This window comes from Anser anser, assembly GCF_964211835.1.
Source record: "Anser anser genome assembly, chromosome: W".
Taxonomy (NCBI): domain Eukaryota; kingdom Metazoa; phylum Chordata; class Aves; order Anseriformes; family Anatidae; genus Anser; species Anser anser.
The window spans coordinates 14,143,028-14,431,385 of NC_139731.1; the positions used below are offsets into that span (position 1 = coordinate 14,143,028).

Consider the following 288,358-nt stretch of genomic DNA (forward strand, 5'->3'; position numbering starts at 1 on the left):
GTCAAGTCCACAGCAGCATGTCCGGAAGAGATGGGGATTAAGGGTTCCAAGAGTCAGCAGGGTGGGGGTGGAGACCCCGGGACTGAGCCTAAAGATAGTCCTTTGGAGAGAATGATAAGGATTTGGAAAAACAACCCAAAAACTTGGGGAAAAGATTAAAAAAAATAATAATTATGGTTAGATATTGTGTAATTGTCTGGCCTAAAAAGCCAATAAAAGGAACTTCACTATTTTGGCCAAAATACGGGTCTGATAAAAATTCGGGCTTTAAATTAATAAATAAACAATAAGACTCCTTTTTCAGAGGAGGAATCAAGTTATGCTCCCTATAATCCTAGTATTGCACCAGAGGCAGCAGCAGCTGCTCCAGGAGGGGAGACAGGGACTGCAATTGATGCTGTCCCTGGAGAAGGAGCGCACTCTAGGCTCTGGCAAGAATTAGAACAATGTAGAAGAGAGATTGAGAGTTTCGCCTTCCCTGATACTAACAGTACTAACACTAACTGTGTATCCTCTTAGAGAGGTTCCAGGGGGACAAGGACAAATACTTTATGTGAACTCCCCCCTTACCAGCAGAGAGGTTAGGAGTTTTAAGAAGGAAATGGAAGTCTTTAATTGAGGGCCTAGCAGAACAGTCAAATCCATTTCTAAGGCCTAATTTGTATTCCGGGGGGGCGGGGGGGGGGGGGGGGGGAGGGGGATGTGAAGGGATGAAAGACACAGACTCCTGATGGCTCTTGAACAGGAGACCTTTATTGCCATTTTTCACCACTACATATACTTTCCCCGTAGCCCCATGAGCTGTCCACGCACCCAAATCTGTCATACAATGGGTTAGAGACCCTCAGACACGCGCCTTGAGCCAGCCAGCAATTGGCCACTGCCCAAAGCCCATCTTTAACACTGCAGCCAATTTACTTTATCTCGACCTTGCTCAAGTTTTTGTTTCTACCGCTTGTTTCCTCATTATCTCTAATTCAGGGACTTGTGAAACAGCGCAAAGCCACCTACGAATTCCTTTCCCACGGGGGGAATGTCAATCTTGAGTATGTTATTCCCTGGAGAAGAATGTTTAGGAGGGGAATGATTCAGCAGGCAGCTATGCAAGAATGGGAAAGAACTAACACCCTCCCCCCCCTCCAGACCGAGAGTAATTCCGATAGAGCAGAAATATCTGCTTATCCAACTGGGGTAATAACAACCCACAACACAGAAATCATATGAGAGACTCAGGTCCAAAATGAGAAAGTACTCGGGGATGAATCCTGAGGACCCGGTAGCCCAAGGGCTCTTGAAAGTTCATTTTGTGATTAAAGCCTGGCCAGATATGCAGAAAAAGCTCCAGAAGGTGGGGGGATGGAGTGAACAGTGTGGGTAGTATGAAGGTGCACGCCAGGAGGGGAGATGAGAAGGAAAAGTACAGAGCGAAACAAATGGTATTCACAGCGTATTGGGTAGTGAGGCAGAGGGTTGGAGATAGAGGGACTTTCGGGAGGCGTCGTGCCCAGGATGGAAAGGAGAGGAAGAGAGATGAAGGAATGGCAGGCAAGGAAAACTACCTGTGTTGCAGCCTAAATCCTAGCACGGACAGGCTTTGAGAAGATGTTTTAAGTGTGGCCAGACCAGCCACTTCAAATAGGAGTATCTGGAGTGGAAGAAGGAGGAGAGATTGCTGTTATAATCGGGGCTTCTCAGAAAGCTAGTTCCCTGATAAATGAAAAAGTGTACCTCAAGGGTTCCTCAAGTGTACCTCAATAGGGATCACTCTACAATTATTGCTGCGGGCAAAACAGACTTAGCATAGGAAGATTAATAAAATTTATTGCCTATTGTTGACGGGCTGGAGCGATGAGAAACAAAGAAACAAGCTGGGGGCACCTTCCCCCATCCACTCTCTTCCACCTCTTCCCTGCTCTGAATGGCACGGGGGAGGGCCGGGAGTGGGGGCTGCCGTCAGTCCGTGGTGCTTTGTTTCCTCCTTCACAGTCACTCTCTCCCCTGCTCTGGTGTGGGGTCCCCCCTGTGGGGTGCCAACCTTCCTGGGCTGGTCCTGTGTGGGTTTGTGGTGGTTTTACCGTGCTAGGCAGCTGAAGACCACAACTGCTCTCTCACTCCCCCTCCTTAGATGAGGAGGGGAAGAAGTAAAGGAAAGAACAGCTCACGGGTTGAGATAAGGATGATTTAATTAAAGGAAAAAAAAATATATTAAAAATATATTAAATGTTAAAAATATATTATTATTAATTAAACAATTTAACTAAACAATTTAATTAAACAATTAACAGTTTAACTAAAGGGGGAAAAAAAAGGAAAGGGGAAAAGGGAGGGGGAAAGGGAAAACTAAACAAAAGAAGTAAAGGCTATGTGGAAGTGCAGAGGAGAGAAATTACTCTCTATTTCCCACAAATGAGCGATGCTTGACCACGTCCTTGAAGCAGGGCCTCAACGCACGTAGCCGGTGTTCGGGAGGAGGACAGACGTTTTCCCAACGAGAGCCCACCCCTCCCCTCTTCCTCCTTTTTCCACCTTTTATTGCTGAGTGTGACATCATATGGTATGGAATATCCCTTTGGTTGGTTTAGGTCAGCTGCCCTGGTGATGTTTCTTTTCTCACATCTTTGCCCACCCCTAGGGGAGTTAGGGAGAGTCCTGATGCTGTGCCAGCACTGCTCAGCAGCAGACACAACACTGGTGTGATACCACTGCTGTTTTAGCTATGAGTGCAGAGCACAGCACTGTATGGGCTGCTGCAGGGAAAGTTAACATCCCAGCCCGACCCAGTGCATGGTTTTTCCATGGGCAGCGGCTCTTTGGGAGCTGTTCCAGGTGTGGGTCTGTGTCGTGGGGTTTATTTTTCAGGACAGGTTGGTCCGGCTTGGGATCCCCTGGGCCCCTCCCTGATCACGTGGTCCTGCATGGGCTCCTCTCCAGGGGCTGGGGCTGCAGCGTGGAGACGTGCTCCCCCGTGGTACACCATGAGCTGTGGGGAGGGGGAGTCAGCCTGCTCCACCAGAGGCCTCTCTGTGGGCCGCAGGGGGGCTTCAGCTCCGGCACTTGGAGCGCCTCCTCCCCCTCCCTCTGCACTGACCTTGGTGTCTGCAGGGAGGTTTCTCACTCCTCACTCTCCCAGCTGCTGTTGTGCAGCAGTTTTTTTCCTTTTCTTGGATGTGCTCTCATAGAGATTTAAACTGCATTGCTCATGGCTTGGCTCTGGGCAGCGGTGGGCCCCTTTGGAGCTGGCTGAAACTGGCCCTTATTTAACTAACATGGGGCAGCTGCTGGATTCTTCTCACAGGGGCTACCACTGCAGCCCCCTCCACTACCAGAACCTTGCCATGTGAACCCAATACACTGAGGCAGCTAGGTCATTACTGGTCTGTAAAGTATCAGGGATTAAATTAACTAATGAAACCCTAACAAGTGATGGGGGTAGAAGGGACTGGGATAACAGTGCCACTTTTTTGGGACACCAAGCTGAGACTAGGGATAGAATGATCACTGGGCAATTATTTTATGCACCCGAGGCAGGGACTAACTTGTTGGGAAAGGATTTGATAATGAAATTGGGCATTCAAATAGTAAATTGTTAGGCTGGAATAACAGTGTTATTAATGGAGTGCTCTCAGGCCCTGAGAGCAAAGATATATTTGCCTTTGAGTGGAAAGACTCTGAAATGGGGGTGGAAGCAGCAATACAGATGGACAGTTTTACCTCAGGGGTTCACAGGGCCACCAATTTATTTGGGCAAGTTCTAGAACAGATTTTGGAGCAATTCCAACCTCCAGAGGAGGTGTTACTGTTACAATATGTGGATGATCCTTTATTGTCAGGACAGGAGAAAACAGTTGTGAAGGAAGCCACTAACAAGCTATTCGGCTTTCTGGGAAAACAGGGCATGAAAGTATTGGAAAATAAATTAAAATTCGTAGAAAGAGGAGTCAAGTATTTAGGGCATCTGGTGTCTGAGGGGGAATGAAGACTAAATCCAGAGAGGATTCAGGGAATTTTTGAGCTACCCCTACCCAAAACCAAAAAGAACTAAAATATTTTAAGAGAAAGAGGTTTTTAAGGAATTAGGAGTCATGAAGCCCCTGAAAAAACAGAAGCCCCTGAAAAAACAGATACTCCCCGAGGGGAGAGAAATGCTGAATAAAGTGCTAATGAGGCAAATATTAACTGTTTTACATCAAGAGGGTCATTGGGGAATTCAAGCATCGTGTGACGCTGTGCTATGGAAATATGTATGTGTAGGAATATATATATATACTCTGGCTGAACAAGTATGCAGGAGTTGTGTAGTATGTCAAAAGGTAAATAGGAAAATTATCTGCAGTCAGCCCAAAGGAGGGCGAGAACCAGGAATTCAACACTTCCAAAATGTACAGGTAGATTTTACAGAACTCCTTAGAGTAGGTAGATTTAAATACTTGTTAGTCTTGGTCGATCATTTGTCAGGGTGGGTGGAAGCTTTCCCTTCAGTATCTGCTACTGCGAACATAGTAACTAAAGTAATTCTAGAACAAATAACTCCCAGGTATGGAATTGTTGAAAATATTGACTCTGATCAAGGAAATCACTTTATGTCAGAAATATTGCAAGGGCTAATGTGGGCTCTAGGAATTAAGTGGAAATTTCACACTCCTTGGCATCCTTCCTCCTCTGGAAGGGTGGAGAGGATCAGACAGTAAAGAAGCAATTGACTAAGTTCTGGACACTCAGCTTCCCCAAACGAAGTGCTTACCTTTGGCACCTCTCCGAATTCAAACTGCACCAAGAAAAGATGTGGGAGTTTCACCATATGAAATATTATTTGGGTTGCTGTACATGGACAAAGGGAATGAATTACCTCAATTTGAGACAAAAGATGCTTTTCTTAAGAACTGTCGTCCTCTTTGTCATCTCTCAGGACCTGTGGATCATTAGCTCAAACCCCACCCTTGGAAGCCCTGATCCATCCATTCTGTGAGAAACACTCCATAGCCAATAACTCAGGCTCAGGCGAGGATCTCAGTGAAGTAGTAATTTATTCGCGATTGCAATGGCGGGCGTCCCACAAGCAGGAGCGCACCTACTAGTCACACAGTACTGTTTATATACTTTATTTCTCGATGACCGGGACCCTCCCCTGTTTCCCCACTGAGTGGGTAATCCAGGTTCACAATCTATCTGATGCTTCACAGACAATACATGGCTTTCAGTTGCCGGCCTGTTAAATTTCAAATTTCTTTTGACTTTTTTACTGTTTGAAGTGGTAATGTTTCTTCACTTACCTGACTTGACACCGTGATTTTCACCTAATTGTTCTAAGGAGTCTGGCTGTCTGCATTTTACAAGGTCGCCTGCTAAGTTTTCTCATCACTGCAAGCATATCTCAATACCCCATTCCTTACCTATAAACAATGTAACTCTGTGCAAAACCAACATTTTTATTCCCACAATTCCCCCCTTTTCTTTTTTTATAAATTGTTGATTTTTGCAAAACTTTTCTCTAAGGTGTAATTTGGTAGATATCTTCCTCTTCTTCACCTTTTTTGCTTTCCATCTCCTCTATCACCTTATCTAATTAAGGTGGTGGCTCCATGGTCATTTGTTTCAATAGTGCAGTTTCAATTAACCACTGTACTAGTCCTCTTACACAGGGGATAATGCAACAACCAACGGCTGTCAAAACTCCTGCTACTACAATCAAGGATGTAAACATGGACACTACCATCCCTTTCCATTTACCAAACCAAGATTGCAACCCTCCGGTGGTGGAAGTGTCTGTTCCTAAGTTTTCTGCCAATTCACTGGCAAGGGTGGTAAGCCCTTGCAATGCTCTAGTTACTATGCCATCCGGGGCAGTATTGTTGGGTATAAAAGTGCAACAATGGTTGCCCAGTACAACAGACACACACCTCCTTTCTCCGCAAACATCTGTTCTATTTTCCCTATTCTGTTTTCCCAAGCCATTTTGCTGGTGGCATCTAGTTGTTCAGCGATTCTTCTTATCGCATCCTTTATATAATTTATGAATCTCTGCTGATTATAATAAATACAATTAATCCAATCCACATTCTTATTGATTGTTACCCACCAGAACAGTGACTCAAACCCTGCAGCAATTTGATTCCTGGCTTCCTGTTCATCGGGAACTCCTCTAGGCACCCCAATAGAATCTATGTACGCTCTATCATCAAATGATACTCCTAAGCTTCCTTTACTTCTTCTGAGTATTTGTGATGTTTCTCTTTCAAATGCCAGGGTGAAGGGTATAGCTAATTGAACAAGTGCACAAGTGCCTCCCCAGTTAGATGGCAGGGTGGACCGTAAGATCTTCCCTGCACAGTACCACCAGAGATCTGCCCTGGGGATCTCAAGTCTTGAGCAGTTTCCCATCAAGTCCTTGGTAGCATTCAAGGTCCTCGTGCACAAGGCAAATTCTCCCAGATGCTGGGTAGCACTCACACCCTGCCGTGAGAGGCAAGCTGTATGGTTACCTATAGCTGTGGAGAATGCAGGGGGAACCCTGATATTGCTATCACGCAAGGAAGGGAATAGCAAAGAGAGAGACTTACAGGCCTCATTTCCCCAGGCAGTCTTCTCTTGGTACAATGCAATCATACATCGCATCCCTCGGGAGTCCTCGGTCCACCCCAATGGGAAGGGCACTATCTGGGCAATCAGTCATCCCGAGGCACAAGCATGGCAATTGCTATGGTTGAGGCTCTGGACAGTATATTTGACCCATTCTATCCAGGCATTCACATCCCCATACCCTGTTTCAATCTCAAATGTTTGAACTGCCGCATTTCAAAGAGGGCCTCCTGTTTTCTCACCTGTTTTCTCCCTTTCTCTGATGGAAATAGAGGATCGTTTCCATACAGCTATTCTCAATCTGGCTGTTGGGTCTCTCCCAGTTATTTGTTCTCTCTGCTCAGCTGTCGTTGGGCATTTAAATCTCCACAAGCTAACACCTCACAAGCATCAAACATGACAGATTGTGGTACATAACCCTCTGTCACATTCACCCATATTTTTACGGGGTATTCCATCTTACTATTATCTGGTCATGCCTTTTCCAAGTTGCCAATTGACCAAGGCCTTCTCTGAGGCCTACAATCACTAGAAACAAAATTAATAGTTGATTTTTCCCTGTCATTATTTTTAAACCTTAGGTTTCCAAATAATTATCAATACAAAGAATAAGATGTACACTACTACTATAACAACCCCCCTTGGGAGCACTTCAATTCGCTATAGGTCTGTCCTTTCTCTCAATCACAAGTCACACTCATTAGTTACCTGTGAAAATAAAAGGTTAGTTTACAATTGCAAGCTTTTATCCCGCTCAGAGTCCACTATGAGATTTTTCTCTTCGATTTCAGCTTCCAACAAGTCTTCTGTAGGAACAGCTTCCCAGGTACTAGGGTCGATGGATGCCTTCAGTCGAGTATAGTGAGTCCAACCTTTTTCCGCAGTTCCTATGGCTGTTCCAGTGGTTAGTAGTACTTGGAAGTGTCCTTCCCATTCAGGCCGGAGTTTTGATTCTTTCCAGGTCTGAATCAGGGCCCAATTTCCCACGGGTCCCGAGAGATGACAAAGAAGAGGACAACCCCAGAACACAGTTCTTAAGAAAACTCTCTTGTTTCGAATTGTGGTATCTCATCCCTTCTGCCCAGATAGGGTAATCCGAACAGCATCTCATACGGTGAAATTCCTATATCGTTTCTTGGTGCTGTTTGAACCTGGAGGAGTGCTAAAGGTAAGCATTTTACCCAAGGAAGTTGGCTTTCTAACACTAATTTAGTTAATTGCTTCTTTAATGTCTGGTTCATTCACTCTACCTTCCCAGAAGAGGAGGGGTGCCAGGGGGTGTAAAAATCCCACTCAATCTCTAAGGCCTGCATTAACCCTTGCAGTACTTGTGAAGTGAAATGACTTCCTTGATCTGAATCAATGTTTTCAGCTATCCCATATCTAGGGACTATTTGCTCCAGTGATACCTTAGCCACCGTGTTCGCAGTGGCAGATACCAAGGGGAAAGCTTACACACACCCAGTCACGTGGTCAATTAGGACAAACAAGTACTTAAGTCTCCCTGCTTTAGGTAACTCAGTAAAGTCTACCTGTATACTTTGGAAAGGTCAAATCCCTGGCTCCTGTCCCCCTCTAGGTTAGTTACAAATGACCTTTTTATTTGCCTTTTGACATATGGTACATCCTCTGCATATTTGCTTCACTAAAGTGTATATTCCTACACAGACATACTGTCTTAGCACAACATCACACATTGCTTGCACCTCCCAATGACTCTCTTGATGTAAAACAGCTAATATTTGCCTCATTGGTGCTTTATTCAGCATTTCTCTCCCATCAGGGAGTATCCATTTTCCCTCCGACTTCGTGGCTTCCTTAAAAAAATCTTTCTCTTAAAACATTTTAGTTCTTTCTTAGTTTTCAACAATTCCCTGAATCCTCTCTGGATTTATTCTCCGTTTTCCCTCAGACATTAGATGCCTTATACACTTGACTTTTTTTCCTACATATTGTAATTTATTTTTCAATACTCCCAAGCCCTGCTTTCCCAGAAAGCTGAATAGCTTGTTAGTAGCTTCCTTCACAACTGTTTTCTCCTGTCCTGACAATAAACGATCATCCACATATTGTAACAGTAATTCCTCCTTGGGAGGTTGGAATTGCTCCAAAATCTGTTCCAGAACTTTGCCCAAATTAATCGGAGGCCCTGTAAACCCCTGAGGTAAAACTGTCCATCTGTATTGTTGCTTCCGCCCCCATTTCAGAGACTTTCCAGTCAGAGGTGAATATATCTTTGCTCTCAGGGCCTGAGAGCACTCCATTAATACCACTGTTATTCCGGTCTACCAATTTACTATTTGAATGCCCAATTTCATCATCAAATCCCTTCCCAACAAGTTAGTCCCTGCCTTGGGTACATACAATAATTGCCCAGAGATCATTTTATCCCCTAGTCTCAGCTTGGTACCCCCCAAAGGTGGCACTGTTACCCCAGCCCCTTCTACCCCCATCACTTGTTAGGGTTTCATTAGTTAATTTAAGCCCTGATACTTTACAGGCCAGTAATGACCTAGCTGCCCCTGTGTATTGTGTTTGATGGCAAGGTTCGGGAGGGGGCTGCAGTGGCAGCCCCCACGAGGAGAATCCAGAAACCTCCCCGTGGCAGATAAGGGACAATTTCGTCCGGCCCCAGAGGGGCCCACCGCTGCCCAGAGCCAAGCCATGAGCAACACAGTCCGTGCCTCTGTGAGAGCACATCCACGAAAACGAACAAACAAACAAAAAACCTGCTGCTCAACAGCAGCTGGGAGAGCGAGGAGCGAGAAACCTCCCCGGAGACACCAAAGTCAGCACAGAAGGAGGGGGTGGAGGCGCTCCAGGCGCCGGAGCCGAAGCCCCCTGCGGCCTGTGGAGAGGCCCCTGGTGGAGCAGGCTGCCCCCCCTGCCCCCCCCCTTCTTGATACTTGGGAACCTGACCAAACACCACAGCAAATATACCAAAACTTCTAGACTGTTACTTAGATAATGCCTACATCCTCTTGCCCTGCTCATTCAACTTCAAACAGCTCTGTCAAACACTACTTACCACACCTTTACTACCTTCAATAACCCTTTTTAACGCTTTTTATCTTTCTCCAGCCTGTACTTTCACCAAAGGCTCAGTCATTGGCCAACTTAATTCCATACCTTTCTCCCTCCAGGATGCTGAAACAGCATATCAGTATAGCATATTTCATCCCATTTTCCTTCTCTCCTCCTTCTTCCACTCCGGATATTCCTACCTGAAGTGGCCAGCCTGGCCACACTTCGAAGCCTGTCCCTGAGCTTTCCTTGCCTGCCATTCCTTCATCTCTCTTCCTCTCCTTTCCATCCTGGCCCTGACTCCCCCTGAAGATTTTCTTCCTCTTTCTCCAACCCTCTGCCTCACTACCTGGTACACTGTCAATACCATTAGTTTTGCTCTCTGCTTTTCCTTCTCATCTCCCCTCCTGACATACACCTTCAGGGCCTCCTGCAGGAGGGCCCCCCCCAGTGACTGTTCACTATATCCTCCCACCCTCCGGAGCCCCCCCCCCATGTATCTGATCAGGCTCCAACCACAAAAAGAACTTTCAAGAGCCCCCGGGACACCGGGTCCCCAGGACTCACCCCGAGCACTCCCCCACCCCGACCCCAAGTCTCCCACATGACCCCTGTGCTGCGCACTATCACCACTCCAGCCAGGATCGGCAAGTGGGCACCCCTGCTCTGCCGGTATTACCCCCAGTCCCGGAGGATGAGCTCTTTCCCACTCTTGTATAGCAGCTCTCCTCCTGATCATTCTCATTTCTTCCCCTGTAAACAACATACTTAGTAGAGACATCATATCCCCCAAGAGTATAAGTTAGGTCCTAGGAACTGGTCTAATTGTTCAGCTAGCCTGATGGGGTCCTCAGTTAAAGACTTCATCTCCTTAAAACCCCTAACACCTCTCTGCCGGTAAGGAGAGGGGGGAGTTCACCTAAGAGGACACACAGTTAGTGTTAGTACTGTTAGTATCAGGGAAGGCAAAATTCTCAATCTCTCTTCTACCTTGTTCTAATTCTTACCAGAGCCTAGAGTACGCTCTTCTCTAGGGACGGTGTTAATTGCAGTCCCTGTCTCCTTTCCTGGAGCGACTGCTGCTGCCACCGGTGCAATATTAGGATTATAGGGAGCATAACTTGGCTCCTTCTCTGAAAAAGGAATCTTATTGTTTACACATAAATTTAAAGCTTGAATTTTCATCAGACCCATATTTTGGCCAAAATACTGCTGTTTCCTTAATTGGTTCTTTTGTCCAGATTGATACACAATATTTAACCATTTTCTTCTTTTATCATCTCCTCTAATTTTGAGATTATTTTTCCAATTTCTCATAATTCTTCAGGAAGAACTGTCAGAAGGCACTCCCCCAGGGATATCTCCCTGTCCCCTGGAACACATATTTTCCCATTTCTCCTAGCCCTTGTCAGTGTGCTGCTACAGAAATTTCCCTCCTGCAGGGTACCACACACTAACATTCCGATTCTGGAAAATGGGGGTGTACTCCCAAGCACTTCACCGTGCAAGGACTACCGTACACCAAATTTCCCGAGACTCTTCCTTTCTCTCTCTCATCTCACGCTTCGTCCGTCTCCGGCCGCGCCCCTCGCGGAGCTAGGGAACCGCGGATCAGGACTCCACACTCGCTTCGTACAAAAGTACGTCTCAATCACATGTCACACATCACACAGAGTCTCACCCGACCCCCAAGGCAATACTTAATATTTCTTACCTTGGTCTGTGCACAGAGTTACTGGATCAATTCTTAAACCCGGAGTGCCTACCTTCTTCCCTTCCCCACTACTTCACGGATCCTGCCTCTTTCATCAGTCTCGGGCCCTCTGTCAGCTCACCGCAGAACCGCCACCGCCGATGCACAGGACCCTGAAATCAGCGGGGCATGCCTTCCTGCTGCTGCGGCGGTGGGGCTCCCCGGTAGGTGACTGGATCCCGGACGAGCCCCCAAATTGTGAGAAACACTCCGTAGCCAATGACTTAGGCTCAGGCGAGGATCTCAGTGAAGTAGCATTTTTATTTGCGATTGCAATGGCAGGCATCCCTCGAGCAGGAGCACACCTACTAGTTCCATAACACAGTTTATATAATTTTTTGTTTCTCGACGACCGGGACCCTCCCCTGTTTTCCCATTGACTGGGTAATCCAGGTTCACAACCTATCTGATGCTTCACAGACAATACATGGCTTTCAGTTGCCGGCCTGTTAAATTTCAAATTTCTTTTGACTTTTTTACTGTTTGAAGTGGTAATGTTTCCTCACTTATCTGATTTGACTTGACAGTGTGATTTTCGCCTAATTGCTCTAAGGAGTCTGGCTGTCTGCATTTTACAAGGTCATATGTTAAGCTTTCTTAGCACTGCAAGCACAATCTCAATACCACATTCCTTCCCTTTAAACAATGTAACTGTGCAAAAAACAACATTTTTGTTCCCACAGCAAGGTGCCCCAGGCCTTGGAGATGTTTCTAAAGGATGATTAAGTGAGGAACTGCTAATCAGGAAGACCATTATATTGACGTTCTTGACATATTGACAATCCTGACATATTTCCTTGAATATATCACCAATCAAAGTAATGTGAATACTTGGCTGAAAAACAAAAATTAGGAGTATTCTAATATGGACTATCCTTATTACAATAGTAAAAATCAGAGGTCTAGGCTGGGAGACTCTGGCCCAACAAGGGACCCTTCCTCTCTGAGGATGCACAGAATGATTCTGTCATGTCAGCAGTGTGATAATTATGTAACCAATCAGAGGCGAGGGGACTGTACAAACATGTATTAATAAGGGACTGTATAAAGAGTGGTGTAGAAAATCCTTAGGTGTATCAGCTTTGTGGGAAACCACCTGGTACCCAGACTTGCGCAACTCTGAAATAAACAATATCTCGACCTAGTGTGTGGTTTGGTTTATTGCACACCAGGTAACGAACCCGAACTTTTTTATCGGACATCTGGGGCTGACTGAGGAAGTATAGCGCTCACACATCCACGGCCCCAGGACCGCCGCGAGAGAGAGGACAAGGCCCCTCTGGGGCGGACTGGATCCCCCTCGGCGAGGCAGTGGCCTCTCGACTCCACCTCATCTCGCTTCAGCCGCCACTGTGCTCCTCCTGCTGGCGAGGCGGAGGGAGGGAGGAAAGGCCGGATGGAGTGGGGAGGGGGGTGCTGGCTGCGGCAGCGATTCCGCAGGCTTCTCGCGAGAGCGGGCGAGGTTTCCGGTGTTGTGACTGTGGGGCCATAAACATGGCGGTGAGTCTCCGCTCATGCTCTTTGAGGCACCTTCCTATTCGAGGTAAGGGGCCTGGGAAGGCTGGGTAGGCTCCCTCTGCTTTGCTGCCGGCTTCCCCTTCCTTCCCCTAGCGGCCCCCGTTCCCTGTCAGTGCCAAACCGTCCCCTCCGCTCCCTCGTTCTCCCCCCGCCGCCAGCCTAACGCGCTCTCCGCTTCTGTCTCCCGTTCATGCAGGTCGGAACGACAGCGGTGAGGAGAACGTCCCCCTCGATCTCAACCGAGGTATGGGGCGGTGGGGCGGGGGTCGTTGCCTGCCACCTCGCTGCGTGCCAGCCGAGAGGGAACCGTCGGTGGCCAGCGGCCTGGTGCTGGTTGTGGGGGCCTGGCACTACTGGGCCGAGGGGCTTGGGGAGCGGGTTGGGGAGAGAAGGGCCTGGGGGCTGTGGATGCTCGGGGCCGGTAGGCTGCTCGGCAGCCTCTGGTGAACAGGCTTTCCCGTAGGTGGAAGCCTTTCCCCAGCCCCCGCTACCTGAGGAGCGAGCGGGGCAGCGCGGGCACCCCTGGGGCCCCGCAACATCGAGCGGGGCTGGAGTGGGGGGCGCCTCGGTCGCGTCTGGGGCTGGTTTTAGGTTGTTGTTCGCTGGCGGTCGGTCCGCGGACGGGGCTGCCCGGACCGCGCCGCGGTGGGTTGGGCCGAATGCCTCTGAGGAGCGCCGCTGCAGTCGCGTCTGGTCCCACATACATCCCTGGTCCTACGTACTTGTATGCATATCTTATTTACAAACGTACTTTAGTTCTTAGGAGAAGCTCAGAATTTTTTCAATTTAAAGCAACAACCTCTTATGTCTTCTCTATCTCACCCCATCTCCAAACAGATATGATTGCTTGAAAATAAATTAAAACAGTCTTGAAAATAAAAACAAGTGAAACTTTTGTCAATGAAATGCAGGATAAAAGCCTTAACAGTTCAAATGCGTGACGTTTACTACTGTAAGTAGTGTTATATGTGTATGAAATCTACAGAATCAGGATTTTAATGAATGCGTTCAGTAACTTTTTCACGTTGTGTAATTGAATTATTCGATGTGAAAGAACAGTGGACGAAGTTTAAATGCTGGAGTGGTGATTTTTAGATGTTGTCTGTTTGAAATCTTTTACTGAGAATTCAAAAGGCAACTGTCATGATGATATTTTTTTTGTTTGTTTGTTTTTTTGGCATGAGGTGTTTTAAGCCATCTACTGATCCCATGAGACCTGTAGTGGTAGCAGTGTAATTACCTCATTTGTATCATCTTGTAAAAAAGGCTCTCAATTAAGATGTATATTCATTGTATTAAGATTACACAGTATCACAGATTTCTAGGTTGGAAGAGACCTCAAGATCATCGAGTCCAACCTCCGACCTAACACTAAGTCCTCCACTAAACCATATCGCTAAGCTCTACATCTAAACGTCTTTTAAAGACCTCCAGGGATGGTGACTCCACCACCTCCCTGGGCAGTCCGTTCCAATGCTTAATAACCCTTTTGGTAAAGAAGTTCTTCCTAACATCCAACCTAAAACTCCCCTGTCGCAACTTTAGCCCATTCCCCCTCATCCTGTCACCAGGCACGTGGGAGAACAGACCAACCCCCACCTTGCTACAGCCTCCTTTAAGGTACCTATAGAGAGCGATAAGGTCGCCCCTGAGCCTCCTCTTCTCCAGGCTGAACAATCCCAGCTCCCTCAGCCGCTCCTCGTAAGACTTGTTCTCCAGACCCCTCACCAGCTTGGTCGCCCTTCTCTGGACTTGCTCGAGCACCTCCATGTCCTTCCTGTAGCGAGGGGCCCAAAACTGAACACAGTACTCGAGGTGCGGCCTCACCAGAGCCGAGTACAGGGGGACAATCACTTCCCTAGACCTGCTGGCCACGCTGCTTCTGATACAAGCCAGGATGCTGTTGGCCTTCTTGGCCACCTGGGCACACTGCTGGCTCATATTCAGCCGACTACCAACCAGTACTCCCACGTCCTTCTCTGCCAGGCAGCTTTCCAGCCACTCATCTCCCAGCCTGTAGCTCTGCTTGGGGTTGTTGCGCCCCAGGTGCAGGACCCGGCACTTGGCCTTGTTGAACTTCATACAGTTGGCCTCAGCCCATCGCTCCAGCCTATCCAGATCCTCCTGCAGAGCCTTCCTGCCCTCGAGCAGATCGACAAACGCACTTAGCTTGGTGTCATCTGCAAACTTACTGAGGGTGCACTCGATCCCCTCATCCAGGTCATCGATAAAGATATTAAAGAGGGCCGGCCCCAGTACCGAGCCCTGGGGGACACCACTAGTGACCGGCCTCCAACTGGATTTGACTCCATTCACCACAACTCTTTGGGCCCGGCCATCCAGCCAGTTTCTAACCCAGCAAAGCGTACGCCAGTCCAAGCCCCGAGCAGCCAGTTTCATGAGGAGAATGTTGTGGGAAACGGTGTCAAAAGCCTTACTGAGGTCAAGGTAAACCACATCCACAGCCTTCCCCTCATCCACCAAGCGCGTCACTTGGTCATAGAAGGAGATCAGGTTCGTCAAGCAGGACCTGCCTTTCATAAACCCATGGTGACTGGGCCTGATCGCCTGCTTGTCCTGCAAGTGCCGCGTGATGACCCTCAAGATAATCTGCTCCATGAGCTTTCCTGGCACTGAGGTCAAACTGACAGGCCTATAGTTCCCCGGGTCTGCCCTCCGGCCCTTCTTGTAGATGGGCGTCACATTGGCTAGCCGCCAGTCAACTGGGACCTCCCCCGATAGCCAGGACTGCTGATAAATGATGGAAAGCGGCTCGGCCAGCTCCTCCGCCAGTTCTTTCAGTACCCTCGGGTGCATCCCATCCGGCCCCATCGACTTGCGCACATCCAAGCTCCGTAGCAGGTCGCCAACCATTTCCTCATGGATAGCGAAGGCCACGTCCTGCTCCCCATCCCCTTCCACCAGCTCATGGCACTGGGTATCCAGAGAACAACCGGTATTGTCGCTAAAGACTGAGGCAAAGGCGGCATTAAGAACCTCAGCCTTTTCCTCATCCCTTGTAACTAAGTTTCCCCTCGCATCCAGTAAAGGATGGAGATTCTCCTTAGTCCTCCGTTTCGCGTTGATATATTTGTAAAAGGATTTTTTGTTGTCTTTAACGGCAGTAGCCAGGTTGAGCTCCAGATGAGCTTTGGCCTTTCTAATTTTCTCCCTGCACAGCCTCGCTACATCCTTGTAGTCCTCCTCAGTGGCCCGCCCTTCTTTCCAAAGATTATAAACCCTCTTTTTTCTGCTAAGCACAAGCCGCAACTCTCTGTTGAGCCAGGCCGGTCTTCTTCCACGCCGGCTCGTCTTTGGACACGTGGGGACGGACCGCTCCTGTGCCATCACGATTTCCTTCTTGAGGAGCGCCCAGCCTTCCTGGACTCCTCTGCCCTTCAGAACCGCCTCCCAAGGGACTCGGCCAACCAGCGTCCTGAGCAGCTCAAAGTCAGCCCTCCGGAAGTCCAAGACAGCAGTTTTACTGGTCCCCTTCCTGGCCTCGCCAAGAATAGAGAACTCTACCATTTCGTGGTCACTCTGCCCAAGACAGCTTCCGACCACCACATCTCCCACCAGTCCTTCTCTGTTTGTGAAGAGAAGGTCTAGCGGGGCACCACCCCTGGTAGGTTCACTGACCAGCTGCGTCAGGAAGCTATCTCCCACGCTCTCCAGAAACCTCCTAGACTGCTTTCTCTGTGCCGTGTTGTGTTTCCAGGATATGTCCGGGAAGTTGAAGTCCCCCACGAGGACAAGCGCCGACGATTTTGCAACGTCTGTCAGTTGCCTGTAGAACTCCTCATCCGTCTCCTCATCCTGGTTCGGCGGTCTATAACAGACCCCGACCAGGATGGTAGCCTTGTTGGCCTTCCCGTGGATCCTAACCCACAGGGATTCAACCTTATCATTCCCAGCCTGGAGTTCCACAACATCAAAAGATTCTCTAATGTAGAGAGCCACGCCACCACCCCCTCTGTGCTGCCTGTCCCTCCTGAAGAGCCTATAGCCAGACATTGCAGCACTCCAGTCGTGGGAGCGGTCCCACCACGTCTCCGTGATGGCAACCAAGTCGTAGCCTGCCTGCAGCACGATGGCTTCCAGCTCCTCCTGTTTGTTACCCATGCTGCGTGCATTAGTGTAGATGCACTTCAGCTGGGCCATCGCCTTCTTCCCCGGCTTTGCCATTGTTTCCCCCTGGCACAGCTCCAACAAGCCTTGTTTGAGCCCCGTCCCCCTTCTTACCTAGTTTAAAGCGCTCTCTATGAGCCCCACCAGCTCCTGGCCTAGGATCCGTTTTCTCCTTGGAGATAGGGACCCGTCTGGGGCCATCAGGCCGGGTGCCGAGTAAAGCTCCCCATGGTGAAAAAACCCAAAATTTCTGTGCTGGCACCAGCCTCTGAGCCACCTATTAACCACGTGAGCTTTCCGTGTCCTCTCCGTGCCTCTCCCTTCCCCCGTAGGGATAGACGAAAACACCACCTGCACTCCCGCTCCCTCCACCAATCGTCCCAGCCCCCTATAGTCCTGTTTGATAGCCTTGAGGCTTCTCTTTTCAACGTCGTCACTGCCAGCCTGGACTATCAGAAGCGGGTAATAGTCAGAGGGGCGAACCAGGTTTGGAAGCTTCCTGGTAATGTCTCTGACCCTGGCCCCAGGGAGGCAGCAGACTTCCCTATGTGTGGGGTCAGGCCGACAAATAGGGCCCTCCCTTCCCCTGAGGAGGGAGTCGCCCACAACAATCACCCTTCTTTCTTTCTTGGTGGAGGCAGTCCTGAGGCGTGGAGTCAACTTCCTCACCTCAGGCATCCTCCCGGGTAGGCTTCCTACCTCATCCTCACCCACCGGTCTCTCAAGCTCCAGGGCCTCAAACCTATTGTTCAAGGGCACCTGGGAAGGCGGCACCGGAAGGGGAGGGCATCTCCTGCGAGGTCGAGCAGGGACCTGTCTCCATTCCTCCTCAACTCGCAGGTCCCCTCCCTCTGCCCGATGGCGACAGGGCAGGGGGTCCACCCCCCTTTGGAGCGTCTCACCCTGGTCCCTCTCCCTCCGGTCCTGCAGGGAGTCGCTCCACCAGTCTATCTCCCGCTCGCACTCCCTGATATCCCTCAACCTCTGCACCTCCTCCTTGAGTTCTGCCACCATGCGGACCAGGTCATCCACCTGCTCGCACCTCACGCAAGCAGTCTCTCTGCCTCCCGCCGATGGCAGCAAGAGGCTCAGACACTCCCCGCATCCGGAGACCTGAACTGCCGCATGTTTGGACGGGCAGTCGGTCTGGGTGTGTACTGACTTCCTAGAGAAAGCACCGTGCCTGGTGGAGACCATCGCAGCCCAGCTGACGGGAGAGTGCCATTAGAGGAGTTGTCCCTATGGGCGGGTGTGAGCGCTCTGCCCTTCCTGCCCACGCTAACTGCCTCGCTAACTCCCCCCCCCCCCCCGCTTTACAATTACTTTGTAATTGTCCTCCCGCTGGGTGACCAGGACCCAGAAAGAAGGAGGAGAATGGGATAGGTGAATGACTGGCTGAGGGGGTGGTGTCTGGACCAAGGATTTGGGTATTTCGATCTTGGGCAGTCCTTTGAGAAGCCAGGTATGTGGGCTGCTGACCGACTCCAACTCAGCAAGTGGGGCACAAGTGTGTTGGGGAGCAAGCTCTCTGGGCTGATTACCAGGGCTTTAAACTAGGATTGATGGGGGAAGGGAGGGGAGCTAAAAGTGACAGAGCAGGGCTAGGGGAAGTTGTCACTGCTGTCACTGTTGAAGATAGTAGGGAAAAACCTCTGAGTTGTCCCACAGGATTGTCTGAGGGCTCCTCAGAGAAGGTAATGATCCAGATACCCCATCCAGAATCTTCTTCTTGCATCCCTCCAGGGGTAACTGCGCCTGCTGCTTCCCTAAAGTGCCTGTATACCAATGCGCAGAGCATGGGAAATAAACAGGATGAGCTCGAGATCTGTGTTCGGTCGCAGGGCCACATCTCGTTGCGATCACAGAGATGTGGTGGGACAGCTCTCGTGACTGGAATGCTGTCAGGGAGGGCTATGTCCTTTCTAGGAAAGACAGGCTGGGGAAGCGAGGGGGTGGGGTTGCCCTTTATGTGAGGGAGCAACTAGAGTGTACCCAGCTCCACGTGGGAGAGGGTGAAGGACAAGTGGAGAGCTTGTGGGTGAGAATTAAGGGGTGGGCTGGTATGGGGGACACTGTTGTGGGGGTATACTACAGGTCACCAGATCAGGAGTAGGTCGATGAGGCCTTCTACAAGCAGCTGGTAGTAGCCTCACGATCACGGGTGCTGGTTCTCATGGGGGACTTCAATTATCCAGACATCTGTTGGGTAAGCAACTCGGCCAGGCACGCGCAGTCCAAACTGTTCCTACAATGCGTTGAAGACAATTTTCTGACGCAGGTGGTGGAGGAGCCGACGAGGCGGGGGGTGCTTCTGGACCTTGTCCTTACCAACAGGGATGGGCTTGTTAGGGATGTCAAGGTTGGGGGCAGCTTGGGATGCAGCGACCATGGGATGGTGGAGTTCAAGATGGAACTTGGTGGAAGAAGTAAGGCTAAAAGCAGGATTGCTACCCTGGACTTTCGAAGAGCCAACTTCGACCTCTTCTGGGACCTGCCTGGGGGTATCTCCTGGGCTAGGTTGCTAGAAGGCAAGAGTGCTTGTGAAAGCTGGGCAACATTTAAACAGCACTTCTTCCAAGCTCAGGATCGGTGCATCCCTAAGAGTAGGAAATTGGGGAAGGGGGGCAGGAAACATGCGTGGATGAGCAAGGAGCTCATCGATAAGATCAAAAGGAAGAGGAAGGTCTATGAAATGTGGAAAAAGGACCTGTCCTCTTGGGAGGAGTATCAAAGTGTTGTCAGGGCCTGCAGGGACGCGACGAGGAAGGCTAAAGCCCACCTAGAGATGAGGCTTGCAAAAGAGATAAAGGATAATAAGAAGGGTTTTTAAAGTATGTAAACAGTAAAAGGAAGACTAGGGATAATGTAGGTCCCTTGCTGAACGAGGGGGGTGTCCTGGTAATGGGAGACGCCGAGAAGGCGGAGATACTGAATGCTTTCTTTGCTTCAGTCTTTGCTTCAAGGACTCCCCCCCGGGACTCCTCGACCCTGGCAGGAGGAGAAAGGGGCTGGGAAATGGAGGGCTCCTACCTGGTTGATGATGGAGTGGTTTGGGAGCGCCTGAGTGGGCTCAACGCACACAAATCCATGGGTCCCGATGGTATGCATCCACGTGTGCTAAGGGAGTTGGCAGAGGTGATCGCCGAACTGCTCTCTATCATCTTTGAAAGGTCCTGGAGAACAGGAGAGGTGCCTGAAGATTGGAGGATAGCCAATGTCACTCCAGTCTTCAAGAAGGGCAATAAGGAGGATCCGGGAAACTGCAGGCCAGTCAGTCTCACCTCTGTCCCTGGCAAGGTGTTGGAACAGCTTGTTCTGGATGCCATCTCCAAGCAATGGGAAGAGAAGAAGGTTATGAGGAGTAGTCAGCATGGATTCACCAAGGGGAAGTCGTGCTCGACCAACCTCGTTGCCTTCTCTGATGGCATCACCAGCTGGGTAGATGGGGGGAGAGCAGTGGATGTCATCTACCTTGACTTCAGCAAGGCTTTCAATACTGTCTCCCATGACATCCTGATAGCAAAGCTGAGAAAGTGTGGGATAGAGGAGTGGACAGTAAGGTGGGTTGAGAACTGGCTGACTGGCCGAGCTCAGAGGGTGGTGATTGGCAGCGCAGAGTCCGGCTGGAGCCCTGTGACTAGCGGTGTTCCCCAGGGGTCGGTGCTGGGTCCGGTCTTGTTCAACATCTTCATCGACGACCTTGATGAGGGAATAGTGTCTGCCCTCAGCAAGTACGCCGATGACACAAAGCTGGGAGGAGTGGCTGACACGCCAGAAGGCTGTGCTGCCATTCAGCGAGACCTGGACCGCCTGGAGAGCTGAGCAGGAAGAAACCAAATGAGGTTTAACAAGAGCAAGTGCAGAGTCCTGCACCTGGGAAGGAACAACCGGATGTACCAGTACAGGCTGGGGGATGACCTGCTGGAGAGGAGCTCTGAGGAGAAGGACCTGGGGGTCCTGGTGGACGACAGGTTGGCCATGAGCCAGCAGTGTGCCCTCATGGCCAAGAGGGCCAATGGGATCCTGGCGTGCATTAAAAGGAGCGTGGCCAGCAGGTCAAGGGAGGTGATCCTCCCCCTCTACTCTGCCCTGGTCAGGCCTCACCTGGAGTACTGTGTCCAGTTCTGGGCTCCCCGGTACAAAAAAGACAGGGATCTCCTGGAAAGAGTCCAGCGGAGGGCCACAAAGATGATACGGGGCCTGGAGCATCTTCCCTATGAGGAAAGGCTGCGAGACCTGGGTCTGTTCAGCCTGGAGAAGAGAAGACTGAGAGGGGATCTCATCAGTGTGTATAAATACCTGAGGTGTGGGAGACAGAGGGATTTGGCCAACCTCTTCTCAGTGGTTTGTGGGGACAGGACAAGGGGTAATGGCCACAAGATGGAGCCCAGGAAGTTTCACACCAACATGCAAAAGAACTTCACGGTGAGAGTGATGGAGCACTGGAACAGGCTGCCCAGGGAGGTTGTGGAGTCTCCTTCTCTGGAGATATTCAAGGCCCGTCTGGACGCCTACCTGGGCAGCCTGCTCTAAGGAGCCTGTTTTGGCAGGGGGGTTGGACCCGATGATCTTTCGATGTCCCTTCCAACCCATACAATTCTGTGAAAAAAACACAGGCATTTTGCATTGTGAGTATAGCCCTGTTAAAAATAAATTAAAAAAAAAAATCATTACTCTGATGGTTGCAGTTGAGTAAGGGACAGGTCTGAATTTAGTTGTACACCCTTTGTCAAAATTTTTTTTTCTGTTGGAGAAACTGCAGCTGACAGATCAGTAATCGTATAGGTATCCATGGTAGGTGTTAATTTTATCTTTGCAATCAAGTTTAAAAATGAAAACGTCTCAGCACACCATTAACTAAGCTAGTTGATAACTTGATTTCCCCACTGAATACATGATGTTTATTTTTTCCAACTGTTAGAATAGTTACATAAGTGTTTAGCTGAAATATTTTAAATTAATACAGTTTTAATTCACTGTGTTGTTCTGGGCACCACAGTACAAAAAGGACGTGAAACTATTGGAGAGTGTCCAGAGAAGGGCTACAAAGATGGTGAAGGGCCTAGAGGGGAAGACATACGAGGAGCGACTGAGGTCACTTGGCCTGTTCAGCCTGGAGAAGAGAAGGCTGAGGGGGGACCTCATCACGGTCTATAGGTTCCTCGCGAGGGGGAGTGGAGGGGAAGGCACCGAGCTATTCTCCTTAATCACCAGTGATAGGACCCGAGGGAATGGAGTCAAGCTGCGACAGGGGAGGTTCAGGTTGGATATCAGGAAGAGGTTCTTCACCGAGAGGGTGATCGCACACTGGAACAGGCTCCCCAGGGACGTAGTCATGGCACCAAGCCTGTCTGAATTTAAGAAGCGTTTGGACTATGCTCTCAGACACGTGGTCTGAATTTTTGGGTAGACCTTTGTGGTGCCAGGAGTTGGACTTGATGATCCTTATGGGTCCCTTCCAACTCGGGATATTCTATGATTCTATGAAATTGAAGTTTCCTTTATTTTGTCTCCATTTCTGACAGTCAAAAGTAACTACATGCCTGTTTCCAGAACTCCTGTATTTTTTGTACAGACATTGGTAAATTGGTCCTGAGGCTCAGTATTGCTGGTAGAAAAACCTAAGATCTATTATTTAATATGATTTTCTGTTCTTTCAATTTAATCTTCTGATTTAGGAAAGGAAGCTTAGAAAATCTAGTTACTTTACACAAATTTTACTTAAATTTTTCATTTTGTTTTCTTAAATAGAACTGACTTTCAGTGATAGAGCCAAACATTTTTTTAAGTAGTATATTTTTGTGAATGCATATTTTGCTGTAATTTATCATCTGATCTCTATCTAAACTATTGTATTGTTTTATGATAATAGACATCACTTAAGAGTTCTTTGTATTTTAAAATGCAAGTCTTAAAAGGCTATACAAATACTAGTGTTCCTTTTTATAGGAAAAAGCTTGCAGAAAGATCTGCTAATCCAAACACAATTAGATATTGATAAGAAAAATAAAAATGTTATTTTTAGCAAACAAGTAAAGAAAAATAGCACCATAAGAAGCAAAATGCCAAAAAAGGCTTCTCAATAATAATAGAAAGATAGCTAACAGGTAAATGATCTTGGTTAGTGATGTTACTTGGGTCAGTCCAATGATCCCTCTGTATATGTAAATGGGAAGCGATTTTTATATGCATATATGCACACATACAAACACATGTACAAAGGCAGCCCCTAGGGAGTGCGGTGAACAGGGCAAGCAAACAGGGTGTGGCATGTGTCCTGGTTCCAGTTAGGACAGAGTTAAGTAGCTTATAGTAGCTGGTAGGGTGCTATGTTTTGGATTAGGATGAGAAGAGCGCTGATAACATGCTGATGTTTTAATTGTTGCAGAGCAGTGTTTACACCAGGCCAAGGACTTTTCGGCTTCTCGCTCTGTCCTGCCAGCGAGCAGGCTGGGGGTGCAGCGGGAGCTGGGAGGGGACAGACCCAGGACAGCTGACCCAAACTGGCCAAAGGGGTATTCCATACCATCTGACGTCATGCTGAACAATATATAGGGGTGGCTGGCCGGGGTGGGGGGGGCCGGCTGCTCGAGGATAGGCTGGGCATCGGTCAACGGGTGGTGAGCAATTGCATTGTGCATCAATTGTTTCTTACACATTATTATTATTAATACTATTATCATTATCACTATTATTATTATTATTGTTATTCTTATATTCCTTATATTATTATATTCCTGTCTTAATAAACTGTCTTTATCTCAACTCACCGGCTTCACTTTCCCGTTTCTCTCCCCCATCCCAGAGAGGGAGGGGGGAGGGTGAGCGAACGGCTGTGTGGTGTTTAGCTGACGGCCGGGTTAAACCACAACAGTCCTTTTGGCGCCCAACGTGGGGCACGAAGGGTTGAGATATCGACAGATTTGACCAGAGTGTGTTAAACTAAAATTGGTATAAGTATTGGACCTGCTTAATAGTTGCTAGTCACGATGTTGATTGCCTTAATCTCCAGTCTGCTGTGCGTGTATTCCAAATTGAGTTTTATGGTGCGTTACTTTCTGTATGTGCTCCCTGTTGCACTGTTTATCCTTTCCGGGCCCTGGTTTAAGATTGTTATGGTACTGTGCGGTGTAACAATGGCTTATGAAATGATGAAATATCTGGTCACGACTCTAACCTGGTATTTGTACTCAGCACTGACGTCGACTCTATACTTTGGAACCCATATCTCGGAAACTATTAGCAATTACACCTATTGCCTGTTTTCGTTAGGGAGCCAATCTGTGAAGGGGACAGGGGAAGACATGTTTCCCTACCTGTTCACTCTCCCTTTCTCCTTCACCACCACCCTCTTATCCCCCGAGCTAGTTACGGTGGTTCTCCGAGATGTTGAATATCCTTGGGATACTCAGACCAGCCTGCTCTTGTTGTTATGTCTCCTGAATGCGCTTCAGGTTTTGTTGAGGGTTAAACAACTACTTAGGAATCTCATCCGGAGATCTGTCTTGAGGCGGGATAGTTGCGAGTGGCAGGGAGTGTGGGAGGATATGGGCAGGTTTCTAGAGCAGTGGTCACCTCCAGTGTTTTGGACATTCACCCCTGAACAACTGCAAAATCCTAAAAAGCTGGCAGAATGCTTGAAAAAAAGGTGTCATGACTCTGGCAGTTCCAAAGTGACACAAATCACTGTAGCGTGCTGGGGTCTGGCTTGTGCCTATCGATCTGCAATTGATGCTACTAGCAACCTAGCTCCCGCTCCTGCAGCCGCTCCAGCTCCTGCAGCCGCTCCAGCCCCTGCAGCAGCTCCGGCTCCTGTGTCTGGGTCAGAGAAACGAGCTGTAGCAGTGCAAGTTGCCCCTGTAGACAAGGTGAAGAAATGGTATAGAGGCTCAGGTCGTTTAGAACGCAGACAGTCTTCTGCTAAGTCTGGGCATAGTGAAGACGAGGCTGGGCCATCAAAGGTGCAGGAGACTGAAGATGAGGATGAGGATGTCGAAAAATCAACAGTAACTACCCGGACTCTACACCAGCCATCAAAGGTGCAGGAGACTGAAGATGAGGATGAGGGTGTCGAAAAATCAACAGTAACTACCCGGACTCTATACCAGCGTGAGCTACGAGATGTGCGAAAAGATTTTGGTCGCTGTATAGGTGAGCAGCTTGTCACCTGGCTGCTCTGGTGCTGGGACGCTGGAGCCAACTATGTGGAATTAGAGGGCAAGGAAGCCAGGCGGCTGGGATCCCTTGCTAGGGACGCATGCATTGACAAAGCAATTGGAGATGGAGCACGATCTCGCAGCCTCTGGAGGCGTCTCCTGTCAGCTGTGCAGGAAAGGTATCCCTTCAAGGAAGAACTTGTATGTCTACCAGGCAAATGGACCACCATGGAGAAGGGAATTCAGTACCTGAGGGAATTGGCCGTACGGGAAGTAATTTATAAGGACCTAGACGACGCACAAACATCCGCAGATCCAGATGCAGTCCAGTGTACACCACCTATGTGGCGGAAGTTTGTACGGAGTGCACCATCATCATATGCCAGCTCATTGGCAATAATAGCCTGGAAAGCGGAGGAGAATCCCCCAGTGAATGAAGTGGCTAAATTACTCCGGCAGTACGAAGGAAATCTCTCCTCTTCCCTACAGGCCTGTGTCTCGGCTGTGGAGAAACTCTCTGAAGAGGTCCACCAACTTAAAGAGAATTTATCTTCCCCTCCACCTGAACGAACCACTGTCCACCAGCTAAAAGAGAATGCTTTGGAGAAACTTTCTGAAAAGATCCACCGACTTGAAGAAAGATTATCTTCCCCTCCACCTGAACGAAACAGTGTCCACCAGCTAAAATAGAATACTTTGGAGAAACTTTCTGAAAAGATCCACCAACTTGAAGAGAGATTATTTTCCTCCCCACCTGTACAAACCAGTGTCTCAGCTATTAGGGGTAAACGTTCATCTATGCAAGGAAGACGATATGGTGGGCACACACACCGCGCCACCTTGTGGTTTTACCTACGTGACCATGGAGAGGACATGAGAAAATGGGATGGAAAATCTACTGCGACCCTAGAGGCACGGGTACGTGAATTGCAAAGGAAAACAAGTGGGAAAAAGGAGTTCTCTGAAAAGTTTGCTGCTCCAACTTCCAGCAGGCAGTCCTTTAGACACAGAAACGAAGATTCTGACCAGGACTAGAGGGGCCCTGCCTCCAGCCAGGGGGGGGAAAGGGACAATCGAGTTTATTGGACTGTGTGGATTCGATGGCCTGGCACGTCAGACGCACAGAAGTATAAGGCTTTGGTAGACACCGGTGCACAGTGTACTCTAATGCCATCAAGCTATAAAGGGCCAGAGCCCATCTGTATCCATGGGGTGACGGGGGGATCCCAGCAGTTAACTGTATTGGAGGCTGACGTGAGTCTAACTGGAATTGAGTGGCAAAAGCACCGTATTGTGACTGGCCCGGATGCTCCGTGCATCCTTGGCATAGACTATCTTAGAAGAGGATATTTCAAGGACCCAAAAGGGTTCCGCTTGGCTTTTGGCATAGCTGCCTTGGAGACAGAGGACATTAAATAGTTGTCTACCTTGCCCGGTCTCTCAGAGGACCCTTCTGTTGTGGGGTTGCTGAGGGTTGAAGAACAGCAAGTGCCGATCGCTACCACAACTGTGCATCGGCGGCAATATCGCACCAACCGAGACTCCCTGAGTCCCATCCATAAGCTAATTCGTCAACTGGAGAGCCAAGGAGTGATCAGCAAGACTCATTCACCTTTTAATAGTCCCATATGGCCAGTGCGAAAGTCTAATGGTGAGTGGAGACTAACAGTGGACTATCGTGGCCTGAACGAAGTCACGCCACCGCTGAGTGCTGCAGTGCCGGACATGCTAGAACTCCAGTATGAACTGGAGTCAAAGGCAGCCAAGTGGTACGCCACAATTGATATCGCTAATGCATTTTTCTCCATCCCTCTAGCAGCACAGTGCAGGCCACAGTTTGCTTTCACTTGGAGGGGAGTCCAATATACTTGGAATCGGCTGCCCCAGGGGTGGAAACACAGCCCTAGCATTTGCCATGGACTGGTCCAGTCTGCGCTGGAGCAGGGGGAAGCTCCTGAACACCTGCAGTACATCGATGGCATCATTGTGTGGGGTGACACTGCAGAAGAAGTTTTCGAGAAAGGGAAGAAAATAGTCCAAATCCTTCTGAAGGCCGGTTTTGCCATAAAACAGAATAAAGTTAAAGGACCTGCACGAGAGATCCAGTTTTTAGGAATAAAATGGCAAGATGGACGTCATCAAATCCCAATGGATGTGATCAACAAAATAACAGCTATGTCTCCACCAACTAGCAAAAAAGAAACACAAACTTTCCTAGGTGTCGTGGGGTTTTGGAGAATGCATATTCCAAATTACAGTCTGATTGTAAACCCGCTCTACCAAGTAACCCGTAAGAAGAATGCTTTTGAATGGGGCCCTGAGCAACGACAAGCCTTTGAACAAATTAAGCAGGAAATAGTTCATGCAGTAGCCCTCGGGCCAGTCCGAACAGGACCAGATGTAAAGAATGTGCTCTACACCGCAGCCGGGGAGAATGGTCCCACCTGGAGCCTCTGGCAGAAAGAACCTGGGGAAACTCGAGGTCGACCCCTGGGGTTTTGGAGTCGGGGATACAGAGGATCTGAGGCCCGCTATACTCCAACTGAAAAGGAGATATTGGCAGCATATGAAGGAGTTCGATCTGCTTCGGAAGTGGTCGGTACTGAAGCGCAGCTCCTCCTGGCACCCCGACTGCCGGTACTGGGCTGGATGTTCAAAGGAAGGGTCCCCTCTACGCATCATGCAACTGATGCTACATGGAGCAAGTGGGTTGCACTGATTACTCAGCGAGCTCGAATAGGAAACCCCAGTCGCCCAGGAATCTTGGAGGTGATTATGGACTGGCCAGAAGGCAAATACTTTGGGATATCATCAGAGGAGGAGGTGGTTCGTGCTGAAGAAGCCCCACTGTACAACAAGCTACCGGAAAATGAGAAGAAATATGCCGTGTTCACTGACGGGTCCTGTCGTATTGTGGGAAAGCATCGGAGATGGAAAGCTGCTGTATGGAGTCCTACACGACGAGTTGCAGAAGCTGCTGAGGGAGAAGGTGAATCGAGTCAGTTTGCAGAAGTGAAAGCCATTCAGCTGGCTTTAGATATTGCTGAACGAGAAAAGTGGCCAGTTCTCTATCTCTATACTGATTCATGGATGGTAGCAAATGCCCTGTGGGGGTGGTTACAGCAATGGAAGCAGAACAACTGGCAGCGCAGGGGCAAACCCATCTGGGCTGCTGCATTGTGGCAAGATATTGCTGCCCGGGTAGAGAACCTGGTTGTAAAGGTACGCCACGTAGATGCTCATGTGCCCAAGAATCGGGCTACTGAAGAACATCAAAACAACCAGCAGGTGGATCAGGCTGCTAAGATTGAAGTGGCTCAGGTGGACCTGGACTGGCAACATAAAGGTGAATTATTTATAGCCCGATGGGCCCATGACACCTCAGGCCATCAAGGTAGAGATGCAACCTACAGATGGGCTCGTGATCGAGGGGTGGACCTGACCATGGACACTATAGCACAGGTTATTCATGACTGTGAAACATGTGCTGCAATCAAGCAAGCCAAACGGTCAAAGCCTCTTTGGTATGGAGGACGATGGCTGAAATATAAATATGGAGAGGCCTGGCAGATTGATTACATCACACTCCCTCAAACCCGCAACGGCAAGCGCCACGTACTTACAATGGTGGAAGCAACCACCGGATGGCTGGAAACATATCCTGTGCCCCATGCCACCGCCCGGAACACTATCCTGGGCCTTGAAAAGCAAGTCTTATGGCGACATGGCACCCCAGAGAGAATTGAGTCAGACAACGGGACTCATTTCCGAAACAACCTTATAGACACTTGGGCCAAAGTAACATGGTATTGAGTGGGTGTATCACATCCCCTATCATGCACCAGCCTCCGGGAAAGTTGAACGATACAATGGACTGTTGAAGACTACACTGAAAGCAATGGGTGCTGGGACATTCAAAAATTGGGATACACATTTGGCAAAGGCCACCTGGTTAGTCAATACCAGGGGATCTGCCAACCGAGCTGGACCTGCCCAATCAAACCTGTTACGCACTGTAGAAGGGGATAAAGTTCCTGTAGCGCACGTAAGAAACATGCTGGGTAAAACAGTCTGGGCTACTCCTGCCTCAGGAAAAGGCAAACCCATTCGTGGGATTGCTTTTGCTCAGGGACCTGGATGCACTTGGTGGGTAATGCAAAAGAATGGGGAGGTCCAGTGTGTACCTCAAGGGGATTTGATACTGGGTGAGAATAGCCCATGAGTTGAATTGTAGTATGTTAATTATTATATAATAATGTATGTCATCACTACCATGATTGCTATATATCATAGATGAAAATGGTGATTAATTAGAATGTATTGGACAGAGTGTAACCTGAGCATGACATAAATGGTATGGAATAAGGGGTGGATATCTGTCCTGGTTCCAGTTAGGACAGAGTTAAGTAGCTTATAGTAGCTGGTAGGGTGCTATGTTTTGGATTAGGATGAGAAGAGCGCTGATAACATGCTGATGTTTTAATTGTTGCAGAGCAGTGTTTACACCAGGCCAAGGACTTTTCAGCTTCTCGCTCTGTCCTGCCAGCGAGCAGGCTGGGGGTGCAGCAGGAGCTGGGAGGGGACAGACCCAGGACAGCTGACCCAAACTGGCCAAAGGGGTATTCCATACCATCTGATGTCATGCTAAACAATATATAGGGGTGGCTGGCCGGGGTGGGGGGGCGGCTGCTCAGGGATAGGCTGGGCATCGGTCAGCGGGTGGTGAGCAATTGCATTGTGCATCACTTGTTTTCTTACACATTATTATTGTTAATACTATTATCATTATCACTATTATTATTATTATTGTTATTATTATATTCCTTATATTCCTTATATTATTATATTCCTGTCTTAATAAACTGTCTTTATCTCAACTCACCGGCTTCACTTTCCCGTTTCTCTCCCCCATCCCAGAGAGGGAGGGGGGAGGGTGAGCGAACGGCTGTGTGGTGTTTAGCTGCCAGCCGGGTTAAACCACAACAGCATGTCAGTTAGGGTGTGGTGTTGCAGTTTGTGCATCAGTTTGTGTGGGAGGGTGCAGGGAGGGCGCTGAAGCTTGACTACCTTGACCAGGGAACAATGGTATCCACCCAGCAGTAGACCACAGCCTCTTGGAGCTTGTCACCCACTATAACTGATGCAGCTTCCCAGACAGAGCTCGGGGGGGGGGGGGTGATGGACAGATGAACATGCTGCTACCTACAGGGTGTGCCCTACTCTCATACCAGCACAGGATGCCAGTAGTGAGCACACCTGTGAGAGGTGCGCTCCGGTAGAGGCACTCCTCTGGTTAGTGGCAGAGCTCTGGGAGGAGGTGAGTAGGTTGAGGAGTATCAGGGAGTCAGAGATGGAGATAGACTACTGGAATCACTCCCTGACTTCCCCGAGACAGGCCCAGAAGGCAGAAGGGATACACAAGATGGAGGATTCCTTATCCTCTCTCCACCTGGCTGCACACAGTGGCCTAATGGGTAAGGGGCAATAGCAACAAGTTCCTGCCCAGCGCAGCAGGCCTATCTCCTCAGTGACTACCCCACCTTCCCAGGTGCCTTTGTGCAATAGGTATGAGGCTCTGCAAGTGGAAGCAAACAATACTGAGGAATAAGGTTCGCCTGGCTTGGAGATGTCACCAAGGTCAAGTCGGCCTATGCCCTGCATCAAAACAATTCCCACCAAAAAAAAAAAAGCAGACAAGTTGCTGTCATTGGAGACTCCCTTCTCAAGGGATCAGAAGGCCCAATATACAGACCGGACCCACTTCATAGGGAAGTTTGCTGCCTCCCTGGGGCCCAGGTTAGAGATGTGAAGAGAAAGCTTCCTTCCCTGGTGCGTCCCTCAGATTATTACCCATTATTGATTTTTCAGATAGGCAGCGATGAAGTTTCAACAAGAAGTCCAAGGGCAATCAGGAGAGACTTCAGGGCCTTGAGACAACTGGTTAAGGGATCAGGAGCACAGGTGGTGTTTTCCTCTAACCCTCCAGTTACAGAGAATGATGACAGCAGAAACAGAAAGAGGGGGGAGGAGGTGGAAGAGGGAGGATGGGGGGAAGGCGTTTTTGGTTTCTTTCCTTTGTTTCTCACTTCTCTAGCTTGTTAGTAATAGGCAATAAATCTTACTATCTCCCTATGCTGAGTGTGTTTTGCCCGTCACGATAATTGTTGAGCGATCTCCCCGTCCTTATCTCAACCCTTGAGCCCTTTGTATCATATTCTCTCCCCCTTTCCCTTTGAGGAGGGGGAGTGAGAGAGCGGTTGTGGTGGAACTCAGCTGCCCACCTGAGTAAAACCACCACACCTTTACAACCAGGTTCTCTACCCAGGTGGCAATATCTTGCCACAGTGCAGCAGCCCAGATGGGTTTCCCTCTGCGTTGCCAGCTCTGCTTCCATTGCTCTAACCACCCCAACGGGGGAGGGGGGGGTGTATAGAGAATGAATAGTATGAGTACAGTATAGAGATAGAGAACTGGCCATTTTTCTTGTTCAGCAATACCTAAAGCCAGACGGATGGCTTTCACTTCTGTAAACTGACCCGATTCACCTTCTCCCTCAGCAGCTTCTGCAACTCGTCGTGTAGGACTCCATACAGCAGCTTTCCATCTCCGATGCTTTCCCACAATACGACAGGACCCATCAGTGAACAGGGCATATTTCTTCTCATTTTCTGGTACAGCTGGGCTTCTTCAGCACACGTCACCTCCTCCTCTGGTGATATTCTGAAATCCCTACCCTCTGGCCAGTCCATGATCATTCCAAGATTCTTGGGCGACTGGGGTTTCCCATTCGAGCCCGCTGTGTGATCAGTGCGACCCACTTACTCGACATAGCATCAGTTGCATGATGTGTAGAGGGGACCCTTCCTTTGAACATCCAGCCCAGCACCAGCAGTCAGGGTGCCAGAAGGAGCTGTGCTGCAGTGCCGACCACTTCCGAAGCAGATCAAACTCCCTCATATGCTGCCAATATCTCCTTTTCGGTTGGAGCGTGGCAAGCCTCGGATCCTCTGTATCCAAGACTCCAAAACCCTAGGGGTCGACCTCGAGTTTCCCAGGGCTCTTTCTGCCAGAGGCTTTGGGGGGCCATTCTCCCTGGCTGCGGCGCAGAGCACGTTTTACATCTTGTCCGTCCCGGACTGGCCCAAGGGCTACTGCATGAACTGATGAACTGATGAACTGATCTCCTGTTTAATTTGTTCAAAGGCTTGTCATTGCTCGGGGCCCCGTTTGAAATTGTTCTTCTTCCAGGTCACTTGATAGAGCGTGCTTACAATCAGACTGTAATTTGGAATGTGCATTCTCCGTAACCCCATGACGCCTGGAAAAGTTTGTTTCCTTTTTGCTAGTTGGTGGAGACATAGCTGTTATTTTGTTGATCACATCCATTGGGATTTGACGACGTCCATCTTGCCATTTTATTCCTAAAAACTGGATCTATTGTGCAGGTCCTTTATTTTGTTTTATGGCAAAACCAGCCTTCAGAAGGATTTGGACTATTTTCTTCCCTTTCTCGAAAACTTCTTCTGCAGTGTCACCCCACACAATGATGTCATCGATGTACTGCAGGTGTTCAGGAGCTTCCCCCTGCTCCAGCGCAGACTGGATCCGTCCATGGCAAATGCTAGGGCTGTGTTTCCACCCCTGGGGCAGCCGATTCCAAGTGTACTGGATACCCTTCCAAGTGAAAGCAAACTGTGGCCTGCACTGTGCTGCTAGAGGGATGGAGAAAAATGCATTAGCGATATCAGTTGTGGCATACCACTTGGCTGCCTTTGACTCTAGTTTGTTTTGGATTTCTAGCATGTCGGCACTACAGCAGTCAGCGGTGGCGTGACTTCGTTCAGGCCCCGATAGTCCACTGTTAGTCTCCACTCACCATTAGACTTTCGCACTGGCCATATGGGACTATTAAAAGGTGAATGAGTCTTGCTGATCACTCCTTGGCTCTCCAGTTGACGAATTAGCTTATGGATGGGACTCAGGGAGTCTCGGTTGGTGCGATATTGCCGCCGGTGCACAGATGTGGTAGCGATCGGCACTTGCTGTTCTTCAACCCTCAGCAACCCCACAACAGAAGGGTCCTCTGAGAGACCGGGCAAGGTAGACAACTGTTTAACGTCCTCTGTCTCTAAGGCAGCTATGCCAAAAGCCCACCAGAGCCCTTTTGGGTCCTTGAAATATCCTCTCCTAAGATAGTCTGGTCACTGCGAGGACAGTGTGAGAAGCTGAAAAGTCCTTGGCTTAGTGTAAGCACTGCTCTGCAACAATTAAAACATCAGGGTGTTATCAACATTCTTCTCATCCTAAATCCAAAACACAGTACACTACCAGCTACTAGGAGGAAAACTAACACTGTCCTAGCTGAAACTAGGACACTTGAAAATTATTTTCAGGACTGATATTTCAGGAAACTTACGCAGGGCGGTAGCTTGTATGCTACTATAAAGCATCTAAAGCATCCCCTTTCAGAAGGGATAGGCCAAGAAGGAGAGGCAGTGGGGTAGCCCTGTATGTTGGAGAGTATTTTGATTGTCTCAAGCTAACAACTGGTTAAGGGATCAGGAGCACAGGTGGTGTTTTCCTCTAACCCTCCAGTTACAGGGAATGATGACAGGAGAAGCAGAAAGAGCCAGGAGATCAATACCTGGGAAAGGCTTTTCCTCCAACTTTTTATCTGCTTTTGAATGTAAGAGCAATTCTACTGGATCACCCCAGCCTTGTATCCTGCCTTTGACAGCAGCTGATAACTGATGCACAGGAGAGAGTATGCTTGTGTTAGAGCAAATCATGCAGAGTAATTTAAAAGAATATTCTATTGTTTTTTCACTTTCTCTGTCAACTTAACATAAACAGTGCCTCAGCCATATGCTTCTAGTTGCAATGGTCTCTGTTATGAATATGTGAAATTAGATTAGTATCGCCTTGTTTTAAGCAGTTGACTTGACATAAATGATTTAGCATACAAGTCTGACTTTTGATAGTCTAGCTGTGGACTGTGTAAGAAGCCAGTGCCATTATTAAGTATTTCAGAACTAATCATAGGTGTAGGGAGAATGCTAGCTTTCTTTGTACTGCTTTTCGTCCTACTTCTTCCTGTCTTTTTGTGCGGTAAAGACTCTGGGCATGTCTTGTGGCATGTAGAGTTGATCTACCTTTCTCTGCCTTTTTTTTCCTTCTCTTCTCTGCTGCTGTAGTTTGAGGGTTGCCCATGTTTTCCCAGAACACACCTTGCTGTTCTCTTATGTATTTTTACCATGCCTGGTATAGTACGATTTTACTCTTAAGAGCATTTTAGTGTTCTGCATTTTCAAAATGATGTAATAATGTTTATGAAGGGTATTTTATATTATGGTGCAGCGTGTGTAAGAACTCTCTATGTACAAGATTAGCTTGGTTAAAGGTATTAATGTAAAGTTTGTGTGTTGTTGTTTCTGTTTTTTGTTTGTTTTTGAAACCTTTGGGCTACTCAGCACAGGCTGTACCCCATATTTTAAGACAACTCTGATAAATCTTATTTTGGGACAACAATTTTCTTTTTTCCTAAGAAATCAGTTTGCTGTAAATATGATGAGCTTGAAAAATTGTCTCCAGCACAAACAAGGTTGGGCATAATGTTGGTACAGTAAGAAAAAAAAGTGAAGGTACAGGTTACTGGTTGCTTTTGACTGTTTAAGGCTATGTATTGTATCTTCTGTTGGTTACAAAATTATTAATTGGGATTCATAGTACTCAGATTTTGGCCTTTTGTTACGTTACCTGCTCAGAATAGAACAGAAGAGGAAAAAGAGGACAGATTCACCACCAGTGCAACTCCCATTGCAGTCATATGGAAGGAATTAGCAATAGGAGGTGAGGCAGACTGGTTTAATTAGACTATTGAAATCAAGATCATGACTTCTAAAGGCCGGAGAGGACAATTGGAGCGATTGACCAGATTATCGCATTTGGTAGGAATTCTTGCTTAGAGTCTAGTCCTGGTTGTGTGTATAACTGTGCTGCAAGCATTACGTGCTCTTAGCATAATTCATCTTAGTTTCTGACTATTTTGCAGGGACTCCAAGCTGAACTGCAGAAGCTTAAGTAGAAGTGGCTATTGGAAACTTTACTAAGTTAATTTATTTACTGAACTGTTTGAGAGATACAAGGACGCAAATAGAACTGCTGACCATGGCTGAGGCCAAGTGCTGTTCGTACCTATGTCTCAGTTTCTTCATTTTTGAGGGTAACAGTCTTTGCTCTTTGATATTATTGAAATGTACCTATCTCCAACATTGATACTTTCATTTATTATAAATAAATTTCATGGAATCTGTGAAATTTATTTATAATAAATGAAAGTATCAGTGTTGGGGATAGGTACACTTCAAATAATTCAACATGCATTACAAGATACTTTGATTTAGCAGCTTTTCTTGTACAGCCAATTCTCTCTGTCCTGCAAGTGTTGAATCTCTTAGTTACAACAGGAGATAAAGCTAATTCTCAGCTATTTTATTCATATTTTTTTCTCCTCAAGACTGAGTTTCACAAATTGGCTAAGTGTTATCTGAAAAAAAATACAATTTTCCTTTTTTCCTTCTTTTTACATCATTTCCTTCTAACACAGGTAAAAATAAGACACACAAGTTCTGATTAACTTCACAAAATCTGAGCTGTATTGCTTTTCTTATAGTGCTTACATCATTTTAAACTGTCGTATTTGATTCCACATGGCAAATCAAAATGCATTGCATGTAGGGCAAATGTTTCAGAAAGCTATTGGCAGTTTACAGCCCACAAAATCTTGGGAATTTTCAAGGGTTGTTTGAGGGGTAGTCAAAGAAGGCTTGGATGAATTTTGTTTTCAAATTCAGGTTGAGATTTGGTGACCAAATCTCTTCACTGTTTCCAACTTCCTTCATCAGTAAAGCAGCAGCAGGGAGGAATGCTGCACATCTGTCTAATGATGAGAGCTCAAGTAGTTGTGTGTGGGGGGGAAAGCTTTTGGAGTTTTTGCAACAAGACAGTAAGGAAGATGTAGAGATGCTAGCTGGTGTATGCTTTCTTGGTGACTCAAAAGCAGTCTTCCATACTAATGGCAAGACTGTAACAGAAAGACTTCTTCGCATGCTTCGTTGGGTTAGAAACTGGCTGGGTAGCCGGGCCCAAAGAGTCGTAGTGAATGGAGTTAAATCCAGTTGGAGGCCGGTCACTAGTGGTGTCCCCCAGGGCTCAGTGCTGGGGCCAGTCCTCTTCAATATCTTTATCGATGACCTGGATGAGGGGATCGAGTGCACCCTCAGTAAGTTTGCAGATGACACCAAGTTAGGTGCGTGTGTCGATCTGCTCGAGGGCAGGAAGGCTCTGCAGGAGGATCTGGATAGGCTGGACCGATGGGCTGAGGCCAACTGTATGAAGTTCAACAAGGCCAAGTGCCGGGTCCTGCACCTGGGGCGCAACAACCCCAAGCAGAGCTACAGGCTGGGAGATGAGTGGTTGGAAAGCTGCCTGGCAGAGAAGGACCTGGGAGTACTGGTTGATAGTCGGCTGAATATGAGCCAGCAGTGTGCTCAGGTGGCCAAGAAGGCCAACAGCATCCTGGCTTGTATCAGAAGCAGCGTGGCCACCAGGTCTAGGGAAGTGATTGTGCCCCTGTACTCGGCTCTGGTGAGGCCGCGCCTCGAGTACTGTGTTCAGTTTTGGGCCCCTCGCTACAGGAAGGACATGGAGGTGCTCGAGTGTGTCCAGAGAAGGGCGACCAAGCTGGTGAGGGGTCTGGAGAACAAGGCTTACGAGGAGCGGCTGAGGGAGCTGGGCTTGTTCAGCCTGGAGAAGAGGAGGCTCAGGGGCGACCTTATCGCTCTCTATAGGTACCTCAAAGGAGGCTGTAGCGAGGTGGGGGTTGGTCTGTTCTCCCACGTGCCTGGTGACAGGACGAGGGGGAATGGGCGAAAGTTGCGCCAGGGGAGGTTTAGGTTGGATGTTAGGAAGTACTTCTTTACCGAAAGGGTTGTTAGGCGTTGCAATGGGCTGCCCGGGGAAGTGGTTGAGTCGCCATCCCTGGAGGTCTTTAAGAGACGTTTAGATGTTGAGCTTAGTGATATGGTTTAGTGGAGGACTTGTTAGTGTTAGGTCAGAGGTTGGACTGGGTGATCTTGGAGGTCTCTTCCAACCTAGGTGGTTCTGTGATACTCCTGTGATATGTAATTTGGCTTGAAAATATGGAGAAGTGGGTATCCTCTCCACCTTAAAAACATTACTTTAAAATAAATGAAATGTGTGGGCATGTTTAACCCTTGCTTCACAGTATGCTGTCATTGTGATGGTGAACTGTAACAGGATGCTTGTGTTAGAGCAAATCATGCAGAGCACGCTGTTTTTTTGCTTCCTTTTTTGTGAAAGAAATAATCATCATCGTGTTTTAGGAGTCTCCTGGATCTGTTTGTTTCAGCTGTGTGATTTTTCCCAGTTAAGGTCTGGCAAGTTGAAGTCCCCCATAAGGACAAGGGCAGCTGATCTGGGGGTATCTCTTCGTTCCCTAAAGAATAATTCATTGGTGTTGTCATCCTGGCTGGGTAGTCTACTATAGACTCCAGTAATGACATCCCCTTTATTTGCTTGTCCCTTAATCCCTACCCAGAGGCTCTTAACCGTGTCTTCGCCAATTGCAAGCTCTGTACAGTCCAGTGCCTCTGTTACATAGGGTGCCGCCTGCCCATGCCTATCCCTTCTGAGGAGCCTGTAAAATGTCCATCGCAACACACCAGTCACAGGCCTCTTCCCACCAGGTTTTGCTTATGCCAATGGTGTTGTAGTTCTGGGGCTGGGCCACCATAGCATAAAGGTTTCTTGCTGTTGTTAGTACTGTTTGTGAATTACCTGCCATTTGCAGTTGTGTGTACCTTTATTAATGTTTGGATTTGAAGATGTTATTACTTTGCTCTTTTCCCAATTTGCCAAATTGCCATTCATGTCTTTATCAGCAGGCTTGGTGATCCTACATCTGCTAACGGAGCTAGGCTATTGCTTCTTACGTGACAGACTATGTAACAGGATTTTCTAGGGACAGTGGCTAATTACTGACAGCTTGCAGTTTGTCAGTAAGGCCAATTTAGCTGGATAGCATTTATGGTTTTGGGTTCTTGAACAAATGAAAATGATGCAGGGAATAATCAAAATGCTTATTGGGAAAATGTTCTTAGATATGATCATATTCTTCTGTGGGAGTGTGGCCGTGCGGGTCGACAAGCTCCGTGGTTGGTGATAACATCGGACTCTTAACGATGAGGCCATCAGGAATGTAAAGAGTTTAGAGGGAACAAAGAAGGGTGATTCAGGAGACGCCTTGCTGTCTCGGGTTGCCTGTTCTCCAGCCGTTAAGGCATGGAAGTTGCTGGGGGTTCACAGTTGCCAGGCAAAGTTGTTGACCAATGAATAGTTAGTGGAAAAGTACTGCTGTGGGGCGAATGGTATAAGAAGGGAGCCTGTCCTCAATAGGGAGTGGAAGCTATGCCCTCAATAAAGAAGTAGAAGTTATGGATCCTTAAAGAACCCTGGCCTCCGTGTGGTCCTTACGCCACATTCTTCCCTTTCAGAAATGTTTTTCTAATATCAGTGATAATAGTATTAACTTGCTTGTCAGTTCGATAATATTCAAAGAAATGCATGATCAGATGTTATTTTTTTGAGTAGTTTTTGAAAGGAGGTTTCCCTGATACACAAAGCAAACGGTAGTTGCATGATGTGAAATGATCAATGTATATGATTTGTTTAAAGCAAATAGAAATTGTGACCGGCCTGAATTTTCTGTTTAGAATTGTTGGCAAGAAAGAAGAAAATGAGTGGAAGGAATCAAGGATACTTTTCTGAACCATTACAGTAAACTTATATTGCCCATTCAAATTCGTATTTGGTGTTTTGGAAAGTACTAATTTGATTTCTGATTTGATACCTGTAACATAACCAACGTTACAGATCTGGGAAAGGCTTGTCCTCCAACTTTTTATCTGCTTTTGAATGTAAGAGCAGTTCTACTGGGTCACCCCAGCCTTGTATCCTGCCTTTGACAGCAGCTGATAACTGATGCACAGGAGAGAGTAGAACAACAGGATAAGCGTGTATCCCCAGCCTCCATCAGTTTGTGGCTCAGTTTGCGTTTTTTCCTACATTTTATTTCTTTTTTCTTAATATGTAAACTTCTGTGTGTGTGCTTGTGTGTTAGAACAAGTTCTTCTATGGTTTAAATGTATAGTAAAACATACAGATGTGAGAAACACTCCGTAGCCAATAACTTAGGCTCAGGCGAGGATCTCAGTGAAGTAGTAATTTATTCGCGATTGCAATGGCGGGCGCCCCACAAGCAGGAGAGCGCACCCACTAGTTCCAAAACACAGTTTATATACTTTTTGATGACAGGACCCTCCCCTGTTTCCCCATTGACTGGGTAATCCAGGTTCACAATCTATCTGATGCTTCACAGACAATGCCTGGCCTTCAGTTGCCGGCCTGTTAAATTTCAAGCTTCTTTTGACTTTTTTACTGTCTGAAGTGGTAATGTTTCATCACTTATCTGATTTGACTTGACACCGTGATCTTCACCTAATTGCTCTAAGGAGTCCGGCTGTCTGCATTTTACAAGGTTTTCTGTTAAGCTTTCTTATCACTGTAAGCATATCTCAATACCACATTCCTTCCTTCTATACAATGTAACACTGCAAAAACAACATTTCCATTCCCACAATTCCCCCCTTTTCTCTTTTTATAATTTGTTGATTTTTGCAAAATTTTGCTCTAAGGTGTAATTTGGTAGATGTCTTCCTCTTCTTCACTTTCTTTGCTTTCCATTTCCTCTAATATCATCATCTTATCTGAGTAGGGTGGTGGATCCATGGTCATTTGTTTCGAAAGTGCAGTTTCAGTTAACCGTTGGACAAGTCCCCTTACACAGGGGATAATGCAACAACCAATGGCTGTCAAAACTCCTGCTACTACAATCAAGGATGTAAATATGGACACTACCATCCCTTTCCATTTACCAAACCAAGATTCCAACCATCCTGTGATGGAAGTGTCTGTTCCTGAGTTTTCTGCCAATTCATTGGCAAGGGTGGTAAGCCCTTGCAATGCTCTAGTTACTGTGCCATCCGGGGCAGTATTGTTAGGGATAAAAGTACAACAACGGTTGCCCAGCATCACGCACACACCACCTTTCTCCGCAAGAATCATATCTAATGCTATTCTGTTTTCCCAAGCCATTTTGCTGGTGACATCTAGTTGTTCAGCGATTCCTCTTATCGCATCTCTTGTATAGTTTATGAATCTCTGCTGATTATAATAGATATAATTAATCCAATCCACATTTTTATTAATTGTTACCCACCAGAACAGTGACTCAAACCCTGCAGCAATTTGATTCCTGGCTTTATGTTCATCAGGAACTCCTCTAGGCACCCCTATAGAATCTATGTATACTCTATCATCAAATGATATTCCTAAGCCTCTTTTACTTCTTCTGGGTATTTGTGATGTTTCTCTTTCAAATGCCAGGGTGAAGGGTATAGCTAATTGAACAAGTGCACAAGTGCCTCCCCAGTTAGATGGCAGGGTGGACCGTAAGATCTTCCCTCCACAGTACCACCAGAGATCTGCCCTAGGGATCTCAAGTCTTGAATAGTTTCCCATCAAGTCCTCGGTAGCATTCAAGGTCCTCGTGCACGAGGCAAATTCTCCCAGATGCCGGGTAGCACTCACACCCTGCCGTGAGAGGCAAGCTGTATGCTTACCTATAGCTGTGGAGAATACAGGGGGAACCCTGATATTGCTATCATGCGAGGAAGGGAATAGCAAAGAGAGAGACTTACAGGCCTCATTTCCCCAGGCAGTCTTTTCTTGGTACAATGCAATCATACATCGCATCCCCTGGGAATCCTCGGTCCACCCCAATGGGCAGGGCACTATCTGGGCAATCGGTCATCCCGAGGCACAAGCATGGCAATTGCTATGGTTGAGGCTCTGGACAGTATATTTGACCCATTCTATCCAGGCATTCGCATCCCCGTACCCTGTTTCAATCTCAAATGTTTGAACTGCCGCATTTCAAAGAGGGCCTCCTGTTTTCTCTCCTGTTTTCTCCTTGAGTTTCTCCCTTTCTCTGATGGCAATAGAGGATCGTTTCCATACAGCTATTCTCAATCTGGCTGTTGGGTCTCTCCCAGTTATTTGTTCTCTCTGCTCAGCTGTAGTTGGGCATTTAAATCTCCACAAGCTAACACCTCACAAGCATCAAACATGACAGATTGTGGTACATAACCCTCTGTCACATTCACCCATATTTTTATGGGGTATCCCATCTTACTATTATCTGGTCATGCCTTTTCCAAGTTGCCAATTGACCAAGGCTTTCTCTGAGGCCTATAATCACTAAAAACAAGATTAATAATTGATTTTTCCCTGTCATTATTTTTAAACCTTAGGTTTCCAAATAATTATCAATACAAAGAATAAGATATACACTACTACCATAACAAACCCCCCTTGGGAACACTTCAATTCACTATAGGTCTGTCCTTTCTGTCAATCACAAGTCACACTCATTAGTTACCTGTGAAAATAAAAGGTTAGTTTACAATCGCAAGCTCTTATCCCGCTCAGAGTCCACTATGAGATTTTTCTCTTCGATTTCAGCTTCCAACAAGTCTTCTGTAGGAACAGCTTCCCAGGTACTAGGGTCGACGGATGCCTTCACTCGAGTATAGTGAGTCCAACCTTTTTCCGCAGTTCCTATGGCTGTTCCAGTGGTTAGTAGTACTTGGAAGTGTCCTTCCCATTCAGGCCGGAGTTGATCCTTTCCAGGTCTGAATCAGGACCCAATTTCCCACGGGTCCTGAGAAATGACAAAGAAGAGGACAACCCCAGAACACAGTTCTCGTGTTCGAAACTCTCGTTTCGAATTGTGGTATCTCATCCCTTCTGCCCAGATAGGGTAATCCGAACAGCATCTCATACGGTGAAATTCCTATATCGTTTCTTGGTGCTGTTTGAACCTGGAGGAGTGCTAAAAGTAAACATTTTACCCAAGGAAGTTGGGTTTTTAACACTAATTTAGTTAATTGCTTCTTTAATGTCTGGTTCATTCGCTTTGCCTTCCCAGAAGAGGAGGGGTGCCAGGGGGTGTAAAAATCCCACTCAATCTCTAAGGCCTGCATTAACCCTTGCAGTACTTGTGAAGTGAAATGACTTCCTTGATCTGAATCAATGTTTTCAGCTATCCCATATCTAGGGACTATTTGCTCCGGTGATACCTTAGCCACCGTGTTCGCAGTGGCAGATACCAAGGGGAAAGCTTACACACACCCAGTCACGTGGTCAATTAGGACAAACAAGTACTTAAATCTCCCTCCTTTAGGTAACTCAGTAAAGTCTACCTGTATACTTTGGAAAGGTCAAATCCCTGGCTCCCGTCCCCCTCTAGGTTAGTTACAAATGACCTTTTTATTTGCCTTTTGACATATGGTACATCCTCTGCATATTTGCTTCACTAAAGTGTATATTCCTACACAGACATACTTTCTTAGCACAACATCACACATTGCTTGCATCTCCAAATGACTCTCTTAATGTAAAACGATTAATATTTGCCTCATTGGTGCTTTATTCAGCATTTCTCTCCCATCAGGGAGTATCCATTTTCCCTCAGGCTTCGTGGCTCCTGATTCCTTAAAGAAATCTCTCTTAAAAACTTTTTAGTTCTTTCTTAGTTTTCAACAATTCCCTGAATCCTCTCTGGATTTATTCTCAGTTTTCCCTCAGACATTAGATGCCTTAAATACCTGACTTCTCTTTCTACGTATTGTAATTTATTTTTCAATACTCCCAAGCCCTGCTTTCCCAGAAAGTTGAATAGCTTGTTAGTAGCTTCCTTCACAACTGTTTTCTCCTGTCCTGACAATAAACGATCATACACATTTTGTAACAGAAATTCCTCCTTGGGAGGTTGGAATTGCTCCAAAATCTGTTCCAGAACTTTGCCCAAATAAATCGGTGGCCCTGTAAACCCCTGAGGTAAAACTGTCCATCTGTATTGTTGCTTCCGCCCCCCACTTCAGAGTCTTTCCAGCCAGAGGTGAATATATCTTTGCTCTCAGGGCCTGAGAGCACTCCATTAATACCACTGTTATTCCGGTCTACCAATTTACTATTTGAATGCCCAATTTCATCATCAAATCCCTTCCCAACAAGTTAGTCCCTGCCTTGGGTACATACAATAATTGCCCAGAGATCATTTTATCCCCTAGTCTCAGCTTGGTACCCCCCAAAGGTGGCACTGTTACCCCAGCCCCTTCTACCCCCATCACTTGTTAGGGTTTCATTAGTTAATTTAAGCCCTGATACTTTACAGGCCAGTAATGACCTAGCTGCCCCTGTGTATTGTGTTTGATGGCAAGGTTCGGGGGGGGCTGCAGTGGCAGCCCCCACGAGGAGAATCCAGAAACCTCCCCGTGGCAGATAAGGGACAATTTCGTCCGGCCCCAGAGGGGCCCACCGCTGCCCAGAGCCAAGCCATGAGCAACACAGTCCGTGCCTCTGTGAGAGCACATCCACGAAAACGAACAAACAAACAAAAAACCTGCTGCTCAACAGCAGCTGGGAGAGCGAGGAGTGAGAAACCTCCCCGGAGACACCAAAGTCAGCACAGAAGGAGGGGGTGGAGGCGCTCCAGGCGCCGGGGCCAAAGCCCCCTGTGGCCTGTGGAGAGGCCCCTGGTGGAGCAGGCTGCCCCCCCTGCCCCCCCCCTTCTCGATACTTGGGAACCTGACCAAACACCACAGCAAATATACCAAAACTTCTAGACTGTTACTTAGATAATGCCTACATCCTCTTTCCCTGCTCATTCAACTTTCCCAACTCATTCAAAAAAACAGCTCTGTCAAACATTACATACCACACCTTTAACACCTTCAATAACTCTTTTTAACACTTCTTCCTACCTTTTCCAGCCTGTACTTTCTCCAAAGTCTCAGTCATTAGCCAACTTAATTCCATACCTTTCTCCCTCATCCCATTTTCCTTCTCTCCTCCTTCTTCCACTCCGGATATTCCTACCTGAAGTGGCCAGCCTGCCCACACTTAAAACATCCCATCAAAGCCTGTCCCTGCTGAGATTCAGGCCACAACACGGGTAGCTTTCCTTGCCTGCCATTCCTTCATCTCTCTTCCCCTCCTTTCCATCCTGGCCCTGACTCCCCCTGAAGATTTTCTTCCTCTTTCTCCAACCCTCTGCCTGACTACCTGCTACACTGTCAATACCATTAGTTTCGCTCTCTGCTTTTCCTTCTCATCTCCCCTCCTGACATACACGTTCAGGGCCTCCCACAGGAGGGCCCCCCAGTGACTGGTCACTACATCCCCCCCCACCTTCTGGAGCATTTTCTGTGCATCTTGCCAGGCTTCAATCACAAAATGAACTTTCAAGAGCCCTTGGGATACCGGGTCCTCAGGATTCATCCCCAAGTACTTTCTCATTCTGACCCCAAGTCTCTCATATGATTTCTGTGTTGCACACTATTATTCTTCCAGCCAGGATCGGCAAGTGGTTATTTCTGCCCTGCCGGTATTACCCCTGGTCCTGGAGGATGAGCTCTTTCCCATTTTTGTATTGCAGCTCTCCTCCTGATCATTCCCATTTCTTTCCCTGTAAACAACATATTTATATACATAATTCCCCCTCCCCAAGGGTATAAGTTAGGTCCTAGGAAACTCCTAACCTCTCTGCTGGTAAGGAGGGGGGGAAGTTCACTTAAGAGGATACACAGTTAGTGTTAGTGCTGTTAGTATCAGGGAAGGCAAAATTCTCAGTACCTCTTCTACCTTGTTCTAATTCTTTTACCAGTTTGGGGTACCTCCTGTTCCCAGAGCTAATGTTATCTATAGTTCCTGTCTCTTCTTTCGGAGGAACTGCTACAGCAGCCGCTGCTGCTGCAGCAACTTGGGGGTTATAAGGAGGAGGTAAGTTATCCAGAAGGTCCCATTTATCACTTGTCTCTTCCTTTTTCTTTCCCTCTTTATTCTGATTTTGCTCAAAACCAAATTTATTCCTTGTATCCAACAAGCCGCATACTCAGATTCTTCTTCCGAAAATGGAAATTTGTTATTAACATAAAAATTTAAGGCCTGACATACCCAATCTTTGTCAGACCCGTATTTTGGCCAAAATACTGCAGCTCCTTTAATTGGTTCTTTCGTCCAGACTGATACACAATATTTAACCATTTTCTTCCTATCTTTTTCCTTAGTTTTGGGGTTATTCTTCCAATTTCTCAACATCCTTCCTAAAGGACAGTCGGGAGGCACTCCCCCAGGGATATCTCCCTGTCCCCTGGAACTCATATTTCCCATTTTTCCTATCCTGGAAAATGGGGGTGTACTGCCAAGCACTTCCCCGTGCAAGGGCTACCGCACACCTATGAGTTTACCAGATTCCCTGGTGTACTTCCGAGCACTACCCCATGCAAGGCTTACCGCACACCAAATTTCCCTGGTGTACTGCCAAGCACTACCCCGTGCAAGGCTTACCACACACCAAATTTCCCTGGTGTACTGCCAAGCACTACCCTGTGCAAGGCTTACCGCACACCAAAATTCCCTGGTGTACTCCGAGCACTACCCCGTGCAAGGCTTACCGCACACCAAAATTCCCTGGTGTACTCCGAGCACTACCCCGTGCAAGGATTACCGCACACCAAATTTCCCGAGACTCTTCCTTTCTCTCCCTTATCTCACGCTTCGTCCGTCTCCGGCCGCGCCCCTCGCGGAGCTAGGGAACCGCGGATCAGGACTCCACACTCGCTTCGTACAAAAGTACGTCTCAATCACACGTCACACAGAGTCTCACCCGACCCCCAAGGCAATACTTAATATTTCTTACCTTGGTCTGTGCACAGAGTTACCGGATCAATTCTTAAACCCGGAGTGCCTACCTTCTTCCCTTCCCCACTACTTCACGGATCCTGCCTCTTTCATCAGTCTCGGGCCCTCTGTCAGCTCACCGCAGAACCGCCACCGCCGATGCACAGGACCCTGAAATCAGCGGGGCATGCCTTCCTGCTGCTGCGGCGGTGGGGCTCCCCGGTAGGTGACTGGATCCCGGACGAGCCCCCAAATTGTGAGAAACACTCCGTAGTCAGTAACTTAGGCTCAGGCGAGGATCTCAGTGAAGTAGTAATTTATTCGCGATTGCAATGGCAGGCGCCCCACAAGCAGGAGAGCGCACCCACTAGTTCCAAAACACAGTTTATATACTTTTTGATGACAGGACCCTCCCCTGTTTCCCCATTGACTGGGTAATCCAGGTTCACAATCTATCTGATGCTTCACAGACAATGCCTGGCCTTCAGTTGCTGGCCTGTTAAATTTCAAGCTTCTTTTGACTTTTTTACTGTTTGAAGTGGTAATGTTTCATCACTTATCTGATTTGACTTGACACCGTGATCTTCACCTAATTGCTCTAAGGAGTCCGGCTGTCTGCATTTTACAAGGTTTTCTGTTAAGCTTTCTTATCACTGTAAGCATATCTCAATACCACATTCCTTCCTTCTATACAATGTAACACTGCAAAAACAACATTTCCATTCCCACACAGATACTTTATTCTACAATAAAGTGGTAATGACAGGAATTTTATCAGGAGACTAATTTCAGCTTGGTTTTAATCATTAAATTGTGCAGTAGTTACTGTTGTATCTAATACTTTTCCCCCATGAAAAATATATATTTATTGTAGAAAGATGGAATTAGGTAAGGCCGTATATACCAACGATGATTGCTAAGGTTCTTGTCATTAATATTGCGTCTTCCTGATACATGAGGACTAAAGCAAATGTTCATTCTCACCACAGACAAGATACTTAAATATTTTTTTAAACCTTGAAATCTTGATAACTTATGTAGTCCTAACTTGAAAATTATTTTCAGGATTGGTATTTGAGGAAACTTATGCAGGGCGGTAGCTTGTATGCTACTAATGTTGTGGTTTAACCTGGCCAGCAGCTCAGCACCACACAGCCGTTCGCTCACCCTCCCCCCTCCCTCTCTGGGATGGGGGAGAGAAACAGGAAAGTGAAGCCTGTGGGTAGAGATAAAGACAGTTTATTAGGGCAGGAAAGAAAGGAAAATAATAATAATAATGATACTACTACTACTAATGTGTACAAACAAGTGATGCACAATGCAATTGCTCACCACCCGCTGACCGATGCCCAGCCTATCCCCGAGCAGCCGGCCCCCCACTCCGGCCAGCCACCCCTATATATTGTTTAGCATGACGTCAGATGGTATGGAATACCCCTTTGGCCAGTTTGGGTCAGCTGTCCTGGGTCTGTCCCCTCCCAGCTCCTGCTGCACCCCCAGCCTGCTCGCTGGCAGGACAGAGCGAGAAGCTGAAAAGTCCTTGGCTTGGTGTAAGCACTGCTCTGCAGCAATTAAACATCAGGGTGTTATCAACATTCTTCTCATCCTAAATCCCAAACACAGCACCCTACCAGCTACTAGGAGGAAAATTAACTCTATCCTAGCTGAAACCATGACAAGCATCTAAAGCATCCCCTTTCAGAAGGGATAGGCTAGGAAGGAGAGGCGGTGGGGTAGCCCTGTATGTTAGTATTTTAATTGTCTCGAGCTTAATAATGGTGACAACAAGGTTGAGTGATTATGGGTAAGAATCAGGGGGAAGGCCAGTGAGGCAAATGTCCTGGTTGGCGTCTGTTATAGACCACCCAACCAGGATGAAGAGGCAGATGAAATGTTCTATAAGCAGCTGGGAGAAGTCTCACAACCGCTAGCCCTTGTTCTCGTGGGGGACTTCACCTTACCAGATGTCTGCTGGAAATACAGTGCAGCAGAGAAGAAACAGTCTAGGAGGCTTCTGGGGTGTGTGGAAGATAACTTCCTGACACAGCTGGTGAGTGAGCCAACTAGGGAAGGTGCTCTGCTGGACCTTTTGCTTGTGAACGGAGAAGGACCTGTGGGCAATGTGAAGGTTGGAGGCCATCTTGGGCATAGCAATTGTGAATTAATAGAGTTTTTGATTCTTGGAAAAGTAAGGGGGGGGGGTTAGTAGAACTGCTACCCTGGACTTCTGGAGGGGCAGCCTTTGGCCTGTTAAAGGAGACTGGTTGGCAGAGTCCCTTGGGAGGCAGTCCTGAAGGGCAAAGGAGTCCAGGAAGGCTGGACTCCTTCCAAGAAGGAAATCCTAAAGGCACAGGAGCAGGCAGTCCCCATGTGCCAAAAGACAAGCTGGCAGGGAAGAAGACCAGCCTGGCTGAACAGGGAGCTTTGGCTAGAGCTCAGGAAGAAAAAGAGTTTATGAACTTTGGAAGAAGGGGCTGGCCACTCAGGAGGACTACAAAGGTGTCGTGAGGCTATGCAGGGAGAAAATTAGAAGGGCCAAAGCCCAACTGGAGCTCAACCTGGCTACTGCTGTTAAAGACAATAAAAAATGTTTTTATAAATACATGAACAACAAAAGGAGGACTAAGGAGAATCTCCATCCTGTATTGGATGTGGGGAGGAAACAGTGACAAGAGATGAGGAAAAGGCTGAGGTGCTTAATGCCTTCTTTGCCTCAGTCTTTAGTAGTTGGACCAGTTGTTCTTCGGATACCCAGCCCCCTGAGCTGGTAGATAGGGACGGGGAGCAGAATGAAGCCCTCATAATCCAGGAGGAAATGATTGGTGACCTGCTGCACCACTTAGACGTATGCAGATCTATGGGGCCAGATGGGATCCACCCGAGGGTACTGAGGGAGTTGGTGGAAGCGCTCACCAAGTTGATTTCCATTATTTATCAGCAATCCTGGCTTTCAGGGGAGGTCCCAGTTGACTGGCGGCTAGCAAATGTGATGCCCATGTACAAGAAAGGCCGGAAGGAGGATCCAGGGAGCTACAGGCCTGTCGGTCTGACTTTGGTGCTGGGGAAGCTCATGGAGCAGATCATCTTGAGTGCCATCACGCGGCACTTAGAGGACAGCCAGGCGATCAGGCCCAGTCAGCGTGGGTTTATGAAAGGCAGGTCCTGCTTGACGAACCTGATCTCCTTCTACGACAAGGTGACGGGTTCAGTGGATGAGGGAGAGGCTGTGGATGCGGTCTACCTAGACTTCGGTAAGGCTTTTGACACCGTTTCCCACAGCATTCTCCTGGAGAAGCTGGCTGCTCAAGGCTTGTATGGGTGTATGCTTTGCTGGGTTAAAAACTGTATGCGTGGCTGGGCCCAAAGAGTTGTGGTGAATGGAGTTAAATCCAGTTGGAGGCCGGTCACTAGTGGTGTCCCCCAGGGCTCAGTATTGGGGCCAGTTCTCTTCAATATCTTTATCAGCGATCTGGATGAGGGGCTCGAATGCACCCTCAGATCATGAGATCATCTGGTCCAACCCCCCTGCCAAGCAGGGTCACCTAGCAAAGGTTGCACAGGATTGCATCTGGGTGGGTTTTGAATATCTCCAAAGAAGGGGACTCCACAGCCTCTCTGGGTAACCTGTTCCAGTGCTCTGTGTGGTGGTTTTACCTTGCTAGGCAGCTGAACTCCACCACAACCGCTCTCTCGCTCCCCCGTCTCAGAAGAGGAGGGGAAGAAGAAAAGGAAAGAAGCAACTCATGGGTTGGGATAAAGATAGTAAATCAAAGGAAAAAAAATAATTATTAAGGGAAAATTATTATAAATTAAATAATTTAACTTAAAGGAAAAGTGGAAAAGGGAAAACCAATGATTTAATTAAAGGAAAAAAATTATTAAGGAAAGATTATTATTAATTAAACAATTTAACTAAACAATTTAACTAAAGGGGAAAAAAGGAAAGGGGAAAAGGGAGGGGGAAAGGGAAAACTAAACAAAAGAAGTAAAGGCTATGTGGAAGTGCAGAGGAGAGAAATTACTCTCTATTTCCCACAAATGAGCGATGCTTGACCACGTCCTTGAAGCAGGGCCTCAACGCACGTAGCCGGTGTTCGGGAGGAGGACAGACGTTTTCCCAACGAGAGCCCACCCCTCCCCTCTTCCTCCTTTTTCCACCTTTTATTGCTGAGTGTGACATCATATGGTATGGAATATCCCTTTGGTTGGTTTAGGTCAGCTGCCCTGGTGATGTTCCTTCCTCACCTCTTGCCCACTCCCAGCCTGCTGGCTGGGGGAGGGGGGGGGGGGAGGGTAGAGGGAGTCCTGATGCTGTGCCAGCACTGCTCAGCAGCAGACACAACACTGGTGTGATACCACTGCTGTTTTAGCTACAAGTGCAGAGCACAGCACTGTATGGGCTGCTGCAGGGAAAGTTAACTCCATCCCAGCCAGACCCAGCACAACCTCCACCCCTTATTCCATAACATTTGTGTCACACTCAGGTCCCAGATACTTTAGCGTATAAGTATTATCATCGCCACTGTTCCTTATCCTTTAACAGATTGATAGGTCTGTACTTCTTTTCATTCTATAGGCCTTTCTCAAAAAACGTTCATAAGAACTGGTGATGATTTAGTCTTCATCTGCCAAAGTGGTCACTCAGGGCAGGCGGAATTGGATGTCTGGACGCCAGCACCAGTTTAGCTCGAGTCGTTGCTGCACTTGCCTGGTTCCTTGCGAAGTTCACCTGTCATTGGTTCTGCAGTGTCTTCCTACAACACGCAGTTTAGATTGAAGATTAGTTTTCTCCCAAGGTTAAATGTCCTTGAGGCATGCAGCTGATATCCCCATTCTTTTGCATGACCCACCAGGTATACTCCGGTCCTTGGGCGAAGACAATCCCACGAGTGGATTTGCCTTTTCCTGAGGCAGGAACAACCCACACCGCCTTCCCCATCCACTTCCCTACATGCACTACAGGGACTTTAGCTCCTTTCACTGTGTGTAGGGGTTTTGTTTCAGCAGGACCAGGATGGTTGTCGGACCCTCTGTTGTTAACTAGCCAAGTGGCTTCTGGTAGATTTATGTCCCATTGTTTCCATGTCCCAGCACCCAATGCTCGTAAGTCTTTAACAGTCCATTATACCTCTCAACCTTCCCAGAGGCTTGTGGGTGATAAGGGATGTGATACACCCACTCAGTGCCATGCCTTTTGGCCCAGGAGGTGACAAGATTGTTTCGGAAAATGACTCCCATTGTTGGACTCAATTCTCTCTGGTGTGCCACAGCACTTGCCTTTCCAGGCCCAAGATAGTGTTTCGGGCTGTGGCCTGGTTTATGGGGTATGTTTCCAGCCACCCAGTAGTTGCTTCTACCATGGTGAGTATGTACCGTTTGCCTTGGCGGGTTTGTGGGAGTGGTCCGATATAGTCAATTTGACAGGCCTCACCATATCGAAACCCTAGCCACCTCCCCCTGTTCCAGGGAGATTTTACTCTCATGGCTTGCTTGATTACAGCACAGGTTTCACACTCATGGGTGACCTGTGTGATGGCCTCAGTGGTCAGGTCCACCCCTCGATCACGAGCCCATCTGTATGTGGCATCCCTCCCCAGATGTCCTGATGTTTCATGGGCCCATCGAGCTACAGACAGCTCACCCTTATGTCCCCAGTCCAGGTCCACCTGAGCCACTTCACTTTTTGAAGCTCAGTCCACCTCTTCGTTGTTCTGATGTTCTTCAGTAGCGCAACTCTTGGGCATGTGGGCATCTACATGACGTACCTTTACAGCCAGGTTTTCTACCCGGGCAGCAATATCTTGCCACAGTGTAGCAGCCCAGATAGGTTTACCTCTGCGCTGCCAGTTGCTCTGTTTCCTTTGCTGTAACCACCCCCACAGGGCATTTGCCACCATCCATGAGTCAGTGTAGAGATACAGTACTGGCCATTTTTTCGTTCAGCAATTTCTAGGGCCAATTGTATGGCTTTCACTTCTGCATACTGACTCGACTCGCCTTCCCCTTCCATGGCCTCCACGACTCGTTGTGTGGGACTCCACACAGCAGCTTTCCATTTCCGATGGCCCCCTACCATGTGGCAGGATCCGTCAGTGAACAACACATACTGCTTTCTGTCTTCTGGCAACTCATTATATGGTGGTGCCTCTTCAGCACGGGTTACCTCTTCTGTTGGTACTCCGAAATCCCTGCCCTCCGGCCAGTCCATGATCTCTTCCAGGATTCCTGGGCGGTTGGGTTTTCCCATTCGAGCCCGCTGTGTAATTAACGCTACCCACTTACTCCATGTAGCGTCGGTTGCATGGTGTGTAGTGGGGATTTTCCCTTTGAACATCCAATGTAACACAGGTAGCTGTGGTGCCAAGAGGAGCTGTGCTTCTGTACCAACAACAACTGAAGTGGCTCAAACCTCCTCATATGCTGTTAGTATCTCCTTTTCAGTTGGGGTGTAATTGGCTTCTGATCCTCGATAGCCCCGACTCCAGAACCCCAGAGGTCGACCTCGAGTTTCTCCTGGGGTTTTCTGCCAGAGGCTCCAGGTGAGGCCATGCTCCCCAGCTGCAGTGTAAAGCATGTTTTGCACAGCTGGTCCGGTACGGACAGGCCCAAGGGCTACTGCACGAGCTATTTCTTGTTTGATTTGTTCAAAGGCCTGTTGTTGCTCGGGGCCCCACTCAAAATAGTTCCTCTTTCGAGTCACTTGATATAGAGGACTCACAAGCTGACTGTAGCCTGGAAGATGCATTCTTCAGAATCCCACAAGGCCTAGGAAAGCGTGTGTTTCTTTTTTGCTAGTTGGCGGAGACATAGCAGTTATTTTGTTGATCACATCCATTGGAATATGGCGACGTCCATCCTGCCATTTTACCCCCAAGAACTGGATTTCCTGTGCGGGTCCCTTGACCTTACTTTGTTTAATGGCAAAACCAGCTTTCAGGAGAATTTGGATTATTTTCTTCCCTTTCTCAAAAACGTCTTCTGCTGTGTTGCCGCACATGAGGATGCCATCCATTTGGTTTAACCCGGCTGGCAGCTAAACACCACACAGCCGTTCGCTCACCCTCCCCCCTCCCTCTCTGGGATGGGGGAGAGAAACGGGAAAGTGAAGCCGGTGAGTTGAGATAAAGACAGTTTATTAAGACAGGAATATAATAATAACAATAATAATAATAATAATAATAGTGATAATGATAATAGTATTAATAATAATAATGTGTAAGAAAACAAGTGATGCACAATGCAATTGCTCACCACCCGCTGACCGATGCCCAGCCTATCCCCGAGCAGCCGGCCCCCCACCCCGGCCAGCCACCCCTATATATTGTTTAGCATGACGTCAGATGGTATGGAATACCCCTTTGGCCAGTTTGGGTCAGCTGTCCTGGGTCTGTCCCCTCCCAGCTCCTGCTGCACCCCCAGCCTGCCCACTGGCAGGACAGAGCGAGAAGCTGAAAAGTCCTTGGCTTGGTGTAAACACTGCTCTGCAACAATTAAAACATCAGCGTGTTATCAGCGCTCTTCTCATCCTAATCCCAAACACAGCACCCTACCAGCTACTATGAGGAAAAATTAACTCTGTCCTAACTGGAACCAGGACAGATATCCACCCCTTATTCCATACCATTTATGTCATGCTCAGGTTACACTCTGTCCAATACATTCTAATTAATCACCATTTTCATCTATGATATATAGCAATCATGGTAGTGATGACATACAGTATTATATAATAATTAACATACTACAATTCAACTCATGGGCTATTCTCACCCAGTATCAAATCCCCTTGAGGTACACACCGGACCTCCCCATTCTTTTGCATTACCCACCAAGTGCATCCAGGTCCCTGAGCAAAAGCAATCCCACGAATGGGTTTGCCTTTTCCTGAGGCAGGAGTAGCCCAGACTGTTTTACCCAGCATGTTTCTTACATGCGCTACAGGAACTTTATCCCCTTCTACAGTGCGTAACAGGTTTGATTGGGCAGGTCCAGCTCGGTTGGCAGATCCCCTAGTATTGACTAACCAGGTGGCCTTTGCCAAATGCGTATCCCAATTTTTGAATGTCCCAGCACCCATTGCTTTCAGTGTAGTCTTCAACAGTCCATTGTATCGTTCAACTTTTTCAGAGGCTGGTGCATGATAGGGGATGTGATACACCCACTCAATACCATGTTCTTTGGCCCAAGTGTCTATAAGGTTGTTTCGGAAATGAGTCCCGTTGTCTGACTCAATTCTCTCTGGGGTGCCATGTCGCCATAGGACTTGCTTTTCAAGGCCCAGGATAGTGTTCCGGGCGGTGGCATGGGGCACAGGATATGTTTCCAGCCATCCGGTGGTTGCTTCCACCATTGTAAGTACGTGGCGCTTGCCGTTGCGGGTTTGAGGGAGTGTGATGTAATCAATCTGCCAGGCCTCTCCATATTTATATTTCAGCCATCGTCCTCCATACCAAAGAGGCTTTGACCGTTTGGCTTGCTTGATTGCAGCACATGTTTCACAGTCATGAATAACCTGTGCTATAGTGTCCATGGTCAGGTCCACCCCTCGATCATGAGCCCATCTGTATGTTGCATCTCTACCTTGATGGCCTGAGGTGTCATGGGCCCATCGGGCTATAAATAATTCACCTTTATGTTGCCAGTCCAGGTCCACCTGAGCCACTTCAATCTTAGCAGCCTGATCCACCTGCTGGTTGTTTTGATGTTCTTCAGTAGCCCGATTCTTGGGCACATGAGCATCTACGTGGCGTACCTTTACAACCAGGTTCTCTACCCGGGCAGCAATATCTTGCCACAATGCCGCAGCCCAGACGGGTTTGCCCCTGCGCTGCCAGTTGTTCTGCTTCCACTGCTGTAACCACCCCCACAGGGCATTTGCTACCATCCATGTATCAGTATAGAGATAGAGAACTGACCACTTTTCTCGTTCAGCAATATCTAAAGCCAGCTGAATGGCTTTCACTTCTGCAAACTGACTCGATTCACCTTCTCCCTCAGCAGCTTCTGCAACTCGTCGTGTAGGACTCCATACAGCAGCTTTCCATCTCCGATGCTTTCCCACAATACGACAGGACCCATCAGTGAACAGGGCATATTTCTTCTCATTTTCCGGTAGCTTGTTGTACAGTGGGGCTTCTTCAGCACGGACCACCTCCTCCTCTGATGATATCCCAAAGTATTTGCCTTCTGGCCAGTCCATAATCACCTCCAAGATTCCTGGGCGACTGGGGTTTCCTATTCGAGCTCGCTGAGTAATCAGTGCAACCCACTTGCTCCATGTAGCATCAGTTGCATGATGTGTAGAGGGGACCCTTCCTTTGAACATCCAGCCTAGTACCGGCAGTCGGGGTGCCAGGAGGAGCTGCGCTTCAGTATGGACCACCTCCGAAGCAGATCGAACTCCTTCATATGCTGCCAATATCTCCTTTTCAGTTGGAGTATAGCGGGCCTCAGATCCTCTGTATCCCCGACTCCAAAACCCCAGGGGTCGACCTCGAGTTTCCCCAGGTTCTTTCTGCCAGAGGCTCCAGGTGGGGCCATTCTCCCCGGCTGCGGTGTAGAGCACATTCTTTACATCTGGTCCTGTTCGGACTGGCCCGAGGGCTACTGCATGAACTATTTCCTGCTTAATTTGTTCAAAGGCTTGTCGTTGCTCAGGGCCCCATTCAAAAGCATTCTTCTTACGGGTTACTTGGTAGAGCGGGTTTACAATCAGACTGTAATTTGGAATATGCATTCTCCAAAACCCCACGACACCTAGGAAAGTTTGTGTTTCTTTTTTGCTAGTTGGTGGAGACATAGCTGTTATTTTGTTGATCACATCCATTGGGATTTGATGACGTCCATCTTGCCATTTTATTCCTAAAAGCTGGATCTCTCGTGCAGGTCCTTTAACTTTATTCTGTTTTATGGGAAAACCAGCCTTTAGAAGGATTTGGACTATTTTCTTCCCTTTCTCAAAAACTTCCTCTGCTGTCACCCCACACAATGATGCCATCGATGTACTGCAGGTGTTCAGGAGCTTCCCCCTGCTCCAGCGCAGACTGGATCAGTCCATGGCAAATGCTAGGGCTGTGTTTCCACCCCTGGGGCAGCCGATTCCAGGTGTATTGGACTCCCCTCCAAGTGAAAGCAAACTGTGGCCTGCATGCTGCTGCCAAAGGGATGGAGAAAAATGCATTAGTAATATAAATTATGGTGTACCACTTGGCTGCCTTTGACTCTAGTTCGTTTTGGAGGTCTAGCATGTCCGGCACTGCAGCACTCAGCGGTGGCGTGACTTCGTTCAGGCCCCGATAGTCCACCGTTAGCCTGCACTCGCCATTAGACTTTCGCACTGGCCATATGGGACTATTAAAGGGTGAGTGAGTCTTGCTGATCACTCCTTGGTTCTAAAGTTGATGAATTAGCTTATGGATGGGAATCAGGGAGTCTCGGTTGGTGCGATATTGCTGCCGGTGCACTGTTGCGGTAGCGATTGGTACCTGCTGTTCTTCAATCCTCAGCAATCCTACAACAGAAGGGTCTTCTGAAAGACCAGGCATGGTAGACAGCTGCCTAATCTTCTCTGTGCTCAAAGCAGCTATGCCAAAAGCCCACCGGTACCCTTTTGGATTCTTGAAGTACCCTCTCTTGAGGTAGTCTATGCCAAGGATGCACGGAGCCTCGGGGCCAGTCACGATGAGGTGCTTTCGCCACTCATTCCCAGTTGGACTCGCTTCAGGTTCCAATACAGTTAGCTGTTGGGATCCACCTGTTACTCCAGAGATACAGATGAGTTCTGTCCCTTGGTAGCCTGATGGCATTAGGGTACACTGTGTGCCTGTGTCCACTAGAGCTTTGTGTTCTTGTGGTTCCGATGTGCCAGGCCGTTGGATCCACATAGTCCAATAAATCTAGCTATCCCTCTCCTCTACCTGGCCAGGGGCAGGGCCCCTCTAGTCCTGGTTCTCCATCTCCAGCACAGCTAATTCCCGCAGGTGCTGGAGACATTTCTCCGTGGTGGTCCACTTGCATAATTGATATACAATATCTTCCTTGTGGGGATACCTTTCTTTCACAGCTGCCAGGAGTCGCGTCCAGAGGCTGAGAACCTGTGCCTCTCTCCCAATTACTCTGTCTATGAGCCTTTCTCTAGAGAGGGATCCCAGCTGCTTGGCTTCATTGCCCTCTAGTTCCTGGCTACTGGCCCCAGTTTCCCAGCATCGAAGCAGCCAGGTGAGGACGTGCTTGCTCACCTGGGTGTTGACTGAAATCCTTTCGTATTTCTCACAATTCACTCAGGGATAGGGATCGGGTAGTTTCTGATTCATTTATGATTTCCGTCTCTTCTCCCTGATGTTGTTGTGATGACGCTGCTTTAGAGCTGCCTGCCTTTTCCCTCCTTCTTAGGAGGAGCTTCTTCCCCTACTAAACGAGCTGACTTCCATTTCCATTGTTTTGTCTTGACTATGGGGGCAACTGATACCATGGATGGTTGGTCCTCTGGGTTAGCCACAGTGTGTGTTATCTGGTCATCAGATTCAGAGACCTCCCTCCCTTGAGGGTGCTGGGTAGAGTTAAATACTGTTTGATATGTGTAAGCCAGGACCCAGCACAGGGCTGCAAGCTGTTCTCCAGCATTGTCAGGGTCAGGGCATATGACTGTCAAACATTCTGTCAGGTTTTTAGGATTTCGTACTTGTTCAGGGGTGAAGTTCAAAACTATTGGAGGAGACAACCGTGACAGGTACCTGCCTATATCCTCCCACACACCTTGCCACCCACCACCAGACTGTCTCGGGGCAAATTCCTGGGTAAGATTTCCAAACAATTGATTAGAGAGAAGAGGAAACACGTTATTCAGAGTTAGCAATAGGAGTATATTGGTTACACGTGGATATTCAAAGTATTCAAAAACTGTTGTAATTAGCCCACTGTGAAAGAAGGAGGAGGTCCTGATATTATTCATAAATTGACTTCCAGATGAGGAAGGGAAGGCAGTGTAATTCTGAATATTCTCTAAAAGACAGTTTCCATGAGACCCAAGCGATAACAGTGCAGGGCCTGACTGCCAGATTAAACTCAAGGCCAGTGCTTGACAGCACAGCGAATTTAAAAAAATGAACAGATTTTAGCACGCACTGGTTGGATATAGAGGAGAAGGGAGAACGTGGCACGGATTACATGACACATGATCAAACAAGCCAATATTAACAGGACACTGAACATGGTGACTAGCAAGTAAGTGTGTTAGTTGTAAGAGTTTTAATCAATTCTATTGTCATCTCAACCCTTCGAACCCGACGTTGGGCGCCAAAAAGGACTGTGGTGGTTTTACCTTGCTAGGCAGCTGAACTCCACCACAATCGCTCTCTCACTCCCTCTCCTCAGAAGAGGGTGGGAAGAAGAAAAGCAAAGAAACAACTCATGGGTTGGGATAAGGATAATTTAATCAAAGGAAAAAATAATTATTAAGGGAAAATTATTATTAATTAATTTAACTAAAAGGAAAACGGAAAAGGGGAAAAGGAAAAAAAAAACAACACAAAACAACAAAAAGCCAAAGCCAAGCAAAGGCTGTGTGGAAGTGCAGAGGAAAGAAATTACTCTCTGCTTCCCACAAATGAGCGATGCTTGACCACGTCCTTGAAGCAGGGCCTCAACGCACATAGCCGGTGTTCGGGAGGAGGACAGACGTTTTCCCAACGAGAGCCCACCCCTCCCCTCTTCCTCCTTTTTCCACCTTTTATTGCTGAGTGTGACATCATATGGTATGGAATATCCCTTTGGTTGGTTTAGGTCAGCTGCCCTGGTGATGTTCCTTCCTCACCTCTTGCCCACCCCCAGCCTGCTGGCTCTGGGGGGAGGGATTAGAGGGAGTCCTGATGCTGTGCCAGCACTGCTCAGCAGCAGACACAACACTGGTGTGATACCACTGCTGTTTTAGCTACGAGTGCAGAGCACAGCACTGTATGGGCTGCTGCAGGGAAAGTTCCGTCCCAGCCAGACCTAGTACAGCCTGTCACCCTTACAGTAAAGAAATGTTTCCTCACATTCAGCTGGATCTTCCTGTGTTTCAGTTTGTGCATGTTGCCTCTTGTCCTGTCGCTGGGCACCACTGAAGAGTCCGGCCCCATCCTCTTGACACCCTTCCATCAGATATTCATATACATTGATAAGGTCCCCTCTCAGTCTTCTCCAAGCTAAACAGGCCCAGCTCTCTCAACCTGACCTCGTACAACAGGTGCTCCAGTCCCCTGATCATCTTCGTAGTCCTCCTCTGGACTCGCTTCAGGAGCTCCATGTCCGTCTTGTACTGGGGAGCCCAGAACTGGACACAGTACTCCAGGTGTGGCCTCACCAGGGCTGAGCAGAGGGGGAGGATCACCTCCCTCGACCTGCTGGCAACACTCTTCCAAATGCAGCCCAGGATACCGTTGGCCTTCTTGGCCATAAGGGCACATTGCTGACTCATGGTTAACCTGCTGTCCACCAGGACTCCCAGGTCGTTTTCCGCAGGGCTGCTTTCCAGCAGGTCAGTTCCCAACCTGTACTGGTGCATGGGGTTATTCCTCCCTAGGTGCAGGACCCTGCCTTTGCCTTTGTTGAACTTCATGAGGTTCCTCACCGCCCAACCCTCCAGCCTGTCCAGGTCCCTCTGAATGGCAGCACAGCCCTCTGATGTATTGGCCACTCCTCCCAGTTTTGTGTCATCCAAATACCTCAAAGGATGTTGTAGCTGGTTGGGGGTTGGTCTTGTCTCTCAAGCAAGAAGTGATGGGACAAGAGGAAATGGCCTCAAGTTGCGCCAGGGGAGGTTTAGGTTGGTTATTAGGAAAAATTTCTTCACTGAAAGGGTTGTAAGACATTGGAACAGGCTGCCCAGAGAAGTGGTTGAGTCACCATCCCTGGAAGTATTCAAAAGGCAGGTAGAAGTGGTGCTTAGTGACATGGTTTAGGGGTAGACTTAGCAGTGCTATGGTAACGGTTGGACTTGATGATCTTGGAGGTCATTTCCAACCTAAGTGATTCTATGATACTATGCAGATTATTCTGCTTATCGTCATCATTTCCAAGCTCAAGGCTACAACCCAAATGCTCGAATATTAACCACCGTATTTGTGTTGACTGGTGGTTCTTTAGAAATATTTATAGAATTGATTGTTCTTATGCAACATATATAATATAAACCTTTGGAGATAATACATAAGTTGGTAACTTGCTCTGCTGTTATTCTCAACATTATCTTGTATTTCCATATGCAAATCTTTTCGTAGTACAGAATACAATTATTTTTTCTCTGAAAATGAGAAAGTTATTTGGATGCAAGAAATACTGTGTGCGTTTCTGCATTTGTGCAGTATGAGTGATTAATTTTAAAGCGCTAAACTAGAAGGGAATCAATGATTTCAAGAAAAATTATTGATTTCCTGTAAAGTTTTGAGTTTTGGAGTCAGTAATCTGGATAGAACATTTACCCAAACTAAGACAGTTGTAGTCTGCATTTGTCTGAAATAGTGGTCTGCAGTAAATGCAATTACACTTGAGTTAAAAGATCGATATAATAGTGATGTATTTTCTTGTCATACCCAGTAGAGATGGGTCTTGCCGGTTCCCAGAGCACCATACCATTGACACCTGAGAGGAAGCCTTGAGCTGTGAAGAAAATGGAAAGTCAGTAGGCCTCAGAAACTTTTGAGGTCTTTAAAGTAATGTGCCAAGAGGCTTTGGCCATGCAAAGCTCACAATATATACAATTACACGATTCGTTATTGTTAAATATCAAATTGTCAAAACAATTGTTATCTTACTGCGGTGAGTAGGTGAGATGCTATCCTGGTTTTTTTTGGGAGTTAATTTTCTTCCTAGCAGCTGGTATTGTGATGTGGTTGGTAGCATCCCAACAGTTGTCTGTATTGGAGGCCGAAGTGACCCTAACTAGGAACGAGTGGCAAAAGCATCCCATTGTGACTGGTCCGGAGGCTCCGTGCATCCTTGGCATTGACTGCCTCAGGAAAGGGTACCGGTGGGCTTTTGGCATAGCTGCCTTGGAGATGAAGGACATAAAAAAGTTGTCTGCCTTGCCCGGTCTCTCAGAGGACCCTTCTGTTGTGGGGTTGCTGAGGGTTGAAGAACAGCAAGTGCTGATCGCTACCACGATAGTGCAGTGGCAGCAGTATCGCACCAACCGAGACGCCCTAATTCCCATCCATGAGCTGGCTCATCAACTGGAGAACCAAGGAGTGATCAGCAAGACTCGCTCACCCTTTAATAGTCCCATATGGCCAGTGCAAAAGTCTAATGGAGCGTGGAGACTTAACAGTGGACTATCGGGGCCTGAATGAAGTCACGCCAACGTCATGTGCTGCCGTGCTGGACATGCTAGAACTTCAATATGAACTGGAGTCAAAGGCAGCCAAGTGGTATGCCAGAACTGATATCGCTAATGCATTTTTCTTGATCCCTTTGGCAGCAGCGTGCAAGCCACAGTTTGCTTTCACTTGGAGGGGCATCCAATACACCTGGAATCGACTGCCCCAGGGGTGGAAACACAGCCCTAGCATTTGCCATGGACTGATCCAGTCTGCGCTGGAGCAGGGGGAAGCTCCTGAACTCCTGCAGTACATCGATGGCATCATTGTGTGGGGTGACACTGCAGAGGAACTATCTGACAGAGTAAAGAAAATGGTCTAAATTCTACTGAAGGCTGGTTTTGCAAATAAAAGTAGGAAAAAGAATATACAAGTTTTCTTAGGCGTCGTGGGTTTTTGGAGAATGCACATTCCAAATTACAGTCTGATTGTAAGCACGCTCTATCAAGTGACCTGGAAGAAGAATGATTTCAAACGGGGCCCTGAGCAATGACGAGCCTTTGAACAAATTAAACAGGAGATAGTTCATGCAGTAGCCCTTGGGCCAGTCCGGGACGGACAAGATGTAAAACGTGCTCTGCGCCGCAGCCAGGGAGAATGGCCCCCCAAAGCCTCTGGCAGAAAGAGCCCTGGGAAACTCGAGGTCGACCCCTAGGGTTTTGGAGTCTTGGATACAGAGGATCCGAGGCTTGCCACGCTCCAACCGAAAAGGAGATATTGGCAGCATATGAGGGAGTTTGATCTGCTTCGGAAGTGGTCGGCACTGCAGCACAGCTCCTTCTGGCACCCCGACTGCTGGTGCTGGGCTGGATGTTCAAAGGAAGGGTCCCCTCTACACATCATGCAACTGATGCTATGTCGAGTAAGTGGGTTGCACTGATCACACAGCGGGCTCGAATGGGAAACCCCAGTCGCCCAAGAATCTTGGAATGATCATGGACTGGCCAGAGGGTAGGGATTTCAGAATATCACCAGAGGAGGAGGTGACGTGTGCTGAAGAAGCCCAGCTGTACCAGAAAATGAGAAGAAATATGCCTTGTTCACTGATGGGTCCTGTCGTATTGTGGGAAAGCATCGGAGATGGAAAGCTGCTGTATGGAGTCCTACACGACGAGTTGCAGAAGCTGCTGAGGGAGAAGGTGAATCGAGTCAGTTTGCAGAAGTAAAAGCCATTCAGCTGGCTTTAGATATTGCTGAACGAGAAAAGTGGCCAGTTCGCTATCTCTATACTGATACATGGATGGTAGCAAATGCCCTGTGGGGGTGGTTACAGCAGTGGAAGCAGAACAACTGGCAGCGCAGGGGCAAACCCATCTGGGCTGCTACACTGTGGCAAGATATTGCTGCCCGGGTAGAAAACCTGTCTGTAAAGGTACGTCATGTAGATGCCCACATGCCCAAGAGTTGCGCTACTAAAGAACATCAAATCAACCAGCAGGTGGGTCAGGCTGCTAAGATTGAAGTGGCTCATGCGGATCTGGACTGACAGCGTAAAGATGAGTTATTTATAGCCCGATGTGTCCATGACACCTCGGGTCATCAAGGAAGAGATGCAACATATAGGTGGGCTGATGAGGGAGGGGTGGACTGGACTTAGGTTATCCATGCTTGTGAAACATGCTTGAAAGGGAAACAAGCTGCTGGTATGTAAGGAACTCAGGTAGCTTTTGTTTGATATTAGTCAAGTAAATTTGGTGAAGCCTTAGGCCACAGTATGAGCTCCGCTTCACCTGAACCCGGTATGTAGTGGTGATTGAGCAACAGTGAGTGGCACCGTTTGGGGGCCTGGGTGGCGCCGATGCAGAAGGGGGGATGTGCTGTCCAAGGAAGGCATCAGATCAGAGCCTGCCCCAGGAGATAACAGAAGCCATTCGGCCCTGCAACAAAGAACCACCAATCTGAAGGAACATAACGTATATGCGTTGAGAACTGATTGGACTATAGCGGACAAATAAAAGATTGTACGGGTATAAAGGAACCCAGGGAATGTTTTGAGAGTGGTCCCTCCTTGGAGGCACCCAGCTTGAGCTCATATATGGGTACCTCTAAATACTTGATGCAATAAAATAAGAGTTGACTTGCTGAGCGAATTCTGGATGCCTGGGGAGACCTATTCTGCTAGGGGAAACAATGGGATTCCCTAACATGTTGCAGTGAAGCAAACCAAGTGGTTAAAGTCTCTCTGGCGTGGAGGACGGAGGCTGAAATATAAATACGAGGAGGCCTGGAAGACCGATGATATCACACTCCCACAAACCCTCCAAGGCAAGTGCCACGTGTTTACAATGATGGCAGCAACCTCCAGATGGCTGGAAATATATCCCGTGCCCCATGCCACCGCCCAGAACGCTATCCTGAGCCTTGAAAAGCAAGTCTTATGGCGACATGGCACCCCAGAGAGAATTGAGTCAGACAGCGGGACTCATTTCCGTAACAACCTCATGGATACCTGGGCCAAAGAGCATGGCATTGAATGGGTGTATCACATCCCCTATCATGCACCAGCCTCCGGGAAAATTGAACGATACAATGGACTGTTAAAGACTACAGTGAGAGCAATGGGTGCTGGGACGTTAATATCAGGATACACAGTGAGCAAAAGCCACCTTTTTAGTGAACTCTAGGGGAGGATCTGCCAACTGAGCTGGCCCTGCCCAGCTCGACTGGGGTAGAGCTAATTTTCTGCCTAGTAGTTGGTATGGTGCTGTGTTTTGGATTTAGGATGAGAATAAAGCTGATAATATGCTGATGTTGTTTCAGAGCAGTGCTTACGCTAAGTCAAGGATTTTTCAGCTTATGCTGCCCAGACAGCAAGGAGGCTGGGGATGCGCAAGAAACTGGGAGGGGACAGACCCAGGACAGCTGACCCAAACTGGCCAAAGGGATGTTCCTTACCATATGATGTCACACTGAGCGATAAAACTGGGGGGTTGGCCAGGGAGGCTGTTGTTGCTTGGGGACTGGCTGGGCATCAGTTGGCTGGTGGTGAGCGATTGTGTCACTCATCATTTTCTTAGTTTATTTTTTATTTTTATTTTATTTTATTTTTCTGTTTAAACTGTCCTTTTCTCAACCCATGAGTTTTTGTTCTTTTCATTTTTCTCCCCATCCCCCTTGGAGGGTGAGTGAGCAGATGGCTGTGTGGTGTTTAGCTGTCTGCTGAGTTAAACTGCAACACGTGCTTTAGAAGAAAAGTGTAAGAATAAACCCATAGTAGGTAATGAATATTCTTTGTAGTTCCATCCTTTGTTAGTTCTTCCAGATTTCTTTTTTATCAGTTGTCCTGGTTTTGGCTAGGATAGAGTTACTTTTCCTCCTAGTAGCTGGTAGGGTGCTATGTTTTGGATTAGGATGAGAAGAGCGCTGATAACATGCTGATGTTTTAATTGCTGCAGAGCAGTGCTTACAGCAAGCCAAGGACTTGTCAGCTTCTCGCTCTGTCCTGCCAGCGAGCAGGCTGGGGGTGCAGCAGGAGCTGGGAGGGGACAGACCCAGGACAGCTGACCCAAACTGGCCAAAGGGGTATTCCATACCATCTGACGTCATGCTAAACAATATATAGGGGTGGCTGGCCGGGGTGGGGGGCCGGCTGCTCGGGGATAGGCTGGGCATCGGTCAGCGGGTGGTGAGCAATTGCATTGTGCATCACTTGTTTGTACACATTATTATTATCATTATTATTATTATTATTATTATTATTATTATTATTATCCTTTCTTTCCTGTCCTAATAAACTGTCTTTATCTCAACCCACAGGCTTTCATTTCGTTCTAATTCTCTCCCCCATCCCAGAGAGGGAGGGGGGAGGGTGAGCGAACAGCTGTGTGGTGCTGAGCTGCTGGCTGGGTTAAACCTTAACATCAGTATTAAAGTTTATTGGCTTTAATGCTGTCTTAGGAGGCTTTCCATTTCTGTAGTGACACTTAAAATTAGTATAGTGCTTAGTTTTTTTCTTGCACCATCGTAATGTCTTTTCAGCTTTTAGCCACAGATGCACATGGAGCGTGCAGAGAAAAATCATTTTCTTGATCCGATTGCTTCTTTAGAATCCTGTAGTATGGCTTTATAACGGTTTTTGTCTTTATGTGCATTAAACCAAATTTAACAATCTTTAGTTTGGTTAGTCTTGTTACTTGTGCATACAGATTATTTTTAAGTTCCCTTCAAGTTTCTAACCCATCCTATTTCATTAACATAAATAACATATTTTGTACCCCCCTCCCCCGTTCTTTTTTTTTTTTTTTCAAATTATCAATTATATGTTGGATACTCTGTACTGAAGGAGATTGTGAACCTGGTACTTAATTGCATAAAATTCAGGATACATTTTTTTAAGGATAAAAATCTTCCATTCATTCATCTCTACTCTTTGCATTTATCTTTTCAGATTTTGATGTGTGTAACTTGATTTGTATAACTTTTTTATATCTGTTGATACAATCTTTAGCAATACCTTACGTGAAAGTTTTGGTTTGCTAAGTTGGGAAAATGTTGTGGTTTTTTTTTTAATATACTTTTCTAATAACTCCTTTTAAGTCTTGTAAAAGATTACCATAATACAGTTTGTGTAAACTATTTTGTTTGCTTTATGGGGTTAGCCAGTTTTATTTTAAGGATATCTGATGAACAGTCATCTGGATGAGCTTTGGAATCCTTTTTGTGTAGACCTGTTTATTACCTTTTCTCCATTGTGGCCACTACTGTTTTATAACAGTGCTAGCAAACATATGTAGATAGTTCGTGTTAATGTTCTTTTCTAACGCTTAGTTGTGAAGCTTGATGGGTCAGTGGTAATACTTACTAATGAATTTCCTCCAATTCTTCCATCATTTTTACTTTTTTGTCAAACTAATGTTTAGTATAATTAAAATGACTTTAGGATGCTTTGTTCCTTCTCCCCTTCCTTTTTGGTTATTCAGTAGATCTGATTTATTTTTTCAAGTTTTCTGCTTGTAGTGTGCCTGAGAAGTCAGAGCACGCAGAGCACGCAGAGCACGCGATCGGCTCCGTGTAGACGCGTTCTGCAGCGGAGCGGGGGATCGAGGCGGGCAGGGCTTTTTTTCTGGCATGGAGGCCACTTGAGGCAGTGGAGGGAGCCGCCAGGACCCGGCAGCCTTCGCGAGGGAGGCTGACGAGGCGCAGGCGGATCTGGCAGCACCCCTTCCCCGGCCGTACAAAGGCAGCCCCTAGGGAGCGCGGTGACCAGGATGGGCAAACAGGGCATGGTGTGGCAGTCAAGTCGTGGCGCGGCAGTTTGCACGGCAGTGCGCGCAGGCAGGGCGAGCAGGGAGGGCGCCCTCACTGCTCTTTTCCAACGGTCTTTTCCAACGGCGGTTGTAACCTGCTTGTGAAGAGCCCAGCCATGGTATCCACCAGGCAGAAAACCATGGCCTCCGCATCTCTTGCGGGCTCTCTCTTGTGGGCTGAGACCAAAACCCAGACGGAGGGGCCACAACCCCCCATGGCAGATGTCTACATGCAGACAGAGCCCCTGAGGACCAAAAGAGCTTTCCAGACCCCCAGTTGTGGGGAACTCCAGAATCCTGAAGTCCCCCTAGGGCCCAATGGCAGAATTGGGTGTCGTGGGTGCAAGTGTGCCCAGCTGGATGAGCTTTTTGAGCAAGTTGCTGTCTTGCGAGAGGAGCTCAACAGGCTGCAAAGCATCCAGGAATCAGCGAAAGATTGATGTGTGGTATCAAGCACTGGCACAGGCTGAGCAACAGCCCTGCCTTAAGTCCTCACAAGGGACTGGTAAAGGAGCCTCCAACCCTGAATTGGCACAACTGATGGACTCGCAAGACAAGGGAAGCTGGACCCTCATCTCTGCTCGGAGCAGAAGAAGGGATCTCCCCCTTGCCCCTGAAGTGCCCCTACGCAATAGATATGATGCTCTGGAGCTCAGAAAAGGAGAGGATAATAAAAACAAAAATGGTAATGGTCAAGCCCCAGGAAAGGGCAACAGTATAAACGTGGACCAGCAAACCACGTGTATAAGAACCAGTGCCACAAAAAAGCACGAAGGGTGTTGGTAATTGGAGATTCCTCTCTGAGAGGCACTGAAGCGCCCATTTGCTGCCCAGACAATCTCTCTCGAGAGGTTTGCTGCCTGCCTGGGGCCTGCATCCGCGACATCACAAAGAGGCTACCAAGCTTGGTTAAGCCACATGACTATCACCCATTCCTACTCTTTCATGTAGGGATGAATGAGGTCGCAATAAGGAAACTACGAAACATCAAAAGGGACTTTATGTCCCTTGGAAAGATGTTGAAGGGATTGGGAGCGCAAGTAGTGTTCTCAGTCCTCCCAGTTGGAGGCTGGGACCCAAGGAGGAGGCAACATACAAATCAGGTGAATGATTGGCTACGTAGCTGGTGCCATGCTCAGGGTTTTAGGTTCTACGATCTCAGACATTTTTCTGAGAGACCAGGAATGCTGACACCAGATGGGGCATGCCTGATGAAGTGGGGCAAGAGCATCCTGGGCAGCAAGCTGGCTGGACTCATTAGTAGGGCTTTAAACTAGACTCGGTGGGGGAAGGGGATGTACCTGTAAGAGACGCAAAAGAACCAGTGGATGCCAGTACACTAGAAAACAACGGGGAGACACCTGTGAATCATCCCATAGGAATTGGGAATGACTCCTCTAAAAAGGCAATGTGGCCCATAGCCCAGCTGAAGTGCCTCTACACCAATGCATGCAGCATGGGGAATAAGCAGGAGGAGTTGGAAGCCATGGTGCAATTAGAAAACTCTGATCTAATTGCTATCACAGAAACGTGGTGGGACAAATCACACAACTGGAACACTGGAATGGAGGGCTACAAGCTTTACAGGAGAGATAGGCAGGGAAGGAAGGGTGGGGGTGTTGCCCTCTATGTTAAGAAGTGGATAGATTGTGAAGAATTGCCGCTAAGAAACAGCCATGAGCAGGTTGAGAGCCTGTGGGTAAAAATTAAGCATCAGACCAATAAAGGGCACCTTGTGGTTGGGGTCTACTACAGGCCGCCCGATCAAGGGGAGCCTTTTGATGAAGCCTTCTTGCTCCAACTACAAGAAGCATCGTGCTCACGGGCTCTCATCCTGATGGGGGATTTCAATCACCCAGATGTCTGCTGGGAAAGCTACATGGCAGGCAGCAAGCAATCCAGGAGACTCCTGGAGTGCATTGAGGACAACTTCCTCGTCCAGATGTTAGACAAGCCAACCAGAGGAGAAGCGTTTCTGGACCTGGTGCTCACCAGTGTGAATGACCTCATTAAAGAGGTTAAGATTGGAGGCAGTCTGGGTTGCAGTGACCATGGCCTGGTTGAGTTTGTGATCTCGAGGGATGTGGGCCTGGCAAAGAGCAAAGTCAGGATCCTCGACTTTAGAAGAGCAAACTTACAGTTACTCAAAGAATTAGTGGAAGAGATTCCGTGGGACACTGTCCTTAGGGAAAGAGGATCTGATCAGAGCTGGCAACTCTTTAAGGATATTTTTCTTAGAGTGCAAGAGTTCTCCATCCCCATGTGCAATAAATCAAGCAGGGAAGGTAGGAAACCGGTATGGCTGAGCAATGACCTTCTGGTCAAACTTAGGCAAAAGAAGGGACTGCACAGGCAGTGGAAACAGGGCCGTGTGCCCTGGGAAGAGTACAGAAACGCTGTCCGGACGTGCAGGGATGGGATCAGGAAAGCCAAGGCACTGACAGAGCTAAACTTGGCGAGGGATGCAAAAAATAACAAGAAGGGATTCTACAGGTACATTGGCCAGAAAAGAAAGACTAAGGAGAATGTACCCCCTCTGAAAAATGTAGATGGAGGACTGGTAACAACAGACGTGGAGAAGGCTGAGGTACTCAACAACTTCTTTGCCTCAGTCTTCACTGGCCGTCAGGCTTCCCACATCTCTCGAGTCTCCGAACCTCTAGGTGGGGGCTGGGGGAGCAGAGTCCCTCCCACTGTAAGCGAAGAGCGGGTTCGGGACCTCCTGATGCAACTGAACAGCTACAAGTCCATGGGGCCTGATGACATCCATCCCAGGGTTCTGAGGGAATTGGCTGATGTAGCTGCCAAGCCACTCTCCATCATATTTGAAAAGTCATGGTAGTCAGGTGAAGTCCCCCGTGACTGGAAAAAGGGAAACATCACTCCCATTTTTAAAAAGGGTAGAAAGGAAGACCCGGAGAACTACAGACCGGTGAGCCTCACCTCTGTGCCTGGCAAGATCATGGAACAGATCCTCCTGGAAGCAATGTTAAGGCACATGCAAGACCAGGAGGTGATCCGAGACAGCCAGCATGGCTTCCCCAAGGGCAAATCATGCCTGACCAATCTGGTGGCCTTCTATGACAGCATCAGTTGGCAAAGGAAGACCGACTGATGTCATCTACTTGGACTTCTGTAAGGCTTTTGACACAGTCCCACATGACATCCTGATTTCTAAATTGGAGAGAGATGGATTTGAAGGGTGGACCATTTGGTGGATAAGGAATTGGCTTGATGGCTGCACCCAGAGAGTAGTGGTCAATGGCTCTCTGTCCAGGTAGAGGCCGGTGACAAGCGGTGTCCCTCAGGGGTCTGTCTTGGGACCGGTGCTTTTCAATATCTTCATCAGTGACCTAGATGATGGGATTGAGTGCACCCTCAGCAAGTTTGCAGATGACACCAAGCTGAGTGGTGCAGTTGATACAACAGAAGGAAGAGATGCCATCCAAAGGGACCTGGATAAGCTTGAGAAGTGGGCCCACGTGAACCGAATGAGGTTCAACAAGTCCAAGTGCAGGGTGCTGCACCTGGGACGGGGCAATCCCAGGCACGAGTACAGACTGGGAGAAGAACCTATTGAGAGCAGCCCTGTGGAGAGGGATTTGGGGGTTCTGGTAGATGAGAAGCTCAACGTGAGCCAGCAGTGTGCGCTTGCAGCCCAGAAGGCCAACCGTATCCTGGGCTGCATCAAGAGAGGCGGGGCCAGCAGGTCAAGGGAGGTGATTGTCCCCGTCTACTCTGTCCTTGTGAGGCCCCGCTTGGAGTACTGCGTCCAGGTCTGGGGCCCCCAGTACAAGAAAGATGTGGACCTGTTAGAACGGGTCCAGAGGAGGGCCACAAAGATGATCAAGGGGCTGGAGCACCTCTCCTATGAAGAAAGACTGAAAGAGCTGGGGATGTTCAGCCTGGAGAAGAGAAGGCTCCGGGGAGACCTCGTTGCGGCCTTTCAATACTTAAAGGGTTCTTATAAAAAGGATGGAGAGGGACTCTTTACTCGTGTAGATAATGATGGGACAAGGGGGAATGGTTTTAAACTGAAAGAGGGGAGATTTAGATTGGATGTTAGGAAGAAGCTCTTTACTCAGAGGCTGGTGAGGCACTGGAACAGGTTTCCCAGAGAAGCTGTGGATGCCCCATCCCTGGAAGTGTTCAAGGCCAGGCTGGATGGGGCCCTGGCAAACCTGATCTAGTGGGTGGCATCCCTGCCTATGGCAGGGGGTTGGAACTAGATGGTCTTTAAGGTCCCTTCCAACCAAGCCATTTTGTGTGTGTACACACATGCATACACATACGCACACGTGTTTAGGTTGTGTCCCCAACACTCCTCACACACAGTTTTCCCTCGTACGTTTGTTTTTTCTTCTTGCTGTAGCATATATTCATTAACTTTAAAAAGTCAGATTTCTCTTTTAGCTCATAGTATTTTCTCTTAGATTTTGTAGTTCAGTTGTTGATTGATGTTTTGTTTGTTTGTTTGTTTGTTTTCAAGTGAGAGGTTTTTTTCAGTCTTGTAGTTTTCTATACGTCATTGCTTTCATTGGACCTTTATGGATTTTTATGGCCTTTACTTTAGAGGTATGTGTTTCTAGCTAACAGTATATTTTTATTACATTCTCATTATTTAAAAATAGTGACACATCCCTGTTTGGTACTTTTGGATGTTGGTTCACTTGATATTGTCCTTTTTAGTGGTTTCACAGTTGCAGATTTTTAAATTGACTCCATTCTCCAAATTAAGAATATCCTTCTCTTGTGAGTTGTTGAACAAACTTTCAGAGTATTATTGCTTTTGAGAAAATATTTGTCTTATGATTGTTTTATTCTGCAGTTCAATACATTTTTTTCCTCTCAAATATAAAAGTAAAGATACTTCTCTCAATGGAGGGGAAAAAAAAATCCAAATTCAGTATTTGGCTGTCCTAATAAGAAATGTAATAGATAGCAACAGCATTGTTTTCATGAGAAACGAGTACTTTCTGTTTTAGAAGGAAACTCATCTGAGGTATCTTAATCTGGAATATCCAAAAGAAATAGAAAAACATCATTTAGAAGAAGTGAGTCTCATGTGCTCATTGTTCAGACTTCTTTCTCTACAAATCTGCAACACTAGAAACAAAGCATGATTCATGATGTAAAGAATACCTATTATCTGCTCAACACAGTTGATAGTTGCTTGTCTTTCCTTCTGTCTGCTCTTCTTGAATGACTTGGAAATAACTTCAGTTAACTTCTAGTTCAGCTTTTGTACAGAAAGAATTTATCTTAACCTCACAGTATGAAAAATCTCTTTCTTATTTTCTACTAGTTCAGCTTAAAGTCAATAAAGACTATTAGTGGCACTCATTTTTATGTGAATAATCATATTTGATATTACAGCAGTGATGGTCTTTCAGAAGTAGGATCATAGAATCCTTAAGGTTGGAAAAGACCTCTGAGATCATCTGTCCAACCATCCCCCTACCACCAATATCACCCGCTAAACCCTGTCCCTAAGCACCATGTCCAACCTTTCCTTAAACACCCCCAGGGACGGTGACGCCACCACCTCCCTGGGCAACCCGTTCCAACGCCTGAATACCCTTTCTGAGAAGAAATGTCTCCTAATTTCCAAACTAAACCTCCCCTGGCACAACTTGAGGCCATTCCCTCTAGTCCTATTGTCAGTTATCTGTGAGAAGAGGCTGACCCCCAGCTCCCCACAACTCCCTTTCAGGTAGCTGTAGGTCTCCCCTGGGTCTCCCCAATAAGGTCTGCCCTGAGCCTCCTCCTCTTCTCCAGACTAAACAACCCCAGGTCCCTCAGCTGCTCCTCATAAGACTTTATAAGTCTGCCCTTGAGCATTTTTTCTTTCACTTGAGATTGTCTCAAAGATGTATAAGCAGCCTCCTGCTCATATTACTCAATTTTTTATTTTCATGTTCATTTTATTTTCATAAGACTAACCCAAGCCATTCTTTGATTCTATGAGTCTATGATATCCTTTCAGGATGAACAGGAAAGTAAAAATCTCTTATTTATACTCCAAAGCTTCAGATATATCTGTTCGTACTACAGTAGGAAGCAAGTTTCTTTGACTGAAAGTATGTGGCACCACATACACAACCCTTCCTTTTGCAGCTTTCCAGATGTCCAGTGTTTGGACTCTTCTCCTGGCTTTTTCTAAAGACTTTATTTCATGCAATGCTTTTTATTTTTTTCTTTTTTGGTAACAATACTTTTCATCTGTTTATGTCTCCAATGTAGCCTTGGCATTTTATTTCAAACTACAGTTCTGTTGACAGTGTTGTTGTAGCACGTATCACATAATGATGTCTAGTACAAGACTCCACAACAATCCTGGCAATCAAACATCTCTTTGAAAACTGTTCTACTGCAATACCACCGTGTACAGAGCTTACTGCAGTTTCTGTTACAGTAGGTCTGCTTGCATCGCTGTGCCCAGCCCCACTTTGTGTTGCTTTTGTACTCTGCCTGTATTGTACCAGCCTTATTCCCAGAGACAGGATGATATCGTCTTCTCTATTTGGTAGTCCTTTTCCATTTCCCAGCAAAATGTAGGTTCATAAACTGGTATCTGAATCCTTTGGGGCTGCTTTTTTTTGTTGGTTTGGAGAGTACATGGACATGTCGAATTGTGTATCCTTAGGAAGAAGGTGAGGATAAAAAGTTCCCAGTCACCTTGCTTACCTTGTAGTTCACTTCTCATATCACTGGAAATTCCCAGCCCTCTCGTAAATTTAGGGTGATTGTGGACAGAGGTTAATATGGAAAGCAGAAGTCCTACCGACCCTTTGTTTGGGGAGGGGAAAAAAATAATCATGTAGTGTGGTAGTTAAGTGCTGTCTTTTTACTTCTGTCTTTGTTTACTATTTGTCTTTAAATTACAGGGGAATTAAGAATAAGGCTGTTCAGTTATGAGATGCTAAGACTGGAGTTTGAATCATTAAATCGATATTTTTGTCGATTGTAAATCTAATATATTGGTTAAAATCTCCTTTAAAATAGAAATCTCTCTCCTCCATGTGATTTAGCACTTACTTGAGAGAACTCAGGTATATCTGGCTTTGGTTCTAGATGTAAATCCAATTGATATTTCTTGAAGGAAAATTATCTGTATCCTTAATTACGATCAGCAAAATACCTGTTATGCTTTGGAAACTACATGTTGAATGCATGTTTAGATTTCTAATTTTTTAATTGTCTACTAATAACTTTTTTTTTTTTTTTCAGAACCCTGTGATAATATGAGAGAGATTCTCCAAAATGTGGCCAAATTACAAGGCATTTCAAATATGAGAAAACTAGGTCACTTGAATAATTTTACTAAGGTAGGTACTCAAATGGTGTCAGAACAAGTGATCATATGGATAAAATATTTTATATATACTATATCAGATGTACAGGAGATTCATAAAACAGTCTAGTATCATGGAACAGTGCATGGAAATCTATATACTGTCGGAGAGGAAAGGAGCAAATAAGGACAAGCAAATATGTGAATGCAAAATTATGCTGAAACTTGTTTGTGTCCCTTACTGGCTGAATTTTTGTAGTGTTGTAGTGTTTAGAAGTCTGAATTATCTTCTAATTCAGGGGTTAAGTTGTACAAATAGAGCTAAAGGATTGGTTCCTGATCCACAAGGCTGAATCAAAAATGTGAAATGACAGATTTCTGGATGTAAACTGGCAAAGTATGGTGAGGTGGAGGACTATGTCAATGAGCATGATAGGCAGTGGCTTGGGCACTGATAGACTAGAAACTGTCAACTTCCATTGCGGGTTTGATAGTGAAAATAAATTAAAGGGTCAATTTCTAAAAATGGTCTGTATTGCTGATTTTTGAGGTGCTTTTACCAATTGTAAGATTACAAATCATTGGAATGTGAAAGATACTTGCCTGAAAGTTTGATAGATGTGTTGGGAGCTGGCAGAAGGCAAGAATTAATAACTTACTGCAGAATGAGAGATGATAGGCTGAGGGAAGAGACCATGAAAGGCCCTTCAGAATGAGAGCAAGTACCATTTTTTGGTAGATGAAGAACTGGTGGAGAGGAGCAGAGAGGACTGATGAGAGGTGAGTAGTGAGTTAGAAAAAGGGTGTTGTAGCATAGTGAATAGTTGGGGGTTGGACCAGTGTTCCAGCTGGGCAAGGGAAAAGTACATTGCATTAGGTGAGGTAGGATACATAAGAGCTTCAGTGTACCTGTTACCTCAACAGATGTACTGATACACAGAAGGAGTTGGTAAATTCTACACCTTTCTGATAGGGTTACAGATAGGGCTACATGCCTGAAGATGAAACACAAGTTTCAGTGACACAGGATGGATTTTGCAATCGGCAATAGCCAGGAAAGAAGGTAGCAGTGGAAACTTTGGTGGGAAAAGTATGGTTGAAATTATTGTTGTTGTACACGAAAATAAAAAATTGAGTAATATGAGCAGGAGGCTGCTTATACATTTTTGAGACAATCTCAAGTGAAAGAAAAAATGCTCAAGGGCAGATTTGGGGGACCAAATTACATGAGAAGGACAAACACATCATAATCTTTGAAGCAGGTGTGTGTGGAGAATAGTCAGACTTCTTAGTGTCACTGATAAGCACTGGCCTTGGGCAAAGGGAATTAAGCAGCTTGCTCCTGCTTCTCTCTTATACAACCTTTTTGTGGATGGAGGTCTGTAGGCTTAGTATGAGAGGTTGCTGAAGGCGGGAGTCTTGTGGTGGGGGGACAGCCCTGTTTTGGCAGCAGAACAGAATCTTGAAGGCCATGGTGCCTGGAGTAAAACCTTTTGCTTCGTTATGTGTAAAATAAATATTGAAGTTAACACCCCCAAATATGATAATGACCTTAATGAAGTACATGCTAAACATATATGACTATAGTACTCAAATCTCCACCCATATCATGCTAAACATCACCCAAGGGGGTGGAACAGATAAGGTTAGGATATGAAAGAGTTAGTGTTAGGGGGAAAAAAAAAAAGTTAGAAAAAAGAAGAGAGATAGGGGTGTGCGGGTGGCGGGAGGGAGAAGAAATTGGAGACCTAGAAGAGGCAATCGATGAGCTGTGCTCCTTTCTCCTCCTCCAAGATAGGGACGCCCTCTTGGTAAGCTCTGTGTCTTTGCCCTTTGGTGAGGAATACCTGGGATAGCATTTTGCTGGCACTAATATCATTTATTAGCACTATTGCGGTAAGTGTATTTATCAATGGCAATTCTGAATCTGTTATATCTGTCACCTTATTAAATATGTTCAGCTAACCTCCTAATTCTTCCAACCCAACACGAGTTGTACTAGCCAGTGCTTCAGTCTGTCCAGTGAGGTTATACAACATCCTTCGGTTCTGGAGTGCTGTAACTTAAGGCGTGAAAATTTATTCCAGGGTCCATTCAACTACAGTCCCTGTCTTGAGGTATTGCCAATGATCTTTCAGTTCCCTTTTGGTCCATCCCCATAGAGCTGGTGAAAGAGGTTTTCTCCAGAGGAGGCAAAGTGTTAACAGTCCCAATGCGTGTTGGCATTGCTGACCTTCCTTAGAGGATATGCCTCCTGAATCAGAAATGGTTGGCTTGGTGAGGTTTGGAATAGTAAGGTAATGTTTATATCTTTCTGCAATTTAGATACCTTAATGTTGCCTTCCTTAATAGGCATAATTTCATTGATACTGTCCAGATAGGTATACCATTTACAGACTGTGGGTTTCTGGGCAATTCCTGCAGGTGGTACCATACCCTTGCAAACTATATCTAGGAGATGGAAAGGACCCTAGATAATCACACTCTGTTCTCTCCTTATCTGTTCCACCCATTTCACCACTTGCACTAGAGACAGTAAGCCTTTTTCAAGATCCTAATATCTTGTTACGGTGTCATTGAAGAGTGGGAGCTAAACTCTAGTGGTCTCTCTGGTCCTTCTGGTCCCTTTTGCCAGAGATTACAGTGGGAACCATGTTCACTGAATCCCCATTCTACACAAATAGGGTTGGTTGTGTGTAAGGGACCTAGCTGTTGAAATAACCTCAGTTCTTTTATTAATAATTCTAATGCATCCTTGTGCTGTTTAGTCCAGTCCCATGATTTCCCTTTTCTAAGAAGATTGTATAAGGGACAGGTAATGATAGAAAAAACAGGGATATCCTTATGCCAGTAAGTAATATCCCAGAATTTGCTGTAAGTTCTTTGTACTAGAGGGACTCTGCCCATTATCTATTTTCTCCAAGGTGTATGGAGGAATAGAAGTGTCTCCTTTAATCTACCAGACTCCCAGGAACTTAACCTCTTGCACGGCCACCTGACATTTTGATGGAGGAATGTCTAATTCCAAAGCTCTCAATTTTTCTCATGCAGCTTCCATGGCATGTCTGACTCCCTCTGCATTTTTCCCTCCTATCACTATGTCATTGATGTACTGATATACTACAATGCCTGGTGGGCTGGGGATTTCTGCTAAAACCTTTGCCAAGGCATTGTGAGCAACAGTAGGGGAGTGTTGATATCCTTAAGACAGCCTATTAAAGGTAAACTGTATCCCTTTCCAAGGAAAAGCAAATTGAGCCTTATCATGTTCCTGCAACGGAATCATGAAAAACATATCTTTAGTGTCTAAAGTTGCCATCCATGGGTGTGATGCTTCCTGAATTTGAGTTACCATTTCCACAATATTTGGCGCAGCGGCAGTTAAAAGGTGCGGTATTGGCATTCAGTCACCTATAATCAATTGTAAGTCACAATCCATTCGGCTTTTTCACTGTCCAGACAGGAGAAGTGTAAGGGGAATGAATGCGAGTGATAATACCTCCTTTTTCCAAGTCCGATACCACCCCATCAATGCCCAAATGCACAGCTGCTAGCAGACAGTACTGCCTTAACACATCCCTCTCATCCATCGCTTGTATGCAGGCTGCTTTTTTGCACAGACTTTGGGGGAGGGAATCGAAAAAAATATTAAAATGAAAGCTTGTGGGTTGAGATAGAGGCAGTTTATTAGGATAGAAAAGAAAGGAAAATAATAATAATAACGATAATGGTACTACTACTAATAATGTGTACAAACAAGTGATGCACAATGCAATTGCTCACCACCCGCTGACCGATGCCCAACCTATCCCCGAGCAGCCGCCCCCCCACCCCGGCCAGCCACCCCTATATATTGTTCAGCATGACGTCAGATGGTATGGAATACCCCTTTGGCCAGTTTGGGTCAGCTGTCCTGGGTCTGTCCCCTCCCAGCTCCTGCTGCACCCCCAGCCTGCCCGCTGGCAGGACAGAGCAAGAAGCCGAAAAGTCCTTGGCCTGGTGTAAACACTGCTCTGCAACAATTAAAACATCAGCATGTTATCAGCGCTCTTCTCATCCTAATCCAAAACATAGCACCCTACCAGCTACTAGGAGGAAAATTAACTCTATCCTAGCCAAAACTAGGACAGTGCCTTTGGCTTCAGTGAGGTGGCTCACTCACCTTTCGTTTATATGGTCAGCCAGATAAGGCAAGCACCTTGAGGTTTCCCAAATTTTTCTGATTAATACTAAAACATCATTATTTCTTTGGTGTCATGTTACACCCCCCCCCCCCCATTAGAAGTAGTAAGAGAGAAATTGCTTTAACCAGAAGGAACTGTACAATTGCATTTATGTAGTGGAAAATATCTTTTGGATTTGATTTATTCATTTGGAAGTCTGTATTATAGAAGGTTTATTCCACTGTTTGTGTCTGAGAGATCGTTTATACTTTTTAAAACTAAAAGCGTATTTAAATAATGAACAGAAAAAAACATACACAGATTTTTTTTAAGGACAAAATGAGGCAATTATTTTTAGCTTGACCGTAGCAGTTGAATAGCATCAGTGGTATGAAAAATAGTATTTTCAGTCTGTTTAGATCTAATTCCATCATTATTTAATGAGGTTCTACTGCCCTGCTTAGTTTACCTGTTAGCTTTTCACTATACAGCTGAAGTTTGCTAGGATGTGGATTGAGTTTGGGGCTACAGAGGCTTTCATAGAGTCTCTCTCTGATTGGTAATCCCTTGCACTGTTTCGTGCTCAGCTTCTGTTGTCATTTTAGGGTCTTCTCCATGTACTGGGTCGGGCTGGGATGTTAACTTTCCCTGCAGCAGCCTATACAGCGCTGTGCTTTGCACTCGTGGCTAAAACAGCAGTGGTATCACACCAGTGTTGTGTCTGCTGCTGAGCAGTGCTGGCACAGCATCAGGACTCTCCCTAACTCCCCTAGGGGTGGGCAAAGATGTGAGAAAAGAAACATCACCAGGGCAGCTGACCTAAACCAACCAAAGGGATATTCCATACCATATGATGTCACACTCAGCAATAAAAGGTGGAAAAAGGAGGAAGAGGGGAGGGGTGGGCTCTCGTTGGGAAAACGTCTGTCCTCCTCCCGAACACCGGCTACGTGCGTTGAGGCCCTGTTTCAAGGACGTGGTCAAGCATCGCTCATTTGTGGGACGTAGAGAATAATTTCTTTCCTCTGCACTTCCACATAGCCTTTACTTCTTTTGTTTAGTTTTCCCTTTCCCCCTCCCTTTTCCCCTTTCCTTTTTTTTCCCCCTTTAGTTAAATTGTTAATTGTTTAGTTAAATTGTTTAGTTAAATTGTTTAATTAATAATAATCTTTCCTTAATAATTATTTTTTTTTTCCTTTAATTAAATCATCCTTATCTCAACCCGTGAGCTGTTCTTTCCTTTACTTCTTCCCCTCCTCATCTAAGGAGGGGGAGTGAGAGAGCGGTTGTGGTGTTCAGCTGCCTAGCACGGTAAAACCACCACACTCCGTTGTCCTGGTTTTGGCTAGGACAGAGTTAATTTTCCTCCTAGTAGCTGGTAGGGTGCTATGTTTTGGATTAGGATGAGAAGAGCGCTGATAACATGCTGATGTTTTAATTGTTGCAGAGCAGTGTTTACACCAAGCCAAGGACTTTTCGGCTTCTTGCTCTGTCCTGCCAGCGAGCAGGCTGGGGGTGCAGCGGGAGCTGGGAGGGGACAGACCCAGGACAGCTGACCCAAACTGGCCAAAGGGGTATTCCATACCATCCGGCGTCATGCTAAACAATATATAGGGGTGGCTGGCCGGGGTGGGGGGGCGGCTGCTCGGGGATAGGCTGGGCATCGGTCAGCGGGTGGTGAGCAATTGCATTGTGCATCACTTGTTTTGTACACATTAGTAGTAGTAGTACTATTATTATTATTATTATTTTCCTGTCTTAATAAACTGTCTTTATCTCAACTCACCGGCTTCACTTTCCCGTTTCTCTCCCCCATCCCAGAGAGGGAGGGGGGAGGGTGAGCGAACGGCTGTGTGGTGTTTAGCTGACGGCCGGGTTAAACCACAACAGTCCTTTTGGCGCCCAACGTGGGGCTTGAAGGGTTGAGATATCGACAGATTTGACCTGAGTGTGTTAAACTAAAATTGGTATAAGTATTGGACCTGCTTAATAGTTGCCAGTCACAATGTTGATTGCTTTGATCTCAAGTCTGCTGTGCCTGTTTTCCAAATTGAGTTATATTGCACATTACTTTCTGTATGTGTTTCCTGTCGTGCTGTTTATCCTTTCTGGGCCCTGGTTTAAGATCATTATTTTACTGTGCGGTGTAACACTGGCATATGGTATGATAAAGTTGCTGGTCATCAGACTAACCTGGTATGTGTACTCAGCACTGTCGCCGACTCCATACTTTGGAAACCATATCTCAGAAACTATTAATAATTACACCTATATTACCTTTTTTCTTCAGGGAGCCAATCTGTGGAGGGGACAGGGAGAGATATTTTTTCCTACTTATTCACTCTCTCTTTCTCCTTCACCCCCCTCTTATCCTCCGGACTAGTTACGATAGTTCTTAAAGATTTTGAATATCCTTGGGATACTCAGACCAGCCTGCTCTTGTTGTTATGTCTCCTGAATGCGCTTCAGGTTTTGTTGAGGGTTAAACAACTACTTAGGAATCTCATCCGGATATCTGTCTTGAGGCGGGATAGTTGCGAGTGGCAGGGAGTGTGGGAGGATATGGGCAGGTTTCTAGAGCAGTGGGCACATCCAGTGCTTTGGAAATTCACCCCTGAACGACTACAAAATCCTAAAAAACTGCTAGAATGCTTGAAAAAGGGGTGTCATCACTCTGGCAATTCCAAAGTGACACAAATCACTGCAACGTGCTGGGGTCTGGCCTGTGCCTATCGAGCTGCAATCGATGCCACTATAACCCTAGTGACAGACCCTGTGGACACTCCTTTCTTGGTCTATCAGAAATATTTTATTAATTAAGTAAGCAGGCACAAGCAAAACAGCGCTGGGCGGCTGGGGAGTCTCCGCTCCACCACAGCACGCAACTTTCCCTTTTCAGTGTCGCCATTTTATAGCATCCAAGTTTCGGCTTGTCAGGACTTGTTGGACCTTCTGAAGCTGCGCAGTTCGTTGTTGGGGGTCGTTGTTTTTCTTTCAATGATCATGCCTTGTGCTCGTGTTCAAGGGGGAGGGTAGTGAAGCGGGAAACAGTATTTCACAGAGTCTTTGTTTTACCAAGGATGTTTATCCAACACCCCCTCCCCACTATGTACTTGCTTAGTCTTCCCCCTTAACAAGGTCGTAAATTGCAAAACCTTATCTTCTCAGAAGATCCTCTGAATTCCTTTTAAAGACAATGAACAAACACCCGCTAATTTATCACAATCAAGTCCTGTGACAGGCCCAAGGGCCACTCCAAACCCTACAACGCACCCTGCGGCCACTCCAGCCCCTGCGGCCTCTCCAACCCCTGTGACAGGCCCAGCGGTTGTTCCAGCCCCTGTGGCGGGCCCTATGTCTGTACCAACCCCTGTGGCAGGCCCTGTGTCTGGGTCAGAGAAACGAGCTGTAGCAGTGCAAGTTGCCCCTGTAACCAAGATGAAAAAATGGTATAGAGAGTCAGATTGTTTAGAACGCAGAGAAACTTCTGCTAAGACTAAGTATAGAGAAGACGATGCCGGGCCATCAGAGGAACAGGAGGATGAAGATGAAGATGTCGCAAAAACAACAACTACCCGAAACCTATACCAGCGTGAGCTACGAGATGTGCGAAAAGATTTTGGTCGCTGTCTAGGTGAGCAGCTTGTCACCTGGCAGCTCCGGTGCTGGGACACCGGGGCCGATTGTGTGGAATTAGAGGGCAGGGAAGCCAGGCGGCTGGGATCCCTTGCTAGGGACGCATGCATTGACAAAGCAATTGGAGATGGAGCACGATCTCGCAGTCTCTGGAGGCGTCTCCTGTCAGCTGTGCAGGAAAGGTATCCCTTCAAGGAAGAACTTGTATGTCTACCAGGCAAGTGGACCACTATGGAGAAGGGAATCCAGTACCTGAGGGAATTAGCCGTACGGGAGGTGATTTATAAGGACCTAGACGACGCACAAACATCCACAGATCCAGATGAAGTCAAGTGTTCACAACCCACGTGGCGGAAGTTTGTACGGAGTGCACCATCATCATATGCCAGCTCATTGGCAGTAATGGCCTGGAAAGCGGATGAGGAACCCACAGTGAATGAAGTGGCTAAACAACTCCATCAGTACGAAGAAAGTCTCTCCTCTTCCCTACAGGCCTGCGTCTCGGCTGTGGAGAAACTTTCTGAAGAGGTCCACCAACTTGAAGAGAATTTATCTTCCCCCCCACCTGTAAAAACCAGTGTCTCAGCTATCAGGAGTAAGCATCCATCCATGCAAGGAAGATATAGTGGCTATACACCCCATGCCACCCTGTAGTTTTACCTACGTGACCATGGAGAGGACAGGAGAAAGTGGGATGGAAAATCTGCCTCGACCCTAGAGGCACGGGTACGTGAGTTGCAAAGGAAAACAATCGGAAAAAGGGGGTCTCTGGGAAGTTTGCTGTTCCAACTTCCAGCAGGCAGTCCTCCAGAAACAGAAATGAAGATTCTGACCAGGACTAGAGGGGCCCTGCCTCCAGCCAGGGGGAGGAAAGGGACAATCGAGTTTATTGGACTGTGTGGATTCGGTGGCCTGGCACGTCAGACACACAGAAGTATAAGGTTTTAGTAGACACCGGTGCACAGCGTACTATAATGCCATCAAGCTATAAAGGGCCAGAACCCATCTGTATTTATGGGGTGACGGGGGGATCCCAGCAGTTAACTGTATTGGAGGCTGAAGTGAGTCTAACCGGTAATGAGTGGCAAAAGCACCGTATTGTGACTGGCCCGGATGCTCCGTGCATCCTTGGCATAGACTTAGTAGCTGGTAGTGTACTGTGTTTTGGATTTAGGATGAGAAGAATGTTGATAACACCCTGATGTTTTAATTGTTGCAGAGCAGTGCTTACACTAAGCCAAGGACTTTTCATCTTCTCACACTGTCCTCGCAGTGACCAGACTATCATAGGAGAGGATATTTCAAGGACCCAAAAGGGCTCTGGTGGGCTTTTGGCATAGCTGCTTTGGAGACAGAGGACATTAAATAGTTGTCTACCTTGCCCGGTCTCTCAGAGGACCCTTCTGTTGTGGGGTTGCTGAGGGTCGAGGAACAGCAGGTGCCAATCGCTACTACATCTGTGCACCGGCAGCAATATCGCACCAACCGAGACTCCCTGAGTCCCATCCATAAGCTAATTCGTCAACTGGAGAGCCAAGGAGTGATCAGCAAGACTCATTTACCTTTTAATAGTCCCATATGGCCAGTGCGAAAGTCTAATGGTGAGTGGAGACTAACAGTGGACTATCGTGGCCTGAACGAAGTCACGCCACCGCTGAGTGCTGCAGTGCCGGACATGCTAGAACTCCAGTACGAACTGGAATCAAAGGCAGCCAAGTGGTATGCCACAATTGATATCGCTAATGCATTTTTCTCCATCCCTCTAGCAGCACAGTGCAGGCCACAGTTTGCTTTCACTTGGAGGGGTATCCAGTACACTTGGAATCGGCTGCCCCAGGGGTGGAAACACAGCCCTACCATTTGCCATGGACGGATCCAGTCTGCGCTGGAGCAGGGGGAAGCTCCTGAACACCTGCAGTACATCGATGGCATCATTGTGTGGGGTGACACTGCAGAGGAAGTTTTCGAGAAATGGAAGAAAATAGTCCAAATCCTTCTGAAGGGTGGTTTTGCCATAAAACAAAATAAAGGACCTGCATGAGAGATCCATTTTTTAGGAATAAAATGGCAAGATGGACGTCGTCAAATCCCAATGGATGTGATCAACAAAATAACAGCTATGTCTCCACCAACTAGCAAAAAAGAAACACAAACTTTCCTAGGTGTCATGGGGTTATGGACAATGAACATTCCAAATTACAGCCTGCTTGTAAACCTGCTCTACCAAGTAACCCGTAAGAAGAATGATTTCAAATGGGGCCCTGAGCAACGACAAGCCTTTGAACAAATTAAGCAGGAAATAGTTCATGCAGTAGCCCTCGGGCCAGTCCGAACAGGACCAGATGTAAAGAATGTGCTCTACACCGCATCCAGGGAGAATGGTCCCACCTGGAGCCTCTGGCAGAAAGAGCCTGGGGAAACTCGAGGTCGACCCCTGGGGTTTTGGAGTCGGGGATACAGAGGATCTGAGGCCCGCTATACTCCAACTGAAAAGGAGATATTGGCAGCATATGAAGGAGTTCGATCTGCTTCGGAAGTGGTCGGCACTGCAGCACAGCTCCTCCTGGCACCCCGACTGCTGGTACTAGGCTGGATGTTCAAAGGAAGGGTCCCCTCTACACATCATGCAACTGATGCTACATGGAGCAAGTGGGTTGCACCGAATACTCAGCGGGCTTGAATAGGAAACCCGTGTTGTGGTTTAACCCGGCTGGCAGCTAAACACCACACAGCCGTTCGCTCTCCCTCCCCCCTCCCTCTCTGGGATGGGGGAGAGAAACGGGAAAGTGAAGCCTGTGAGTTGAGATAAAGACAGTTTATTAAGACAGGAATATAATAATAACAATAATAATAATAATAGTGATAATGATAATAGTATTAATAATAATAATGTGTACGAAACAAGTGATGCACAATGCAATTGCTCACCACCCGCTGACCGATGCCCAGCCTATCCCCGAGCAGCCGGCCCCCCACCCCGGCCAGCCACCCCTATATATTGTTTAGCATGACGTCAGATGGTATGGAATACCCCTTTGGCCAGTTTGGGTCAGCTGTCCTGGGTCTGTCCCCTCCCAGCTCCTGCTGCACCCCTAGCCTGCTCGCTGGCAGGACAGAGCGAGAAGCTGACAAGTCCTTGGCTTGGTGTAATCGCTGCTCTGCAACAATTAAAACATCAGCATGTTATCAGCGCTCTTCTCATCCTAATCCAAAACATAGCACCCTACCAGCTACTAGGAGGAATATTAACTCTGTCCTAACTGGAACGAGGACACCCAGTCACCCAGTAGCCTTGGAAGTGATTATGGACTGGCCAGAATGCAAATATTTTGGGATATCTCTGGAGGAGGATCATAGAATCATAGAATATCCCGAGTTGGAAGGGACCCAGAAGGATCATTGAGTCCAACTTCTGGCACCACAAAGGTCTACCCAAAAGTTTAGACCATGTGACTAAGTGCACAGTCCAAACGCTTCTTAAATTCAGACAGGCTTGGTGCAGTGACTGCTTCCCTGGGGAGCCTGTTCCAGTGTGCGATCACCCTCTCGGTGAAGAACCTCTTCCTGATGTCTAGCCTAAACCTCCCCTGCCTCAGCTTGACACCATTCCCGTGGGTCCTATCACTGGTGATTAAGGAGAATAGCTCGGTGCCTTCCCCTCCACTCCCCCTCGCGAGGAACCTATAGACCGTGATGAGGTCTCCCCTCAGCCCCTCCTCTTCTCCAGGCTGAGGAGGTGGCCCGTGCTGAAGAAGCCCCACTGTACAACAAGCTACCGGAAAATGAGAAGAAATATGCCCTGTTCACTGATGGGTCCTGTCGTATTGTGGGAAAGCATCGGAGATGGAAAGCTGCTGTATGGAGTCCTACACGACAAGTTGCAGAAGCTGCTGAGGGAGAAGGTGAATGGAGTCAGTTTGCAGAAGTGAAAGCCATCCAGCTGGCTTTAGATATTGCTGAACGAGAAAAGTGGCCAGTTCTCTATCTCTATACTGATTCATGGATGGTAGCAAATGCCCTGTGGGGGTGGTTACAGCAATGGAAGCAGAACAACTGGCAGCGCAGGGGCAAACCCATCTGGGCTGCTGCATTGTGGCAAGATATTGCTGCCCGGGTAGAGAACCTGGTTGTAAAGGTACGCCATGTAGATGCTCATGTGCCCAAGAATCGGGCTACTGAAGAACATCAAAACAACCAGCAGGTGGATCAGGCTGCTAAGATTGAAGTGGCTCAGGTGGACCTGGACTGGCAACATAAAGGTGAATTATTTATAGCCCGATGGGCCCATGACACCTCAGGCCATCAAGGTAGAGATGCAACCTACAGATGGGCTCGTGATCGAGGGGTGGACCTGACCATGGACACTATAGCACAGGTTATTCATGACTGTGAAACATGTGCTGCAATCAAGCAAGCCAAACGGTCAAAACCTCTTTGGTATGGAGGACGATGGCTGAAATATAAATATGGAGAGGCCTGGCAGATTGATTACATCACACTCCCTCAAACCCGCAACGGCAAGCGCCACGTACTTACAATGGTGGAAGCAACCACCGGATGGCTGGAAACATATCCTGTGCCCCATGCCACCGCCCGGAACACTATCCTGGGCCTTGAAAAGCAAGTCCTATGGCGACATGGCACCCCAGAGAGAATTGAGTCAGACAACGGGACTCATTTCCGAAACAACCTTATAGATGCTTGGGCCAAAGAACATGGTATTGAGTGGGTGTATCACATCCCCTATCATGCACCAGCCTCCGGGAAAGTTGAACGATACAATGGACTGTTGAAGACTACACTGAAAGCAATGGGTGCTGGGACATTCAAACATTGGGATACGCATTTGGCAAAGGCCACCTGGTTAGTCAATACTAGGGGATCTGCCAACCGAGCTGGACCTGCCCAGTCAAACCAGTTACGCACTGTAGAAGGGGATAAAGTTCCTGTAGTGCACGTAAGAAACATGCTGGGTAAAACAGTCTGGGCTACTCCTGCCTCAGGAAAAGGCAAACCCATTCGTGGGATTGCTTTTGCTCAGGGACCTGGATGCACTTGGTGGGTAATGCAAAAGAATGGGGAGGTCCGGTGTGTACCTCAAGGGGATTTAATACTGGGTGAGAATAGCCCATGAGTTGAATTGTAGTATGTTAATTATTATATAATACTGTATGTCATCACTACCATGATTGCTGAATGTCAACATCCTGTTAACGGTATCACAGTAACAGCCACGCAGATAATAACGAATGAATTTTGATAGAAATGGCCAAGCACAGAGATGTGATGGAACGAGAATGGGCTTCAACGTGTGACAATCCAACATCACACACCATCTCTTCTGCCCTGAAAGACTGCTGTGACAGATGGAGCCCGAAGTCAGTCACGGACTATGCAAACTCAGTGGACATTCTATATACCATAGATGAAAATGGTGATTAATTGGAATGTATTGGAAAGGGTGTAATCTGAGCGTGATATAAATGGTATGGAATAAGGGGTGGATATATGTCCTGGTTTTAGCTAGGATAGAGTTAATTTTCTTCCTAGTAGCTGGTAGGGTGCTGTGTTTGGGATTTAGGATGAGAAGAATGTTGAAAACACCATGATGGTTTAATTGTTGCAGAGCAGTGCTTACACCAAGCCAAGGACTTTTCAGCTTCTCGCTCTGTCCTGCCAGCGAGCAGGCTGGGGGTGCAGCAGGAGCTGGGAGGGGACAGACCCAGGACAGCTGACCCAAACTGGCCAAAGGGGTATTCCATACCATCTGACGTCATGGTGAACAATTAATACGGGGTGGCTGGCTGGGGTGGGAGGACTGGCTGCTCGGGGATAGGCTGGGCATCGGTCAGCGGGTGGTGAGCAATTGCATTGTGCATCACTTGTTTGTACACAGTATGATTAGTAGTACCATTATCATTATTATTATTATTTTTCCTGCCCTAATAAACTGTCTCTATCTCAACCCACAGGCTTCATTTTCCTGATTCTTTCCCCCATCCCAGAGAGGGAGGGGGGAGGGTGAGCGAACGGCTGTGTGGTGCTTAGCTGCCAGCTGGGTTAAACCACAACATCCATCCTTTGGAAAACCACAGTAGCTTAGAATCTGAATACAGTATTGACTGACTAATATTGATCCCAGTACCTGTAACAATATGGTTAAAACTCGATGCCTCTTGATGAAATATGTAGCAAATGGGAACAGAACATGTGCTTAGGGGCATTCAGCTGTGGAACAAGCTTAGAGAGCAAATGGGTCTAAATCCAGAGTCTAGAGTTTCAGTAAAGGCTTCTCTTGAGACTAGAATCTACTGAGTAATTCCCTCATAAGTATTACCAATGGCTATTCAAACTGTATTTCTAAAATTACAGTGTAATAATTGCATTTTAGTCATATAAGTAATTTGATATTCCATTAATTGCTGTGACCGTTCTATCTAGTATAAATTTGAACAGTCTGTCTGCATTTATTTTGTGACTCCTGTGGTTTTGTTGTTTTGAGCTACTCTTTCTAAGACATGTTGATGTGTTACTTATATTGGTATGATTCATCCAAGCAGCATGAAAAACTCAGCTGACAGTAAACATGCAAAAAAAACCTTAAAAGTTAGTCACTGTCTGGCTTAGAATAAGTATCATTTTGTGCTAATGTTAAATCATATGGTCAAAGATTCTGTGTTATCCCTGTTCATTTAACATTGTATCAAAAACTTTTGGGCTCGAAGACTTATAGTAAATGGTGTTACATCAGGCTGGCAGCCAGTCAGTAGTAGGGTTCCCTAGGGCTCCATTTTAGAGCCAGTTCTTTTCAATGTTTTCATAAATCACTAAAAGGTGTTTTGAGTGAGTTTGCAGATGATACTAAATTGGGAGGAGCTGTTGACTTCATTGAGGGTGGAGAGGCCTTGCAGAGAGATCTTGACACATTAGAGAGCTGGGCAATCACCAACAATATGAAGTTCAAGAAGAGCAAGTGCCAGATACTGCACCTGGGAAGGGGCAGCCCTGGGTATATGTACAGACTGGGGGATGAGAGGCTGGAGAGCAGCCCCACAGAAAGGGAACTGGGGATTTTGGTTTACGTCAATTTGAACATGAATAAACAGTGTGCCCTGGCAGCCAAATGACCCAACCGTATCCTGGGGTGCATAAAGCACGGCACTGCTAGCCGGTTGAGGGAAGTGATTGTCCCACTCCACTCCGTGCTCAGTGAGGTGCAGCTTCAACTCGAGTACTGTGTGCAGTTCTGGGCACCACAGTACAAAGAGGACGTGAAACTATTGGAGAGTGTCCAGAGAAGGGCTACAAAGATGGTGAAGGGCCTAGAGGGGAAGACATACGAGGAGCAACTGAGGTCACTTGGCCTGTTCAGCCTGGAGAAGAGGAGGCTGAGGGGAGACCTCATCACGGTCTATAGGTTCCTCCTTAAAAACTTAAAGCTAAACTAAGGAAGCTTAGTTTAGAACTTAGGTTCCTCCTGTTTTAACCTAAATATAGTTTGAATTTGAACCATCATGCTAATAAAATGGGTTTAATAATAAATGGGTATAGTGTTTGATATATTTAAATAATTTCAGAACAGTGGTATTCACTAATTGCACACTTGCTGAGCTGGTTTAACCCGGCCAGCAGCTAAACACCACACAGCCGTTCGCTCACCCTCCCCCCTCCCTCTCTGGGATGGGGGAGAGAAACGGGAAAGTGAAGCCTGTGGGTAGAGATAAAGAAAGTTTATTAGGGCAGGAAAGAAAGGAAAATAATAATCATAATGATACTACTACTACTACTACTAATGTGTACAAACAAGTGATGCACAATGCAATTGCTCACCACCCGCTGACCGATGCCCAGCCTATCCCCGAGCAGCCGGCCCCCCCACCCCGGCCAGCCACCCCTATATATTGTTTAGCATGACGCCAGATGGTATGGAATACCCCTTTGGCCAGTTTGGGTCAGCTGTCCTGGGTCTGTCCCCTCCCAGCTCCTGCTGCACCCCCAGCCTGCTCGCTGGCAGGACAGAGCGAGAAGCCGACAAGTCCTTGGCCTGGTGTAAACACTGCTCTGCAACAATTAAAACATCAGCATGTTATCAGCGCTCTTCTCATCCTAATCCAAAACATAGCACCCTACCAGCTACTAGGAGGAATATTAACTCTGTCCTAACTGGAACCAGGACAAGAGGTTAAAACATTTGCATGCACTAGACTGTTGTTTTTGAGAATGGTTTTGGACTTAAAAACTGTACTTGTAAATCCTCAGTCTTGTGCTCAAAACTGACAGATGAGGTTGAAATGTTCAGAAGTTGCTACAGTTTATGGGTGTAAATTCAACCTTTGCACTGATTTTCTGTGGTACAATAAAAAGAAAAACACAAATCCTGTTGAATCAATGGCAGGTCAGGCTGAATGTCAGCTGTGGGTCACTTACCATTTGCAATTCCTTCTCATTTTTTTCTGTGCCTCAGCTGTCATGGTGAAATGTGACAGTGGACCACTAGTGGACCTTTGCTTCAAAACTCTTACACAAGCTGTCTTTTTGAATGCACATGTTTTACATGCTTTGACTTGACTCTTTTTCATCTCTGCTCAGGTACCAGTTGCCCAACTAGTGCTTCTTCCAACAAGATCCTAAAGGCAGCAAGAGGAGCAATCTGAAGCATAGCTTTTGAAAGTAGAGTTGAAAAATCAGTCACTAGGCAGCTTAAACAGTTGTGTAAGCTTTTCTCTACTAAGAGAGGCCAAAGGCTTGTGTGTCTGGTGTATATGAGAATGGAATACCAGCAGCAAACATTTTCAGGAAAGTCTGAAGTTCGCACATTTTCCCTTTCAATGAATGAAATTCCTTGTGTTACTTTGAAAGCATTACCAAGTATCTTAAGTTTTAAATAGTCATTTTTAAAGAGTTATAAGTAATAGATGCTTTTATTATTATTATTATTTTTTTTATTTTCAGCTTCTTTGTAATACTGGCCATGCTGAAGAAATTCTAGGTTTTACGTATGACAGCATCATAATATGGTAAGTAGTAAGGAACATTAGAGTAATACTACAGTACTTTCATTGTTCTAGGTGCAATTAAATCAACTTTATTTGTACTTTTGGAACTAGTATTTTTTAGTTGCAATGTGTTTAAAATGTCATAATGTAAATGTATACCTTACTAATATTTTAATGAGTAAAATCAGAAATACATTATACACTTTCAGGTAAAGGGGGGAAAAACTCCAAGTTAGTGTGGATTTCTTTATTATATTTTCTCAGAAATGTAACAATACCTCTAAATATCTCAGTATTTGCAGAAAGGACTTGTACAAAAAATGCACTCTTAAAGAATTTGAAACATACTCTTAATGTAGAACTAAGATTTAAAGATGAACTTATGTTCATTTGTTATGTTTATACATATACTTTGTAGTGCCACTTTCCTTGGTGCTAAAATAAAACACTGTATATATTTTAAAATCACCCATCTAGTCGATCGGGGAAGCCAGTTGATGTAATCTTTTTGGATTTCAGTAAAGCTTTCAGTACAGTTTCTCATATGATACTACTGGACAAAATGTCCAGCATACAGCTAGATAAAACCATCATACGATGGGTGAGCAATTGGCTGACAGGCAGGGCTCAAAGGGTTGTGGTAAATGGTGCTACATCAGGCTGGCGGCCAGTCACCAGTGGGGTCCCCCAAGGCTCCATTTTAGGGCCAGCCCTCTTCAGTGTTTTCATAAACGATTTGGATGTAGGACTAGAAGGTGTTTTGAGCAAATTTGCTGACGATACTAAACTGGGAGGAGTTGTGGACTCTGTTGAGGGTGGAAAGGCCTTGCAGAATGATCTGGACAGATTGGAGAGCTGGGCAATCACCAACAATATGAAGTTTAACAAAAGCAAGTGTCGGGTCCTGCACCTGGGACAGGGCAACCCTGGCTATACGCACAGACTGGGTGACGAGACGCTGGAGAGCAGCCCCACAGAGAGGGATCTGGGGGTTGTGGTTGACAGCAAGTTGAATATGAGCCAGCAGTGTGCCCTGGCAGCCAGGAGGGCCAACCGTGTCCTGGGGTGCATCAAGCACGGCATTGCTAGTCGGTCGAGGGGAGTGATTGTCCCGCTCTACTGTGTGCTGGTGCGGCCTCACCTCGAGTACTGTGTGCAGTTCTGGGCACCACAGTACAAAAAGGACATGAAACTGTTGGAGAGTGTCCAGAGGAGGGCGACGAAGATGGTGAAGGGCCTAGAGGGGAAGACATACGAGGAGCGACTGAGGTCACTTGGCCTGTTCAGCCTGGAGAAGAGGAGGCTGAGGGGAGACCTCATCACGGTCTATAGGTTCCTCGCGAGGGGGAGTGGAGGGGAAGGCACCGAGCTATTCTCCTTAATCACCAGTGATAGGACCCGAGGGAATGGAGTCAAGCTGCGACAGGGGAGGTTCAGGTTGGATATCAGGAAGAGGTTCTTCACCGAGAGGGTGATCGCACACTGGAACAGGCTCCCCAGTGAAGTAGTCACTGCACCAAGCCTGTCTGATTTTAAGAAGCGTTTGGACTGTGCACTTAGTCACATGGTCTAAACTTTTGGGCAGACCTGTGCGGTGCCAGGAGTTGGACTTGATGATCCTTATGGGTCCCTTCCAACTCGGGATATTCTATGATTCTATGAAATTGAAGTTTCCTTTATTTTGTCTCCATTTCTGACAGTCAAAAGTAACTACATGCCTGTTTCCAGAACTCCTGTATTTTTTGTACAGACATTGGTAAATTGGTCCTGAGGCTCAGTATTGCTGGTAGAAAAACCTAAGATCTATTATTTAATATGATTTTCTGTTCTTTCAATTTAATCTTCTGATTTAGGAAAGGAAGCTTAGAAAATCTAGTTACTTTACACAAATTTTACTTAAATTTTTCATTTTGTTTTCTTAAATAGAACTGACTTTCAGTGATAGAGCCAAACATTTTTTTAAGTAGTATATTTTTGTGAATGCATATTTTGCTGTAATTTATCATCTGATCTCTATCTAAACTATTGTATTGTTTTATGATAATAGACATCACTTAAGAGTTCTTTGTATTTTAAAATGCAAGTCTTAAAAGGCTATACAAATACTAGTGTTCCTTTTTATAGGAAAAAGCTTGCAGAAAGATCTGCTAATCCAAACACAATTAGATATTGATAAGAAAAATAAAAATGTTATTTTTAGCAAACAAGTAAAGAAAAATAGCACCATAAGAAGCAAAATGCCAAAAAAGGCTTCTCAATAATAATAGAAAGATAGCTAACAGGTAAATGATCTTGGTTAGTGATGTTACTTGGGTCAGTCCAATGATCCCTCTGTATATGTAAATGGGAAGCGATTTTTATATGCATATATGCACACATACAAACACATGTACAAAGGCAGCCCCTAGGGAGTGCGGTGAACAGGGCAAGCAAACAGGGTGTGGCATGTGTCCTGGTTCCAGTTAGGACAGAGTTAAGTAGCTTATAGTAGCTGGTAGGGTGCTATGTTTTGGATTAGGATGAGAAGAACGCTGATAACATGCTGATGTTTTAATTGTTGCAGAGCAGTGTTTACACCAGGCCAAGGACTTTTCGGCTTCTCGCTCTGTCCTGCCAGCGAGCAGGCTGGGGGTGCAGCGGGAGCTGGGAGGGGACAGACCCAGGACAGCTGACCCAAACTGGCCAAAGGGGTATTCCATACCATCTGACGTCATGCTGAACAATATATAGGGGTGGCTGGCCGGGGTGGGGGGGGCCGGCTGCTCGAGGATAGGCTGGGCATCGGTCAACGGGTGGTGAGCAATTGCATTGTGCATCAATTGTTTCTTACACATTATTATTATTAATACTATTATCATTATCACTATTATTATTATTATTGTTATTCTTATATTCCTTATATTATTATATTCCTGTCTTAATAAACTGTCTTTATCTCAACTCACCGGCTTCACTTTCCCGTTTCTCTCCCCCATCCCAGAGAGGGAGGGGGGAGGGTGAGCGAACGGCTGTGTGGTGTTTAGCTGCTGGCCGGGTTAAACCACAACAGTCCTTTTGGCGCCCAACGTGGGGCACGAAGGGTTGAGATATCGACAGATTTGACCAGAGTGTGTTAAACTAAAATTGGTATAAGTATTGGACCTGCTTAATAGTTGCTAGTCACGATGTTGATTGCCTTAATCTCCAGTCTGCTGTACCTGTATTCCAAATTGAGTTTTATGGTGCGTTACTTTCTGTATGTGCTCCCTGTTGCACTGTTTATCCTTTCCGGGCCCTGGTTTAAGATTGTTATGGTACTGTGCGGTGTAACAATGGCTTATGAAATGATGAAATATCTGGTCACGACTCTAACCTGGTATTTGTACTCAGCACTGACGTCGACTCTGTACTTTGGAAACCATATCTCGGAAACTATTAGCAATTACACCTATTGCCTGTTTTCGTTAGGGAGCCAATCTGTGGAGGGGACAGGGGAAGACATGTTTCCCTACCTGTTCACTCTCCCTTTCTCCTTCACCACCACCCTCTTATCCCCCGAGCTAGTTACGGTGGTTCTCCGAGATGTTGAATATCCTTGGGATACTCAGACCAGCCTGCTCTTGTTGTTATGTCTCCTGAATGCGCTTCAGGTTTTGTTGAGGGTTAAACAACTACTTAGGAATCTCATCCGGAGATCTGTCTTGAGGCGGGATAGTTGCGAGTGGCAGGGAGTGTGGGAGGATATGGGCAGGTTTCTAGAGCAGTGGTCACCTCCAGTGTTTTGGACATTCACCCCTGAACAACTGCAAAATCCTAAAAAGCTGGCAGAATGCTTGAAAAAAAGGTGTCATGACTCTGGCAGTTCCAAAGTGACACAAATCACTGTAGCGTGCTGGGGTCTGGCTTGTGCCTATCGATCTGCAATTGATGCTACTAGCAACCTAGTGACAGACCCCGCAGCCGCTCCAGCTCCTGCAGCCGCTCCAGCTCCAGCTCCTGCAGCCGCTCCAGCCCCTGCAGCAGCTCCGGCTCCTGTGTCTGGGTCAGAGAAACGAGCTGTAGCAGTGCAAGTTGCCCCTGTAGACAAGGTGAAGAAATGGTATAGAGGCTCAGGTCATTTAGAACGCAGACAGTCTTCTGCTAGGTCTGGGCATAGTGAAGACGAGGCTGGGCCATCAAAGGTGCAGGAGACTGAAGATGAGGATGAGGATGTCGAAAAATCAACAGTAACTACCCGGACTCTACACCAGCCATCAAAGGTGCAGGAGACTGAAGATGAGGATGAGGGTGTCGAAAAATCAACAGTAACTACCCGGACTCTATACCAGCGTGAGCTACGAGATGTGCGAAAAGATTTTGGTCACTGTATAGGTGAGCAGCTTGTCACCTGGCTGCTCCGGTGCTGGGACGCTGGAGCCAACTATGTGGAATTAGAGGGCAAGGAAGCCAGGCGGCTGGGATCCCTTGCTAGGGACGCATGCATTGACAAAGCAATTGGAGATGGAGCACGATCTCGCAGCCTCTGGAGGCGTCTCCTGTCAGCTGTGCAGGAAAGGTATCCCTTCAAGGAAGAACTTGTATGTCTACCAGGCAAATGGACCACCATGGAGAAGGGAATTCAGTACCTGAGGGAATTAGCCGTACGGGAGGTGATTTATAAGGACCTAGACGACGCACAAACATCCGCAGATCCAGATGCAGTCCAGTGTACACCACCTATGTGGCGGAAGTTTGTACGGAGTGCACCATCATCATATGCCAGCTCATTGGCAATAATAGCCTGGAAAGCGGAGGAGAATCCCACAGTGAATGAAGTGGCTAAATTACTCCGGCAGTACGAAGGAAATCTCTCCTCTTCCCTACAGGCCTGTGTCTCGGCTGTGGAGAAACTCTCTGAAGAGGTCCACCAACTTAAAGAGAATTTATCTTCCCCTCCACCTGAACGAACCACTGTCCACCAGCTAAAAGAGAATGCTTTGGAGAAACTTTCTGAAAAGATCCACCGACTTGAAGAAAGATTATCTTCCCCTCCACCTGAACGAAACAGTGTCCACCAGCTAAAAGAGAATGCTTTGGAGAAACTTTCTGAAAAGATCCACCAACTTGAAGAGAGATTATTTTCCTCCCCACCTGTACAAACCAGTGTCTCAGCTATTAGGGGTAAACGTTCATCTATGCAAGGAAGACGATATGGTGGGCACACACACCGCGCCACCTTGTGGTTTTACCTACGTGACCATGGAGAGGACATGAGAAAATGGGATGGAAAATCTACTGCGACCCTAGAGGCACGGGTACGTAAATTGCAAAGGAAAACAAGTGGGAAAAAGGAATTCTCTGAAAAGTTTGCTGCTCCAACTTCCAGCAGGCAGTCCTTTAGACACAGAAACGAAGATTCTGACCAGGACTAGAGGGGCCCTGCCTCCAGCCGGGGGGGGAAAGGGACAATCGAGTTTATTGGACTGTGTGGATTCGATGGCCTGGCACGTCAGACGCACAGAAGTATAAGGCTTTGGTAGACACCGGTGCACAGTGTACTCTAATGCCATCAAGCTATAAAGGGCCAGAGCCCATCTGTATTTATGGGGTGACGGGGGGATCCCAGCAGTTAACTGTATTGGAGGCTGACGTGAGTATAACTGGAATTGAGTGGCAAAAGCACCGTATTGTGACTGGCCCGGATGCTCCGTGCATCCTTGGCATAGACTATCTTAGAAGAGGATATTTCAAGGACCCAAAAGGGTTCCGCTTGGCTTTTGGCATAGCTGCCTTGGAGACAGAGGACATTAAATAGTTGTCTACCTTGCCCGGTCTCTCAGAGGACCCTTCTGTTGTGGGGTTGCTGAGGGTTGAAGAACAGCAAGTGCCGATCGCTACCACAACTGTGCACCGGCGGCAATATCGCACCAACCGAGACTCCCTGAGTCCCATCCATAAGCTAATTCGTCAACTGGAGAGCCAAGGAGTGATCAGCAAGACTCATTCACCTTTTAATAGTCCCATATGGCCAGTGCGAAAGTCTAATGGTGAGTGGAGACTAACAGTGGACTATCGTGGCCTGAACGAAGTCACGCCACCGCTGAGTGCTGCAGTGCCGGACATGCTAGAACTCCAGTATGAACTGGAGTCAAAGGCAGCCAAGTGGTACGCCACAATTGATATCGCTAATGCATTTTTCTCCATCCCTCTAGCAGCACAGTGCAGGCCACAGTTTGCTTTCACTTGGAGGGGAGTCCAATATACTTGGAATCGGCTGCCCCAGGGGTGGAAACACAGCCCTAGCATTTGCCATGGACTGGTCCAGTCTGCGCTGGAGCAGGGGGAAGCTCCTGAACACCTGCAGTACATCGATGGCATCATTGTGTGGGGTGACACTGCAGAAGAAGTTTTTGAGAAAGGGAAGAAAATAGTCCAAATCCTTCTGAAGGCCGGTTTTGCCATAAAACAGAATAAAGTTAAAGGACCTGCACGAGAGATCCAGTTTTTAGGAATAAAATGGCAAGATGGACGTCATCAAATCCCAATGGATGTGATCAACAAAATAACAGCTATGTCTCCACCAACTAGCAAAAAAGAAACACAAACTTTCCTAGGTGTCGTGGGGTTTTGGAGAATGCATATTCCAAATTACAGTCTGATTGTAAACCCGCTCTACCAAGTAACCCGTAAGAAGAATGCTTTTGAATGGGGCCCTGAGCAACGACAAGCCTTTGAACAAATTAAGCAGGAAATAGTTCATGCAGTAGCCCTCGGGCCAGTCCGAACAGGACCAGATGTAAAGAATGTGCTCTACACCGCAGCCGGAGAGAATGGTCCCACCTGGAGCCTCTGGCAGAAAGAACCTGGGGAAACTCGAGGTCGACCCCTGGGGTTTTGGAGTCGGGGATACAGAGGATCTGAGGCCCGCTATACTCCAACTGAAAAGGAGATATTGGCAGCATATGAAGGAGTTCGATCTGCTTCGGAAGTGGTCGGTACTGAAGCGCAGCTCCTCCTGGCACCCCGACTGCCGGTACTAGGCTGGATGTTCAAAGGAAGGGTCCCCTCTACACATCATGCAACTGATGCTACATGGAGCAAGTGGGTTGCACTGATTACTCAGCGAGCTCGAATAGGAAACCCCAGTCGCCCAGGAATCTTGGAGGTGATTATGGACTGGCCAGAAGGCAAATACTTTGGGATATCATCAGAGGAGGAGGTGGTCCGTGCTGAAGAAGCCCCACTGTACAACAAGCTACCGGAAAATGAGAAGAAATATGCCTTGTTCACTGACGGGTCCTGTCGTATTGTGGGAAAGCATCGGAGATGGAAAGCTGCTGTATGGAGTCCTACACGACGAGTTGCAGAAGCTGCTGAGGGAGAAGGTGAATCGAGTCAGTTTGCAGAAGTGAAAGCTATTCAGCTGGCTTTAGATATTGCTGAACGAGAAAAGTGGCCAGTTCTCTATCTCTATACTGATTCATGGATGGTAGCAAATGCCCTGTGGGGGTGGTTACAGCAATGGAAGCAGAACAACTGGCAGCGCAGGGGCAAACCCATCTGGGCTGCTGCATTGTGGCAAGATATTGCTGCCCGGGTAGAGAACCTGGTTGTAAAGGTACGCCACGTAGATGCTCATGTGCCCAAGAATCGGGCTACTGAAGAACATCAAAACAACCAGCAGGTGGATCAGGCTGCTAAGATTGAAGTGGCTCAGGTGGACCTGGACTGGCAACATAAAGGTGAATTATTTATAGCCCGATGGGCCCATGACACCTCAGGCCATCAAGGTAGAGATGCAACCTACAGATGGGCTCGTGATCGAGGGGTGGACCTGACCATGGACACTATAGCACAGGTTATTCATGACTGTGAAACATGTGCTGCAATCAAGCAAGCCAAACGGTCAAAGCCTCTTTGGTATGGAGGACGATGGCTGAAATATAAATATGGAGAGGCCTGGCAGATTGATTACATCACACTCCCTCAAACCCGCAACGGCAAGCGCCACGTACTTACAATGGTGGAAGCAACCACCGGATGGCTGGAAACATATCCTGTGCCCCATGCCACCGCCCGGAACACTATCCTGGGCCTTGAAAAGCAAGTCCTATGGCGACATGGCACCCCAGAGAGAATTGAGTCAGACAATGGGACTCATTTCCGAAACAACCTTATAGACACTTGGGCCAAAGAACACGGTATTGAGTGGGTGTATCACATCCCCTATCATGCACCAGCCTCCGGGAAAGTTGAACGATACAATGGACTGTTAAAGACTACACTGAAAGCAATGGGTGCTGGGACATTCAAAAATTGGGATACACATTTGGCAAAGGCCACCTGGTTAGTCAATACCAGGGGATCTGCCAACCGAGCTGGACCTGCCCAATCAAACCTGTTACGCACTGTAGAAGGGGATAAAGTTCCTGTAGTGCACGAAAGAAACATGCTGGGTAAAACAGTCTGGGCTACTCCTGCCTCAGGAAAAGGCAAACCCATTCGTGGGATTGCTTTTGCTCAGGGACCTGGATGCACTTGGTGGGTAATGCAAAAGAATGGGGAGGTCCAGTGTGTACCTCAAGGGGATTTGATACTGGGTGAGAATAACCCATGAGTTGAATTGTATTATGTTAATTATTATATAATAATGTATGTCATCACTACCATGATTGCTATATATCATAGATGAAAATGGTGATTAATTAGAATGTATTGGACAGAGTGTAACCTGAGCATGACATAAATGGTATGGAATAAGGGGTGGATATCTGTCCTGGTTCCAGTTAGGACAGAGTTAAGTAGCTTATAGTAGCTGGTAGGGTGCTATGTTTTGGATTAGGATGAGAAGAGCGCTGATAACATGCTGATGTTTTAATTGTTGCAGAGCAGTGTTTACACCAGGCCAAGGACTTTTCGGCTTCTCGCTCTGTCCTGCCAGCGAGCAGGCTGGGGGTGCAGCAGGAGCTGGGAGGGGACAGACCCAGGACAGCTGACCCAAACTGGCCAAAGGGGTATTCCATACCATCTGACGTCATGCTGAACAATATATAGGGGTGGCTGGCCGGGGTGGGGGGGCGGCTGCTCAGGGATAGGCTGGGCATCGGTCAGCGGGTGGTGAGCAATTGCATTGTGCATCACTTGTTTTCTTACACATTATTATTGTTAATACTATTATCATTATCACTATTATTATTATTATTGTTATTATTATATTCCTTATATTCCTTATATTATTATATTCCTGTCTTAATAAACTGTCTTTATCTCAACTCACCGGCTTCACTTTCCCGTTTCTCTCCCCCATCCCAGAGAGGGAGGGGGGAGGGTGAGCGAACGGCTGTGTGGTGTTTAGCTGCCAGCCGGGTTAAACCACAACAGCATGTCAGTTAGGGTGTGGTGTTGCAGTTTGTGCATCAGTTTGTGTGGGAGGGTGCAGGGAGGGCGCTGAAGCTTGACTACCTTGACCAGGGAACAATGGTATCCACCCAGCAGTAGACCACAGCCTCTTGGAGCTTGTCACCCACTATAACTGATGCAGCTTCCCAGACAGAGCTCGGGGGGGGGGGGGTGATGGACAGATGAACATGCTGCTACCTACAGGGTGTGCCCTACTCTCATACCAGCACAGGATGCCAGTAGTGAGCACACCTGTGAGAGGTGCGCTCCGGTAGAGGCACTCCTCTGGTTAGTGGCAGAGCTCTGGGAGGAGGTGAGTAGGTTGAGGAGTATCAGGGAGTCAGAGATGGAGATAGACTACTGGAATCACTCCCTGACTTCCCCGAGACAGGCCCAGAAGGCAGAAGGGATACACAAGATGGAGGATTCCTTATCCTCTCTCCACCTGGCTGCACACAGTGGCCTAATGGGTAAGGGGCAATAGCAACAAGTTCCTGCCCAGCGCAGCAGGCCTATCTCCTCAGTGACTACCCCACCTTCCCAGGTGCCTTTGTGCAATAGGTATGAGGCTCTGCAAGTGGAAGCAAACAATACTGAGGAATAAGGTTCGCCTGGCTTGGAGATGTCACCAAGGTCAAGTCGGCCTATGCCCTGCATCAAAACAATTCCCACCAAAAAAAAAAAAGCAGACAAGTTGCTGTCATTGGAGACTCCCTTCTCAAGGGATCAGAAGGCCCAATATACAGACCGGACCCACTTCATAGGGAAGTTTGCTGCCTCCCTGGGGCCCAGGTTAGAGATGTGAAGAGAAAGCTTCCTTCCCTGGTGCGTCCCTCAGATTATTACCCATTATTGATTTTTCAGATAGGCAGCGATGAAGTTTCAACAAGAAGTCCAAGGGCAATCAGGAGAGACTTCAGGGCCTTGAGACAACTGGTTAAGGGATCAGGAGCACAGGTGGTGTTTTCCTCTAACCCTCCAGTTACAGAGAATGATGACAGCAGAAACAGAAAGAGGGGGGAGGAGGTGGAAGAGGGAGGATGGGGGGAAGGCGTTTTTGGTTTCTTTCCTTTGTTTCTCACTTCTCTAGCTTGTTAGTAATAGGCAATAAATCTTACTATCTCCCTATGCTGAGTGTGTTTTGCCCGTCACGATAATTGTTGAGCGATCTCCCCGTCCTTATCTCAACCCTTGAGCCCTTTGTATCATATTCTCTCCCCCTTTCCCTTTGAGGAGGGGGAGTGAGAGAGCGGTTGTGGTGGAACTCAGCTGCCCACCTGAGTAAAACCACCACACCTTTACAACCAGGTTCTCTACCCAGGTGGCAATATCTTGCCACAGTGCAGCAGCCCAGATGGGTTTCCCTCTGCGTTGCCAGCTCTGCTTCCATTGCTCTAACCACCCCAACGGGGGAGGGGGGGGTGTATAGAGAATGAATAGTATGAGTACAGTATAGAGATAGAGAACTGGCCATTTTTCTTGTTCAGCAATACCTAAAGCCAGACGGATGGCTTTCACTTCTGTAAACTGACCCGATTCACCTTCTCCCTCAGCAGCTTCTGCAACTCGTCGTGTAGGACTCCATACAGCAGCTTTCCATCTCCGATGCTTTCCCACAATACGACAGGACCCATCAGTGAACAGGGCATATTTCTTCTCATTTTCTGGTACAGCTGGGCTTCTTCAGCACACGTCACCTCCTCCTCTGGTGATATTCTGAAATCCCTACCCTCTGGCCAGTCCATGATCATTCCAAGATTCTTGGGCGACTGGGGTTTCCCATTCGAGCCCGCTGTGTGATCAGTGCGACCCACTTACTCGACATAGCATCAGTTGCATGATGTGTAGAGGGGACCCTTCCTTTGAACATCCAGCCCAGCACCAGCAGTCAGGGTGCCAGAAGGAGCTGTGCTGCAGTGCCGACCACTTCCGAAGCAGATCAAACTCCCTCATATGCTGCCAATATCTCCTTTTCGGTTGGAGCGTGGCAAGCCTCGGATCCTCTGTATCCAAGACTCCAAAACCCTAGGGGTCGACCTCGAGTTTCCCAGGGCTCTTTCTGCCAGAGGCTTTGGGGGGCCATTCTCCCTGGCTGCGGCGCAGAGCACGTTTTACATCTTGTCCGTCCCGGACTGGCCCAAGGGCTACTGCATGAACTGATGAACTGATGAACTGATCTCCCGTTTAATTTGTTCAAAGGCTTGTCATTGCTCGGGGCCCCGTTTGAAATTGTTCTTCTTCCAGGTCACTTGATAGAGCGTGCTTACAATCAGACTGTAATTTGGAATGTGCATTCTCCGTAACCCCATGACGCCTGGAAAAGTTTGTTTCCTTTTTGCTAGTTGGTGGAGACATAGCTGTTATTTTGTTGATCACATCCATTGGGATTTGACGACGTCCATCTTGCCATTTTATTCCTAAAAACTGGATCTATTGTGCAGGTCCTTTATTTTGTTTTATGGCAAAACCAGCCTTCAGAAGGATTTGGACTATTTTCTTCCCTTTCTCGAAAACTTCTTCTGCAGTGTCACCCCACACAATGATGCCATCGATGTACTGCAGGTGTTCAGGAGCTTCCCCCTGCTCCAGCGCAGACTGGATCAGTCCATGGCAAATGGTAGGGCTGTGTTTCCACCCCTGGGGCAGCCGATTCCAAGTGTACTGGATACCCTTCCAAGTGAAAGCAAACTGTGGCCTGCACTGTGCTGCTAGAGGGATGGAGAAAAATGCATTAGCGATATCAGTTGTGGCATACCACTTGGCTGCCTTTGACTCTAGTTTGTTTTGGATTTCTAGCATGTCGGCACTACAGCAGTCAGCGGTGGCGTGACTTCGTTCAGGCCCCGATAGTCCACTGTTAGTCTCCACTCACCATTAGACTTTCGCACTGGCCATATGGGACTATTAAAAGGTGAATGAGTCTTGCTGATCACTCCTTGGCTCTCCAGTTGACGAATTAGCTTATGGATGGGACTCAGGGAGTCTCGGTTGGTGCGATATTGCCGCCGGTGCACAGATGTGGTAGCGATCGGCACTTGCTGTTCTTCAACCCTCAGCAACCCCACAACAGAAGGGTCCTCTGAGAGACCGGGCAAGGTAGACAACTGTTTAACGTCCTCTGTCTCTAAGGCAGCTATGCCAAAAGCCCACCAGAGCCCTTTTGGGTCCTTGAAATATCCTCTCCTAAGATAGTCTGGTCACTGCGAGGACAGTGTGAGAAGCTGAAAAGTCCTTGGCTTAGTGTAAGCACTGCTCTGCAACAATTAAAACATCAGGGTGTTATCAACATTCTTCTCATCCTAAATCCAAAACACAGTACACTACCAGCTACTAGGAGGAAAACTAACACTGTCCTAGCTGAAACTAGGACACTTGAAAATTATTTTCAGGACTGATATTTCAGGAAACTTACGCAGGGCGGTAGCTTGTATGCTACTATAAAGCATCTAAAGCATCCCCTTTCAGAAGGGATAGGCCAAGAAGGAGAGGCAGTGGGGTAGCCCTGTATGTTGGAGAGTATTTTGATTGTCTCAAGCTAACAACTGGTTAAGGGATCAGGAGCACAGGTGGTGTTTTCCTCTAACCCTCCAGTTACAGGGAATGATGACAGGAGAAGCAGAAAGAGCCAGGAGATCAATACCTGGGAAAGGCTTTTCCTCCAACTTTTTATCTGCTTTTGAATGTAAGAGCAATTCTACTGGATCACCCCAGCCTTGTATCCTGCCTTTGACAGCAGCTGATAACTGATGCACAGGAGAGAGTATGCTTGTGTTAGAGCAAATCATGCAGAGTAATTTAAAAGAATATTCTATTGTTTTTTCACTTTCTCTGTCAACTTAACATAAACAGTGCCTCAGCCATATGCTTCTAGTTGCAATGGTCTCTGTTATGAATATGTGAAATTAGATTAGTATCGCCTTGTTTTAAGCAGTTGACTTGACATAAATGATTTAGCATACAAGTCTGACTTTTGATAGTCTAGCTGTGGACTGTGTAAGAAGCCAGTGCCATTATTAAGTATTTCAGAACTAATCATAGGTGTAGGGAGAATGCTAGCTTTCTTTGTACTGCTTTTCGTCCTACTTCTTCCTGTCTTTTTGTGCGGTAAAGACTCTGGGCATGTCTTGTGGCATGTAGAGTTGATCTACCTTTCTCTGCCTTTTTTTTCCTTCTCTTCTCTGCTGCTGTAGTTTGAGGGTTGCCCATGTTTTCCCAGAACACACCTTGCTGTTCTCTTATGTATTTTTACCATGCCTGGTATAGTACGATTTTACTCTTAAGAGCATTTTAGTGTTCTGCATTTTCAAAATGATGTAATAATGTTTATGAAGGGTATTTTATATTATGGTGCAGCGTGTGTAAGAACTCTCTATGTACAAGATTAGCTTGGTTAAAGGTATTAATGTAAAGTTTGTGTGTTGTTGTTTCTGTTTTTTGTTTGTTTTTGAAACCTTTGGGCTACTCAGCACAGGCTGTACCCCATATTTTAAGACAACTCTGATAAATCTTATTTTGGGACAACAATTTTCTTTTTTCCTAAGAAATCAGTTTGCTGTAAATATGATGAGCTTGAAAAATTGTCTCCAGCACAAACAAGGTTGGGCATAATGTTGGTACAGTAAGAAAAAAAAGTGAAGGTACAGGTTACTGGTTGCTTTTGACTGTTTAAGGCTATGTATTGTATCTTCTGTTGGTTACAAAATTATTAATTGGGATTCATAGTACTCAGATTTTGGCCTTTTGTTACGTTACCTGCTCAGAATAGAACAGAAGAGGAAAAAGAGGACAGATTCACCACCAGTGCAACTCCCATTGCAGTCATATGGAAGGAATTAGCAATAGGAGGTGAGGCAGACTGGTTTAATTAGACTATTGAAATCAAGATCATGACTTCTAAAGGCCGGAGAGGACAATTGGAGCGATTGACCAGATTATCGCATTTGGTAGGAATTCTTGCTTAGAGTCTAGTCCTGGTTGTGTGTATAACTGTGCTGCAAGCATTACGTGCTCTTAGCATAATTCATCTTAGTTTCTGACTATTTTGCAGGGACTCCAAGCTGAACTGCAGAAGCTTAAGTAGAAGTGGCTATTGGAAACTTTACTAAGTTAATTTATTTACTGAACTGTTTGAGAGATACAAGGACGCAAATAGAACTGCTGACCATGGCTGAGGCCAAGTGCTGTTCGTACCTATGTCTCAGTTTCTTCATTTTTGAGGGTAACAGTCTTTGCTCTTTGATATTATTGAAATGTACCTATCTCCAACATTGATACTTTCATTTATTATAAATAAATTTCATGGAATCTGTGAAATTTATTTATAATAAATGAAAGTATCAGTGTTGGGGATAGGTACACTTCAAATAATTCAACATGCATTACAAGATACTTTGATTTAGCAGCTTTTCTTGTACAGCCAATTCTCTCTGTCCTGCAAGTGTTGAATCTCTTAGTTACAACAGGAGATAAAGCTAATTCTCAGCTATTTTATTCATATTTTTTTCTCCTCAAGACTGAGTTTCACAAATTGGCTAAGTGTTATCTGAAAAAAAATACAATTTTCCTTTTTTCCTTCTTTTTACATCATTTCCTTCTAACACAGGTAAAAATAAGACACACAAGTTCTGATTAACTTCACAAAATCTGAGCTGTATTGCTTTTCTTATAGTGCTTACATCATTTTAAACTGTCGTATTTGATTCCACATGGCAAATCAAAATGCATTGCATGTAGGGCAAATGTTTCAGAAAGCTATTGGCAGTTTACAGCCCACAAAATCTTGGGAATTTTCAAGGGTTGTTTGAGGGGTAGTCAAAGAAGGCTTGGATGAATTTTGTTTTCAAATTCAGGTTGAGATTTGGTGACCAAATCTCTTCACTGTTTCCAACTTCCTTCATCAGTAAAGCAGCAGCAGGGAGGAATGCTGCACATCTGTCTAATGATGAGAGCTCAAGTAGTTGTGTGTGGGGGGGAAAGCTTTTGGAGTTTTTGCAACAAGACAGTAAGGAAGATGTAGAGATGCTAGCTGGTGTATGCTTTCTTGGTGACTCAAAAGCAGTCTTCCATACTAATGGCAAGACTGTAACAGAAAGACTTCTTCGCATGCTTCGTTGGGTTAGAAACTGGCTGGGTAGCCGGGCCCAAAGAGTCGTAGTGAATGGAGTTAAATCCAGTTGGAGGCCGGTCACTAGTGGTGTCCCCCAGGGCTCAGTGCTGGGGCCAGTCCTCTTCAATATCTTTATCGATGACCTGGATGAGGGGATCGAGTGCACCCTCAGTAAGTTTGCAGATGACACCAAGTTAGGTGCGTGTGTCGATCTGCTCGAGGGCAGGAAGGCTCTGCAGGAGGATCTGGATAGGCTGGACCGATGGGCTGAGGCCAACTGTATGAAGTTCAACAAGGCCAAGTGCCGGGTCCTGCACCTGGGGCGCAACAACCCCAAGCAGAGCTACAGGCTGGGAGATGAGTGGTTGGAAAGCTGCCTGGCAGAGAAGGACCTGGGAGTACTGGTTGATAGTCGGCTGAATATGAGCCAGCAGTGTGCTCAGGTGGCCAAGAAGGCCAACAGCATCCTGGCTTGTATCAGAAGCAGCGTGGCCACCAGGTCTAGGGAAGTGATTGTGCCCCTGTACTCGGCTCTGGTGAGGCCGCGCCTCGAGTACTGTGTTCAGTTTTGGGCCCCTCGCTACAGGAAGGACATGGAGGTGCTCGAGTGTGTCCAGAGAAGGGCGACCAAGCTGGTGAGGGGTCTGGAGAACAAGGCTTACGAGGAGCGGCTGAGGGAGCTGGGCTTGTTCAGCCTGGAGAAGAGGAGGCTCAGGGGCGACCTTATCGCTCTCTATAGGTACCTCAAAGGAGGCTGTAGCGAGGTGGGGGTTGGTCTGTTCTCCCACGTGCCTGGTGACAGGACGAGGGGGAATGGGCGAAAGTTGCGCCAGGGGAGGTTTAGGTTGGATGTTAGGAAGTACTTCTTTACCGAAAGGGTTGTTAGGCGTTGCAATGGGCTGCCCGGGGAAGTGGTTGAGTCGCCATCCCTGGAGGTCTTTAAGAGACGTTTAGATGTTGAGCTTAGTGATATGGTTTAGTGGAGGACTTGTTAGCGTTAGGTCAGAGGTTGGACTGGGTGATCTTGGAGGTCTCTTCCAACCTAGGTGGTTCTGTGATACTCCTGTGATATGTAATTTGGCTTGAAAATATGGAGAAGTGGGTATCCTCTCCACCTTAAAAACATTACTTTAAAATAAATGAAATGTGTGGGCATGTTTAACCCTTGCTTCACAGTATGCTGTCATTGTGATGGTGAACTGTAACAGGATGCTTGTGTTAGAGCAAATCATGCAGAGCACGCTGTTTTTTTGCTTCCTTTTTTGTGAAAGAAATAATCATCATCGTGTTTTAGGAGTCTCCTGGATCTGTTTGTTTCAGCTGTGTGATTTTTCCCAGTTAAGGTCTGGCAAGTTGAAGTCCCCCATAAGGACAAGGGCAGCTGATCTGGGGGTATCTCTTCGTTCCCTAAAGAATAATTCATTGGTGTTGTCATCCTGGCTGGGTAGTCTACTATAGACTCCAGTAATGACATCCCCTTTATTTGCTTGTCCCTTAATCCCTACCCAGAGGCTCTTAACCGTGTCTTCGCCAATTGCAAGCTCTGTACAGTCCAGTGCCTCTGTTACATAGGGTGCCGCCTGCCCATGCCTATCCCTTCTGAGGAGCCTGTAAAATGTCCATCGCAACACACCAGTCACAGGCCTCTTCCCACCAGGTTTTGCTTATGCCAATGGTGTTGTAGTTCTGGGGCTGGGCCACCATAGCATAAAGGTTTCTTGCTGTTGTTAGTACTGTTTGTGAATTACCTGCCATTTGCAGTTGTGTGTACCTTTATTAATGTTTGGATTTGAAGATGTTATTACTTTGCTCTTTTCCCAATTTGCCAAATTGCCATTCATGTCTTTATCAGCAGGCTTGGTGATCCTACATCTGCTAACGGAGCTAGGCTATTGCTTCTTACGTGACAGACTATGTAACAGGATTTTCTAGGGACAGTGGCTAATTACTGACAGCTTGCAGTTTGTCAGTAAGGCCAATTTAGCTGGATAGCATTTATGGTTTTGGGTTCTTGAACAAATGAAAATGATGCAGGGAATAATCAAAATGCTTATTGGGAAAATGTTCTTAGATATGATCATATTCTTCTGTGGGAGTGTGGCCGTGCGGGTCGACAAGCTCCGTGGTTGGTGATAACATCGGACTCTTAACGATGAGGCCATCAGGAATGTAAAGAGTTTAGAGGGAACAAAGAAGGGTGATTCAGGAGACGCCTTGCTGTCTCGGGTTGCCTCTTCTCCAGCCATTAAGACATGGAAGTTGCTGGGTGTTTGCTGTTGCCAGGCAAAGTTGTTGACCAATGAATAGTTAGTGGAAAAGTACTGCTGTGGGGCGAATGGTATAAGAAGGGAGCCTGTCCTCAATAGGGAGTGGAAGCTATGCCCTCAATAAAGAAGTAGAAGTTATGGATCCTTAAAGAACCCTGGCCTCCGTGTGGTCCTTACGCCACATTCTTCCCTTTCAGAAATGTTTTTCTAATATCAGTGATAATAGTATTAACTTGCTTGTCAGTTCGATAATATTCAAAGAAATGCATGATCAGATGTTATTTTTTTGAGTAGTTTTTGAAAGGAGGTTTCCCTGATACACAAAGCAAACGGTAGTTGCATGATGTGAAATGATCAATGTATATGATTTGTTTAAAGCAAATAGAAATTGTGACCGGCCTGAATTTTCTGTTTAGAATTGTTGGCAAGAAAGAAGAAAATGAGTGGAAGGAATCAAGGATACTTTTCTGAACCATTACAGTAAACTTATATTGCCCATTCAAATTCGTATTTGGTGTTTTGGAAAGTACTAATTTGATTTCTGATTTGATACCTGTAACATAACCAACGTTACAGATCTGGGAAAGGCTTGTCCTCCAACTTTTTATCTGCTTTTGAATGTAAGAGCAGTTCTACTGGGTCACCCCAGCCTTGTATCCTGCCTTTGACAGCAGCTGATAACTGATGCACAGGAGAGAGTAGAACAACAGGATAAGCGTGTATCCCCAGCCTCCATCAGTTTGTGGCTCAGTTTGCGTTTTTTCCTACATTTTATTTCTTTTTTCTTAATATGTAAACTTCTGTGTGTGTGCTTGTGTGTTAGAACAAGTTCTTCTATGGTTTAAATGTATAGTAAAACATACAGATGTGAGAAACACTCCGTAGCCAATAACTTAGGCTCAGGCGAGGATCTCAGTGAAGTAGTAATTTATTCGCGATTGCAATGGCGGGCGCCCCACAAGCAGGAGAGCGCACCCACTAGTTCCAAAACACAGTTTATATACTTTTTGATGACAGGACCCTCCCCTGTTTCCCCATTGACTGGGTAATCCAGGTTCACAATCTATCTGATGCTTCACAGACAATGCCTGGCCTTCAGTTGCCGGCCTGTTAAATTTCAAGCTTCTTTTGACTTTTTTACTGTCTGAAGTGGTAATGTTTCATCACTTATCTGATTTGACTTGACACCGTGATCTTCACCTAATTGCTCTAAGGAGTCCGGCTGTCTGCATTTTACAAGGTTTTCTGTTAAGCTTTCTTATCACTGTAAGCATATCTCAATACCACATTCCTTCCTTCTATACAATGTAACACTGCAAAAACAACATTTCCATTCCCACAATTCCCCCCTTTTCTCTTTTTATAATTTGTTGATTTTTGCAAAATTTTGCTCTAAGGTGTAATTTGGTAGATGTCTTCCTCTTCTTCACTTTCTTTGCTTTCCATTTCCTCTAATATCATCATCTTATCTGAGTAGGGTGGTGGATCCATGGTCATTTGTTTCGAAAGTGCAGTTTTGTTATAAATGACTGGGTCCCAAATAGGATTACAATCAAAGTTTACAATTTATTAAATGAATAGAGGCAAGCAAACAGCGCTGGGTGCGCCGGGAGTCTCTGCTCCACCAGGACGCACACCTGTTACGTAAGGCGGCTGGTTTTTATGCTCCTAGGCTAATACATATTCATTACTACTTCTAGAAGAGGCAGGGTTATTATAATTGGTTTCCCGAATCCGAAGTCCTTCCAAGTGCACCCGCTTATCAGTCCTTGTTACTTTCTCGGGGGCCGCTCGGACAGGGAGACAGGGAGGCTCATATTTTTCCTCCTTATCTAGTGGTCTCTTGGCCGGCTGTCAGAAGTTACTGCACATTCGTGCAAAGTCAGCAGTTTTTTTCTCCGAAGAAATCCCTTTGTTCTTTTCTCGCCTAAACCCAGGCCTCAATGTTAACCCTTCAAAACCCCTTAGTGGCACGAATTGCTGGACCATTTCTTACAATTCCTCCCTTTTTTTTTTTTTTAATCTTCAATTCGTGTCTCTCCTTCAACCTTTGTCAGTAACAATTGGATTTCATCAGTCAGTTCTCGGGGTGTCCACTTTTTAAGCATCATTATCGACACGTCACCTTTTCTCTCCACTGAAGTCATCACAAATTGGGTGCTATTTATTACTCGCCGTATCAACAACGTAAAGCAAGGTATCATACAAGGTATAAACAATAATGTCACTATACCACATAAAAATAAAAACAGCATCCTTTTAACCCATGGTTCACCAGGCAACCATGAAAAGAAATCCCAATCCATACCCTTCCAAGTTTGTACTGGGACGTGGGCTAACTTTCTAATTTCCTTTGTTATCTGCTTGACCACTTTTCCATTATCATCAATCTGTAGACAACAATTAGAATCGTTCAGTTTTCCACACACTCCCCCTTCTTCTGCTAGTAAATAGTCTAAGACCATTCTATGTTGGAATATAGCATTTCTCATTTGAGTGGATTGGTCAGCCAAAAGATCCAAGGCTGTCGCTGTTTGATTTGTTACAACCTCGAGGATAGCTTGCAACCTAATTATTCGGTTCAAATTATAAATAGGTTCTCGGGCTCCTGATATCAACTCATTTGGGTTCCAGGTGGCTGGCCCATAATGCTGTATGATTCTTTCAGGAGGCCATTCATCCTTTCCCCATTTTTGGGCACTATCCCCGGATAAGGAAGTATCAATAGATCGTTTTACTCTGTTCAGGTCATCATATAATCTTATTCCTAAATGATTTCCTTGTGTTTGTGACAATAAAAAGAACAAGGGTCTTATGTACCCCCCATAGCATATTCCCGACCAGTTTCCAGGTAGCCTCTTGTAAGCATGTTTGCCACACACCCAATAATGTCCCTTTAGGGCCCACGTCCCGTTTGGAAAATGACCATCCCATCCATCTTTACCCTTTGGGGCGTGATAATACAGAGTGTCCTTGTTACCGAGTGGTCCTGTTACAATGTCTGCCCCGTTTGTACTCGTATATGCACGCTTCCAAGCTCCCACGTTGGGTTTCCACTTACAGTCACAATTCAGTTCTCTTTGGCGACCTGTCATATTATAAGCCTTTTTCGCCATCCAATCTTGAGAGTGTGGGAAGCGCCTTCAATCATGGGGTTGGGCCCGCTTTCAGAGCTTGTGTTACCATTCAGCCCTTCGGGGTGATCCAGCTCCTGGAAAAACTAATCACAATTTTATTATGGGTTTAAAAGGTTCTCATGTTATTCTTCTCAGGACAAACTGATCTTGGTGTGGGAGAAGTCCGGTTGAGGCACTCTCACTCGGCGGTCAATACCCATAGGGGTTGCCTCCCTCGGTAGACCATACACGCCGCAGTGGAGGGTCCTACCCCGGTCTTGCCTTCTCCCTTTCCTCCCTTCAGACTTGTCCTCTTTATCCAGTGCCCTTAATTCATGCAGAACCTTATTGCTGGGATATCAGTTCCTCTTTAATCTCAGTTTCAGTTCCCCAGGAGTGGACTCAACCCTCCAGGCTTCGGTAGTTATTGGTCCTTTTATTCTGGATGCGTGGGTCCAACCCCTTTCTGCCGTTCTCACAGCTGTTTCAGTAGTAAGTAAAACAAGGTACGGTCCCTCCCATCGGGGGTTCAATGATTCTTCTCTCCAGGTTTTTATTAAGACCTTGTCTCCTGGTTGTATCTTATGAATAGCAAATCCTAAGGGTGGTGTCTGAGTCATCATCCCAATTTCTCTTAGCTCCTGTAATCTCCTTCCAATGGTAATTATGTATTTCTGGATACTATGATCCTCAATTACATTGTTCCCTAGGGGCATCCCTTGAGAATAAGGCATACCATATAACATTTCATATGATGATAATCCAGTCTCACTGTGTGGTTTAGTTCTTATGTTTAAAAGTGCCAATGGTAAGCATTTCGTCCAGGGCAGCTGTGTCTCGATCATTAACTTAGTCAATTGTTGTTTTATTGTTTGATTCATCCTTTCTACTTTCCCTGAGCTTTGTGGGTGCCACGGAGTGTGGTATTCCCACTGAATACCTTTCAAGGGGTACATCCTTCAAATCTTTGTGGCTGGCGTATGTTCGATTATTTCCACACAACTGTGTTCCAACGGTCCTTCTTCTGGAACAGTTCCTAGAAATACTGCTGGATATAACAGGTTAGTCGTTTTCAAGGTTATGTCATCTTGTTCAGTTAGGATTGCCTGATATTTCACCATCCGGCTGGGTGATAACCAGTGCCCCCCCCCTTTGTTCCAAAACGGTTGTTACCATATGTGGTCCAAAAACTTCAATACGTTTTCCCATTTGAAGGCAAATAATTTTCTACTATCTTTATCAAGAGGTATGCAAAAGAAGGCATCCTTTAAATCTATCACGGTAAACCATTTATATTTCTCTTTCACAGATGTTAACAATGTGTAAGGATTAGCTACTACCGGGTGAATATCCTTTGTTATTTCATTTATTGCTCTAAGATCTTGTACAAATCTATACTCGCCATTCGGCTTCTTTACTGGAAAAATTGGAGTATTGTATTCCGATTTACATTCTTCCAGAATCTGATATTTGAGAAATTTGTCAATAATTTTCACCATTCCCGTGCCTAGCTTCTATCTTAAGTGGATATTGTTTGATTCAAACAGGTTTGGCTCCTTCCTTTAATTCCACCTTTACCAGTTGTGCCAGTTTCGACTTCCCTGGTACATCTGTTTCCTGTACTGTTGCTATAACTGCATTTTCTACTTCTCTTGGAATATTAACAAAGGGTTTATCTTTGATCATTAGGATTTGGCCTACTTTGGACTCAGGTACCTTCATTATTAATTCTCCATCCTCAAAGGTTATTGTTGCATCTAATTTGGCTAATAGATCCCGTCCCAAGAGTGGCATCGGGCATTCTGGTACATACTAAAATTTATGGGTTAGTTCCTCACCCCCAAAACGCAAATCAAGGGGTCGTAAGAATGACCATTCTTCCTCTTTCCCTGTGGCTCCAATTATTGTAGTTGTCTTAGTTCCTAATCGTCCTTTTAAACTATTTAACACTGAATATGTTGCTCCTATTACATTTACAGCCTAATTAACACAGAGAAAGAAGCTCCCATAACCAACAAAAAATTCAAGCCTGTCTTCGTTTCCTAGCTTTATTTCAACTAGTGGACCTGCTAGGGTAGATGCCCCAGGTCCCCATCATTCCTGACTGTTGTTTGTCCTGCAGCCTAAGACAATTTCTTTCTGATATCAGGGGCTGATTGCCCTGGAAAGAGGTTAGCCAGTTGCCTCTCTCTCTCTTTTTTTTTTTTTTTTTTTTTTTTTTTTTTAAGCCAGGTCCATTTTTTTTTCATTGCATTTCAAAGTTGGTCCAGAAATTCAAAAATTCCATAAATTCCATAGGGGTTTCTTTTGGACCTTGTTGGAACAGATTCTCATTTCCCATTTTAACCAGATTTTGGTATTTACATAATTTCCGGGGTGATTAGGGTCTCAGTGAGGGGGTCGGTCAGGGGAATGCAATCGTTGAAAGTTCCCTGAGCGGTCCCATTGGCAATCTGAGCTCACACAGGAACTCAGGTTGTTTCAAGAGTTAGCTGCTTTTCTGTTTCCACGACAACTCTCTCGGACCCATCACGGTCCCCCTGCCCCAGAGGGCTCACACCGCGATTTAGAGATCTCAGCCTCGGGTTGAGGCGGAACTATTAACATTCCTACATCCTCTTCCCCTGCTCATTCAACTTCAAACAGCTCTGTTAAATACTACATGCCACACAACCTTTAACACCTCCAACAATCCTTTTAACACTTCCTTTATCTTTCTCCAGCCCGTACTTTTCTAATGCCAACACCAAAGGCTCAGTCAGGGGCCAACTTAATTCCAAACCTTTTCCCTCCAACATGCTGAAACAACATATCACTATACAACATTTCATCCTATTTTCCTTCTCTCCTCAAAAACATTAATTGCAAGACACTGTTATAGTCGATTGATCCATAAAGTGGCCATTTAGTTTATATAGTGGCCACCATTGATTGCAATACTTAGTGAAAGTCCTCTTGCTTTCTGTGCCCCCATTTCTAACAATATCCTTCCAATGTGCCAATATGCACCCAAGGAGGCTTTTTCTTTTTTAGGACGTCTTTTTTTTTTTTTTTTTTTTTTTTTTTTTTGGATTTTCCCCTTTTCCTTGATTTCCCATTCCCTTTTATTTATTTATATTAGTTACTGTCCCTTGTTTCAATTTCCACGCAAACCTTTTTATTGCAGGTTTTTACTATCTTTTCCTAATCTTCTTCCCAAATGTCCCAATTCTCTGGGATTAAACTCTTCTTTCCACATACAAACTTTACTATTTCAGATTATTAATGAGCCCCATTCCAATCATAAATCCGCAGGACTTCGGAAAAACACCTGAAGCACTCAGCCTTCTGTCTTCTAGACAAACAATAACACCTTTTCCACAAAATTTACATTTCAATAAGACCGAATTTCAAGCCAAATGCTAATTTTTCTCATGCACTTTGTTAGTAAGCCTACACAAAACAAGGAATCACTCCTGTGTATCCGTCAAGATGGGGGTTTAAAAAGGTATTGAGGCCTAAATAAATTCGCTCTCCCCCTTCTTACCAAATTCCCAGGGCTCAGGCCCGAACCACCAAAGAAGTGACTCTCCGTTCTACCACTTTGATAATCAGTCAGCCCCGCTCCCCCGATACTTGGGAAACTGACCGAACACCACCGCGAATATACCCAAACTTCTAAACTGTTACTTAGATAATGCTCCCACCTTCCTCCTTGACACAGTCAAAACATTTAAGAACAAAACAGGATTACAAGATGCACCACCAGGGGTGGATTGTTAGGATATAGAGGTGGTAGGTTATCCAATGACTCCCATTCATCATCTTTTTCTTTTTCCTTTTTTTTTTTTTATTTTTTATTTTTTTGTTCTCTTCTTCGTCAAACTTCTCGTCTGCTTTTAGTGTAAATATCGAGGCTGGAAAAGGACGTGAGATCCTGATCCATAATCCTGCATAATCACTTTCCTCCTGGCTAAAAGGTTCCTTTGAATTAACATGTATATTTAAGGCCTGGCAAACCCAGTCTTCAAAGGATCCGAAAACGGGCCAAAAGACATGTGGTCTTAAAGGCTCCTTTGGCCATTCTGTCATACAATACTGAACCATTTTTAATTTACTTTTTCCCTTTTCTGGGGCCCCTATCGTTCCAATTTCTAATCATTATCCCTAATGGACTTTCTGGTGGTATGTCTGGTAATTTGCTCCCTTTTCTCTGGTCCCGGGTCTTCAATTTTGTCTGACCCATCTAGGAATTTTACTGTGGCAATTCCTACAGCCCTTGGTTGCCTTAGTGAGAGTGTCTTGCAGGGGGTTTAGGACCTATCACCCACCCACGAATCCTATAGGAATCGCTTCGGTCCTTCACCGGCCAAGTCCCTCGCGGGAGATTGGAACCGCGGTTAGAAGACCTCCACAATCGCTTCGGAACTACGTTCCGTCTCAGTCACACTCTCACACACACAGGCAACCGAAACCCACCCAACCGAACGGTATACGCCTTAAATACTTACGACTCCGTCGTCTTCGTTCGGATCTTCGCGCGCAGAATTACGGGCAAAATATAGTGCTGCAGCCGGCAAAGGGAGCTCATAAAAAAATCTAAATCTTTGCTTGCCCTTATTCAGGTTCAAGATGGCATTAGCCCTGACCTGACTCGAACAGGAGCCACCAAATGGTGGGGGCGCCCCTCCTAGATCAAGTCAGAATTCAGGAACCAAGACCATCCCGGACGAGCCCCCAATTGTTATAAATGACTGGGTCCCAAATAGGATTACAATCAAAGTTTACAATTTATTAAATGAATAGAGGCAAGCAAACAGCGCTGGGTGCGCCGGGAGTCTCTGCTCCACCGGGACGCACACCTGTTACGTAAGGCGGCTGGTTTTTATGCTCCTAGGCTAATACATATTCATTACTACTTCTAGAAGAGGCAGGGTTATTATAATTGGTTTCCCGAATCCGAAGTCCTTCCAAGTGCACCCGCTTATCAGTCCTTGTTACTTTCTCGGGGGCCGCTCGGACAGGGAGACAGGGAGGCTCATATTTTTCCTCCTTATCTAGTGGTCTCTTGGCCGGCTGTCAGAAGTTACTGCACATTCGTGCAAAGTCAGCAGTTTTTTTCTCCGAAGAAATCCCTTTGTTCTTTTCTCGCCTAAACCCAGGCCTCAATGTTAACCCTTCAAAACCCCTTAGTGGCACGAATTGCTGGACCATTTCTTACAGTTTCAATTAACCGTTGGACAAGTCCCCTTACACAGGGGATAATGCAACAACCAATGGCTGTCAAAACTCCTGCTACTACAATCAAGGATGTAAATATGGACACTACCATTCCTTTCCATTTACCAAACCAAGATTCCAACCATCCTGTGATGGAAGTGTCTGTTCCTGAGTTTTCTGCCAATTCATTGGCAAGGGTGGTAAGCCCTTGCAATGCTCTAGTTACTGTGCCATCCGGGGCAGTATTGTTAGGGATAAAAGTACAACAACGGTTGCCCAGCATCACGCACACACCACCTTTCTCCGCAAGAATCATATCTAATGCTATTCTGTTTTCCCAAGCCATTTTGCTGGTGACATCTAGTTGTTCAGCGATTCCTCTTATCGCATCTCTTGTATAGTTTATGAATCTCTGCTGATTATAATAGATATAATTAATCCAATCCACATTTTTATTAATTGTTACCCACCAGAACAGTGACTCAAACCCTGCAGCAATTTGATTCCTGGCTTTATGTTCATCAGGAACTCCTCTAGGCACCCCTATAGAATCTATGTATACTCTATCATCAAATGATATTCCTAAGCCTCTTTTACTTCTTCTGGGTATTTGTGATGTTTCGCTTTCAAATGCCAGGGTGAAGGGTATAGCTAATTGAACAAGTGCACAAGTGCCTCCCCAGTTAGATGGTAGGGTGGACCGTAAGATCTTCCCTCCACAGTACCACCAGAGATCTGCCCTAGGGATCTCAAGTCTTGAGCAGTTTCCCATCAAGTCCTCGGTAGCATTCAAGGTCCTCGTGCACGAGGCAAATTCTCCCAGATGCCGGGTAGCACTCACACCCTGCCGTGAGAGGCAAGCTGTATGCTTACCTATAGCTGTGGAGAATACAGGGGGAACCCTGATATTGCTATCATGCGAGGAAGGGAATAGCAAAGAGAGAGACTTACAGGCCTCATTTCCCCAGGCAGTCTTTTCTTGGTACAATGCAATCATACATCGCATCCCCTGGGAATCCTCGGTCCACCCCAATGGGCAGGGCACTATCTGGGCAATCGGTCATCCCGAGGCACAAGCATGGCAATTGCTATGGTTGAGGCTCTGGACAGTATATTTGACCCATTCTATCCAGGCATTCGCATCCCCGTACCCTGTTTCAATCTCAAATGTTTGAACTGCCGCATTTCAAAGAGGGCCTCCTGTTTTCTCTCCTGTTTTCTCCTTGAGTTTCTCCCTTTCTCTGATGGCAATAGAGGATCGTTTCCATACAGCTATTCTCAATCTGGCTGTTGGGTCTCTCCCAGTTATTTGTTCTCTCTGCTCAGCTGTAGTTGGGCATTTAAATCTCCACAAGCTAACACCTCACAAGCATCAAACATGACAGATTGTGGTACATAACCCTCTGTCACATTCACCCATATTTTTATGGGGTATCCCATCTTACTATTATCTGGTCATGCCTTTTCCAAGTTGCCAATTGACCAAGGCTTTCTCTGAGGCCTATAATCACTAAAAACAAGATTAATAATTGATTTTTCCCTGTCATTATTTTTAAACCTTAGGTTTCCAAATAATTATCAATACAAAGAATAAGATATACACTACTACCATAACAAACCCCCCTTGGGAACACTTCAATTCACTATAGGCCAGTCCTTTCTCTCAATCACAAGTCACACTCATTAGTTACCTGTGAAAATAAAAGGTTAGTTTACAATCGCAAGCTTTTATCCCGCTCAGAGTCCACTATGAGATTTTTCTCTTCGATTTCAGCTTCCAACAAGTCTTCTGTAGGAACAGCTTCCCAGGTGCTAGGGTCGACGGATGCCTTCACTCGAGTATAGTGAGTCCAACCTTTTTCCGCAGTTCCTATGGCTGTTCCAGTGGTTAGTAGTACTTGGAAGTGTCCTTCCCATTCAGGCCGGAGTTGATCCTTTCCAGGTCTGAATCAGGACCCAATTTTCCACGGGTCCTGAGAAATGACAAAGAAGAGGACAACCCCAGAACACAGTTCTCGTGTTCGAAACTCTCGTTTCGAATTGTGGTATCTCATCCCTTCTGCCCAGATAGGGTAATCCGAACAGCATCTCATACGGTGAAATTCCTATATCGTTTCTTGGTGCTGTTTGAACCTGGAGGAGTGCTAAAAGTAAACATTTTACCCAAGGAAGTTGGGTTTTTAACACTAATTTAGTTAATTGCTTCTTTAATGTCTGGTTCATTCGCTTTGCCTTCCCAGAAGAGGAGGGGTGCCAGGGGGTGTGAAAAGCCCACTCAATCTCTAAGGCCTGCATTAACCCTTGCAGTACTTGTGAAGTGAAATTATTTCCTTGATCTGAATCAATGTTTTCAGCTATCCCATATCTAGGGACTATTTGCTCCGGTGATACCTTAGCCACCGTGTTCGCAGTGGCAGATACCAAGGGGAAAGCTTACACCCATCCAGTCACGTGGTCAATTAGGACAAACAAGTACTTAAATCTCCCTCCTTTAGGTAACTCAGTAAAGTCTACCTGTATACTTTGGAAAGGTCAAATCCCTGGCTCCCGTCCCCCTCTAGGTTAGTTACAAATGACCTTTTTATTTGCCTTTTGACATATGGTACATCCTCTGCATATTTGCTTCACTAAAGTGTATATTCCTACACAGACATACTTTCTTAGCACAACATCACACATTGCTTGCATCTCCAAATGACTCTCTTAATGTAAAACGATTAATATTTGCCTCATTGGTGCTTTATTCAGCATTTCTCTCCCATCAGGGAGTATCCATTTTCCCTCAGGCTTCGTGGCTCCTGATTCCTTAAAGAAATCTCTCTTAAAAACTTTTTAGTTCTTTCTTAGTTTTCAACAATTCCCTGAATCCTCTCTGGATTTATTCTCAGTTTTCCCTCAGACATTAGATGCCTTAAATACCTGACTTCTCTTTCTACGTATTGTAATTTATTTTTCAATACTCCCAAGCCCTGCTTTCCCAGAAAGTTGAATAGCTTGTTAGTAGCTTCCTTCACAACTGTTTTCTCCTGTCCTGACAATAAACGATCATACACATTTTGTAACAGAAATTCCTCCTTGGGAGGTTGGAATTGCTCCAAAATCTGTTCCAGAACTTTGCCCAAATAAATCGGTGGCCCTGTAAACCCCTGAGGTAAAACTGTCCATCTGTATTGTTGCTTCCGCCCCCATTTCAGAGTCTTTCCAGCCAGAGGTGAATATATCTTTGCTCTCAGGGCCTGAGAGCACTCCATTAATACCACTGTTATTCCGGTCTACCAATTTACTATTTGAATGCCCAATTTCATCATCAAATCCCTTCCCAACAAGTTAGTCCCTGCCTTGGGTACATACAATAATTGCCCAGAGATCATTTTATCCCCTAGTCTCAGCTTGGTACCCCCCAAAGGTGGCACTGTTACCCCAGCCCCTTCTACCCCCATCACTTGTTAGGGTTTCATTAGTTAATTTAAGCCCTGATACTTTACAGGCCAGTAATGACCTAGCTGCCCCTGTGTATTGTGTTTGATGGCAAGGTTCGGGGGGGGCTGCAGTGGCAGCCCCCACGAGGAGAATCCAGAAACCTCCCCGTGGCAGATAAGGGACAATTTCGTCCGGCCCCAGAGGGGCCCACCGCTGCCCAGAGCCAAGCCATGAGCAACACAGTCCGTGCCTCTGTGAGAGCACATCCACGAAAACGAACAAACAAACAAAAAACCTGCTGCTCAACAGCAGCTGGGAGAGCGAGGAGTGAGAAACCTCCCCGGAGACACCAAAGTCAGCACAGAAGGAGGGGGTGGAGGCGCTCCAGGCGCCGGGGCCAAAGCCCCCTGTGGCCTGTGGAGAGGCCCCTGGTGGAGCAGGCTGCCCCCCCTGCCCCCCCCCTTCTCGATACTTGGGAACCTGACCAAACACCACAGCAAATATACCAAAACTTCTAGACTGTTACTTAGATAATGCCTACATCCTCTTTCCCTGCTCATTCAACTTTCCCAACTCATTCAAAAAAACAGCTCTGTCAAACATTACATACCACACCTTTAACACCTTCAATAACTCTTTTTAACACTTCTTCCTACCTTTTCCAGCCTGTACTTTCTCCAAAGTCTCAGTCATTAGCCAACTTAATTCCATACCTTTCTCCCTCATCCCATTTTCCTTCTCTCCTCCTTCTTCCACTCCGGATATTCCTACCTGAAGTGGCCAGCCTGCCCACACTTAAAACATCCCATCAAAGCCTGTCCCTGCTGAGATTCAGGCCACAACACGGGTAGCTTTCCTTGCCTGCCATTCCTTCATCTCTCTTCCCCTCCTTTCCATCCTGGCCCTGACTCCCCCTGAAGATTTTCTTCCTCTTTCTCCAACCCTCTGCCTGACTACCTGCTACACTGTCAATACCATTAGTTTCGCTCTCTGCTGTTCCTTCTCATCTCCCCTCCTGACATACACGTTCAGGGCCTCCCACAGGAGGGCCCCCCAGTGACTGGTCACTACATCCCCCCCCACCTTCTGGAGCATTTTCTGTGCATCTTGCCAGGCTTCAATCACAAAATGAACTTTCAAGAGCCCTTGGGATACCGGGTCCTCAGGATTCATCCCCAAGTACTTTCTCATTCTGACCCCAAGTCTCTCATATGATTTCTGTGTTGCACACTATTATTCTTCCAGCCAGGATCGGCAAGTGGTTATTTCTGCCCTGCCGGTATTACCCCTGGTCCTGGAGGATGAGCTCTTTCCCATTTTTGTATTGCAGCTCTCCTCCTGATCATTCCCATTTCTTTCCCTGTAAACAACATATTTATATACATAATTCCCCCTCCCCAAGGGTATAAGTTAGGTCCTAGGAAACTCCTAACCTCTCTGCTGGTAAGGAGGGGGGGAAGTTCAGTTAAGAGGATACACAGTTAGTGTTAGTGCTGTTAGTATCAGGGAAGGCAAAATTCTCAGTACCTCTTCTACCTTGTTCTAATTCTTTTACCAGTTTGGGGTACCTCCTGTTCCCAGAGCTAATGTTATCTATAGTTCCTGTCTCTTCTTTCGGAGGAACTGCTACAGCAGCCGCTGCTGCTGCAGCAACTTGGGGGTTATAAGGAGGAGGTAAGTTATCCAGAAGGTCCCATTTATCACTTGTCTCTTCCTTTTTCTTTCCCTCTTTATTCTGATTTTGCTCAAAACCAAATTTATTCCTTGTATCCAACAAGCCGCATACTCAGATTCTTCTTCCGAAAATGGAAATTTGTTATTAACATAAAAATTTAAGGCCTGACATACCCAATCTTTGTCAGACCCGTATTTTGGCCAAAATACTGCAGCTCCTTTAATTGGTTCTTTCGTCCAGACTGATACACAATATTTAACCATTTTCTTCCTATCTTTTTCCTTAGTTTTGGGGTTATTCTTCCAATTTCTCAACATCCTTCCTAAAGGACAGTCGGGAGGCACTCCCCCAGGGATATCTCCCTGTCCCCTGGAACTCATATTTCCCATTTTTCCTATCCTGGAAAATGGGGGTGTACTGCCAAGCACTTCCCCGTGCAAGGGCTACCGCACACCTATGAGTTTACCAGATTCCCTGGTGTACTTCCGAGCACTACCCCATGCAAGGATTACCGCACACCAAATTTCCCTGGTGTACTGCCAAGCACTACCCTGTGCAAGGCTTACCACACACCAAATTTCCCTGGTGTACTCCGAGCACTACCCCGTGCAAGGCTTACCGCACACCAAATTTCCCTGGTGTACTGCCAAGCACTACCCCGTGCAAGGCTTACCGCACACCAAAATTCCCTGGTGTACTGCCAAGCACTACCCCGTGCAAGGCTTACCGCACACCAAATTTCCCGAGACTCTTCCTTTCTCTCCCTTATCTCACGCTTCGTCCGTCTCCGGCCGCGCCCCTCGCGGAGCTAGGGAACCGCGGATCAGGACTCCACACTCGCTTCGTACAAAAGTACGTCTCAATCACACGTCACACAGAGTCTCACCCGACCCCCAAGGCAATACTTAATATTTCTTACCTTGGTCTGTGCACAGAGTTACCGGATCAATTCTTAAACCCGGAGTGCCTACCTTCTTCCCTTCCCCACTACTTCACGGATCCTGCCTCTTTCATCAGTCTCGGGCCCTCTGTCAGCTCACCGCAGAACCGCCACCGCCGATGCACAGGACCCTGAAATCAGCGGGGCATGCCTTCCTGCTGCTGCGGCGGTGGGGCTCCCCGGTAGGTGACTGGATCCCGGACGAGCCCCCAAATTGTGAGAAACACTCCGTAGTCAGTAACTTAGGCTCAGGCGAGGATCTCAGTGAAGTAGTAATTTATTCGCGATTGCAATGGCAGGCGCCCCACAAGCAGGAGAGCGCACCCACTAGTTCCAAAACACAGTTTATATACTTTTTGATGACAGGACCCTCCCCTGTTTCCCCATTGACTGGGTAATCCGGGTTCACAACCTATCTGATGCTTCACAGACAATGCCTGGCCTTCAGTTGCTGGCCTGTTAAATTTCAAGCTTCTTTTGACTTTTTTACTGTTTGAAGTGGTAATGTTTCATCACTTATCTGATTTGACTTGACACCGTGATCTTCACCTAATTGCTCTAAGGAGTCCGGCTGTCTGCATTTTACAAGGTTTTCTGTTAAGCTTTCTTATCACTGTAAGCATATCTCAATACCACATTCCTTCCTTCTATACAATGTAACACTGCAAAAACAACATTTCCATTCCCACACAGATACTTTATTCTACAATAAAGTGGTAATGACAGGAATTTTATCAGGAGACTAATTTCAGCTTGGTTTTAATCATTAAATTGTGCAGTAGTTACTGTTGTATCTAATACTTTTCCCCCATGAAAAATATATATTTATTGTAGAAAGATGGAATTAGGTAAGGCCGTATATACCAACGATGATTGCTAAGGTTCTTGTCATTAATATTGCGTCTTCCTGATACATGAGGACTAAAGCAAATGTTCATTCTCACCACAGACAAGATACTTAAATATTTTTTTAAACCTTGAAATCTTGATAACTTATGTAGTCCTAACTTGAAAATTATTTTCAGGATTGGTATTTGAGGAAACTTATGCAGGGCGGTAGCTTGTATGCTACTAATGTTGTGGTTTAACCTGGCCAGCAGCTCAGCACCACACAGCCGTTCGCTCACCCTCCCCCCTCCCTCTCTGGGATGGGGGAGAGAAACAGGAAAGTGAAGCCTGTGGGTAGAGATAAAGACAGTTTATTAGGGCAGGAAAGAAAGGAAAATAATAATAATAATGATACTACTACTACTAATGTGTACAAACAAGTGATGCACAATGCAATTGCTCACCACCCGCTGACCGATGCCCAGCCTATCCCCGAGCAGCCGGCCCCCCACTCCGGCCAGCCACCCCTATATATTGTTTAGCATGACGTCAGATGGTATGGAATACCCCTTTGGCCAGTTTGGGTCAGCTGTCCTGGGTCTGTCCCCTCCCAGCTCCTGCTGCACCCCCAGCCTGCTCGCTGGCAGGACAGAGCGAGAAGCTGAAAAGTCCTTGGCTTGGTGTAAGCACTGCTCTGCAGCAATTAAACATCAGGGTGTTATCAACATTCTTCTCATCCTAAATCCCAAACACAGCACCCTACCAGCTACTAGGAGGAAAATTAACTCTATCCTAGCTGAAACCATGACAAGCATCTAAAGCATCCCCTTTCAGAAGGGATAGGCTAGGAAGGAGAGGCGGTGGGGTAGCCCTGTATGTTAGTATTTTAATTGTCTCGAGCTTAATAATGGTGACAACAAGGTTGAGTGATTATGGGTAAGAATCAGGGGGAAGGCCAGTGAGGCAAATGTCCTGGTTGGCGTCTGTTATAGACCACCCAACCAGGATGAAGAGGCAGATGAAATGTTCTATAAGCAGCTGGGAGAAGTCTCACAACCGCTAGCCCTTGTTCTCGTGGGGGACTTCACCTTACCAGATGTCTGCTGGAAATACAGTGCAGCAGAGAAGAAACAGTCTAGGAGGCTTCTGGGGTGTGTGGAAGATAACTTCCTGACACAGCTGGTGAGTGAGCCAACTAGGGAAGGTGCTCTGCTGGACCTTTTGCTTGTGAACGGAGAAGGACCTGTGGGCAATGTGAAGGTTGGAGGCCATCTTGGGCATAGCAATTGTGAATTAATAGAGTTTTTGATTCTTGGAAAAGTAAGGGGGGGGGGTTAGTAGAACTGCTACCCTGGACTTCTGGAGGGGCAGCCTTTGGCCTGTTAAAGGAGACTGGTTGGCAGAGTCCCTTGGGAGGCAGTCCTGAAGGGCAAAGGAGTCCAGGAAGGCTGGACTCCTTCCAAGAAGGAAATCCTAAAGGCACAGGAGCAGGCAGTCCCCATGTGCCAAAAGACAAGCTGGCAGGGAAGAAGACCAGCCTGGCTGAACAGGGAGCTTTGGCTAGAGCTCAGGAAGAAAAAGAGTTTATGAACTTTGGAAGAAGGGGCTGGCCACTCAGGAGGACTACAAAGGTGTCGTGAGGCTATGCAGGGAGAAAATTAGAAGGGCCAAAGCCCAACTGGAGCTCAACCTGGCTACTGCTGTTAAAGACAATAAAAAATGTTTTTATAAATACATGAACAACAAAAGGAGGACTAAGGAGAATCTCCATCCTGTATTGGATGTGGGGAGGAAACAGTGACAAGAGATGAGGAAAAGGCTGAGGTGCTTAATGCCTTCTTTGCCTCAGTCTTTAGTAGTTGGACCAGTTGTTCTTCGGATACCCAGCCCCCTGAGCTGGTAGATAGGGACGGGGAGCAGAATGAAGCCCTCATAATCCAGGAGGAAATGATTGGTGACCTGCTGCACCACTTAGACGTATGCAGATCTATGGGGCCAGATGGGATCCACCCGAGGGTACTGAGGGAGTTGGTGGAAGCGCTCACCAAGTTGATTTCCATTATTTATCAGCAATCCTGGCTTTCAGGGGAGGTCCCAGTTGACTGGCGGCTAGCAAATGTGATGCCCATGTACAAGAAAGGCCGGAAGGAGGATCCAGGGAGCTACAGGCCTGTCGGTCTGACTTTGGTGCTGGGGAAGCTCATGGAGCAGATCATCTTGAGTGCCATCACGCGGCACTTAGAGGACAGCCAGGCGATCAGGCCCAGTCAGCGTGGGTTTATGAAAGGCAGGTCCTGCTTGACGAACCTGATCTCCTTCTACGACAAGGTGACGGGTTCAGTGGATGAGGGAGAGGCTGTGGATGCGGTCTACCTAGACTTCGGTAAGGCTTTTGACACCGTTTCCCACAGCATTCTCCTGGAGAAGCTGGCTGCTCAAGGCTTGTATGGGTGTATGCTTTGCTGGGTTAAAAACTGTATGCGTGGCTGGGCCCAAAGAGTTGTGGTGAATGGAGTTAAATCCAGTTGGAGGCCGGTCACTAGTGGTGTCCCCCAGGGCTCAGTATTGGGGCCAGTTCTCTTCAATATCTTTATCAGCGATCTGGATGAGGGGCTCGAATGCACCCTCAGATCATGAGATCATCTGGTCCAACCCCCCTGCCAAGCAGGGTCACCTAGCAAAGGTTGCACAGGATTGCATCTGGGTGGGTTTTGAATATCTCCAAAGAAGGGGACTCCACAGCCTCTCTGGGTAACCTGTTCCAGTGCTCTGTGTGGTGGTTTTACCTTGCTAGGCAGCTGAACTCCACCACAACCGCTCTCTCGCTCCCCCGTCTCAGAAGAGGAGGGGAAGAAGAAAAGGAAAGAAGCAACTCATGGGTTGGGATAAAGATAGTAAATCAAAGGAAAAAAAATAATTATTAAGGGAAAATTATTATAAATTAAATAATTTAACTTAAAGGAAAAGTGGAAAAGGGAAAACCAATGATTTAATTAAAGGAAAAAAATTATTAAGGAAAGATTATTATTAATTAAACAATTTAACTAAACAATTTAACTAAAGGGGAAAAAAGGAAAGGGGAAAAGGGAGGGGGAAAGGGAAAACTAAACAAAAGAAGTAAAGGCTATGTGGAAGTGCAGAGGAGAGAAATTACTCTCTATTTCCCACAAATGAGCGATGCTTGACCACGTCCTTGAAGCAGGGCCTCAACGCACGTAGCCGGTGTTCGGGAGGAGGACAGACGTTTTCCCAACGAGAGCCCACCCCTCCCCTCTTCCTCCTTTTTCCACCTTTTATTGCTGAGTGTGACATCATATGGTATGGAATATCCCTTTGGTTGGTTTAGGTCAGCTGCCCTGGTGATGTTCCTTCCTCACCTCTTGCCCACTCCCAGCCTGCTGGCTGGGGGAGGGGGGGGGGGGAGGGTAGAGGGAGTCCTGATGCTGTGCCAGCACTGCTCAGCAGCAGACACAACACTGGTGTGATACCACTGCTGTTTTAGCTACAAGTGCAGAGCACAGCACTGTATGGGCTGCTGCAGGGAAAGTTAACTCCATCCCAGCCAGACCCAGCACAACCTCCACCCCTTATTCCATAACATTTGTGTCACACTCAGGTCCCAGATACTTTAGCGTATAAGTATTATCATCGCCACTGTTCCTTATCCTTTAACAGATTGATAGGTCTGTACTTCTTTTCATTCTATAGGCCTTTCTCAAAAAACGTTCATAAGAACTGGTGATGATTTAGTCTTCATCTGCCAAAGTGGTCACTCAGGGCAGGCGGAATTGGATGTCTGGACGCCAGCACCAGTTTAGCTCGAGTCGTTGCTGCACTTGCCTGGTTCCTTGCGAAGTTCACCTGTCATTGGTTCTGCAGTGTCTTCCTACAACACGCAGTTTAGATTGAAGATTAGTTTTCTCCCAAGGTTAAATGTCCTTGAGGCATGCAGCTGATATCCCCATTCTTTTGCATGACCCACCAGGTATACTCCGGTCTTTGGGCGAAGACAATCCCACGAGTGGATTTGCCTTTTCCTGAGGCAGGAACAACCCACACCGCCTTCCCCATCCACTTCCCTACATGCACTACAGGGACTTTAGCTCCTTTCACTGTGTGTAGGGGTTTTGTTTCAGCAGGACCAGGATGGTTGTCGGACCCTCTGTTGTTAACTAGCCAAGTGGCTTCTGGTAGATTTATGTCCCATTGTTTCCATGTCCCAGCACCCAATGCTCGTAAGTCTTTAACAGTCCATTATACCTCTCAACCTTCCCAGAGGCTTGTGGGTGATAAGGGATGTGATACACCCACTCAGTGCCATGCCTTTTGGCCCAGGAGGTGACAAGATTGTTTCGGAAAATGACTCCCATTGTTGGACTCAATTCTCTCTGGTGTGCCACAGCACTTGCCTTTCCAGGCCCAAGATAGTGTTTCGGGCTGTGGCCTGGTTTATGGGGTATGTTTCCAGCCACCCAGTAGTTGCTTCTACCATGGTGAGTATGTACCGTTTGCCTTGGCGGGTTTGTGGGAGTGGTCCGATATAGTCAATTTGACAGGCCTCACCATATCGAAACCCTAGCCACCTCCCCCTGTTCCAGGGAGATTTTACTCTCATGGCTTGCTTGATTACAGCACAGGTTTCACACTCATGGGTGACCTGTGTGATGGCCTCAGTGGTCAGGTCCACCCCTCGATCACGAGCCCATCTGTATGTGGCATCCCTCCCCAGATGTCCTGATGTTTCATGGGCCCATCGAGCTACAGACAGCTCACCCTTATGTCCCCAGTCCAGGTCCACCTGAGCCACTTCACTTTTTGAAGCTCAGTCCACCTCTTCGTTGTTCTGATGTTCTTCAGTAGCGCAACTCTTGGGCATGTGGGCATCTACATGACGTACCTTTACAGCCAGGTTTTCTACCCGGGCAGCAATATCTTGCCACAGTGTAGCAGCCCAGATAGGTTTACCTCTGCGCTGCCAGTTGCTCTGTTTCCTTTGCTGTAACCACCCCCACAGGGCATTTGCCACCATCCATGAGTCAGTGTAGAGATACAGTACTGGCCATTTTTTCGTTCAGCAATTTCTAGGGCCAATTGTATGGCTTTCACTTCTGCATACTGACTCGACTCGCCTTCCCCTTCCATGGCCTCCACGACTCGTTGTGTGGGACTCCACACAGCAGCTTTCCATTTCCGATGGCCCCCTACCATGTGGCAGGATCCGTCAGTGAACAACACATACTGCTTTCTGTCTTCTGGCAACTCATTATATGGTGGTGCCTCTTCAGCACGGGTTACCTCTTCTGTTGGTACTCCGAAATCCCTGCCCTCCGGCCAGTGCATGATCTCTTCCAGGATTCCTGGGCGGTTGGGTTTTCCCATTCGAGCCCGCTGTGTAATTAACGCTACCCACTTACTCCATGTAGCGTCGGTTGCATGGTGTGTAGTGGGGATTTTCCCTTTGAACATCCAATGTAACACAGGTAGCTGTGGTGCCAAGAGGAGCTGTGCTTCTGTACCAACAACAACTGAAGTGGCTCAAACCTCCTCATATGCTGTTAGTATCTCCTTTTCAGTTGGGGTGTAATTGGCTTCTGATCCTCGATAGCCCCGACTCCAGAACCCCAGAGGTCGACCTCGAGTTTCTCCTGGGGTTTTCTGCCAGAGGCTCCAGGTGAGGCCATGCTCCCCAGCTGCAGTGTAAAGCATGTTTTGCACAGCTGGTCCGGTACGGACAGGCCCAAGGGCTACTGCACGAGCTATTTCTTGTTTGATTTGTTCAAAGGCCTGTTGTTGCTCGGGGCCCCACTCAAAATAGTTCCTCTTTCGAGTCACTCGATATAGAGGACTCACAAGCTGACTGTAGCCTGGAAGATGCATTCTTCAGAATCCCACAAGGCCTAGGAAAGCGTGTGTTTCTTTTTTGCTAGTTGGCGGAGACATAGCAGTTATTTTGTTGATCACATCCATTGGAATATGGCGACGTCCATCCTGCCATTTTACCCCCAAGAACTGGATTTCCTGTGCGGGTCCCTTGACCTTACTTTGTTTAATGGCAAAACCAGCTTTCAGGAGAATTTGGATTATTTTCTTCCCTTTCTCAAAAACGTCTTCTGCTGTGTTGCCGCACATGAGGATGCCATCCATTTGGTTTAACCCGGCTGGCAGCTAAACACCACACAGCCGTTCGCTCACCCTCCCCCCTCCCTCTCTGGGATGGGGGAGAGAAACGGGAAAGTGAAGCCGGTGAGTTGAGATAAAGACAGTTTATTAAGACAGGAATATAATAATAACAATAATAATAATAATAGTGATAATGATAATAGTATTAATAATAATAATGTGTGAGAAACAAGTGATGCACAATGCAATTGCTCACCACCTGCTGACCGATGCCCAGCCTATCCTCGAGCAGCCGGCCCCCCTACCCCGGCCAGCCACCCCTATATATTGTTTAGCATGACGTCAGATGGTATGGAATACCCCTTTGGCCAGTTTGGGTCAGCTGTCCTGGGTCTGTCCCCTCCCAGCTCCTGCTGCACCCCCAGCCTGCTCGCTGGCAGGACAGAGCGAGAAGCCGAAAAGTCCTTGGCCTGGTGTAAACACTGCTCTGCAACAATTAAAACATCAGCATGTTATCAGCGCTCTTCTCATCCTAATCCAAAACATAGCACCCTACCAGCTACTAGGAGGAAATATTAACTCTGTCCTAACTGGAACCAGGACAGTTGATCACATCCATCGGAATATGGTGACGTCCATCCTGCCATTTTACCCCCAAGAACTGGATTTCCCTTGCGGGTCCCTTGACCTTACTTTGTTTAATGGCAAAACCAGCTTTCAGGAGAATTTGGATTACTTTCTTCCCTTTCTCAAAAACGTCTTCTGCTTTGTCACCCCACACGATGATTTCATCCATGTACTGCAGGTGTTCAGGAGCTCCCCCCTGCTCCAGCGCAGACTGGATCAGTCCATGGCAAATGGTAGGGCTGTGTTTCCACCCCTGGGGCAGTCGATTCCAGGTGTATTGGATTCTCCTCCAAGTGAAAGCAAAGTGTGGCCTGCACTCTGCTGCTAGAGGGATGGAGAAAAATGCATTAGTAATATAAATTATGGTGTACCACTTGGCTGCCTTTGACTCTAGTTCGTTTTGGAGGTCTAGCATGTCCGGCACTGCAGCACTCAGCGGTGGCGTGACTTCGTTCAGGCCCCGATAGTCCACCGTTAGCCTGCACTCGCCATTAGACTTTCGCACTGGCCATATGGGACTATTAAAAGGTGAGTGAGTCTTGCTGATCACTCCTTGGCTCTCCAGTTGACGAATTAGCTTATGGATGGGAATCAGGGAGTCTCGGTTGGTGCGATATTGCTGCCGGTGCACTGTTGCGGTAGCGATTGGTACCTGCTGTTCTTTAATCCTCAGCAATCCTACAACAGAAGGGTCTTCTGAAAGACCAGGCAGGGTAGACAGCTGCCTAATCTTCTCTGTGCTCAAAGCAGCTATGCCAAAAGCCCACCGGTACCCTTTTGGATTCTTGAAGTACCCTCTCTTGAGGTAGTCTATGCCAAGGATGCACGGAGCCTCGGGGCCAGTCACGATGAGGTGCTTTCGCCACTCATTCCCAGTTGGACTCGCTTCAGCTTCCAATACAGTTAGCTGTTGGGATCCCCCTGTCACTCCAGAGATACAGATGAGTTCTGTCCCTTGGTAGCCTGATGGCATTAGGGTACACTGTGCGGCGGTGTCCACTGGAGCTTTGTATTCTTGTGGTTCCAATGTGCCAGGCCATGGTGTGATACCACTGCTGTTTTAGCTACAAGTGCAGAGCACAGCACTGTATGGGCTGCTGCAGGGAAAGTTAACATCCCAGCCAGACCCAGTACAAGGATTACCTTGGGTGTGTAACTATGTGCACTTTTAAAATTAAAACTTAAAAGCATGTTTTTAGTCATTTTGGAAAGTTATGGTTGCTGCTTTGCTCTTCAGAGAATAGAGGTTGAACATTCTGGAGAGCTCTGACTGCTTACTTCTGATCTTTCTTGTAAGTGTGGATATGTTACAGGTCCAAGAGTGTTGTGAGCCAGGGAAATTCCTACCCTTAACCCGCGACAGGCCAAGGAGTAGAAACTGGCCAAACTGTATTTTCAGAGAAACCAGATTATGAAGAAGTTTTTTTGTTATAGTATGATCTATTTGTAGCATTGCATGGGGTTGTTGTGGCCAAAGTGCATGACCAAGCACTTAGCCATGTTGAACCTCATCCAACTGGTTTTTGCCCATCGACCCAACCTGTCCAGGTCCCTCTGCAGGGCCTTCCTGCCCTCCGGCAGATCAACAATTCCCCCCCAACTTGGTGTCTACAAACTTATTGAGGGTGCACTCAATTCCCTCATCCAAATCATCAATAAAAATATTAAAGAGGATGTGCCTTTTCCCCAGCAGCCTTTCTCTCCTCCACCAGGTCGGTTACCTGGTCATAGAAGATGTGGTTGTTCAGGCAGGACTTGCCTTTCATGAACCCATGCTGGCTGGGCTTCATCCCCTGCTTGTCCCTCACATGTTGTGTGATTGCACTCAAGATGATTTCTTTAATCACCTTTCCTGGCACCAAGGTCAGGCTGACAGGCCTGTAGTTCCCCGGGTCCTCCTTACAACCCTTCTTATAGATGGGCATCACATTAGCAAGTCTCCAGTCATCTGGGACCTTTCCTAATGACCACGACCACTGACAGATGATGGAAAGTGGCCCAGCAATCACATTCACCAGCTCCCTCAGCACCCTTGTGTGGATTCCATCTGGCCCCATGGACTTGTGACAGTCCAGGTGGAGCAGCCAGTCTCTAACTGTTTCCACCTGAATCGGGGGGGGGGGGGTGTGGGGGGTGTGTCTTCTGCTCCCTGTCCCAGACTTCCAGATCAGGAGGCTGAGTACCTTGAGGATAAGTGGTGTGACTAGTAAAGACAGATGTTATGAAGGCATTGAGAACCTCAGTCTTTTCCTTATCCTTAGTAGTCACATTCCCCCCTGAGTCCGGTAAATGATGGAGACTCTCCTTCTCTTACCGTTAATGCATTCGTAAAAACATTTTTGGTTATCCTTTACCACAGTGGCCAGGTTGAGCTCATGCCTTTCTGATTTACTCTGTGTATGCTGTCAACTTCCTTGTACTGTCCCCGAGTTGCCTGTCCTTATTTCCAAAGGACATAAAGTCTTTTTCTCCCGGACGCTCAGCAAAAGTTCCCTGTTCAGCCACGCCGGTCTTCTTCCACACCAGCTCGTCTTAAGGCACACAGGAACAGCCTGCTCCTGCGCCTTTAAGACTTCCTTCTTCAGGAGCATTCAGCCTTCCTGGACCCCTCTGCCCTTCAGGACTGACTCCCAAGGGCCCCTCCCTACCAGCATCCTGAACAGTTCCAAGTCTGCCCTCCGGAAGTCCAAGATAGCAGTTTTACGTAATTCCCTACTTGGTGCTGGATGTAATAATCAGTTCATTTTTATTTGGATGTGGTATTGCAGCCTTTCTACTTTGTCTGGCCATTGCCCGGAAGTAGATTGCTGTTTGTCCTGGTTCCAGTTAGGACAGAGTTAATTTTTCCTCCTAGTAGCTGGTAGGGTGCTATGTTTTGGATTAGGATGAGAAGAGCGCTGATAACATGCTGATGTTTTAATTGTTGCAGAGCAGTGTTTACACCAGGCCAAGGACTTTTCGGCTTCTTGCTCTGTCCTGCCAGCGAGCAGGCTGGGGGTGCAGCAGGAGCTGGGAGGGGACAGACCCAGGACAGCTGACCCAAACTGGCCAAAGGGGTATTCCATACCATCTGACGTCATGCTAAACAATATATAGGGGTGGCTGGCCGGGGTGGGGGGGCCGGCTGCTCGGGGATAGGCTGGGCATCGGTCAGCGGGTGGTGAGCAATTGCATTGTGCATCACTTGTTTGTACACATTATTATTATTAATACTATTATCATTATCACTATTATTATTATTATTGTTATTATTATATTCCTGTCTTAATAAACTGTCTTTATCTCAACTCACAGGCTTCACTTTCCCGTTTCTCTCCCCCATCCCAGAGAGGGAGGGGGGAGGGTGAGCGAACGGCTGTGTGGTGTTTAGCTGCCAGCCGGGTTAAACCACAACACTGTTACAGTGACTTTTTCATGGACTGACTAATTGTTCTCCAGAAAGATTCAGAAGATTTTGTCCTTGGAATAGTTGATTACCATTTCTGACCATCTTAGAATAAGAAATGAAAAAAAAATCCATTTGTATGGGTTGAAATTGTCTCACTCTCTGAAGCATTTACATTCTCAGATATCTACTGAAACTTTTTTTTTAACCTTGTGCAGTGAGTTTACGTGGCAAGGTTTTGTCAGCGGGGGGTCATATGGGTGGCTTCTGTGAGAAGAATCCAGAAGCTGCCCCATGTTAGAAAGGGCCCTGCTGCTGGCCAGAGCCAAGCCAATAAGCAATATTGTTTGCGCCTCTGTGAGAGCATATTTAAGAAAGGGGAAAAAAAAAAAAAAAAACACAAAAAAAACAGCTGGGGAACAGCAGCTGGGAGAGAGAGAAGTGAGAAACAGCCTTGCAGGCGCCAAGGTCAGTGTAGAACGAGGGGGAGAGGTGCTCCAGGCTCAGAGCTGAAGTTCCCCTGCAGCCTGTGGTGAGGCCCATGGTGAAGCAGGCTGTCCCCCTGCAGCCCATGGAGTACCATGGTGGAGCAGGGTTCCGTGCTGCAGCCCGTGGAGGAGACCACGGTGGAGCAGGTGGACCTGCACCGACGGAGGCTGCAGCCTGTGGAGGACCCCCGCTGGAGCAGATTCCGGGCCCGACCTGTAGCCCGTGGAGAGGAGACCGCGCAGGAGCAGGGGATCTGGGGGAAGCTGCTGCCCGTGGGGGCCCCAGGTTGGATCAGTGTGCTCCTGATGGATATACCCCGTAGTACGGACCCATATTTGGAGTAGTTCTTGAAGAGCTGCTGCCTGTGAGAAGCCCACGCAGGATCAGTTCAGGAAGGACTGCATCCCGTGGGAGGGACCCCACATTGGAGCAGGGAAAGAGAGTGACCGAGAAGGAGCGGCGGAGATGAAGTGCTGTAGACTGACCGTAACCCCCATTCCCCCATTCCCCTGCACCGCTCGGGGGAGGAGGTGGAAGTGGGCAGATGGGGGAAGGTGTTTTTGGTTTCTTTCCTTTGTTTCTCATTTCTCTAGCCTGTTAGTAATAGGCAATAAATCTTACTATCTCTCTACTCTGAGTCTGTTTTGCCCGTCACGATAATTGTTGAGCGATCTCCCTGTCCTTATCTCAACCCTTGAGCCCTTTACATCGTATTTTCTTCCCCTTTCCCTTGAGGAGGGGGAGTGAGAGAGCGGTTGTGGTGGAGCTCGGCTGCCCACCTGAGTAAAACCACCACACCTTGCCAGTGTATTTAGGAATTCCATTATCATGACAGGAGAGCTCATCTTGATGAAAGCAAAACACTTTCAAAATCTGTAAAGAGAAATACATTTTGATTGTATACTGAAATTAAATGTGTAGAAATTTATGCTATGTAAGGCTGCTTAAATTACGTGTTTTCCTTTGATTTTTATATGTCATGTGAACATACTTGTACCGTAATATCTTTAGAGAGTTTTGCATATAATTAGTTAATATGCAAATTTGTCTCAATTAGGTGTTAAGACATGTTTTGAAGATCTATGCCTATGGATTAACAGCGTAGCAGTGGAAGTAATAATGTCTACCTCTTAATCTTCTAGAAAATTTTAACTAAATTAGATTACTTTTTTAGGACTAATATTGTGGTCAGCTGTTTTGTAAATTAGCAAGTCATATACCATTTAGTCATATATCATTTCAGGGGTGTACAAACTATTTTTTTTTTTAAGGGGGGAAAAAGATCTGTGTCTTTCTTCAGATTAATATATTGTCTAGATCTGTTAGCAAGGTGAGGGTTTGCCTTCTAGGCTGCACAGGTGAGTATCTCAAAAACAGAAAATTAATGCAGAATATTTCTCTTTAAAAATCAGACTTTTATTTTAAATGAGTATCTAGTAGTTTCATGTCCGATGGTGAAGTCTATCTGCTGCTATATAGTTGTTTACCTCCTTTGTTTCCTTCATTGTAGTCTGCGGTTAGCTTTACTAAATGAAGCAAAAGAGGTGCGAGCAGCAGGATTGCGAGCCCTCCGCTATCTCCTTCGAGACTCTAGTATTCTCCAGAAGGTGCTGAAATTGAAAGTGGATTACTTGATAGCAAGGTAATTTTCCCTTATTGTTTTAAATTGTAAAATTATAAATCACTTATTTTTCATGGTTGAGACAGGTGTGAAAAGATGGTTTCATATCCTCTTATATTCTTGATATGCAGCTTTATAACAGCCTGTTTTATTCAGTATGCATAATATCCTTCTTTAAATTGTTGGATACATAATACATCACACCATCTAATCCAAATAAAGTGATATCCTAATACATGATCTACTATGAATAATCTAAAAAAATAGACACATAAAAGATGTTTCTGAATCATAAATGTCATTAATTATAAATTACTTTATGGTATTATTAGAAGGTCAGGACTTTAGTAATTTTCATGTCTTAAATTGTTTTGTGGTTTTTTTTTCGATTCTTTGTATCATCACCATAGTGCTTTAGAGCCTCTAGTACAATGTCAGGATGAAAAAGTTGTTCATGCCCAAGAATTTATAATCTAACCCATACCACAACAGAAAGATACCAAAGGGCAAACTAACAATGAGATAATAAGGTCAGTATGGTGACTAGATCTAATTATCATCATTTCTAGTGCTTCCTTTGTTAAAATCATTTTGCATTTAATATACTGATATATGTGTGTGTGTTTAGTTTTTTTTTTATATATGTACACACACACAGTTTTAGTGTGCTGTTAAATTTTGTTAGGGCAAATGGACTTTTCTGATCTGAAAACGCATAGAACGTTGATTTGAAATATGAATGCTTTTATTTAGTCTTATTTGAAATGACAGGTGTAGCTAGCCCAGAATTGTTGAAGGTGTTATGTCTTGTCATTGTATATTTGAGAGCGTTCTAGTGATTTACTTATAATGAAGATAACTGTAAATAATATAAATTGAAACTAATTGACTAATCATGAATATATTTGCTGAAAAGCAGTTTTTTAAACAATAATTCATAATATTTTTCTTCTCTTTATTTAGTTGCATGAATATTAATGAGAGATGTTAACATTTAAGGTGAAAGTTAATGTTGTTATAAGCAAAACATGTTTTTAACTTATTTTAGGTGCATTGACATACAGCAGAGTAATGAAGTAGAAAGAACACAAGCACTTCGATTAGTCAGAAAGGTAAAATTTAACTATATATGGTCTTACTAGCTATATCAGTCAGCTGTACTGATTCCAGGTTTTCTCCATCAGCAGTTCTTTTTCATACAGTCCCTTATTTTATCATATGAGAAGAAATTATAGCTGTTAATTCAAAAAAAAAAGAGAAAGAAAGCTAGTGCTGAGACTTATTTTGATTTTAATCTCTTATGACTGAGAATCTTGAGTAATCTAGAAAAATCCTGTTAATTTTGTTTTGATAGAGGTAAAACTGAACAAGATTTGGGAACAGCTCATCAAATGATGAGTGCAAGAGTATAAGAACCACATTTTTAAGTATCATCTAATGATTTAACTTTATTGTATAGTGTCATTAAACACCTGTGAATGAAGGACTGGAGATTTTCTGCCACTTGAGAAATAAAGCAAATTGCCATTGCAGTTCAAGGAATGCTTTCAGCCTTATTGCTTTATCTGTGGAGGCTGGTGTTATCCATCTTCCCTTTCCCTTTCCCCTTTTCTCTGTTATGCAATAAGTTAGTCTTTGCTGATTACTGTACCATGTACCCATGGACATGAGATGTTTGAAGCTGTGGTAGCTGCATTTTCAAGTTGATCCTAGAGAAAATAGTGTATTACAGCTACTGAAGCTATTTTCTTAGGTGATTATAGTAGTCTGCCTTTGTATTGGATTTTGCTGTTCTTTATCTTGCTCGTACTCTTTACTGAGCATCTTAAAAAAACTGAAGACTTGGGTAAAGTTTGAAGTAGTTGGAAGAATTGTTCCACAGGAGCACAGTGTTTAATCTGTTTGTGTGTTGTTTTTTTTGTGTGTGTACATATGTATATATTTAGGTTGAAAATATGGAGGTTTGATATGCAATTTCTTAAAATGAGCTCACTTCATTTCTATTTTACAGAAGAAACAATGTGTTTGATTGGCACAATTGTTAAAAACAGTTTTAAAGCTAAAAAAGAAAAAAATATAAGAACAACAACAACAAAAAGGATGGATCATCTATATCAGTGGCACAGGTCCTTGAGGAAGTCACCATTTACAAATGTTATTTGTTAATCTGGTTTAAAGAAAACGTCACTATAGGGCCAGAATAACTTAAATCTGAAGATGGAATGGAAACACATTTGTAATGATTTGGCTTTATTTGGCTCAGACTCAGTGGTTTTTAGGATTCCTAAAAAAAGTATATAAAGGTCTAGGAGAGGAGAATGGGTGGCAAATATTACAATCAGGCAGAGTTAATTAATTCATTCAGAAGATACTGTTTACTAGTGAGCTGTGGAAGAACTGAACTGGGTCCCATCAGCATATAAGAACTGTTGATTTCTGTTCTTAAGTCTGGACAAAATTCTTTACCTCATTTTTGATAGTAAATATTCCTGTGTAAGAATAGTATAGATATAAAACTTTAAAATTAAAACATTCTCTCACTTTCTTCTCATCCTTTTCATAGAGGAGAAGAACAATATGTAAAATATTAGTCTTGTTTTCTGAATTTAAAAAGGCACTTAGTGGTAAACTTGTTTAAAAAAATGTGCAGGTTAAAGTAGTAGAGGAAGAGAAAAGAAAAACAACTTTATACTTTTTAAACTTTTTTGAGGGCTTTGAGTGCTTGTATTCTCTTTTGACTGCTCTCTGTGGGGCAGTGTTTCCTAGTGAGAGCTTTGTAATTTAACAGTGTCTTCAGCCAGTGGTACAAAGTTACTTCAAAAAGCATTTCTCCATCTAATAGAAGTCAGTTTGTCCATTTTTTAATAATTTAAGAGGTAGAATGTTTTATTTTCAAAGCAGAAGTGGGGTGAAGTATATGAACTGCCTTCTTTTTTAAAATTTTTTTAAAGGAATCTTTAAAGGCTGACTTCATAGTCTTTGTTACTTCATCATAGTTGCTTATAAGTTATCTTGCATCACCTGTCCTTGGTCTTCAAAATTGCATTTAAGTTTATAGAGCAGAATGAAAACAAATGAAAACTTGTATTTACTCTACTAAAATACTTGGAGTTGAATATTAAAAGAAATAAATCTTTCCTTGAGCATTTTTTCACATCTCATTTTTTTTCACTAGTAGAAAAAATGTGATATATTATGAAATTACATTGTTCCCTTTTAAAGCAGACAAAAACAAAACAAAACAAACAAAAAAACCACAACTATTTCCCCTTAGTAATACATCTGTTTAATGTCAGCAATGTTCATATTCCATAGTATATAGGATATGTGCATTTAATTTTAGCAAACTATGAAAAAATATGAATAGATAGCTACTCAGCCTTTGTAGTCAAAGTCTTATTCGGGTATTTGGGGTGTTTTTTTTTGATTGTTTGTTTTGTTTTGTTTTTCCTTTAATGTGTGCATGTGGTCTTGCTCCTTAATCTGGTTTAAATTCTTAAACTAGTAGCTGAGGATTTCCATGGCACAGGAGCTCTTCAGTAGTGTAAAGGACCATTGGCAGTTAAAAACTGTTCTATTCTGTGTCAAATTTGTTGTAAATGGGTTTTATCTCTTAATTTAATCACTAATGATTAATGAAAGTAGGTCTGGTTTCATCTTTACTTTTCACTCTAAGATTTTTTTTGTGACGTAGCTATATAACTTATGATAAAGCTGAATTACACTGCAGTTCTAAGAAGATCAGGTAGTATACAAGAGGATTCAGAGCTGTTACTGATAGTTGCCTTCCAAATTCTGTAGCAGTATCTTTCGTTGACTGTCCTTTTTTATAGTCTGCAACTATCTTGTGTGCAGAAGGAGGTCCCTACAAACCATGAGAGTTCAGTCTTGGCTAATGAAACAGTCGAATAGGTATTGAAGAATCTGATGCATTATGAATTAATCTTCTAGAAGAGTTTGTAATCTGCTCTTTGTCAGTGGACAGTGTTCTCTGTTGCTAAAGAAATTATTGGAAAAGATCTGAAAAAGGCAACAATAGTTCTTTCTAAACAGTTGTCTTTTTTATTCTTATATTATGATAAGATAAAAATAAAAAACAAGCAGGAAGAGAATGGTAAAGTAAGTTAAACAGAGTTTCAAGAACAATAGAAATAGTTTCAGGATTTGCAGGATATAAGTAAGTAATATATGGAATGATTTGTCAAGTTTTATCTAGAAAACAGAATGCTGGTGAATTTGTGAGTATGTTTAAAGAAATGTTATGAAGAAACCAGAGGTTTTTTTCTTTCATTTTTGGCAGATGATCACTGTGAATGCTTCGTTGTTCCCCAGCTCTATTACTAATTCTTTGATAGCAGTTGGAAATGATGGTCTTCAAGAAAGAGACAGAATGGTTCGAGCATGTATAGCCATTATCTGTGAACTAGGTAAGATAACTGGAAGCTAATTAAGAAAACTTTACATGGTTGTCATCAGTTTTCTAAGGGATTCTCTTCTGTGAGTTCATATTAAATATATTTTATTCAAATAATAAAGAGGATTTGTTTAATAACTAAGGAATCAGATGTTTGATGTTCTTAATTTCCATTGATGATTAGAGGACTGGAGCACCTGTCATACAAGGACAGTCTGAGAGAACTGGGCTTGTTTAGCCTGGGAAAGAGAAGACTGAGGGGAGACCTCATGAATGTGTATAAATATCTGAGGGGAGGGTGTCGAGAGGATGGAGCTGGTCTCTTTTCAGTTGTGCCCAGCGACAGGACAAGAGGCAACGGGCACAAGCTGAAGCACAGGAAGTTCCGTCTGAATGTGAGAGGGCATTTCTTTAGTGTGAGGGTGACAGAGCACTGGGACAGGTTGCCCAGAGAGGTTGTGCAATCTCCTTCTCTGGAGATATTCAAAACCCGCCTGGATGCCATCCTGCGCAATGTGCTCTGGGTGATCGTGCTTGGCAGGGGGTTGGACTAGATGGTCTTCAGAGGGTCCTTCCAACCTTGGCCAGTCTGTGATTCTGTGTGATTTCATAGGTTTAATCATTAGTTTAATATAAACCAAAATCACTTCAACTTAAAATGGAAATCTCTTAAGTGAAGTACCTGAAAATTTCAATTTTTGTGTTACCTTAAAAATGTTTCCTTGCTAAGGTTGATTTTTCTAAAATTAATGGATTGGAAGTAGTGAGAAATCCATGAAGTGTTATCAAATGTAACAGTGCTCAGAGAACTACAAAATATTTTCCTTAAAATTTTTTTACAGTGAGTACTGTAGTTAGCTGGCTTCTGGAAATCAGTATTTGTGTCTATGTAAAAGTTACTTGGACAGTGATCTATACTAAATCCCTATACATGTGTGTGGGTACTGATTTTTAAAGTATTTTCAGTTTTGTATCAATCAGTCCGAAATAACTTCAGCTTTTTCAAGATGCAGTCTTCCGTTTGTATTGGGCTTACATGACAAGGTTTTGGTAGCAGAGGGGCTGCAGGGGTGGCCTCTGTGAGGAGTCCAGAAGCTGTTCCATGTTAGATAAGAGCCAGTTCCAGATGGCTTCAAAAGTGACCCACTGCTGGCCAGAGCCAAGCCAGCAAATGACATTGGTTGTGCCTCTGGGAGAACAGACTTAAGAAAGGGAAAAACCTGCTGCGCAACAGCAGCTGGGAGAGAGGAGTGAGAATCCTCCCTGCAGACACCAAGGTCAGTGAAGAAGGAGGGGGAGGAGGCGCTCCAGGTGCCAGAGCAGAAGTTCCCCTGCAGCCCATGGAGAGGAGTCCCCACAGGGGCAGGTGATCAAGTGGGAGCTGCCACCCACAGGGGACCCATGTGAGAGCAGTCCATTCCTGAAGAATGGACCTCGTGGTACGGACCCATATTAGAGCAGTTCTTGAAGAGCTGCTGTCTGTGGGAAGCCCATGCAGGATCTTTTTGGGAAGGATGGCATCCCATGGGAAGGACCCCACGTTAGAGCAGGGGCAGAGAGTGACCATGAAGGAGAGGAAGAGATGAAGGGTCCCTGTCCTTATCTCAACCCTTGAGCCCTTTTCCATTTTATTTTCTCCCCCTCTTCCTTTGAGGAGGGGGAGTGAGAGAGCAGTGTGGTTGAGTTTAGCTAGTCAGCAGTGTGATATTACCACACTGTTTTAAAGAAATAAGTAATCTGTTAGTCTTTTATATTCTAGAATAAATATTTTTATCCGTGTCAGTCCAGTGATGTACAAAATATTTTTGTGGGGAAATCTAAGCTCTACTGTATGGAAACTTGGTTGGAAATAAGCTGGGAAATCAGTGCACCATGGTGACTGCCTGTTCAGAATTTTATTTGATGATAAATTAATCCAAAATATCATTTCATTGCTAACATCAGTTCCATTAAAAGCTTTATTTGTTCCTCAGCAGTGTTCAGGAAGAAAAAGATAAGACACGCTTGCTGTTTAGTACGTATATTGGAAGTCTTGAAATATTTTCTTTCCTATCACTCATTGAAGTCACATATTTTTCTTCATTTAGCACTTCAGAATCCCGAGGTGGTGGCTCTTCAGGGTGGTTTAAATACCATCTTGAAAAATGTGATCGATTGTCATCTTAGCCGAATAAATGAGGCTCTGGTAACTACAGTTTTGCACCTCATTAATCATCCAAAGACCAGACAGTATGTGCGAGCAGATGTAGAATTAGAGGTGGGTTCAACTTTACTTATTTAGTAACAGAAATTAAACACTGTATTAGTAATAAAAAAGTTTAATTTTCACTTCGGGTTTCACTCTGTTCATGCAAAATGTTTAAAATGTTTTAGGCCAAGACAATAATGATTTATAAAGAAGGAATAACATGACAAATTGGAGTGGGACTGATGAAAGGGCAAAACCCATTAACTGTATTCTCATGTGAAAGTAATGCATGTCTTTCTTTTTGTTTAGCGAATTCTAGCTCCTTACACAGATTTTCACTACAGACATAATCCAGACACAGCAGAAGGACAACTCAAGTAAGTGTTAGGGCTGGTACTTGTGCTGCCAGTTGTGTTCATGGTATTGTAATTAAACTGTTTTTCTTTCCAAAGTGGCAAAATAAAAGCAGTGAGCTATTACTAAACTATTTAAAGTTGAATACAGTAGCTGGTTAGAATGCAACTTCCTAAAACATTGTTAGGAATTAAGATTTTAAAAGGGAAAACTAGGTTTACCTGTCTTTCCTTCCCCATTAGATTTCTTTCACTTTAATAAAAAGTTTTCACAGTCATTATTTCTTACTTCAGGTATGAGTTTCTTTTTATCTTGCTTTAAACATCCACAATAGGGAGTTTATATTTGAGCTGGTTTTATGTTTGATGGTTGTATGTTCAGGCTCAGAGGGTTAAGGCATTTTACTGTGCCTGGGGGCCAGTAACAAGTGGAGTACCACAGGGGTCTAGCTTGAAACCTGTCCTGAAACCATCTTCATCAGTAACCTGGAGGAGGGGATGGACTGCACTCTCATGAAGTTTACAGATGATAAACTGGGGGGAACAGCTGATAGAGTTAAGGACATCACTGACATGCAGAGAGACTTTAGTCTGGAAGAGTGGGCCAAAAGGAACCTGATGAAATACAGCAAGGGCAGATGCAGAGTTCTGTGCCTGGGAGGAAACACAACGCAATGAAGTGGGCTGTGGGCCTGACTAGGCAGGGAGCAGTTCTGGTAAGACAGTGTGCCCAGGTGGCTAAGGTTAACAGTATGTTGGGCTATGCATAGCCAGCAGGTTGAGGGATGTGATTATTCTCTTCTATTTTGTACTTGTTAAAATTCACGCAAACCACTGCATCCAGTTTTGAGCCTCCCAGCTCAAGATGGTCAGGGAGCTGGAGCACATCCTGTGAGGGGAAGCTTGGGGAACATCCTTTCTAATACCTATGAAGAGGTTATCAAGAAGATGTAGTCAGACCCTTCATGGTGGTGCATGGTGTGAGGAAAAGAAACAGCAGAGAGAAATCGAAACGAGAAGTTCCAACTTGATATAAGGAAAAACAAATTTCTGTGAGGCTAGTCAAGTTGGAAAAGGCTGTCCCAGAGAAGTCCTGCAGCCTTCATCCTTGAAAGTTTTTGAGACTTGACTGGATAAAGCCCTGAGTATAACCTGGTCTGGTCTCATAGGTGACACCTTCTTTGTGCAATAGTTTAGAGACCTCCTGAGGTCACTTCCAACTTGACTTACACAATGTGTGTGTATGTTTTTGTTGTTTTTGTTGTTGTTTGTTTGGTTTTGTTTTTTAAACCATCAAATGGCAGTAGATGCTTAGGTCTGGGTAACTGAATCAGTGTCCAATTCCTTAGGCCCCTGCTGTAGTCTCGCTGTCAGTGGGGGCATCAAAGTGATTAATCTGATAGACCAAATATAGATATTTAGTTTGTGATCCTTCTGCCGTAGAAACTCCACTGGAAAATAAAAAGTAACAATGCTTAAAAATTCTAATCTTTGTGTGTGTGTACATATTGCTTAAATAATATATACACACAAATATATACTTCCGTAAAAGATTTTTCTTAGTCTTGATTTTGTTCCCCATCCAAAATCTCAGTTAACTACTTATTACTTGCTATGTTAATAACACTGTTTTACAGTAATTAACTGTGTATTGTGACATTTGTTGTTATATGACAGAGAAGACAGAGAAGCACAGTTCTTAGCTAGTAAAATGGGAATAGTCGCAGCATTTCGATCATGGGCAGGTAAGATTTCTTTGTTAGTTTGTTTTAAGTTGGATGACTGGCAAGGACATTTCAGTGTAAAGGAATTGTTTATTTAAGCCCAGAATCTGTCTCTCTTGGTCTATCTTCTATCGGTGTCTTCCTATAATAGTACTAAGATGTGTTTTGATATTGTCAAATTTGAGGACTTGTACGTAGTTTTTTTTGACTAACTCTACTGACAAGATGCAGCTTTTTCAGTATAGAATACCTTGTACCTTGTATAGAATACCTTGTATAGAATACAGTTGTACTTTGATGGTAGTGCTTGACATTTGATGGGTGAAGAGTTATTGAAAATAGCTTCATATCATAAGAATTAGTCTTTGAGATTGTTCTGCCAATGTAAATAAGAAATCTATTTGTCTATACAAAGAATTTTCAACAGAATAGTTTCAGTAGCACCTGCTTTTATCAAGTGGTATAGTTGATAAATCCCAATATGGACATAGTTTTGGATTTTTCATGTAGAAGACATTTCTAAATCAAAAAAGTAGGTTTTTGCATTTTTCTAAATCCCTTCTCTGTAATATTATAATACCTAACATGGAGTTACTGCCTCAAGGGCTGCTTCTTTTTTTAGTCAAGTCAATGTCTTGCAAATAAACTAAATCAGTTGATATGACCACCTAACAAAATTTTGGATAGGCTTTTTAAAGGCTATACTTAGGAAAGATTCAGATTGTATAGAAAGCATTTTGATTTGCAAGACTATTTGCATTATTTTTAATGTTCTGAAAATATTCAGTAAGCTTAATTTAACATCCAGGTATCCTTTAAAAGTCTCGTGTTCTCACTTGATTGGGGAGGAAACTTGGAGAGTTTGTGACAACTTTAGAGGTTCTAAAAAGCAGTTTCTGTTAGGGATATTGCTACATTTTTCCCAATTCACACTTAGAACTAATAGCATAAGCCTGAAAAGTTCAAGTGACTGAAGAAACAGTTGTCTTGGAATACATTACTTGCTGTGGTACTTTTACTGTTACATGTTCTTTCTTTCTGTTTTGTTTTTTATATTATTTATGTTGGAAGCTAAGATATTAAAAATGTTTTTGGTACAAAAATGTCCTCACAGTGTCAGTCTTCCCAAAGGGCATATAGCAAAAAAGTCTGAGGGTGTTTTGTTTTTGTTGGGTTTTTGTTTTGGCTTTTTGGGTGTTTTATTTATTTATTTATACCTGTCTGGACTTTCTGCTGTTGAAAAATTCTGGAGACGAGTGCTGCTTATCTGGGAAAAGATGATTAAAAACAGTGCACAGAGGATATCATTCCAAATATATTTAAACTTGCTGTTTAGAATTCACCTGAGATTAAAAAGGAACTAAATAGTTTGTTAGGTTAAGATAGTGCTCACAGTTCTGCCTATATCTTTCAGGTTTAAGATTAATTCTTTATTTACAATTTTGTCTTTTCTTTCTGAAGTTTCTTTGATGTAAATGTTTTCTGCAGATAACTTGAAAATACTGTTCACAGTGGAAAGGGCAAAAATATAGCTTTTATATAGTCTATAGTTTTTAGTGAGGGAACAAGGTTTTGCAGTTAAATATACTGATTAAAATTGATTAGAAGATGACAATGTAAAGGTGGAAAATGTTAATCAGTAATTTTTATCATCTGTGCTTGCACACAAACTGGAAATCAAATTTAACATTGTCTAATATTTATTTTTTGGTGTTTGGTGAGGAAATATTACTATGTATTTAATGTTTTTTTAGGTATTATCAGTCTGTGCAAACCTGGGAATTCTGGGATTCAGTCTCTTATTGGGGCACTCTGTATACCAAATATGGAAATACGGGTAGGTGGTAAATATTTAGTACTGAAACAGGAATAATATTGGATGTCTTAATTCACATATTCTCACAATTTTTTAATAATTTAGTGGTCTAAATACAGACCACTAGCCACCAATTACAAGACCACTAGCCTTGAGTTTACTTGACCCCCAACTTTGAGTCTATAATGCCATTATAAATTTCCTGTGTAATCTTAAGCAAGCTGCTTTCTTTTTCTGTGTCCATAAAGTGAGAATTGAGGCACATCCTGCATGTCTTTTAATTGCTACAAATAGAAAGTAGGCATTAGGAAAGGTACATCACTTGCATAGACTCACACTAGATCAATAGTACATAAATTAATTTTTGCTCTGGCCACAAGTAAAAGCAAATTCACAATAGCTGTAGTTAAGAGTTTAAAGCATTAAATTTGAGTTGAATAAAAATGTTTCTTCCCAATTACTGCCTAAACTAATAAGTTGATGGTCACAGCAGTAACTGTTGTAAAAAACTGCAATCCAAATAGCCTAAGATTCTATAGAATTCAAAGTGATAATATAGTTCTAAAGTGAGCAATCACCTTTTCTTCTCCAGAGTCCTTTAGATTATGAAAATATGCATGTTATCAAAAAAGAAACTCCCAAAGAGACACCAATTTTAGCACACTATAAAAATCTCAACTGTAGTGTTCTTTTTTTAATAGTGAACAAAAAGGCCATTTTTTGTGAATCTATAAAATTGCTGCCTTTTTTTTTTTTTGTAGGGAGGTCTGCTTGAGGTTCTCTATGATATATTTCGCCTTCCTCTCCCTGTTGTCACAGAAGAATTTATTGAGGCACTTCTCAGTGTAGGTAAGTATTTGGAACCAGTCCACGCAATAATTCTGTCTATTATACTCTTCTACAAATTTGAACCCTTTACTGTTTCCTCTGTGTTGCAAATTATGTCAATATCAACTGTTTCATCACAGAATTCATTGGGTGTTCTGAAGTCCCGTTTAAAATCCTTTATCAACAATTAAGTGTTGATCAAGCTACTAGAAGTCTAACTTTCTTCTAACATCCTTACTATATCAGTTGTAAGTTTGATAGAAGAGCAGTAGTGGAACATAATGGAACATTTACACAAAAGACTGTATAATACTAGAAATTAGACTTCTTTAAAATGTTAAAAGCATTAGCAGTGTATAAGTGCTGGTGAATGTCACAGAAAAGTTATTAGAATCATAGAATCACTTAGGTTGGAAAAGACTTCCAAGATCATCAAGTCCAACCGTTAACCAAGCACTGCCAAGTCCACCACTAAACCATGTCACTAAGCACCACATCTACATGTCTTTTGAATACCTCCAGGGATGGTGACTCAACCGCTTCCCTGAACAGCCTGTTCCAATATCTCACAACCCTTTCAGCGAAGAAATTTTTCCTAATATCCAACCTAAACCTCAATGGAAATGGCAACTTGAGGCCAATTCCTCTTGTCCTATTGCTTGTTGCTTGGGAGAAGAGACCAACCCCCACCCCACTACAGCCTCCTTTGAGTTTTAGGGAGTGATAAGGTCTCCCCTGAGCCTCCTTTTTTTCTAGGCTAAACAACCCCAGTTCCCTTAACTGCTTCTCAGAAGACTTCTAGACCCTTCACCAGTTTTGTTGCCCTTCTTTGGGATACGCTTCAGCACCTCAATGTCCTTCTTGTAGTGAGGGGCCCAAAACTGAACACAGTACTCGAGGCGCGGCCTCACCAGACCCAAGTACAGAGGGACAATCACTTCCTTAGTCCTGCTGGCCACGCTATTTATGATACAAGCCAGGATGCTGTTGGCCTTCTTGGCCACCTGGGCACACTGCTGGCTCATATTCAGCTGGTTATCGACCAATACACCCAGGTATTTGGAACTTTCTACTGGGCAGCTTTCCAGCCACTATTCCCCCAAAAGTGGGAAAAGTGTCTTTTAAAAAAGTGTCTTTTTCTATATATTGTGTATGTGCTAATTATCCCCGCTGCACTTCAGCAGACTTACTTTTACTTGGGCAAATGCATGTGTTTTCATGTCTATATTTAGCAAAGTTAGTCTTTTATGTTTAGAATTATTCCTTTGTAAACCTTAAGAATATCCTCTGCTTTGTCTCACAAAAGTGTAAGTCTGAAAAGAGCAAGTCTCAGCCTTTAATGTTCCGTCATTTTCCAAACTCTGGTTATAAATGTGTGTCATAGCCTTGACTATAAAAGTTTAATCCTTGTTCTGCACTTATAAATACTTCATTCTTTGTTATAAACTTGTAACTTTGCTACATACAGATGTGCATTTTAAAATTTTAGGTGTTACAAGGTTTTCTGTTAAACAAGTTTAATGTGTTTATGAATTGGAAATTTCATTATTTTGGTTGATGAAGTCTTTGTTCTAGCTTCGAAGTTAGCATCACTTTGTGCAAGGGCGTGGATTAGATGACTTGTCAAAGATTCCTTCGGACATAAAATTTTCTATAATTTAAAACCTGTTGGAATAGCTGTTGATAAGAACTATTATTTACCCACAACCATTAAAATAACACTATGAAATCCAGTGTTATAATTAACATTTTTGGGTGTTGGTTTTTGTGTGTGTGAGTTTTTTTTTTGTTTGTTTGTTTTAGATCCAAGCAGGTTTCAGGACTGCTGGAGACTTTCTGATGGCTTTGTAGCAGCTGAAGCTAAAACTATATTACCCTATAGAGCCAGATCAAGGTGGGCATTTCATGAACTCAGTCTAAACTGTTGTTTTTTGTTATTGTTGACAAAATAATCATTTTTCTCTTGCAGAAATAATAGAAATGTACTTTCTAAACTGTTTGCTTTTTTTTTTTCTCCTTAGACCTGATCTCATGGATAATTATTTGGCTTTAGTGCTTTCAGCTTTTATTAACAATGGACTTCTAGAGGTAACTGATGACTTCAAGTATAAATAGATGCTTGTTACTTTTCTCCTATAAATATTAAAAATAAAATACATTACATTGTATACATCCTACATTAAGTGTTGTATTTTTTTTTAACTTTTTTGAAGGGTCTGGTTGAAGTAATCACAAGTAGTGATGACCATGTATCTGTTAGAGCAACTATTCTTTTAGGAGAACTTTTGCACATGGTAAGTAAGACTCATTGGAAATAGGTATTTTCTAGCATAGCTTTGAATTTTTTAGGAACTTGGAGCATCTACTTTTCATCAAAATAATGGGTTGTTTTATATTATTCCATATGGCACTTTATATATGACAGCATGACTTAACAGGAAGGCAGTTAATCCCCATCTCTCAAACTCTCACCAGTTCTACTCCTTGCCTCAGTAGCCAGTTGTATTTTTAAGCTGGAGTCCTGCAAACTCACTCATCTGTTACCGTGTTTGCGAAAAGGACTACTTCTGTTTTTTGCTTTTCTTTGAGTGATGGGAGCAGTAGCAGCACAGAATCATAGAATGGTTTGGGTTGGAAGGGACCTTAAAGATCATCTAGTTCCAACCCCCCAGCCATGGGCAGGGACACCTCCCACTAGACCAGGTTGCTCAAAGCCCCATCCAACCTGGCCTTAAACACTTCCAGGGATGGGGCATCCACAACTTCTCTGGGCAAGCTGTTCCAGTGCCTCGCCACCCTCATAGTAAATAATTTCTTCCTTATATATCATCTAAATCTACCCTCTTTTAGTTTAAAGCAATTACCCTTTGTGCTATTGCCACAATCCCTGTTAAAGAGTCCCTCCCCAGCTTTCCTCTAGGCCCCCTTAAAGTATTGGAAGGCTGCTATAAGGTCTCCTCAGAGCCTTCTCTTCTCCAGGCTGAACAACCCCCAACTCTCTCAGCCTGTCTTCATAGAAGAGGTGCTCCAGCCCCTTGATCATCTTTGTGGCCCTCCTCTGGACTCATTCTCATACTTCCATGTTCTTCTTGTGCTGGCGGCCTCAGAGCTGAACGCAGTACTCCAGGTGGGGTCTCACAAGAGCAGAACAGAGGGGGAGAATCACCTCCCTTGACCTGCTGGCCACACTGCTTTTGTTGCAGCCCAAGATATGTTTGGCTTTTCGGGCTGCAAGCACACCCAGCCTGTATTTGTGCTTGGGATTGCCCTGGCCCAGGTGCAGGACCTTGCCCTTGGCCTTGTTGAACCTCATGAGGTTCTCACAGGCCCACCTCTTAAGCCTGTCAAGGTCCCTCTGGATGGCTTTCCTTCCCTCCAGTGTGTCGACTGCACCACACAGCTTGCTTAGCTTTCTGTCTTGCAGACTAGGTAGATGAAGCTTTTGCATGTTCAGCTTGATGTGGCTGGAGCATTTCATATTACTCATTCAGGCAACTCACAACTTGCAGTGCACTTTCAGCATTGCTATAGGTATCCCTTGCGTAGCACAGAGATGCTGAAGGCACCTTGCTTCTTGCCTCTTCACTCTCCTTAGCTTATCTTTACAGTAGCTTCTCTTTTTCCTTTATTCTGCACCCTGACAAGATTAAAGTCTTTACCATTCCACAATGACAGGATTTATACTTACTTCAACAGATGGAGAGGAGAGGGAATTGTAAATTTATCCTACTGTATTTTTCTTGCTCGGGTTGTGCTAGCCTACTCCAGATGAAAACCAACCAACCAGAAAAACAAAACAAAACAAAACAAAAAAACCACAAACAAACCAAAACAACAAACAAAAACACATCCGTGCTTGAAGAACAGAACTTAACCTATTTTTTTCTGGTATAGAGTTGATTTTTTTTTTTCATATACACTCAAGTGCTACCTCACAGCCTGCTGAGGAGCTTAGAATTCTTCAGATATTTTTTTTTATTTCTGATTTTATATATTTTAGTATTTATACACATGACATAAGGATGAGTGGTGCTTTGCATGTTTTTGCATGTTACCACTTCAAAAACCACCAATACAAAAAATAAAAATTAGAAGGCTGAGTCCTAAAATTCTCTTTAATTGTATTTCAGATTGATTAATTAGATAAAATATTCAAAATGGTATGTGTAATTATTGCTCTGACATTATGCAAAAGTTAATTTTGTTTTCATGCATTTGTGAAAGTCTTGTGAAAAGTGGTAGGTTCTTCAAAAGCTTATCCTTAAGAGATGGCTAAAAATGTTGTAATATGTTATTCTAACAAGTCGTCTTTTTTGTTGTTTAGGCAAACACAATCCTTCCTCATTCTCACAGCCATCACCTACACTGCTTACCAACTCTAATGAATATGGCAGCATCTTTTGACATCATGAAAGAGAAGAGACTGTAAGAATTCCAAGTTACTCTTAAATGTTAAAATATGTCATTTTCCCCCTGCAGTGGAGTGAAAACCTACATTTGGTTGAAACCACCTCTGTCTTTATTTAAAAACAAACACATGCATATAGAAATACTCTGTGACACTTACTAGGGAAAAAGTTTCCAATGCATGATTCCAGAAGTGTGATATATTATAGTAACAATTTAGAAATTGAGAAATCCAGAAAGAAAGCTTTGATAGTCGTTTTCAGGACAATTTTACATATATTGCAATACTTTTTTCACATAATGTTTCTAAATGAACTATAAGACACTGTTTAACCAAGCAATGTCTGAGTCATGTTCTGTGTTTTTAACCTCTCTGTTGTCTCACATTTCTTTTTTTGGCATTTTGATGCAATTAAACTTTCCAACCTAAGAATGCTTGTGCCATTTTTTTCTTCTGTTTTCGTTTATCTATTGCTAATTAAATAGTAATTGACCAAATCAGTGAATCATTGGTGTGAACAAAAGCAAAAATGTAAAATTGGTAGGGGACTGTTTCTTAAACCCATTTTTTTCTGAAGGAAATGGTCATTGTAACAATAGTGCCTATGTTAAAACTTTCTGCTGCTTTTGTTTGGAGTTTGCAATGTTAATTTTTTCAATTCTTTTAATTTCCATTTAAATAAAAGAATTCATGAACAGAAATTTTGAATAATTTAGTGCAACATAATGCAGTGGCATGTTGTTAAAGCATCATTAAGAACTGTTTGGCACTCATGGTATTCAAATGAGGCATATGTGGACTTGAAACAAATGTTTATAGAAGCTTTTTATTCCTCATTGAACTAGAAAATCCGAGCTCTGTATAGATATAAAAAGGAGGATAAGCCCTTGGGGTTGTGGGGAGCAGGGGGAAGAGACAATTTACAAGAAATACTTTGTTAGACAAAGTTGATGCTAGCTCCCTCAATTCTCTACTGCAGAATTTTGTTCTACTGTGACATCTGGCAATACATTATCAAATTAAAACTTTACAATATCTTCTGTGAAGTCTGAAAGAAACCACTAATTGCAGAGTAGAAGCAAAGGTATCAATAAGGCTCATTCTTCAGTACTACTAATTCTTAAAGATAATTTTCTTTATAATTTCAAAATAAGACTGAAGTGTATGGATGATGTATGAAAACTTATACCAAGAAAAGTTTTTTTTTTTTTTTTTTAAATTTGGCTTCAGAATTGTTGGCAAACTCTTTCCTGAGCTATGCTTATTTAACTCAGTATACAGCACTGGAGTTCTTTAGTTAGATAACAGATGTCAATTATTGATTATAGTATTTTTTCTATTAGACGAGCAAGTGCTGCGCTGAACTGCTTAAAATGCTTTCATGAGATGAAGAAAAGAGGGCCAAAACCTTACAGCCTCCACTTAGATCATATTATTCAGAAAGCAATCTCAACCCACCAAAACCGGGATCAATACCATGTGCAGAAAGATATCTTTATTTTAAAGGTATTACCATTATTGATCTTTCAAAACTTAATTTGACTTTGTATTTTGGAGACTTAAATCCCACCATCTCCACCCAGCTTTACTTTCTGATTTAATTCTGAGTCATTTATCTAATTTTTGTATTTTTTTAATTTAATGTCTTCTAACTACTTGTGGATACCATATTGCGTTTTCTAGAACTTGAGTGAAATTACAATAATTTTAATGCTTTCTAGGCCCCATTGTGGTCTCCTGCTGTTAATTCTTAATACAGTACTGCAACTATGCAATTTACTCTCAGATGCAAATTACTGCAGAGCATAGCCCTTTAAGTGATTGTTACATGAACAGTAAGTGTATCATGTGACAACACTGACAACAGTAATGCAAAGAAACTTAATGTAACTTTTCATCTCTGTGTTCCAGGATACAGAAGAAGCACTTGTAATGAATCTGCGAGACAGCCAGGTTCTCAACCATAAAGAGAACCTTGAGTGGAATTGGAATTTGATAGGGACCATACTGAAGGTGAGCCTAAAAAGAGCATGACAGTATTCTTTTATGGAATTGTTTGAAAAAAAAAGTCTTTGTTTCACATGTGAGCTTTGACTTCTAATGTTAATTCCATATTATATGCCATAATCTGTTCTATTTCAGAAAATTCGGATGTCATGGATTTAATCAGTACTGATAGTCTCTTTGTATACAACCCTTAAACTGCGTGCGAAAAAACCCTACAGTTAAATTCACAAATTTCTTAATAAGCCCATATTAAATCTTATATAACTTTATTTGTATAGAAATAGACTTTATAGAAGGTGATATAATGACGTCCAAGTTACTAATACTTTAGACTTCAGTCCAAACTACATAGGAATACTGCCTTGTTTCATAGCATTTTTTTTCGTATAACGTGAACTGAAGGTTAAGGTTGGAGGTGGGTTATTGATCAAATTTAAGATGCTTAGACCAAGGCACATCTTAAAACTTCAGTAATACACAGTCTCGTTATATAATTTTTGAACTAATACCAATAGTCCCATAGCATCAAGTTTGTTACAAAATTAACACATCTTCGTAAAACACTTCATAACAGGAAATCTCTCTAACAGGCAGGGCATTATCTTAAATAGTGCACAGCTTTTAAGGGTCTACTTTTTTGAGCAGAAAACTTTCTTTAAGTAAGAAAACTTTGAGTAAGTACTCAGTATAGTTTTAAAGCCAAAATAACTCCTATCATTCTATGTATCAAAGCCATCCTTCTAGTGTTATCCTCAAGTAATGTTTTCTTAAGGTCTTCTTTACTGTGTTGTTATAAAGATGGTGAAAGTACAAAAAAGGATTCATAGTGACAGACATAATCAAGAATATACTTTAAAAATATATATATTTCTGTGTGTTTTTTCAGGGACTGATAAACTTGAGAAAGCAAAAATCTGTCTGATATAAAGACCTAAATAGGTACATGACAGTAACTTTGCTCCACTAAATTTTACTTGTTTACAGGCTTTTTACTGTAATATTACTAAATTTACGTTAATCAGATATTTTTATCTTTGACTCAGTAATAAAGATATTATCAAGAAACTGTTTTTCAGAATCTCACGTTTAATTAGTCTGTGTAGTACTTCGATAATGGAAATTTTATTCAGTTGACCACTAATATTTTTTCCCTGAAATTTAAAAGCAGAAAAGCTTCTAGGTCAAGCTGTCAATTTCCCTGCTATCTCAGACATGCACTGCAGTATATTTTATAGTGTCATGTCAAACAGTTTTAAATGTCACAAAATTAGTGACTTCTGTCTTTCAGAATGAGAAGTTACTGTGTTTTCTGGTTAAATTCTAACCACTTCTTTTCCTGTTTACATTGCTTTTGTATAGTTTAACAGAACTGTCCATCTTTGGTCACTGAATGAGCATGATTCCAGTGTTTGGACTTCATTATCTCATGTGGCTATACACCTCCTTCCTATCTCTGCAACAGCCTTATAGCTGTGGAGAGCATCAGAATTGCACAATGGTTAGGGTTTGAAGGGACCTCTGGAGGTCATCTGGTCCAACCCCTCTGCTCAAGCAGGGCCATGTAGAGCAGGTTGCTCAGGACTATGTCCAGAAGGCTTTTAAAGATCTCACAGAATCACAGAATCACAGAATCGTCTAGGTTGGAAGAGACCTCCAAGATCACCCAGTCCAACCTCTGACCTAACACTAACAAGTCCTCCACTAAACCGTATCACTAAGCTCAACATCTAAACGTCTCTTAAAGACCTCCAGGGATGGTGACTCAACCACTTCCCTGGGCAGCCCATTGCAACGCCTAACAACCCTTTCGGTAAAGAAGTTCTTCCTAATATCCAACCTAAACCTCCCCTGGCACAACTTTAGCCCATTCCCCCTCGTCCTGTCACCAGGCACATGGGAGAACAGACCAACCCCTACCTATAGAGAGCGATAAGGTCACCCCCGAGCCTCCTCTTCTCCAGGCTGAACAATCCCAGCTCCCTCAGCCGCTCCTCGTAAGCCTTGTTCTCCAGACCCCTCACCAGCTTCGCTGCCCTTCTCTGGACTCTCTCGAGCACCTCCATGTCCTTCTTGTAGCGAGGGGCCCAAAACTGAACACAGTACTCGAGGTGCGGCCTCACCAGAGCCGAGTACAGGGGCACAATCACTTCCCTAGACCTGCTGGCCACGCTGCTTCTTATACAAGCCAGGCTGCTGTTGGCCTTCTTGGCCACCTGAGCACACTGCTGGCTCATATTCAGCCAACTATCAACCAGTACTCCCAGGTCCTTCTCTGCCAGGCAGCTTTCCAACCACTCATCTCCCAGCCTGTAGCTCTGCTTGGGGTTGTTGCGCCCCAGGTGCAGGACCCGGCACTTGGCCTTGTTGAACTTCATACAGTTGGCCTCAGCCCATCGGTCCAGCCTATCCAGATCCTCCTGCAGAGCCTTCCTACCCTCGAGCAGATCGACACACGCACCTAACTTGGTGTCATCTGCAAACTTACTGAGGGTGTGCTCGATCCCCTCATCTCAAAGGAAGGAGACTCCACTACTGCTCTGGGCAACCTATTCCAGTGCTCTGTCACCCGTACAATAAAGAAGTGCCTCCTGATGTTCAAAGGGAGCCTCCTGTGTTCCAGTTTGTGCCCATTGCCTGGACACCACTGAAAAGAGCCTGGCTTGGTGGTCTTTGTACCCTCCCTTCACATATTTATATACATTGATGAGAATCCCCTCTGAGCCTCCTCTTCTACAGGCTGAACAGTCCCAATTCTCTCATCCTCTACTCATAGGAGAGGTGCTCCAGTCCCTTGATCATCTTTGTAGCCCTCCGCTGGTCTCTTTCCAGTATGTTCATGTTTCTCTTATACTAGGGGGCCCAGAATTGGATGCAGTACCCCAGGTATGGCCTCACCAATGCTGAGTAGAGGGGAAGGATCATCTTTCTTGACCATCAGTACTTTGCCTAATTCAGCCAAGAATACCATTAGCCTTCTTAGCAGCATGGGCACATTGCTGACTCCTGTTTAACTTGGTGTCCACTAGGTCATTTTCCACAGAGCTGCTTTCCAGGTGGGTGGTCCCCAACGTGTACTGGTGCCTGGAGTTGTTCCTCCCCATGTGCAGGACTCTACACTTCTCCTTGTTGAATTTCATGAGATTATTGTCAGCTTACCTCTCCAGCATGTCAAGGTCCCTCTGGATGGCTGCGCAGCCCTCTGGTGAGTCAGGCACTCCCTCCAGTTTCATGTCACCCACAAATTTACTGAGGGTGCACTCTACCCCAACATCCAGATCATTAATGATGATGAACTGGACCCAGTTTTGACCCTTAGAGTACTCTGCTTGTTACTGGCCTCCAACTAGACTTTGCACCACTGACCACGACCCTCTGGGCCCAGCCGTTCAGCCAATTTCTAATCCACCTCACTGGCTGCTCATCCAACCCATACTTCAACAGCTTCTCTATGAGGATCTTATGGGGGACAGTGTCAAAGGCCTTACTGAAGTCCAGGAAGACAATATCCATTTCTCCCCCTTCATCCATCAGGCCAGTGATTTCATTATAGAAGCTTATCAGGTTGGTCAGGCATGACTTTCCCTTGGTAAATCCATGCTGACTACTGATGGTTTTCTTGCTGACTACTCCTGATGATTTTCTTGCATGCCTGGCAGTGTTTTCCAGAATTAGCTGCTCCATCACCTTCCCAGGGATCGAGGTGAGGCTGACCAGCCTGTAGTTCCCTGAGTCCTCCTTCTTGAAATTGGAGTGACATTTGCTTTTCTTCAGTCTTTGGGCACTTCTCCCAGTTGCCACGATCAAGCAAAGATAATCGAGTGACCTTGCAATCACATCTGCCAGCTCCCTCAGCACTCGTGGGTGCATCCCATCAGGGCCCATGGACTTATGAATGTCCACCAAAGATGCATCTTCCTTGATCCAGCCTTTCAGCCTGGCCTCTGGGGCCTGGAATTCCTGAAGGCCAGTCTAGCTGTTAAAGACTGAGGCAAAGAAGGTGTTCAGTACCTTGGCCTTTTCACTGTCCTGGGTAACCAGGTCTCCTGTTTCCTTCTGGAGAGGACCCGCATTTTCCCTAGACTTCACTTTTATCACTGAGATACTTGTAGAAATCCTTTTTGTTGACCTTAATGTTATTAGTCAGATTCAATTCTATCTGGGCATTAGCTTTCCTAACTCAGTCCCTGGCTGCTCAGATAATCACAGAATGGTTGAGATTGGAAGGGACCTCCAGAGATCATCTAGTTCAATCCCCCTGCTCAAGCAGTGTCACCTAGAGCATGTTACACAGGACTTCATCCAGACAGGTTTTGAATATCTCCAAAGAAGGAGACTCTACAACCTCTCTGATAAGCCTGTTCCAGTGCTCTGTTACCCAAACTGTGAAGAATTTCTTCCTCATATGGCAATGAAACCTGCTGTGGTTCAATTTATACCCGTTACCCTTTGTCCTATCACTGGCCACCACTGAGAAGAGTTTGGCCCCATCCACTTTACATTGTCCCCACAGGTATTTGTAGAGGTTGATGAGATCCCCTCTCAATCTCCTCTTCTCTAGGCTAAACAGGCCCATCTCGCTTAGTCTTTCCTCATAGGACAGGTGCTCTAATCCCTTAATCATCTTCGTGGCTCTACGCTAGACCCTTTCTAGAAGTTCTACATCCCTCTTGTACTGGGGAGCCCAGAACTGTACACAGTATTCCAGCTGTGGCCTCACCAGTGCTGAGTAGAGGGGGAGGATCACCTCTCTCGACCTGCTGTCCACACTCCTCTTGATGCAGGCTAGGATCCCATTGGCCTTCTTGGCCACAAGGGCACACTGCTGGCTCATGGTTAACTTGTTGTCCACCATGACCCCCAGGTCCCTCTCCTCAGAGCTCCTCTCCAGCAGGTCAGCCCCCAACCTGTACCAGTGCCTGGGTTTGCACCTCCCTGTACAGGACCCTGAACTTGCCCTTGTTGAACCTCATGAGGTTCCTCTCTGCCCAACTCTCCAGCCTGTCCAGGTCCCTCTGAATGACCGTACAGGCCTCTGGTGTGTCAGCCACTCTGCCAAGCTTTGTATCGTCCACAAACTTGCTGAGGGTGCACTCTGTCCCTTCATCTAGGTCATTGATGATTAAGTTGAATATCGCTGGACCCAGTATTGTCCCCTGGGGGACACCACTAGCCACAGGCCTCCAACTAGACTTGGCACTGTTGAGCACAACCCTCTGAGCTCTGCCATCCAGACAGTTCTCTATCCACCCCACTGTCCACTCATGGATCCCACACTTCCGGAGCTTGCCCTGGAGGATGTTATGGGAGACAGTGTCAAAAGCCTTGCTGAAGTCAAGGTAGACAGCATCCACTGCTCTCCCCTCATACATCCAGCCAGTCATCTCATCGTAGAAGGCTATCAGGTTGGTTAAACAGGACTTCCCCTTGATGAATCAGTGTTGACTGCTTCTGATCACCTTCTTTTCCTTCACGTGCTTAGAGATGGCCTCAAGGATGAGCTGCTTCATCACTTTTCCAGGGATGGAGGTGAGGCTGACTGGCCTGTAGTTTCTTGGGTTTTCCTTCTTGCCCTTCTTGAAGACTGGATTAATGTTGGCTTTCTTCCAGTGCTCAGGCACCTCGTCTGTTCTCCAAGACCTTTCAAAGATAATAGAGATAGGCTTAGCAATAACGCTCGCCAGTTCCCTCAGCATCCTCAGGTGCATCCCATCGGGGCCCATAGATTCATGGGTGTCTAGCTTGACTAAATAACCTCTAACCCAATCCTCTTCAACCAGGGGAAAGTCTTCCTCTCTTCAGGTTTTCTCTGTTGTTTCCAGGCTCAGTAGTGCGTTGGGGATAGCCTTAGTGAAGACTGAAGCAAAGAAGGCATTTAGTAACTTCGCCTTCTCTGTATCCGCTGTCACCAAGGCACCTGCCTCATTTAGCAGTGCACCCACATTTTCCTTAGTCTTCCTTTTGCTGCAGCTGTAATTGAAGAAGCCCTTCTTGTTATCCTTGATGTCTCTTGCTACATTTAATTCTAACTGGGCCTTGGCCTTCCTCATTGCATCCCTGCATTCTCTGACAGCGTTCCTATATTCCACCCAAGTGGTCTGTCCTTTCTTCCACATTATGGACACTTTCTTCTTCTGTTTAAGTTTTCCCGAGAGCTCCTTGCCCATCCACGCAGGTCTCCTGCCCCCTTGCTTGACTTCTTTCTCGTAGGGATCCACCGATCCTGAGCTCGGAGGAAGTGGTGCTTGAATATTAGCCAACTCTCCTGGGTCCCCTTTCCCTCTAGGGCCCTGTCCCAGGGGATTCCTCCAATTAGATCCCTGAAGAGGTCAAAGTGAGCTCTCTTGAAATCCAGGGTTGCGGTCGTACTTGTTGCCCTGCTTCCTCCTTGTAGGTTCTTGAACTCCAACATCTTGTGATCACTGCAGCCGAGACTGCCCTCAGCTTCACGTTTCCAAATAGACCATCTCTGTTAGTTAGTACCAGGTCCAGCAGAGCCCCTCTCCTTGTTGGCTCGCCTACGTCCTGCATCAAGAAGTTATCTGCAATGTTCTGCAGTAACCTCCTGGACTGTTTGTTCTGAGCTGTGTTGTCTCCCCAGCAAATATTGAGGTGGTTAAAGTCCCCCATAAGAACCAGGGCCTGTGAATGTGAGGCAACTTGCAGCTGCCTGTAGAAGGCCTCATGCACTTCCTCTTCCTGATCCCGTGGCCTGTAGTAAACACCCACCACAATGTCACCCTTGTTGGCCTGCCCTTTAATCCTCATCCATAGGCTCTTGACTTGCACTTCATCCGCCCCTATGCAGAGCTGCATAGATTCCAGTTGCTCACTCACGTGAAGAGCAACTCCACCACCTTGCCTTCCTGGCCTGTACTTCCTAAAAAGCACAAAGCCATCCATGGCCATATTCCAGTCATGGGAGCTGTCCCACCATGTCTCAGTAATTGCCACGAGATCATAACCCTGCAACCGCACACACATTTCCAGTTCCCCTTGTTTATTCCCCATGCTGCGTGCGTTTACATAGAGGCATTTGAGTTGGGCTCCCAATGCATCTGCCTTTCTGGATGGGGCAACTATAACTCATCCATGTGGGCCTACAGTAGCTCTCCTGTTAAGCTCTGGGCATCATTTGCCGGCTCTGATGTTCAGCTGCTGTGAGTGGGATAATGTCTCTGTATTCTTCTCAGGTTACCTGTCCTTGCTTCCACCCTCTGTAGGCTTCCTTTTTGTGTTTGAGTTTAGTGAGGAGCTCCTTGTTCATCCATGGCCTGATATCCATGCAGGTAGTCAGACATTGGAACAGGTTGCCCAGGGAAGTGGTGGAGTCACCGTCCCTGGGGGTGTTTAAGGAAAGGTTGGACCTGGTGCTTAGGGACATGGTTTAGTGGGTGACATTGGCAGTAGGGTGGACTCAGAGGTCTTTTCCAACCTTAATGATTCTATGATTCTATGATCTTTCCTACCACCTCACTACTTACATCTCATATGGTCCATTACTGCCTTTTTACTTGCTTAGCTTGCTGTCTAAACTGCTAAAAGAACAGCAAAAGTGGTAGTGGTCAGGATGGAGGAATTGAGACTTTAACAGTAGAGCTGCACACTTAATATGGAAATGTGGGTTCAATGTTACTAGTGTAATCAGTTTTACTAATCATTAAATGTTGCACTGTCTGTCTTAATACTAGCATACCAATCGGAAATGTAGAATTAAATTGCTTAGGTAGGAAAGAAAGGAAATTAAAAACAACAACAGCAACAAAAAAAAACAATATGAAGAAAGAATAGGTCCGGCAAAGGGTATTGTGGCTTTATGTGATCCTTCTTAAAACATCTTTCAAAGTATCAAAAGAGGAGTTTAAATACCATTTTAATAAGAGGTATTTAAGTGTGAATGATAATTTTTAAAACAAATCAGATGAATAGTGAAAACAACAAAAAAAAGTCATAGTTTGCTGTTTTCATTAGAATTGTGGACTTGTACACATAACGTGCACCCAACAATCCCACTCCTCTAGAAAAAATAGAACAGTTACTCGAGCAAGAAGTGGAGGCTTTTCAATAAAATAACTTTTTTATAGGGAACATTAGAGGGAAGAAAACTTACACTTTCAAATATTAGGTGAATATAATAGAAATAAGCAATTTTTTTTGACTAATCAAGGACTGATGTACAAGTTTCATATAATACTGTATTTGCTGTTTTTCTAGTGGCCAAATGTAAATCTAAGGAACTATAAAGATGAACAATTGCACAGGTATGTAAAAATTGCGTATACTTCCTTTGAAGAAAGAAATTTGGAAAAACTTTTTTTTAATATTTCAATAAGCTGTTTCTTGGATATGTCACATTTCTAAAACTTAATCTAGAGAGAAGCAGCAAAAATGGAAAATTTAGATTGCAAAATTTGCTTTAAATAAACAGTTTTTTAAGGTTTAGTGGTTTCTTTTCAGTGCACAGACATTTTATATATCTATTCACTAAACAAGAATTATACAAGTTCTACAAACTCCCTATTTAATTTTAAACCTTAAACTATTACCTCTCTCATATTTAATACATCAGTGTTTGATGTTAACACTTGACAAGTTTTGATGGAATAGGCCTATAGCTGTACAATACTATCATTATAGCTTTCATCAAAACCAAAGAGAAAGTTGTTTCTAGTTACTAGTAATGGGGAGGAAAGCGTGTATGACTTGAAACAAAGAAAAATACCACAACAGTACAACTCTGGTTGCTTTCTTGTCTAATGGCCTTAAGGTATTTCTGTTACTTTTATGCATGTGGGGTAATCGTGTTACTAGTTCTTGGATGTCACTTTTAATATGCGTTTCAGAAACTGATTTGATTTAAATAGACTATTTTGAAGAGTAGTTCTGTATTGGTTAGGCATGTGCCCTGATTACAGCTGGGATAGAGTTAATTTCCTTCCCAGTAGCGGTTACAGTGCAGTGTTTTGGATTTAGGAGGAGAATAATGCTGATAACACACTGAAGTTTTAGTTGCTGCAGAGCAGTGCTTACACTAAGCCAAGGACTTGTCAGCTTCTCGCTCTGTCCTGCCAGCGAGCAGGCTGGGGGTGCAGCAGGAGCTGGGAGGGGACAGACCCAGGACAGCTGACCCAAACTGGCCAAAGGGGTATTCCATACCATCTGACGTCATGCTGAACAATAAAACGGGAAAGTTGGTAGGGGGAGGGGATGGCGGCTGCTCAGGGGTCTGACTGGGCATCAGTCAGCGGGTGGCAAGCAATTGCATTGTACATCACTTGCTTTGTTTATTCTTTTTATCATTATTATGATAAATAGTTCCTTTATTTTCTGTCCTATTAAACTGTCTTTATCTCAGCCCATGATTTTTAACCCTTTTTTTCCTGATTCTTTTCCCCATCCCAATGTGGGGGAGTGAGTGAACGGCTGTGTGGTGCTTAGCTGCCTGCTGGGTTAAACCACAACAGCATGGAAAGCTACTTCTACAGGAATTTGAGAAAAAAACTAAGACTAAAATGTATCCTGAATGACTCACACTGCTCCATTTTAAATTTTTACTAAAAAGTAGTCAGGCTACTTTTATATAGTGTTCCCAACATAAGTGGTACTCCCATTGTAATTATAGTCATAATTTAATTTTTTTCTTTTTTTTTTTCCTTACCTAAACATTAATTGCTAATCTGTACTGTGTGGTAAAGGATTATTTACCAAATCTGGTGGTTTTCAGATGTTCCTTCTCTAAAGGAGCATCTGCAGTCCTGGCTGTGACAACCACCCATCTATCTATCCACCTGGGACAGCGTTGCTGTTTTCTGGTTTTGTACTGCACTCGGGCATTGCTCAGTGAGAAAACCTAGGATCGAGTTAGTGTAAAATTTCTACAGTTGGTTGATCCTTTCTGCAGGGTTGTGGGTTACATGCTTTAATGGCTGTAAAATGTTGTTGCTCTTGTTTAATAACAACTAATTAAACCCCAAAAATCTCTCAAGTTTCACTGCTGATGATAAAACTTTTTCTGCAACTTTGCATTTTTGAAGTATATAATACATTTATTTTGTCCTTCTGCACATTGACTTTTTTATTATATTAGTGTTTTTGTGATGATTTTATCCCTGTTAAAGTGAAATTCCATTTTTTGTATAGATTCCTTCATTTCAGAGATGATTAATGCAGTGTGTACACATGTGTATATACTTACATATACACACACACACTCATGCATATATAATGCAATCATATTTTGGCAGGGGGGTTGGACCCGATGATCTCTTGAGGTCCCTTCCAACCCCTACAATTCTGTGATTCTGTGATTCTGTGATATATAAATGTGTGTGCTAATAATATATATAATACGTATGTCACTAATAAAAGAATAAATTGCACTTCATTTGACAAGTTTAAAGAAGCTCTCAGATTTCCTTTATAATTGATTCTGTATTTGGACTTGGGATAGTGGTTTACTCTCACTTTAGTTAAAGGCAGTGCTTTAGTTAAGCTTTCTTAATACTTGACATATCTACCTTCAGATAGAACATTGTGTTCTTTTAAAGCACAAATTTGTGTTTATTTTTTGACTAAGAATTGGTAGGGGTAAACTCTGCTGAAGATTTATTTCTGCAGTGCAGAATTCAAGCTATATTGCTCAACATGTTTTCAAAAAGTCTGAGTGTAAGTCTGCATTTGCTATCTCTGTGTTATGTTTCAGAAATGCTTAAGTGAGATGAATGAAAATGCTGTTGCTGAATAAATATGGCCTTTTCCTGACAGAACATAAGAATGTATTTTTCATAGTAGCATTAATTATTATAGCTGAATAAAAGTCATGTCACATAAGCATTAAGACACTTTTTTAGCTCTTTATAAACTCTAGATAGTCTTTGAAACTCACCACAGGATAAGTTACTGCAAAATAAATTATAAACACAAGAGTAAGAAGGAAACTATGACTTTTAAGAGCATAGAGATTTTGAGTTTCCTTGCTTATTTTAGGTCATGACAGAAAATCCTTTATAACACAGTACAGCTGCATCTCTGAAATCTTGTCTGGATAGACTCATTACTGATACCTGCTACTCTCTTTTTATAGCTTCTGAAAATTTATTGCCAATAAGCTAATTTAGTGATAAAATATCTTTTATACTGGCATCATTTTGTACTGTGAGGGATTCCTTGTCTTACTGAAAAATAACAAATTATTTTTTACTTTCCATAGATTTGTAAGGAGATTGCTATATTTCTACAAGCCTAGCAGTAAACTGTATGCCAATCTGGATCTGGACTATGCAAAGGCTAAGCAGCTCACTGCAGTGGGTTGTCAGTTTACTGAATTTCTTCTTGAATCAGAACAGGTAAGAAATTTTCAGCTACAAGATGAGATAGAATGAGTAATGTTGCTGTATGGCACTTAAAATAAAAACCTTAATTTTAATAAAAACTTTTGTAGGCTTTGGGTGTTAAACCTAAAATGATCAGCATAATTAAGAAATATAACTTAAAATCCTGAATTGTCCAGATGAGACACTGGGGAGATAATTGTGTTTAAGTAGTTTTATTAAATGCAACTTAATGGTGTGTCTGGTGTTTTATTTTTATTTTTTTCCTTATTTTTTTAGGTTTTGCTATGTATATTTGTCCTTTCTTTACCTTCTTTCTTCTTGTGTGCTAAAGACTTTTGTGCCTTGGGATAGAGGACCAGGGGAAAATGTCATTGAACAATCCTTTTCCTGGAAAGAATAGAATTGGTCCTAAGATGTCTCCAAGCTAAACTCCTTTTATTTGCCTTGAACTCTATTTTAGTCTGAATTGTTTGCCAGTCAGAATTTCTGTTTTGTGTCTGTATTGTATGTTTTAAGAAACTTAAAATGACAGAGTTCAGTAGAGAGACTACCAGTTCTGTTGCTAATAAATGCTGTTACTCTTTGTTTTGTTAGGATGGACAAGGTTACCTGGAGGAATTGGTTAAAGATATTGTACATTGGCTCAATTCTTCATCAGGAATGAAACCTGAACGTAGTCTTCAAAATAATGGGTTACTAAATACCCTTAGTCAGCACTACTTTCTGTTTTTTGGTACTCTATCTTGTCACTCTCATGGAGTCAAAATGCTTGAAAAATGTAATGCGTTTCAGTGGTGAGTGTTTTTATTCTGTTTGAATTGTGCTTACAGGTATAATCATTACAAAACTTGTAAACTGTGCATGAGTACCATTGTCTATAAAGCCAGAAACTTCAAAATTCTTGTGATTGGTTCAAATAGAGACTCCACAATTGTGGGGTGTTCTTTTTTGTTGTTTGGGGGGGGGGGGGGAGGCTGGCTGGGTGGGTTGGTTTCTTTTTTTCTTCCTTTCTTCCTTATCTTCTGAAGATGATAAAATCCAGACAGTTTTACAGTGTTTTAGAATGAGGAATTGTTCACAAAGCTTCATGAATATTTTTGCACTCATAATCACTAATTCAAGTGTGCTGACACAACAGTTACAGAACAATTATAAAATTAAAGTGTTTTTTTTCCCCTTGTAGTTTAATGCATTATTTTGTCCCCCTTTGACTCTAACAGCCGCAACAGTTTAAAGTCACTCCACTTGATATGGGAACTTACTTTGTATTCTTCTGCATTTATAGAAATGAAAGACTTATTCAGAGTATTTGTTTAAATTATTTATTGAATAAATAAGTGAATTTAACTGGATTAAAATACTGCTTTTTTTTTCCCTCTCCACCAGTCTTCTTAATTTTTGTTCTTTGAAGAACCAGGATCACTTGTTAAAACTGACTATTTCTAGTTTGGATTACAGCAGAGATGGTTTAGCAAGAGTCATCCTTTCTAAAATCCTGACAGCAGCAACTGATGTAAGTTTGATTCAATATATGTACCATTGTTATTTGCCACTAGACATTTATTTTGTTATTCAAGATGTGTGACTTCATTTTTAAGATATTATATATACAGAAAGGTTTATGTATTTAGAGAAATGAAACTCCTATTCGTGTAGCTCTTGAATTTAATGTGGACTTCACACCTTTTACTGTATTTGTGCTCAAGATATTAAGTCATTCAAACAAAGGTTTCTCTCATTTATGAAAGAGGTTAAAGTCTTTAAATGCATAAACCAAGTGTAAGCCAAGTATAACATTATTGTATAGTTTAGTGAAGACATTGTTTTCACAAACAGAAATGTATATGTATTTCTAGCAGTAATAAGCAGGTTAACCTTCTAGTGATGGATGCTGTTTTGATAACGATTGAGATCACTGTGGTGGAACTGAGGAAAAGCTATAACTCCTGGAATGAAGGGGTGGTTCAGAAATAGGCAACGAGATTTGTACTTTTGAATCAAAGAAAGTGAGTAGAAATAGCACGCAGACTTGTGCAGACTTAGGAAAGGAAGCTCCTGAATTAAAAGCTCAGGAAACTAAAAAAAAAAAAAAAAAAATCAATCAGGCGTAACATAGTAGACAAGCAAGCACTGATGTCAAGCAAATGACAATTAAGTTAGATTTAAGCTAACTAGAAAAAAAGCTTTCAGTAATTCATGGAGAGCTATTTTTCTGTCAACTGGACAAGGTAGAATATATTCTAGAGTGGAATAAGGTAGATGCTAGTTTTAAATGTCTCACTGTATTTAAGAAGAGGAAAGGAAAAGAAAGAAATCAAGGATGTTTCTCAGAGGCTACCAAAGATGTTATGATTCTTATAAGTAAAGAGAGGGGTATGAAGGTAATGAAGAGAGTTGGGTTTGAAGGAATACCTCATTGAAAAAAGAGGATGAGACTCCCTACTGACTAATTTTTAAGTAATTTTTTAATGAAGTGATGACTTTGATATCCTTTTTCCAAAGGTGTTTTATGCCTAATCTGAACAAGGAAATAGGAATGAACAAGTTATGAGGACCGTGTCTTTATTTGATTTCTGAGCTCCTGTTAGATGACTGCTAGTTAAGAGCAGTTTACTTGTGGAACTTCATTGAGCTGTTTCTAATGAGATTTTGTGTCAGTAGGTACTAACCCCCCAACCCACATCCACCCCTCCACCAACCTCACAGGTATTTTTCCTTCATAAAAAAATAAAAAGGCTAGACAAGAGGGAAGAGAACACCAATATTTCAGTCACTTCCAAATGCAGATGGTTAACAATTAGGAAAAAAGTCCAGGCATGCTGTCACAATCTCTTCAATGAGGTATATAATTATACAGACAATTTTATTAATTTTCTTATGAATTAGTGTCTGTGTTTTTAGATTTTGGGGAAGAGTTCTTGATTCTGATATCTAAGATATAATGACTTAAAAATTCTAGGGGGAAAAAAAACAAACCACAGTGTATTAAACTCTTGTCCATGTTTTGTCTGGGATAGAGTTAATTTTCTTCGTAGTGGCTGATATGTGCGATGTTTTGGATTTAGGAGGAGAATAATGCTGATAACACACTGAAGTTTTAGTTGCTGCAGAGCAGTGCTTACACTAAGCCAAGGACTTCTCAGCTTCTCATATGACCCTGCCAACAAGGAGGCTGAGGGTGCACAAGAAACTGGGAGGGGACAGAGTCAGGACAGCTGACCCAAACTGGCCAAAGGGGTATTCCATACTATATGACATCATGCTGAACAATAAAACAGGGGAAAGTTGGTTGGGGGGGAGGGGATGGCTGCTGCTCAGGGGTCTGACTGGGCATCAGTCAGCGGGTGGTGAGCAATTGCATTGTGCATCACTTCTTTTGTTTGTGTATGTATATATATTATGATTTTCCCTTACTTTTCTGTCCTATTAAACTCTCTTTATCTCAACCCACAAGTTTTACCTTTTTTTCCTGATTCTTTTCCCCATCCCACTGTTGGGGTGTGAGCGAACGGCTGTGTGGTGCTTAGCTGCCTGCTGGGTTAAACCACAACTGTGATGCAGGTATCACTAGCTGGAAGCAGACTGGCTTGAAATGGGGTGCAGACCCATAGAAGTGATGAAGCAGGCCAGAGGTTACTATGCTCAGCTGATTCATACAGATCAGCACAGAAGCCAGAAGATGTAAGATAAGTCCACTCCTCAGTGACACATGATGGTTTAAGTTAAAATGTTAGGTAATAAAATGAAACACTTGAGAAGAGGAAACACTGGTTATTCTGCTGTTTCTACCATGAACTGGCAGAAAAGGCAGCTGAGGCAATATTAATTTGGTTCAGTAGGAATGACCAAAGCACATCTGGAGGTAGATTAAGATCTTCACTGATCTGCAAGGATACTGCTCCACTCATGTTTTTGTTGTATATAGTCATCCAAAAATGTTACTCACCTTCTAATGCTAAGCTGACTACAGAAATGATTTCCTTGTTCAGAGACACTCATTACAAAATGGCTACCAAATGGCTTCACAGCTCTGGGTAGCTGTTAAAGGTATATGAGGGCAACAAAGCTGGTAAAAGTGTTGGAAGGCGTGTCCTATGAGGAGAGGCTGAGAACACTTGGGTTGTCTAGTCTGGAGAAAAAAGGGATAAGAGAGAACCTTGTTGCTCTCTACAACTCCCTGAGAAGGGGAAGCACAGAGGGAGGTGCCGGTCTCTGCTCCCTGGTAACCAATGTTGATGCTCATGCCTGTCAGTGTTCAAGAGGCATTTGGACAATGCCCTCAATAATATGCTTTAACTTTTGGTTAGCCTTGAATTGGAGAGGCAGTTGGACTTGATGATCTTTGTAGGTCCCTTCCAACTGAACTATTCTAATTTCTATATAACCTCAGTTAACCCAAGACAAAAAGCATCTTCAGCTCTTGAAATGAACAGATACTAAAAGTAAGATATTTCATTAACAAACGTCTCAGGGAATTTAGAATTTGTGGATGGTCTTTTACCCTTACAAAACACTCTTTTTAGAAATTATGCCCATTTCCATGCATTTTTAAACAGAATTTAGAAGCCAGAGACAGTACACAAAAAAATCACAATCTCTATTCTTTCCAGCATATCAGGAAATGGACCTGTTGGAGCGAGTCTACAGGAGAGCCATGAGGATGATCAGGGGACTGGAGCACCTCTCCTATGTGAAGAGAGGCTGAGAGAGTTGGGGTCGTTCAGCCTGGAGAAGAGAAGGTTCCGAGGAGACTTTACAGTGGCCTTCCAGTACCTAAATGGGGCCTACAAGAAAACTGGAGAGGGATTCTCTATCAGGGAGTGTAGTAACAGGATAAGCGGTAACAGCTTTAAACTAAAAGAGGGTAGATTTAGATTAGACATTAGGAGGAAATTCTTCACTATGAATGGTGAGGCATTGGAACAGGTTGCCCAAAGAAGTTGTGGATGCCCCCTCCCTAGAAGTATGCAAGGCCAGGTTGGATGGGACTTCTGGGCAACCTGGTCTAGCGGGAGGTGTCCCTGCCCATGGCAGGGAGGTTGGAACTAGGTGATCTTTAAGGTCCCTTCCAACCCAAACCATTCTATGATTACAAATTAACAGAAACCTTTCCATAGACAGTTGCTTATTATTTACTATGCAGGCTCCACTCATCCTACCAGGTTCTCAACAAAAGTCCTTGAAAAGTGAAGGTGGAAGGGCTTGTGAGTATCATATTTGAAGTGAAGAGCATGTTCATTATTAATCTTAGGATTCACTTGTCCAAGGTGATAGAATGCTAGTTCTGGTAATATTTAGAATCATAGAATCATTAAGGTTGGAAAAGACCTCCAAGACCATCTGGTCCAACCATCCCCCTACCACCAATATTACCCACTTAATCCTGTCCCCAAGCACCACGTCCAACCTTTCCTTAAACACCCCCAGGGACGGTGACTCCACCACCTTCCTGGGCAACCAGGTCCAATGCCTGCCTACTCTTTCTGAGAAGAAATGTCTCCTAATTTCCAAACTAAACCTCCCCTGGCACAACTTGAGGCCATTCCCTCTAGTCCTATTGCCAGTTATCTGTGAGAAGAGGCCGACCCCCAGCTCCCCACAACTCCCTTTCAGGTAGTTGTAGAGAGCAATAAGGTCTCCCCATAGCCTTCACTTCTCCAGACTAAACAACCCCAGGTCCCTCAGCCGCTCCTCATAGGACTTGTGTTCCAGACCCTTCACCAGCTTCGTAGCCCTTCTCTGGACATGCTCCAGGGCCTCGATGTCCTTCTTGTACTGAGGGGCTCAAAAATGAACAAGGTAATTGGTAGAAATAGGTACTTAAAAGGTAGTGATTGTTCTTGCCAGATACTGTGGTGGTTTCACACTGCTAGCTAGCTAAACTCCACCACACCACTCTCTCACTCCCCCTCCTCAAAGGAAGAGGGGAAGAAAATATAGTGATAAAGGGCTCAAGGCTTGAGATAAGGACAGGGAGATCACTCACCAATTACCATCATGGGTAAAACAGACTCAACACAGGGAGATTAATGTAATTTATTGCCTATTACAGACTAGAGCAGTGAGAAACTAAAAGCAAACTAAAAACATCTTCCCCCTCATCCATCCTCTTCTACCTCTTCCTCCCGTGCGGCGCAGGGGAATAGGAAATGGGGACTTTAGTCAGTCCCTAATGCTTCATCTCCGCCACCCGTTCCTGGTCACTCTCTTCCCCTGCTCCAACATGGGGTCCCTCCCATGGGATGCTGTAGACTACGTCAACAGCCTTTCCCTCCTCCACCAGGCAAGTGTACTGGGTCTGTCTGGGATGGAGTTAACTTTCCCTGCAGCAGCCCATACAGTGCTGTGCTCTGCACTTGTAGCTAGAACAGCATTGGTATCACACCAGTGTTGTCTCTACTACTGAACAATACTGGGACAGATTCAGAACTCCCTTTACCTGCTTCCCCCCCCCCCCCCCCCCCCCCAAGAGCGAGCAGGCTGGGGGTGGGCAAGAGGTGGGGAAGGGACATCACCAGGGCAGCTGACCTAAACCAACCAAAGGGATATTCCATACCATATGATGTCACACTCAGCAATAAAAGGTGGAAAAAGGAAGGAGAGGGGAGGGGTGGACTCTTGTTTTGAAAACATCTGTCCTCCCAAATAACGGCTACGTGCGCTGAGGCCCTGCTTCAAGGACGTGGTCAAGCATCGCTCATTTGTGGGAAGCAGAGAGTAATTTCTTTCCTCTGCGCTTCCACACAACCTTTGCTTTTTTTTTTTTTTTCTTTCTCTTTTTCCCTTTCCCTTTAGTTAAATTATTAAATTAATAATAATTTTCCCTTAATAATTATTTTTCCTTTAATTAAATTATCCTTATCTCAACCCGTGAGCTGTTTCTTTGCTTTTCTTCTTCCCCTCCTCTTCTGAGGAGGGGGAGTGAGAGAGCGATTGTGGTGGAGTTCAGCTGCCTAGCAAGGTAAAACCACCACAGCAAGTCACCTGGTCATAGAAGGAGATGAGGTTGTTCAGGCAGGACTTGCCTTTCATGAACCCATGCTGGCCAGACTTGTAGCCCGTGGAGAGGAGCCCACGCAGGAGCAGGTGATCTGGCAGGAGCTGCTGCCCATGGGGGACCCATGTTGGAGCAGTTTGCTCCTGTCAGATGGATCCTGTGGTACACACCCATATTGGAGCAATTCTTAAAGAGCTGCTGCCTGTGAGAAACCCATGTAGGATCAGCTCGAGAAGGACAGCATCCCATGGGAGGGACCCCATGTTGGAGCAGGGGAAGAGAGTGACCAGGAACGGGTGGCGGAGATGAAGCATTAGGGACTGACTAAAGTCCCCATTTCCTATTCCCCTGCGCCGCACGGGAGGAAGAGGTAGAAGAGGATGGATGAGGGGGAAGATGTTTTTAGTTTGCTTTTAGTTTCTCACTGCTCTAGTCTGTAATAGGCAATAAATTACATTAATCTCCCTGTGTTGAGTCTGTTTTACCCATGATGGTAATTGGTGAGTGATCTCCCTGTCCTTATCTCAAGCCTTGAGCCCTTTATCACTATATTTTCTTCCCCTCTTCCTTTGAGGAGGGGGAGTGAGAGAGTGGTGTGGTGGAGTTTAGCTAGCTAGCAGTGTGAAACCACCACAGTATCTGGCAAGAACAATCACTACCTTTTAAGTACCTATTTCTACCAATTACCTTGTTCATTTTTGAGCCCCTCAGTACAAGAAGGACATCGAGGCCCTGGAGCATGTCCAGAGAAGGGCTACGAAGCTGGTGAAGGGTCTGGAACACAAGTCCTATGAGGAGCGGCTGAGGGACCTGGGGTTGTTTAGTCTGGAGAAGTGAAGGCTATGGGGAGACCTTATTGCTCTCTACAACTACCTGAAAGGGAGTTGTGGGGAGCTGGGGGTCGGCCTCTTCTCACAGATAACTGGCAATAGGACTAGAGGGAATGGCCTCAAGTTGTGCCAGGGGAGGTTTAGTTTGGAAATTAGGAGACATTTCTTCTCAGAAAGAGTAGGCAGGCATTGGACCTGGTTGCCCAGGAAGGTGGTGGAGTCACCGTCCCTGGGGGTGTTTAAGGAAAGGTTGGACGTGGTGCTTGGGGACAGGATTAAGTGGGTAATATTGGTGGTAGGGGGATGGTTGGACCAGATGGTCTTGGAGGTCTTTTCCAACCTTAATGATTCTATGATTCTAAATATTACCAGAACTAGCATTCTATCACCTTGGACAAGTGAATCCTAAGATTAATAATGAACATGCTCTTCACTTCAAATATGATACTCACAAGCCCTTCCACCTTCACTTTTCAAGGACTTTTGTTGAGAACCTGGTAGGATGAGTGGAGCCTGCATAGTAAATAATAAGCAACTGTCTATGGAAAGGTTTCTGTTAATTTGTAATCATAGAATGGTTTGGGTTGGAAGGGACCTTAAAGATCACCTAGTTCCAACCTCCCTGCCATGGGCAGGGACACCTCCCGCTAGACCAGGTTGCCCAGAAGTCCCATCCAACCTGGCCTTGCATACTTCTAGGGAGGGGGCATCCACAACTTCTTTGGGCAACCTGTTCCAATGCCTCACCATTCATAGTGAAGAATTTCCTCCTAATGTCTAATCTAAATCTACCCTCTTTTAGTTTAAAGCTGTTACCGCTTATCCTGTTACTACACTCCCTGATAGAGAATCCCTCTCCAGTTTTCTTGTAGGCCCCATTTAGGTACTGGAAGGCCACTGTAAAGTCTCCTCGGAACCTTCTCTTCTCCAGGCTGAACGACCCCAACTCTCTCAGCCTCTCTTCACATAGGAGAGGTGCTCCAGTCCCCTGATCATCCTCATGGCTCTCCTGTAGACTCGCTCCAACAGGTCCATTTCCTGATATGCTGGAAAGAATAGAGATTGTGATTTTTTTGTGTACTGTCTCTGGCTTCTAAATTCTGTTTAAAAATGCATGGAAATGGGCATAATTTCTAAAAAGAGTGTTTTGTAAGGGTAAAAGACCATCCACAAATTCTAAATTCCCTGAGACGTTTGTTAATGAAATATCTTACTTTTAGTATCTGTTCATTTCAAGAGCTGAAGATGCTTTTTGTCTTGGGTTAACTGAGGTTATATAGAAATTAGAATAGTTCAGTTGGAAGGGACCTACAAAGATCATCAAGTCCAACTGCCTCTCCAATTCAAGGCTAACCAAAAGTTAAAGCATATTATTGAGGGCATTGTCCAAATGCCTCTTGAACACTGACAGGCATGAGCATCAACATTGGTTACCAGGGAGCAGAGACCGGCACCTCCCTCTGTGCTTCCCCTTCTCAGGGAGTTGTAGAGAGCAACAAGGTTCTCTCTTATCCCTTTTTTCTCCAGACTAGACAACCCAAGTGTTCTCAGCCTCTCCTCATAGGACACGCCTTCCAACACTTTTACCAGCTTTGTTGCCCTCATATACCTTTAACAGCTACCCAGAGCTGTGAAGCCATTTGGTAGCCATTTTGTAATGAGTGTCTCTGAACAAGGAAATCATTTCTGTAGTCAGCTTAGCATTAGAAGGTGAGTAACATTTTTGGATGACTATATACAACAAAAACATGAGTGGAGCAGTATCCTTGCAGATCAGTGAAGATCTTAATCTACCTCCAGATGTGCTTTGGTCATTCCTACTGAACCAAATTAATATTGCCTCAGCTGCCTTTTCTGCCAGTTCATGGTAGAAACAGCAGAATAACCAGTGTTTCCTCTTCTCAAGTGTTTCATTTTATTACCTAACATTTTAACTTAAACCATCATGTGTCACTGAGGAGTGGACTTATCTTACATCTTCTGGCTTCTGTGCTGATCTGTATGAATCAGCTGAGCATAGTAACCTCTGGCCTGCTTCATCACTTCTATGGGTCTCAAAGGCCTTTAATAGTAGAAGTTAGGATCTTCTGACAAGTCTAGTAAATGGTTTTATCTATGTTTTTCGTGTAGTTGTTCCTTGGGGGAAAGAGGGGAATGTCTGTTTCCTAAGATATCCTCTAGATTGGTTTTCCTATCAGTTCTCATCAAAAATTCTGGCATTTTCTTCATCTGGGAAGATAGTGTCAGGACTGACTTTGCTCCTCCAATCTGGGAAATGTATTCAGGTGATCTTAACTGCACAAAGGTTGTAGTCTTGCTCGAAGTCTTTAGGATTGTTGGAAATGCATGCAGTGGTTTTGCAGCCCCAGGTAAGAGGTTTGAATGTCTTAGTCTGAGTCATTCCTTCCCTTTTCCATACCTTCAGTTACTTAAGGCTCTATTTTTCTGTTCTTTACACCTTTTTCATAGAAACATAGAATGGCTTGGATTGGAAGGGACCTTAAAGATCATCTAAATCCAACCCCTCTGCCATAGGCAAGGATGCCACCCACTAGATCAAGTTGCCCATGGACTTGTCCAACCTGGTCTTGAACACCTCCAGGGATGGAGCATCCACAACCTTTCTGGGCAACATGTTGCAGTGTCTCACTACCCTTACAGTGCAGAATTTCCTCCTAATGTCTAGTCTCAATCTATCTTGTTTTAGTGTAAGATCATTCCCCCTTGTCCTATCATTATCTACCCGATAATGGATGGAGTCCTCCTCCATCTATTTTATAAGACCCCTTTAAGTATTGAAAGGCTGCAATGAGGTTTCCCTGGAGCCTTCTCTTCTCCAGGCTGAACAGACCCAGCTCTCTCAGCCTTTCTTCGTAGGAGACGTGCTCCAGCCCCTTAATCATCTTTGTGGCCCTCCTCTGGACTCGCTCTAACAGATAAACATCCTTCTTGTGCTGGGGGCTTGTGGTGGTTTTACTCAAATGGGCAGCCGAGTTCCACCACGGCCACTCTCTCACTCCCCCCTCCTCAAAGAGGAAGGGGGAGAAAATACAACACAAAGAGCTTGAGGCTTGAGATCAGAATGATTTAATTAAAGGGAAAGGCAACGGGGAAAAAAACAAAACAAAAAAAAAAAAGGGCGTGCGGAAGCACAGAGAGGAAGGGGAAAAAAAAGTTATTCTCTACTTCCCATCGACGAGCGATGTTTGGCCACATCCTGGGAAGCACGGCCTCAAAACGCATAACGGTTGTTCAAGAGGACAGCCCCCTCCCCCACGAGAGCCCCCCTTTTATTGCTGAGTGTGACATCAGGTGTTATGGAATATCCCTTTGGTTGGTTTAGGTCAGCTGCCCTGGCGATGTCCCCTCCCCATCACTTGCCCACCCCCAGCCTGCTGGCTCTTGGGGGCTTGGAGGGGGTCCTGATGCTGTGCCAGTACTATGCAGCAATAGACACAACACTGGAGTGATACCAGTGCTGTTCCAGCTACGAGTGCAGAGCACAGCACTGTGTGGGCTGCTGCAGGGAAAGGTGACTCCATTCCAGACAGACCCAGCACAACCTCCACCCCTTATTCCATAACATTTGTGTCACACTCAGGTCCCACATAGTTTAGTATATAGATATTCTCATCACCACTGTTCCCTGTCCATTAAAATATTCATAGGTCTGTACTTCTTTTCATTCCATAGGCCTTTCCCCAAAATGTTCATAAAAACTGTTGATGGTTTCAGCTTCATCTGTCAAAGTGGTCACTCAGGGCAGGCGGAGATGGTTTTCTTGACGCCAGCACCAGCTTAGCTCACGTCACTTTTGCACTTGCCTGGTTCCTTGCCAAGTTGACCTGTCATTGGTTCTGCAGTGTCCTCCTACAACACACAACTTGGATTACAGATTATTTTTCTCCCAAGGTTAAATCTCCTTGAGGCACACACCTGATATCCCCATCCTTTTGCATTACCCACCAGGTGTACCCTGGTCCTTGGGCAAAGACAATCCCACGAGTGGGTTTGCCTTTTCCCATGGCAGGAGCAACCGACACCGCCTTCCCCATCCACTTCCCTACATGCGCTACAGGGACTTTAGCTTCTCCCACAGTGTGTAGGACTTTTTCTAATTCACTCACCCCTAACCATGGTAGAAACCATCTTGCAAAATGGTGAAATCCTTTGTTTCTTTTCACTAGAGGATTTTCTGGAGTTCTTTTAAGTCTGTGTGGGATGTCAGGAGGGGTTTGGCTTTGTGGATCTTCAACAATGGTTACATTTGGAATTATTGCCCCTTGGGTGTATGCTCCCTTCCACCCCAGGGGCAACTACCTTTCGAGCTTTATTACCACATAGCCAGTACCAACCCTTGCCATTCGGGGCGGGCCATCCGGTTACAGGATTCCCACAATATACTTGGTGCGCATTGTAAAGGTTCGCATTCCCATAGCTACCGTATTCAGTACAGTATGGATAATTTCCTACTTCATGGATAATACCTCTGCATCCAGGGTCAGTTTTATTACCTCCTGAGTTTATACTAATGTTGTCTAAAGAACATCTTTGATAACATGTGATATTATAGCCAGGATTATGTGTAGGGAGTTCAACCTCATAATCTATTCCTTCTCGGGACTGAGTATAATTTGCTGTGTTTAGAAATTTGGAGAATCCAGATACAGTTGTCGCTGGTAACGGAATAGCAATTAGGGACAAGGTCTTCTCAGTGTTTTTAGGCATTTGGGAACAAATCCAACAATTATTCCGATAGAGAACTCGAGAGATATTCTGAATTAATTGGAAATGTTGATTTTCCCCCCATCCTATCACTACTCTATTAAGAATAGAGAATACTAGAATAAATTTAAAATACATCATTTCTATATATACATATCCCTATTAAAAAGAAAAACAATTAATACAGATAATAAAGAATCACACACTAAAGTTTCAAAAAGAAAGAAAAAAAAAACTAAAATACCTCCTCCCCCCGTTACCTATTAATTCTATTACTTCTAAGGAGAAATTAAAAGTTTACAATAGTTAGTTTTGTTTGTTTTTAACAGTCTAGATCTTAAAAGTCCCTGTTAAAACAGTCTTTTATGTATCAGGGTTAACTGATGCTTTTACCCAGGTATAATGAGTCCACCCTTTCTCAGCTGTTCTTACTGCTGTCTCAGTAGTCAGGAGCACCTGGAACCCACTCAGGTCGCAGTTTCGGTTCTCTCCAAGTCTGTATCAGAACCTAATCTCCAGCTCGGAATGGATAAATCGGGACTTCCAGAGGTGGAGTTTGAGCTAACAGTCCACGGGTCCTGAGAGATAATAAAGAGGATGACAGCCCGAGTATATAGTTTTTAAGAAAAGCATCCTTTGTCTCAAACTGAGGTAACTTCCCTCTGCCCAGGTATGGCAACCCAAATAATATTTAATATGGTGAGACTCCCACATCCTTCCTTGGCGCCGTTCGAATTCGCAGAAGTGCTAAAGGTAAACACTTTGTCCAGGGGAGTCGAGTTTCTAAAACTAATTTAGTTAGTTGTTTTTTTATTATCTGATTCATTCGTTCCACTTTCCCAGAAGAGGAAGGATGCCAGGGAGTATGAAATTCCCAGTTAATCCCCAAAGCTCGCATTACCCCTTGTAATATCTGTGATGTAAAGCGACTTCCTTGATCAGAGTCAATATTTTCAACAATTCCATACCTGGGAATTATTTGTTCTAAAATTACCTTAGCTACTGTGTTCGCAGTAGCAGATACTGAGGGAAAAGCCTCCACCCATCTTGATAAGTAGTCAATTAAGACTAATAAGTATTTAAATCTACCTATTTTGGGGAGTTCTGTAAAGTCCACTTGTATACTTTGGAAAGGTCGAATTCCTGGTTCTCGCCCCCCCTTTGACTGTTTACAAATGATCTTCCTATTTATCTTTTGACATATTACACATCCCCTGCACACTTGCTTAGCCAGAGTATATATCCCCACACACACATATTTTCGTAGAACAGCATCACACATTGCTTAAACTCCCCAATGACTTCCTTGATGTAAAACAGTTAATATTTGCCTCATTATTGCCTTGTTCAGCATTTCTCTTCCATCAGGGAGTATCCATTTTCCTTCAGACTCCGTGGCTCCTAATTCCTTAAAAAACTCTTTTTCTTTGTCACTAAATATCTGTTTTTCTGGTGGAGAGGGTACCTCAGGTATAAGACAATTTATAGTGGATTCCGATTGTAAGGCTGCCTCCCGAGCCTTTTCATCTGCCACCTGGTTTCCTCGTGCAGTGACTGAGTTCTTTTTCTGATGTCCTTTTATGTGCACTATTGCAATTTCAATAGGTAGTAACAAATTATCTAGGACTTGTTTTACAAGTTCACTATGGACCAGTTCCTTTCCCTTACTATTGATCAATCCACGTTCCTCCCAGATTTTACCAAATGTGTGAACCACTCCATATGCATATTTGGAATCAGTATAAATAGTTCCCTTTTTCTCTTTAAGCAGTATAAGTGCCAAATTTAAGGCATATAATTCACATGTTTGGGCTGACCAGTTATTAGGTAATCGGCCCATCTCTTTTACTTCCTCAGTAAATCCATCAATCACAGCATATCCATTATACCTTTTTCCCTCTACTACCCTTGAGGATCCATCAATAAACAGAATATCTCCTTCCTCCAGGGGAACATCTTGTAAATCAGATCTCATTTTAGTTTGATATTCAATTAAATCCAGGCAGCTATGTTCTATATTCTCTCCAGCACTTTCCCCTTTCCATAGGAAAGTAGCTGAATTCAGGCATGCTTTTGTAGTTAACACTGTCATCCTTTTCAATCAGTATTGCCTCATATTTTAAAATTCTGGAATCAGTCAGCCAGCGCCCAGCTTTCTGAGTTAGGATCGTTTTAACTTGGTGTGGAGTAGTAACTACCAGACAAGCCCCGAAAGTTAATTTCCTACTTTCCTCTACCAGGATAGCAGTCGCAGCCACAGCTTGAACACATTCAGGCCATCCTCTAGAAACTGGGTCCAGCAATTTAGATAAATAAGCCACTAGTTGACGCTTATCCCCCCACTCCTGAGCCAATACTCCCAGTGCTGCTCCCTGATCCACGGTAGCAAAAAGATAAAAAGGTGTATGTAATGCGGGTAGAGCTAAAACTGGTGCCGTAATTAAGCTCTGATTCAGATTTTCTATTAACTCCTTTTCTTTTTCTGTCCATTCAAGTATATTAGGCTCCTCATCTAATAACTTGAGATACAATCCTTTTGTCTTCTGAGCATGTGCCTCTATCCATAATCGACAGTACCCGATCAGCCCCAAAAATTTCCTTAGTTCTCTTTTAGTTTTAGGTAGGGGTAACTCAACAATTCCCTGGATCCTCTCTGGATTTATTCTTCGTTTTCCTTCAGACAATAGATGCCCTAAATACTTAACCTCCCTTTCCACATATTGTAATTTATATTTTGATACTCTCAAGCCCTGCTTTCCTAGGAAATTTAGCAACTTATTAGTGGCTTCTCGCACCACTGTTCTCTCTGGTCCAGATAATAAAAGATCATCCACATATTGCAGCAGCAACACCCCTTCTGGAGGTTGGAATTTTTCCAAGATCTGTTCTAAAGCTTGGCCAAATAGATTTGGTGATTCTGTAAACCCCTGAGGCAAGACTGTCCATGTATATTGTTGTTTTCGCCCTGTTTCAGGGTCTTCCCACTCAAAGGCAAATATATTCCTGCTCGCAGGGTCCAGTGGACAGGCCCAAAAGGCATCCTTCAAATCTATTACACTGAACCACTTATGTTCATGTGGGAGCTTGCTCATCAGAGTGTATGGATTTGGAACCACAGGGTGGTGCTTCCACACTATCTCATTAATTTTTCTTAGATCCTGCACCAATCGGTAAGAACCATCAGCCTTTCTTACTGGCAAAATGGGAGTATTAAAAGGAGACATGCATGGTTCTAATAATCCATCCTTAATCAATTCTTTTATTACTGATTTAAGACCGTTTCATCCTTCAGTTGCAATAGGGTATTGCTTCTGCTTTATTGTCTCATATCCTTCCTGCATACCTATCTTTAGGGGGGTAATATTAATTCTTCCTCTATTTCCCTCCTTGACCCACACTATAGGGTCTATTTCTTTTTCATCATCTTTTGTCAATAACCTCATTGATACCGTTATCCCTGTCTGACCAGTTACTATCTGTGTACCCAATTTCATCATTAGGTCCCTCCCCAGCAAATTAGCCCCTGCCTCAGGTACATATAATAATTGCCCAGTAATTATTTTTTCCCCCAATCTCAGTTTGGTTTCCCCAAAAAGTGGCACTGTTATTCCCATCCCTTCCACCCCCGTTACCCTTAGGGTCTCATCAGTTAATTTAAGCCCTGATACCTTATGAGCTAGTGATGATCTAGCTGCTCCAGTATCCACTAAAAATACAACTTCTTCTTCATTAGGTCCCACCACTATATTTATCAAGGGCTCTCAGTGGGACCAAATCTCTGAGAACCCCTGACTCCCCTATTCTGAATTTATAACACCAATCAATCTCTCCTCCTTTTTCCATTCAGGGCAATCCCATCTAAGGTGACACTCTCGACCACACTTGAAACATTTTTTCTGTCCCTGTCGCAGTTTAAACTGTGACATAGATTTCTCTGCCTGTTGTTCTTTCGTTTCTCTTCTTCTTCCATCTGCTCTAGCCCCTCCTGAAAGTGTCTTCCTCTATTGCTAATTTTCTGTTTCATTATCTGATTCACTGTGGATACCATTAGTTTTGCTTTTTGTTTCTCCTTTTCCTCCCCTCTCCTGACATACTTTTTGAGCCTCCCGCAGGAGGGTTTCTATTGGCTGTTCACTCCATCCTTCTATCTTTTGGAGCTTTTTTATGTATATCTGGCCAGGCTTTGGTCACAAAATGTACTTTCAAAAGCCCTTGGGCCAGAGGGTCATCAGGATTCATCCCCGAATACCTCCTCATTCTATCCCTCAGTTTTTGCAAAAAGTCATTAGGGGATTCATCCTTTTGTTGTTGAATATCAAATGCTTTAGTAAAATTCTGGGACTTCAGTACTGCTTCCCTAATCCCCATTACTATTATGACCCTTAGATCTTTCATATGGGTCCTGTGCTGCTGGTTATTATTATTCCAATTGGGGTCAGCTAGTGGATATTTTTGCTCTACTGGAATTGCTCCCGGCCCGGGAGGGTTAGCTCTTTCCCATTCTCGCATAGCCACCCTCCTGATCAATCCCCGCTCTTCCCCAGTAAATAACATACTCAGGATCAACATCATCTCCCCCCAGGAATACAAATTAGGTCCCAAAAACTGTTTGAATTGTTCTGCTAGTCCTATAGAATCCTCAATTAAAGATTTCATCTCCTTCTTAAAGTTCCTAACCTCCCCACTAGTGAGGGGGGCGTTCACATAACCAGTGTGCCCTGGCCCCATCGGGACCTCCCTAAGAGGGTACATAGACCTACCAGCACTATTGTCGTTAGGGAAGGGAAGATTTTCATTGTCTTTTTTACATTGCTCTAACTCCCGTCGGAGCCTAGAGTGTGCTTTCCTTTTAGGGACCACCCCCCCTTCCGGGGCAGCTGCAGCTTCAGCTGCCGCTGCCGCCGGTACAATCTTAGGATTAAAGGGGGGGGGGGGGGTAAATTTTCCAAGGGTTCCCACTGACCGACCCCTTCTTCTAATTCCTTTTCCTCCTCTTTCTTTTGATCCCGACCCTTTCTCAGTAAAAGCTGATTCACTTCCTGCATCCAGCAGGCAGCATAATTCGACTCCTCCTCTGAAAACGGAACCTTGTTATTCACATGCAAATTCAAAGCCTGACAAATCCAGTCTTCACCAGACCCGTATTTTGGCCAAAATACTGAAGTTCCTTTTATTGGCTTTTTAGGCCAGACAATTACACAATATCTAACCATCATTATTATTTTTTTTAATCTTTTCCCCAAGTTTTTGGGTTGTTTTTCCAAATCCTTATCATTCTCTCCAAAGGGCTATCTTTAGGCACAATCCCGGGGTCTCCACCCCCACCCTGCTGACTCTTGGAACCCTTAATCCCCATCCCTTCCTGACGTGCTGCTGTGGACTTGACCACCCACAGGGTACCACACGCCTTCACCTAGGATTAGGACAGAGGTGGGGTGTACTGCCGAGCACCTCACTTCACCGTGCTCGGGGTACCGTACAATCTAAGGGCCCAAACCCCCCGAGACTCTCTTTCACTCCTCTCCTCTCTCTCTTTCTCTTCGTCCCTCTCCAGCTGAGGGGACTTCGTTCATCCCCTCGCAGGACCACCGAGCCTCGCGGATCGGGACTTCACATTCGCTCTGCACTAAAAGTCTGTCTCATTCACACTCACACTCATTCACACCAGAGTCTCCTTGAACCCAACCCAAGGCAAGATACGGTAAAGTTTCCCTTACCTCGGTCCGTGCACAGCTTCCCGGTCCGGGTTATCAGCAGTAATCCCTGTGCCTGTTCCCGATCCGGGCTGGACTATATCTGGGCTGTGTCTGTGTATGTTTGTGCTGGCCTCCCTTCTCCCCAGAGCTTCGCAGAGCCTGTCTTCAGATTAACAGTCTCGGTCCTTTGCCGGCCATACCGAGACAACCCGCCACCCCCGACGGGACCACTGAAATCAGCAGGGTGCACCTTCCTGTCTGTGGTGGCAAGAAATCTTCAGTAGGCAACAAGATCCCGGACGAGCCCCCAAACTGGGAGAAAAAATCTCAAATAATTTTCTTCAGACAGGCTCTTCTGTGAAGCTATTTTATTCGCGATTGCAATGGCGGGCGTACTGTCAATCAGGAGCACATTCTTGTAAACAAATCATAACCTTTTATTCCCTACTTCCCGATGCGTGATCACCTCCCCTGTTTCCTCATTGGCTGAGTACTACAGGTTCACAAGCTACTCAACCCTCCTCTATACCATATATGTACAATTTTTCTTTTTTTCCACCCTTTACTTTCTCCTTTCTTATGTTTTGAGAACTTGTGATCTTTGTTTTACTGTTCTCACACTGCTCATCCTGTTTTTCTCAAGCTTCTACCTTGTTTTGGAACTGTGAGGCCTCCTACTGTCCACTTATCTACTAGGCATTTCTCCTTGTTATGACTACACAACTACCTTGGACTACAGAAAAATAATTTTCTACTGCAAAAACACAACTTAGTTTCTCACAGATTTTAACAGTCCATTGTACCTCTCAACCTTCCCAGAGGCTTGTGGGTGATAAAGGATGTGATACACCCACTCAATACCATGCCTCTTGGCCCAGGAGGTGACCAAACTGTTTTGGAAATGACTCCCATTGTCGGACTCAATTCTCTCTGGTGTACCATGTTGCCACAGCACTTGCCTTTCCAGGCCCAAGATAGTGTTTTGGGCCGTGGCATGGTTTATGGGGTATGTTTCCAGCCACCCAGTAGTTGCTTCTACCATGGTGAGTATGTACCGTTTGCCTTGGCGGGTTTGTGGGAGTGGTCCGATATAGTCAATTTGACAGGCCTCACCATATCGAAACCCTAGCCACCTCCCCCTGTTCCAGGGAGATTTTACTCTCATGGCTTGCTTGATTACAGCACAGGTTTCACACTCATGGGTGACCTGTGTGATGGCCTCAGTGGTCAGGTCCACCCCTCGATCACGAGCCCATCTGTATGTGGCATCCCTCCCCAGATGTCCTGATGTTTCATGGGCCCATCGAGCTACAGACAGCTCACCCTTATGTCCCCAGTCCAGGTCCACCTGAGCCACTTCACTTTTTGAAGCTCAGTCCACCTCTTCGTTGTTCTGATGTTCTTCAGTAGCGCAACTCTTGGGCATGTGGGCATCTACATGACGTACCTTTACAGCCAGGTTTTCTACCCGGGCAGCAATATCTTGCCACAGTGTAGCAGCCCAGATAGGTTTACCTCTGCGCTGCCAGTTGCTCTGTTTCCTTTGCTGTAACCACCCCCACAGGGCATTTGCCACCATCCATGAGTCAGTGTAGAGATACAGTACTGGCCATTTTTTCGTTCAGCAATTTCTAGGGCCAGTTGTATGGCTTTCACTTCTGCATACTGATTCGACTCGCCTTCCCCTTCCATGGCCTCCACGACTCGTTGTGTGGGACTCCACACAGCAGCTTTCCATTTCCGATGGTTCCCTACCATGTGGCAGGATCCGTCAGTGAACAACACATACTGCTTTCTGTCTTCTGGCAACTCATTATATGGTGGTGCCTCTTCAGCACGGGTTACCTCTTCTGTTGGTACTCCGAAATCCCTGCCCTCCGGCCAGTGCATGATCTCTTCCAGGATTCCTGGGCGGTTGGGTTTCCCCATTCGAGCTTGCTGTGTAATTAACGCTACCCACTTACTCCATGTAGCGTCGGTTGCATGGTGTGTAGTGGGGATTTTCCCTTTGAACATCCAATGTAACACAGGTAGCTGTGGTGCCAAGAGGAGCTGTGCTTCTGTACCAACAACTTCTGAAGCAGCTCGAATCCCCTCATATGCTGTTAATATTTCCTTTTCAGTTGGGGTGTAATTGGCTTCTGATCCTCGATAGCCCCGGCTCCAGAACCCCAGAGGTCGACCTCGAGTTTCTCCTGGGGTTTTCTGCCAGAGGCTCCAGGTGAGGCCATGCTCCCCAGCTGCAGTGTAAAGCATGTTTTGCACAGCTGGTCCGGTACGAACAGGCCCAAGGGCTACTGCACGAGCTATTTCTTGTTTGATTTGTTCAAAGGCCTGTTGTTGCTCGGGGCCCCACTCAAAATAGTTCCTCTTTCGAGTCATTTGATATAGAGGACTCACAAGCTGACTGTAGCCTGGAAGATGCATTCTTCAGAATCCCACAAGGCCTAGGAAAGCGTGTGTTTCTTTTTTGCTAGTTGGCGGAGACATAGCAGTTATTTTGTTGATCACATCCATTGGAATATGGCGACGTCCATCCTGCCATTTTACCCCCAAGAACTGGATTTCCTGTGCGGGTCCCTTGACCTTACTTTGTTTAATGTCAAAACAAGCTTTCAGGAGAATTTGGATTATTTTCTTCCCTTTCTCAAAAACTTCTGCTGTGTTACCCCACACGATGATATCATCGATGTACTGCAGGTGTTCAGGAGCTCCCCCTTGTTCCAGCGCAGACTGGATCAGTCCATGGCAAATGGTAGGGCTGTGTTTCCACCCCTGGGGCAGTCGATTCCAGGTGTATTGGATGCCCCTCCAAGTGAAAGCAAACTGTGGCCTGCATGCTGCTGCTAGAGGGATGGAGAAAAATGCATTTGCAATATCAATTGTGGCATACCACTTGGCTGCCTTTGATTCCAGTTCATACTGGAGTTCTAGCATGTCCGGCACTGCAGCACTCAGCGGTGGCGTGACTTCGTTCAGGCCACGATAGTCCACTGTTAGCCTCCACTCACCATTAGACTTTCGCACTGGCCATATGGGACTATTAAAGGGTGAATGAGTCTTGCTGATCACTCCTTGGCTCTCCAGATGATGAGCCAACTCATGGATGGGGATCAGGGAGTCTCGGTTGGTGCGATATTGCCACTGGTGCACAGTTGTAGTCGCAATTGGCACTTGCTGTTCTTCAGTCCTCAGTAATCCTGCAGCAGAAGGGTCTTCTGAGAGACCAGGCAGAGTAGACAGCTGCCTAATCTTCTCTGTGCTCAAGGCAGCTATGTGAAAAGTCCACTAGTACCCTTTTGGATCCTTGAAGTGCCCTCTCTTGAGGTAGTCTATGCCAAGGATGCACAGAGCCTCTGGGCCAGTCACGATGGGGTGTTTTTGCCACTCATTCCCAGTTGGACTCACTTCAGCTTCCAATACAGTTAATACAGTGCCCCGTGGTGTGCGTCCTGGATTCTCCCTTGCTTGAGCCGGAGAATGCTGGCACTTAGTGGCTGAAAGATTCTTCCATCTAGGTGAGGAGGAAGTTATGTGTTCTTCTAACCGTTGGGACAGTTTCTCCACGGCTGCAATGCAGGCCCGTACTGGGGCAGAGAGATTTTCTTCATATTTATGGAGCTGGTTGGACACAGTCTCCACTGTTGGCCCCATCCCCTCTTCCCAGTTTATTGCTGCCAGTGTGCTGGCATGTGACAGGGGTGCAGCCCGTACAAACCTCAGTGCTGTGCACTGGACTTCATCAGGGTCTTTAGGTGTCTGTTCATGGTCAAATCACTATAAATCATCTCCAGCACAGCTAATTCCCTCAGTTGCTGGGGACCTTTCTCCATGGTGGTCCACTTGCATAATTGATATACAATATCTTCCTTGTGGGGATACCTTTCTTTCACAGCTGCCAGGAGTCGCCTCCAGAGGCTGAGAACCTGTGCCTCTCTCCCAATTACTCTGTCTATGAGCCTTTCTCTAGAGAGGGATCCCAGCTGCTTGGCTTCATTGCCTTCTAGTTGTTGGCTATTGACCCCAGTGTCCCAGCATCGAAGCAGCCGGGTGAGGAGGTGCTCACCTGGATGAAGACTGAAATCCTTTCGTATTTCTCGCAACTCAATCAAGGATAGGGATTGGGTGGTTTCTGATTCATTTATGATTTTCGTCTCTTCTCCCTGATGTTGTTGTGATGACGCTGCTTTAGAGCTGCCTGCCTTTTCCTCTTCTCCCTCCTCCTTAGGAGGAGCTTCTTCCCCTACTAAACGAGCTGACTTCCGTTTCCATTGTTTTGTCTTGACTATAGGGGCGACTGATACCATAGATGGTTGGTCCTCTGGGGTGGTCACAGTATGCGTTATCTCGTCATCGAATTCAGAAACTTCCCCATCCCCTTGAGGGTGCTGGGCAGTGTTAATTACCATTTGATAGGCATGAGCCAGACCCCAGCAGAGTGCAGCAAGCTGGTGGAGTTCTCTGGTACTGCCAGGGTCGGAGCATACGTCTTTCAAACATTCTACCATTTTTTTGGATTTCGCACTTGTTCAGGGGTGAAGTGAAAAACCGTTGGAGGAGACAACCGTTACAGGTACCTGCCCATATCCCCCCACACACCTTGCCACCCACAACTACTTTGTCTCGGGGCAGGTTCTTGGATGATATTCTTAATGAATTGTTTGACCTTGGGAAGGAAGAGAAACACTAGAACTAGTAATAGGAGGATGACAGCTGACCAAGGGTATTCAAGATACTCGAAGGCTGTTGCAATTAGCCCACAGGGAGAGAAGAAGAAGGCACCACTCCCGATATTATTCACAAATTGACTTCTAGGGGAGAAAAAGAAGGCAGTGTAATTCTTAATATTTCCGAAAAGATAATCTCCAGGAGACCAGAATGATAACAATGCAGGGCCTGAGTACCAGACAAAACTGAAGGCCAGTATGTTACAGCACAGTATGATAAAGAAACCAAACACAGATTTTAACACGTTCTCTGATTGGATATAGAGGAGAAAAGAGAACGGATTACATACAACATAGTGACACAGAAAAATAGTAACAGCAAACCAAACATTGTGACTAGTAAGTATGTTAGTCGTAAATACTTTAATCAATTCTACTGTTATCTCAACCCTCGAGCCCCACGTTGGGCGCCAAAAAGGGCTGTGGTGGTTTTACTCAAATGGGCAGCCGAGTTCCACCACGGCCACTCTCTCACTCCCCCCTCCTCAAAGAGGAAGGGGGAGAAAATACAACACAAAGAGCTTGAGGCTTGAGATCAGAATGATTTAATTAAAGGGAAAGGGAATAGGGGAAAAAATAAAAAAATAAAGGGCGTGCGGAAGCACAGAGAGGAAGGGGAAAAAAAGTTATTCTCTACTTCCCATCAACGAGCGATGTTTGGCCACATCCTGGGAAGCACGGCCTCAAAACGCATAACGGTTGTTTGGGAGGACAGCCCCCTCCCCCACGAGAGCCCCCCTTTTATTGCTGAGTGTGACATCAGGTGTTATGGAATATCCCTTTGGTTGGTTTAGGTCAGCTGCCCTGGCGATGTCCCCTCCCCATCACTTGCCCACCCCCAGCCTGCTGGCTCTTGGGGGCTTGGAGGGAGTCCTGATGCTGTGCCAGTACTATGCAGCAATAGACACAACACTGGAGTGATACCAGTGCTGTTCCAGCTACGAGTGCAGAGCACAGCACTGTGTGGGCTGCTGCAGGGAAAGGTGACTCCATCCCACACAGACCCAGCACAGGGCTCCAGACCTGGATGCAGTACTCCAAGTGGGGCCTCACAAGAGCAGAGTAGAGGGGGAAAATCACCTCCCTCGACCTGCTAGCCACTCCTCTTTTGATGCAGCCCAGGATGCAGTTGGTCTTCTGGGCTGCAAGCACGCACTGCTGGCTCATGTCGAGCTTTTCATCCACCAGAACCCCTAAGTCCTTCTCTGCAGGGCTGCTCTCAATGAGTTCTTCTCCCAGTCTGTACTCCTGGCTGGGATTGCCCTGACCCAGGTGCAGCACCCTGCACTTGGACTTGTTGAACCTCATTAGGTTCAGTGGACATTCACATCCATCTCCATATGGATCTTTTATAATTTAATAAATACAGACTTTACTTTGTTAGAGGTATTATAGTTTTAAAGGTATAAAGACTGGAGAACTGAAGAAAGATTTGGGCACCTGATTTTGTCTTTTGTTTGTCTAAGTAAAGATAACTTTCCCAGTAAACATCAGGGTTGTTCTGTGCTTACTCTAGAACACTTCAAATTCTTGTAGATTAAGCCCCTTTTCTTCTATTTTGAATGTAATTTATCTAATAAAAAGTTATATTAATGAGTTTATGTTGTTTATTCAACATACTTTGAACAAGAGTACAGGAACTGACAAAATACTTCATTCTGCTGTCACTGAGAGAAATCCAAAGTAGTAATCTAAATGTTGGGAAACTATCTTATAAGAAAATGACTTTTTTATTTAGAGGGTTTTCTGAGAAGCTTTGAAGATCAGATACTTTTGGACAACACTTTGTCCAAAAGAGGTTCTCAGGGTTTGCTTATTGAAGTATTTTTTTCAAAGCATAATGTACATGAAAGTATATGCAATTGCACTGGCTGTTTACAAGGCATTTCTTTTACGTACCCTGGACTGTGTGGTGTTGTCACAGTGAATAAGTAATTGATAAAGGGTTTCCAAGTAGACTGGCTATAACCAGATTAGTAGTAATCTCAGATTTAAATTTCCTGTTTGATAAGATATAGTTCTCTAATAGACTGTAGTTTTAACGCATAAGATGTGCATCTCAGTTACTTGCTATAAAATATGGTAATTAAAATTGTATTTTCAAACATGATAAATCATCAATTACTTTATCTTTTTTTCTTCCATTAAAAAAAACAATTTGCTTTTTGCAGAGCTGCAGGTTGTATGCAACAAAACACTTACGAGTATTACTGAGAGCAAATGTAGAGTTCTTCAGCAACTGGGGGATTGAGTTACTGGTGACCCAGTTACATGATAAAAATAGAACTATTTCTTCTGAAGCACTTGATATTCTAGATGAGGCATGTGAAGACAAGGTGAGCATCCTTTTCCTTTTCAGTCTATTTGTGGTATGCTACTCTGTAAAGTGTTCCCCAACCTCCTCCAGTAACAAAGTAAAACAGTAGCAAGAAGCTACCGATGGTTTGCTTTCTTGATTGTCCTTCATGGACTTCATAATACTTTGTAGACCCTATGCTGAAAAAGCTGCACTGTTAATGACAAGAAAGTGTAGATGTTTGGATTATGCTTATTTTAAAATATTAATTCAGGCTAATTCAGCTATTTTGATCATTATACTTTGTAAAGGAATATGTATTTAATGACAGAAGGTACAAAAAGTGGATAATATTAGGATGAGGTCAATGCTGTTTGATACTTCTTTGTGTGAAAAACTTGTTACATCATTGCTGGCAGATTGTTGTAATTGTTGTAGTTTTCAGAGTGTTATAGTGCTCAGATATTACTTATGTATTTTTAATTATTTTAGGCCAATCTTCATGCCCTTATCCAAATGAAACCAGCTCTTTCTCACCTTGGAGACAAGGGTTTGCTTCTACTCCTAAGGTAAACGTTGAATATGCTGTTTGACTTTCCACCATGGAAACAATAAGTTTTTGGTTTTTATTCAAATTATGTGATTTAAGTGGGATACTGACTGACTGGTGTTACTTTACAGGTTTCTGTCCGTTCCAAAGGGGTTTTCGTATCTAAATGAAAGAGGTTATGTAACAAAACAAATGGAAAAGTGGCAGAAGGTAATACTAAGAATAAAAAGTGTGTGTTCGCTTGAAATTAGGAGGAGGAAGGGTGTGAATATACAGGTTTTAGAAGGTCAAAGATAATTTAAAATATTGCACATTCACATATGTGTATTGCTCATGCCAATGTATTTATTCCTACAGTGACTTAGGAATTTGCTGGAAAAGTTTAACAGGGACTTACAGTTTCAAAACTCCTCTGTACATGTGTGCTTTTGATTTACCCAGGCCTTTTGCATAATTTTGATATTCCAGCAAATATTTTAGGAGTACAGTGACTTACTGAATTTCCAAAATAGCTTGTCATAAGATCTTGTCTAGAGAAGTGTGGAAAGGAATACTACTTTTCAAGACACGTGTCAACTCTGTAGCTAATTGAAGTTAAATCCAGATCTCATGAAGATAGAATTAGCCTATGCTGTTAGGAAGTAGATAGGAACACAAGACGCATTAAGAAAAAATCATTGTTGTCAGACTAAAATAAAACTTCATACGTTCATACGTTATTTTGTTTGTTTTGTTTGTTTGTTTGTTTTTGTAATTGATTATTGGTGCTTATTTTCCTGAGGTAGTAGTTAATCATTTTGTAATGCTCTCAATCCTGTGGGTCATTAGGCATTTTTTTGACTAATTTATAAGCCGTCCCTTCTCTAGGAATACTGAAATGTATGTTGGACTATTCAGATTTTTCAGGTTAAAGTCAGATGTGAAATATTTCCTTCTTTCCTTCCTTTTTTAACAAATTCTATGAAATAATTATGGAATCAATTGTCGAATTTCTGCAAACTCATATGTATGAAGTGCAGTAGTTTTGGTGAGCCCCATGTTCAGATCATAAAGAAATTCAGCCTTCATTAAGAAGCACTTCAATTGTTCCTTCCTTATAAAGTATCATACTATAAAAACATAAACCACCTAAATGTTATTGTGTCAACCTTCGTCTATCTTCTTTTAGGAATATAACTTAAAGTATGTTGAGTTGATTGAAGAACAATTTAATGAAGCACTTACAACATATCGCAAACCTGTTGATGGTGATAACTATGTTCGTCGAAGCAACCAAAGGTAAACACTCCACAAAAATCTTCTTCATCTGAAAAATCTCAAGAGTAACTCATTGCATTACACTGCAGTGTAATTTATTTTAAAATAAAGTTTCTGAATTGCTGGGAAAGCATATGATTTTTCTTTCTACCAGATTACAGCAACCACATGTCTACTTGCCAGTTCACCTTTATGGCCAACTGGTGCACCATAAAACAGGCTGCCATTTATTGGAGTCTCAGGTGAGGATAATAGCGATTTATAACTTGAAAGATATTAAAGAGTATTGTAACCTGTTTTAAAGGAAAATGTTTTAAGAAATGTCATTTAAACAGTCACTGCAAAATAACTAGATTATGAAAGTCTCAAGTGTTATGGGGCCAAAAATTTGTCAGTCTTTCCAAAGACAGTCTTTCCATCCAGTTTCATCTAAGATTCCTTCCTGACACTGAAATATCAGAAATACCTTGCACTATCTTTCTTAAAATGGCTAGAAAAAAAATAGAATGGAAAGCAGCTTTCCAGTAGAAATAGCTTTTTAGTCTGAGTGAATTGTATATTGATGACTAAAAATTGTGCCTATCCTTTTATGCATATAAAAACATGGAGATGAGGGAATAAAATATTTTTTCTAATATCTTGAAAATTTGAGAAAACAAACTAAGAAAACAAACTCTAAGCTTAAATAAATTGACTTTTAATGTGAGTTTGCAAGATAATGTATTGAATTTTATTTAATAGTTGAAAAATACAAGAGAAAGCTTACATATTGCAGTGTTAACCTGATGAATCTGTTACTTCTATAAAATCTCAATTAACCTTATGCATTCAGTGTTTACAGTAAAATTTTCTACCTGCATTACCGTTGCTGTTAATTTATGCTTATTATGCCAAAACTACCACTATTTATTTTAGGGTGTGTAATTTAAATTAGTGCTTTACATTTGTTAAAAATTCAAGAGAACCTGTTTCACCGAGGTTTCCTTATCATTTTCAACTGAGTTTTTTTTTCCTTCTGTTTATCTTCTTCAGAGTATTGTTACAGATCTGAGTTATACTGTTCGTTCCCCAATGCTGGATAAGTGGGAAGGAATTAAGCAGCTGAAAGCAGCCCTTTGGGCATTGGTTAGTAATAGATTTACAATGTTTTTGCAGCTGTTCAAGTTCTGTTACAACTTTTGATTCTGAAATAACTAAGCAAAATCCTTTAAAACCATCGTTTAGGTATTTTTCTCATAAAATGTGTGAAATGTTCTGAACTAATTGAAATATCAGATGAAGGTTGTTCTCTGCATCTATATTTATTTTGAACTTTTTCATCATCACTTTGTCTATTTTTTATTTTTATTTATTTTTTACAAATAAAAAGAACATTGCCACATATAAGAAATAGTATTAGTATGGAACCAGTAATTACAACTTGCTATGTAATACATTTACTATGGCATTCCAGAATTCAGCCTTTCTGAGGGAAAGTTTGCTGCCACTGTTGACGCTTGTGAATATATGGTCATGACATCACTGGTACTGGGGATAAAATGGGGAAAACCTAGTGTTTGTGTCTATCCAAGCTAAGCTTCTAAAGCTGCTTTGCCACATTTGCCTCTTTTCTGTCCTCCCCAAAGTTTGTTTTGGAACATTTGTTCAAGGTGACTATTACTGGAAGACACAGGTAAGTAATAAAATGCCTGTGTAAGAGAAATGTAAAATAAGTAAACTAAATTAATACTGGTGGCTGTAGTAGAATCGGTAAATATGAGGAATACATAGTAGTTAATTGAGACCAGTTTTAGGTATTATAGATTGTGTCCCAAGTCCTTCACTGGATTTGCACAGCTAGGAAATACCAAAAAGGAGAGAGAAACTGCTCAATTTTCTAATACCTTTGACAGGATGTGGCTGGAAACTGTACCACTGACAAATAACAGCATTGAAGGTTTTACATTGATGGTGCTGCGGATTACATCAAAATCAAAACTTATTTGACAAACTATTTTATTCCAGGGCAATATTGGATCATCAAATTGGGGTCTTAACTTGCTTCAAGACGAGAATGTAATTCCTGATATAATGGCACTTGCCCAACATTGTGAGGTTCTCTCCATTAGAGGGTATGTGTATTTGATTTTTAAACAAAATTTTAAGATGGTAGTTCCAGTAGGTTTTCCAATACCCTTGCTTTATTCACATGGATATAGTTTTGGCACTTATTTGGAAATTAATTATTAAGGATTATTGATGACAGAGTTTGAGAGGATTCTCAGAATTTTATAGGAAGTTTAAAAGTACAAGCAGTAAGCAAATGAAACCTATGGAAAAAAATATATTACTCTTTGCCTCTTTTAAAAAGCAATTAAAACATATGTAGCATGTATCTCTGTTGGAATCAACTTAATATTTCATCATTTTTATTCAGTAACTTTTTTGAATCTTTAAGAGAGCATAAATAGATTGTCTTTTGCCTAATAGTACTACTGTATTAATGTTTTACTTTATGTATCGGGATTTTTGTAATAATTTGGTTTTATTTTTGAATAGTAGATATTTTTAGTGCATTTCAGTTATTTTAGTGTATTTCTTAAGTTTCCATTGATTTACAAATAAAAATCAGGAATAAAAAGCTCCGTGGCAGTTTTGTGATGTTTCTGATGAATTGTTTTGAAACTGTTTCCTTTCAAAAAAGAAATAAGTTTAGTTAAATTAGATGCTATTATTGTTGTTCTTTTTTCTATATATACATTAAATACAGAACCTGTGTCTACGTGCTTGGTCTAATAGCCAAAACTAAACAAGGATGTGACATTTTGAAGCATCACAACTGGGATGCAGTGAGACACAGTCGCAGACAGCCTTGGCCAGTGGTCCCTGATGACATGGATCAGCTCTGCAATGAACTTTCTTCTATACCCAGCACTCTTAGCTTGAACTCTGAGTCCACCGGTTCTAGGCATAACAGTGAAAGCAAATCCGTGCCTTCAAGTAAGTTTTAAAAACAATTCAAGACAGAAAATAAAACAGCTTTTTGTTTTGTTATCAAGCTTTTGTCAGGATGAGGTTCAGGCAAGTGGTTTAAAGGTGATATTAGCAAGAAAGAAGAGTGCAGACAGGGGGACAGTTATACATTCAGAAAGATGTAGACAAGTGAGAGTGAAGAAAACGTCTTAGATTTACATTTGGTGTAGAAGTAAGACATTTTAACATTAGGGTAAGTTACTAGTTTTTACGTCAAGTCATGGCAATTTACTGTAATACCCTACAGAAAATTCCATACTTAGGTATACATTATTTACTTGCTTGTCCTCAAAGGAATATCTAGAAAAAATATATATAAATATACGGTATTGCTATATTTAGTGTTAGTTACTGATATTTGGAATTTGAATCTAGAAATATACCATATTTAGCTATCATTAAAGGAGTGTATCAGCTGTAATCCTAATAGCTACATATTTGCACTGAAATATGATAGTGTGGCTTTTCTTTTGAAGCAAAGAAACCTTCAACTCAGGTATTCCTGAAGATAATTAATTTACTGTACTAAGTTCTGAAGAAAAAAATGTTGCATTGAAAGTTACAATAAACCACATACTCTACAATTTTGGCTTTTATTGAATAGCTTGCTTTTTCATGACTTAGTTGATACGTTTTGAAGAAATGTCCTTTTTCATTGACAAAAGTCTTGTATAATTTCAGGTATGTTCATCATGGAGAATGACCGTTTTGGTAGTACTTCCACTAGTACATTCTTCCTAGATATTACTGAAGAAACAGAACAAATATTTTATGACAGACCTGGACCTTCAAAGGACAAAGACCGTAGTCTCTTTCCTTTTTTTTCTTCTAGCAGACTTGTGAAAAATCGCATTCTAAACTCTCTTACTCTACCTAATAAAAAACACAGGAATAGCAGTGATCTAAAAGGAGGAAAGCTGACATCATCTGACAGTAAATCAAGCCTGAGACGAAATCGTACTGTAACAGAACCTTCCAGTAACATAGATTTTCCTGACGGGGAAGAATTCAACCCTGTTTTTAGAGTTCCTAAAATGCAGACTTTACGATTAGAAACTTCTTTTGTTGGAAGTAAGCACATGGAAGATACCGATAGTACCCCTAGTATTGGAGAAAATGATTTGAAGCTGCCAAAAGGTCTTGGAAATGAAATTCACCAGGAAAACACAAGCAGAGAAAGGCTAATAGGAGATGGCACTACACAAGCACATTTCAAGAGTCGTAGCTTAAGTTTCAATACTGATACCACGACAAGTGGCATAAGCTCAATGAGCTCTAGCCCTTCAAGGGAGATTATAGGTGTGGACACTACAAATGTAAACAGTGACTGTGGAAGTTTGAGTACTGTAGTAAGCACAAAAACAGTTAAACCAAGTCACTGTTCAACACCACAGTCTAACCACCTATCTCTCTCAAAATCAAACTCTGTGTCCCTGGTACTGCCAGGGTCTTCTCATACACTTCCTCGAAGAGCCCAGTCTCTTAAAGCGCCTTCTCTTGCTACAATAAAAAGTCTTGCTGACTATAACTTTAGCTACACAAGTTCTCGAGATGCCTTTGGTTATGCTACACTAAAACGCTTACAACAGCAGAGGATGCATCCTTCACTGTCTCACTCTCCAGTAAAGGACATGCTGTTTACTCACACTATTACCATGAAGTCTGGCAGCCTGGATTCTCGGCTAACCCCAAGCCAGTAAGAGATTATTTTGTGCTCATTTCTTTCTTCAAAGCTAGAAGAGCAATTAAATAAGAAAAGTATTGTTCTAATATTTTTTTCCAACTTCATCTAAAAGTGACAGTTGTTGCAGGGTACTAGATAACTTCACTAAAAGAGGTACTGATATTAGTAGAATAATATGCTAATGAGAAGTCTGACCTTCCTAAGTGCTGTAAGAGAAGCCCAGCTTACATTGCCGTACTTAGTCCCTTTAATATTGTCAGTGACAAAAGAGTATGTTTCCTTCTATTGTATTTGCTTCCTGTTTAACTCTTTTATTATTTAAACATAGTCACGTGACTAATGTTGCTGAAGTTGCAATCACAGAAAATTGCTGGTGCAGTCAGAGCTGTATTTCAGAAGACCATTTTCTTTACGTTACTTGGAGAGGTTTTAGGGACAGCATGTCTTGCCAGTATACTATACTCAAATTCACTGTGGCATCGAGGCCAGTGGTGAGATACTGGTACCACTGTTATGAATGTGCATTTGGTTTCTAGCTACAGCAGAGCAAAGATTTTACTCCTTGGGTTTATTTTTAGATTGCAGGATCATCTCCTTTATTTTTGAGTAATATTAGATGGTCTGAAAACTAATTTGGTAGTTAGCTAAGATATCTAGCTCATGACATTGACACTGTTCCCAACAGCTACAGTCAATGCTCAAAAACTTTCTCTTAATAGCTTGCCTACTTCTCAAACTTTTCCTTTCAGATCAGCTTTTAACTAATGGGTTGGATTTTCAGATTGCTATTGAAAGGGAAAAGACATTTTCTATCTATGTTTTTTACCTAAATATCCTTTCTCACATGAGAGAAAGGGGAGAAATTACCAGTACATTAGTCACTTCCTGAGTGCATGGAGCAGCAAGTGCCTTGTCCCTGAATTGCATTCCACATAGCCAGTTGTGTGTATATAGTACCTGTTTGTTATTGCTTATTTTCCTACTGATTAAGAGCAACATTAATTCGTTGAAATTTTCACATGATTCTGCATAGATGCAATAGAAGATAAGTTAGAAGTAGACTGAGTGTGCTGATTAAACTGAGGATGATTCAGTAGTTAAGCTGCACCATCCTGGAAAAAGTAAAAAAGTACTGTTCTTCCTCTGTTATGGGCTTCCAGTGCTAATGTAGGAACAAGTCAGTGTAATTTCAGTGGGTATACAGATTTTGTTGTCACTGTAGTCATGCTGTACAATTCCTTGCATTCATGCCCTTGATATGCAATGCAAGCCTTGCTGCAGTGAACTTTCATCCTGAGATGTAGCATGCAATGTAATACTAACACTATTTCCTAGTGCTTAGCTGGTCATGATCTCTCATATCAGAAGTTAGGTGCGAGGATTTGAACTGACCTGTTTAACATGGAACTGAAATGATTGAAGTGAAGAGTATCATTTAACTGGTATATGCATTATTCTTGCTGGTTATAGCCGAGTCTATCCACTGAATAACTGTGGCCCTTTTAATTTTAGTGTATGTTACTGCTTCCAGTTAAATATTGTCCTTAACTGCTGTTTAAGTAATAAATTGGAAAGAGATATTCTGTTGTTTTTGTTTTCCAAGGCCAATTTTCTGTCACTCTTCAGAAAAAAAAATCATGCTTCAATCCACAAATTAAGATATTCATGACACCTAGTTGTCAATTGATTTCAGTGATGTTTCTAGTTGTTCCATTCTTTCAAAAGACTGAAAAGCTTATTTCTTTGCGTACGTTAGTTTGCAAGGCTAAATTTTCCACCTCCATCTTTAAAGACCAGACAAAAATATTAAGGTACATATCTCAAATACAATTGTAGCATGCTCTCCCTATTACTTGCAGACATGTTTTAATGAAAACTTATGAGTGTTTACCACTACTCAGAATGTATCTGGTAGCTTTTCCAGGAGAAACAGGGGCAAATGTTTAGGATTAATACTTGTCTGTAATTTTATATTGAGAGCAGTTGTATTTTTTTTATTATGAAATAATAAATGAAATAATTTGGGCCCCTCACTACAAGAAGGACATCGAGGAGCATGTCCAGAGAAGGGCTACGAAGCTGGTGAAGGGTCTGGAACACAAGTCCTATGAGGAGCGGCTGAGGGACCTGGGGTTGTTTAGTCTGGAGAAGTGAAGGCTATGGGGAGACCTCATTGCTCTCTACAACTACCTGAAAGGGAGTTGTGGGGAGCTGGGGGTCGGCCTCTTCTCACAGATAACTGGCAATAGGACTAGAGGGAATGGCCTCAAGTTGTGCCAGGGGAGGTTTAGTTTGGAAATTAGGAGACATTTCTTCTCAGAAAGAGTAGGCAGGCATTGGACCTGGTTGCCCAGGAAGGTGGTGGAGTCACCGTCCCTGGGGGTGTTTAAGGAAAGGTTGGACGTGGTGCTTGGGGACAGGATTAAGTGGGTAATATTGGTGGTAGGGGGATGGTTGGACCAGATGATCTTGGAGGTCTTTTCCAATCTTAATGATTCTATGATAACTAATGCAGTTGTTAACTATCTGGGTTTTGACATATGGCTTGAGTTTTATTTCTGTACGTATGTTTATTTCTACTGTAATTAGCATTGGTCAGAATTAGTTAATATATAGTAGTATATTAGTTAATATAAAGAAGACTATTGATGTCCCAATAATCTGTTCTGTGCTTTCCCATTGTATAATAGTGTCTTGAATCTCACATGGTCAAAACGCAATAATTTATTTTTATTTCAGTATAAATTTGTTAAACTCTTAAGGATAGGAAGATTCTGTTTTATTCTCCCACGTGCCCGGTGACAGGATGAGGGGGAATGGGCTAAAGTTGCACCAGGGGAGGTTTAGGTTGGATATTAGGAAGAACTTCTTTACTGAAAGGGTTGTTAGGCATTGCAATGGGCTGCCCAGGGAAGTGGTTGAGTCACCATCCCTGGAGGTCTTTAAAAGACGTTTAGATGTAGAGCTTAGTGAGATGGTTTAGTGGAGGACTTGTTAGTGTTAGGTCAGAGGTTGGAGTAGGTGATCTTGGAGGTCTCTTCCAACCTAGATGATTCTGTGATTCTGTGAAGATACTCTAATTGCCCATCTAAAACAACAAAAAAAAATTTAAAAAGTTTTCTAAAACAGAAAGTCCAGCTCAAGAAATCAAATGTTCACTGTATTTTAGCTCCCAATATGTAATAATTTGTACTAATATAAGAAATGTAACTGTTCCTGAGGTGTGCATCTGTCTTCTGATGTCCAAAACACATTGAGCAGTTGTTTAAAATTTTCTTGGCTTCAAAAATATGTGAAGCATCTTGCTACACTTCCCTCATAAGATTTTCCCTGCCACTCCTTGCTATAGCATTCAAATGCTTTAGCAGCATTGAATTTTACTTATTTGCATAGTAACCCTCCAAGATGAAATATTATCCTTTCTCTTATAGATAGGGAAATAATACAGAAGGTGTAGTTCATCTTTGATAACCCATTTGAAGAAATAAATGTTTTTTCCTTTTATTCTCTCCTTCCTTTTCCCCTTGTAAATATTATGTAGGTTTGTTTGAATCAGAATTTTTCACTGACTTCAATAGCATCATTCAGCTGCTGTGCAAATCAAATTTAAAACTTGGAAATCACGTAGAGACTCCCATAGAAAATCTTGATTTGTAAATTAATCTTTTTATTTAAAAAAAAAAGTATGTCAATAACACTGAATTTGTGTCTGAGTCAGGGATAAATCAACTTCTCCAAATTCATTTTCCCTGACTTAATCATTATTTTCTGCCTGTAATTACATTCACACCATATTTCACTCCATGCTTTCCACTTCCACTGTGAATAAAGCAATGCTCCTGTGGACAATTGCTTGGCCACTGCATGCAGTCTCTTTCGGTCCAGTGCAGTCATGTACTATGCATTAAATTAGGCATTAATTATGGTGAATAAATAATGTCTGATTTTTGTAATTAAGCCTTAGTGGTAGTTGTGGTTTAACCCTGTTAGGCAGCTTGTGGACTGAGGCAAAGGCAGTATACAATGTAAAGCAAAAGCTACGTGAATAAGCAAAGCAAACCAAGGAATTCATTTCCTACTTCCCATCAGCAGGCAGATATTCAGCTTCTTGGAGGAAAGCAGGGATCATCACGTGCAATGGTTTATTGGGAAGACAAATGCCATCAGTGTGAATGTCCCCCCATCCTCCTTCTTTAATAAACCTTTTTTTTTTGCTGACCATATGTCATACGGTATAGAATATCCCTTTGAATAGCTGGTATGAGCTCTCTTGGCTATGTCCCCTCACAACTTCTTATGTGCCCCAACCTCCTCGCTGGTAGGGAAGCATGAGAAGTAGAAAACTCCTTAGTTTTGTATAAGCACTACTCAGCAGCAACCAAAACATGTGTGTTATCAGCATTATTCTCAACCTAAATCCAAAACAGCATCATACGAGCCTCTACGAAGTAAATGAACCATGACAGTAGTGTAATACTTTTTATGTACTGTTGTTCTGGTTTCCACAGGGATAGAGTTAATTTCCTTCCTAGTAGACGGTATGGTGCTGTGTTTTGGATTTAGGATGAGAATAATGCTGATAACACACTGATGTCAGTCATTGCAGAGCAGTGCTTACATTAAGTCAAGGACTTTTCAGCTTCTCATACTGCCCTACTAGAAAGGAGTACTCATACTGCCCTACTAGAAAGGAGGCAAAAAAGGGGCACAAGTAATTGGAAAAAAGGCACAAGTCCTCAGCCTCTGGAGGTGACTCCTGTCAGGCATGACGGAAAGGTATCCTTTCAAGGAAGATCTTGTATGTCAACCAGGCAAGTGGACCACCATGGAGAAAGGTCTCCACCACCTGAGGGAATTAGGTGTACTAGAGGCAATTTACGGTGACCTGGACCATGTACCACGTACAATAGCCCTGCCCAATCAAACCTTTTTACGTACTGTAGAAGGGGATAGAGTCCCTGTAAGTGTACATAAAAAACATGCTGGGGAAGACGGTCTGGGTTATTACTGCCTCAGGCAAAGGCAAACCCATGCATCAGAGTTCTTTTGCTCAAGGACCTGGGTGTACTTGGTGGGTGGTAATGTGGAAAGATGGGGAAGTTCAATGTGTACCTCAAGGAGATTTGATGTCGGGTGAGAATAGACAATGATTTGAATTGTACGATGTTAATTGCTATATAATGCTGTATGCCATCACTGCTATGGTTGCTGTATGCCATATCAATGTTATTACAGTAAGAATCACCCAGATAAATGAAAAATGAATTTTGACAGAACTGGACAAGTGCAGTGATGATGGAACCTGAATTGGCTTCAGCATGCAAAATCCAACACCACTCACCATCTCTTCTGCCCTGTAGGACTGTTATGACAGATGGAGCCTAAACTCATGGGCTAAAATGAAGTCAACAGATATTTTAGAGCGATGGCCCATAGAGTAAGGGAATGATATGTGTGTGTATATATCAAAGGCCGGGAAGGGTGGCGGTAATTAATGAGAATATACTGAAAGTGTAAGACCTAAGCATGATGTAGATGGTATAGAATAAGGGGTGGATATTGTCCTCATTTTGTTTGAGGTAGAATTAATTTTCTTCCTAGTAGCTGGTATGGTGCTGTGATTTGGATTTAGGATGAGAATAATGCTGATAACATGCTGATGTTTTAGTTGTTGCAGAGCAGTGCTTACACTGAGTCAAGGACTTTTCAGCTTCTTATGCTGCCCTGCCAGCAAGGAGGCTGGGGGTGCACAAGGAGCTTGGAGGGGACGGAACCAGGACAGCTGACCCAAAGTGGCCAAAGGGATATTCCATTCATATGTACTGTGCTAAACAATAAAAACAGTGAGGAATTGGCTGGGGGGACATTTGTTGCTTGTTGACTGGCTGGGCATTATCAGGTATTGAGCAATTGCGTTGTTTATTAATCACTTGCTTTGTTTATTCTTTTTGTTGTTGTTGTTGTTGTTGTTTTCCTTGTCCTTTTTTTTTCCCTTTCTTGTTAAATTGTCCTTATCTCAGTCCATGAGTTCTTGCAATTTTCTTTCAAATTTCTCCCCCATCCCAGTTGTAGGGGGAGTGAGCGAACAGCTGTGTGGCATTTAGTTGCCTGCTGGGTTAAACCACAAAATTTTGTCATGCATAGTTAGCATTTTTAGCACTTTTATCTTATTCAATTTTAATGCTTTTTTTTTTTTTTAATATAACCTATAGTATGACTTTCTAGGTGTTTTTTTTTTCCTTTTAAAACATATTTGAGAAATAATGATGATGAAAATGATGGAGAAGTCTGTCATGTTATATTAGCACTTATCTGGTCATCTTTAATAGGATGTTTTATTCACTGCATAGACAATCTGGTTTAGTTTGTTTAGTATAAAGTTTTCATAGGTTTTTATCTTCAATAAGAACTAAAATGAGAAGTGGCCAAATGAGATTTGCATCTGATCAGAAGACTGATCTGATCAGCCGACTCTGATCAGCATTGAGGACATGTTCTCGCCTCGCCGAGGCGACCGGCTCCGGGGCAGACGCGTTCTGCAGCGGAGCGGGGGATCGGGACAGGCAGGGCTTTTTTTCCGACATCGAGGCAGCCGACGGAGCTGCCAGGACCCGGCAGCCCTCGCGAGGGAGGCTGACGAGGCGTAGGCGGAGCCAGCAGCGCCCCCTCCCCTGACGTTCAAAGGCAGGCCCTAGGGAGCGCAGCAACTAGGACGGGCAAACAGGGCGCGGCGCGTCAATCAGGGCGTGGCGCGGCAGTTTGCGTGGCAGTTCGCGCGGGCAGGGCGTGCTCGGAGAGGGCAGAGCATCCCTCCCCGCTCAGAAGAACAGCTCATCTACCGGCTATCTACCTATAGCTAAACCGCCATGGTCGGCACTAGGCAGAAAGCTCTTTCTAGAAAGTCTATGGTGACCCAGACTGAGTGCCCACTCAAAAATGTGGCAGTTCAGGTCTCTGGATGCAGGGAGTGTCTGAGCCTGTTGCTGCCAGCTGAGGGTGGCAGAGACACCATGTGTGTGAGGTGCGAGCAGGTGGATGACCTGGTCAGCCTGGTGGCAGAGCTCAAGGAGGAGGTGGAGAGATTAAGGACCACCAGGGAGTGTGAGTGGCAGATAGACTGGTGGAGCAACTCCCTACTAGGCCTGAAGGAAAGGCACTGGGGTGAGACACCCCAAACAGTGGTGGACCCTCTGCCCTTTTGCTGTCGGACAGAGGGAGGGGACCTAGGAGATGAAGAGGAATAGAAACAGGTCCCCGCTCGGTGTCGCAGGCAACCCCCTCCCACCGGCCTCGCCTTCCCAGGTACGTGTACACAACAGGTTTGAGGCCCTGGAGCTTGAGAGACCGGTGGGTGAAGATGAGGTCGAAAGTCCACCCAGGAGGATGCCTAGGGTGAGGAAGTCAACTCCACGCCTCAAGAGTGCCTCCACTAAGAAAGAAAGAAGGGTAATCGTTGTAGGCGACTCCCTTCTCAGGGGAACAGAGGGCCCTATATGTCGGCCTGACCCTACCCATAGGGAAGTCTGCTGCCTCCCTGGGGCCAGGGTCAGGGACATTGCCAGAAACCTTCCTAACCTGGTTCGCCCCTCTGATTACTATCCTCTTTTGATAGTCCAGGATGGCAGCGATGAAATTGCTGAGAGAAGCCTGAAGGCTATCAAACGGGACTTTAGGGGACTGGGATGATTAGTAGATGGAGCAGGAGTACAGGTGATGTTTTCCTCCATCCCTACGGTGTCAGGGAGGGGTACAGAGAGGACACGGAAAGCCCACCTGATTAACACGTGGCTCAGAGGCTGGTGCCAACACAGAAATTTTGTTTTTATTGACCATGGGGCGCTTTACTCGGCACCCGGCCTGATAGCTGCAGACGGGTCCCACCTATCTCTAAGGGGAAAATGGATCCTAGCCCAGGAGCTGGCAGGGCTCATTGAGAGGGCTTTAAACTAGGAAAGAAGGGGGACAGGGATGAAATAAGGCTTGTTAGAGGTGTGCCAGGGGGAACAATGTCAGGGCTGGGGGAGAAGGCAATGGCCCAACTGAAGTGCATCTGCGCTAATGCACGCAGCATGGGCAACAAACAGGAGGAGCTGGAGGCCATCGTGCAGCAGGCAGGCTATGACTTGGTTGCCATCACGGAAACGTGGTGGGACCGCTCCCATGACTGGAGTGCTGCAATGTCTGGCTATAGGCTCTTCAGAAGGGACAGGCAGCACAGAAGGGGTAGTGGTGTGGCTCTCTATATTAGAGAGTGTTTTGATGTTGTGGAACTCGAGGCTGGGACTGATAAGGTTGAGTCCCTATGGGTTAGGATCAGCGGGAAGGCCAACAAGGCAAGCGTCCTGGTGGGGGTCTGTTATAGACCGCCGAACCAGGAAGAGGAGACAGATGAGGCATTCTACAAGCAGCTGGCAGAAGTCGTGCAATCGCCAGCACTTGTTCTCATGGGGGACTTCAACTTCCCAGACATATCCTGGAAATACCATAAAGCTCAGAGGAAGCAGTCTAGGAGGTTTCTGGAGAGCGTGGAAGATAGCTTCCTGACACAGCTGGTTAGAGAGCCTACCAGGGGAGGTGCCCCGCTAGACCTTCAGTTCACAAACACAGAAGGACTGGTGGGAGATGTGGTGGTCGGGAGCTGTCTTGGGCAGAGTGACCACAAAATGGTAGAGTTCTCTATTCTTGGCGAGGCCAGGAAGGGGACCAGTAAAACTGCTGTCTTGGACTTCCGGAGGGCTGACTTTGAGCTGCTCAGGACACTGGTTGGCAGAGTCCCTTGGGAGGTGGCTCTGAAGGGCAGAGGAGTCCAGGAAGGCTGGGCACTCTTCAAGAAGGAAACCTTAATGGCTCAGGAGCGATCTGTCCCCACGTGCCCAAAGATGAGCCAGCGCGGAAGAAGACCGGCCTGGCTGAACAGAGAGTTGTGGCTAGAGCTTAGGAAAAAAGAGAGGGTTTATAATCTTTGGAAAAGAGGGCCGGCCACTCAGGAGGACTATAAGGATGTTGCGAGGCTGTGCAGGGACAAAATTAGAAAGGCCGGAGCTCATCTGGAGCTCAATCTGGCTACTGCCGTTAAAGATAACAAAAAATGTTTTTTATAAATACATAAACGCGAAAAGGAGGACTAAGGAGAATCTCCATCCTTTACTGGATGCGGGGGGAAACTTAGTGACAAGGGATGAGGAAAAGGCTGAGGTGCTCAATGCTTTCTGTGCCTCAGTCTTTAGCGGCAAGACTGGTTGTTCTCTGGATACCCAGTACCCTGAGCTGGTGGAAGGGGATGGGGAGCAGGATGTGGCCCTCACCATCCACGAGGAAATGGTTGGCGACCTGCTACAACACTTGGATGTACGCAAGTCGATGGGGCCGGATGGGATCCACCCGAGGGTACTGAGAGAACTGGCGGAGGAGCTGGCCAAGCCGCTTTCCATCATTTATCAGCAGTCCTGGCTACCAGGGGAGGTCCCAGTCGACTGGCGGCTAGCAAACATGACGCCCATCTACAAGAAGGACCAGAGGGTAGACCCAGGGAACTATAGGCCTGTTAGTTTGACCTCAGTGCCAGGGAAGCTCATGGAACAGATTGTCTTGAGTATCATCACGCGGCACTTGCAGGGCAAGCAGGCGATCAGGCCCAGTCAGCATGGGTTTATGAAAGGCAGGTCCTGCTTGACGAACCTGATCTCCTTCTATGACCAAGTGACACGCTTAGTGGATGAGGGGAAGGCTGTGGATGTGGTCTACCTTGATTTCAGAAAGGCTTTTGATACCGTTTCCCACAGCATTCTCCTGAAGAAACTGGCTGCTCATGGCTTAGACTGGCATACGCTTCGTTGGGTTAGAAACTGGCTGGGTAGCCGGGCCCAAAGAGTTGTGGTGAATGGAGTTAAATCCAGTTGGAGGCCGGTCACTAGTGGTGTCCCCCAGGGCTCAGTAAAAGGGCCAGTTCTCTTGAATATCTTTATCGATGACCTGGATGAGGGGATCGAGTGCACCCTCAGTAAGTTTGCAGATGACACCAAGTTAGGTGCGTGTGTCGATCTGCTCGAGGGTAGGAAGGCTCTGCAGGAGGATCTGGATAGGCTGGACCGATGGGCTGAGGTCAACTGTATGAAGTTCAACAAGGCCAAGTGCCGGGTCCTGCACCTGGGGCGCAACAACCCCAAGCAGAGCTACAGGCTGGGAGATGAGTGGTTGGAAAGCTGCCTGGCAGAGAAGGACCTGGGAGTACTGGTTGATAGTCGGCTGAATATGAGCCAGCAGTGTGCTCAGGTGGCCAAGAAGGCCAACAGCAGCCTGGCTTGTATCAGAAGCAGCGTGGCCACCAGGTCTAGGGAAGTGATTGTCCCCCTGTACTCGGCTCTGGTGAGGCCGCACCTCGAGTACTGTGTTCAGTTTTGGGCCCCTTGCTACAAGAAGGACATGGAGGTGCTCGAGAGAGTCCAGAGAAGGGCGACCAAGCTGGTGAGGGGTCTGGAGAACAAGGCTTACGAGGAGCGGCTGAGGGAGCTGGGCTTGTTCAGCCTGGAGAAGAGGAGGCTCAGGGGCGACCTTATCGCTCCCTATAGGTACCTTAAAGGAGGCTGTAGCAAGGTGGGGATTGGTCTATTCTCCCCTGTGTCCGGTGACAGGACGAGGGGGAATGGGCTAAAGCTGTGCCAGGGGAGGTTTAGGTTGGATATTAGGAAGAACTTCTTTACCGAAAGGGTTGTTAGGCATTGCAATGGGCTGCCCAGGGAAGTGGTTGAGTCACCATCCCTGGAGGTCTTTAAGAGACGTTTAGATGTTGAGCTTAGTGATATGGTTTAGTGGAGGACTTGTTAGTGTTAGGTCAGAGGTTGGACTGGGTGATCTTGGAGGTCTCTTCCAACCTAGACGATTCTGTGATTCTCTAACCTCCTCTCTTCTGTGTCATTTTCCCCAACCTATTTCTTTTTTTGTTCCTCAGGTTGGTTGTCACAGTCAACACAGCTCACTGTGCATCTTCAAGTTGCTTTTTTGTAATCTTAAGTTTACCAAATTTTTCCTCCACATTGAGGAGTCACACACTGGATCACCTTTAGAGTACAGGAAAAAATGTTCCTTGTTTGCATCTCTGGTACTTAGCTGGCCCAAGCTTTGCATTTGCAGGAATCATAGAATCATAGAATATCCCGAGTTGGAAGGGACCCATAAGGATCATCAAGTCCAACTCCTGGCACCGCACAGGTCTGCCCAAAAGTTTAGACCATGTGACTAAGTGCACAGTCCAAACGCTTCTTAAAATCAGACAGGCTTGGTGCAGTGACTACTTCACTGGGGAGCCTGTTCCAGTGGGCGACCACCCTCTCGGTGAAGAACCTCTTCCTGATGTCCAGCCTAAACTTCCCCTGCCTCAGCTTGACACCGTTCCCGCGGGTCCTATCACTGGTGATAACGGAGAATAGGTCACCTGCCTCTCCACTCCCCCTCGCGAGGAAGTTGTCGACTGCGATGAGGTCCCCCCTCAGCCTCCTCTTCTCCAGGCTGAACAGGCCCAGTGCTCTCAGCCGCTCCTCATACGTCTTCCCCTCTAGGCCCTTCACCATCTTCGTCGCCCTCCTCTGTACACTCTCCAACAGTTTCACGTCCTTTTTGTACTGTGGTGCCCAGAACTGCACACAGTACTCGAGGTGAGGCCGCACCAGCGCAGAGTAGAGCGGGACAATCTCTTCCCTCGACTGACTAGCAATGCCGTGCTTGATGCACCCCAGGACACGGTTGGCCCTCCTGGCTGCCAGGGCACACTGCTGGCTCATATTCAACTTGCTGTCAACCACAACCCCCAGGTCCCTCTCTGCGGGGCTGCTCTCCAGCGTCTCGTCCCCCAGGCTGTACGTATAGCCAGGGTTGCCCTGTCCCAGGTGCAGGACCTGGCACTTTTGTTAAACTTCATGTGGTTGGTGATTGCCCAGCTCTCCAGTCTGTCCAGAATGTGCCTGTTCAGGTCTGAATTTGTGAATAAAGGTGCATTCTGTGCATTGTTACATTTAAAAATCGTCATTTAGCAGTTTTAAAGCCTAAATCTTTTCTGATTGTCTGGGCTGTAAATTTTCAAAGACCATTAAGTTGGAGAAAACTTGTACTTTTACAAGGTTGGCAGCCTCTTAAGCAGAAGTTTAATCTAACTGTCTTTCGAGTCTGTGTCCCGGGACTTCCAAAGAGAAGATCACAAATATTTACCATAGGAACTGCCAGACCATGCGATACAATGTGAGACAGAAATAATGAAATACACCTATAGCTATAACTTAACAGAGTAACAAGCTCTGGATTCTACAATGGGAAGACAAGAATAGTCTTTGTGACAGCAGTCCTTCTTATATGTAATGTGCAAGAATGACAGATTTACCAAGATTGTGATTTGTTATTTTAATGTTACAGGTTCATGAAAGCTTTAAGTTATGTTTCATTAGATAAAGAAGATCTATTGAGTCCTATTAACCAAAACACACTTCAGCGTTCCTCCTCTGTTCGCTCTATGGTTTCTAATGCTACATATGGTAGCTTTGATGATTACATTGGCCTTGCTCTCCCAGTGGATATCAATGAAATATTTCAGGTATGTATGAGTTAACTTAATGGGTTCATTTGCACTTTCTTACTGAAAGGTAGTGGATTGTTGCATTTTCATCAGAATAGATTAGGTGTACAGAAAGGAAGAAAACAGGATGTGGTACTTTCAAGGAATACATTTTGGAGAACAAGTTTATTTTCTAATTCTGTTAACAGAAAAGTGCTAGTCCGTTTTGTATTATTAGGCAAATAATGACACAGAATAGGTTACCATGTTAAACAATGGCAGCATAAATATGCTGTTGTGATATTTTAGTTGACAGCTAGTTTTTATACTAAAATTAACATAGTCTATGGACATTTGTTAATATCTCTAGCCAACTTGTTGATCATTAGTCAACCATAAATGATGTGCATAATCCTACAGTAAACTTTCTGCTCCCGTGATCTTGTTTTAATATTACTTTATTTGTATTTATATCATCATAGCATTACATTGTATTGTCTTTACTTACTTCACAGATACACATCTTTAATTTAGAAAAGATTATCTCAGTTTCTTATCAATTGCCTTCCTCTCTACTTAGTTAAAACACATGCCAGTCTAACAAACTGATGCATCACAAGTTTTAATATTCTGTTACATAATTATTAAAGACAGGAGGACATGGTCTATGTCAAAGGTAAATCAGTGGCTTCCTTATCTTTAGTATACTTTGTCTTTGCCATTCAAACCTAAATTATTTTCTCACTAATCTCAAAAATTACTAAAACTAGAATAAAGGCAAGATCTTCCATCATACCCATTTCTGTTTTCCCTTTGTGAAATGACTACTTTCTTACTATCTTTCTTACTATCTTTCCTTCACAGTCTTTATGGCATATTTATGTTGCCTCATTTCTTCTCTCTCAGATCTACGTCTCAACTCTACAACATCTTACAGGCAACATTTTAGATGTCCTGGGTGTTTTTTATTCTGCTCTCCCGAGATCTCCAGTGTTATAGAGAGATCATGGACAGATCATTAATAGCCACTTTTGGGTCACTGATTTTCTTACAGCCTGTCACCACTATGTTTTACCATTTACTGTCTGTTTAGAAGTCTTGCTTTATAAAAGTTCATTCACAACTGTATGTTGTTTTGTTGTTTGGTTTTTTTCATTGGCTTTTCTTTAGTACTCAGGAGCCCATTCTTAATTTCCTTCTCTTCTAATTATATCTTTTTCCTGAAGTTGTCCTCACAAAATCTGTTTTTCCTTTGGATATGATTATCCCCTGTGTGCTAATTTTGATTTTTCACTTGAATATTCCAGATAAAGGAGACTCCATATTTCCAGAAGAAAACCACACCTCCATTTGATGACCGTGGATCTAGGGTTTTTGCATCTGATGCAGGAGGTATTGTTTTTGTTTCTCTTCTGTACCTTTCTGTTTTTTTATTTGTACGTGTTGTTTGGGGTGGGGTGTTGGTTTATTTATCTTTCTTTACAGAAAATGTTATTTTTAGCTGTTAAGTTTTGAGAGCTGTTTTCTGGATTTTAGGATAGCAGACTATGGATTCCATTTTTTATGTAGTTCAAGATAATGCAGTGCTGTTTCAACATAAACTTGATCCAGCTCTAATAACCTAAGGAAGAATGCCTACATATCTTTGATTGCAGTATGAGCTAATGCTAATTGAAGACTGGTAGTAATATTGCATTAAAGAAAGAAACAAAATTTAAGCTAAGATTAAAAAAATAATGCCACATACAAATTGAGCTGTTATATTTTGACTCTCATTTGATTACATGTGAATTTATAGGAACCAATAAAGGTGTTGGGTGTGTATTTCAGAAAGTAAATTATAACTTTATGTGATGTTTTCATGACAATTGATCAGAAGAGATGATGGCACATGGTATGAGAGAATTGCAAGTGCTCTGTAATGCCTGGCTTCTTCTGGAATGTTCTTCCTTTTTACAAAAACAGAGACAGAAATCTGTAAGGCATCGATATGTGTCTCTTCAGTAGGAAAAACTAAAACTGAAACATTGATACTGGTCCTGAAATAGTACAGGATATCTGTTGTGTTACTTGTTAGTTAACTTGAACTTTATTACAAGCACTTAAACATCCAAATAGACACATCTTGCTTCTCTTTTTTTTCTTTTGTGTTGTTAGTGTAATATATAAAACTGATTTTCCTGAAAGTGTCTGTCTGTACTTTGTGAAGTTTCAGTGTGTTCTGGGTTTGGCTGGGATAGAGTTAATTTCCTTCCTAGTACCTGGTATAGTGCTGTGTTTTGGATTTAGGATGATAATAATGTTGATAACACACTGATATCTTAGTTGTTGCAGAGCAGTGTTTACACTAAGCCAAGCACTTTTCAGCTTCTCATATTGCCCTGCCAATGAGGAGGCTGGGGGTACACAAGGAGCTGGGAGGGGACAGAACCAGGACAGCTGACCCAAACTGGCCAAAGGGATGTTCCTTACCATATGATGTCACGCTGAGCGATAAAACTGGGGGGAGTTGGCTGGGGGGGGCTGCTGCTGCTCAGGAACTGGCTGGGCATTGGTTAGCAGGTAGTGAGCAATTGCATTGTAAATCACTTGCATTGTTTATTTGTTATTGTTTTTTGTTTGTTTGTTTTCTTTTACCCTTTCTTATTGAACTGTCCTTATCTTAACCCACCAGTTTTTGCAATTTTCTCCCCCATCCCGCGGGGGGGGGGGGGGGGGGGGGGGAGTGTGTGTGCATGAGCAAATGTCTGTGTGGTGCTTAGCTGTTTGCTGGTTTGTTAAACCACAACTGTCCTTTTGGTGCCCAACGTGGGGCACAAAGAGTTGAGATAACAGATCTGACCAGAGTGTTAGTATAAAAAAATTATAATAATTATACTTGTTTAATAGTTGTTGGTCACAATATTGTTTTATTTGCTCTCAAGGTTGTTTTTCTTAAGCCCTTTCTTGTTCTGTATCAACTCTGGGGGCTGGCCTAAATTTTGCCAATTTGGTTATAGCATGTTCTCATGTTACATCGACCATGAACTTAATCTGGTATTTGTACTCAGTATTGCCATCATTTTTGCGCTTCAGGAACGTTCTCTTGGAAACTATTAACAAGTACACCCTTTACTTTTTCTCCTCCAGTCTAGTTACAACAGCTCTTGAGAATTTTGAATACTCTTGGGATGTTAAAACTATCATGATCCTATTATTATGTCTCCTGCATGTGTTTCTGGTTTTGTCTAAGGTTAAACAACTATTTAAGAATACCACCCAGAGATCTGCCCTAAGGCAGGATGGTGATGGATAGAAGGGAGTGTGGGGTGACATTGGCAGGTATCTGTTACGATTGTCACCTCTGATGGTTTTTGACTTCACCCCTGAACAAGTATGAAATCATAAAAAAAAAAAAAGAATCTTTAAAAAAGGTATGCCCCAACCCTGGCAATGCCAGAGATTTACAGCTTGCTGCACTGTGCTGGGGTCCGGATTGCATCTATCAAACAAGAGTCAACAGTATTCAGTACCCTCAAGGAGAAGAGAATGCTTCTGGATCTGATCCAACTCCTGCAACAGACACTGCAGCTGAACCAGAGAACCAGCCCATGCTGATATCAGTCGCCCCTATAATCAAGAAAAAACAATGGTAGTGGAAGCCAGCTCATTCAGGAATAGAAGGAACTTATACTAGGAAAGGGAATGAGGAAGAAGTGGATGAGGCAGGCTACTCCAAAGTAGGGCCATCACGAGATCAGGAGGAGGAAGAAGCAGAAGTCATAAATGACACAGTAACTGCCTAATCCCTATCCCTGAGTGAACTGCAAGATATGCAAAGGGATTTCAGCCATCATCCAGGCAAGTGCATTATGTGGCTGCTCCAATGCTGGGATAATGGGGCCAATAGCATGGAATTAGAGGGCAAGGAAGCCAAGCAGCTGGAATCCCTCTCTAGGGAAGGGGGCATTGACAAAGCAATTGGAAAAGAGGTACAAGCCCTCAGCTTCTGGAGGCAACTCCTTTGAAGCATGAAGGAAAGGTATCCCTTCAAGGAAGATGTATGTCACCCAGGCAAGAGGACCACAGTGGAAAACGGTGTCCAGTACCTGAGGGAATTAGCTGTGCTGGAAGTGATTTATGGTGACCTGGCCAACAAACAGGTATCCAAAGATATAGATGAAGTCAAGTGCATGCGACCCATGCGGCAGAAGTCTGTACGGAGTGCACCATCATCGTATGCCAACTCATTGGCAGCAATGGCCTAGAAAAACGTAGAGGGACAAACGGTGGATGCATTGGCTGGCATGCTCTGGCACTATGAAGAAAGCCTCTATTCTTCCTTACCAGCCTGCGTCTCAGATGTGGAGAAACTGGTTCAGAAGCTTGAAGAGAGAAAATATGTCTTTTTCTCCATCTATACAGACAAGTATCACAGCTATTAGGAGTATGAGTTCTGCTAAAGAGAGAGAATAGAGTGTGCATGCACAACATACCACCCTGTGGTTTTACCTGCATGACCATGGGGAGGAAGTGGGATGGGAAATCTACCTCAACCCTTGAGGCAGAGGTACGTGAGTTGAAAGGAAAAACAATGACAAAAGGGAGTTCTACCAAGAAAATAGCTGCTCCAGTTTCCAGTGGGGAGTTCCACAGACAGAGTAGAAGGGTTGATCTTAACAAAGGGACTTCTGATTTTCATTTACAAGAAGTGAGTAATGAATGCTATGACCAGGACTAGAGGAGCTCTTCCTCCAGTCAGGGAGAGGAAAAGGACAACTGGGTTTATTGGACTGTGGGGCACTGATGGCCACTTGATGGCCTGGCACGTCAGACCCACGGGAGTATACAGCTCTAGTGGACACTGGTGCAGAGTGTACTCTAATGCCATAAAACTATAAAGGGGCAGAACCCATCTGTATTTCTGGAGTGACAGGGGGATCACAACAAGTAACTGTATTGGAGGCCAAAGTGAGTCTAACTGGGAATGAGTGGCAAAAGCACCCCATGACTGCTGCCCAGAGGCTCCATGCATCCTTGACATAGACTACTTCAGGGACCCAAAGGGTACCAGTGGGCTTTTAGCATAGCTGCCTTGGAAACTGTTTTCCAATCCAACTGTTTTGGATTTAGGATGAGAATAATGCTGATAACACACTGATGTCAGTCATTGCAGAGCAGTGCTTACATTAAGTCAAGGACTTTTCAGCTTCTCATACTGCCCTACTAGAAAGGAGTACTCATACTGCCCTACTAGAAAGGAGGCAAAAAAGGGGCACAAGTAATTGGAAAAAAGGCACAAGTCCTCAGCCTCTGGAGGTGACTCCTGTCAGGCATGACGGAAAGGTATCCTTTCAAGGAAGATCTTGTATGTCAACCAGGCAAGTGGACCACCATGGAGAAAGGTCTCCACCACCTGAGGGAATTAGGTGTACTAGAGGCAATTTACGGTGACCTGGACCATGTACCACGTACAATAGCCCTGCCCAATCAAACCTTTTTACGTACTGTAGAAGGGGATAGAGTCCCTGTAAGTGTACATAAAAAACATGCTGGGGAAGACGGTCTGGGTTATTACTGCCTCAGGCAAAGGCAAACCCATGCATCAGAGTTCTTTTGCTCAAGGACCTGGGTGTACTTGGTGGGTGGTAATGTGGAAAGATGGGGAAGTTCAATGTGTACCTCAAGGAGATTTGATGTCGGGTGAGAATAGACAATGATTTGAATTGTACGATGTTAATTGCTATATAATGCTGTATGCCATCACTGCTATGGTTGCTGTATGCCATATCAATGTTATTACAGTAAGAATCACCCAGATAAATGAAAAATGAATTTTGACAGAACTGGACAAGTGCAGTGATGATGGAACCTGAATTGGCTTCAGCATGCAAAATCCAACACCACTCACCATCTCTTCTGCCCTGTAGGACTGTTATGACAGATGGAGCCTAAACTCATGGGCTAAAATGAAGTCAACAGATATTTTAGAGCGATGGCCCATAGAGTAAGGGAATGATATGTGTGTGTATATATCAAAGGCCGGGAAGGGTGGCGGTAATTAATGAGAATATACTGAAAGTGTAAGACCTAAGCATGATGTAGATGGTATAGAATAAGGGGTGGATATTGTCCTCATTTTGTTTGAGGTAGAATTAATTTTCTTCCTAGTAGCTGGTATGGTGCTGTGATTTGGATTTAGGATGAGAATAATGCTGATAACATGCTGATGTTTTAGTTGTTGCAGAGCAGTGCTTACACTGAGTCAAGGACTTTTCAGCTTCTTATGCTGCCCTGCCAGCAAGGAGGCTGGGGGTGCTTGGAGGAGACAGAACCAGGACAGCTGACCCAAACTGCCAAATTGTGTGTGTGTGTGTGTGTGTGTGTGTGTGTGTGTGTGTTGGAGGTGGAGGGTGTTGCCAGGGGTCTTCCAGTCACTGCTCAGGGTCTGGCTAGGTATCGGTCAGCTGGTGGTGAGAAATTGCATTGTGCATCACTTGCTTTGTTTATGCTTTTTTTGTTGTTTTGTTCTTTTCTTTCATTTGTTCCTTTCTTATTAAACTGTCTTTATCTCACTCCACAAGTTCTTGCACTTTTCAGTTTCCTACCTGATCCCACTCTTGGGGGGGAGGGGAGCAGGGTGAGTGAGCCAAGGGCTGTGTGGTGTTTAGATGTCTGCTGGGTTAAACCACAATACAGTATAATTTAACACTATTTCAAAATTCTATTCCTTGGTGTTTTCCAACCGTGGAAGAACATGTCACGAAAGTATCTTAGGCTTGTTTCTTCATTCTTGAGTCTGTTTTTTTGCTATTACAGGCACTAAGTCACTGATCTTTAAATCGTGTTTCTATTTTCATTTCTGCATCTGTCATTTATGATTCTATGATTTATACATTTCGTATATTGTGATAATATTGTTTGATACTAGGAAAACTCATGACACTGGTGTTGCATGGGTGTTACTGCTACTGTTGTTGACATGATGTCAGAATTGACCACATACCTTCTTACAGTGTGTTTAGAAGTTGAATTCTATCCAGAGAAGGGCTACAAAGATTGTGAATGGGCCTAGAGGGGAAGATGTATGAGGAGCGGCTGAGGTCACTTGGCCTGTTCAGCCTGGAAAAGAGGAGGCTGAGGGGAGACCTCATCGCGGTCTACAGCTTCCTCACGAGGGGGAGTGGAGGGGAAGGCGCCGATCTAGTCTCTTTAGTCACCAGTGATAGGACCTGCGGGAATGGTGTCAAGCTGGGACAGGGGAGGTTCAGGCTGGATATCGAGAAGAGGTTCTTCACTGAGAGGGTTGTCGCGCACTGGAACAGGCTCCCCAGGGACATAGTCAAGGCACCAAGCCTGTCTGATTTTAAGAAGCGTTTCGACTGTGCACTTAGTCATATGGTCTGAATTTTTGGGTAGACCTGTGTGGAGCCAGGAGTTGGACTCGATGATCCTTGTGGGTCCCTTCCAACTCGGGATATTCTATGATTCTCTATATTTATATATATATTATATATGACAAGATGTTGCAAAGGATAGGATCGCGTGACCCCTCCTTTGGACACTCTCCAACGGTTTTACGTCCTTTTTGTACTGTGGTGCCCAGAACTGCACACAGTACTCGAGGTGAGGCCCCACCAGCGCAGAGTAGAGCGGGACAATCTCTTCCCTCGACCGACTAGCAATGCCGTGCTTGATGCACCCCAGGATACGGTTGGCCCTCCTGGCTGCCAGGGCACACTGCTGGCTCATATTCAACCTGATATCAACCAAAACCCCTGGATCCCTCTCTGCGGGGCTGCTCTCCAGCGTCTCGTCCCCCAGGCTGTACGTATAGCCAGGGTTGCCCCTTCCAGGTGCAGGACCTGGCACTTGTTCTTATTAAACTTCATGTGGTTGGTGATTGCCGAGCTCTCCAATCTGTCCAGATCATTCTGCAAGGCCTTTCCACCCTCAACAGAGTCCACAACTCCTCCCAGTTTAGTGTCATCAGCAAATTTGCTCAAAACACCTCCTAGTCCTACATCCAAATTGTTTATAAAACATTGAAAACATTGTAGAGGACTGGCCCTAAATAGGAGCCTTGGGGGACCCTACTGGTGACCGTCCACCAGCCTGATGTGGCCCCATTTACCACAACCCTTTGAGCCCTGCCTGTCAGCCAATTGCTTATGCATCGTATGATGTTTTTGTTTAGCTATATGCTGGATATTTTGTCCAGTAGGATAGAATCATAGAATCATAGAATATCCCGAGTTGGAAGGGACCCTTAAGGATCATCGAGTCCAACTCTTGGCACCACAGAGGTCTACCCAAAAATTCAGACCATGTGACTAAGTGCACAGTTCAAATGCTTCTTAAACTCCTACAGGCTTGGTGCAGTGACTGCTTCCCTGGGGAGCCTTGGGACCTCTCCAGACTCCCAGGACCGTTGAAAAATAACTGAGAGAGGTCCTGCGATGACGTCAGCCAGCTCTCTCTCTCTATATATATATGTATGTATGGAATGGAGTGCACCCTCATCAAGTTTACTGATGACACAAAGCTGGGAGGAGTGGCTGATACCCCAGAGGGCTGTGCTGCCATTCAGAGGGACCTGGACAGGCTGGAGGGTTGGGCCGAGAGGAACCTCATGAAGTTCAACAAGGGCAAGTGCAGGGTCCTGCACCTAGGGAGGAATAACCCCAAGCACCAGTACAGGCTGAGGGCTGCCCTGCTGGAGTGCAGCTCTGCAGAGAGAGACCTGGGAGTCCTAGTGGACAGCAAGCTGACCATGAGTCAGCAATGTGCCCTTGTGGCCAAGAAGGCCAACGGTATCCTGGGCTGCATTTGGAAGAGTGTTGCCAGCAGGTCAAGGGAGGTGATCCTCCCCCTCTACTCAGCCCTGGTGAGGCCACACCTGGAGTACTGTGTCCAGTTCTGGGCTCCCCGGTACAAGACGGACATGGAGCTCCTGAAGCGAGTCCAGAGGAGGACTACGAAGATGATCAGGGGACTGGAGCACCTGTTGTACGAGGTCAGGCTGAGAGAACTGGGCTTGTTTAGCCTGGGAAAGAGAAGACTGAGGGGAGACCTCATGAATGTGTGTAAATATTTGAGGGGAGGGTGTCAAGAGGATGGAGCTGGTCTCTTTTCAGTTGTGCCCAACAACAGGACGAGAGGCAACAGGTACAAACTGAAGCACAGGAAGTTCCGGCTGAATATGAGAGGGCATTTCTTTAGTGTGAGGGTGACAGAGCACTGGAACAGGTTGCCCAGAGAGGTTGTGGAGTCTCCTTCTCTGGAGATATTCAAAACCCGCCTGGATGCCATCCTGCGCAATGTGCTCTAGGGGATCCTGTTGTCCGTAGGTTCGTGCCCGGTGCGCCACACCAATAAGTACAGTCGGAATCCACACGAAGGTCTTTTAATTAAATAATTAATTATATAACTCTGCAGAGTTAGGTGCTTGGTGATCTTTCGCAAAGCCTGTGACTCGAATCACCGTAATTTATACACAACAAACTTGTGAAAACTATCTCTTTGGCTACTTTTGATTGGCTATTACAGCTCATCTAACATATCTCTACTGAGTTTGCGCATTACAGAGGACCAGCGGGGGGGGGGGCATCAAATCCCAAATTAGCATACATTAGCATTTTGATGGGTGTGGTTTTTAATACGTTAATGACCCTTAATGAACAAAAGGCTACTATAGGTCAGCCTGGAGCTGTTTTTCTCCTTCTTGTTTTTTACCTTTTATCCCTTATCTTCCTTGCTTCTGCTAGCTCAAGGCTACCTGTCTCTTACTTTCAGCTAAAAGACTACACAAGCTATAGAAAGACTACACGAGCTACAGGCTTCCCAATTTTCTTCAAGGTTTTCTTATTTTTTCCCAGCTTTGGGACTACAATTTCCCCCCTTTGAGACTATGAACCTCACTTTTAGGCTTCATAGTTCTCACTGCATAGTTCTTGTCTATTTCTATTAATTTGAAGAAATATTCTGTTATCTATATCTTGTTTCACTAACGTTACCTGGTGAGGTTTGCGCTTGCTGAATAAAGTACTATATGAATTCAAACAACTAGGCATGCATTGCAGAACACAACTACATATCACTACTATTGCTACAATTATTATAATAATTAAAAACAGTTGTCTTAACCATCCAAAATCTGGCAGCCATGACCACAGCCAGGAAAAATCTGGTCCACTACCAAGGGCTGCATCCTGAGATATTTGGTGAAACAGGTGAGATGCTTGCCAGATTTGGTTAATGTCTGTTTGAATTTGCTTCTTCTCGTTTACATAGACACACAGCAGCTGCGGTTTATCACAGCACAAACACCTCCCTGGGCTGCAAGTAGCCCATCTAAGGCAAGACGGTTTTCTAAGGCTATTTGGGATACTTGTTCTATTTCTGTTTGTATTCGACCAAGAGCATCAGTAGTGGCATTGATTATGATTTCTAAAGTTGCAGAAATATTTACTATTGCTCTCTCAAGTTCTATTACTCCCAATGCGGGGATTAATGCCCTCCACAAAGTATGAAACCAGGTATTTCTATTTGCAAGAGGATTATAAATTCCTCGTTTCTCCCGAGGTGTCATAAAGATGGCCTGTGATCTTAGCCAAACCCTTACGTCTGCAGACATAAGGTTCAAGGTTTTCTTATTTTTTCCCAGCTTTGGGACTACAACCTACGGACAACAGTCCTGCTGGGCAAGGGGGTTGGACTAGATGATCTGCAGAGGTCCCTTCCAACCTCGGCCATTCTGTGATTCTGTGATAAGCTGGGACTAAAATGTGATGTTTATTTCTGGAATGCTAACAGATCTTTGGATTTTAAGCCTTCAAAAATGCTTAAAAACAAAGTTACTAGACATTTCTAGATCTTCCCACCCCCTCCAGCTGTAGAAGAGGAAATTTAATTAGAATGTTGTTTTAATCATTGGTTGTGTGGTTTTGTTTTTTTCTGGTATCTGATTGCTTGTCTACAGGTCTTCCATCAGGTACAAGTGATGTCACAAGTCCTTTTCAGATGCTCCAACAGCAGATCAGTCTCACAGAAATAATGAATACCAGCCATTCAGATACCTCTCCATTTTTAGAAAATACAGAGGATAATGGGCTACAGGAGCACACAGATGAGAACTGCCTTTATTGTGTCTGCATTCAAATTCTGGGTTATCAGCCTAACAACAAAGTGAACTCTTCATGTAGTCGTACAGGTTAGTGTTCCATGTGGGTAAGTGTGATAAAGACTGAATGAGAATGCTGAATTTTATTCATCTCTAAAATTGATCAGTCTGTAGTGTTTTTTTTCTTAATATTGATCTTGAAATTAATTCTCATTAATAAGCTTATTATGCAACCAATGGTATTTCTATGGTCATTTCCATCTTTTCTATTTTTATTGATCTTAGTCTGACAATATGCCTGCATGTTTTTAAAATATTTCTAAAAGCTTATCAAAATAGAAAATTTGAAACCTTACTTACAAATCAATGTTCTGAGAAATTAGGCTTCCTGTCAAACCAATTAAAAGTCTAACTTCCAAGCAAGTTTCTACCATAAAGCACAAGAAGGCTGTTTCAGCACAAGAAGGCTGTTGATCTGTTGGAACGGGTCCAGAGGAAGTCCACGAAGATGATCAAGGGGCTGGAGCACCTCTCCTACAAAGAAAGGCTGAGAGAGCTGGGACTGTTCAGCCTACGGAAGAGAAGGCTCCAGGGTGGCCTTATCATAGCTTTTCAGTACTTAAAGGGGGCTTATAAAAAAGATGGAGAGCAACATTTTGCTCAGTCAGATAATGACAGGACCAAGGGGGAATGGTTTTAAACTAAAAGAGGGGAGAGTTAGATTAGATATATGGAGGAAATTCTTCACTCAGAGGGTGGTGAGGCACTGGAACAGGTTGCCCAGGGAAGTAGTGGATGCTCCATCCCTGGAGGTGTTCAAGACCAGGTTGGACAAGGCCCTGGACAACCTGATCTAGTGGGTGGCATCCCTGCCTATGGCAGGGGGGTTGGAACTAGATGGTCTTTAAGGTCCCTTCCAACCTGAGCCATTCTATGATAAAACAAAATGAAGGAAATGAAGTCAGTCGAGGGAAGTGATTGTCCCGCTCTACTCTGCGCTGGTGCGGCCTCACCTCGAGTACTGTGTGCAGTTCTGGGCACCACAGTACAAAAAGGACGTGAAACTATTGGAGAGTGTCCAGAGAAGGGCTACAAAGATGGCGAAGGGCCTAGAGGGGAAGACATACGAGGAGCGGCTGAGGTCACTTGGCCTGTTCAGCCTGGAGAAGAGGAGGCTGAGGGGAGACCTCATCGCAGTCTACAGCTTCCTCAAGAGGAGGAGCGGAGGGGAAGGCGTCAATCTATTTTCTCTGGTGATGAGTGATAGGACCTGAGGGAATGGAGTCAAGCTGCGACAGGAGAGGTTCAGGCTGGATATCGAGAAGAGGTTCTTCACTGAGAGGGTGGTCGCGCCCTGGAACAGGCTCCCCAGTGAAGTAGTCACTGCACCAAGCCTGTTGGAGTTTAAAAAGTGTTTGGACTGTGCACTTAGTCATATGGTCTGAATTTTTGGGTAGACCTTTGTGGAGCCAGGAGTTGGACTCGATGATCCTTATGGGTCCCTTCCAACTCGGGATATTCTATGATTCTATGAAATCTGATTGAGGAGTCTGAAGTTGAGCTGTAATTTCTGAGATTTAGTTTTCTTTCTTCATATTTTGAGATTCGGATCAGATTCAGAATTATTTTCTTCCTAATCTCCTCTGCAGACCTCGCAGTTGCATGCCTTTTTACAATGTATGTATGTAATAAAAAGGTAGCCTGGTAATGGAAATTCCAAATTTCTGCTTAGTTGGAATCCTCATCATTTTACAGCAATGATATGCATTCAGGTAGTAGCGTATAAAGACTACTGTTGTCAAGGGGGTTGATGTACAAAATGTGTTGAGCTTGAATTCAATATCAAGAAGAGATGGCAAATAAGATCCCAATTGTAGTTCTCAAATACCGTAAGCAGGGATTACAGGAGAGGCAGAGACACGTTCTTGGAAGAGGCACAAAGCCAAAGGACAGGAGGCTATGGACACATGCTATAGTAATGGAAATTCTAGTTGAACATAAGGGGAAAAACTTTTCACAATGTAACATGATTTAATTTTGAAGTGAGACCTTCTTTGAGAAAGGAGTTAAGCTAGATGATCTTCAGAAGATACTTTAAACCTATTTTTTTCAGTGGTTCCATTAAATGCACAACAGTTAAAAGCTTGGGTTTTATATTCATCTCTTTCCATAGCCTTTTACATTTTGGATATATAGTGAAACTTACCAAAAGAATCCTTACTTGTCACACTTTTCTGTTGATGAAGTCAAAGCCCATTCTACAAGACCTGTGTTAATTGTATGAACTAGAGAACTTGTGCAATACAAAAGCCATCTTTATGTTATATAAAAAAGAGCATGGATATAACAAGTGCTTAAGAGTTGATTATTTTAACTCAAGTATTTTAAGATTTTTTAAAAAGTGATTTTTAAATATTTTGAGTATAATTTCTCCAAAATCCAACATCTGGTTTCCAGCTCTTTTATATGCTAACAGTTACCATACTTAGTGCATCAGAGTATGTGGTGGTTTTACCCTGCTGGGCAGCTGAACGTCACCATAACTACTTTCTCATTTCCACTCCTCAAAGGAAAAGGAGGGAGAAAATACAATGGAAAGGGCTCAAGGATTGAGATAAAGACAGGGAGGTCACTCAACAATTATCGTCACAGGCAAAACAGACTCAACATAAGGAGATTAATATAATTTATTACCTATTACTTACAGACTAGAGCAGTGAGAAATTAAAGCAAACTAAAGACACCTTCCTCCCCCCCCCCCCCCCCCATCCACCCTCTTCTACCTCCTCCTTCCCCCGAATGGTGCAGGGAAACAGGGAATGGGGGTTGTGGTCAGTCTATAGCACTTCATCTCCACCGGTCCTTCACAGTCACTCTCTTCCTCTGTTTCAACATGGGGTCCCTCCCACAGGATGCCGTCCTTCCCGAACTGATCCTGCATGGGCTTCCCACAGACAGCAGCTCTTCAAGAACTGCTTCAATATGGGTCCGTACCACAGGGTCCATCTGACAGGAGCAAACTGCTCCAACATGGGTCCCCCATGGGCAGCAGCTCCTGCCAGATCACCTGCTCCTGCATGGGCTGTTCTCCATGGGCTACAGGTCTGGCCCAGAGACTGTTCCTGTGGAGGCTCTCCATGGTCTGCAGCCTCCTTCAGGCCAGATCCACGTGCTCCACCGTGGGCTCCTCCACAGGCTGCAGTGTTGGAGATCTGCTTCACCGTGGTACACCATGGGCTGCGAGGGGACAACCTGCTCCACCATGGGCCTCTCCACAGGCTGCAGGGGACTTCTGCTCCTGTGCCTGGAGCACCTCCTCCCCCTCCTTCTTCACTGACCTTGGTGTCTGCAAGGCTGTTTCTCACTTCTCCCTCCCCCAGCTGCTGTTGCACAGCAGGTTTTTTTTGAATTTCTTAAATATGCTGTCAAATATGCTGTCACAGAGGCACAGCCAGTGTCACTTACTGGCTTAGCTCTGGCCAATGGCGGGTGCCTTTGGAGCTGGCTGAAACTGGCCTTTATCTAACATAGGACAGCCTCTGGGTTCTTCTCACAGAGGCCGCCCCTGCAGCCCCCCTTGCTACCAAACCCTTGTCACATAAACCCAATACCAGGAATCGCATACTTAACATCTTTAAAAGATAAGAAGAGCATTTCAGGTGAGGAAAATTGTGAATAACAAAGATGCAACATCTTGTTTCTGTCAGATTTTTCAGACATTCCATGTACTGACTGGTGTGGTCAGACCATACACGATCACTTAGATGTGCATTCGTCCAAATTTTCTGGAATTTCTGGCTGTAGTGACGCATTATCCCAAGGTTCAGTTAGCAGTACCAAGAGTACAGAGATTGTACTAGGTAAGTTTGAAAGCCTTATAGTATTAGGTGCTATAAATCTTAAGTATTTTTTTCTGTATTTATTCTGCTTTTGCTGTACCACATTTTACAGGTAAACAGCTCTTTATCTTGCATTGCAATCAAATTGATTTTTGTTTTTTTTTCTCTATAGTGTTGTTATGTTAAAAAAAAATCCTTTAAAAAAAAGTACTGAATTTCTGTGAAGAAAGACATTTTATTTTTAGACTTGTTTTCTATTTTCAATTATCATAATTTCTTATGGAGTAGCTGGTTGCTAACTTCTAGCATCTGATGCAGAGAAGGTAATATCTCACCCAGCAATGTGCTTTAGTGATAAAGACAGTGCTGTAACTGAATCTCAGTGTTCAGTCTTCAGTTTTACCAAACGTCTTACAGAATTTATGAAATGCTAGTTTATCTTTTTTTTTTTTAAATCCATGTTAAAATTCATTAAAATAATATTTTTCATTTTTTAATGGGAATATTTATTGGTAGTTCAGAATATCATAGAATCATAGAATGGCCTGGGTTGAAAAAGACCTTAAAGATCATCTAGTTTCAACCCCCCCTGCTCTGGGCAGGGTTGCCAACCACTAGAGCAGGCTGCCCAGAGCCACATCCAGCCTGGCTTTGAATGCCTCCCAGGATGGGGCATCCACAACCTCTTTGGGCAACTTGTTCCAGTGCCTCACCACCCTCTGAGTGAAAAACTTCCTCCTAATTTCCAACCTAAATCTCCCCTGTCTTAGTTTAAAACCATTCCCCCTTGTCCTATCACTACCAACACATGTAAACAAGTGTTCCCCCTCCTGTTTATACTCTTCCTTCAAGTACTGGAAGGCCGCAACGAGGTCTCCCCAGAGCCTTCTCTTCTCCAAGCTAAACAAGCCCAGTTCCCTCAACCTTTCTGCATAGGAGAGGTGCTCCAGCCCTCTGATCATCTTAGTGGCCCCCCTCTGGACCCGTTCCAAGAGCTCCACATCCTTCTTGTGCTGGGGGCCCCAGGCCTGCACGCAGTATTCCAGGTGGGGTCTCACAAGAGCAGAGTAGAGGGGGACAATCACCTCCCTCTCCCTGCTGGCCACCCCTTTGTTAATGCCGCCCAGGACATAGTTGGCCTTCCAGGCTGCAAGCACACACTGCTGGCTCATGTACAGCTTCTTGTCCAGCAGGACCCCCAATGTACCCGGGAAGGTGAGGTAGGCAGGGAGGAGGCTTGCCTACCACCTGAGCAGAAACATGCTTCCATTCCCCGCCATGTCCTAGGTCCCCTCCTACTGCCTGGTGGGATGGGGAAACCTTTGCAGCAGCTCCATCTGAGTGGAGGCATTGGCTGCCACTGGGGTAAGATGATGACCCCCTTCCCCCCAGCCAGAGCCTCAGCCTTTGCTCTCAAAGTGCCCACCATTCTTCCTTGAGGGTCAGGTAGTATGAGGGCCCTTGACCAGTGTAGATGGTCATGGAATGGTGCCCAGTTGCTGGGTTAAAGTGTACTTCCAGCCTCCTATTTGCACTCGGCCTTGTTAAACCTCATTAGGTTTTCATGGGCCCACTTCTCAGCCTGTCGAGGTCCCTCTGGATGGCATCCCTTCCCTCTATTGTATCGACTGCACCGCTCAGCTTGGTGTCATCTGCAAACTTGCTGAGGGTGCACTCAATTCTGTCTATGTCATTGATAAAGATGTTAAAGAGCACCAGTCTTAAGACCGACCCCTGAGGGACACCGCTTGTGACCGGCCTCCACCCAGACATAGAACTGCTGACCACAACCCTTTGGCTGCGACCAGCCAACCAATTCTTTATCCACCTAACAGTCCATCCTTCAAATCCATACCTCTCCAATTTAGAGAGAAGAATGTGGTGAGGGACCATATCAAAGGCGTTGCATAATATATATGTAAATCCATGTGTGTACATGTGTGTATGTATAAAATACCAAAGCAGACTCATGTGGCATAAGATTAGCACAATCAAAGACTTCCTGCTTAAACTTCATACTGTTGAATTTGTTTTTCCAGGAGTAAAATCAATCCCAGACGATATACCAGTGTGCAGAATACTTCTGCGGAAAGAAGTCTTACGTTTAGTAATCAATTTGAGTAGTTCAGTAGGAACTAAGGGCCATGAAACTGGACTCCTGACGTAAGTTAAATGTGTTTCTGATGTTTTAGCAACATTTAGTTATATGTATTCTCTAAGTACTCTGAGACAGTGGTTCACCTTATTTCTGACTTCTCAAAATACTGTCAAGCAGATATTATTTTGGATTACTGGGGGTAGTTGAACACAATGTAAAAGCTAAACAAAGAATTTTCCTTCTAATATTGTTTGCTCTATCATTAATGTCTTACTCTTCTCCATTTTTTCCCAATCAATAGTTTAACTGTAATGATGTTTCATTGCATACTTGGTATGTCCTGCATCTTTAAAAAAGAAATTATAATCCTTTTATGTTTATTTGTGCCAAATAAGATATGTCAGATAACCAGAATAACAATCTGAAAGTAACTTCTTGAGAAACACAAATCTGCTTTAAGCAAGTGTACAACTACTGGCGTTAATTTATAGACAAAACTCATGTTAAAAATATAGGAATATAAATCTAGGGACTAAACATTAGTCCAGAAACCTACCATTTTTATTATAATGATGTTGAAAACTGTCATACAACTTCTAAAAGAAAATTCAGTAATACTCATTTTATTTATAAAATGCTAACAGGTATTAAGTTATCTTTTCCATATTTATTTTTTAGTATGGCTGTATATGTGGATGCCTCTTCTTTGATACACTGTTCTTTTTCAACATCTATTTTAAGACTAGGTGATCTCAGATATTCAATATAACTTTCAAAGTATATATTCTGTTTCATTTCATTAATACAGATTTCTTCCATTTTGTTGCAAAATAATGCTATCTGTTCTGATTTTCTTAGTTCATTACATCCAGAATTTATAATGCCTATTACTGAAGGCAAAGTTATACTTTTTTAATGATGACGATCAAAACTTAATTGAACATTTTTTTTAAAAATATGATGGAAATCTGTTCAGGAGTTTTAAAATTCTGTTTTTCCTGTTGATCAGAATTAAGGAGAAGTATCCCCAAGCATTTGATGACATATGCCTTTACTCTGAGGTGTCCTACTTGTTAGCACATTGTACATTTCGACTTCCATCTCGAAGGTTCATTCAGGAGCTATTTCAAGATGTGCAGTTCTTACAAGTAAGTGGAGGGATCAGATGCTTTGAATGCACCAAAATGTGCCAGCTGGGTGCAGGTTTTATGTTCTGAATAATAAATGCTTTCAGGCATGTATTAAAGAACCATTTTATGATGTCATTCTCCTAATATCTCTAAGAACATTAATGCTTCATCTGTCTTTTTCTTTTAGATGCATGAAGAAGCAGAGGCTATTTTAGCAACACCAACAACACAATCAGTAATTGATACATCAGCTGAATCCTGACCTCTGTCTCACACAGTGCATTTACATAAAGACTTTCTGAAATCCTCAGACAACTTCCAATTGACTGGATAATAAAGTTTGGAGACCATTCCAGAAGCTACTGGTACCTGAAGAGTGAACTGAAAACTTTTTCTTCCTCAACCAATTACTGCCCCAGTCTTTTCAGTCTTTTGAGCCCTTTGGGGAGTTATTAAACATTACCATAGTTTTAATAAAAGTAATTACCAATATATGCAAGAGCCAAGCACCTCTACAAGTTTTAATTTTGTTGTTTTTTTTTACCATAAATTAAAAAAGTAATAATAAAAATAAAAGGACAACAGGTGGAGAATTTTTTTATGATTGACTTCTAATTCTGTTCCAGAGAAGCAGAATGATGCCTTGCTTTTTTTGCTTTTAACTCCTGGATACCAGGAGCCGGTGAGATGAGGGTGCATTCAGTTGCTAGCAAATGGAAGCTGTACTGTGATCGTGGAAACCAGGGGATTAATGTTAGCCCTTCTCTGTTGTTTTTTGTACTGTTTATAACACTACTTTGGGGGGGGGGGGGGGGGGCTTGTAACTTCAGACAGAAAAACAAGCCTCTGTGAATCTGAGGTTTCCTTAAAGTTATTTTAATATTATATTATAGTTGTAAGTCATTTTATTAGCAGACTCATCAATTTCATTACATTTACGTATACATATCTTATCTGAACCAGTTAAGGATTTTTTACTACAGTTTGATTTTAAAATAACAAATAATTTATACTTAAAATGCCGAAATCAAATTCTTTTCCCAGAATGATATGCATGTTTGCAGTTTCTACGCACATGCTCATATAGTATGAATGTTGGTCTTATTCTTAACTAAAAACCTTTAACAAGCATGTTTTGTATTAGATAAATTAATGTATAAAATAAACTCGAAGACATTTAATCATTACTGCTTTTGTGAGAAGATATAATATGAGCAATTTTCAAAGTTCCATGGAAACAGCCTTTTATAAAAACAAAGGTTTGATTGAATTTTAAGTGGATGAGTGCTCAAGCATGAGATAGTACTAATAATTGTAGTGAAAAGCCTTAATTACCAAATTTTGAAGCAGAAGAACTTATAATTTTATATTGGTATTTGAGACTTGTTGCAAAAGTTACATGATACAGTGACTGTTAATAAGTAAAATGGTTGCCTCTATCACATTACTAGTGAGGTTTCTTAAGTACTGAGTACAAGCTTAATGGAAAAAAGTAAGGGTCCCCATCACTTTTATCATGCATCTGAAGATTCAGAAGCCTTTATACAAAGGTAATATAAATATATGCAAATTTATATATACAGTAGCATGGCCACCTTTGTTAGAATGCCTGTAATAGAAGGGGTTACCCTTTGATTTTGATATAGGTGAATAATTCAGCTGGACTGTACTAAGTAGAATGGTTTTTTATCCATTCACTTTTACCATTTTTTATAATTGTCAGAGTAATACTTAAGTCAAGATAAGTGATTGTCTTTTCATGAGTTCCCACTGAAAGAAGGAGCAAAAAGAAACTGGTCAGTGACACAAATAATATATCTATGTGTCAAGACATGTTGAAATGTTCTGAAAACGTACCACACCAGTAACTATTGGACTTCTCTGGTCATAAGAAATAAATGCTTCTGTAAAACCAAAATGTCAATCACAGTAGACCAAATAGTGGTATAAACTCCAAAGGAAATAATGTAGTTTTCTCAAAAATGGGGCTGGCATATCTTACATAGTAGCTTCAAATACTACCTCAGTTAGGCTATAGTATAAGAGACTTGTTTTAATAACTAGATAGGGTTACATCAAACAACTCCATGTTATTTTTCTGCAGTTAAAGCAAAATAAACAAGTTTTTATCACCTGTATTTAAATAAAACACCCTTGTTCATTTGTTACCAGTTTAATACATAGCACTTAAAGTAGAAAATGTAATAGGAAGGCCTCATTATAAAAAGGCAAGCAAAATCAATGTCAATATACTTTTGAAAGATTCTCCATCTTATGTTTTCTAAAATACTAGCTTGTGTGGGGATCCATGACAACTGAAACTTGATGTGCAAATTATTATAGCAAATTCAGTTAAAATATGATTTTTTTTCTAAAAGTATATTAGTGTCAGAGTTCAACAAGTACACATAAAGAATGTAAAGTCTGTACTGTACATAACACATTTTTAGAATTAATTTACATTAAGGTCACAATGTTTCATTTTAATTGGCAAATGAGGGGATACTGTTATTGAAGGAATTTGATATTGGCCTAGTTATAAACTGTGAATTTCTAATTCTATCAATTTCTTTTCTAAAATATCCTTTTTAAACTTCTTATTTTGGGGCTTTATTTGCTTCATGATAAAACTTCAAAAGAAAACTTTGGTAAGTAAAAATTGTGGATATATTAAACTTAATAAAGGATCCTTCCACTTTTCCTAGAAAGGGTAGGAAGGGAAGCTGACAGACCACCCACTTCATATTTTTTCTAACCCTAGTGGTTTGTCATACAGTCGAACAAATGGTAAAGCAGATAGGACTCATTGGACACTATATACAAATTTAGTTTGCTGTGGCAAAGAAAACTCCTGATTGGTTAAACGTGATAACATAGAAAATATTCATGTCTGAGGTGAAAGCCCCTGTGGGAAGGAGAGCCTGGCCATGAAACCAGTGGAATTCAGCCACTAAATTATCTGGCTCACTTTCTTGGTCTCCTTTTACAGTCAGTGGAAAGGGCAAGCCCTTTCTAAAGGGCAAAGATCTAACTAAAGGGTTCTGATTTTTTTTCCTTGGAGGTGCTGTTTCTCTCCACTTTTCAGAGATGAAAGAGTTGTTGCTGCTTCTTAGTCTATGTTCTGGTCTTGGTATTTGGATTTTTGGACTTCAGGACACTTGTGTTACCTTTGGAGTGAGTGTGAGCTCAAGCAGGGGAGTCTCAGTGGAGGAATTCTTGCCAGGCTTTGGAGTACTTCCAAGCTTTCTGCTCACCTCTGGCAGGGCTGTACAGAATTTCTGTTGCTTGGTGCTTCTCTGTGGAGCCTGTTGAAAGCAGGTCCTCTAACTTTTTTTTTTTTTAATTAGTATTATTATTATTGTTACACTTCTACTAGCATGTGCTTAATAAAGATTTATATTAGGTGAGAGTAAAATCAGCAAACTGTAAAAGATATTTGGGAACATGCTAGAAACCATCTTTGCATGTTGCTAGAAGCCCCTGTTTTCCTTGTTGGTTTTTTGTTTGTTTAACTCAATTCTGGTTCCCTAGATAGTTATTTTCAAACAGATTTGTATGTTCAGTGAAGGACGTGGATTTTCTCTGGACAATTTTTGGAACATGGATAGCGGTGTCACAGTATGCAAAAATTGCACATTTTGCTTGAATTACTTTATAAAATTAGCTATTTAATTTGAGAAATGTAATTCATGCCTAAAAGTGTAACATGCCATTTTGCTACGGAATAGGTTTTCAACACAAGATGCAATGTCTTAGGGGCTGAAGGCAGATATTTCATAGATTTACTTGAAAAATTGTTCCAAAACTGGGCTGTCAGCATCCCTCAAACTGCATTACAAGAGACGATGTAAATTAATCATTCTGAAGAGGGAAGGGATCAAGGAAAATCTCAAGACTTATTCTTCCTGTTCTAAGTTGTCTTTTTTTATTTAGTAATAGTGCTACATATTTGGAGGTTCTAGTGTTTGTAGGTCACTGAACAGACTTTGAAATCTGATTTATATTGTATACCTGTAACATAGAAACAGAAGTATTTATATATTTTCCATAAAAATACTGCATTGAGCTGTGTATAATTTATACAGAGGCTTGTCCCAAAATGGTATTGCCTACCTTGATTTTTTTTTTTTTGCTTTTTTATATATAGCGTGTACAGTTCATGTCTAAGGGCATTAAAAACCTCACGAAGCATAATCTTATCAAAGGGATGCATTGTTAATGAAATGTACTTAAACTTCTTATAGTTGTTCTGGTCTCATATGTGCCTCTCAGCACTAGAAATGGGTTGGAAATTTATTTATATTTGTAAATTACTAATTAACTAGAACAACCTGAATCTTTCCAAATAAAAATTTTTTGTCAAAAGTATATTTTGCATTAATGCTTTGTAAGATGTCTTGTAAAAATAGAAGCAAACTCATTAATAGTTTGTATACCACTTTTACTTTAAAAATGTAGAGTACCAATGCTGAGAATGTCATTTTCCATTATGTGATGTTTGAACTTGTGTTAGCATTTCAACAACAGATGTGTAAGTTGAATTATAAACAAAAAATGGAACAAGAAATAAACAGTTCTGAACTCATTCAACCATTATTAATGTAATTGTTTTTAAATAATAATAAAAAAATACATGCCTCTCCACCCCACCCCCCATGCCAGAAATATTTTTTCTAATCTTTAGTTCTAGTGCCCTGACTGTATATTTTAACTTGCACATAGGCCTTTTTCTTCTTGGAATACTCTGTTCCTGTATTTTTAAGCACAGCCAGTTTCACGAAACCATAGCCATTAGGACCAGCAAGCAGAAAGTTTTATAGTTAAAGAGGAGCTAACATCTCTTTGTAGCTAAGCAGAACCCTACCTGGTAAACTGTTTCCTTGCTTCCAGATTATAAAACGTCTTCAGTGCAGGATCTCCCCAGGAAAAAAAACAAGGGGAGACACCTCTGCCAGAGCTGAGATGGGGACTCCTTACAGGCCAACGTGTCTCACCCCACCATCAAGAAGGCAGCACTGGCTGCATCATCGACACCCACACCATCCCTTCCACTTTCTCCCTGCGCTAAACTACTGCAACCAAGCCCCAGCAACAGCAGCTCAGAAGTAGGAAATCATGCCTTGTTAGAGCCACCCCCTCTGGCAGGAAGAAGAACCTGCACTATGTTGAAATTTAAAATGTGGTTCATGGGATAATCTGACTTTTTGTCTGAGTTCTGTATCAGAATGTCTTAGACATGTAACTCTTGATTTAGGATACTTTTCAAGCCTTTTATAAATAGGCCTTTTTGAAATGATGGTCTTTCAGATACGATGATATCTATTTGTCTTCATTACAAATGTACAATTTTTAAAAATCAAAATGGAAGACCAAGTTCACTTCAGCCTACTGTATGGCTTTTGGGTGTCATAACAAATCTACGGTGCTCAATTCATGGTTCTGCAAAGGCTGCAAAATAAAAAGTCTAAAAGTGTCAAATGGAATGCCTTGGTGATGTTTGAAATCACAGCTAGTACACCTTTCATCACTAGCTGGAGGAAGACTTTTTTTTTTTACTTGCAAATGTATCATTGGAAGATCTAGCTGATACAGAACCTGAATACGATGTTCTTCACAAAGGGGATTAATATACCTATGCATCTGACTACTGTGTCTACTTACCTAGTTGTCTGAAGTTTGCTAAGTGCGTGCGAAGGTTCATGCCAAAAAAGGTTTTGTGCACAAAAAAGAGAGTGCCTTGGTAACACCTCTGAAAACAGCTGTCCTGTTGAAAAAAAAATGTTCCCTCTGCATATTACAGGCCACAAACCATCGGCTTGCAAATCTTACATAATGCCAATCAAACTATAGCACGCATAATTCCAGTGCAAAACTCAGTATTATTGAACTAGCCCTAAACCAACAGCTTTGCACAGTTAATAGAAGTAGGGCATTTGGGCCTGTGAAAGCCTTTGTCAAAAAGCAAAATTGTCATGTTTTCAGAACTTTATTTGTATTTTTGTAACCCAAACGCTGGACAGACTCGATCAAAGAGGGTACATCAATGCCTCCTCCCACTGCAGTGCATTTCTGTTTGTGAAATATATCTCAAATTGGTCTTCCTGACAGCTGCTTCTCTGGGTGATGAGGCAGCATCTTCATTCAAAATTCTGAGGTAGTACTGTGGCTGGTACAGCACTGCTGACAGTTCTGGCTTGCTGGTTTTGAGCGTCTCTGGTATTTGATAGGGGTCAGAGTCAACTGCAAGATGAGAAGAATAAGCAAAATTTTCAAGCCAAGTAGGAGTCTGAGGTGTAGCTGTGTGTTGTGGTTTAACCCAGCCAGCAGCTCAGCACCACACAGCTGTTTGCTCACCCTCCCCCCTCCCTCTCTGGGATGGAGGAGAGTTAGAATGAAATGAAAGCCTGTGGGTTGAGATAGAGACAGTTTATTAGGACAGAAAAGAAAGGAAAATAATAAAGTAGTACTACTAATAATAATGTGTACAAAACAAGTGATGCACAATGCAATTGCTCACCACCCGCTGACCGATGCCCAGCCTATCCCCGAGCAGCCGGCCCCCCCACCCCGGCCAGCCACCCCTATATATTGTTCAGCATGACGTCAGATGGTATGGAATACCCCTTTGGCCAGTTTGGGTCAGCTGTCCTGGGTCTGTCCCCTCCCAGCTCCTGCTGCACCCCCAGCCTGCTCGCTGGCAGGACAGAGCGAGAAGCTGACAAGTCCTTGGCTTGGTGTAAGCACTGCTCTGCAACAATTAAAACATCAGCATGTTATCAGCGCTCTTCTCATCCTAATCCAAAACATAGCACCCTACCAGCTACTAGGAGGAAAATTACCTCTATCCTAGTCGAAACCAGGACAGTGTGGATGTAAAGTCTCTCTCTTCATTTTCATTAAGGTAAACCCAGGAATAACTGTGAACATCAATCATATGTTCTGATGAAGATGTCAGACTCCATGGATGTAATTTCTGGGCTTTGGCCTTATGCACTGCTAGGGTGTCAGGAATGCAGTTGCTTATTTTTAGTACTTTCTCAGACCCAATCTACATTGGAAGCACAAAACAAACAAACTACTCAGTGAAAAAAAATCCATAGTAAAGGAAAAGGAGTGGTTATTTCAAGCACTTCTAAAAGTGCCTTATAAATCTGAGTTTGGCTTTTTCATATAAATGAACAGAATTTATTGGAAAATGTACAAAATGTTTGATGGAAGCTGGATTTTGTCAGAGTATTTCTGATACAGAAGGAAACGTCATTGGAAGAGGCTGCCCAGGGAAGTGGTGGAGTCCCCATCCCTGGAGGTATTCAAGAGACGTGTGGACATGACACTAAGGAACAGTTTAGTGATAGGACTCGGTAGGTCAGGTTGAAGGTTGGACTTGTTCTTGAAGGTCTTTTCTGACCTAGATGATTCTATGTCCCTCAGTTTTAAAGACTTTGCTAGGGTTTTTAGCTGTGTAGTTTTCAAGTGTGAAACAACAGCAATGGGAAAGCAGAAGCATAGAGTGCAAGTTTTACAGACTTCTGCCACTGGAGTTCAGTGAAAACCAAAAGTGGCCCCCTACATGTACTGGGGTGAGAGATGTGTTCCTAGTTTTGCAACCCCTTTGCACATGGCATTGAGGTAGCAGCTCTTGGTTCAAAGGGGCTACAGGAGAAGCTGAAGGCCTTTTGCCAATCCTTTCTTCCCCACCAGATGTGTCAGTGCCTGGCAGAGCCCCCTGCATCCTCCCAAGGACCTTCAAGTGGATCACACTCCTGTGCCTTACAGTAGGTGACAGCATGAGGGACACATGCAGCAGGAGGGGTAGGCAGATACAGTTTACAGGCTGCAGCAAAGCAGCTGAAGCGTCACCTGAATATCAAAAGGAGATTTTTTCCACTAAATGATGATATTAAGTTATATTAGTTTATGAATAATGAGTGTCACTCATTTTTAAATGTAGTCAACATAGGAAAATATTTACTAATCAAGAATGGAAAACTTAAAAATATTAGATTTTTCAGTGATCTTACCTTAGACTCTTTGAATGACAACACTTTTCTCTTGTTAGGATGAGGTATTAAAGGACAGCAGCACTCCTTCACCCTGGAAATAAGAAAGCAAAACAAATGATTTTTTTTTTTTGCTCTCTCATCAAAGCATATTCTACCAGCAGATCCAACACATAGATGGGTACAGAAACAGCTGGAAATTATGAGTGTCTCAGAAATGCTGCAAGCCAAATACAACACCCACACAGTTGGACAGTTAAAGGAAAAACTGAATGAGCCCTTACAACAGGCTGGAAGCAACAAGCTTTAGCTGTGGTTTGTGAATCACACTAGTTGCATTCTCTGGCTACAAGAAGAAAATGCATTATAATTTACCACTTCATCTTCCAGAGGCATAGAGCTGCTACTAATGAAGGAACTATCACTAGCAGGGCTAGTCAGTACAGCATGTTTACTGTGAAAGAAAAATACTTGAAAATTTTGTTTTCAACTTCTCACCTGTTTAAAGTCAATACAGCCTGAGTTTCTGGAATAAAAAAATACCATCAAGTTCGTGTGGGATACAGGCCACTAACTCAGCAGTGAATTTGTGTGGTCTGTGTTTGAAAGATATTTTGGCTGGGATAGAGCTATATGTCTTTGGATATTGATGACCAACACTGAAATATTATTAGATTCCTTTATTTTGCCCTCATGTTGGCTTCTTAATTATAAGTGTAAATTTCCAAAAGCTAAATCAGTAGTAATCTCTAACTATTTGTTTTAGGTTTCCTCGCAGATACCCAAAGATGGCAGTTTTACAGTGAGACAGCGTTGACATAAACTCTGTACCTCCAGTATAGATAGACTATATCAAGATAGACACTAGCAGTGTTTTGCTCTCCTAGGATTTATGCTGACACAAAAATCTCAGTATTTTTACTTCTGGTTGGAAAACACAGCTGTAGGCTATGTTTTTCACAAACAGTTCAGGTTACTACATGCAGGCCCTGAAAATGAAGAAGCTCTCTCTCCCCCTCTACCCTGGCCACTGCCTTCTTGCCTTGTATCAGCCAGCTTGTGTGTCCCTATTACAAACCATAGCAGGAAATAATAGACGTTACGTTCTCCTTTTTATCTTTCCTGGATTAATTAAGCCAGTACAAATGTCTCTGCCTGTACAAGATAAGACTGGAGCATGGGAGCTACAACACAAATGCAAGAGGCAGAACTGCCTCTGTGAGGGTACCATTTAAACACTTTTGCTAGTTAGCATTAAACATGAAGTGTCCTTGCACAAGCCAACACTTCACCCTTTCCTCCCCCTTCACCCCAGGGAAATTATTCAAAACTAGGCACCTCCAACACCTCCAAGTTGGATGACAAGTCTCACAACTGAGACTGCTGAGTGGTGTTTTCAAGGGACCAAACCAACAACCCTTTATTGACTTAGGGAGGTGTTTGCTTGGCAATGGATTGTATTGGGTTTACATGGAGGGGGGGGCATATTTAAAAATATGTGCAACAGCACCTTTGAGAGAAACAGCCTTGCAGACACCAAGGTCAGTGAAGAAGGAGGGGGAGGAGGTGCTCCAGGCACAGGAGCAGAAGTCCCCTGCAGCCTGTGGAGAGGCCCATGGTGGAGCAGGTTGTCCCCTCGCAGCCCATGGTGTACCACGGTGAAGCAGATCTCCAACACTGCAGCCTGTGGAGGAGCCCACGGTGGAGCAGGTGGATCTGGCCTGAAGGAGGCTGCAGACCATGGAGAGCCTCCACAGGAACAGTCTCTGGGCCAGACCTGTAGCCCATGGAGAACAGCCCATGCAGGAGCAGGTGATCTGGCAGGAGCTGCTGCCCATGGGGGACCCATGTTGGAGCAGTTTGCTCCTGTCAGATGGACCCTGTAGTACGGACCTGTACTTGGAGCAGTTCTTGAAGAGCTGCTGTCTGTGGGAATCCCATTCAGGATCAGTCTGGGAAGGACTGTATCCCATGGGAGGGACCCTATGTTGGAGCAGGGGAAGAGAGTGACTGTGAAGGAGTGGTGTAGACAAAGTGTTATGGACTGACCACAACCCCCATTCCCCGTTCCCCTGCGCCACTTGGGGGGAGTGGGGAGTGGGGTGGGTCAGGAGGTAGAAGAGAGTGTATGGGGGGGTAGGTGTCTTTAGTTTGCTGTTAGTTTCTCACTGCTCTAGTCTGTAGGTAATAGGCAATACATTATATTAATCTCTCTACGTTGAGTCTGTTTTGCCTGTGATGATAATTGTTGAGTGATCTCCTTGCCCTTATCTCAAACCTTGAGCCCTTCTTATTGTATTTTCGCTCCTTTTTTTTTTTTTTTTTTGAGGAGGGGGAGTGAGAGAGTGTTTGTGGTGGAGCTCAGCTGCCCAGCTGGGTAAAACCACCACATGGATTTAAAAATGGATGAGAATAAGAATCAACATTAGAAGATCAAGAGTCCATACAGAAATTCTCTTTTTGCACACAGGTATGTAGTTTTTCCCATATTAGAAAACTAGTTAAATCTAAATACAGTTCTTCAATGAGCTAGCAAACAGGACTCACTAGTCCTGCAAATCTGCATGTATTATGCTACTTCCCAGAAGGATATGAGATTTAAATATGGTTGTAGAAGTATTTTTATTCTAAAGTAAAGACATAGCTACTTTAAGCATCAAAATGCCATGTTGGGCTGCATATTTCATTTCTCAGTTGGCTCCTTTCTCAAGTGCATTGAGAAGTAAATGTTTTCCCTTGAGAAAGGAAGGTTATTCTAACCTCTAACATCCTCCCATTTGTCTGCTAGGAGAAAAATTTCTCATTGCCAATACTCACAGTTAAACAGTGTATCTATGTATATAAAGTTAACAATGGGAGTCTCTCCTTTGCCTGTATATGCTGTAACCACTACTTTGTATTTTGTTTTTGACATTTCTTCTGGGTTTTCAATTGTGTATTTACATAGCACTGAACCATCTAAAATGAAACAGCTACAAATCAGTTTAACTGAGATTGCTACACCACTGAAATAATAGAACATTTACAGCGCAACTTCTTGGTAATCTGCACACTTCTTCTGAGAAAGATGATGCATCTTGACTCATTGCCACTGGGCTGGACACACATCCCTTCTAACTGGACTCTCCGCAGCATAGACCATCCTGTGGTAGGCCAATTTGCTGTCGAAAGCTGCAACACTATATTTTTATTTCGTCTTATTAGATCTTATTTTTTTTTCCATTTCCTTTTTCTCCAGAATCCTGTAGCTCTTAAGCTTCGGTCAAGTTCTTTCAAGATAACTGAAAGCAAGAAATTGCCTCAAAAAAAAAAAAACTCTTTATTGTGCAACTCCCATACCCCAGGGAGAGAAGGTTTAGCTTATTTCTCCTGTTTCCAGTCACACCCCTTATCTGCAAGCTCGGGCAACTGGAAAGAAGCAAATATTTTATTTAAACATTAAAAAACTAACTAAGTGGGATTACATGCAGAATTGTGGTAATACTGCACTGGGTTTGGCTGGGATGGAGTTAACTTTCCCTGCAGCAGCCCATACAGTGCTGTGCTCTGCACTCGTAGCTAAAACAGCAGTGGTATCACACCAGTGTTGTGTCTGCTGCTGAGCAATCAGGACAGCACAGCATCAGGACTCCCTCTATCCCTCCCTCCCCCCCAGGAGCCAGCAGGCTGGGGGTGGGCAAGAGGTGGGGAGGGGACATCGCCAGGGCAGCTGACCTAAACCAACCAAAGGGATATTCCATACCATATGATGTCACATTCAGCAATAAAAGGTGGAAAAAGGAAGGAGAGGGGAGGGGTGGGCTCTTGTGAAAACATCTGTCTGCCCGAACAATGGCTAAGTGCGTTGAGGCCCTGCTTCAAGGACGTGGTCAAGCATCGCTCGTTGGTGGGAAGTAGAGAGTAATTTCTTTCCTCTGCACTTCCACATGGCCTTTGCTTGTTTGTTTGTTTTCCCTTTTTCCCTTTCCCTTTTCCCTTTAGCTAAATTATGTAATTATTAATAATTTTCCCTTAATAATTATTTTTCCTTTAATTAAATTATCCTTATCTCAATCTGTGAGTTGTTTTCTTTCCTTTTCTTCTTCCCCTCCTCTTCTGAGGAGGGGGTGTGAGAGAGCGGTTGTGGTGGAGTTCAGCTACCTAGCAAGGTAAAACTACCACAACTACTAAGGTTAATTTTATTTCTGACAGGATTTCTACATAAGCCTCCTTCAGTTCAACCTATGCTTTTCAGCCTGGTACTAGTCTAATCAACAGAGGGATCTGAGAGAGGACATGACCCACCTGGAAGAAGAGGTAAGGAAAAAAAGAATCCTTGAATGAGTTGGAAACACCTGGAAATTTTAATGCATCTGGAGCAGTTTTGAGTGTGAAGCAGGAAAATCAGAAATAAAAAGTTAAACATGGTTTTGTGCCACCCACAGCTTAGTTCTGCTGATCGAGGAACTCCACTGTAGAGCACAGCCACAAAAACTTTCATTATAAAGAAATTTAAATGGGGAATTTTGACAGTGCTCCAATTCTGAAGGAAATAAACGACATTCCATCTGTTTCTAAAATACCTAGTAAAATTAACGTTTCCTATGACTCTCATCCAAGTAGATCACAAACAGATGTTTTGGAAATTCATCCAGATCATCAGATCACAAAAGGCAGAAAGGACTCCTCCTACTGTCCATACCACGGCGTCCATCCCTCAGGAGCAAACTGCTCCAACCTGGGTCCCCCACGGGCAGCAGCTCCTGCCAGGTCACCTGCCCCTGCATGGGCTCCTCTCCACGGGCTACAGGTCGGGCCCGGAATCTGCTCCGGCAGGGGTCTTCCACAGGCCGCAGCCTCATAAAGTGCAGGTTCACCTGCTCCACCATGGTCTCCTCCACGGAACCCTGCTCCACCATGGTACACCATGGGATGCAGGGGGACAGCCTGCTTCACCATGGTTCTCACCACAGGCCGCAGGGGCCTTCTGCTCCAGTGCCTGGAGCACCTCTCCCCCTCCTTCCTCACGGACCTTGGCATCTGCAAGGCTGTTTCTCACTCCTCTCTTTCTCCCAGTTGCTGTTCCCCAGCAGTTTGTTTTTTTCTTTTACCTGTCTTAAATATGCTCTCACAGAAGTGCAAACAATAATGCTTATTGGCCCAGCTCTGGCCAGCGGCAGGGCCCTTATCTAACATGGGGCAGCTTCTAGATTCTTCTCGCAGAAACCACCCCTATGACCCCCCCCACTACCAAAACCTTGCCATGTAAACCCACTACAAGCCCACGCAGGATCAGTTCAGCAAGAACTGCATCCCGTGGGAGGGACCCCACATTGGAGCAGGGGAAGAGAGTGACCGAGAAGGAGCGGCGGAGACGAAGTGCTATAGACTGACCGTAACCCTCATTCCCCCATTCCCCTGCGCCGCTCAGGGGGAGGAGGTGAAAGAGGGTGGATGGGAGGAAGGCATTTTTGGTTTCTTTCCTTTTTTTCTTACTTCTCTAGCTTATCATTAATAGGTAATAAATCTTACTGTCTCCCTACTCTGAGTCTGTTTTGCCCATCATGATAATTGTTGAGCGATCTCCCCGTCCTTATCTCAACTCTTGAGACCTTTGCATCATATTTTCTCCCCCTTTCCCTTTGAGGAGGGGGAGTGAGAGAGTGGTTGCGGTGGAGCTCGGCTGCCTGCTCAACTAACTTGACTAACAACCACACGTATCAGCACAGGCTGGGGGGTGACCTGCTGGACAGGAGCTCTGAGGAGAAGGACCTGGGGGTCCTGGTGGACGACAGGTTGACCATGAGCCAGCAGTGTGCCCTCATGGCCAAGAGGGCCAATGGGATCCTGGCGTGCATTAAAAGGAGCGTGGCCAGCAGGTCAAGGGAGGTGATCCTCCCCCTCTACTCTGCCCTGGTCAGGCCTCACCTGGAGTACTGTGTCCAGTTCTGGGCTCCCCGGTACAAAAAAGACAGGGATCTCCTGGAAAGAGTCCAGCGGAGGGCCACAAAGATGATACGGGGCCTGGAGCATCTTCCCTATGAAGAAAGGCTGCGAGACCTGGGTCTGTTCAGCCTGGAGAAGAGAAGACTGAGAGGGGATCTCATCAATGTGTATAAATACCTGAGGTGTGGGAGACAGAGGGATTTGGCCAACCTCTTCTCAGTGGTTTGTGGGGACAGGACAAGGGGTAATGGCCACAAGATGGAGCCCAGGAAGTTCCGAACCAGCATGCGAAAGAACTTCTTCACGGTGAGGGTGACGGAGCACTGGAACAGGCTGCCCAGGGAGGTTGTGGAGTCTCCTTCTCTGGAGATATTCAAGGCCTGTCTGGACACCTACCTGGGCAGCCTGCTCTAGGGAACCTGCAGGAGGGGTTGGACCCAATGATCTCTCGAGGTCCCTTCCAACCCCTTCGATTCTGTGATTCTGTGATTCTGTGACTAAAAAACACCACAGTCCTTTTGGGCGCCCAATGTGGGGCTCGAGACGTAACGGGCAAAACATGGACTGGATGTTTTTTTTATGAATGTAATAGTTGTGAAGATTTCAAGAAAGCAGTAATTGTGAGGAATGTTTCATATTAGTGTTGTGAAGGGATGAGGGGTGGAGTGTGTGCAAATTATCCACTTTGTCCGTGTTGTGATGATTGTAAAGTAAGAGTATATTCGGATTATTCTTAAATATGCTTTTCACAGAGGCGAGGGGTGGAATGTAGTGGGTTTACGTGGCAAGGTTTTGGTAACAGGGGGCCATAGGTGTAGCTTCTGTGAGAAGAATCTAGAAGCTGCCCCATGTTAGATAAGGGCCCCAGTGCTGGCCAGAGCCGGGCCAATAAGCATTATTGTTTGCACCTCTGTGAGAGTATATTTAAGAAAGGGAAAAAAAACACTGCGCCACACACAGCAGCTGGGAGAGTGAGAGGAGTGAGGAACATCCTTGCATATGTCAAGGTCAGTGAACAAGGAGGGGTAGAGGTGCTCCAGGCACCGGAGCAGAAGTCCCCTGCAGCCTGTGGTGAGGACCATGGTGAAGCAGGTTGCCCCCCTGCAGCCCATGGTGTACTATGGTGCGGCGACTGAGTGCACAGACTCTTACTGTGATCAAGTAAGAATCTTTATTGCAACCCGGCTATGCTGCTTTTATACACTTTCCTTCCAGAGGTTTTTTGTTCCACAAAACCCTCCAGCCCCCCTTTACAGTCCTTTGATTCTTGTATTTCTCAGGCTGGTAGGTACCTGATTGCAACCTCCTATTCCCATGACAAGTTTTGGTCAACACTTCATTACTTTCCTCTTTCTTGGGCCTTGTAGCAGTCCTTGCTCTTATCTCCTCTTGTTATTTATGTATGCCTCAGGCTCCATGGTGACTCTCATCCTCCACATTTCTCTTGTCTTCAGAACTCCCTTCCTGGATTCTCACGAGTCTTATCCACATTCCTAATTAAACCTACTTTTTCTACATTTCCCACAATTTATCCATATACATTGCTAATCAAACATGCATTTTCTATATGATTATGTATCCCACAATTCCCCCTTTTTTGTTTATTACAGTAAATATGCTGTTCCCATCTTCGATTATTACAATTGCTAAGTAAGCCAGTAATTCAAATTCTTGATCCTGTTTTGTAGGTCATATTTTTTAATAACATCGCAGTACACGCTTCAGTATCTAACATCCTATTAATTCTACGATTCACAATCTGTTGAACACATGACATTATACACTGCAAACAAAGCATAAGCACTACAAAAAGCTACAACTAACATGATAACTACTATAAGCACATGTTTCGCCCAGGGTCCTATTCCACAGAGCCATACCAAAATTCCCAAAGGATTACATTCTGTTTGTAACTGTAATTGATTTGTTAATCCTTTCAGCTTCTGGATGCTTTGATGCACTGATTCGGAGTGATCACTAAGATTCATATAACACATACCTTCAAAATCTTGGCAACCATGGCCCTGGGCTAACAAAAGAAAGTCAATTGCTGCTCTATTTTGTAAAGAAGCATGTCGAATTGAATCTACGTCCATCAATAATCCAGTTACGGCATTGCTGGTAGCATTGCTTTCTTTTGCTAACCAACAACCTAACTTATTAAGAGTAGCTAAAGCTTTAGCTGTCACAATAGCAGGAGCTAAAGAACCAAAGATTCGTTGTGCTGTGTTCCAGAATTCCACATGGGAATCACAGGATGGATCAAATTGGATACTTGATCTTTTTTGTTGTCATGTAATGTTCTGTAATTCTTGGACATTAGGGTGAAATAGTGTTAAATGACCAATTGTACGCGGTCCACCATTGGCTTTTGCAGGAACCCCTTTTCAGGCCCTATCCACACATATGAAAAAAAAAATAAATTATCTGGCAATCCCAATGCTACATCTCCCGGTGCCAATGCCAACAGTGCTATGTAATTACACCATACTGACTTATTTCTGTAGACCCCCCATGCCAGTAACGTCAAAACCTGCTCTGTTGATATATATACCACTGCTGTAATTGAGATAAAAACAAAACAGGGCCTGGATCAATCCCATTAATTCTAAATCTTGAGTTTTAAGTGACATTGCCGGGAAGTTTCCCATAAATGCTATTCCTGTACCTGAATCACTTCCATGATACCACCCTGCTGGCCGAGATTCCCGTTTTCGCCAGGTCGCTTTACACCACCATTCAAGCTCCCACCTGCTTGTAGTTGAACAATTGTGCTTTGTTGTATTATTATACAGCATATCCCATTCTGCTGATGATAAAGGGACACCCACTAAACATGTACGGAACGGATTACTTGGAGTGGTCATAGCAATGTGCATTTCTGATTGGTTGATAGCACGGGCCAATGTTAACTATACATTAGTTGTTGGCAGTCGCAGATCATGCATTGTTATTACTTTAGGTATCATCAAGCTCAATATTATGATAATCATTTTCAGTGGGGTGTCTTTTAAAAAGGGGTGAACAAAGCGAGTGGGAATCCAGCGAGGGCCAGAACCTGCGGAAACACAAGCATATCCACATCCCCAGGTTATTAATGGTACTGGACCTTCCCATTGCCCTGTCCCCATGTTTCGCACATTAACCATCGGTCATTCCTTGAGCATGGGTGAGGATCCAAAATGCTGATCAACATGTATTGTTCCTGTAACATCACGATTTAAAAACTTAAGAACAAATAATGCTTTATATAGATGTTCCTGTGGAGTCTCTCCCATACTGCTGACTGGCTGAGCTCAGAGGGTGGTGATCGGCGGTGCAGAGTCCGGCTGGAGCCCTGTGACTAGCGGTGTTCCCCAGGGGTCGGTGCTGGGTCTGGTCTTGTTCAACATCTTCATCGACGACCTTGACGAGGGAATAGTGTCTGCCCTCAGCAAGTATGCTGATGATACAAAGCTGGGAGGAGTGGCCGACATGCCAGAAGGCTGTGCTGCCATTCAGCGAGACCTGGACCGCCTGGAGAGCTGAGCAGGAAGTAACCAAATGAGGTTTAACAAGAGCAAGTGTAGAGTCCTGCACCTGGGAAGGAACAACCGGACGTATCAGTACAGACTGGGGGATGACCTGCTGGAGAGGAGCTCTGAGGAGAAGGACCTGGGGGTCCTGGTGGACGACAGGTTGACCATGAGCCAGCAGTGTGCCCTCATGGCCAAGAGGGCCAATGGGATCCTGGCGTGCATTAAAAGGAGCGTGGCCAGCAGGTCAAGGGAGGTGATCCTCCCCCTCTACTCTGCCCTGGTCAGGCCTCACCTGGAGTACTGTGTCCAGTTCTGGGCTCCCCGGTACAAAAAAGACAGGGATCTCCTGGAAAGAGTCCAGCGGAGGGCCACAAAGATGATACAGGGCCTGGAGCATCTTCCCTATGAAGAAAGGCTGAGAGACCTGGGTCTGTTCAGCCTGGAGAAGAGAAGACTGAGAGGGGATCTCATCAATGTGTATAAATACCTGAGGTGTGGGAGACAGAGGGATTTGGCCAACCTCTTCTCAGTGGTTTGTGGGGACAGGACAAGGGGTAATGACCACAAGATGGAGCACAGGAAGTTCCATACCAACAAGCGAAAGAACTTCTTCACGGTGAGGGTGACGGAGCACTGGAACAGGCTGCCCAGGGAGGTTGTGGAGTCTCCTTCTCTGGAGATATTCAAGGCCTGTCTGGACGCCTACCTGGGCAACCTGCTCTAGGGAACCTGCTTTGGCAGGGGGGTTGGACCCGATGATCTTTCGAGGTCCCTTCCAACCCCTACAATTCTGTGATTCTGTGATATTCCCCCTTTTTTGTTTATAAAGCATGTGTTTAAGTGTTTGATATGTATGTTCTATGATGGCTTGACTGGTTGGGGAATGAGGAATGCCTGTAATGCGTCGAATACCCCATTCTTGAAAAAATAGTTTAGTGTTATGCGCTGTGTATGCAGGACCATTATCTGTTTTTATTGTCTGAGGCACCCCCCATAGTTGCAAAGGCTGACAACCAATGTCATTTTGTATGTCTGCTGTGCTCCCCCATGTGTGCAGTAGCTACTATGTAAGATGAAAATGTGTCTACAGTGACATGGACATATTTCAACCGACTGAACTGATATGTGTAACATCGGTCTGCCAAACTTGTAATGATGTTATTCCTCTAGGGTTGGTACCAACAACCAGTAAAGGAGTAAGAGCTTGGAAATCTCGACAGGATAGTATGATGTTGTGAGCCTGCTGTTTTGTTAATTGAAATTGTTTTTTGTAATGCTCTCTGATTTTGATGAAAAAAATGATGTGATAATTTGGCTTTTTCGAATAGCTGAGGAGCTGCAAAAGCTACAGTCATCTCTTCTGCCTTATTATTTCCCTCTGTGATTGGTCCTGGTAACACAGTGTGGGATCTCACATGGGTAATGAAATAGGGGATAGTATGATGAGAGACATAATACCACAGCTGTTTCAATTGAGTGAACAAAAGTGGATTATCCACTTCTTTCAGGAATGCTCCCTCGATCCTTTGTGTGAGTCCTGCAACATATAAAGAATCTGTTATTACATTCAATTGTTTGTCATGAAACTTTTGGAAGGCTCTGGTTACAGCAGCAAGTTCCACAACTTGTGGAAACCCCATTACTACTTGCACATCAGATTGCCATTGTACTTACTGCCACACAACAACAGCACGTTGCGTCTTTCCTGATCCATCTGTAAACACAGTAACAGCATCAGTTAGAGGGGTAGGAGAGAGCATAATAGTTGGGGCTATGGAGACATTGCAAAGATTATATAACAATTTGTGTTTTGGCATGGGAACAGAGAACTGTCCTGCATAATCCGCAGTAGCTATCTGCATTAATGTGGAGTTGGCTAATATCCACTCCTAATTTTTCTTCGGCAATGGTATATAAATACAGGCAGGTTCTTCTGCCTTAATAGTCTGTAATCGATGTTGCGTGCACTGAATAACCACAGCGAACAGTTCAACCTGAGATGTTACTGTCTTCAAAAAGGCATGAGGCAAAAATACCCATTTTAGAATTAGCGCAAAAATGCGATGACTATATTGGTTCTGCAATTCACTAGCAAATTTGTCTAAGCAGGCTTGGGCTTCTGCCATTAATCTGCGTGGAGATGTGAGATCGGGATCCCGCTTTAAAAGCTGAAACAAAAGGTGAAGCTCCTGTGTAGCGATGCCTAACAATGGTCGGAGCCAGTTTATAGTACCTAATAATTTCTGCAATTCATTTAGTGTTTTTACTTGTGGTATAATTCAAATCTGCTGCGGATGGATAGTTTGGGTTGTTATCTTCCATCTCAAATACTTGCATGGAGAAATGGATTGAACCTTTTCTTTGGCCACTTGCAATCCTATTGAGGTAACTGCTTCCTGTACTTGTGTGACCACATGTGGCAATTCGTTAGAGCTCTCTGTTGTGATTAAAAGATCATACATATAGTGGTATATAACTGCTTGAGGCCAAGCCTTTTGCACAGGATGAAGTGCAGACGTCACCGTCAGTTGACAAATAGTAGGGCTATTTAACATTCCTTGACGGAGTACAGTCCAGTGATAACGCTGCACCGGGCTCTGACAATTTACTGATGGAACTGAAAAAGCAAATCTCAGAGCATCCTTGGGGTGGAGCCGTATGGTAAGAAAATGTCTTTCAAATCAATAACTATTGTGGGCCAATTTTCTGGTATCATTGCAGGAGATGGGACCCCAGGCTGCAAGGCTCCCATCGGTTCTATTACAGCATTAATTGCCCTCAAGTCCTGTAACAATCGCCACTTTCCTGACTTCTTAAGGATCACAAAAACTGGAGTGTTCCGGGGACTTCTCGTAGGCACTATATGGCCTGTTTCTAGTTGTTCCTTAACCAATTCTCTTAGCGGCAGCATCTTTTCCTTCTTTAAGGGCCACTGATCAATCCAAATGGGTTGTTTGCTTTTCCATGTTAGCTGGATTGGTTGCTGCCTGTCAATGGCCCTTAATGAAAATGTGTCTGCAGCATGAGGCCCCACTGACTTAAAACATCTCAACCCCATAATGTGCAGGGCACTGATAACACATAAGGGGCAGTACGGGCTAGCTGGCCATCTGGGCCCTTTGAAACTCGGTTGTTTTCACATCAGCTCCAGTGTCCACTAATCCTGCCATCTGGAGACCGTCAACCATACAAGTCAATAAGGGCCAACTGACAAACAGGACCACAGAATCGCTGGAGCACCTGTGCTGCCAAATCCCCCTGAACAAGACACTTCACTCGTTCCAGCCAGTGAATGAAAAGGCACTAATTGTGCAATCCTTTGACCTTGTGGGATGTGGCAGGGAGGTGATGGTGTCCGTGTCATAATTTTGATTTCCCCTTTATAATCAGCATCAATAACACCCGGGAGAACAAAAAGTCCCATCCTGGTAACTGAGGAGCGTCCTAATAGCAAAGCACTTTTTCCTCCCCCTGAAGGCCTTCTGACTCCTGTAGGAATTAAGATGACTGAGGCATCTTTCAGGGTGACAGGCTGGGAGGTGGCCAGGTCCAATCTGGCACTGCCTGAGGTAGCTGGTCAGAGGGCGCGGGCGGCACAATTGGAGCTGGGGTCTGAACCGTACTTGCTATTGTCACGTGGTCTTGCGCTCTTTTGCCTATTTAAAGGCCGACCGTTCACATGAAACCTGGATTGGCATTCACTCGCCCAGTGAAGACCCTTCCCACATCGAGGGCACGGCCGCGTCGGTCTAGTGGATGGGTCTTTACTCGATTTTAGGGTGTTGTTTTTTTTGTTTGTTTGTTTTGTTTTTTACAGTTTCGCTTGAGATGACCCGGCTCTCCACAATTAAAACAATTGGCCTTTTGTGCCAGCCCCACTGTGACATGCGAGGATAAAGCGTCAGCCAACAGCGACATCTCGTGGGTCTCTGTTCCTACATCCTGGCAGGCTTTGATCATATCGGTTATAGTGGGGTTAGTGGTTTTAATAGATCGCAAAATTTTCCTAAAGTCTGCATTAGCGTTTTCAATTGCCAGTTGTCACAATAGAATCTCCCGTGCGGCAGGATTCTCCACCTGACGTTCTAAAACATTCTGCAAACAATCCAGAAATTTTATATAGGGCTCGGTGGCTCCCTGCTTTATAGTTGCAAATGAAGCATCTGAATTGTTAGTATCTGGGCTCCTTCTTATAACACGCAATACTAACGTTTTACTTAAAACCAGGCATGCCGGTGATGAGCTAAGGGATGGTGCGCTAGAATCAGAGGGACTGTGTGCCAGTGAGGTCCTTTGGTCGGCTCCACAAGGTGCTGTGTGTAGGGAAGCGCATTTGAAGTGCTTCTACACAAACACACGCAGTATGAGGAATAAAATGGATGAGCTAGAAGTCTTGGCCCAGTCCCACAGCTACGACATCATCGGCATAAGCGAAACCTGGTGGGATGAGTCCTGTGGCTGGTGTGCTGCAATAGATGGTTACAGGCTGTTCAGGAGGGACAGGCAGGGTAGGCGAGGTGGCGGGGTGGCGATGTATGTGAAGCATGGGCTGGACTGAGTGGAACTTCAAGTTGGGGATAGCAAAGTTGAGAGCCTCTGGGTAAGGATTAAGGGACGAACAAATAAAGGGGATGTCGTTGTGGGAGTCTATTACAGACCACCCGGACAGGACGACAATGCCGATGAATTATTCTTTGCAGAACTAAGAGATGCCTCGAGATCAACTCCCCTTGTCCTTATGGGGGACTTCAACTTGCCAGACGTCAACTGGGATCACCACACGGCCGACACGAGCAAGTCCAGGAGGTTCATAAAGCACCTAGATGATAACTTCCTGGTGCAGGTGCTAAGGGAGCCAACTAGGAAAGGTGCCCTCCTTGATCTGTTGCTGGAAAACAGCGAGTGGGAGACGTGGCAATTGGCGGCTGTCTCGGCCATAGTGACCGTGAAGTGGTTGAGTTTAGAATTTATGGTGACAGAAGGAAAACTGCCACCAAAACTTCAGGCCTGGATATGGGGAAAGCAGACTTCAGGCTGCTCAGGGAACTAGTTATTAAGATCCCCTGGGAAGCTGCTTTTGAAGGCATTGGCATCCATTAGTGCTGGTCAATCTTTAAGCACTGCCTCCTAAAAGCACAGGATCAGGCAATTCCAAAATATCGGAAGGCAGGCAGGCGGGGCAGAAGGCCGGCCTGGCTGACCAGGGATCTTCTACTGGAGCTTAGGCGAAAAAAGAAAGTGTACGGCTACTGGAAGGAGGGTCAGGCGACGAGGAAGGAATACAGGGACACTGTTTGCGTTTGTAGGGAGAAAATTTGTGTGGCCAAAGCCCAACTAGAGTTGAAGCTGGCCATGTCTGTGAGAGACAATAAAAAAGGTTTTTTTAGATATGTTAACAGAAAAAGGAGAACCAAAGAAAACAGAGGTCCACTACTTGATGGGGAAGGTCACCTCACAGACAAGGACATAGGCAAAGCAGAGACATTTAATGCCTTCTTCACCTCTGTCTTCAATGCTGATGATGGGCTTCAGGACCCAGGGTGCCCTGAGCTGGAGGACCATGACGGAGGGAATGACAAACTCCCAACCGACCCTGAACGTGTGCGGGATTTGCTGCTCCACCTGGATCCATACAAGTCCATGGGTCCAGATGGGATCCATCCCAGGGTGCTCAAAGAGTTGGCTGATGTCATCGCAGGACCTCTCTCAATTATTTTTCAATGATCTTGGGAATCTGGAGAGGTCCCATTGGACTGGAAGCTGGCAAATGTTGTCCCAATTTTCAAGAAGGGTAAGAAAGAAGACCCTAGTAATTACAGGCCTGTCAGTCTCACATCAGTGCCTGGTTAAATTATGAAGATGATTCTTGAAGTTATTGAGGCACACCTGGGGGACAATGCAGTCATGGGCCCCAGCCAACATGGGTTCACAAGGGGTAGGTCCTGCCTAACAAATCTGATTTCCTTTTATGATAAGATCACCCATCTAGTCGATCAAGGGAAACCAGCTGATGTGATCTTTTTGGACTTCAACAAGGCTTTTGACATGGTTTCCCATAGGATCCTACTGGACAAAATGTTCAGCATACAACTTAACAAAACCATCATATGATGGGTGAGCAATTGGCTGACAGGTAGGGCTCAAAACGTTATGGTAAACAGGGTTATATCATGCTGGTGGCCAGTCACCAGTGGGGTCCCACAAGGCTCCATTTTAGGGCCAGCCCTCTTCATTGTCTTTATAAATGATTTGGATGTAGGACTAGAAGGTGTTTTGAGCAAATTTTCCGACGACACCAAACTTGGAGGAGCTGTGGACTCTGATGAGGGTGGAAAGGCCTTGCAGAGAGATCTGGACAGACTGGAGAGCTGGGCGATCACCAACCACATGAAGTTTAACAAAAGCAAGCGCCGGGCCCTGCACCTGGGACAGGGCAACCCTGGCTATACGTACAGACTGGGCGATGAGATGCTGGGGAGCACCCCTCAGAGAGGGATCTGGGGGTTGTGGTTGACAGCAAGTTGAATATGAGCCAGCAGTGTGCCCTGGCAGCCAGGAGGGCCAACCGTATCCTGGGGTGCATCAAGCACGGCATTGCTAGTCGGTCGAGGGAAGAGATTGTCCCGCTCTACTGTGTGCTGGTGCGGCCTCACCTCGAGTACTGTGTGCAGTTCTGGGCACCACAGTACAAAAAGGACATGAAACTGTTGGAGAGTGTCCAGAGGAGGGCGACGAAGATGGTGAAGGGCCTAGAGGGGAAGACATATGAGGAGCGGCTGAGGGCACTGGGCCTGTTCAGCCTGGAGAAGAGGAGGCTGAGGGGGGGACCTCATCGCGGTCTACAACTTCCTCGCGAGGGGGAGTGGAGAGGCAGGTGACCTATTCACTGTAAACACCAGTGATAGGACCCGCGGGAATGGTGTTAAGCTGAGGCAGGGGAAGTTTAGGCTGGACATCAGGAAGAGGTTCTTCACCAAGAGGGTGATCGCACACTGGAACAGGCTCCCCAGGGAAGCAGTCACTGCACCAAGCCTGTCTGAATTTAAGAAACGATTGGACTGTGCACTTAGTCACATGGTCTAAACTTTTGGGCAGACCTGTGTGGTGCCAAGAGTTGGACTAGATGATCCTTATGGGTCCCTTCAAACTCGGGATATTCTATGATTCTATGATACTTACTCAAAACATTGTCTATCCAATTGTCCTTGCACTTGTGGGTGTGAGAAAAATCTCAATAATTTTCTTCAGACAGGATCTTTTGTGAAGCTATTTTATTCGCGATTGCAATGGCAGGTGTCCTGCAAATAGGAGCGCCCCACAGAAAGCATATCATAACCTTATATTCCCTATTACCCGACATGTGATCACCTCCCCTGTTTCCTCATTGGCTGAGTACTACAGGTTCACAAGCTACTCGACGCCTTTCCATACCATATATGTACAATTTTATTTGATCAACCTTTAATTTCTCCTCTCTTCTCTTTTTTTTTTCTCTTTTCTTGTAATTAGAGAACTTGTGATCTTTGTTTTTTTTACTATTCTTACACTGCTCATCCTGTTTTTCTCAGTCTTCCACCTTATTTTGGAACAGTGGGGCCTTCTGCTGTCCACTTATCTACTTAGCATTTCTCCTTGTTATGACTACACAACTACCTTGGAATACAGAAAATTAGTTCTCTACTGCAAAAACACATTCTGTCTCGAAAACAAGTTCTGCTGCAAAAACACAACTTGGTTTCTCACGATTCCCCCCTCTTCTTTTCTTACTTCTATTGTTTTTGCACTTCCTCAGGTTCTTGAGTCTTTTCAACACTAGGGTGCAATATTTCTCTTCAGATGCATTGGGGAATAATCATTTCTGTTAAAAACTTCGATTTTCAGAAGATGCTATACAGGGATTAATACAAGGAATAAGCAAACAAATTAAAACACACAATATCACTATTATTATAATAATAAAACAAAATAGTTGTTTGAGCCAATTCCATTGTTGTGGTTTAACCCGGCTGGCAGCTAAACACCACACAGCCGTTCGCTCACCCTCCCCCCTCCCTCTCTGGGATGGGGGAGAGAAACGGGAAAGTGAAGCCTGTGAGTTGAGATAAAGACAGTTTATTAAGACAGGAAAATAATAATAACAATAATAATAATAATAGTGATAATGGTAATAGTATTAACAATAATAATGTGTAAGAAAACAAGTGATGCACAATGCAATTGCTCACCACCCGCTGACCGATGCCCAGCCTATTCCCGAGCAGCCGCCCCCCCACCCCGGCCAGCCACCCCTATATATTGTTTAGCATGACGTCAGATGGTATGGAATACCCCTTTGGCCAGTTTGGGTCAGCTGTCCTGGGTCTGTCCCCTCCCAGCTCCTGCTGCACCCCCAGCCTGCCCGCTGGCAGGACAGAGCGAGAAGCCGAAAAGTCCTTGGCCTGGTGTAAACACTGCTCTGCAACAATTAAAACATCAGCATGTTATCAGCGCTCTTCTCATCCTAATCCAAAACATAGCACCCTACCAGCTACTATGAGCTACTTAACTCTGTCCTAACTGGAACCAGGACAGATATCCACCCCTTATTCCATACCATTTATGTCATGCTCAGGTTACACTCTGTCCAATACATTCTAATTAATCACCATTTTCATCTATGATATATAGCAATCATGGTAGTGATGACATACATTATTATATAATAATTAACATACTACAATTCAACTCATGGGCTATTCTCACCCAGTATCAAATCCCCTTGAGGTACACACCGGACCTCCCCATTCTTTTGCATTACCCACCAAGTGCATCCAGGTCCCTGAGCAAAAGCAATTCCACGAATGGGTTTGCCTTTTCCTGAGGCAGGAGTAGCCCAGACTGTTTTACCCAGCATGTTTCTTTCGTGCACTACAGGAACTTTATCCCCTTCTACAGTGCGTAACAGGTTTGATTGGGCAGGTCCAGCTCGGTTGGCAGATCCCCTGGTATTGACTAACCAGGTGGCCTTTGCCAAATGTGTATCCCAATTTTTGAATGTCCCAGCACCCATTGCTTTCAGTGTAGTCTTCAACAGTCCATTGTATCGTTCAACTTTTCCAGAGGCTGGTGCATGATAGGGGATGTGATACACCCACTCAATACCATGTTCTTTGGCCCAAGTGTCTACAAGGTTGTTTCGGAAATGAGTCCCGTTGTCTGACTCAATTCTCTCTGGGGTGCCATGTCGCCATAGGACTTGCTTTTCAAGGCCCAGGATAGTGTTCCGGGCGGTGGCATGGGGCACAGGATATGTTTCCAGCCATCCGGTGGTTGCTTCCACCATTGTAAGTACGTGGCGCTTGCCGTTGCGGGTTTGAGGGAGTGTGATGTAATCAATCTGCCAGGCCTCTCCATATTTATATTTCAGCCATCGTCCTCCATACCAAAGAGGTTTTGACCGTTTGGCTTGCTTGATTGCAGCACATGTTTCACAGTCATGAATAACCTGTGCTATAGTGTCCATGGTCAGGTCCACCCCTCGATCACGAGCCCATCTGTAGGTTGCATCTCTACCTTGATGGCCTGAGGTGTCATGGGCCCATCGGGCTATAAATAATTCACCTTTATGTTGCCAGTCCAGGTCCACCTGAGCCACTTCAATCTTAGCAGCCTGATCCACCTGCTGGTTGTTTTGGTGTTCTTCAGTAGCCCGATTCTTGGGCACATGAGCATCTACATGGCGTACCTTTACAACCAGGTTCTCTACCCGGGCAGCAATATCTTGCCACAATGCCGCAGCCCAGATGGGCTTGCCCCTGCGCTGCCAGTTGTTCTGCTTCCATTGCTGTAACCACCCCCACAGGGCATTTGCTACCATCCATGAATCAGTATAGATATAGAGAACTGGCCACTTTTCTCGTTCAGCAATATCTAAAGCCAGCTGAATGGCTTTTACTTCTGCAAACTGACTCGATTCACCTTCTCCCTCAGCAGCTTCTGCAACTCGTCGTGTAGGACTCCATACAGCAGCTTTCCATCTCCGATGCTTTCCCACAATACGACAGGACCCGTCAGTGAACAAGGCATATTTCTTCTCATTTTCTGGTAGCTTGTTGTACAGGGGGGCTTCTTCAGCACGAACCACCTCCTCCTCTGGTGATATCCCAAAGTATTTGCCTTCTGGCCAGTCCATAATCACCTCCAAGATTCCTGGGCGACTGGGGTTTCCTATTCGAGCCCGCTGAGTAATCAGTGCAACCCACTTGCTCCATGTAGCATCAGTTGCATGATGCGTAGAGGGGACCCTTCCTTTGAACATCCAGCCTAGTACCGGCAGTCGGGGTGCCAGGAGGAGCTGCGCTTCAGTACCGACCACTTCCGAAGCAGATCGAACTCCTTCATATGCTGCCAATATCTCCTTTTCAGTTGGAGTATAGCGGGCTTCAGATCCTCTGTATCCCCGACTCCAAAACCCCAGGGGTCGACCTCGAGTTTCCCCAGGTTCTTTCTGCCAGAGGCTCCAGGTGGGACCATTCTCCCCGGCTGCGGTGTAGAGCACATTCTTTACATCTGGTCCTGTTCGGACTGGCCCGAGGGCTACTGCATGAACTATTTCCTGCTTAATTTGTTCAAAGGCTTGTCGTTGCTCAGGGCCCCATTCAAAAGCATTCTTCTTACGGGTTACTTGGTAGAGCGGGTTTACAATCAGACTGTAATTTGGAATATGCATTCTCCAAAACCCCACGACACCTAGGAAAGTTTGTGTTTCTTTTTTGCTAGTTGGTGGAGACATAGCTGTTATTTTGTTGATCACATCCATTGGGATTTGACGACGTCCATCTTGCCATTTTATTCCTAAAAACTGGATCTCTCGTGCAGGTCCTTTAACTTTATTCTGTTTTATGGCAAAACCAGCCTTCAGAAGGATTTGGACTATTTTCTTCCCTTTCTCGAAAACTTCTTCTGCAGTGTCACCCCACACAATGATGTCATCGATGTACTGCAGGTGTTCAGGAGCTTCCCCCTGCTCCAGCGCAGACTGGATCAGTCCATGGCAAATGGTAGGGCTGTGTTTCCACCCCTGGGGCAGCCGATTCCAAGTATATTGGACTCCCCTCCAAGTGAAAGCAAACTGTGGCCTGCACTGTGCTGCTAGAGGGATGGAGAAAAATGCATTAGCGATATCAGTTGTGGCATACCACTTGGCTGCCTTTGATTCCAGTTCATACTGGAGTTCTAGCATGTCCGGCACTGCAGCACTCAGTGGTGGCGTGACTTCGTTCAGGCCACGATAGTCCACTGTTAGTCTCCACTCACCATTAGACTTTCGCACTGGCCATATGGGACTATTAAAAGGTGAATGAGTCTTGCTGATCACTCCTTGGCTCTCCAGTTGACGAATTAGCTTATGGATGGGACTCAGGGAGTCTCGGTTGGTGCGATATTGCCGCCGGTGCACAGTTGTGGTAGCGATCGGCACTTGCTGTTCTTCAACCCTCAGCAACCCCACAACAGAAGGGTCCTCTGAGAGACCAGGCAAGGTAGACAACTGTTTAATGTCCTCTGTCTCCAAAGCAGCTATGCCAAAAGCCCAGCGGAACCCTTTTGGGTCCTTGAAATATCCTCTTCTAAGATAGTCTATGCCAAGGATGCACGGAGCATCTGGGCCAGTCACAATACGGTGCTTTTGCCACTCATTACCGGTTAGACTCACTTCAGCCTCCAATACAGTTAACTGCTGGGATCCCCCCGTCACACCATAAATACAGATGGGCTCTGGCCCTTTATAGCTTGATGGCATTAGAGTACATTGTGCACCGGTGTCTACCAAAGCCTTATACTTCTGTGCGTCTGACGTGCCAGGCCATCGAATCCACACACTCCAATAAACTCGATTGTCCCTTTCCTCCCCCTGGCTGGAGGCAGGGCCCCTCTAGTCCTGGTCAGAATCTTCATTTCTGTGTTTAAAGGACTGCCTGCTGGAAGTTGGAGCAGCAAACCTTTCAGAGAACTCCTTTTTCCCAATTGTTTTCCTTTGCAATTCACGTACCCGTGCCTCTAGGGTCGCAGTAGATTTTCCATCCCATTTTCTCATGTCCTCTCCATGGTCACGTAGGTAAAACCACAGGGTGGCGCGGTGTGTGTGCCCACCATATTGTCTTCCTTGCATAGATGAACGTTTACCCCTAATAGCTGAGACACTGGTTTGTACAGGTGGGGAGGAAAATAAACTCTCTTTAAGTTGGTGGATCTCTTCAGAAAGTTTCTCCAAGGTATTCTCTTTTAGCTGGTGGACACTGGTTCGTTCAGGTGGAGGGGAAGATAATCTTTCTTCAAGTTGGTGGATCTTTTCAGAAAGTTTCTCCAAAGCATTCTCTTTTAGCTGGTGGACACTGGTTCGTTCAGGTGAAGGGGAAGATAATCTTTCTTCAAGTTGGTGGATCTTTTCAGAAAGTTTCTCCAAAGCATTCTCTTTTAGCTGGTGGACACTGGTTCGTTCAGGTGAAGGGGAAGATAATCTTTCTTCAAGTCGGTGGATCTTTTCAGAAAGTTTCTCTAAAGCATTCTCTTTTAGCTGGTGGACACTGGTTCGTTCAGGTGGAGGGGAAGATAAATTCTCTTTAAGTTGGTGGACCTCTTCAGAGAGTTTCTCCACAGCTGAGACACAGGCCTTTAGGGAAGAGGAGAGATTTCCTTCGTACTGCCGGAGTATTTTAGTCACTTCATTCACTGTGGGATTCTCCTCCGTTTTCCAGGCTAGCATTGCCAATGAGCTGGCATATGATGATGGTGCACTCCGTACAAACTTCCGCCACGTGGGTGGTGTACACTGGACTGCATCTGGATCTGTGGATGTTTGTGCGTCGTCTAGGTCCTTATAAATTACTTCCCGTACGGCCAATTCCCTCAGGTACTGAATTCCCTTCTCCATGGTGGTCCATTTGCTTGGTAAACATACAAGTTCTTCCTTGAAGAGATACCTTTCCTTCACAGCTGACAGGAGACGCCTCCAGAGGCTGCGAGATTGTGCTCCATCTCCAATTGCTTTGTCAATGCATGCGTCCCTAGCAAGGGATCCCAGCCGCCTGGCTTCCTTGCCCTCCAATTCCACATAATTGGCTCCCGTGTCCCAGCACCGGAGCAGCCAGGTGACAAGCTGCTCGCCTATACAGCGACCAAAATCTTTTCGCACATCTCGTAGCTCACGCTGGTATAGAGTCCGGGTAATTACTGTTGATTTTTCGACATCCTCATCCTCATCTTCAGTCTTCTGCACCTTTGATGGCCGGTGTAGAGTCCGGGTAGTTACTGTTGATTTTCCGACATCCTCATCCTCATCTTCAGTCTCCTGCACCTTTGATGGCTGGTATGGAGTCCGGGTAGTTACTGTTGATTTTTCGCCATCCTCATCCTCATCTTCAGTCTCCTGCACCTTTGATGGCCCAGCCTCGTCTTCACTACGCCCAGACTTAGCAGAAGACTGTCTGCGTTTTAAACGACCTGAGCCTCTATACCATTTTTTCACCTTGTCTACAGGGGCAACTTGCACTGCTACAGCTCGTTTCTCTGACCCAGCCACAGGGTCTGCCACAGGGGTTGGAATACCCTCTGCGGGGTCAACTTGCACTGCTACAGCTCGTTTCTCTGACCCAGACGCAGGGTCTGCCACAGGGGTTGGAATACCCTCTGCGGGGTCAACTTGCACTGCTACAGCTCGTTTCTCTGACCCAGACGCAGGGTCTGCCACAGGGGTTGGAATACCCTCTGCGGGGTCAACTTGCACTGCTACAGCTCGTTTATCTGACCCAGCCACAGGAGTGGGAGCAGCTGCACGAGCTGGGGCAGCTGCAGGAGCTGGAGCGGCTGCAGGGGCTGGAGCTGGAGCGGCTGCAGGGGCTGGAGCTGGAGCGGCTGCAGGAGCCGGAACGGCTGCAGGAGCTGGAGCTGGAGCGGCTGCAGGAGCTGGAGCTGGAGTGGCTGCAGGGGCTGGAGCGGCTGCAGGAGCTGGAGCGGCTGCAGGAGCTGGAGCTGGAGTGGCTGCAGGGGCTGGAGCTGGAGCGGCTGCAGGAGCCGGAACGGCTGCAGGAGCTGGAGCGGCTGCAGGAGCTGGAACTGGAGCAGCTGCAGGAGCTGGAGCTGGAGCGGCTGCAGGAGCTGGAGCTGGAGCGGCTGCAGGAGCTGGAGCTGGAGCGGCTGCAGGAGCTGGAGCTGGAGCGGCTGCAGGAGCTGCAGCTGGGGTGGCTGCAGGAGCTGCAGCTGGAACGGCTACAGGAGCTGGAGCTGGGGTGGCTGCAGGAGCTGCAGCTGGAACGGCTGCAGGAGCTGGAGCTAGGTTGCTAGTAGCATCAATTGCAGCTCGATAGGCACAAGCCAGACCCCAGCACGCTACAGTGATTTGTGTCACTTTGGAACTGCCAGAGTCATGACACCTTTTTTTCAAGCATTCTGCCAGCTTTTTAGGATTTTGCAGTTGTTCAGGGGTGAATGTCCAAAACACTGGAGGTGACCACTGCTCTAGAAACCTGCCCATATCCTCCCACACTCCCTGCCACTCGCAACTATCCCGCCTCAAGACAGATCTCCGGATGAGATTCCTAAGTAGTTGTTTAACCCTCCACAAAATCTGAAGCGCATCCAGGAGACATAACAACAAGAGCAGGCTGGTCTGAGTATCCCAAGGATATTCAACATCTCGGAGAACCACCGTAACTAACTCGGGGGATAAGAGGGTGGTGGTGAAGGAGAAAGGGAGAGTGAACAGGTAGGGAAACATGTCTTCCCCTGTCCCCTTCACAGATTGGCTCCCTAACGAAAACAGGCAATAGGTGTAATTGCTAATAGTTTCCGAGATATGGGTTCCAAAGTATAGAGTCGATGTCAGTGCTGAGTACAAATACCAGGTTAAAGTCATGACCAGATATTTCATCATTTCATAAGCCATTGTTACACCGCACAGTACCATAACAATCTTAAACCAGGGCCCGGAAAGGATAAACAGTGCAACAGGGAGCACATACAGAAAGTAACGCACCATAAAACTCAATTTGGAATACAGGTACAGCAGACTGGAGATTAAGGCGATCAACATCGTGACTAGCAACTATTAAGCAGGTCCAATACTTATACCAATTTTAGTTTAACACACTCTGGTCAGATTTGTCGATATCTCAACCCTTCGGGCCCCACGTTGGGCGCCAAAAAGACTGTTGTGGTTTAACCCGGCTGGCAGCTAAACACCACACAGCCGTTCGCTCACCCTCCCCCCTCCCTCTCTGGGATGGGGGAGAGAAACGGGAAAGTGAAGCCTGTGAGTTGAGATAAAGACAGTTTATTAAGACAGGAAAATAATAATAACAATAATAATAATAATAGTGATAATGGTAATAGTATTAACAATAATAATGTGTAAGAAAACAAGTGATGCACAATGCAATTGCTCACCACCCGCTGACCGATGCCCAGCCTATTCCCGAGCAGCCGCCCCCCCACCCCGGCCAGCCACCCCTATATATTGTTTAGCATGACGTCAGATGGTATGGAATACCCCTTTGGCCAGTTTGGGTCAGCTGTCCTGGGTCTGTCCCCTCCCAGCTCCTGCTGCACCCCCAGCCTGCTCGCTGGCAGGACAGAGCAAGAAGCCGAAAAGTCCTTGGCCTGGTGTAAACACTGCTCTGCAACAATTAAAACATCAGCATGTTATCAGCGCTCTTCTCATCCTAATCCAAAACATAGCACCCTACCAGCTACTATGAGCTACTTAACTCTGTCCTAACTGGAACCAGGACAGGTTGTTTCGGAAATGAGTCCCGTTGTCTGACTCAATTCTCTCTGGGGTGCCATGTCGCCATAGGACTTGCTTTTCAAGGCCCAGGATAGTGTTCCGGGCGGTGGCATGGGGCACAGGATATGTTTCCAGCCATCCGGTGGTTGCTTCCACCATTGTAAGTACGTGGCGCTTGCCGTTGCGGGTTTGAGGGAGTGTGATGTAATCAATCTGCCAGGCCTCTCCATATTTATATTTCAGCCATCGTCCTCCATACCAAAGAGGTTTTGACTGCTTGGCTTGCTTGATTGCAGCACATGTTTCACAATCATGAATAACCTGTGCTATAGTGTCCATGGTCAGGTCCACCCCTCGATCACGAGCCCATCTGTAGGTTGCATCTCTACCTTGATGGCCTGAGGTGTCATGGACCCATCAGGCTATAAATAATTCACCTTTATGTTGCCAGTCCAGGTCCACCTGAGCCACTTCAATCTTAGCAGCCTGATCCACCTGCTGGTTGTTTTGATGTTCTTCAGTAGCCCGATTCTTGGGCACATGAGCATCTACATGGCGTACCTTTACAACCAGGTTCTCTACCCGGGCAGCAATATCTTGCCACAATGCCGCAGCCCAGATGGGCTTGCCCCTGCGCTGCCAGTTGTTCTGCTTCCATTGCTGTAACCACCCCCACAGGGCATTTGCTACCATCCATGAATCAGTATAGAGATAGAGAACTGGCCACTTTTCTCGTTCAGCAATATCTAAAGCCAGCTGGATGGCTTTCACTTCTGCAAACTGACTCGATTCACCTTCTCCCTCAGCAGCTTCTGCAACTCGTCGTGTAGGACTCCATACAGCAGCTTTCCATCTCCGATGCTTTCCCACAATACGACAGGACCCATCAGTGAACAGGGCATATTTCTTCTCATTTTCCGGTAGCTTGTTGTACAGTGGGGCTTCTTCAGCACGAACCACCTCCTCCTCTGATGATATCCCAAAGTATTTGCCTTCTGGCCAGTCCATAATCACCTCCAAGATTCCTGGATGACTGGGGTTTCCTATTCGAGCTCGCTGAGTAATCAGTGCAACCCACTTGCTCCATGTAGCATCAGTTGCATGATGTGTAGAGGGGACCCTTCCTTTGAACATCCAGCCTAGTAACGGCAGTCGGGGTGCCAGGAGGAGCTGCGCTTCAGTACCGACCACTTCCGAAGCAGATTGAACTCCTTCATATGCTGCCAATATCTCCTTTTCAGTTGGAGTATAGCGGGCCTCAGATCCTCTGTATCCCCGACTCCAAAACCCCAGGGGTCGACCTCGAGTTTCCCCAGGTTCTTTCTGCCAGAGGCTCCAGGTGGGACCATTCTCCCCGGCTGCGGTGTAGAGCACATTCTTTACATCTGGTCCTGTTCGGACTGGCCCGAGGGCTACTGCATGAACTATTTCCTGCTTAATTTGTTCAAAGGCTTGTCGTTGCTCAGGGCCCCATTCAAAAGCATTCTTCTTACGGGTTACTTGGTAGAGCGGGTTTACAATCAGACTGTAATTTGGAATATGCATTCTCCAAAACCCCACGACACCTAGGAAAGTTTGTGTTTCTTTTTTGCTAGTTGGTGGAGACATAGCTGTTATTTTGTTGATCACATCCATTGGGATTTGACGACGTCCATCTTGCCATTTTATTCCTAAAAACTGGATCTCTCGTGCAGGTCCTTTGACTTTATTCTGTTTTATGGGAAAACCAGCCTTCAGAAGGATTTGGACTGTTTTCTTCCCTTTCTCGAAAACTTCCTCTGCTGTGTCACCCCACACAATGATGCCATCGATGTACTGCAGGTGTTCAGGAGCTTCCCCCTGCTCCAGCGCAGACTGGATCAGTCCATGGCAAATGCTAGGGCTGTGTTTCCACCCCTGGGGCAGCCGATTCCAGGTGTATTGGACTCCCCTCCAAGTGAAAGCAAACTGTGGCCTGCACTCTGCTGCTAGAGGGATGGAGAAAAATGCATTAGCGATATCAGTTGTGGCATACCACTTGGCTGCCTTTGATTCCAGTTCATACTGGAGTTCTAGCATGTCCGGCACTGCAGCACTCAGCGGTGGCGTGACTTCGTTCAGGCCACGATAGTCCACTGTTAGTCTCCACTCACCATTAGACTTTCGCACTGGCCATATGGGACTATTAAAAGGTGAATGAGTCTTGCTGATCACTCCTTGGCTCTCCAGTTGACGAATTAGCTTATGGATGGGACTCAGGGAGTCTCGGTTGGTGCGATATTGCCGCCGGTGCACAGTTGTGGTAGCGATCGGCACTTGCTGTTCTTCAACCCTCAGCAACCCCACAACAGAAGGGTCCTCTGAGAGACCGGGCAAGGTAGACAACTGTTTAATGTCCTCTGTCTCCAAGGCAGCTATGCCAAAAGCCAAGCGGAACCCTTTTGGGTCCTTGAAATATCCTCTTCTAAGATAGTCTATGCCAAGGATGCACGGAGCATCTGGGCCAGTCACAATACGGTGCTTTTGCCACTCATTACCGGTTAGACTCACTTCAGCCTCCAATACAGTTAACTGCTGGGATCCCCCCATCACACCATAAATACAGATGGGCTCTGGCCCTTTATAGCTTGATGGCATTAGAGTACATTGTGCACCGGTGTCTACTAAAGCCTTATACTTCTGTGCGTCTGACGTGCCAGGCCATCGAATCCACACAGTCCAATAAACTCGATTGTCCCTTTCCCCCCCCTGGCTGGAGGCAGGGCCCCTCTAGTCCTGGTCAGAATCTTCGTTTCTGTGTTTAAAGGACTGCCTGCTGGAAGTTGGAGCAGCAAACTTTTCAGAGAACCCCTTTTTCCCAATTGTTTTCTTTTGCAATTCACGTACCCATGCCTCTAGGGTCGCAGTAGATTTTCCATCCCATTTTCTCATGTCCTCTCCATGGCCACGTAGGTAAAACCACAAGGTGGCACGGTGTGTGTACCCACCATATTGTCTTCCTTGCATAGATGAACGTTTACCCCTAATAGCTGAGACACTGGTTTGTACAGGTGGGGAGGAAAATAATCTCTCTTCAAGTTGGTGGATCTTTTCAGAAAGTTTCTCCAAAGTATTCTCTTTTAGCTGGTGGACACGGGTTCGTTCAGGTGGAGGGGAAGATAAATTCTCTTTAAGTTGGTGGACCTCTTCAGAGAGTTTCTCCACAGCTGAGACACAGGCCTGTAGGGAAGAGGAGAGATTTCCTTCGTACTGCCGGAGTATTTTAGTCACTTCATTCACTGGGGGATTCTCCTCCTCTTTCCAGGTTAGTATTGCCAATGAGCTGGCATATGATGATGGTGCACTCCGTACAAACTTCCGCCACGTGGGTGGTGTACACTGGACTGCATCTGGATCTGTGGATGTTTGTGCGTCGTCTAGGTCCTTATAAATTACTTCCCGTACGGCCAATTCCCTCAGGTACTGAATTCCCTTCTCCATGGTGGTCCATTTGCCTGGTAGACATACAAGTTCTTCCTTGAAGGGATACCTTTCCTGCACAGCTGACAGGAGACGCCTCCAGAGGCTGCTAGATCATGCTCCATCTCCAATTGCTTTGTCAATGCATGCGTCCCTAGCAAGGGATCCCAGCCGCCTGGCTTCCTTGCCCTCTAATTCCACATAGTTGGCTCCAGTGTCCCAGCACCAGAGCAGCCAGGTGACAAGCTGCTCACCTATACAGCGACCAAAATCTTTTCGCACATCTCGTAGCTCACGCTGGTATAGAGTCCGGGTAGTTACTGTTGATTTTTCAACATCCCCATCCTCATCTTCAGTCTCCTGCACCTTTGATGGCCCAGCCTCGTCTTCTCTATGCCCAGACCTAGCAGAAGACTGTCTGCGTTCTAAACGACCTGAGCCTCTATACCATTTTTTCACCTTGTCTACAGGGGCAACTTGCACTGCTACAGCTCGTTTCTCTGACCCAGCCACAGGGTCTGCCACAGGGGTTGGAATACCCTCTGCGGGGTCAACTTGCACTGCTACAGCTCGTTTCTCTGACCCAGCCACAGGAATGGGAGCAGCTGCAGGAGCCGGAGCTGCTGCAGGGGCTGGAGCCGGAGCGGCTGCAGGAGCTGGAGCTGGAGCGGCTGCAGGAGCTGGGGCGGCTGCGGGGTCTGTCACTAGGTTGATAGTAGCATCAATTGCAGCTCGATAGGCACAAGCCAGACCCCAGCACGCTACAGTGATTTGTGTCACTTTGGAACTGCCAGAGTCATGACACCTTTTTTTCAAGCATTCTGCCAGCTTTTTAGGATTTTGCAGTTGTTCAGGGGTGAATGTCCAAAACACTGGAGGTGACCACTGCTCTAGAAACCTGCCCATATCCTCCCACACTCCCTGCCACTCGCAACTATCCCGCCTCAAGACAGATCTCCGGATGAGATTCCTAAGTAGTTGTTTAACCCTCAACAAAACCTGAAGCGCATTCAGGAGACATAACAACAAGAGCAGGCTGGTCTGAGTATCCCAAGGATATTCAACATCTCGGAGAACCACCGTAACTAGCTCAGGGGATAAGAGGGTGGTGAAGGAGAAAGGGAGAGTGAACAGGTAGGGAAACATGTCTTCCCCTGTCCCCTTCACAGATTGGCTCCCTAACGAAAACAGGCAATAGGTGTAATTGCTAATAGTTTCCGAGATATGGTTTCCAAAGTACAGAGTCGACGTCAGTGCTGAGTACAAATACCAGGTTAGAGTCGTGACCAGATATTTCATCATTTCATAAGCCATTGTTACACCGCACAGTACCATAACAATCTTAAACCAGGGCCCGGAAAGGATAAACAGTGCAACAGGGAGCACATACAGAAAGTAACGCGCTATAAAACTCAATTTGGAAAACAGGCACAGCAGACTGGAGATTAAGGCAATCAACATCGTGACTAGCAACTATTAAGCAGGTCCAATACTTACACCAATTTTAGTTTAACACACTCTGGTCAAATCTGTCGATATCTCAACCCTTCAAGCCCCACGTTGGGCGCCAAAAGGGCTGTTGTGGTTTAACCCGGCTGGCAGCTAAACACCACACAGCCGTTCGCTCACCCTCTCCCCTCCCTCTCTGGGATGGGGGAGAGAAACGGGAAAGTGAAGCCGGTGAGTTGAGATAAAGACAGTTTATTAAGACAGGAATATAATAATAACAATAATAATAATAATAGTGATAATGTTAATAGTATTAATAATAATAATGTGTAAGAAACAATTGATGCACAGTGCAATTGCTCACCACCTGCTGACCAATGCCCAGCCTATCCCCGAGCAGCCGCCCCCCCACCCCGGCCAGCCACCCCTATATATTGTTCAGCATGACGCCAGATGGTATGGAATACCCCTTTGGCCAGTTTGGGTCAGCTGTCCTGGGTCTGTCCCCTCCCAGCTCCCGCTGCACCCCCAGCCTGCTCGCTGGCAGGACAGAGCGAGAAGCCGAAAAGTCCTTGGCCTGGTGTAAACACTGCTCTGCAACAATTAAAACATCAGCATGTTATCAGCGCTCTTCTCATCCTAATCCAAAACATAGCACCCTACCAGCTACTATGAGGGAAAATTAACTCTGTCCTAACTGGAACCAGGACATGATGCTATACAGGGATTAATACAAGGAATAAGCAAACAAATTAAAACACACAATATCTCTATTATTATAATAATAAAACAAAATAGTTGTTTGAGCCAATTCCATTTAGGTAACCATGAAGTTAGTTTCTCCCAAATATTTCCAGTTTCCCAGGAACTGTCATCTTGAGACATGTCATGTAGGATCTTGTTTTTTTTTTTCCCAATATTTTTGAGATCAGTCTCAATTCGTCCCATTTGGTCTACATACATACAGCAACTAGTATGAATTACAGTGCACGCTCCTCCTTGGTAGGTTAGTAATAAATCTAATACCATTCGATTCTGGAGTACTATTTTGACAAACTTGTTACCTCTTCTTGCAGTGCCTGGACTGCATCCAGAGTGTTATTTTCTAGTTCTTCAATTATAGCTGAGATATTTACAATAGCTTTTTCTAATTCACTTACCCCTAACCAAGGTAAAAACCACCTTGAAAAACTGTGAAATGCCTTGTTTCTTTTTACTAGAGGATTTTCTGGAGTTCTCTTAACTCTGCGTGGGATGTCAAGGGGGGGGTTGGCTCTGTGAGTCTTCAATAATAGCTACATTTGGAATTATTGCCCCCAGGGTGCAAGCTCCCTTCTACCCTAGGGGCAACACCTTCCTGGCTTTGTTGCCACATAGCCAGTACCACCCCTTGCCATTCAGGACAGGCCATCTGGTGTGGCAATGAACGCACAGACTCCGATGCAAGTTGCAAGTGAAGGAGAAGAAGTTTTTTTTTTGTCTCTACCTCTGCTCTTTTATATCCGCCCTGAGATAGCACAATACTATGGAAACCTCCTAGTGACAGAATACAGCCTATGTGCACTTTGTTACTTTCTCACTGCCCAAGGTTAAGCAATCTCAAGGTAGCACTTATATTACAAAAGCAGCCTTTCGGTGCTTTCTCTAATTCCTACTAATCATCACGTTCCCAGGGCCTACTGCCGACCAAAGCGATAAGACTTTGGTGGCTATCCAAGTTCATATACGCCTCTGGCCCCATACCTGGTTGTCCAGGACAGTGAAAAGGCTGAGGTACTGAATGCATTCTTTTGCGTCAGCAAGACTGGCATTCAGGAATTCATGGGCCCAATGGAATGTACCCATGGGTGCTGAAGGAGCTGGCCAATGTTATTGCTAGGCCACTCTCCATCATCTTTGAAAGGTCATGGAGAACAGGAGAGGTGCCTGAAGACTGGAAGAAAGACGATATCACTCCAGTTTTCAAAAAGGGAAAGAATGAGGACCCAGGAAACTACAGACCAGTCAGCCTCACCTCCATCTCTGGAAAGGTGATGGAACAACTCATCCTGGAGGTCATCTCCAAGCATGTGTAGGATAAGAAGGTGATCAGGAATAGTCAGCATGGATTCACCAAGGGGTTTAACCAATGATATCCTTGTTTAACCAATCTGCTATCCTTCTGTGATGAGATAACTAGCTGGGTAGATGAGGGGAGATCGGTGGATGTGGTCTACCTTGAATTCAGCAAGGCTTTTAACACTGACTCCCATAACATCCTCATAGACAAGGTCAGGAAGTGCGGCCTAGATGAGTGGAACATGAAGTGGACTGGCAATTAGAATCATAGAATCATTGAATCATTAAGGTTGGAAGAGACCTTCAAGTTCATCTGGTTCAACCATCACCCTACTACAAATGTCACCCACTAAACCATGTTCCTAAGCACCAGGTCCAACCTCTCCTTGAACACCCCCAGGCACGGTGACGCCACCACCTCCCTGGGCAACCCGTTCCAATGCCTGGCTACTCTTTCTGAGAAGAAATGTCTCCTCATTTCCAACTGGAACCTCCCCTGGTGCAACTTGAGGCCATTCCCTCTAGTCTTATCACCAGCTATCTGCAAGAAGAGGCTGACCCCCAGCTCCCCACAACTTCCTTTCAGGTACCTATAGAGAGCAATAAAGTCTCCCCTGAGCCTCCTCTTCTCCAGACTAAACAACCCCAGGTCCCTCAGCCGCTCCTCACAAGACTTGTGTTCCAGGCCCTTCACCAGCTTCGTAGCCCTTCTCTGGACACCTTCCAGGGCCTCGATGTCTTTCTTGTAGTGAGGGGCCCAAAACTGAACACAGTACTCAAGGTGCGGCCTCACCAGAGCAGAGTACAAGGGGACGATCACCTCCCTGTTCCTGCTGGCTACACTATTCCTGATACAAGCCAGGATGCCATTGGCCTTCTTGGCCACCTGGGCACACTGCCGGCTCATGTTCAGGTGAGCATCGACCAAGACCCCCAGAACAAGCGCACTGGCAGTGCACACTTGCAGCCCAGAAGGCCAACTGTATCCTGGGCTGCATCAGGAGAGGCGTGGCCAGCAGGTCGAGGGAGGTGATTGTCCCCCTCTACTCTGCCCTTGTGAGGCCCCACTTGGAGTACTGCATCCAGGTCTGGAACCCCCAGCACAAGAAGGATGTTGATCTGTTAGAACAAGTCCAGAGGAGGGCCACAAAGATGATCAAGGGGCTGGAGAATGTCTCCTACGAAGAAAGGCTGAGAGTTGGGGCTGTTCAACCTACAGAAGAGAAGGCTCCAGGGTGACCTCATTGCAACCTTTCAGTACTTGAAGGGGACATAAAAAAGATGGAGAGCAACTCTTTGATCTGAACTTTTCAGATATTGACAGGACAAGGGGGAATGTTTTTAAACTAAAAGAGGGGAGATTTAGGTTAGGAAGAAATTCTTCACTCAGAGGGTGGTGAAGCACTGCAACATGTTGCCCAGAGAGGCTGTGGATGCCCCATCCCTGGAGGTGTTCAAGACCAGGTTAGATGAAGCCCTGAGCAAGCCGATCTAGTGGGTGCCATCCCTGCCTATGGCAGGGGGGTTGGAACTAAGTGATCTTTGAGGTCACTTCCAACCCAAGCCATTCTATGATTCTATGATCCTTTTCCTTTGCACTGCTTTCCAGCCACACTGCCCTGAGCATGTAGGGCTGCATGGGGTTGCTATGACCAAAGTGCAGAACCTGTGTTGAATCTCATCCCATTGGCCTCTGCCCATTGATTCAACCTGTCCAGAGCCCACTGCAGGGCCTTCCTACCCTCCAGCAGACTGACACTTCCCCCCAACTTGGCGTCATCTACAAACTTACTGAGGGTGCACTCAATTCCTTCATCCAAGTCATCAATAAAGATATTAAAGAGGATGGGCCCCAACACCAACCCCTGGGGAACACCACTGGTGACCTGTCACCAGCTCAATTACACCCCATTCACCACCATTCTCTGGGCCTGGCCATCCAGACAGTTTTTAACCCGGGAAAGAGTGTACCTGTCCAGTCAATGGGCTGCCAGCTTCTCCAGGAGAATACTGGGGGAGACCATGTCAAAGGCTTTGCTGAAGTCTAGGTTGACAATGTCAATAGCGTTTCCCTCATCCACCAAGTGGGTTACCTGGTCATAGAAGGAGATGAGGTTGTTCAGGCAGGACTTGCCTTTCATGAACCCATGCTGGCTGGGCCTGATCCCCTGGTTGTCCTGCATATGCTGCGTGATTGCATTCAAGATGACCTTTTCCATCACCTTTCCTGACACCGAGGTCACGCTAACAGGCCTGTAGTTCCCCGGATCCTCCTTATGACCCTTCTTATAGATGGGTGTCACATTAGCAAGTCTCCAGTCATCGGGGACCTCTCCGGATGAACATGACTGCTGATAGATGATGGAAAGTGGCTTGACAATCATGTCCACCATCTCCCTCAGCACCCTCGAGTGGATCCCATCTGGCCCCATGGACTTGTGACAGTCCAGGTGGAGCAGCCAGTCTCTAACTGTTTCCACCTGAATTGTGGGGGGTTTATTTTGCTCTCCATCCCAGATTTCCAGATCAGGAGGCTGAATACCCCGAGGATAAGTGGTCTGGCTAGTAAAGACAGATGTAAAGAAGGCATTAAGAACCTCAGCCTTTTCCTTATCCTCAGTAGTCACATTCCCCACCACGATCAGTAAAGTATGGAGATTCGCCTTGGCCCTCCTCTTACTGTTAATATATTTGTAAAAACCTTTTTTGTTATCTTTTACCACAGTGGCGAGGTTGAGCTTGTGCCAAGCTTTAGCCTTCCTGATCTTCTCTCTGCATATGCTGGCAACTTCCTTGTACTCTCCCCAAGTTGCCTGTCCCTTCTTCCACTCTCTTTTTCTCCCAGAGACTCAGCAAAAGTTCACTGTTGAGCCACACCAGTCTTCTTCCACGCCAGCTCATCTTACAGCACACAGGGACAGCCTGCTCCTGTGCCTTTAAGACTTCCTTCTTGAGAAGTGTCCAGCCTTCCTGGACCCCTCTGCCCTTCAGGACTGACTCCCATAGACCCTCCCTACCAGTGTCCTGAACAGTTCAAAGTCTGCCCTCCAGAAATCGAAGGTAGCAGTTTTACTGACATTCCCCCCCCCCCCCGCCCCGACTTCACCAAGAATAGAGAACTCTACCATTTTGTGGTCACCACTCTGCCCAAGACAGCTCCCGACTACCACATCTCCCACCGGTCCTTCTCTGTTCGTGAGCAGTAGGTCTAGAGGGGCACCCCCCCCCCCCCCCAGTAGGCTCACTAACCAGCTGAGTCAGGAAGCTATTTTCCACACACTCCAGGAACCTCCTAGACTGCTTCCTCAGGGCTGTATTGTATTTCCAGCATATGTCCGGGAAGTTGGAGTCCCCCATGAGAACAAGCGCTGGCGATTGCGCAACTTCCACTAGCTGCTTGTAGAATACCTTATCTGTCTCTTCATCCTGGTTTGGGGGTCTATAACAGACCCCCTGTGGAGTAATTGTCAAAGGTAACTAGGAAAATTAAACTAATATTCACATTTTAAAGAAAACGTACAGCACTGAAGAAGCTTTCAGAAACAATGATCAAAAACAATGCCCCACCGCAAAAATTTCACTCTGGCTGCCAGGGGAACAAAAATTAATCAGAGCCGAAGTATTAGTTGGTGCTGCATATACTATTTTAGGATTTGACATACTGCATGGCCGTATGTGGAAACTCCCTGATGGAACTGTGTGGAGTTTCGCGACACATCAAAGGGATTCGGGCACAGTGAGACTGAGTCTGTTACAAACATCCATATCCTTACCACCCACTAAAATCACTAATGTTCGGCAATATCTGTTGTCAGCGGCAGCACTTATGGGGATTGACGGGGTGGTAACAGAATTGGAAGAAAGAGGCATTATTAAAAGGCCTCATTCACCTTACAATTCACTGGTGTGGCCGGTAAAGAAACCAACCAGGCAATGGCATTTTACAGTGGATTACAGACAGTTAAATGCTAACACCACACCTTTGACTGCTGCAGTTCCAAACATGGCAGAGATAGTGAAAGCCTTCTGTGCATCTAACAGTAGCAATGGTGCTAACTACTCCTAAATATCTCTACACATGGGAAGTCAAAGATTGCTATTTCACCCTCTTTCTAACCCTGCCGGTTGAATACAACCGAGCATATTTTATTTTCTTTTGTGTTCACAGGAATCCTGAGTGAACTGCATGTGGACAGCTGGAGAATCACAAATCAGCAGTTTGGACTGATAATGCTATGCTTTACCCTGACCTTGATGCAATTACAGACTTCAAAGGAAACTTAGCTACTGTGGTTGTGCACGGAGCTGAGGTGTTTCACCATGACATCTAACCATGTGTTGTCACAGTGTAGTGCAAGCACTAGAACATCTCAAAACAAAAAGGACCTAAATCTCTTTACTTTAGTTCTACACGGAAACAAAATATTTTCAAAAGATGAATGGAGTTGGAATGATTCTCTTCAAATGGCTGAACTTCAAGCCACGTCTGGCCAGACAATACAAATCAGTTGCCGAATAACTAATGGATCTGCTTACAATAGGCCGACTGAAATTAAGGCAGTTTATGCTGATTCTACCAGACCACAAAATTATAGTACTGATTGTAACAAAATAACTAAACCAAATTTTGATTGCTGGTACAATTTTACTTTCACCAAACCTATAATTGTGTACTGTCTTTGGGGTTACAGGGGCACAGAATTGCTATTTGAAATTATGATCAATACAGAAACATCTTCGTCAACTGCAAAGGATAAGAAGCCTCTGCCCTCGCAGATATTTGAAAATACACCAATTCGGCCTTACGTTAATCTGACTCCTTCCATCTTCAGCACAGGTCCTTACCTAATTAAAAATGTGGGACAAAAACAAGTTCTCTTTAACCCTAGCTGGTCTCTAAAAAGGGTAGATGCAACTGGGTTATTGGGAACAGGATTAGGTATATTAAATAACTGCTACTACAGACGACCTAAGGAAATTGGAATGACCGATAAAACCATCCTTATTTGCCTTAGGAGCAAGTCAATGGCTTCTATCAGACATTTTACCCCACTGAAAACAAACTGAAGAAAATGATCATCAATTAATTGTAAATGCCCTTGGAAAAACTCAGGGCAATACCTCCCTTGCCTTGAGCTGCATCCAAGCGCAGTTATGGATACAATCTGTAGCAGCAGCTATTATTAGAGAGGGAGAAGGAGGAACTTTACCCACTGAAATTCAAGAATTGATTTGGGATAATGCTTCAGAATTTGAAAATTAGTTTCAAACATGGTGACAATTAGTCAACTTCACCTATTATGCAGAAAATGATAAAATTGTTGCCTTTATACTTACCATAAGCAATACCACCGTATACAATGCATATCCAATCATTGCATTAGGACTCAGTCATAATGGAACTATACTTTATCCTAAGGAGCATAAAGTATGGGCTCATCAAAAGGGAGGAAAGTGGCAAAAAAATGATGTGAATGCATGTATTGTGCGTGAACAAAAAGGCTTCATCTGTGAGACTAACACGCTGGAAGCCCAAGACATTTGTCTTGACACTGAACAAAATATTTGCCACTTTGGGATACATCCTAATGAAACTCTTGAAACTGTACTTGTAAATATTGGGAAACGCTGTGTTTGCATGAGAACCCATTGTGATTCTATAGTCATAGCTAATGCTATTGTAAATACAAGTGATCACTCTAATGTTTGTGTTTGTAATTTTACCAAAATTCTAGGATGTGATTTTAGTTACTCAGCTCCTGTCACCTCTTCTCAACTGATTGCTCCCCATTATACTCTGCTTCATCTGCCGCCTACTCCTATTGGAATGAACCTCACCTTGGTGAAGAAATTGCTGTTACATGAAGACTTGAAGCGGCTGATGAAAAAAGTTCGAGAAAATGGACAAAAGACTCTGATTACTGTCCATCATGATGCACAAGAAATACATCGAGTGATGGAAAGAGTAAAGAGAGATGAAAGACACCGTTGGTGGGACACTTTGGATCGTCACCAGCTGCCACAGGAATCTTCAACAAGATGTTTCACCCTGTTGTTTTGTTAATACTCACTGTATTATGCTTTATACTGACAATTAGTTTGCATGTTAAACTCTGGATTATGATGAAACGTTTAGCATCCCTACACAATGTACATACACTCGATAAACCTCGTCCCGAGAATGTATGTGATATCCCTGACATATTCCGAATGTCGTGAAGCGTGAGTGACTATAGTCACGGGGTGGATTATGTGGTGCAATTGCCTAAAGTAACTAGGAAAATAAAACTAACATTCACATTTTAGAGAAAATGTACAGCATTGAAGAGGCTTTCAGGGTAGGGCGTAGCTGCATTACCTGAGCGTTCCCTAGGCTTCCAACCTTAGATGCTATTGCACTAGGGGAACCTGGTGTGCTGACTCTAAGGAACAGTACGGAGCATAGAGTGGAGTGGTGACACCACGGCTAGGCTCTGTGATAAGAGGGGGACTCGATTGTTCTTGTGCACACCGAGACCGATAAGCCGCACTTTTTGCTACCCTGAGCCAACAACCTGTCATGTTTTTGACAAAATGCTGTACTCTAGTGAACTTTTGCTCATTATAATATCATTATAATACCAAAACACACCTCCATCCCAAAAGCTACCCGCCTCCAAGGTGCGACCAACCCCTCACTGAGCATGCGCTCTGAATTTCTCGGAGCCTATTACTTTAAACGGAGACGGGAAAACTTTTCACCAATCATAACTAAGATATGCTTGACTAGAGTCACTCAAGCTCCACCTAAAAGATAGAAAATAATATAAATTGGCCTAAGAGAGAGGGGATGTCGGGGAAGATACTATCATTGCGGAAGATACTATCATTGGGGAAGACACCATTATTAGGGAAGATACCACAGTCAGGGGAGACACCATCATGAGGGAATACACCATCCTGAGGACCTCCTGATTCCTGGGATCAGTCGACGGGCTGAGCCTCTCTTCCCCCCCCCCCCCCGCATTGGGACGCCTTTGGGTGAGATTTGAACACTTGGTTATACTGTGTGCCTCCGTGGAAACTTAGAAATCTCTATAGAGTCTTTGTGCCTTTTAACGCGTTAATTTCCAGGCTACGCACCTGTGTATTTCATACATGCTAGCTTGCTTTTGCAGATAGCAAATTATCGCCGGAAATCCAAAGAACCTGTGTACCTGTTGCTGTAATAAATTGCACTTCATTGCATTGTTCATAGCCGTGATAGTTCTCATTGAACATGACTAGGGTGAGGGCGTGCTACGTTATTGGTGAATCTGTGACCATGATAGTTCAGTGCTCTGAATCCAACCGGACCCATTACGGTTAATCGACTACCCCCCTTAACGCAATACCCCCACCAGGATGTCCACCTTGTTAGCCATCCCCCTGATCCTTATCCATAGGGACTTGACCTTATAATTCCCAGCCCCGAGCTCAACAACATCAAAACACTCTCTAATATAGAGAGACATGCCAACGCCTCTCCTTTGTTGCCTTTCCCGTCTAAAGACCTTATAGATGTCCATTGCAGCACTCCATGTGAGAAACTAAGTTGTGTTTTTGCAGTAGAGAACTAATTTTCTGTATTCCAAGGTAGTTGTATAGTCATAACAAGGAGAAACGCTAAGTAGATAAGTGGACAGTAGAAGGCCTCACTGTTCCAAAATAAGGTGGAAGACTGAGAAAAACAGGATGAGCAGTGTGAGAACAGTAAAACAAAGATCACAGGTTCTCAAAACATAAGAAATGGAAAAAAAAAAAAAAGGAAAAAGGAGAAATTAAAGGGTTGAAAAAAAAATTGTGCATATATGGTATAGAGGAGCATCAAGTAGCTTGTGAACCTGTAGTACTCAGCCAATGAGGAAACAGGGGAGGTGATCAGGCGTCGGGTAATAGGGAATAAAAGGTTATGATTTGTTTACTATAATGCACTCCTAATTGGCAGGACGCCTGCCATTGCAGTCGTGAATAAAATAGCTTCACAGAAGAGCCTGTCTGAAGAAAATTGAGATGTTTCTCCCAATTTGGGGGCTCATCCGGGATCTTGTCGCCTACCGAAGATTTCTTGCCACCACAGACAGGAAGGTGCACCCCGCTAATTTCAGCGGTCCCGTCGGGGGTGATGGGTTGTCTCGGTATGGCCGGCAAAGGACCGAGAGTGTTAATCTGAAGACAGGCTCTGCGAAGCTTTGGGGAGAACGGAGGCCAGCACAGACATACACAGACACAGCCCAGATATAGTCCAGCCTGGATCGGGAACAGGCATGGGGATTACTGCTGATAACCCAGACCGGGAAGCCGTGCATGGACCGAGGTAAGGGAAACTTTACTGTATCTTGCCTCGGGTTGGGTTCGGGGAGACTCTTGTGTGGAGCGTGAATGAGACGCACTTTCCGTGCGAAGCGAGTGTGAAGTCCCGATCCGCGAGGTTCTGTATGTCCGCTGAGAGAGGGAGTTAGGAGAATACAATAAAAGAATTTACTAACTTTTTAGAAAAGGGGGGACTGAGAGAGGGAGTTAGAAGAATCTTATCAAGTAGAGAGAGAGCACTGATGACATTAAACTAGGATGCTACTTAGTGTCTTTGCTAACGGTGGTGCATTGTGCAAATTAACTAAAGCAAGAAGCCTTGGGCCCCTTACCAAGGTCAGTCTCCTAATAAGAGTGTGAGCCTATCTTAAGAAACTGGTAGAAACTGCTCCTGCGGATGGACAAGAGCCAAGGAGCAACTGAGTCTGTGCAAAGACAAGAGGTCAACTAGCGGTGACGAGGAAGAGTCATCAACCTTCATCCCTGTTATAAATTAGTTTTGGTAGAAATCATTCCCGACACATCGTGGGTAAGGTAGATCAGCAACATTTAATGAAGATCAGCAACATTTAATGAACAAACAAGGCTTTACCCATTACAATCCCCCCTTTTTCTCTGTATCATTTTGTTCATTAAATCTATTTAGTTCTAATTGACTCAGGATTAATGTTTCCTCTAGTATGGGTCTATCATTTATCGATTCGTACTTTGTCCTCATAAGCATCAGATGAGCAGCCTCCAATCTACCTTTAACAATAGCTATGACTTTGTTAAGGATACAAGGACCAAACGTCAGTCCTAGGGTTAATAAAATCAGCGGGCCAACTATTGTTGACAACAGAGTGGTGAGCCACGGCGAATGATTATACCAGGACTCGTACCAGCTTTGCTGGGCCTCCCGCTCTCTTTTTCTCCTTTCCAATCCTTCTCTAAGTTTGGTCATGGTATCCCTCACAATTCCAGTATGATCAGCATATACACAGCATTCCTCCCTCAGAACGGCACACAATCCCCCTTGTTGTAAATACAATAAATCTAGTCCTCTGTGATTCTATAATACCCCTTCGGATAATGATCTTATAGATTTTTCTAAAGCACTGATAGATTTCTCAATTCTGGCTAAATCTTCATCCACAACCATTCGTAGAGAGGTGAATTCTCTTCCTTGTTTGATTAGCGAAGCAACTCCTGTGCCTACCCCTGCACCCCCCCCCCCCCCCCCCCAAAACCATTAGGGTAGCCACTGTCAGTGTGGAAATTGGTTCCCGTTTTGTCAAATGGTGTTCTTGATTGATCTGATTGTCATACATGAAACTCTCTGGGTGGTAGAGTATCTTTGGGATGATTATTACTTGAACACAGAATTCTACAGACCCATTGAACAAGTCCAGGGATAAACAAGGGGTAACTCTTATCTTTGAGCATACCCACCTAGCATCCTTCGCTGGTAATAACCATTCCGCCGGTTTCTTTATATTTCCGATGTTAGTTTGATTTGCACACAAGTGCATTTTATCGGGTGGGACTTGTCCCACGCATCTCCCCTTCCCAGTCACTTGGGTCAGCGTTATGCCCTGACCCTCTTTCCCCCACGTACATTGTGAGGGATTGGATCCATTTACCCGTCGGGCCTTCTCATTGACCCCCACAGCTTCGTAAAAGGGCGGCCTTACCCCATAACAGAGCCAGCACCGCTCAGTCAGATGAGGGTTGGTAGCATTTAACAGCTGGTAGCTTACTTGCATCAATTTCCACAGGGCCCCTTCCTGGGTTCGAGCTGGGGCAGAGGTAGAAACCTATTTGGTTCAGACACGGGCTTATGGGTGCCAGTTGACAAAGGGATGTGAGAAAACTTGGTGCACATGCTGTAGTTACTTGGTTAATGATAACTTGGTCCTCTCACCTAATTAAACTCCACTTAAAGGGCTGGTGCGAATATCCCTGGTCGGCCCCAGCCGGACAAGGGATAGTCAATAGGAGAGGTAGCGCCAACATACACCAGAAGGGCAACGTCCTTTTATAATTCTGGGGAGGCGGCTTCGAGTTATGGTGGGTACTAGGGCGGTTTATTTGGCCGGACTCCATCATCTCAAATAGGGGTGGGTACCAAATAACTCTCCCCACTGTTGTACCCCTCTGCCTCGCCCGCCTACTTGGTTGCCTCAAGCAGCGGGGTTCACTTTCTTCACGGCAGCAAGGGTAATCTTCAGGGGCCTAGGTACCGATTTCCCTGTTCCAGCCACTCCCAGTCCCAGTTACTCACTCCTCCTTAGGCGCGTTACCCTTCTGATGTATGGGTCTGGGTACATTAAAGAATTTCCCTTCCCCTACTTCCCAGTTTCGTTTACAGTGAACCTATTATTCCTTAGAGAGGGTTACTGATCATACGATTACGAATTCACTCTTCAGTCCCTTTTTGCGTGGTCAGCCTGAAGTCTCCGTGTTGGCTGACCACTCTCCACTGTTCCTCCAGTATTGGTCCTTTAACTCGGCTGGCATGAGTCCATCCTTTCTCAGCTGTCCGGACAGCTGTGTCTGTGGTAAGTAAAACAAGGTAGGGTCCTTCCCAACGAGGAGTTAAAGAGGTCTCCAGGATTTTATCAGAACCTGGTCTCCTGGTTTGATCCTGTGTATGGCCACCTCTAGAGGGGGGCGTTGTACCACTAATCCCTTTTCGCGCAGATGCCTCCTCCTAATCATAAGTGATACTATATATGATTGTATTTGCGACTCTTCCAACTGAGGATGATCAGTTGGGAGCTCTAAATCATACGGCATCCCGTATAACATCTCAAAAGGGGAGATTCCTACATCTGTTCGAGGCTGGGTTCTTATGTTTAGTAAAGCCAATGGGAAGCATTTTACCCATGAGGTTTTTGTTTCTATCATTAACTTGGTTAATTGTTTTTTTATTTCCCCATTCATCCTTTCTACCTTTCCCGAGCTTTGTGGATGTCACGGGGTATGATATTCCCATTTGGTCCCCAGGGAGGAGAGAGTGTCTCTGGCTAACTTTGAGACAAAATGCGGCCCTCTGTCGGAGTCTATTGCCTCGATCGATCCGTATCTGGGGATTATATTTTCCAACAGTATCTTTACCACCGTCTGGGTCGTAGCTCGGGCTACTGGAAAGGCTTCCACAAAATGAGTTAGGTGGTCAACCATTACCAGTAAGTATTTATATCGTCCCACCTTTGGTAGCTCTGTGAAATCTATTTGAATTCTAGCAAATGGTCTATGGGCTAATTCTCTTCCCCCTAAAGGTCTCTCTCTTAGTTGTTGCTTATTTACTCTTAGGCAGATCATACATTCATTAACTATTCTCTTAGCGATATTGTATATACCAATACATATATACTTCGTAGCAAATTGGTCCACCAACGCTTGAGTTCCCCAGTGAGTTTTTTTCATGGAATTTCTGCATAACCCTCAGGGCCAAAGATTTCGGGAGAACCTCTCGACCATCAGGGAGTTCCCATTTACCTTCAGTTATTTCCTTCACACCCATTTGAGTTAATTTGTCTTTCTCTTGCACAGTGAAGCTGAGGATGAAATGTTGCTCCCCATGGAGATGGCAGTAGCTATATCGGGGGTTGTTACATCTACAGCGCACTGCCTCTATTCCATAATCCTTCCAACAATCATAACAGGGGAACTCGGTTAAATCCTTCCCACAGGATGGGCAATCTTTCCGATTCTCCTTGGTATATATCATCATCAGCGCTGCCCTTTTGGCTTTCTGATCAGCTAGGTTATTTCCCCTAACTAATGGGTTCAGTCCCTTTTGGTGTCCTCTCAAATGTACTACTGCTATTCCTATTGGCCCTCTCAAAGCCTGCAAAATTTCAGTGATCAATTCCTGATGAATCAATCCCTTACCTTGAGAGTTTATTAGGCCCCTTTCTTCCCAAATTTTTCCAAAAGTATGCACTACCCCAAAAGCATACTTGGAATCAGTATATATGGTTCCAATTTTACCTTTTAACATTTGTAGGGCCCTTAATACTGCATATAGTTCGCATGCTTGGGCCGACCAACTGGGACTCAGAGGTCCTGACTCTATTACAAAGAAGTTTTCTCCATTTATAATTGCATATCCTGACCTCCTTTTTCCCTCGACCACCCTTGACGAGCCATCCACAAACAGCTTCTCCCCTTCGGCCAGTTCCTCCTCCTCTAGGTCTGGCCTAATTTTTGTCTGTTCTTCTATATTAAGAAAGCAGTCGTGGGATATGTCCCCTTTTGGTTCCCCATATAAGAATTGCGCCGGGTTTTGTAGAGCTGTCGTTTCAAGCTCCAATTTAGGTGAGGAGATTAAGATGCCTTCATATTTCAGGAGCCGGGCATCAGTTATCCATTTATCAGCCTTTTGCTGCAGGATCCCCCTTATATTGTGAGGTGACAATACTCTTAATTCACCCCCAAAGGTGATTTTATGCGCTTCTTCCACCAAGAGCGCAGCCGCGACCACTGCCTGGAGACAGGTGGGCCATCCCCTACTCACGGGGTCCAAAAGTTTAGAAAGATATCCCACGGGTTTCTTTTTCCCTGCCCAGTCTTGAGTTAAGACCCCGAACGCTGTTCCCTCCTCTGTGTTAATAAATAGATAAAAGGGTCTCTTCACATCAGGTAAATTTAACACGGGAGCGTTCACTAAATCCATTTTTAAGTCTATCAGGCTTTGCTCATCGCTTTGGCTCCATTTCATTAGTCCTTCCCCAACCAGTTTCTGATACAAAAACTTCACCTTACTACTATAATTTTCAATCCATTGCCGACAATATCCTAACAATCCCAGCAGCTGCCTAACTTGTCTTTTGCTTTTTGGCGCTTGTAGTGACAAAATCCCATTCACTCGTTCGGGGTCTAGTTTCTTAGTGCCCTTACTTAGCCAATGTCCTAAATATTTCACCTCTTCCTCTGTAAACTGTAATTTTGACTTTGATACTTTTAGTCCCTTTAAGCTCAAGAAGTTTAGTAGCTCGATACTTTCTGTCCTGACTGCCTCCTGACTCTCTCCTGCTAACAACAAATCATCCACATATTGGACTAAGGTTACTTCAGGATTCGGTTCATAGTTCTCTAATACTTGTTCTAATGCCTGACCGAATAGATTTGGTGATTCCGTGAATCCTTGGGGAAGCACGGTCCATCTTAATTGTTGTTTCCGATGGGTTGCAGGATCTTCCCACTCGAAGGCGAAATAATCCCTGCATTCTCTTTTTAAAGGACATGCCCAAAACGCATCTTTTAGGTCTATGACACTATACCATCTCTGCGCTGGGGACAGCTGGCTTAGCAAAGTATGTGGGTTAGCTACTACAGGAAATCTGGTTATTGTTCTTTTGTTGACTTCCCTCAAGTCTTGGACTAGCCGATAAGAGCCATCAGGTTTCTTGATAGGTAATATAGGAGTGTTATGAGGTGACATGCAAGTCTCCAGTAATCCCTGTTGTAGTAACCTCTCGATTACTGGTTGCAGCCTCTCCCTGCCTTCTTGAGACATTGGGTATTGTTTTACCCTGATGGGAATCTCGGGATTCCTGATAGTGACTTCAAAAGGACTAATATTTAAGCGGCTTACTGATTCGGGAGAATACCACACCTCGGGATTTATTTTTGCCTCATCCTCTACTGTGAGGGCGTATAATTTAACTTCAATCCCTTTATTTTTCACCTCCAAATTAATTTTTAGCTTAACCATTAAGTCTCTTCCCAACAGGTTATATTCAGCTTCTGGTACTAATAAAAAGGATCCTGTGCAACTTTGGGCTGGGGTCTCTATTTCCACCCCTTTTATTACTGAGACCCTAAAGAGCTCTCCTTTTGCTCCTATCACCTGTAATTTCTCCGAGGAAGGTTGACATCCCCGGGGTACCATTTGGACAGTCGATCTTTCTGCCCCAGAGTCCACAAGGAACTCCACTTCTTGATGCTGGGGACCTAACTTCAATTTTATCAAGGGCTCCGTTATACCAGAAGTCCCCAGCAGATGGAGCCCCTGACTCCTCTAATCTTCTTTAAACGTTCGCTCATCTTGTAAGCGTTTTCTGCAGCCCTTTTTCACGTGTCCCTTCTTTTGGCAATAAAAACATTCTATCTGTCTTAGATCCCTCTGATCACTCTGGCTCCTCGAGGGTCTTTTTCGTGGTAGCGGAACACCCTTCGGGCAAGGGGGGAGCCCTTTTTGTCCTTCCCGGACCGCTGCCACTAGAATCCTGGCCTGCCTTTTATGAGTCTCTTCTTCTCTTCGCACATATACCTTCTGAGCTTCTCTCAGCAGTTCATCCATCCCTCTATCCTGCCAATCCTCTAATTTTTCTAATTTCCGCCTGATATCCCCCCATGATTTTGCCACAAATTGCGTTTTTAACAGGGCCTGTCCCACCGGTGTACCAGGGTCCAGTCCCGAATAAAGCTGGAGGTTCTTCCTTAATCTCTCCAGCCATTCTGTGGGAGTTTCATCCTTCTTCTGATATTCACTAAAGGCCTTATTTATATTTTTTCCTCTAGGGACTGACTCCCTTATACCTTGTAATAATAGTCCTTAAATCCTGCATATGACCCCTATCTTGTTCATTTTGGTTATTCCAGTTAGGCCTCTGTAGGGGCCATTTAAGGTCTCCCGCAGGACCCTGCTGGTGTTGCTGATCCCATATTCACATTCCAGCCCTCCAGATCATGTTCCTCTCTTCTGCAGTGAATAATATACCTAAAATGACCTGGAGTTCTTCCCAGGTGTAAACATTAGGCCCCAAGAACTGGTCTACTCGCTCAGAGACTCCAAGAGGATCTTCTAATAGATTTCCCATTTCCTTCTTGAATTCTCTGACGTCTCCCGTATTTAGGGGGATGGAGACGTATCCCATGCTGGGTTGGGGCCCTCCCATTGCAACCTCTCTTAGGGGATATAGTCTACCCCCATCTTCTCGATTTCTAGTTTGGCTCCGAGTTACCCGTCTAGTCCTCCGAGGGGTGTCCGTGGTCAAATCGGAATCAGTATGGTAATTCGGAGTCGTAGGGGGAGTTGGAGGTGGAGAAGGGGATAAATAAGGGGGGGTGAAAGTGGGACTTCCTCCTCATTTCGTTCATTCCTTTTCCTCCCCCCTTTTTCTCTTAATAGGTACAAGTTGGCTCGAGTCTCAGATCCTATCCATAAGTGTGCATACTCACTCTCCTCTAGGCTGAAAGGCTCCTTCGAATTCACATAAATATTTAGAGCCTGACAGGTCCAATCCTCAAGGGATCCAAACACTGGCCAATATAGGGGGTCTTTCCTAATTTGCTTCCCACCCCAGACTTCCATACAATAATGCATCATCTTAACTTTGTCCTTACCCCACCTAGAGGGGTAATCATTCCAATGTTTAATCATTAACCCTAACGGGCTCTCCGGTGGTATCAGGGGCAACCTAGCCTTAGGTTCCGACCCACCCATGGGACCAGAAGACTTGTTCTTCTTCTGTCCCATCTTCCAGAGTGCCTTCACATGCACACATGGGCTTCACCTCCTGTTCGTGGCCCAGTCCCTCGCGGGAGGTGGGAATCGCACTACCAGGGAGTCCGCACTCGCTTCGTCCTCGATTGGACGTCTCACACAGGCACACTCTGGGATTCCCAACCCCAACCGAACGGATAACCGGCCTATACTTACTCCTGAGTCTTCGTTCGGAGCTTCGTGCACAAAGATTAAGGGGTTACCGGTTGTTTATTTACTTATCGCTGGAACTTTAGATTCGTCGGTAGGGGTGCGTTGGCTTGGGGACCTCCAGACAGGGACCGCAGAATCAGCGGGGCGCGCCTCCCCTGGGAGGGATCCAGCCAAGCTACCACTATCCGAGTCACGGCACCAATTTGTTATAAATTAGTTTTGGTAGAAATCATTCCCGACACATCGTGGGTAAGGTAGATCGATTTTCAATTTATTTGAGCAATTCAGCAAGCAGCAATAAGTAAAACAGCGCTGGGCAGCCGGGGAGTCTCCTGCTCCGCCAACTGCACACACCTAAGCCCGCCAGAGTCTCGATTTATAGCCTAGTAGTTCCGGGTTTAGTAGCACCTCCTGGTGTCTTCTACGACTGCGCGGCCTGTTGCTAGGGGGTCTTCATCAGTCCTCTGGTGGTCGTGGGGATGAAGATCGTCGTCTTCCTCTGCGTTGGGGTCATGACTTTGCTGCGGTGTGTGTGTTCCCATGCAAGGAGGAATGCCATTTTACCCTTATTTGGAGCTGGTTTCTATTGCAATTGTTAACTTAACAGGAAGTTCCCATACTTGTTTTTTTCCTTCAACAGGATATTGGGGGCTATAAGCAGTCAACCGTTGAAACCCCCCGATCAGCAACATTTAATGAACAAACAAGGCTTTACCCATTACAGACTTGACCACCCACAGGGTACCACACGCCTTCACCTAGGATTAGGACAGAGGTGGGGTGTACTGCCGAGCACCTCGCTTCACCGTGCTCGGGGTACCGTATACCTAAGGGCCCAAACCCCCGAGACTCTCTTTTGCTCGTCTCTCTTTCGCTTCGTCCCTCTCCAGCCAAGGGGACTTTGTTCGTCCCCTCGCAGGACTACAGAACCTCGCGGATCGGGACTCCACACTCGCTTTGCACTATAAGTGCATCTCATTCACGCTCCACACAAGAGTCTCCCCGAACCCAACCCGAGGCAAGATACAGTAAAGTTTCCCTTACCTCGGTCCGTGCACAGCTCCCCGGTCCGGGTTATCAGCAGTAATCCCTGTGTCTGTTCCCGATCCGGGCTGGACTATATGTGGGCTGTGTCTGTGTATGTCAGTGCTGGCCTCCCTTCTCCCCAGAGCTTCGCGGAGCCTGTCTTCAGATTGTTATAAATGACTGAGTCCCAAATAGGACTGCAATCAAAGTTTACAATTTATTAAATGAATAGACGTAAGCAAACAGTGCTGGGTGCGCCGGGAGTCTCTGCTCCACCAAGACGCACACCTGTTACGTAAGACGGCTGATTTTTATGCTCCTAGGCTAATACATATTCATTACTACTTCTAGAAGAGGCAGGGTTATTATAATTGGTTTCCCGAATCCGAAGTCCTCCCAGGGGCGCCTGCGTATCAGTCTCTGGTGGTCTCTCGGGGGTCGCTCGGGCTGAAGGCTCATGGTCTTCCTCCTTATTTGGTAGTCTCTTGGCCGGCTGTCAGAAGTTACTGCACGTCTGTGCAGAGTCAGCAGTTTTTCTCTAAAAAATCCCTTTGTTCTCTTATCGCCTAAACCCAGGCCTCAATGTTAACCCTTCACACCCCTTAGTGGCACGAATTGCTGGACCATTCCTTACAATTCCTCCCCTTCTTTTTAATATCATCAATTCGTGTCTCTTCTTCAACCTTTGCTAGTAACAATTGGATTTCGTCAGTCAGTTCTTGGGGTGTCCATTTCTTAAGCATCATTATTGACACATCACCTTTTTTCTCTCCCGAAGTCATCACAAATTGGGTGCTATTTATTATTCGCAGTACCAACAACGTAAAGCAAGGTATCATACAAGGTATAAACAATAATGTCATTACACCACATAAAAATAAAAATAGCATCCTTTTAACCCATGGTCCACCAGGCAACCACGAAAAGAAATCCCAATCCATACCCTTCCAAGTTTGTACTGGGACGTGGGCTAACTTTCTAATTTCTTTTGTTATGTGTTTAATCACTTTTCCATTATCATCAATTTGTAAACAACAATTAGAATCGTTTAGTTTTCCACACACTCCCCCTTCTTCTGCTAGTAAATAGTCTAAGACCATTCTATGTTGAAAGATAGCATTCCTCATCTGAGTGGATTGATCAGAAGATCCAAGGCCGTCGCTGTTTGATTGGTTACAACTTCGAGGATAGCTTGCAACCTAATTATTCGGTTCAAATTATAAATAGGTTCTCGGGCTCCTGATACCAACTCATTCGGGTTCCAGGTAGCTGGCCCATAATGCTGTATGATTCTTTCAGGAGGCCATTCATCCTTTCCCCTCTTTTGGGCACTACCCCCGGCTAAGGAAGTATCAATAGATCGTTTCATTCTGTTCAGGTCATCATATAATCTTATTCCTAAATGATTTCCTTGTGTTTGTGACAATAAAAAGAACAAGGGTCTTATGTACCCCACATAGCATATTCCCGACCAGTTTCCGGGTAGCCTCTTGTAAGCATGTTTGCCACACACCCGATAATGTCCCTTTAGGGCCCACGTCCCGTTTGGAAAAGGACCATCCCATCCCTCTTTACCCTTTGGGGCGTGATAATACAGAGTGTCCTTGTTACCGAGTGGTCCTGTTACAATGTCTGCCCCGTTTGTTCTCGTATATGCGCACTTCCAAGCTCCCACGTTGGGTTTCCACTTACAGTCACAATTCAGTTCTCCTTGGCGGCCTGTCATATTATAAGCTGACCAGAAATGTTTAAAGAACACTCGCCTCCCATTCTCATCCTGCCATTTCCAACGACAGACCCGCACCACATGCTGTTCCTTAGTGGAGTTATCACGCTGACAGCTCAAGATTTGACCATCAAATTGTCCCCCCGCTTGTGCTCTTGCCACAGTTTTACATCCGGATCCAAAAAATTCTCTGTATGAGCATTTCATCCAAGTCTCATTTCTCAGCTGAACGTGTGTGGCGTTCCATTTCCCACTACGTGCTGTACAGCTTATAGGACTACATCCAGGATCGGTACAATCATATCCGGGGGACAGAGTCCAATTGCAAATGCTTTTTCCCACCGCCACTGTTCCTGTTCTGTTCAAGCAGTATACACCCTGAGCTGACAAGTGCAACTGCCATGGGCCTCCTTCCTCTTTCCAAAATTGCGTCCCATTATGAACTTCGCTCAAATTACTGACCCACCACTTGGGTTCGACCGGGCCTGCTACCCAGGGCCAACTTTCAGTTTCCCCCTGGTCCTCCACAAATCCAGCAGTTACTAAGGTTAAAGGCCTTGGCCACTTCCTCCCCCAAAGTGAAAAAGTTATTCCTCCATTCCTGCCCATGGCCCAATTGCCCCTGTAAAAACAATACCAGGAAGTATAGCATTTCTTATCCTTTTGCACCGTCCAATCTTGAGAGTGTGGGAAGCTCCTTCAATCATGGGGTTGGGCCCGCTTTCAGAGCTTGTGTTACCATTCAGCCCTTCGGGGTGATCCAGCTCCTGGAAAAACTAATCACAATTTTATTATGGGTTCAAAAGGTTCTCATGTTATTTTCTCAGGACAACCTGACCTTAGTGCGGGAGAAGTCCGGTCGAGGCCCTCTCACTCGGCGGTCAATACCCATAGGGGTTGCCTCCCTCGGTAGACCATACACACCACAGTGGAGGGTCCTACCCCGGTCTTGCCTTCTCCCTTTCCTCCCTTCAGCCTTGTTGTCTTTATCCAGTGCCCTTAATTCATGCAGAACCTCATTGCTGGGATATTAGTTCCTCTTTAGTCTCAGTTTCAGTTCCCCAGGAGTGGGCTCAACCCTCCAGGCTTCGGTAGTTATTGGTCCTTTTATTCTGGATGCGTGGGTCCAACCCCTTTCTGCTGTTCTCACAGCTGTTTCAGTAGTAAGTAAAACAAGGTACGGTCCCCCCCATCGGGGGTTCAATGATTCCTCTCTCCAGGTTTTTATTAAGACCTTGTCTCCTGGTTGTATCTTATGAATAGCAAATCCTAAAGGTGGTGTTTGAGTCATCATCCCAATTTCTCTTATCTCCTGTAATCTCCTTCCAATGGTAATTATGTATTTCTGGATACTATGATCCTCAACTACATTGTTCCCTAGGGGCATCCCTTGAGAATAAGGCATACCATATAACATTTCATATGATGATAATCCAGTCTCACTGTGTGGTTTAGTTCTTATGTTTAAAAGTGCCAATGGTAAGCATTTCGTCCAGGGCAGCTGTGTCTCGATCATTAACTTAGCCAATTGTTGTTTTATTGTTTGATTCATCCTTTCTACTTTCCCTGAGCTTTGTGGGTGCCACGGAGTGTGGTATTCCCACTGAATACCTTTGAAGGGGTACATCCTTCGAATCTTTGCGGCTGGCGTATGTTCGATTATTTCCACACAATTGTGTTCCAACGGTCCTTCTTCTGGAACAGTTCCTAGAAATACAGCTGGATTTAACAGGTTAGTCGTTTTCAAGGTTATGTCATCTTGTTCAGTTAGTATTGCCTGATATTTCATCATCCGGCTGGGTGATAACCAGTGCCCCCCCCCTTTTGTTCTAAAACGGTTGTTACCATATGTGGTCCAAAAACTTCAATATGTTTTCCCATTTGAAGGCAAAGAATTTTCTACTATCTTTATCAAGAGGTATGCAAAAGAAGGCATCCTTTAAATCTATCACGGTAAACCATTTATATTTCTCTCTCACAGATGTTAACAATGTGTAAGGATTAGCTACTACCGGGTGAATGTCCTTTGTTATTTCACTTATTGCCCTA

The 288,358-nt window shown here is 44.8% G+C and overlaps 2 protein-coding genes across 14 annotated transcripts; both read left to right on the forward strand.

Moving 5' to 3' along the window:
* The first annotated feature begins 12,750 nt into the window (after positions 1–12,750).
* On the forward strand, positions 12,751–228,237 carry LOC310888779 (rapamycin-insensitive companion of mTOR-like). 13 transcript variants are annotated; one of them, XM_083815845.1, is made up of 40 exons: positions 12,825–12,853; positions 13,068–13,115; positions 73,868–73,965; positions 74,671–74,711; positions 74,905–75,827; positions 90,320–90,747; positions 135,766–135,897; positions 136,925–136,988; positions 140,177–140,303; positions 142,378–142,547; positions 142,788–142,855; positions 144,509–144,576; positions 146,310–146,392; positions 147,133–147,220; positions 149,003–149,093; positions 149,221–149,287; positions 149,413–149,493; positions 151,524–151,624; positions 152,951–153,113; positions 153,519–153,620; positions 161,826–161,872; positions 164,821–164,956; positions 165,539–165,738; positions 166,331–166,457; positions 190,091–190,255; positions 190,708–190,784; positions 190,897–190,975; positions 191,934–192,043; positions 192,177–192,264; positions 193,055–193,147; positions 194,027–194,133; positions 194,772–195,001; positions 195,716–196,730; positions 209,121–209,298; positions 210,567–210,651; positions 220,220–220,450; positions 224,068–224,220; positions 226,239–226,362; positions 227,307–227,445; positions 227,615–228,237. In XM_083815845.1, exons 9-40 carry the CDS (start codon positions 140,177–140,179, stop codon positions 227,687–227,689), a joined length of 4,668 nt encoding a protein of 1,555 aa, XP_083671971.1. In that variant the 5' UTR covers positions 12,825–12,853; positions 13,068–13,115; positions 73,868–73,965; positions 74,671–74,711; positions 74,905–75,827; positions 90,320–90,747; positions 135,766–135,897; positions 136,925–136,988; the 3' UTR covers positions 227,690–228,237. The 13 variants fall into 13 exon arrangements, with proteins under 13 accessions (XP_083671961.1, XP_083671966.1, XP_083671970.1 ...); XM_083815836.1 differs by lacking the exon at positions 74,671–74,711 and having other exon boundaries at positions 74,905–74,994; positions 75,726–75,827; XM_083815846.1 differs by lacking the exon at positions 74,671–74,711.
* A 10,296-nt stretch (positions 228,238–238,533) lies between these two features.
* On the forward strand, positions 238,534–253,089 carry LOC310888786 (uncharacterized protein). Its single transcript, XM_083815867.1, has 3 exons — positions 238,534–238,575; positions 239,619–239,723; positions 244,607–253,089. The coding sequence occupies exon 3, from the start codon at positions 244,896–244,898 to the stop codon at positions 245,592–245,594; it is 699 nt and encodes a 232-aa protein (XP_083671993.1). The 5' UTR covers positions 238,534–238,575; positions 239,619–239,723; positions 244,607–244,895; the 3' UTR covers positions 245,595–253,089.
* Positions 253,090–288,358: the final 35,269 nt, after the last annotated feature.

Excerpts from the sequence above, each read along its gene's own strand:
- LOC310888779 (XM_083815835.1), top strand. The coding sequence starts at position 12,848 with ATGGCGGTGAGTCTCCGCTCATGCTCTTTGAGGCACCTTCCTATTCGA. Across the intron at positions 135,898-136,924 it reads GTGGATTACTTGATAGCAAG|GTGCATTGACATACAGCAGA; the intron begins GTAATTTTCCCT and ends AACTTATTTTAG. Across the intron at positions 136,989-140,176 it reads CACTTCGATTAGTCAGAAAG|ATGATCACTGTGAATGCTTC; the intron begins GTAAAATTTAAC and ends CATTTTTGGCAG.
- LOC310888786 (XM_083815867.1), top strand. The coding sequence starts at position 244,896 with ATGAGGTTTAACAAGAGCAAGTGTAGAGTCCTGCACCTGGGAAGGAAC.